Here is a 224,122-nt window from a genome sequence, read left to right as displayed (position 1 = left end):
GGTGTGAGGGGAGAGAGGGGTGGTGAGGAGAGAGGGATGGTGAGAGGGGAGAGGGATGGTGAGAGGGGAGAGAGGGGTGGTGAGGAGAGAGGGATGGTGAGAGGGGAGAGAGGGGTGGTGAGGAGCGAGGGATGGTGTGAGGGGAGAGAGGGGTGGTGAGGAGCGAGGGATGGTGAGAGGGGAGAGGGGGTGGTGAGGAGAGAGGGATGGTGAGGAGAGAGGGATGGTGAGAGGGGAGGGGATGGTGTGAGGGGAGAGAGGGGTGGTGAGGAGAGAGGGATGGTGAGAGGGGAGAGGGATGGTGAGAGGGGAGAGAGGGGTGGTGAGAGGGGGAGAGGGGTGGTGAGGAGAGAGGGATGGTGAGAGGGGAGAGGGATGGTGAGAGGGGAGAGAGGGGTGGTGAGGAGCGAGGGATGGTGAGGGGGGAGGGGATGGTGTGAGGGGAGAGGGATGGTGAGAGGGGAGAGAGGGGTGGTGAGGAGAGAGGGATGGTGTGAGGGGAGAGAGGGATGGTGAGAGGGGAGAGAGGGATGGTGAGAGGGGAGAGAGGGGTGGTGAGGAGAGAGGGGTGGTGAGGAGCGAGGGGTGGTGAGGAGAGAGGCATGGTGTGAGGGGAGGGGATGGTGAGAGGGGAGAGAGGGATGGTGAGAGGGGAGAGAGGGATGGTGAGGAGCGAGGGATGGTGAGGGGGGAGAGAGGGGTGGTGAGGAGCGAGGGATGGTGAGAGGGGAGAGAGGGATGGTGAGGAGCGAGGGATGGTGAGAGGGGAGAGAGGGGTGGTGAGGAGCGAGGGATGGTGAGAGGGGAGGGGATGGTGTGAGGGGAGGGGATGGTGAGGGGGGGAGAGAGGGGATGGTGAGGAGCGAGGGATGGTGAGGGGGGGAGAGAGGGGTGGTGAGGAGCGAGGGATGGTGAGGGGGGAGAGAGGGGTGGTGAGGAGAGAGGGATGGTGTGAGGGGAGGGGATGGTGAGGGGATGGTGAGGGGAGAGGGATGGTGAGAGGAGAGGTGTGATGAGGGGGCAGTGTGTGTGTGAAGCCAGGAGATAGAATGGGGTGTAAATGATTGGAGTACAGATCACAGGTTCAGTTGGAGATAAAAGGGGATAAAGACAAAGTTTAGATAACAAAGGCAGCAAATTGATTTGTCAGCCGCTCCTAACCCCTGCTATCATCTTCTCTCCTACTCCTTCCGACCCTGTGAGTTCTGCACCAAGAGCTCACCGTCTTCCTACTGGTTTTAAAGGGTAAAAAAGGACTTACTCAGCACCAATGGATACGATGAATCGCCAATCACTGAGGCCTAAACCTACCCATTGTCCCCAGCACCCAATCACTGATCACACCCAATGTCCCCAGCACCCAATCACTGATCACACCCACTGTCCCCTGCGCCCAATCACTGATCACACCCACTGTCCGCTGCACCCAATCACTGATCACACCCATTGTGCCCTGCGCCCAATCACTGATCACACCCACTGTCCTCTGCACCCAATCACTGATCACACCCACTGTCCCCTGCGCCCAATCACTGATCACACCAACTGTCCGCTGCACCCAATCACTGATCACACCCACTGTCCCTGCGCCCAATCACTGATCACACCCACTGTCCTCTGCACCCAATCACTGATCACACCCACTGTCCCTGCGCCCAATCACTGATCACACCCACTGTCCCCAGCGCCCAATCACTGATCACACCCACTGTCCCCAGCGCCCAATCACTGGTCACACCCACTGTCCCCAGCACCCAATCACTGATCACACCCATTGTCTGCTGCACCCAATCACTGATCACACCCACTGTCCCCAGCACCCAATCACTGATCACACCCACTGTCCCCAGCGCCCAATCACTGATCACACCCATCGTCTGCTGCACCCAATCACTCACCACACCCACTGTCCCCAGCACCCAATCACTGATCACACCCACTGTCCCTGCGCCCAATCACTGATCAGACCCATTGTCCGCAGCACCCAATCACTGATCACACCCACTGTCCCCAGCACCCAATCAGTGATCACACCCACTGTCCCTGCACCCAATCACTGATCACACCCACTGTCCCCAGCACCCAATCACTGATCACACCCACTGTCCCCAGCACCCAATCACTGATCACACCCACTGTCCCTGCGCCCAATCACTGATCACACCCACTGTCCCTGCACCCAATCACTGATCACACCCACTGTCCCTGCGCCCAATCACTGATCACACCCACTGTCCCCAGCGCCCAATCACTGATCACACCCACTGTCCCCAGCGCCCAATCACTGGTCACACCCACTGTCCCCAGCACCCAATCACTGATCACACCCATTGTCTGCTGCACCCAATCACTGATCACACCCACTGTCCCCAGCACCCAATCACTGATCACACCCACTGTCCCCAGCGCCCAATCACTGATCACACCCATTGTCTGCTGCACCCAATCACTGATCACACCCACTGTCCCCAGCACCCAATCACTGATCACACCCACTGTCCCTGCGCCCAATCACTGATCAGACCCATTGTCCGCAGCACCCAATCACTGATCACACCCACTGTCCCCAGCACCCAATCAGTGATCACACCCACTGTCCCTGCACCCAATCACTGATCACACCCACTGTCCCCAGCACCCAATCACTGATCACACCCACTGTCCCCAGCACCCAATCACTGATCACACCCACTGTCCCTGCGCCCAATCACTGATCACACCCACTGTCCCTGCACCCAATCACTGATCACACCCACTGTCCCTGCGCCCAATCACTGATCACACCCACTGTCCCCAGCACCCAATCACTGATCACACCCACTGTCCCCAGCACCCAATCACTGATCACACCCACTGTCCCCTGCACCCAATCACTGATCACACCCACTGTCCCCAGCACCCAGTCACTGATCACGCCCACTGTCCCCAGCACCCAATCACTAATCACACCCACTGTCCCTGCACCCAATCACTGATCACAGCCACTGTCCCCAGCACCCAATCACTGATCAGATCCACTGTCCCTGCGCCCAATCACTGATCACACCCACTGTCCCTGCGCCCAATCACTGATCACACCCACCATCCCTGCACCCAATCACTGATCACACCCACTGTCCCCAGCACCCAATCACTGATCACACCCACTGCCCCCAGCACCCAATCACTGATCACACCCACTGTCCCCAGCACCCAATCACTGTTCACACCCACTGTCCCCAGCACCCAATCACTGATCACACCCACTGTCCCCAGCACCCAATCACTGATCACACCCACTGTCCCCTGCACCCAATCACTGATCACACCCACTGTCCCTGCACCCAATCACTGATCACACCCACTGTCCCCTGCACCCAATCACTGATCACTCCCACTGTCCCTGCGCCCAATCACTGATCACACCCACTGTCCCCTGCACCCAATCACTGATCACACCCACTGTCCCTGCGCCCAATCACTGATCACACCCATTGTCCGCAGCACCCAATCACTGATCACACCCACTGTCCCTGCGCCCAATCACTGATCACACCCACTGTCCGCTGCACCCAATCACTGATCACATCCACTGTCCCCAGCACCCAATCACTGATCACACCCACTGTCCCCTGCACCCAATCACTGATCACACCCACTGTCCCCTGCACCCAATCACTGATCACACCCACTGTCCCCAGCACCCAATCACTGATCACACCCACTGTCCCTGCACCCAATCACTGATCACACCCACTGTCCCCTGCACCCAATCACTGATCACACCCACTGTCCCTGCACCCAATCACTGATCACACCCACTGTCCACAGCACCCAATCACTGATCACACCCACTGTCCCTGCGCCCAATCACTGATCACACCCACCGTCCCTGCGCCCAATCACTGATCACACCCACTGTCCCCAGCACCCAATCACTGATCACACCCACTGTCCCTGCACCCAATCACTGATCACACTCACTGCCCCCAGCACCCAATCACTGATCATACCCACTGTCCCTGAGCCCAATCACTGATCACACCCACTGTCCCTGCGCCCAATCACTGATCACACCCATTGTCCACTGCACCCAATCACTGATCAGACTCACTGTCCCCCAGCACCCAATCACTGATCACACCCACTGTCCCTGCGCCCAATCACTGATCACACCCACTGCCCCCAACACCCAATCACTGATCACACCCACTGTCCCTGCACCCAATCACTGATCACACCCACTGTCCCCAGCACCCAATCACTGATCACACCCATTGTCCCTGCGTCCAATCACTGATCACACCCACTGTCCCTGCGCCCAATCACTGATCACATCCACTGTCCCCAGCACCCAATCACTGGTCACACCCACTGTCCCTCCACCCAATCACTGATCACACCCACTGTCCCCTGCACCCAATCACTGATCACACCCATTGTCTGCTGCACCCAATCACTGATCACACCCACTGTCCCTGCACCCAATCACTGATCACACCCACTGTTCCCAGCACCCAATCACTGATCACACCCACTGTCCCCAGCACCCAATCACTGATCACACCCACTGTCCCTGCGCCCAATCACTGATCACACCCACTGTCCCCGCACCCAATCACTGATCACACCCACTGTCCCAGCACCCAATCACTGATCACACCCACTGTCCCCAGCATCCAATCACTGATCACACCCACTGTCCCCAGCACCGAATCACTGATCACACCCACTGTCCCCTGCACCGAATCACTGATCACACCCATTGTCTGCTGCACCCAATCACTGATCAGACCCACTGTCCCCTGCACCCAATCACTGATCACACCCACTGTCCCCAGCACCCAATCACTGATCACACCCACTGTCCCTGCAACCAATCACTGATCACACCCACTGTCCCTGCGCCCAATCACTGATCACACCCACTGTCCCCTGCACCCAATCACTGATCACACTCACTGTCCCCTGCACCCAATCACTGATCACAGCCACTGTCCCCTGCACCCAATCACTGATCAGACCCACTGTCCCCAGCACCCAATCACTGATCACACCCACTGTCCCCTGCACCCAATCACTGATCACACCCATTGTCTGCTGCACCCAATCACTGATCACACCCACTGTCCCTGCGCCCAATCACTGATCACACCCATTGTCCGCAGCACCCAATCACTGATCACAGCCACTGTCCCCAGCACCCAATCACTGATCACACCCACTGTCCCCAGCACCCAATCACTGATCACACCCACTGTCCCTGCACGCAATCACTGATCAGGCCCACTGTCCCCAGCACCCAATCACTGATCACACCCACTGTCCCCTGCACCCAATCACTGATCACTCCCACTGTCCCTGCGCCCAATCACTGATCACACCCACTGTCCCCTGCACCCAATCACTGATCACACCCACTGTCCCTGCGCCCAATCACTGATCACACCCATTGTCCGCAGCACCCAATCACTGATCACACCCACTGTCCCTGCGCCCAATCACTGATCACACCCACTGTCCGCTGCACCCAATCACTGATCACATCCACTGTCCCCAGCACCCAATCACTGATCACACCCACTGTCCCCTGCACCCAATCACTGATCACACCCACTGTCCCCTGCACCCAATCACTGATCACACCCACTGTCCCCAGCACCCAATCACTGATCACACCCACTGTCCCTGCACCCAATCACTGATCACACCCACTGTCCCCTGCACCCAATCACTGATCACACCCACTGTCCCTGCACCCAATCACTGATCACACCCACTGTCCACAGCACCCAATCACTGATCACACCCACTGTCCCTGCGCCCAATCACTGATCACACCCACCGTCCCTGCGCCCAATCACTGATCACACCCACTGTCCCCAGCACCCAATCACTGATCACACCCACTGTCCCTGCACCCAATCACTGATCACACTCACTGCCCCCAGCACCCAATCACTGATCATACCCACTGTCCCTGAGCCCAATCACTGATCACACCCACTGTCCCTGCGCCCAATCACTGATCACACCCATTGTCCACTGCACCCAATCACTGATCAGACTCACTGTCCCCCAGCACCCAATCACTGATCACACCCACTGTCCCTGCGCCCAATCACTGATCACACCCACTGCCCCCAACACCCAATCACTGATCACACCCACTGTCCCTGCACCCAATCACTGATCACACCCACTGTCCCCAGCACCCAATCACTGATCACACCCATTGTCCCTGCGTCCAATCACTGATCACACCCACTGTCCCTGCGCCCAATCACTGATCACATCCACTGTCCCCAGCACCCAATCACTGGTCACACCCACTGTCCCTCCACCCAATCACTGATCACACCCACTGTCCCCTGCACCCAATCACTGATCACACCCATTGTCTGCTGCACCCAATCACTGATCACACCCACTGTCCCTGCACCCAATCACTGATCACACCCACTGTTCCCAGCACCCAATCACTGATCACACCCACTGTCCCCAGCACCCAATCACTGATCACACCCACTGTCCCTGCGCCCAATCACTGATCACACCCACTGTCCCCGCACCCAATCACTGATCACACCCACTGTCCCAGCACCCAATCACTGATCACACCCACTGTCCCCAGCATCCAATCACTGATCACACCCACTGTCCCCAGCACCGAATCACTGATCACACCCACTGTCCCCTGCACCGAATCACTGATCACACCCATTGTCTGCTGCACCCAATCACTGATCAGACCCACTGTCCCCTGCACCCAATCACTGATCACACCCACTGTCCCCAGCACCCAATCACTGATCACACCCACTGTCCCTGCAACCAATCACTGATCACACCCACTGTCCCTGCGCCCAATCACTGATCACACCCACTGTCCCCTGCACCCAATCACTGATCACACTCACTGTCCCCTGCACCCAATCACTGATCACAGCCACTGTCCCCTGCACCCAATCACTGATCAGACCCACTGTCCCCAGCACCCAATCACTGATCACACCCACTGTCCCCTGCACCCAATCACTGATCACACCCATTGTCTGCTGCACCCAATCACTGATCACACCCACTGTCCCTGCGCCCAATCACTGATCACACCCATTGTCCGCAGCACCCAATCACTGATCACAGCCACTGTCCCCAGCACCCAATCACTGATCACACCCACTGTCCCCAGCACCCAATCACTGATCACACCCACTGTCCCTGCACGCAATCACTGATCAGGCCCACTGTCCCCAGCACCCAATCACTGATCACACCCACCACAGCTGGTGCAGTCGGGAGAGCAGGAGGCCAGTAACTGCTGGGGCAGTCGGGAGAGCAGGAGGCCAGTAACTGGTGAGTTTAAAAGCTCACCTTTCGCGGGCTTTTTCTTTCACAGCTGGTGCAGTCGGGAGAGCAGGAGGCCAGTAACTGCTGGGGCAGTCGGGAGAGCAGGAGGCCAGTAACTGGTGAGTTTAAAAGCTCACCTTTCGCGGGCTTTTTCTTTCACAGCTGGTGCAGTCGGGAGAGCAGGAGGCCAGTAACTGCTGGGGCAGTCGGGAGAGCAGGAGGCCAGTAACTGGTGAGTTTAAAAGCTCACCTTTCGCGGGCTTTTTCTTTCACAGCTGGTGCAGTCGGGAGAGCAGGAGGCCAGTAACTCTTATATAGGTGGAGCTGTTGCTAAACCCGAAACACTACAGTGTAGTGTCTCCCACCCTTCCACCTCCTCTAACCTTTTAGGGGTTAGGGGAAGTTGAAAAGGTAGGTTCAATTTATTTTATTTCAGGAGCCTAACCTAGGTGGAAAAGGTTCCAGGACAGGAGGCGGCAGTGAAAATACAACACCAGAAAACAGGTAGGTGACTGGTTGGTGAGTACTTTCACAAACTTATTCTAAGTAGAATTCAATAATTAAGCTAAATCGTAGTAAATAAAAGGGTATTGTAAGGGTTAAGTCATGGAAGGGCAGCTCGGACCCGTGTCATGCTCCTCCTGTGCCATGTGGGAAATCAGGGACACTGTCCCTGACAACTATGTGTGCAGGAAGTGTGTCCAGCTGCAGCTCCTAGCGGACCGCATGGCGGCGCTGGAGCTGCGAATGGACTCACTCTGGAGCATACGCGATGCTGAGGATGTTGTGGATAGCACATTCAGTGAGTTGGTCACACCGCAGGTAAAGGCTAGCTCAGACAGTAAATGGGTGACCAAAAGGCAGGGTAAAGGCAGGAAGGTAGTGCAGGAGTCACCTGCGGTCATCTCCCTCCAAAACAGGTTTACCGTTTTGGGTACTGTTGGGGGAGATGACTTATCAGGGGAAGGCACCAGCAGCCAGGTTCAGGGCACCATGACTGGCTCTGCTGCACAGAAGGGCAGGAAAAAGAGGGATAGGGCTATAGTGATAGGGGATTCAATTGTAAGGGGGATAGATAGGAGTTTCTGTGGCCGAGACCGAGACTCCAAGATGGTATGTTGCCTCCCTGGTGCAAGGGTCAAGGATGTCTCGGAGCGGGTGCAGAGCATTCTGAAGGGGGAGGGGGATCAGCCAGTTGTCGTGGTACATGTAGGTACCAACGATGTAGGTAAAAAGAGGGAGGAGGTCCTACAAGCTGAATTTAGGGAGTTAGGAGCTAAATTGAAAAGTAGGACCTCAAAGGTAGTAATCTCTGGATTGCTACCAGTGCCACGAGCTAATAAGTTTAGAGAGAGTAAGATAGATAAGCTAAATACGTGGCTTGAGCAGTGGTGCAAGGGAGAGGGATTTAAATTCTTGAGGCATTGGAACCAGTTCTTGGGGAGGAGTGACCTGTACCAAGGGGACGGTCTACACCTGAACTGTGAGGGAGCCGATGTCCTCGGGGTAATATTTTCTAGGGCGGTTCGGGAGGATTTAAACTAATTTGGCAGGGGGATGGGAACCTAGGTAGTGGAAAAGAGGGAAGTCATATGAAGTCAGAAATAGATGGTAGAAAGGTGAGAAGCAATAAGCAAAGGAGAGAAACACAAAGGGCCAAACTAATTCATAATGAGAGTGTGAAAAAAGCAAGCCTGAATGCTTTGTATCTTAATGCTAGAAGCATTAGGAACAAGGTGGATGAATTAGTTGTGGAAATAGAGGTAAACAAGTATGATTTGATTGGGATTACAGAAACGTGGCTGCAGGGTGGGCAAGGCTGGGAACTTAACATCCAGGGATATACAATATTTAGGAAGGATCGGCAAAAAGGTATGGGAGGTGGGGTAGCATTGCTGGTAAAGGAGGGGATTAATGCAATGGAAAGGAAGGATATTAACTCGGATGAAACGGAATCTGTATGGGTAGAAATGAGAAATAGCAAGGGGAGGAAAACGTTAGTGGGTGTGATATATAGGCCTCCAAATAGTAATATGGAGGTGAGGGAAGGCATAAAAAGGGAAATTAGAGAAGCGTGCGATAAGAGCACAGCTGTCATCATGGGTGACTTTAATTTACATATTGATTGGACTACCCAAATTAGTAAAAATTCTGAGGAGGAGGAATTCCTGGAATGTTTTCGGGACGGTTATCTGGACCAATATGTCGAGGAGCCGACTCGAGATCAGGCCATTTTAGACTGGGTATTGTGCAATGAGAAGGGACTTATCAGCAATCTTCTTGTACGAGGCCCCTTGGGTCAGAGCGATCATAATATGATCGAGCTCTCAGTCGAGATGGAGAGTGAGGAAATTGAATCAGAGACTAAGGTCCAGAACTTAAATAAAGGGAATTACGAGGGTATGAGACGGGAATTGGGTAAGATTGATTGGGTGGTGTTTCTGGGGGGATTGACAGTGGATAGACAATGGCAAGCATTCAAAGATAGAATGGAAGAATTCCAGAACATGTTTATACCGGTTTGGCGTAAAAATAAACCTAAAAAGGTGACTCAACCGTGGATAACGAGGGAAATTAGGGACAGCATAAAATCAAAAAAAAGGGCATATCAACTGGCAAAAAAAAGCACCAGACCGGAAGATTGGGGGCAGTACAGGATACAGCAAAAGAGGACAAAGGGATTAATCAGGAAGGGGAAAATAGAATACGAAAGTAAACTTGCAGCAAACATAAAGACAGACTGCAAAAGCTTTTATCGGTATATCAGGAGGAAAAGACTGGTAAAATCCCAAGTCGGTCCCTTGCAGTCCGATTCGGGAGAATATATAATGGAGAATAAGGAAATGGCAGACCAATTAAACTCATACTTTGGTTCTGTATTCACAAAGGAGGACACAAATAACCTCCCAGGAACATCGGCAAACATAGGGACTAATGAGAGGGAGGAGCTGACAGAAATTAGTATCTCTAGGGATATGGTGTTGGGTAAGTTGAGGGGACTGAAGGCCGACAAATCCCCGGGGCCTGATAAACTACATCCTAGGGTACTTAAGGAGGTGGCCCTGGAGATAGCAGATGCTCTAAGGATCATCTTCCGGAACTCCATTGACTCGGGAACAGTACCCGTGGATTGGAGGGTAGCTAATGTTACCCCAATATTTAAAAAGGGGGGTAGAGAGAAAGCAGGGAATTATAGACCAGTAAGCCTTACATCGGTTGTGGGCAAAATGCTAGAGTCCATTATTAAGGATAAAATAGCGGAGCACTTGACAAATGGGGAAAGGATCGGACAGAGTCAACATGGATTTACAAAGGGTAAATCGTGTTTGACTAATCTGCTGGAATTTTTTGAGGAAGTAACTGGTAAAATAGATGGGGGAGAGCCAGTGGATGTGGTGTACCTTGACTTCCAGAAAGCCTTCGATAAGGTTCCACACAAAAGATTATCATGCAAAATTAAGGCTCTTGGGATTGGGGGCAAAGTATTAACGTGGATAGAGAACTGGCTGGCGGATAGAAAACAGAGAGTTGGAATAAACGGCTCGTTTTCGGAGTGGCAGGCAGTGACCAGCGGGGTGCCGCAAGGATCTGTCCTGGGACCCCAGCTGTTCACAATATATATAAATGATCTGGATCAGGGAATTGGATGCAATATTTCCAAATTCGCTGACGACACTAAACTAGGAGGAGGGGTGGGCTCTGATGAGGATGTCAGGAGGCTACAGTGCGATTTGGACAGGTTGGGGGAATGGGCGGATACGTGGCAGATGCACTATAATGTGGATAAATGCGAGGTTATCCACTTTGGGGGTAAAAACAGGAGGGTAGATTATTATCTAAATGGCAATAGATTGGGAGATGGGGAAGTGCAGAGGGACCTGGGTGTTCTTGTGCACCAGTCACTGAAGGAGAGCATGCAGGTGCAACAGGCGATTAAGAAGGCAAATGGTATGTTGGCCTTCATATCAAGGGGGTTCGAGTATAGGAATAGGGATACCTTACTACAGCTGTACAAGGTGCTGGTGAGACCGCATCTGGAGTATTGTGTACAGTTTTGGTCGCCCCATCTGCGGAAGGATGTTCTTGCCATGGAAAGAGTGCAACGGCGATTCACCAGGCTGATACCTGGAATGGCGGGAATGACCTACGAAGAGAGATTAAATAGTTTGGGCTTGTACTCACTGGAGTTTAGAAGATTGAGAGGGGATCTCATCGAAACATATAAAATTATGGCAGGCCTGGACAGGCTGAATTCAGAGAGAATGTTTCCAATGGCCGGGGAGCACAGAACCAGGGGCCACAGTCTAAAAATAGCGGGCAAATCATTTAAAACAGAGATGAGGAAGAATTTCTTCACTCAAAGAGTGGTGAGCCTGTGGAATTCCCTGCCACAGAGGGCTGTGAAGGCTAATTCAATAAATATTTTCAAGAGAGAATTGGATATATTTCTGAAGGCTAAGGGGATTAAGGGTTACGGAGAAAAGGCGGGGACGGGGTACTGAACTGGTAAGATCAGCTATGATCTCAGACGAAGATCAGCCATGATCTCATTGAATGGCGGAGCAGGCTCGAAGGGCCGAATGGCCTACTCCTGTTCCTATCTCTATGTTTCTATGTTTCTATGTCCCCTGCACCCAATCACTGATCACACCCATTGTCTGCTGCACCAAATCACTGATCACACCCACTGTCCCTGCACGCAATCACTGATCAGGCCCACTGTCCACAGCACCCAATCACTGATCACACCCACTGTCCCCTGCACCCAATCACTGATCACACCCATTGTCTGCTGCACCAAATCACTGATCACACCCACTGTCCCTGCACCCAATCACTGATCACACCCACTGTCCCCAGCACCCAATCACTGATCACACCCACTGTCCCCTGCACCCAATCACTGATCACACCCATTGTCTGCTGCACCCAATCACTGATCACACCCACTGTCCCTGCACCCAATCACTGATCACACCCACTGTTCCCAGCACCCAATCACTGATCACACCCACTGTCCCCAGCACCCAATCACTGATCACACCCACTGTCCCTGCGCCCAATCACTGATCACACCCACTGTCCCAGCACCCAATCACTGATCACACCCACTGTCCCCAGCATCCAATCACTGATCACACCCACTGTCCCCAGCACCGAATCACTGATCACACCCACTGTCCCCTGCACCGAATCACTGATCACACCCATTGTCTGCTGCACCCAATCACTGATCAGACCCACTGTCCCCTGCACCCAATCACTGATCACACCCACTGTCCCCAGCACCCAATCACTGATCACACCCACTGTCCCTGCGCCCAATCACTGATCACACCCACTGTCCCCTGCACCCAATCACTGATCACACTCACTGTCCCCTGCACCCAATCACTGATCACACCCACTGTCCCCTGCACCCAATCACTGATCAGACCCACTGTCCCCAGCACCCAATCACTGATCACACCCACTGTCCCCTGCACCCAATCACTGATCACACCCATTGTCTGCTGCACCCAATCACTGATCACACCCACTGTCCCTGCGCCCAATCACTGATCACACCCATTGTCCGCAGCACCCAATCACTGATCACAGCCACTGTCCCCAGCACCCAATCACTGATCACACCCACTGTCTCCAGCACCCAATCACTGATCACACCCACTGTCCCTGCACGCAATCACTGATCAGGCCCACTGTCCCCAGCACCCAATCACTGATCACACCCACTGTCCCCTGCACCCAATCACTGATCACACCCATTGTCTGCTGCACCCAATCACTGATCACACCCACTGTCCCTGCACCCAATCACTGATCACACCCACTGTTCCCAGCACCCAATCACTGATCACACCCACTGTCCCCAGCACCCAATCACTGATCACACCCACTGTCCCTGCGCCCAATCACTGATCACACCCACTGTCCCCGCACCCAATCACTGATCACACCCACTGTCCCAGCACCCAATCACTGATCACACCCACTGTCCCCAGCATCCAATCACTGATCACACCCACTGTCCCCAGCACCGAATCACTGATCACACCCACTGTCCCCTGCACCGAATCACTGATCACACCCATTGTCTGCTGCACCCAATCACTGATCAGACCCACTGTCCCCTGCACCCAATCACTGATCACACCCACTGTCCCCAGCACCCAATCACTGATCACACCCACTGTCCCTGCGACCAATCACTGATCACACCCACTGTCCCCTGCACCCAATCACTGATCACACTCACTGTCCCCTGCACCCAATCACTGATCACACCCACTGTCCCCTGCACCCAATCACTGATCAGACCCACTGTCCCCAGCACCCAATCACTGATCACACCCACTGTCCCCTGCACCCAATCACTGATTACACCCATTGTCTGCTGCACCCAATCACTGATCACACCCACTGTCCCTGCGCCCAATCACTGATCACACCCATTGTCCGCAGCACCCAATCACTGATCACAGCCACTGTCCCCAGCACCCAATCACTGATCACACCCACTGTCTCCAGCACCCAATCACTGATCACACCCACTGTCCCTGCACGCAATCACTGATCAGGCCCACTGTCCCCAGCACCCAATCACTGATCACACCCACTGTCCCCTGCACCCAATCACTGATCACACCCATTGTCTGCTGCAACAAATCACTGATCACACCCACTGTCCCCTGCACCCAATCACTGATCTCACCCATTGTCTGTTGCACCCAATCACTGATCACACCCACTGTCCCTGCGCCCAATCACCATCCAGTGTAAACGATGCCGGAAGATCACTGTGGGGCCAGATGCGAGCAGAGACCTGATAGGCCAGCATCTGTCCAATTTTCTGCCTCTATTGAAAGGCCTTAAGTCTTCCTCCATCCATCCTCCTCAAACCTCCTAACCCATCATCTTGAACCCCTCAAATCCATCCTCTTGCACCCTCCAACACTCTTAAAGCCCTCTAACTCCCCCTGAAACCCCTCTACTTCACCTTCTTAATCCCCCTCTAGCTTCCCCTGAGACCATTCTACCCCACCTTCCACCTTCCCGAACTTACCCCCTTAAACCTCTTCTAACCCACCCTCTCACAACAATAACTTGCATTAATATCGCATTTTTAACAGAAATAATGTCCAAGGTGCTTCACAGACACCGAGCCAAAGGAGGAGACATTTTGACAGGTGTGATGTAGACTCAACGGAGCATTTTAGAGAAGGAGCAAGAGGCAGAAGGTTTAGGGAGGGAATTCCAGAGATTAGGACCGGGACAGCCGAACGCAAGGCCGCCAATGGTGGAGCGAAAGGAGTGGTGGATGCACAAGTGGCTAGAATTGGAGAAACACGGAGGTCTTGGAGGGATGTAGGGCTGGAGGAGGTTACAGAGATAGGGAGGTGTGAGGCCCTGGAGGGATTTGAGCACAAGGATGAGAATTTTAAATAGGAGTGGTTGTGGGACCGGGAGCCGATGTCGGTTAGTTAACACAGGGGTAATAGGTGAACAGGACTTGGTGCGAGTTAGGGTACGGGCAGCAGGGATGAGCTGAAGGTTACGGAGGGTGGGTGGTGGAAGGCTGGCCAGGAGAGCATTGGAATAGTAAAGTCTGGAGGTAACAAAGGCCTGGATGAGGGATTTAGCACCAGATGAGCTGAGGCGGGGGTGGAGTCGGGCGATGTAGGCGGTCTTGGAGCGGATATGTGGTCAGAAGCTCATCTCGGGGGTGAACGGTCTGATTCAGCCTCAGGCAGTTGACAGGGAGAGGGATGGAGTCGGTGGCTAGGGAACAGAGTTTGTGGCAGGGACCGAAAACAATGGATTCAGTCTTCCCAATATTCAGTTTGAGGACATTTCTGCTCATCCAGTGCTGGATGTTGGACAAGCTGTGTGACAAATCAGAGGCAATGGAGTGATTGAGACAGGTGGTGGCGAGGTAGAGCTGGGTGCCGTCAGCATACAGGTGGAGCCTGACGTGTTTTCGGATGATGTCGCCGAGGGGCATAATGTAGATGAAAAATAGGAGGGGGACAAGGATAGATCTTGGGGGAACTCCAGAGGTAACGGTACGGGAGCAGGAAGAGAAGCTAATGCAGGTGATTCTCTTGCTATGACTGGTTAGATAAGAATGGAACTAGGGGAGGGCAGTCCCACCCAGCTGGACAATGTAGGAGCGGTGTTGGAGGAGAATCGTGCGGTCAACCATGTCGAAGGCTGCAGGCAGGTCGAGGGTGATGAGGAGGGATAGTTTACCATGGTCACAGTCACAGAGGATGGTCATTTCTAACTCTGATAAGGGCGTTTCAGTGCTGTGCCAGGAGTGGAAACCTGATTGGAGGGTTTCAAACATGGAGTTCTGGGAAAGAAGGGCACGGATTTGGGAGGCGACAACACGTTGAAGGACTTTGGAGAAGAAAGGGAAGTTGGGGATGGGTGGCAGTTTGCGAGGACAGAGGGGTGTCGATGGTTGGTTTTATGAGGGGGGTGATGACGTCAGATTTGAAGAGGAGGGGAACAGTACCTGAGGAGAGAGAACCATTAACAAGATCAGCTAACATTGGGGCCAGGAAGAGATGTTGGGTGGTCAGCAGTATTGTGGGAATAGGGTCGAGGGAGCAGGAGGTGGGTCACATGGACAAGATGAGCTCGGAGAGGGCATGTGGGGAGAATGGAGAGAAACGAGAGAAAGATGCGAGTTCAGGGCTAGGGCAGGGGGAAACCTACAACAACAACAACTTGCATTTATATAGCGCCTTTTACATAGTAAAGTGTCCCAGGAGCATTATCAAACAAAATTTGACACTGAGTCACATCAGGAGATAGGGCAGAGCATGGTCAAAGAGGTAGGTGTTAAGGAGCATCTTAAAGGAGGAAAGTGAGACAGAGAGGTTGAGGGAGGGAATTCCAGAGCTTAGGGCTTTGGCAGCTGAAGGCACGACCGCCAATGGTGGAGCGATTAAAATCGTCGATGATCAAGAGGCCAGAATTGGAGGAGCGCAGATATCTCAGAGGGTTGCAGGGCTGGAAGAGATTACAGAGATAGGGAGGGGCGAGGCCTTGGAGGGATTTGAAAACAAGGATGAGTATTTTAAAATCGAGGCATTGCTTAACCGGGAGCCAATGTAGGTCAGCGGGCACAAGGGGAAGTTTGACCCGGTGGGCTAGGGGAAGGGAGGGAAGCAGCAGAGGCAGCTGATCGGATGGTCTCAATCTTAGTGACAAAGAAGTCCATGAGCTCCTTGCACTTGTTGTTCGAGGTGAGGGTGAAGGAGGCAGAGGAGAAGGGGTTCAAGGAGTTTGTAGTGGAGAAGAGAAGCCGAGGAATATCTTTGCAGTCCAGGATGACCTTGGAATAGTGAGCAGTGTTAGCAGAGGAGGGCAGGACCAGATAGTGCTCGATTTGTCCAGTCAGATCTTAATTTGGCAGGGGGATGGGCACCAGGATGTAGCAGTAGAAAGGAGAAACAAAGTGCACAAAGGATGGGGAGAGACAGATAGCACTAGAGTAAGAAATAGTAAGGTATTAGGTGGGGTAAGATTGAGAGAGAATACAAGAAGGTCTAAGACAGGTTCACAGTGCACGTGTGTAAACGCACGAAGTGTGGTAAATAAGGTTGGCGAGCTCGAGGCACAAATAGCCACGTGGGAATATGATGTCGTGGCGATAACGGAGGCCTGGCTCAAAAAGGGGCAGGTTTGGGTTTTAAATATTCCTGGGTATAAGGTGTTCAGGAAAGATAGGGGAGGACAGAAGGGAGGAGGGGTGGCAGTATTGGTTAAAGAGAATGTTACAATGCTGGAGAGGGAGGGTGTCCTGGAGGGGTCAAGGACAGAATCTATTTGGTTAAAAATAACAGAGGTGCCATTACACTACTAGATGTATTTTATAGGCCAGCAACTAGTGGGAAAGATATAGAGGAGCAAATTTGCAGGGAAATTACAGAGAGGTGCAAGAACTATAGAGTAGTGATAATGGGGGACTTCAACTATCCTAACATAGACTGGGATAGTAATAGTGTGAAGGGCAGAGATGGGGAAGAATTTCTGAAGTGTGCTCAGGAGAACTTTCTTGATCAGTATGTTTCTGGCCCGACGAGGAAAGAGGCTTTGCTGGATCTGGTTCTGGGGAATGAGGTGGGTCAAGTAGAGCAAGTGTGAGTACGGGAGCATTTAGAGAACAGTGATCATAGTATCATAAGGTTTAGATTAACTATGGAAAAGGACAGGGAGCAATCTAGAGTAAAAATACTTAACTGGAGGAAGGCAAATTTCAGTGGGTTGAGAACGGATCTGGCCCGGGTAAATTGGAATCAAAGATTGGCAGGTAAAACTGTAATCGAACAATGGGCTGCCTTTAAAGAGGAAATAATAGTTTGGGTACAGTCGAGGTACATTCCCATGAGGGGGAAAGTTAGGGCAACTAAAGCCAGAGCTCCCTGGATGACGAAAGAGATAGAGGGCTGGATTTTGATACTGGAGGCATGTAGGATGCATGTGTCGCATTTCTGTAGGCTAACAGGAAATTGTCCACCTTATGCTGCAGTGGAATGTCGTCATCGCACATGGCCCTTACTGCTTTCTTAAAGGTTTGTACGAACCTCTCAGCCAATGCATTTGTGGCTGGATGATACGGGGCGGATGTGTAATGCCTTACCCCATTCCTTTTCATGAATCTTCGAAACTCTTCGGACACAAACTGTGGTCCGTTATCAGAGCAAATCTGCTCTGGCAAGCCATTCCTGGCAAATATGGTCCGTAGGACTGCAATCGTTTTCTCCGTGGTGGTGGACGACATTTTGATCACCTCAGGCCATTTCGAGTGCGCATCCACGGCTATTAGAAACATTGGGCTAGAAATTCACTTTGGCCCCGCCATATGGCTAGCGCCCAAAAGTTAGCGCTGCGCGCGGAAGCAGTTGCGCCCGTCAGAAATTCAGTTTTTGCGCCCCAAGTCGGAACCGGGCGCTATTCCAGGGTGTGCCCGCCCCCGCTTGGGGCGCTGAAACTGAATTTCAGCGCTGTAGGTGCCGCAGCGCCACCCGCTGCGGAGCGGCAGGCTGCGGTACTGCAGGCCTCCTCCTTCTCTTAAGGGGGAGGTGCCTGCAACTCGGAGATCGCCGCTCGCTAGTGCCGGCAAATGAGCCCGGCACCACGGAGAAGTGCCTGCGGGGGGGGGGGGTGGAGGAGGCCGGGGAAGGAGGTGCGGGCAGGCGGCCGCCGAAAAAGCGGCCGGCCGCACCTCCGCCTTAACTAGCGCCACTAAGGCTGCAGCACGGCCCGGTCTTCACATCGTTGTTTGCGGCCGCTGCGGAAGAGGCGGCCGCAACTAAATATGGGGGTTGGGCCGGTAGCGGGGCGGAACCAGGGCACTGCGCACACCGGTGACGTCATCGGTGCCGGCGCAGCGCTACCGGCTACCGCCGCCATTACCGCAGCGCTGAATATCAGCGCAAACTCCTCTACTGGCGCAGAAGCCCTCTTTGGGCGGTAACTGGGCGCAAAGCCCACTGAATTTCTGGCCCATTGAGTCCATGAATGGACCAGCAAAATCAATATGCACCCGTTGCCATGGAGATGAGGGCCACTCCCATGGGTGTAGAGGGGCATATGGTGGTGCATTTTGTCAGGTCCTCGATTTGCTGATCGATCCCCAGCCACCACACATAAGCCCTAGCAAGGCTTTTCATTTTTACCCCTCCCAGGTGGCCTTCGTGAAGCTCATTGAGCACTCTCTCCCTTAACTTGGGTGGAATTACCACTCGGGATCCACACATCAAGGTCCCCTGGCATACTGACAGCTGTTCTCTTCTGGATGAGAATGCTGGCAACAGTGAGTCGCCATGTGTTGGCCATCCCTTCACCGTCAAGTCATGTACCCGAGACAGTGTCGGGTCATTTCGGGTCTCCTTCTCTATATCAGCGTTAGTTACTGGCAAGTGTTCAGTTATAGTCGAATGAAATATTTCGACAGGGTCCACTGCTGGTGCTTCCTCCGCAGTAGGCAGTGGCAGGCGTGATAGCCCATCAGCGTTTCCATGCTGTTTCGTGCCCTTATACTCGATTTCATATTGGTTCGCCCCTAGAAAAAGCGACCATCTTTGTAGCCGTTGATTAAAGATGGAGACAAGTGGTTGGTGGTCCGTCAGCAAGGTGAACTTCTACCCGTGCAGATAGTGGTTGAACTTTTACACTCCCCACACTAGGCTGAGGGCCTCCCTGTCAATCTGGGCGTAGTTACGCTCGGCTGAGGTTAGTGACCGAGACGCAAAGGCTACCGGCCTCTCCGAGCCGTCCGGGAACTTGTGCGACAGCACCGCTCCAATGCCATAGGGTGATGCATCACACGCCAACTGAATTGGTAGTGCTGGGTTGAAATGAGCCAACACCTCTTTTGATGTGATCAATTCTTTGCACTTCTGGAAAGCTCGTCTACATTCGTCATTCCACTTCCATGGTACCCCCGTTTGCAGTAGGGTGTTCAGTGGGTGTAGTACTGTAGACAAATTCGGCAAGAACGTATGGTAGTAGTTCACCAGCCCGAGGAACGACTTCAGTTGTGACACATTTTCTGGTGCTGGAGCCTTGACTACTGCCTCAATCTTTTCAGGGGACTTATGTAACCCCTCTTCATCAATAACGTGGCCACAATACGAGATCTGCTTCTGGAAAAACTCGCATTTGTGGCGATTTGCTCGGAGCCCATATTCCTTCAATCTAGTGAGCACCTGCTCCAGGTTGGCAAGGTGAGCACTGTCATTTTCGCCCGTGACCAGGATGTCGTCCAAATAACACTGGGTCCCTGGAATCCCTTGCAGGACTTGATCCATTGCCCTTTGCCAAATAGCCGGAGCTGGTGCTACCCCGAACACCAGCCGGTTGTATTGGTAGAGACCTTTATGAGTGTTGATCGTGAGGTACTGTTTCGAGGCTTCTTCTACCTCCATTTGCAGGTACGCCTGGGCCAGATCAATCTTAGTGAAGCGTTTCCCTCCAGATAGCGAGGCGAAAATATCTTCAATCCGCGGAAGCGGATATTTTACCATGTGAAAGACTGGGTTCACTGTCACCTTAAAGTCGCCACAGATGCGAACTTTCTTTGGTTCCCTAGGCGTATTACCCAACGACCTCTTCATTACAGGAACGATGGGTGTGGCCCACTCGCTCCAGTCCACTTTGGACAGTACTCCTGAAGGTTCCAAACCTTCCAGCTCTGCTTCGACAGCTGGGCCTTAAAAAACTTTGGGCTTGCATTTTCCTCTATTTTGATCATCGCTGTTATGCCTTTTAGTGTTCCAAGTCCCTCCTGGAACACTTCTTGTGTGTCAGTTAGCATTTTTGACAGTCGTCCAGGTGTGGCGTCGTCATCCTTTTTTGGCATCTACAGTCAGTGCTTGTATGGAATGCCAATCTAGCTGTATCTTCCGGATCCATTCACGCCCTAATAGTGGTGGTCCTCCATCTGGCAATACATATAGGTCCATTTTTGGTGTTTCCTTACCGTTATATACAACGTTCACCCTTATTTTTCCTTTGGGGTAGACTTTTTGCCCCGTGTACGTCTTCAAGACAATCTCTGTATCTCTCAAGGGTATATGTGAGAATAGCCGCTTGTAGTCCCTTCGGTTTATGACTGTTAGGGCTGATCCTGTGTCCAATTCCATTTTCACTTGGACTCCAGCTATCTTGAGCGTGATCCAGATAGTTTGATGATCCTCCGTTTGGATCACATTATGTAGTTTCAGACAACCCAGCTCCTTGCTTCCGGAGTCTGTATCACTTTTCTGTTCGTCTGAACTACTCTCCGTTACCTTATGTACCTTCTTGGACTTCTCCTGTGGAGATTTCTTGCTGCTGCTTTTCTTTCCCGACCTGCAGACTCTTGCTATGTGTCCTACTTTCCCACACTGTCTGCACACTTTGTCCTTAAACCAGCAATCATTATGGTCGTGTGTTGTTCTGCCACAGCGATAACACTTCACTGTTCCGTATGACATTTCATTTGTGCCATATTCTTGCGGTCTCCGTTGTATCTCTGCAGCGCCCCGTGCGGCTGCTTCGTGTGATACTGCCACGCTGAGAGCCTTTTCCAGCGTAAGGTCCTTTTCAGAAAAAAGCCGTTTCTGGGTTCCTTCACTTTGAAGCCCACACACAAACTTGTCCCTTAAGGTATCTGCCAGTCCCGCTCCAAACTGGCAGTGTTTCGATAGCTTACGCAGTTCCGTTAAATACTCAGCATTACTTTCATCTTTATGCTGGTTCCTTTTGTGAAAATTAAATCTTTCTATCAGCAGCGGTGTGGGGTTTAAGTGGTTCTGTAGGGTTGACACTATGTTTCCAAAATCCTTCTCCACTGGCTTCTCTGGGGTTACTAGGTTTCGCAGTAAGCCATACGTTTTTGCCCCCAATGAATTCAACAATACCAGCGCTTTCCTCTCATCTGGCACTTCATTCGCCTTGCAGTACACTTCTATGCGTTCGACATATGTCGTCCAATCTTCGACTTCATTGTCGAATGCTGTGATACTGCCACTCTTCGGCATCCCTGGGTGTGGTTAGACTGGCTCAAAATGGCGTTTTCCCGCGCTTCCCTTCTTCTCCGCTGCAGCTTAAAATGGCGTTTTCCCGCGTTCTCCCTTCTTCTCCGCTGCGGCTCAAAATGGCGTTTTCCCGCGCTCTCCCTTCTTCTCCGCTGCGGCTCAAAATGGCGTTTTCCCGCGCTCTCCCTTCTTCTCCGCTGCGGCTGCTCAGCCCTTGAACACCGGCTGCGCTCTGCGCGTTTCCCTTTCTTCCCCGCTGACGCTGCTCGTCCCTTGAACACCGGCTGCGCTCTGCGCGTTTTCTTTCGCGCCTCTCTCTCTTCTCCCGTCGACGCCGTTCGGTCCTGAACACTGGCTGCGCCCTGTGCGCTCTACCCTCTCTCTTCTCCCGTCGACGCCGTTCGGTCCTGAACACCGGCTGCGCCCTGTGCGCTCTACCCTCTCTCTGCTTCCGTCGACGCCGCTCGGTCCTGAACACCGGCTGTGCGCTCTACCCTCTCTTTTCTCCCGTCGACGCTGCTCGGCCTTTTCTGTGCCGTCGGTCGGCTCTAGCCGCCGCTGTCCGGGAAGGGTCTGCGCCGTACCTGTTGCCAGCCCGTTTCGCTGGACCACCGTGACTGGAGAACCAAGCCCAGCTCTCAACAGCCTCCCCTGCGATGCTCAATCTCTGCTGGATGACTGGGCGGTTGCTCGTGGTCGACGCCCGTGCTTCTGGCCTCAACTTTCTTCCACTGTTCTCCAGGAGCGAATCCCTGGGAGGTAATGCAGAGTTGCAGGTAGGTTCGAATCTGCCTCGTCGCCACTGTTAGATCCGTGTATTTTTGATGTAGTGTGTCCTTCAATAACTAGACACGAGACTGCAGGAACAATCAACAGGTATTTACTGGATGAGGGTTACTATAAAACTAAACGTACAGATCCCTACTCAGGGTTTATATACAGGTGTGGTCACTGCCGGTACTACAGTATACAGGAGCTGTAAAAAGTAGTTCTCCCCTTAAAGGTACATACACTACAGTCGGCCATAATGACACCTCCTTCACTGGTCCGGTTCCTTCTCCTTGGCCTTCTGCTGCTTGCTGAGACAGGTGCAGAACCAGCAATGCTGAGAATGAGGTTCTGCAGCATGAATGAACCTCCCCTTTAAGAACTGGAAGGAGCCTGTGGCAATGATGACTAGCGATTAGACTGCACCTGAAATTGCTTAGCGCTTTGAGTCTAGCGCCACTGGGCTAGGTCATTAGCACTTGATTTAGCGCTCCCATCCTTTCTTTGAGCGATGACATTGAATTTTGCATGCAGCGAGATTCATTAGCGCCTGCCGCTAAATCTCAAACTTTTCCGAAGTTAGCGCCTGACATGAATCAGTCATTCATGAAAGAAAGACTCATGAAATAATACTGAGCGGCCTGCGGGTGGCGCTGTCCAGGGAGAGTATAAATACTCGCACGGGCCCAGCTTGCGCAGGACATTCTTAACAGGAACTAGTGAAGGACACAACTAGACCTCCATGTTGTAAAACAGTTGATTTTAGCTTTGTTTAATGCTTAGACCAAGTGCCCAGTAGTTTTCTTACGTCAGCGCCCATTCGCCCCCATAGAGTACAAAAGCAAGGAAGTTATGATGAACCTTTATAAAACACTGGTTCGGCCTCAACTGGAGTACTGTGTCCAATTCTGGGCACCGCACTTCAGGAAGGATGTGAAGGCCTTAGAGAGGGTGCAGAAAAGATTTACAAGAATGGTTCCAGGGGTGAGGGACTTCCGGAAAGGCGCCGAACACCTCGAGTCTCTTTGCCGGGAGCAAGCGGAAGCCAAGCGCAGGCAGCGCAAGGAGCGCACGTCAACCTAAGCACCCCACCCACCCGCCCTTCAACCACCGTCTGCCCCCCCCGTGACAGAGACTGTAGGTCCCGCATTGGGCTCATCAGTCACCTGCGAGTTCATTTTTAAAGTGGAAGCAAGTCATCCTCGGTTCCGAGGGACAGCCTAAAAAGGAGGAGGGACTTCAGTTGCGCGGATAGACTAGAGAATCACAGAATCACAGAATCACAGAAACCCCACAGTGCAGATAGAGGCCATTTCGGCCCATCGAGCCTGCACCGACACATATCCCACCCGATCCCCGTAACCCCTACACCAACACATATCCCACCCTATCCTGTAACCCCACGTATTTAATCCCCCTAACACTAAGGGTCAATTTATCATAGCCAATCAACCTAACCCGCACATCTTTGGACTGTGGGAGGAAACCGGAGCACCCGGAGGAAACCCACGCAAACACAGGGAGAATGTGCAAACTCCACACAGACAGTCGCCCGAGGCCGGATTCGAACCCGGGTCCCTGAAGCTGGGGTTGTTCTCCTTAAAGCAGAGAAGGTTGAGAGGAAATTTGATAGAGATGTTCAAAATCATGAGGGGTCTGGACAGAGTAGATAGAGAGAAGCTGTTCCCATTGGCGGAAGGGTCGAGAACCAGAGGACACAGATTTAAGGTGATTGGCAGAAGAACCAAAGGCGACATGAGGAAAAACATTTTTACGCAGCGAGTGGTCAGGATCTGGAATTCACTGCCTGAAAGGGTGGTGGAGGCAGATTCAATCGTGGCTTTCAAAAGGGAGTTGGATAAGTAGCTGAAGGAAAGAAATTTGCAGGGCTACAGGGAAGGCGCGGGAGTGGGACTAGCTGAAGTGCTCTTGCAGAGAGCCGGCACGGGGTCGACGGGCCGAACGGCCTCCTTCTGTGCTGTAACCATTCTATGATTCTAAGATCTGGCGATGAATGGTGGAACCAGTTGTGCGACAGATATGTTTAAGTTTGCGCCCCTTGGACTTGACGGAGTAAAGGTACCAGGAAGAATAACCAGGGTGTCAAAGGTGAAGGCGAGGGAGTGGTTGAGCAGATCTTTGGCTGCAGAAGCATTGTGGTCAATGGAGGGCCAAAGGCTGGGCATTTGGGATTTAGAAAGTGTCGCTGTAAGTGATTTGGGGGAGAGGTTTTTCCAGGGACAGTTGCAGGAGGAAGGGGGGTTGGAAGGCGGGGTGGAGAAGGATACAAGGAGACGGTTGGAGACGGCTGTAGCTGCGATCAAGACCATGGGAGTGGAGAAGCCTCGGGAGATGGAAAGTCGAGGGTGGGCCATGAGTATGGGTCCGAGAGTTTATATGGAGAAAGAGGTTTAGGGAGGTCAGTGAATTCAGAGGAGAGAGGGGAAGGATCTAACCTACCCGCTTAAACCTCCTCTACATCATCGGAATGACAGTTTGGTTCGAGGTAGTGAACAGATGTCATGTTGGGGCTGTTTTTCCAATTCTGCCTGTCACACACGACATGGGGGAATCTTCCCCCAGGGCTTGTCAGAAACAAAGAGGGAAAAAGGAGCTGGACTGAAGCCCATAGTCGGCATCACTCCAGGTGACACCCCTTCATGGGGATTTATTAAGGGTTACCAGAGGTTACCTATTGACTCTTACCCCTTACGGAGTTGCGTCTGGAGTATCGCAGGCACTTACCCCTGCCAGCTGACTGCTTGCCAACATGAGCTGGGCCTGAGGGAGGTGACTCTGTTGCTGTTGAGGCGTCTGTGTGGGTGCCTGAGGGGAATCGCTGGCCTCTTCTGTCTTAAACTGTAAAGGAATGTCAACATTATTATCTCGAATCACATTCAGGAGCATTGGGTGTAGGTACAGGATGTAGGTACAGGATGTAGGTACAGGGTGTGGGGTGTAAGGTGTCGATGTACAGCCTCCGATGTGTGTGTCGGAGGTAGGGTGTAGGTGAAGAGCTGTAGAATACAGCTGGTATTGGACGAGCAATCCAGTTCATGAGTTCAAGCCCAATGTAGTAAATTGTGAAATAGAATTCAATATAGCACCGGAAAAATATCATGAAAGCTGTTGGATTGTAAAAACCCAACTAATGTCCTTCAGCAAAAGGGATATGACACCTTACACTGTCTGGCCTACACACGACTCCAGCCCTACTGGTTGAGTCTTAGCTCTTAATTCCAGCCTGTAACTCACTCCTGGGTATCTGTTTTTCAATATATAAACCCCCCGGCCCCCTCGATTAGATTCCAGCCTGTAACTCACTCCCGGGTATCCGTTATTCTATATATAAACCCCCCGAACCCCTCGATTAGATATCAGCCTGTAACTCACTCCCGGGTATCTGTTATTCTATATATAAACCCCCGAACCCCTTGATTAGATTCCAGCCTGTAACTCACTCCCGGGTATCTGTTATTCTATATATAAACCCCCGAACCCCTCGATTAGATTCCAGCCTGTAACTCACTCCCGGGTATCTGTTATTCTATATATAAACCCCTGAACCCCTCGATTAGAATCCAGTCAGTAACTCACTCCCGGGTATCTGTTATTCTATATATAAACCCCCGAGCCTCTCGATTAGATTCCAGCCTGTAACTCACTCCCGGGTATCCGTTATTCTATATATAAACCCCACTGTACCCCTCGATTAGATATCAGCCTGTAACTCACTCCCGGGTATCTGTTATTCTATATATAAACCCCTGAACCCCTCGATTAGATTCTAGCCTGTAACTCACTCCCGGGTATCTGTTATTCTATATATAAACCCCCCCGAACCCCTCGATTAGATATCAGCCTGTAACTCACTCCCGGGTATCTGTTATTCTATATATAAACCCCCGAGCCTCTCGATTAGATTCCAGCCTGTAACTCACTCCCGGGTATCTGTTATTCTATATATAAACCCCCCCGAACCCCTCGATTAGATATCAGCCTGTAACTCACTCCCGGGTATCTGTTATTCTATATATAAACCCCGCTGAACCCCTCGATTAGATTCCAGCCTGCAACTCACTCCTGGGTATCTGTTATTCTATATATAAACCCCCGAACCCCTCGATTAGATTCCAGCCTGTCACTCTTTTATCTATATGGAAATTATTCGCTTTTTTTAGCTACACACACTTGTGTACTCACAATCACCGTCCCATCCTCAGTCACACACTTGTGTACTCACAATCACCGTCCCATCCTCAGTCACACACTTGTGTACTCACAATCACCGTCCTATCCTCAGTCACACACTGGCGAGCTCACAATCACCGTCCCATCCTCAGTCACACACTTGTGTACTCACAATCACCGTCCCATCCTCAGTCACACACTTGTGTACTCACAATCACCGTCCTATCCTCAGTCACACACTTGTGTACTCACAATCACCGTCCTATCCTCAGTCACACACTGGCGAGCTCACAATCACCGTCCCATCCTCAGTCACACACTTGTGTACTCACAATCACCGTCCCATCCTCAGTCACACACTTGTGTACTCACAATCACCGTCCTATCCTCAGTCACACACTTGTGTACTCACAATCACCGTCCCATCCTCAGTCACACACTTGTGTACTCACAATCACCGTCCTATCCTCAGTCACACACTTGTGTACTCACAATCACCGTCCTATCCTCAGTCACACACTTGTGTACTCACAATCACCGTCCTATCCTCAGTCACACACTTGTGTACTCACAATCACCGTCCTATCCTCAGTCACACACTTGTGTACTCACAATCACCGTCCTATCCTCAGTCACACACTTGTGTACTCACAATCACCGTCCTATCCTCAGTCACACACTGGCGAGCTCACAATCACCGTCCTATCCTCAGTCACACACTGGCGAGCTCACAATCACCGTCCCATCCTCAGTCACACACTGGCGAGCTCACAATCACCGTCCCATCCTCAGTCACACACTGGCGAGCTCACAATCACCGTCCTATCCTCAGTCACACACTGGCGAGCTCACAATCACCGTCCCATCCTCAGTCACACACTGGCGAGCTCACAGTCACCGTCCTATCCTCAGTCACACACTGGCGAGCTCACAATCACCGTCCTATCCTCAGTCACACACTGGCGAGCTCACAATCACCGTCCTATCCTCAGTCACACACTGGCGAGCTCACAGTCACCGTCCCATCCTCAGTCACACACTGGCGAGCTCACAGTCAGATACTGTGTCAGAAACCATAAATGTATTTTGATGCTTTGGCAACATAAGATGTACCTTATCATGCCAATAAAGCGATTTGTATTGTATTGTATTGTGTCCTTGCATCAAGTCTGTGTGTGATGAGCTGTTCAAGCTGCTCTCCGTGTCTGCAAGTTGCGGTGGTTGTGTGGCACTTTGATTAAGATCATTCACTGCTCAGGTACTGGGTGTGTGATGTGAACTCAGTGCCACTCCTCCCCCCCTGCCTATTTGCATATCTTCCGCTACATCTATTCTATGCAAATCAATCCTCAGTGGAAAGCAGGAATATCCGACTCTGCTTGTCCAAACTCCTAAGCTGCCGGCTGTGTGACTCAGGGAACATTACCTGATTCCCCACTCCCAACTCTACCTTTTCCAAGAAGTTCAGGGCAGCTGTTGAACAGTCAGGATTCCCTCCAGACCCTCTGTCCTTTAACCCTATGTGTGCTGAGTACTGCTTGTAGCAGACACAGCACCACCAGCCCCAGCACCAGCCTCGGTCCCAGAATCACCACCACGAGCCCCTGCACACACAGCACCACTAGCCCCAGCACCAGGCCCCAGTCCCAGCATCACCACCACGAGGCCCAGCAGACACAGCACCACTAGCCCCACCAGCATCCCCAGCACCAGCATCACAGCCCCAGCAGCAGCAGCTCCAGCAGCATAAGCCCTAGCCCCAGCACCACCAACCCCAGCACTAAAAACTCCACCACTTGCCCCCAGCACCAGCACCACCAGCAGCCCCAGCACCATGAATCCCAGCACCACCAGCACCACCACCAGCCCCAGCACCATGAATCCCAGCACCACCACCAGCCCCAGCATCATGAATCCCAGCACCACCACCAGCCCCAGCACCATGAATCCCAGCAGCACCAGCACCACCACCAGTCCCAGCAGCATGAACCCCACCACCACCAACCCCACGAGCAGCACCACCACCAGCCCCAGCACCAGTGCTACCACCAGCCCCACTACCAGCTCCAACCTCACCATCAGCCCCAGCACCAGCTCCAGCCCCAGGAGCAGCACTACCACCAGCACCAGGTCCAGCACCACCACCAGCCCCATCTGCAAGGTCAGAGGTCAACCACCACAGCTGTGCTCTGTACACTGCAAAGACTCAGCAGGACAGGAAGTCGGTGTGGAGAGACAGACGGGGTGGTTTGGGTCTGCACCAGCACTGAGGAGGGGTCCACACTTCAAACGTGAACTCCTCTACTCTCAGCACGGAGTCTGCTGGAGGGGCTGAGTGATACCAGCATGTCTTGCTTTCCTTTCACCTTTCTGCAGCATTTTGCTTTTTGTTTAAAATCACACAGACGAAGGAGATCTCCCCACAGTGTGCAGGACGCCAGACTCTCGCATCAGGTGGAGATTCGCATCCCGCTCCTGGTACACACCCGCCCGATATTCAGACTCCCACTTTAACAGGAGGACCATGAGATTCTGCACAAGACAAATCTCTACCCCATCATGTCAAATACACCCAGCAGTATTCCAGGTGTGGTCTCACCAAGGCCCTGTACAATTGTAGCAAGATTTCCTTACTCTTGTATTCCAACCCCCTTGCAATAAAGGCCAACATACCATTTGCCTTCCGAATTGCTTGCTGCACGTACATGCGAACTCTCTGTGTTTCCTGTATGAGGACACCCAAATCTGTCTAAACACCAACACTTCCTCACCATTTAAAAAATATTCTGTTTTTCTATTCTTCCCACCAAATTGAATAACCTGACATTTCCCCACATTATACTCCATCTGCCACCTTATTGTCCACTCACTTAGTCTATGTATATCCCTTTTCACGTTCTTTGTGTCTTCCTCACAGCTTACTTACCCACCTAGCTTTGTATCGTCAGCAAACTTGGATACATTACACTCGGTTCCTTCATCTAAGTCATTAATATAGATTGTAAATAGCTGAGGCCCAAGTACTGATCCTTGCGGCACCCCACTAGTTACAGCCTGTCAACCTGCAAATGATGCGTTTATCCCTACTCTCTGTTTTCTGTCCGTTAACCAATCCTCTATCCATCCATGCGAATAAATTACCCCCAACCCCATGAGCCCTTATAGAAACATAGAAGATAGGAGCAGGAGTAGGCCATTCGGCCCCTCGAGCCTGCTCCGCCATTCACCGAGATCATGGCTGATCATCCAAACCCTAGCACCCGGTCCCTACACCGACAGCCATCCCACCCAAGCCCTATCCCCGTAACCCCATGTATTTAATCCCCCCTAACACTAAGGGCCAATTTTTATCATGGCCAATCAACCTAACCCGCACATCTTTGGACTGTGGGAGGAAACCGGAGCACCCGGAGAAAACCCACGCAAACACGGGGAGAATGTGCAAACTCCACACAGACAGTCACCCGAGGCCGGATTTGAACCCGGGTCCCTGGCGCTGTGAGGCAACAGTGCTAACCACTATGCCACTGTGCTGCCCTTCTGTAGCAACCTTTTATGAGAGAGAGAGAGGGGTAAATAGGGAATTCCCTCCCTAAACCTCTCCGCCTCTCCTCCTTTAAGAGGCTCCTTAAAACCAACCCCTTTGTCTAAGCTTTTGATCATCTGTCCTAATATCTCCTTATGTGGCTCGGTGTCAATTTTGTTTGATGACGCTTCTGTGAAGCGACTTGGGATGTTTTACTACATTAAAGGCACTATATAAAATACAAGTTGTTGTTGTTGTTGTCGTTATTTCCAGAATCTTTGAACGGAGTCACTGATGAAACACTATAGGGGCGGTGAGCCCACTGAGCCCCCCTCTTTGCTGCCTCTCCTCAGTCAAACCCCTTCCAGCTTTAAGTAAAACTTTCCGGGATATCCAAATACAGCTTTCAATGCACAAGATCAGAAATCGTAGAATCCTACAGCACATGCGGAGGCGATTCGGCCCATCATGCCTGTGCCAGCTCTCTGAAAAAGCTCTCCAATTTAGTCCCACACCCCATCTCTTCCCCCACAACCCTGCAAATGATTGGCCTTCAAATACATGTCTGCTTCCACCACCCTTTCACGTAGTGTGTTCCAGATCTTAACAACCCTCTTTAAAAAAAAATTCTCCTCAAGTTCTTTCACCACTTATTTTAAATCTCTGACCCATGGTTAAAAACACACTTGCTGGAGAAAATAATTTCTCCCGGCTTGCTCTATCAAAACCCCTCATGATTTTGGATACCTTGATTAAATCTCCCCTTAACCTGTCCCAGCTCTGTGCTCCTGTCCTTTACCTGCTCCGTACTCCTGTCCTTTACCTGCTCTGTGCTCCTGTCCTTTACCTGCTCCGTACTCCTGTCCTTTACCTGCTCTGTGCTCCTGTCCTTTACCTGCTCCGTACTCCTGTCCTTTACCTGCTCTGTGCTCCTGTCCTTTACCTGCTCCGTGCTCCTGTCCTTTACCTGCTCCGTACTCCTGTCCTTTACCTGCTCCGTGCTCCTGTCCTTTACCTGCTCCGTGCTCCTGTCCTTTACCTGCTCCGTGCTCCTGTCCTTTACCTGCTCCGTACTCCTGTCCTTTACCTGCTCCGTACTCCTGTCCTTTACCTGCTCCGTACTCCTGTCCTTTACCTGCTCCGTGCTCCTGTCCTTTACCTGCTCTGTACTCCTGTCCTTTACCTGCTCCGTGCTCCTGTCCTTTACCTGCTCTGTACTCCTGTCCTTTACCTGCTCTGTACTCCTGTCCTTTACCTGCTCCGTACTCCTGTCCTTTACCTGCTCTGTGCTCCTGTCCTTTACCTGCTCCGTACTCCTGTCCTTTACCTGCTCTGTGCTCCTGTCCTTTACCTGCTCCGTGCTCCTGTCCTTTACCTGCTCCGTACTCCTGTCCTTTACCTGCTCCGTGCTCCTGTCCTTTACCTGCTCCGTGCTCCTGTCCTTTACCTGCTCCGTGCTCCTGTCCTTTACCTGCTCCGTACTCCTGTCCTTTACCTGCTCCGTACTCCTGTCCTTTACCTGCTCCGTACTCCTGTCCTTTACCTGCTCCGTGCTCCTGTCCTTTACCTGCTCTGTACTCCTGTCCTTTACCTGCTCCGTGCTCCTGTCCTTTACCTGCTCTGTACTCCTGTCCTTTACCTGCTCTGTACTCCTGTCCTTTACCTGCTCCGTACTCCTGTCCTTTACCTGCTCTGTACTCCTGTCCTTTACCTGCTCTGTACTCCTGTCCTTTACCTGCTCCGTACTCTTGTCCTTTACCTGCTCTGTACTCCTGTCCTTTACCTGCTCCGTACTCCTGTCCTTTACCTGCTCCGTGCTCCTGTCCTTTACCTGCTCCGTGCTCCTGTCCTTTACCTGCTCCGTACTCCTGTCCTTTACCTGCTCCGTGCTCCTGTCCTTTACCTGCTCCGTACTCCTGTCCTTTACCTGCTCCGTGCTCCTGTCCTTTACCTGCTCTGTACTCCTGTCCTTTACCTGCTCCGTGCTCCTGTCCTTTACCTGCTCCGTACTCCTGTCCTTTACCTGCTCCGTTCTCCTGTCCTTTACCTGCTCCGTACTCCTGTCCTTTACCTGCTCTGTACTCCTGTCCTTTACCTGCTCCGTACTCCTGTCCTTTACCTGCTCTGTACTCCTGTCCTTTACCTGCTCCGTACTCCTGTCCTTTACCTGCTCTGTACTCCTGTCCTTTACCTGCTCCGTACTCCTGTCCTTTACCTGCTCTGTACTCCTGTCCTTTACCTGCTCTGTGCTCCTGTCCTTTACCTGCTCCGTACTCCTGTCCTTTACCTGCTCTGTGCTCCTGTCCTTTACCTGCTCCGTACTCCTGTCCTTTAACTGCTCCGTACTCCTGTCCTTTACCTGCTCTGTACTCCTGTCCTTTACCTGCTCCGTACTCCTGTCCTTTACCTGCTCTGTACTCCTGTCCTTTACCTGCTCTGTGCTCCTGTCCTTTACCTGCTCCGTACTCCTGTCCTTTACCTGCTCTGTGCTCCTGTCCTTTACCTGCTCCGTACTCCTGTCCTTTACCTGCTCCGTACTCCTGTCCTTTACCTGCTCCGTGCTCCTGTCCTTTACCTGCTCTGTACTCCTGTCCTTTACCTGCTCTGTACTCCTGTCCTTTACCTGCTCCGTACTCCTGTCCTTTACCTGCTCTGTGCTCCTGTCCTTTACCTGCTCTGTACTCCTGTCCTTTACCTGCTCCGTACTCCTGTCCTTTACCTGCTCCGTACTCCTGTCCTTTACCTGCTCTGTACTCCTGTACTTTACCTGCTCTGTGCTCCTGTCCTTTACCTGCTCCGTACTCCTGTCCTTTACCTGCTCTGTACTCCTGTCCTTTACCTGCTCCGTACTCCTGTCCTTTACCTGCTCCGTACTCCTGTCCTTTACCTGCTCCGTACTCCTGTCCTTTACCTGCTCCGTACTCCTGTCCTTTACCTGCTCTGTACTCCTGTCCTTTACCTGCTCTGTACTCCTGTCCTTTACCTGCTCTGTACTCCTGTCCTTTACCTGCTCCGTACTCCTGTCCTTTACCTGCTCCGTACTCCTGTCCTTTACCTGCTCCGTACTCCTGTCCTTTACCTGCTCTGTACTCCTGTCCTTTACCTGCTCTGTACTCCTGTCCTTTACCTGCTCCGTACTCCTGTCCTTTACCTGCTCCGTACTCCTGTCCTTTACCTGCTCTGTGCTCCTGTCCTTTACCTGCTCTGTGCTCCTGTCCTTTACCTGCTCTGTGCTCCTGTCCTTTACCTGCTCCGTACTCCTGTCCTTTACCTGCTCTGTACTCCTGTCCTTTACCTGCTCTGTACTCCTGTCCTTTACCTGCTCCGTACTCCTGTCCTTTACCTGCACTGTACTCCTGTCCTTTACCTGCTCCGTACTCCTGTCCTTTACCTGCTCCGTACTCCTGTCCTTTAACTGCTCTGTGCTCCTGTCCTTTACCTGCTCTGTGCTCCTGTCCTTTACCTGCTCCGTACTCCTGTCCTTTACCTGCTCTGTACTCCTGTCCATTACCTGCTCCGTACTCCTGTCCTTTACCTGCTCTGTGCTCCTGTCCTTTCCCTGCTCCGTACTCCTGTCCTTTACCTGCTCTGTACTCCTGTCCTTTACCTGCTCTGTACTCCTGTCCTTTACCTGCTCTGTGCTCCTGTCCTTTACCTGCTCTGTGCTCCTGTCCTTTACCTGCTCCGTACTCCTGTCCTTTACCTGCTCCGTACTCCTGTCCTTTACCTGCTCCGTACTCCTGTCCTTTACCTGCTCCGTACTCCTGTCCTTTACCTGCTCCGTACTCCTGTCCTTTACCTGCTCCGTACTCCTGTCCTTTACCTGCTCTGTACTCCTGTCCTTTACCTGCTCCGTACTCCTGTCCTTTACCTGCTCCGTACTCCTCTCCTTTACCTGCTCCGTACTCCTGTCCTTTACCTGCTCTGTGCTCCTGTCCTTTACCTGCTCCGTACTCCTGTCCTTTACCTGCTCCGTACTCCTGTCCTTTACCTGCTCTGTGCTCCTGTCCTTTACCTGCTCCGTACTCCTGTCCTTTACCTGCTCTGTACTCCTGTCCTTTACCTGCTCCGTACTCCTGTCCTTTACCTGCTCCGTACTCCTGTCCTTTACCTGCTCTGTACTCCTGTCCTTTACCTGCTCCGTGCTCCTGTCCTTTACCTGCTCCGTGCTCCTGTCCTTTACCTTCTCTGTGCTCCTGTCCTTTACCTGCTCCGTACTCCTGTCCTTTACCTGCTCTGTACTCCTGTCCTTTACCTGCTCCGTACTCCTGTCCTTTACCTGCTCCGTACTCCTGTCCTTTACCTGCTCTGTGCTCCTGTCCTTTACCTGCTCCGTACTCCTGTCCTTTACCTGCTCTGTGCTCCTGTCCTTTACCTGCTCTGTACTCCTGTCCTTTACCTGCTCCGTACTCCTGTCCTTTACCTGCTCTGTGCTCCTGTCCTTTACCTGCTCTGTACTCCTGTCCTTTACCTGCTCCGTACTCCTGTCCTTTACCTGCTCCGTACTCCTGTCCTTTACCTGCTCTGTACTCCTGTCCTTTACCTGCTCCGTACTCCTGTCCTTTACCTGCTCCGTACTCCTGTCCTTTACCTGCTCCGTGCTCCTGTCCTTTACCTGCTCTGTGCTCCTGTCCTTTACCTGCTCTGTGCTCCTGTCCTTTACCTGCTCTGTACTCCTGTCCTTTACCTGCTCCGTACTCCTGTCCTTTACCTGCTCTGTACTCCTGTCCTTTACCTGCTCCGTACTCCTGTCCTTTACCTGCTCTGTACTCCTGTCCTTTACCTGCTCCGTACTCCTGTCCTTTACCTGCTCCGTACTCCTGTCCTTTACCTGCTCCGTACTCCTGTCCTTTACCTGCTCTGTACTCTTGTCCTTTACCTGCTCTGTACTCCTGTCCTTTACCTGCTCCGTACTCCTGTCCTTTACCTGCTCTGTGCTCCTGTCCTTTACCTGCTCCGTACTCCTGTCCTTTACCTGCTCCGTACTCCTGTCCTTTACCTGCTCCGTACTCCTGTCCTTTACCTGCTCTGTGCTCCTGTCCTTTACCTGCTCTGTGCTCCTGTCCTTTACCTGCTCCGTACTCCTGTCCTTTACCTGCTCTGTACTCCTGTCCTTTACCTGCTCCGTGCTCCTGTCCTTTACCTGCTCTGTACTCCTGTCCTTTACCTGCTCCGTGCTCCTGTCCTTTACCTGCTCCGTGCTCCTGTCCTTTACCTGCTCCGTGCTCCTGTCCTTTACCTGCTCCGTACTCCTGTCCTTTACCTGCTCCGTGCTCCTGTCCTTTACCTGCTCCGTGCTCCTGTCCTTTACCTGCTCCGTACTCCTGTCCTTTACCTGCTCCGTACTCCTGTCCTTTACCTGCTCCGTACTCCTGTCCTTTACCTGCTCCGTACTCCTGTCCTTTACCTGCTCCGTACTCCTGTCCTTTACCTGCTCCGTACTCCTGTCCTTTACCTGCTCTGTGCTCCTGTCCTTTACCTGCTCTGTACTCCTGTCCTTTACCTGCTCCGTGCTCCTGTCCTTTACCTGCTCCGTGCTCCTGTCCTTTACCTGCTCTGTGCTCCTGTCCTTTACCTGCTCTGTGCTACTCTCCTTTACCTGCTCTGTACTCCTGTCCTTTACCTGCTCTGTACTCCTGTCCTTTACCTGCTCTGTACTCCTGTCCTTTACCTGCTCCGTACTCCTGTCCTTTACCTGCTCTGTACTCCTGTCCTTTACCTGCTCCGTGCTCCTGTCCTTTACTTGCTCTGTACTCCTGTCCTTTACCTGCTCCGTACTCCTGTCCTTTACCTGCTCTGTGCTCCTGTCCTTTACCTGCTCTGTACTCCTGTCCTTTACCTGCTCTGTACTCCTGTCCTTTACCTGCTCTGTACTCCTGTCCTTTACCTGCTCTGTACTCCTGTCCTTTACCTGCTCCGTACTCCTGTCTTTTACCTGCTCCGTACTCCTGTCCTTTACCTGCTCTGTGCTCCTGTCCTTTACCTGCTCCGTACTCCTGTCCTTTACCTGCTCTGTGCTCCTGTCCTTTACCTGCTCCGTACTCCTGTCCTTTACCTGCTCTGTACTCCTGTCCTTTACCTGCTCTGTACTCCTGTCCTTTACCTGCTCTGTGCTCCTGTCCTTTACCTGCTCCGTGCTCCTGTCCTTTACCTGCTCCGTACTCCTGTCCTTTACCTGCTCCGTGCTCCTGTCCTTTACCTGCTCCGTACTCCTGTCCTTTACCTGCTCCGTACTCCTGTCCTTTATCTGCTCTGTGCTCCTGTCCTTTACCTGCTCCGTACTCCTGTCCTTTACCTGCTCCGTGCTCCTGTCCTTTACCTGCTCTGTGCTCCTGTCCTTTACCTGCTCTGTGCTACTCTCCTTTACCTGCTCTGTACTCCTGTCCTTTACCTGCTCTGTACTCCTGTCCTTTACCTGCTCTGTACTCCTGTCCTTTACCTGCTCCGTACTCCTGTCCTTTACCTGCTCTGTACTCCTGTCCTTTACCTGCTCCGTGCTCCTGTCCTTTACTTGCTCTGTACTCCTGTCCTTTGCCTGCTCCGGACTCCTGTCCTTTACCTGCTCTGTGCTCCTGTCCTTTACCTGCTCTGTACTCCTGTCCTTTACCTGCTCTGTACTCCTGTCCTTTACCTGCTCTGTACTCCTGTCCTTTACCTGCTCTGTACTCCTGTCCTTTACCTGCTCCGTACTCCTGTCCTTTACCTGCTCCGTACTCCTGTCCTTTACCTGCTCTGTACCTGCTCTGTGCGCCTGTCCTTTACCTGCTCTGTACTCCTGTCCTTTACCTGCTCCGTACTCCTGTCCTTTACCTGCTCCGTACTCCTGTCCTTTACCTGCTCTGTACTCCTGTCCTTTACCTGCTCTGTGCTCCTGTCCTTTACCTGCTCCGTACTCCTGTCCTTTACCTGCTCTGTACTCCTGTCCTTTACCTGCTCCGTACTCCTGTCCTTTACCTGCTCCGTACTCCTGTCCTTTACCTGCTCCGTACTCCTGTCCTTTACCTGCTCCGTACTCCTGTCCTTTACCTGCTCTGTACTCCTGTCCTTTACCTGCTCTGTACTCCTGTCCTTTACCTGCTCTGTGCTCCTGTCCTTTACCTGCTCCGTACTCCTGTCCTTTACCTGCTCCGTACTCCTGTCCTTTACCTGCTCCGTACTCCTGTCCTTTACCTGCTCTGTACTCCTGTCCTTTACCTGCTCCGTACTCCTGTCCTTTACCTGCTCTGTACTCCTGTCCTTTACCTGCTCCGTGTTCCTGTCCTTTACCTGCTCCGTGCTCCTGTCCTTTACCTGCTCTGTGCTCCTGTCCTTTACCTGCTCTGTACTCCTGTCCTTTACCTGCTCCGTGCTCCTGTCCATTACCTGCTCTGTGCTCCTGTCCTTTACCTGCTCTGTACTCCTGTCCTTTACCTGCTCCGTGCTCCTGTCCTTTACCTGCTCTGTGCTCCTGTCCTTTACCTGCTCTGTACTCCTGTCCTTTACCTGCTCCGTACTCCTGTCCTTTACCTGCTCTGTGCTCCTGTCCTTTACCTGCTCTGTACTCCTGTCCTTTACCTGCTCTGTACTCCTGTCCTTTACCTGCTCTGTGCTCCTGTCCTTTACCTGCTCTGTACTCCTGTCCTTTACCTGCTCTGTACTCCTGTCCTTTACCTGCTCCGTACTCCTGTCCTTTACCTGCTCTGTACTCCTGTCCTTTACCTGCTCTGTGCTCCTGTCCTTTACCTGCTCCGTACTCCTGTCCTTTACCTGCTCTGTACTCCTGTCCTTTACCTGCTCTGTACTCCTGTCCTTTACCTGCTCTGTACTCCTATCCTTTACCTGCTCTGCACTCCTGTCCTTTACCTGCTCTGTACTCCTGTCCTTTACCTGCTCCGTACTCCTGTCCTTTACCTGCTCTGTACTCCTGTGCTTTACCTGCTCTGTACTCCTGTCCTTTACCTGCTCTGTACTCCTGTCCTTTACCTGCTCTGTACTCCTGTCCTTTACCTGCTCTGTACTCCTGTCCTTTACCTGCTCCGTACTCCTGTCCTTTACCTGCTCCGTACTCCTGTCCTTTACCTGCTCTGTACTCCTGTCCTTTACCTGCTCCGTACTCCTGTCCTTTACCTGCTCCGTACTCCTGTCCTTTACCTGCTATGTACTCCTGTCCTTTACCTGCTCTGTGCTCCTGTCCTTTACCTGCTCTGTGCTCCTGTCCTTTACCTGCTCTGTACTCCTGTCCTTTACCTGCTCTGTGCTCCTGTCCTTTACCTGCTCCGTACTCCTGTCCTTTACCTGCTCCGTACTCCTGTCCTTTACCTGCTCCGTACTCCTGTCCTTTACCTGCTCCGTACTCCTGTACTTTACCTGCTCTGTGCTCCTGTCCTTTACCTGCTCCGTACTCCTGTCCTTTACCTGCTCCGTACTCCTGTCCTTTACCTGCTCCGTACTCCTGTCCTTTACCTGCTCCGTGCTCCTGTCCTTTACCTGCTCCGTGCTCCTGTCCTTTACCTGCTCCGTGCTCCTGTCCTTTACCTGCTCCGTGCTCCTGTCCTTTACCTGCTCCGTGCTCCTGTCCTTTACCTGCTCCGTGCTCCTGTCCTTTACCTGCTCCGTACTCCTGTCCTTTACCTGCTCTGTGCTCCTGTCCTTTACCTGCTCTGTACTCCTGTCCTTTACCTGCTCTGTACTCCTGTCCTTTACCTGCTCCGTACTCCTGTCCTTTACCTGCTCTGTACTCCTGTCCTTTACCTGCTCCGTACTCCTGTCCTTTACCTGCTCCGTACTCCTGTCCTTTACCTGCTCCGTACTCCTGTCCTTTACCTGCTCTGTACTCCTGTCCTTTACCTGCTCCGTACTCCTGTCCTTTACCTGCTCCGTACTCCTGTCCTTTACCTGCTCCGTACTCCTGTCCTTTACCTGCTCCGTACTCCTGTCCTTTACCTGCTCTGTCCTCCTGTCCTTTACCTGCTCTGTGCTCCTGTCCTTTACCTGCTCCGTGCTCCTGTCCTTTACCTGCTCTGTACTCCTGTCCTTTACCTGCTCCGTACTCCTGTCCTTTACCTGCTCTGTGCTCCTGTCCCTTAACTGCTCCGTACTCCTGTCCTTTACCTGCTCTGTACTCCTGTCCTTTACCTGCTCCGTACTCCTGTCCTTTACCTGCTCCGTACTCCTGTCCTTTACCTGCTCTGTACTCCTGTCCTTTACCTGCTCTGTACTCCTGTCCTTTACCTGCTCCGTACTCCTGTCCTTCACCTGCTCTCTGCCCCTGTCCTTTACCTGCTCTGTGCTCCTGTCCTTTACCTGCTCCGTACTCCTGTCCTTTACCTGCTCTGTACTCCTGTCCTTTACCTGCTCCGTGCTCCTGTCCTTTACCTGCTCTGTACTCCTGTCCTTTACCTGCTCCGTACTCCTGTCCTTTACCTGCTCTGTACTCCTGTCCTTTACCTGCTCCGTACTCCTGTCCTTTACCTGCTCTGTGCTCCTGTCCTTTACCTGCTCCGTGCTCCTGTCCTTTACCTGCTCTGTACTCCTGTCCTTTACCTGCTCCGTACTCCTGTCCTTTACCTGCTCTGTACTCCTGTCCTTTACCTGCTCCGTACTCCTGTCCTTTACCTGCTCTGTACTCCTGTCCTTTACCTGCTCTGTACTCCTGTCCTTTACCTGCTCCGTACTCCTGTCCTTTACCTGCTCCGTACTCCTGTCCTTTACCTGCTCCGTACTCCTGTCCTTTACCTGCTCCGTACTCCTGTCCTTTACCTGCTCCGTACTCCTGTCCTTTACCTGCTCTGTACTCCTGTCCTTTACCTGCTCTGTGCTCCTGTCCTTTACCTGCTCCATACTCCTGTCCTTTACCTGCTCCGTACTCCTGTCCTTTACCTGCTCCGTGCTCCTGTCCTTTACCTGCTCCGTGCTCCTGTCCTTTACCTGCTCCGTGCTCCTGTCCTTTACCTGCTCCGTGCTCCTGTCCTTTACCTGCTCCGTACTCCTGTCCTTTACCTGCTCCGTGTTCCTGTCCTTTACCTGCTCTGTACTCCTGTCCTTTACCTGCTCTGTACTTCTGTCCTTTACCTGCACTGTACTCCTGTCCTTTACCTGCTCCGTACTCCTGTCCTTTACCTGCTCTGTACTCCTGTCCTTTACCTGCTCTGTACTCCTGTCCTTTACCTGCTCCGTACTCCTGTCCTTTACCTGCTCTGTACTCCTGTCCTTTACCTGCTCCGTACTCCTGTCCTTTACCTGCTCTGTACTCCTGTCCTTTACCTGCTCTGTACTCCTGTCCTTTACCTGCTCCGTACTCCTGTCCTTTACCTGCTCTGTACTCCTGTCCTTTACCTGCTCTGTACTCCTGTCCTTTACCTGCTCTGTGCTCCTGTCCTTTACCTGCTCCGTACTCCTGTCCTTTACCTGCTCCGTACTCCTGTCCTTTACCTGCTCCGTGCTCCTGTCCTTTACCTGCTCCGTGCTCCTGTCCTTTACCTGCTCCGTACTCCTGTCCTTTACCTGCTCCGTACTCCTGTCCTTTACCTGCTTTGTGCTCCTGTCCTTTACCTGCTCTGTGCTCCTGTCCTTTACCTGCTCTGTACTCCTGTCCTTTACCTGCTCTGTGCTCCTGTCCTTTACCTGCTCTGTACTCCTGTCCTTTACCTGCTCCGTACTCCTGTCCTTTACCTGCTCCGTGCTCCTGTCCTTTACCTGCTCCGTGCTCCTGTCCTTTACCTGCTCCGTACTCCTGTCCTTTACCTGCTCCGTACTCCTGTCCTTTACCTGCCCCGTACTCCTGTCCTTTACCTGCTCCGTGTTCCTGTCCTTTACCTGCTCTGTCCTCCTGTCCTTTACCTGCTCTGTACTCCTGTCCTTTACCTGCTCCGTGTTCCTGTCCTTTACCTGCTCCGTACTCCTGTCCTTTACCTGCTCCGTACTCCTGTCCTTTACCTGCTCCGTACTCCTGTCCTTTACCTGCTCTGTACTCCTGTCCTTTACCTGCTCTGTACTCCTGTCCTTTACCTGCTCTGTACTCCTGTCCTTTACCTGCTCCGTACTCCTGTCCTTTACCTGCTCCGTACTCCTGTCCTTTACCTGCTCTGTACTCCTGTCCTTTACCTGCTCTGTACTCCTGTCCTTTACCTGCTCCGTACTCCTGTCCTTTACCTGCTCTGTACTCCTGTCCTTTACCTGCTCCGTACTCCTGTCCTTTACCTGCTCTGTACTCCTGTCCTTTACCTGCTCCGTACTCCTGTCCTTTACCTGCTCTGTACTCCTGTCCTTTACCTGCTCCATACTCCTGTCCTTTACCTGCTCTGTACTCCTGTCCTTTACCTGCTCCGTACTCCTGTCCTTTACCTGCTCCGTGTTCCTGTCCTTTACCTGCTCTGTGCTCCTGTCCTTTACCTGCTCTGTACTCCTGTCCTTTACCTGCTCCGTGTTCCTGTCCTTTACCTGCTCCGTACTCCTGTCCTTTACCTGCTCTGTACTCCTGTCCTTTACCTGCTCCGTACTCCTGTCCTTTACCTGCTCCGTGTTCCTGTCCTTTACCTGCTCTGTGCTCCTGTCCTTTACCTGCTCTGTACTCCTGTCCTTTACCTGCTCCGTACTCCTGTCCTTTACCTGCTCCGTGCTCCTGTCCTTTACCTGCACTGTACTCCTGTCCTTTACCTGCTCCGTACTCCTGTCCTTTACCTGCTCCGTACTCCTGTCCTTTACCTGCTCCGTACTCCTGTCCTTTACCTGCTCTGTACTCCTGTCCTTTACCTGCTCTGTACTCCTGTCCTTTACCTGCTCCGTACTCCTGTCCTTTACCTGCTCTGTACTCCTGTCCTTTACCTGCTCCGTACTCCTGTCCTTTACCTGCTCTGTGCTCCTGTCCTTTACCTGCTCTGTGCTCCTGTCCTTTACCTGCTCTGTGTTCCTGTCCTTTACCTGCTCCGTACTCCTGTCCTTTACCTGCTCCGTACTCCTGTCCTTTACCTGCTCTGTGCTCCTGTCCTTTACCTGCTCTGTGCTCCTGTCCTTTACCTGCTCCGTACTCCTGTCCTTTACCTGCTCTGTGTTCCTGTCCTTTACCTGCTCTGTACTCCTGTCCTTTACCTGCTCTGTGCTCCTGTCCTTTACCTGCTCCGTACTCCTGTCCTTTACCTGCTCCATGCTCCTGTCCTTTACCTGCTCTGTACTCCTGTCCTTTACCTGCTCTGTGCTCCTGTCCTTTACCTGCTCTGTACTCCTGTCCTTTACCTGCTCTGTACACCTGTCCTTTACCTCCTCTGTACTCCTGTCCTTTACCTGCTCCGTACTCCTGTCCTTTACCTGCTCCGTACTCCTGTCCTTTACCTGCTCCGTACTCCTGTCCTTTACCTGCTCTGTACTCCTGTCCTTTACCTGCTCCGTGCTCCTGTCCTTTACCTGCTCCGTGTTCCTGTCCTTTACCTGCTCCGTACTCCTGTCCTTTACCTGCTCCGTACTCCTGTCCTTTACCTGCTCCGTACTCCTGTCCTTTACCTGCTCCGTACTCCTGTCCTTTACCTGCTCCGTACTCCTGTCCTTTACCTGCTCCGTACTCCTGTCCTTTACCTGCTCCGTACTCCTGTCCTTTACCTGCTCTGTACTCCTGTCCTTTACCTGCTCCGTACTCCTGTCCTTTACCTGCTCCGTACTCCTGTCCTTTACCTGCTCCGTTCTCCTGTCCTTTACCTGCTCTGTGCTCCTGTCCTTTACCTGCTCCGTACTCCTGTCCTTTACCTGCTCTGTACTCCTGTCCTTTACCTGCTCCGTACTCCTGTCCTTTACCTGCTCCGTACTCCTGTCCTTTACCTGCTCTGTACTCCTGTCCTTTACCTGCTCCGTACTCCTGTCCTTTACCTGCTCCGTACTCCTGTCCTTTACCTGCTCCGTGCTCCTGTCCTTTACCTGCTCTGTACTCCTGTCCTTTACCTGCTCCGTACTCCTGTCCTTTACCTGCTCCGTACTCCTGTCCTTTACCTGCTCCGTACTCCTGTCCTTTACCTGCTCTGTACTCCTGTCCTTTACCTGCTCTGTACTCCTGTCCTTTACCTGCTCCGTACTCCTGTCCTTTACCTGCTCTGTACTCCTGTCCTTTACCTGCTCCGTACTCCTGTCCTTTACCTGCTCTGTGCTCCTGTCCTTTACCTGCTCTGTGCTCCTGTCCTTTACCTGCTCTGTGTTCCTGTCCTTTACCTGCTCCGTACTCCTGTCCTTTACCTGCTCCGTACTCCTGTCCTTTACCTGCTCTGTGCTCCTGTCCTTTACCTGCTCTGTGCTCCTGTCCTTTACCTGCTCCGTACTCCTGTCCTTTACCTGCTCTGTGTTCCTGTCCTTTACCTGCTCTGTACTCCTGTCCTTTACCTGCTCTGTGCTCCTGTCCTTTACCTGCTCCGTACTCCTGTCCTTTACCTGCTCCATGCTCCTGTCCTTTACCTGCTCTGTACTCCTGTCCTTTACCTGCTCTGTGCTCCTGTCCTTTACCTGCTCTGTACTCCTGTCCTTTACCTGCTCTGTACACCTGTCCTTTACCTCCTCTGTACTCCTGTCCTTTACCTGCTCCGTACTCCTGTCCTTTACCTGCTCCGTACTCCTGTCCTTTACCTGCTCCGTACTCCTGTCCTTTACCTGCTCTGTACTCCTGTCCTTTACCTGCTCCGTGCTCCTGTCCTTTACCTGCTCCGTGTTCCTGTCCTTTACCTGCTCCGTACTCCTGTCCTTTACCTGCTCCGTACTCCTGTCCTTTACCTGCTCCGTACTCCTGTCCTTTACCTGCTCCGTACTCCTGTCCTTTACCTGCTCCGTACTCCTGTCCTTTACCTGCTCCGTACTCCTGTCCTTTACCTGCTCCGTACTCCTGTCCTTTACCTGCTCCGTACTCCTGTCCTTTACCTGCTCTGTACTCCTGTCCTTTACCTGCTCCGTACTCCTGTCCTTTACCTGCTCCGTACTCCTGTCCTTTACCTGCTCCGTTCTCCTGTCCTTTACCTGCTCTGTGCTCCTGTCCTTTACCTGCTCCGTACTCCTGTCCTTTACCTGCTCTGTACTCCTGTCCTTTACCTGCTCCGTACTCCTGTCCTTTACCTGCTCCGTACTCCTGTCCTTTACCTGCTCTGTACTCCTGTCCTTTACCTGCTCCGTGCTCCTGTCCTTTACCTGCTCCGTGTTCCTGTCCTTTACCTGCTCCGTACTCCTGTCCTTTACCTGCTCCGTACTCCGGTCCTTTACCTGCTCCGTACTCCTGTCCTTTACCTGCTCCGTACTCCTGTCCTTTACCTGCTCCGTACTCCTGTCCTTTACCTGCTCCGTACTCCTGTCCTTTACCTGCTCCGTACTCCTGTCCTTTACCTGCTCCGTACTCCTGTCCTTTACCTGCTCTGTACTCCTGTCCTTTACCTGCTCCGTACTCCTGTCCTTTACCTGCTCCGTACTCCTGTCCTTTACCTGCTCCGTTCTCCTGTCCTTTACCTGCTCTGTGCTCCTGTCCTTTACCTGCTCCGTACTCCTGTCCTTTACCTGCTCCGTACTCCTGTCCTTTACCTGCTCCGTACTCCTGTCCTTTACCTGCTCCGTACTCCTGTCCTTTACCTGCTCCGTACTCCTGTCCTTTACCTGCTCCGTGCTCCTGTCCTTTACCTGCTCCGTACTCCTGTCCTTTACCTGCTCTGTACTCCTGTCCTTTACCTGCTCCGTACTCCTGTCCTTTACCTGCTCCGTACTCCTGTCCTTTACCTGCTCCGTACTCCTGTCCTTTACCTGCTCCGTGCTCCTGTCCTTTACCTGCTCCGTACTCCTGTCCTTTACCTGCTCCGTACTCCTGTCCTTTACCTGCTCTGTACTCCTGTCCTTTACCTGCTCTGTACTCCTGTCCTTTACCTGCTCCGTACTCCTGTCCTTTACCTGCTGTGTACTCCTGTCCTTTACCTGCTCTGTGCTCCTGTCCTTTACCTGCTCCGTACTCCTGTCCTTTACCTGCTCTGTACTCCTGTCCTTTACCTGCTCTGTACTCCTGTCCTTTACCTGCTCTGTGTTCCTGTCCTTTACCTGCTCCGTACACCTGTCCTTTACCTGCTCCGTACTCCTGTCCTTTACCTGCTCTGTACTCCTGTCCTTTACCTGCTCCGTGCTCCTGTCCTTTACCTGCTCCGTTCACCTGTCCTTTACCTGCTCCGTACACCTGTCCTTTACCTGCTCCGTACTCCTGTCCTTTACCTGCTCTGTACTCCTGTCCTTTACCTGCTCTGTACTCCTGTCCTTTACCTGCTCCGTACTCCTGTCCTTTACCTGCTCCGTACTCCTGTCCTTTACCTGCTCCGTACTCCTGTCCTTTACCTGCTCTGTACTCCTGTCCTTTACCTGCTCTGTGTTCCTGTCCTTTACCTGCTCCGTACTCCTGTCCTTTACCTGCTCCGTACTCCTGTCCTTTACCTGCTCTGTACTCCTGTCCTTTACCTGCTCTGTACTCCTGTCCTTTACCTGCTCTGTGTTCCTGTCCTTTACCTGCTCCGTACACCTGTCCTTTACCTGCTCCGTACTCCTGTCCTTTACCTGCTCTGTACTCCTGTCCTTTACCTGCTCCGTGCTCCTGTCCTTTACCTGCTCCGTTCACCTGTCCTTTACCTGCTCCGTACACCTGTCCTTTACCTGCTCCGTACTCCTGTCCTTTACCTGCTCTGTACTCCTGTCCTTTACCTGCTCCGTACTCCTGTCCTTTACCTGCTCCGTACTCCTGTCCTTTACCTGCTCCGTACTCCTGTCCTTTACCTGCTCTGTACTCCTGTCCTTTACCTGCTCTGTACTCCTGTCCTTTACCTGCTCCGTACTCCTGTCCTTTACCTGCTCCGTACTCCTGTCCTTTACCTGCTCCGTACTCCTGTCCTTTACCTGCTCTGTACTCCTGTCCTTTACCTGCTCCGTACTCCTGTCCTTTACCTGCTCTGTACTCCTGTCCTTTACCTGCTCTGTACTCCTGTCCTTTACCTGCTCCGTACTCCTGTCCTTTACCTGCTCCGTACTCCTGTCCTTTACCTGCTCTGTACTCCTGTCCTTTACCTGCTCTGTGCTCCTGTCCTTTACCTGCTCCGTACTCCTGTCCTTTACCTGCTCCGTACTCCTGTCCTTTACCTGCTCTGTACTCCTGTCCTTTACCTGCTCTGTACTCCTGTCCTTTACCTGCTCTGTACTCCTGTCCTTTACCTCCTCTGTGCTCCTGTCCTTTACCTGCTCCGTACTCCTGTCCTTTACCTGCTCTGTGCTCCTGTCCTTTACCTGCTCCGTACTCCTGTCCTTTACCTGCTCCGTACTCCTGTCCTTTACCTGCTCCGTACTCCTGTCCTTTACCTGCTCTGTGTTCCTGTCCTTTACCTGCTCTGTGCTCCTGTCCTTTACCTGCTCTGTACTCCTGTCCTTTACCTGCTCCGTACTCCTGTCCTTTACCTGCTCCGTGTTCCTGTCCTTTACCTGCTCCGTACTCCTGTCCTTTACCTGCTCCGTACTCCTGTCCTTTACCTGCTCTGTGTTCCTGTCCTTTACCTGCTCTGTGTTCCTGTCCTTTACCTGCTCCGTACTCCTGTCCTTTACCTGCTCTGTACTCCTGTCCTTTACCTGCTCTGTACTCCTGTCCTTTACCTGCTCTGTACTCCTGTCCTTTACCTGCTCTGTACTCCTGTCCTTTACCTGCTCTGTACTCCTGTCCTTTACCTGCTCTGTACTCCTGTCCTTTACCTGCTCCGTGTTCCTGTCCTTTACCTGCTCTGTGCTTCTGCACCTCCCCTTTTACCTCTTGTGCTCAGAACAATAACTGGGCTTGTCCTGATGTCATGTGCCAGTTCTGATCCGTGTGCTCTGAAACATGCAGCTGTCTTTTTTTTCTGTCTCAGATGCCGCCGGACCCATTGAGCTTGTTCAGGTTTATGTTTTTCTGGCAGAATAGCTGCAATCTGGGCGTGGATTGTTACTGGTTGGTGTTGTGGGGGGGCGGGGAGTGGGTGAAAGGGTTAAAGTGTGGAGCAGTGAAGGTGAGGAGGTGCCTGCTGCTTCCTGTTTGGTAGCAAGAGCGAGAGAGAGGGGCTTCCCCTCCCGCAGCTAGCAGGGGAAAGGTCTGACTCACAAAGCCCACAGAGGTGAAAGTGTTTGAAAAACATGTTAGTCACAGAGCCATGTGGGAGAGGCAGAACCTGTGTGTAAGACAGAGATAAAACCTCCTACAGCAACCAGCATCTAACCCCGCGCCACAAACACACACGAACATTCCTTTAACGCAGCAATATCTCCACCCAGGCTTCTCAGTTTGAGAATCCCAGTTGCCCTCTGGGCACACAGATTCTCTGAACTGTCACTCAGATAATCAACTGATGTGGTGAGGTAGGAAATGGGAATGTCACTGATCTGAGGCACGTTGATGTGACAGTGTAGAGGGAGCTTTTCCCTGTAACTAACCCGTACTGTATCTGCCCTGGGAGTGATTGATGGGACAGTGTAGAGGGAGCTTTACTCTGTATCTAACGCGTGCTGTATCTACCCTGGGAGTGTTTGATGGGACAGTGCAGAGGGAGCTTTACTCTGTATCTAATCCCGTGCTGTACCTGCCCTGGGAGTGTTTGATGGGACAGTGTAGAGGGAGCTTTACTCTGTATCTAACACGTGCTGTACCTGCCCTGGGAGTGTTTGATGGGACAGTGCAGAGGGAGCTTTACTCTGTATCTAACCCGTGCTGTACCCGACCTGGGAGTGTTTGACAGGACAGTGTAGAGGGAGCTTTACTCTGTATCCAAGCCGTGCTGTACCTGCCCTAGGAGTGTTTGATGGGACAGCGTAGAGGGAGCTTTACTCTATCTAATCCGTGCTGTACCTGCCCTGGGAGTGTTTGATGGGACAGCGTAGAGGGAGCTTTACTCTGTATCTAACCCGTGCTCTACCCGAACTGGGAGTGTTTGACAGGACAGTGTAGAGGGAGCTTTACTCTGTATCCAAGCCGTGCTGTACCTGCCCTGGGAGTCTTTGATGGGACAGGGTAGAGAGGGAGCTTTACTCTGTATCTAATCCCGTGCTGTACCTGCCCTGGGAGTGTTTGATGGGACAGTGTAGAGGGAGCTTTACTCTGTATCTAACCCATGCTGTATCAGCCCTGGGAGTGTTTGATGGGACAGTGTAGAGGGAGCTTTACTCTATCTAATCCGTGCTGTACCTGCCCTGGGAGTGTTTGATGGGACAGTGTAGAGGGAGCTTTACTCTGTATCTAACCCATGCTGTACCTGCCCTGGGAGTGTTTGATGGGACAGTGTAGAGGGAGCTTTACTCTGTAGCTAACCCGTGCTGTACCTGCCCTGGGAGTGTTTGATGGGACAAAGTAGAGGGAGCTTTTCTCTGTATCTAATCCGTGCTGTACCTGCCCTGGGAGTGTTTGATGGGACAGTGCAGAAACATAGAAACATAGAAGATAGGAGCAGGAGTAGGCCATTCGGCCCTTCAAGCCTGCTCCGCCACTCAATGAGATCATGGCCGATCATCCAAATTCAGTACCCTTTTCCTGCTTTCTCCCATATCCCTTGATCCCTTTAGCCTTAAGAACTATATCTAACTCCTTCTTGAATATATTTAATGATTTGGCCTCAACTGCCTTCTGTGGCAGAGAATTCCACACTCACCACTCTCTCCGGGTGAAGAAATTCCTCCTCATCTCAGTCCTAAATGGCTTACCCCTTATCCTTAGACTGTGACCCCTGGTTCTGGACTCCCCCACCATCGGGAACATCCTTCCTGCATCTCGTCTGTCTAGTCCTGTTAGAATTTTATAAGTTTCAATGAGATCCCCTCTCATTCTTCTAAACTCCAGCGAATATAAGCCTAATCGACCCAATCTCTCTTCATACGTCATCCCTGCCATCCCAGGTATCAGTCTGGTGAATCTTCGCTGCACTCCCTCCATGACAAGAACATCCTTCCTCAGATAAGGCGACCAAAACTGCACACAATACTCAAGGTGTGGTCTCACCAAGGCCCTGTACAACTGCAGCAAGACATCCCTGCTCCTGTACTCGAATCCTCTCGCTATGAAGCCCAACATACCATTTGCCTTCTTAACCGCCTGCTGCACCTGCATGCTTACCTTCAGCGACTGGTGCACAAGGACACCCAGGTCTCGTTGCACTTCCCCTTTTCCCAATCTATTGCCGTTCAGATAAAAATCTGCCTTCCTGTTTTTGCCACCAAAGTGGATAACTTCACATTTATCCACATTGTACTGCATCTGCAATGCATCTGCCCAATCACCTAACCTGTCCAAATCATACTGGAGTTTCTCTGCATCCTCCTCACAGCACACTTGCTCACCCAGCTTTGTGTTGTCTGCAAACTTGGCGATATTACATCTAGTTCCTTCGTCTAAATCATTAATATATATTGCGAATAGCTGGGGTCCTAGCACCGATCCCTGCGGTACCCCACTAGTCACTACCTGCCACTCGGAAAAAGACCCGTTCTTTCCAACTCTTTACTTCCTGTCAGCCAACCAGTTCTCTATCCAAGTCAGTACCTTACCCACAATCCCATGTGCCTTAACTTTGCATGCTAATCTCTTATGCAGGACCTTGTCGAAAGCCTTCTGAAAGTCCAAATACACCTCATCCACTGGTTCTCCCTTATCAATTCTACCAGTTACATCCTCAAAAAATTCCAGTAGATTTGTCAAGCATGAGGGAGCTTTACCCTGTAGCTAACCCGTGCTGTACCTGCCCTGGGAGTGTTTCATGGGACAGTGTCGAGGGAGCTTTACTCTCTATCAAACCCGTTCTGTACCTGCCCTGGGAGTGTTTGATGGGACAGTGTAGTGGGAGCTTTACTCTCTATCAAACACGTGCTGTACCTGCCCTGGGAGTGTTTGATGGGACAGTGTAGAGGGAGCTTTACTCTCTATCAAACCCGTTCTGTACCTGCCCTGGGAGTGTTTCATGGGACAGTGTCGAGGGAGCTTTACTCTCTATCAAACACGTGCTGTACCTGCCCTGGGAGTGTTTGATGGGACAGTGTAGAGGGAGCTTTACTCTGTATCTAACCCATGCTGTACCTGCCCTGGGAGAGTTTGATGGGACAGTGTAGAGGGAGCTTTACTCTGTATCTTGAAGGGTTAATTACAGTCCTAGCCCTTTTGGGCTACCCCAGATCAGGCGTATTCCCCAGACGTTCACCGTCAACTTAAGTTAGAGATAGCCGAATTCCATAAGACGCTTAAATGGGTCTAAAGGTTCAGGCTATCGCTCCCTAAAGGAAAGGAATGACTTTTAATGACCTCCGGATAGTACTTTTAATAAGTTGAACTAGACTGTTATCTTCCGGATATTATGAGGGTCCGGAATATCCATCAGATTTCTGCAACTCCTTACAAAAGTGTGTACAGAATTTGTGGGTTCGCGAGTATATACAGATTCACTCTTTGAGACAATTCTAAAAATATACAGTTTTATTTAAGAGCCGGCATTCAGTTAACATCTGTTGATCAGTCGCAACATTAACAATTCAAAATACAATTAGATTACATTTCTTATTTCTCAGAGATCCTTATTCTCAAATCTTTACTTTGTTATATTTCTTATTTCTTATTTCTAAATCCAGAACATTTCTTATTTCTTATTTCTAAATCCAGAACCTCCACCAAAAATCAATCACTTTGATATACCCGAGACTCATAGTTAAAAACTTAGAGATGCCTCTGGAAAGTTGAGAAACGCCCTGCCCGTTCAGCGTGTTCTGACTTTCTGTTAAAAAGGTCTTATTTTTATACCCTTTTGGCATTGGTTTCTTCTTTGATGTTCCCTGCTGATGTCAGCTAATTGTCTTTATTGATACCTCTGTTTGAATGCTTTCTATGATACTATCAATTCAACTATTGCATGCATAATTATTTCTCTACTTTTAGGTGTTCCAAAAACCATCATAAAAACAATGACAGCTATGGATTTTGTTTGATGTCATTCTTACCGAAGATTCTTCATTCATTTTTTAATATTGGCTTAACTGCTTTTTAGCAGACATTTTGACTCCGTTCTGCTTGAAGTTTAATACAAACACAATGCAATTGCTTGGTGTCATCTATTGAAGTTATATCTTCAAAGTCTTGTTGGTATGGTTTTTACTATATGGAAATCAAAACCACTTTAACTGTGTGTTTACTTGTTTTCTAGCTATCTCAATTGGTTGCATATTTTATCGTGTTTCCTGTCATCCAAGTTTAACATAAAACTATTTGACCAGCAGGTTTCTTTTCTTGATGTCATGTTTCAAAGGCACATGCCTCTTTTAATGTTTGTATTTCTGTTTCAATGTGTTAGTTTGTAACACCTAAATTCGGTCTTCCCATTGTGGTCGTTGCAAACCGTAGACCTTTCGGAACCACCAATGGTTTGCTTCAATCTTTCATTGTTTTAGTACATTTAACTAATTCTCATTTCAAAGCTTGTTTACAACTTTGTTATCAACTGATCTTTCCTCAGAAGCCTGTATTTCTGTTTACAGCCTTTCTGCTGAGACTTGTGTCTTTTAAACCCAGTATGTCTTTTATTAATAATATTACAAATCTGTTCATAGTACAGGAAACTATCGATTTACTGGCACCTAAATAACGGGAAATCTCTGTTAACCGGCAAAATTCAGGAGTAGGTTCAGGTAAGTTTTAATTCATATTAGTGGCCGTTCCTGGATCTTGTGGCCGGGTTCCTGTACCTGTTGCTAAGCGACAGGGACGCTTGGATCTTGTGGTCGGGTTCCTGCACCGGTTGCTAAGCAACAGGGAGGCTTGGATCTTGTGGCCGGAGTTCCTGCACCTGTTGCTAAGCAACAGGGAAGCCTGGATTTGTTGCTGTGTACGGAGCTCTCGTACCGTTTAACTATACCTCTCTGTAATCCGGACTTTTTGATAAACCGGCACCACGCCGGTCCCGTTGGTGCCGGATAAAAAAGAGTTTCCTGTATCGTGTATTTCTCTGAATCATGGCTATTCCTTCACAATCTAACCCCGTGCTGTACCTGCCCTGGGAGTGTTTGATGGGACAGTGTAGAGGGAGGTTTACTCTGTATCTAACCCGTGCTGTACCTGCCCTGGGAGTGTTTGATGGGGCAGTGTAGAGGGAGGTTTACTCTGTATCTAACCCGTGCTGTACCTGCCCTGGGAGTGTTTGATGGGACAGTGTAGAGAGAGCTTTACTCTGTATCTAACCCGTGCTGTACCTGCCCTGGGAGTGTTTGATGGGACAGTGTAGAGGGAGCTTTACTCTGTATCTAACCCGTGCTGTACCTGCCCTGGGAGTGTTTGATGGGACAGTGTAGAGGGAGCTTTACTCAGTATCTAACCCCATGCTGTACCTGCCCTGGGAGTGTTTGATGGGACAGTGTAGAGGGAGCTTTACTCTGTATCTAACCCGTGCTGTACCTGCCCTGGGAGTGTTTGATGGGAGAGTGTAGAGGGAGCTTTACTCTGTATCTAACCCGTGCTGTACCTGCCCTGGGAGTTTTAAATGGGACAGTGTAGAGGGAGCTTTACTCTGTATCTAACCCGTGCTGTACCTGCCCTGGGAGTGTTTGATGGGACAGTGTAGAGGGAGCTTTACTCTGTATCTAACCCGTGCTGTACCTGCCCTGGGAGTGTTTGATGGGACAGTGTAGAGGGAGCTTTACTCTGTATCTAACCCGTGCTGTACCTGCCCTGGGAATGTTTGATGGGACAGTGTAGAGGGGGCTTTACTCTGTATCTAACTCGTGCTGTACCTGCCCTGGGAGTGTTTGATGGGACAGTGTAGAGGGAGCTTTACTCTGTATCTAACCCGTGCTGTACCTGCCCTGGGAGTGTTTGATGGGACAGTGTAGAGGGAGCTTTACTCTGTATCTAACCCGTGCTGTACCTGCCCTGGGAGTTTTAAATGGGACAGTGTAGAGGGAGCTTCACTCTGTATCTAACCCGTGCTGTACCTGCCCTGGGACTGTTTGATGGGACAGTGTAGAGGGAGCTTTACTCTGTATCTAACCCGTGCTGTACCTGCCCTGGGTGTGTTTGATGGGAGAGTGTAGAGGGAGCTTTACTCTGTATTTAACCCGCGCTGTACCTGCCCTGGGAGTGTTAGATGCGACAGTGTAGAGGGAGTTTTACTCTGTATCTAACCCGAGCTGTACCTGCCCTGGGAGTGGTTGATGGGACAGTGTAGAGGGAGCTTTACTCTGTATCTAACCCGTGCTGTACCTGCCCTGGGAGTGTTTGATGGGACAGTGTAGAGGGAGCTTTACTCTGTATCTAACTCGTGCTGTACCTGCCCTGGGAGTGTTTGATGGGACAGTGTAGAGGGAGCTTTACTCTGTATCTAACCCGTGCTGTACCTGCCCTGGGAGTGTTTGATGGGACAGTGTAGAGGGAGCTTTACTCTGTATCTAAATCCGTGCTGTACCTGCCCTGGGAGTGTTTGATGGGACAGTGTAGAGGGAGTTTTACTCTGTATCTAACCCCGTGCTGTACCTGCCCTGGGAATGTTTGATGGGACAGTGTAGAGGGAGCTTTACTCTGTATCTAAATCCGTGCTGTACCTGCCCTGGGAGTGTTTGATGGGACAGTGTAGAGAGAGCTTTACTCTGTATCTAACCCGTGCTGTACCTGCGCTGGGAGTGTTTGATGGGACAGTGTAGAGGGAGCTTTACTCTGTATCTAACCCGTGCTGTACCTGCCCTGGGAGTGTTTGATGGGACAGTGCAGAGGGAGCTTTACTCTGTATCTAACCCATGCTGTACCTGCCCTGGGAGTGTTTGATCGGACAGTGCAGAGGGAGGCTTACTCTGTATCTAACCCGTGCTGTACCTGCCCTGGGAGTGTGGAGCATTAACACTGGATGTGAAGGGTTTGTGTTGAGCACTAACGCTGAGTGTGAAGGGTTTGTGTTGAGCACTAACGCTGAGTGTGAAGGGTTTGTGTTGAGCACTAACGCTGAGTGTGAAGGGTTTGTGTTGAGCACTAACGCTGAGTGTGAAGGGTTTGTGTTGAGCACTAACGCTGAGTGTGAAGGGTTTGTGTTGAGCACTAACGCTGAGTGTGAAGGGTTTGTGTTGAGCACTAACGCTGAGTGTGAAGGGTTTGTGTTGAGCACTAACGCTGAGTGTGAAGGGTTTGTGTTGAGCACTAACGCTGAGTGTGAAGGGTTTGTGTTGAGCACTAACGCTGAGTGTGAAGGGTTTGTGTTGAGCACTAACGCTGAGTGTGAAGGGTTTGTGTTGAGCACTGACGCTGAGTGTGAAGGGTTTGTGTTGAGCACTGACGCTGAGTGTGAAGGGTTTGTGTTGAGCACTAACGCTGAGTGTGAAGGGTTTGTGTTGAGCACTAACGCTGAGTGTGAAGGGTTTGTGTTGAGCACTAACGCTGAGTGTGAGGGGTTTGTGTTGAGCACTAACGCTGAGTGTGAAGGGTTTGTGTTGAGCACTAACGCTGAGTGTGAAGGGTTTGTGTTGAGCACTAACGCTGAGTGTGAAGGGTTTGTGTTGAGCACTAACGCTGAGTGTGAAGGGTTTGTGTTGAGCACTAACGCTGAGTGTGAAGGGTTTGTGTTGAGCACTAACGCTGAGTGTGAAGGGTTTGTGTTGAGCACTAACGCTGAGTGTGAAGGGTTTGTGTTGAGCACTAACGCTGAGTGTGAAGGGTTTGTGTTGAGCACTGACGCTGAGTGTGAAGGGTTTGTGTTGAGCACTAACGCTGGATGTGAAGGGTTTGTGTTGAGCACTAACGCTGAGTGTGAAGGGTTTGTGTTGAGCACTAACGCTGAGTGTGAAGGGTTTGTGTTGAGCACTAACGCTGAGTGTGAGGGGTTTGTGTTGAGCACTAACGCTGAGTGTGAAGGGTTTGTGTTGAGCACTAACGCTGAGTGTGAAGGGTTTGTGTTGAGCACTAACGCTGAGTGTGAAGGGTTTGTGTTGAGCACTAACGCTGAGTGTGAAGGGTTTGTGTTGAGCACTAACGCTGAGTGTGAAGGGTTTGTGTTGAGCACTGACGCTGAGTGTGAAGGGTTTGTGTTGAGCACTAACGCTGGATGTGAAGGGTTTGTGTTGAGCACTAACGCTGAGTGTGAAGGGTTTGTGTTGAGCACTAACGCTGAGTGTGAAGGGTTTGTGTTGAGCACTAACGCTGAGTGTGAGGGGTTTGTGTTGAGCACTAACGCTGAGTGTGAAGGGTTTGTGTTGAGCACTAACGCTGAGTGTGAGGGGTTTGTGTTGAGCACTAACGCTGAGTGTGAAGGGTTTGTGTTGAGCACTAACGCTGAGTGTGAAGGGTTTGTGTTGAGCACTAACGCTGAGTGTGAAGGGTTTGTGTTGAGCACTAACGCTGAGTGTGAAGGGTTTGTGTTGAGCACTAACGCTGAGTGTGAAGGGTTTGTGTTGAGCACTAACGCTGAGTGTGAAGGGTTTGTGTTGAGCACTAACGCTGAGTGTGAAGGGTTTGTGTTGAGCACTGACGCTGAGTGTGAAGGGTTTGTGTTGAGCACTGACGCTGAGTGTGAAGGGTTTGTGTTGAGCACTAACGCTGAGTGTGAAGGGTTTGTGTTGAGCACTAACGCTGAGTGTGAAGGGTTTGTGTTGAGCACTAACGCTGAGTGTGAAGGGTTTGTGTTGAGCACTAACGCTGAGTGTGAAGGGTTTGTGTTGAGCACTAACGCTGAGTGTGAAGGGTTTGTGTTGAGCACTGACGCTGAGTGTGAAGGGTTTGTGTTGAGCACTAACGCTGAGTGTGAAGGGTTTGTGTTGAGCACTAACAGAGTGTGAAGGGTTTGTGTTGAGCACTAACAGAGTGTGAAGGGTTTGTGTTGAGCACTAACAGAGTGTGAAGGGTTTGTGTTGAGCACTAACGCTGAGTGTGAAGGGTTTGTGTTGAGCACTAACGCTGAGTGTGAAGGGTTTGTGTTGAGCACTAACGCTGAGTGTGAAGGGTTTGTGTTGAGCACTAACGCTGAGTGTGAAGGGTTTGTGTTGAGCACTAACGCTGAGTGTGAAGGGTTTGTGTTGAGCACTGACGCTGAGTGTGAAGGGTTTGTGTTGAGCACTAACGCTGAGTGTGAAGGGTTTGTGTTGAGCACTGACGCTGAGTGTGAAGGGTTTGTGTTGAGCACTAATGCTGAGTGTGAAGGGTTTGTGTTGAGCACTAACGCTGAGTGTGAAGGGTTTGTGTTGAGCACTAACGCTGAGTGTGAAGGGTTTGTGTTGAGCACTAACACTGAGTGTGAACAGTATTGTGCTTTGTCTGGAAGCTGCTGAACGCAGGCTTAGAATGAGACTGACATGAGCTAAGAGGAATGATGATATGACGAGTTCAGACCTGCTGACTGTTCCAGACCGATTAGACCCCGCGGCCAATTCCAGGAGGCTCAGTCCTTTTGTCATACTGTGGAGGTGGCTGATGCTGTTGTGGAGGGAGATACACAGGATGAAGTAATTACTTCAGTCACAGTTACCTTGGTGCTGAGGTTGGAAGTAGCAGGTGATGAGGAAAAGGACGGCACTTTACTTGACTGCGTCTGAAACACAAACAGATGGGTCTAGTTACTCTACTGTTTGATCTCCCGAATTTGTCCGCCCAACCTAGACACGCAACCAGTGATAGCCAGCCTGGGATAAATCCATACAGTTAACCAGCCTGGGATAAATCCATACAGTTAACCAGCTTGGGATAAATGCATACAGTTAACCAGCCTGGGATAAATCCTCACAGATAACCAGCCTGGGATAAATCCATACAGTTAACCAGCCTGGGATAAATCCTCACACATAACCAGCCTGGGATAAATCCATACAGTTAACCAGCCTGGGATAAATCCTCACAGATAACCAGCCTGGGATAAATCCTCACAGATAACCAGCCTGGGATAAATCCTGACAGATAACCAGCCTGTGAGAAATCCTCACAGATAACCAGCCTGGGATAAGTCTTCACAGATAATCAGCCTGGGATAAATCCTCAGAGCTAACCAGCCTGGGATAAATCCTCACAGATAACCAGCCTGGGATAAATCCTGACAGATAACCAGCCTGTGAGAAATCTTCACAGATAACCAGCCTGGGATAAATCCTCACAGATAACCAGCCTGGGATAAATCTTCACAGATAATCAGCCTGGGACAAATCCTCACAGATAACCAGCCTGGGCCAAATCCTCACAGATAACCAGCCTGGGATAAATCTTCACAGATAATCAGCCTGGGTAAATCCTCACAGATAACCAGCCTGGGATAAATCCTCACAGATAACCAGCCTGGGATAAATCCTGACAGATAACCAGCCTGTGAGAAATCTTCACAGATAACCAGCCTGGGATAAATCTTCACAGATAACCAGCCTGGGATAAATCTTCACAGATAACTAGCCTGGGATAAATCCTCACAGATAACCAGCCTGGGATAAATCTTCACAGATAACCAGCCTGGGCCAAATCCTCACACATAACCAGCCTGGTATAAGTCCTCACAGATAACCAGCCTGGGCCAAATCCTCACAGATAACCAGCCTCGGCCAAATCCTCACAGATAACCAGCCTGAGATAAATCCTCACAGATAACCAGCCTGGACCAAATCTTCACAGATAACCAGCCTGGGATAAATCCTCACAGATAACCAGCCTAAGCCAAATCCTCACAGACTTAAAAAGGGTGGTAGACAGAAAACGGCAAATTATAGACCGGTAAGCCTGACATCGGTAGTGGGGAAAATGCTAGAGTCTATTATAAAAGATGTAATAGCAGAACATTTGGAAAACAGTGACAGGATTGGACAAAGTCAATATGGATTTTAAAAAGATAAATCATGCTTGACTAATATACTGGAATTTTCTGAGGATGTAACTGGTAGAATAGATATGGGAGAACCAGTAGATGTGGTGTATTTGGACATTCAGAAGGCTTTCGATAAGGTCCAGCATAAGAGATTATTGTGTAAAGTTAAAGCATATGGGATTGGGGGTAAGGTACTATCTTGGCTAGAGAACTGGTTGGCAGACAGGAAGCAAAGAGTTGGAATAAACGGGTCTTTTTCCAAATGGCAGGCAGTGATTAGTGGGGTACCGCAGGGATCGGTGCTAGGACCCCAGCTATTCACAATATATATAAATGACCTAGACGAGGGAACTAGATGTAATATCTCCATGTTTGCAGACGACACAAAGCTGGGTGGATGTGTGTGCTGTAAGGAGAATGCAGAGAAACTCCAGTACGATTTGGACAGGTTGGGTGACTGGGCAGGTGCATGGCAAATGCAGTATAACGTGGATAAATGCGAAGTTATCCACTTCGGTGGCAAAAACAGGAAGACAGATTATTATCTGAATGGCAATAGATTGGAAAAAGGGGAAGTGCGACGAGACCTGGGTGTCCTTGTGCACCAGTCGCTGAAGGTAAGCATGCAGGTGCAGCAGGCGGTTAAGAAGGCAAATGGTATGTTGGCCTTCATAGCGAGAGGATTTGAGTACAGGAACAAGGATGTCTTGCTGCAGTTGTACAGGGCCTTAGTGAGACCACACCTTGAGTATTGTGTGCAGTTTTTGTCACCTTATCTGAGGAAGGATGTTCTTGCCATGGAGAGAGTGCAGCGAAGATTCACCAGACTGATACCTGGGATGGCAGGAATGACGTATGAGGAGAGATTGGGTCGATTCGGCTTATATTCGCCAGAGTTTAGAAGAATGAGAGGGGATCTCATTGAAACTTATAAAATTCTAAAAGGACTAGACAGACTAGATGCAGGAAGGATGTTTCCGATGGCGGGGGAGTCCAGAACCAGGGGTCACAGTCTAAGGATAACAGGTAAGCCATTTAGGACTGAGATGAGGAGGAATTTTTTCACCCAGAGGGTGGGGAACCTGTGGAATTCTCTGCCACAGAAGGCAGTTGAGGCCAATTCATTAAATATATTCAAGAAGGAGTTAGATATATTTCTCACGGCTAAAGGGATCAAGGGATATGGGGAGAAAGCAGGAAAAGGGTACTGAATTGGGATGGGGCAAATCCTCACAGATAAACAGCCTGGGATAAATCGTCACAGATAATCAGCCTGGAATAAATCCTCACAGAGAACCAGCTTGGGATAAATCCTCACAGATAACCAGCCTGGGATAAACCCTCACAAATAACCAGCCTGGGATAAATCCTCACAGATAACCAGCCTGGGATAAATCCTCACAGATAACCAGCCTGGGATAAATCCTCACAGATAACCAGCCTGGGATAAATCCTCACAGATAACCAGCCTGGGATAAATCCTCACAGACAACCAGCCTGGGATAAATCCTCACAGATAACCAGCCTGGGATAAATCCTCACAGATAACCAGCCTGGGATAAATCCTCACAGATAACCAGCCTGGGATAAATCCTCACAGATAACCAGCCTGGGATAAATCTTCACAGATAGCAAGCCTGGGATAAATCCTCACAGATAACCAGCCTGGGATAAATCCTCACAGATAACCAGCCTGGGATAAATCTTCACAGATAACCAGCCTGGGATAAATCCTCACAGATAACCAGCCTGGGATAAATCCTCACAGATAACCAGCCTGGGATAAATCTTCACAGATAGCAAGCCTGGGATAAATCCTCACAGATAACCAGCCTGGGCAAAATCCTCACAGATAGCAAGCCTGGGATAAATCCTCACAGAAAACCAGCCTGGGATAAATCCTCACAGATAACCAGCCTGGGATAAATCCTCACAGAAAACCAGACTGGGATAAATCCTCACAGATAACCAGCCTGGGATAAATCCTCACAGATAACCAGCCTGGGATAAATACTCACAGATAGCCAGCCTGGGATAAATCCTCACAGAAAACCAGACTGGGATAAATCCTCACAGATAACCAGCCTGGGATAAATCCTCACAGATAACCAGCCTGGGATAAATACTCACAGATAGCCAGCCTGGGATAAATCCTCACAGAAAACCAGACTGGGATAAATCCTCACAGATAACCAGCCTGGGATAAATCCTCACAGTTAACCAGCCTGGGATAAATCTTCACAGATAACCAGCCTGGGATAAATCCTCACAGATAACCAGCCTGGGATAAATCCTCACAGATAACCAGCCTGGGATAAATCCTCACAGATAACCAGCCTGGGATAAATCCTCACAGTTAACCAGCCTGGGATAAATCTTCACAGATAACAAGCCTGGGATAAATCCTCACAGATAACCAGCCTGGTATAAATCCTCACAGATAACCAGCCTGGGGTAAATATTCACAGATAACAAGCCTGGGATAAATCCTCACAGATAACCAGCCTGGGGTAAATCCTCACAGATAACCAGCCTGGGGTAAATCCTCACAGATAACCAGCCTGGGATAAATCCTCACAAAGAACCAGCCTGGGATAAATCCTCACAGATAGCCAGCTGGGATAAATCTTCACAGATAACCAGCCTGGGATAAATCCTCACAGTTAACCAGCCTGGGATAAATCTTCACAGATAACCAGCCTGGGATAAATCTTCACAGATAACCAGCCTGGGATAAATCTTCACAGATAACCAGCCTGGGATAAATCCGCTCAGATAACCAGCCTGGGATAAATCCTCACAGATAACCAGCCTGGGATAAATCCTCACAAAGAACCAGCCTGGGATAAATCCTCACAGATAGCCAGCTGGGATAAATCTTCACAGATAACCAGCCTGGGATAAATCCTCACAGTTAACCAGCCTGGGATAAATCTTCACAGATAACCAGCCTGGGATAAATCTTCACAGATAACCAGCCTGGGATAAATCTTCACAGATAACCAGCCTGGGATAAATCCGCTCAGATAACCAGCCTGGGATAAATCCTCACAGATAACCAGCCTGGGATAAATCTTCACAGATAACCAGCCTGGGATAAATCTTCACAGATAACCAGCCTGGGATAAATCTTCACAGAAAACCAGCCTGGGATAAATCCTCACAAAGAACCAGCCTGGGATAAATCTTCACAGAGAACCAGCCTTGTAACGAGCAATAGCATGTCATTCTATAGTGGACACTAGGTGGAGCCGCAGAGCCGTATATAGCTGTATATTAAGACTACACTTCCCAGCTGTATATATATATTAAGACTACATTACCCATGAGGCACTAGGCTACCCACAAGGCAGCAGTCAAGATGGAAGCCTCTACAAGATGCTGTACAAGTCCACATGTGCTCAATAAAAGTAGCTAGCAAAAGCTAGCTGTGTTCATGATAAGAATGTCTATTTATTAATGAACATAACATGGTACCAGGGTGGTGAAGATCTGCTGAAAATTGTGAAAAGCGACATGGAGAATTTGAAGCCACCAGAGCGTTTGAATCTCACAGAAAAAATCGACTACAACTGGCAGACCTTTAAACAGCCATTCGAACTCTACATTGCAGCCATCGGATTCGGTACGAAGCCAGACGCAAGGAAGATAGCGTTGCTGCTTACGGTTGCAGTCCCACAGGCGATAGAGGTATTTAATACATTTGTATTTAATCCAGTGGAGAACAGAGAAAAATTAGAAGATGTGCTAAAAAAATTTGATGCACATTGCTCTCCCAAAAAGAATGAGACCTATGAAAGATACATCTTCCGTTCTCGGACACAGCAACAAAATGAGGCTTTTGATAGCTTTATAACTGATCTGAAACTGAAAGCACAGACAAGTAATTTCTCTGAGCTCAAAGCATCCATGATTCGTGACCAGATTGTGTTTGGTGTTCATGATAAAAAAAGTCAGGGAACGTCTGTTGAGAGAAACCGAACTAAATTTAGAAAATGCGGTGAAAATATGCCAAGCCAGCGAGCTAGCTCGAAATCACGCGAAGACTTTCAGTGAAATCAATAATGATGCGAATGTAATGCATGATAATGATGCTGTCGGTGCTGTGTCCTACAAGGGGAAGAAACGTGGGCAGAACAGAAATGAAAAGCAATCGGAGGATGACATTTTTAATTGTAAACGCTGTGGTTACAAACACCAGTTAAGACAATGCCCAGCGTTTGGAAAAATGTGCACAAAGTGTAATGGAAAGAATCACTTTGCCAAACAATGCTTTTCAAAAGTAAAAACAACGAAAGGGCAACAAGTTAATGTAATTGAGGACACTGATTTAAGTGAGACGTTTTTTGTACGAATGGTGTCATGTGACAATATCAAAAAGGATACACAAAATGTGCAGCCCTCAGAAATGGACAATGCTGAACATAAAGTTAATGCAGTAAAAGAGGACAAATGGATGATCCCGCTGCAGGTAAATGGAGCATTAGTTACCTTGAAACTAGACACTGGGGCAAAAGCAAACTTAATCAGTATGAGTGACATTAACAATATGAAAGAAAAGCCGAAAATACAGAAAAAGTCAGTACTACTGAAGAGCTATAATGGACAGAAAATAGATAGCTTAGGTGTATGCAGACTTAAAGTGACAGTCAAAGACAAAGTGCATCATCTCATGTTTTCTGTTGTGGCTGAAAGACTTGATTCGATACTAGGTGACAAAGCTTGTGAAGACTTAGAACTGGTCAAGAGATTCTACCGTATAAACTGTGCCATAAGCAGACCAGATGACTCAGGTGATGAAGCAGAGAGCCCATCAAGGATGAAAAGGCCAAAAGGGTATCCATGTCTTCAAAAAGCCTAGTTTCTCCAAGAAGAAAGAAAAAGACTTTAAGGTCAGAGAAGCCAAAGGAAGAAAAGCACAAAGAGGAAAAACACAAGGAGAAAAAGTCCAAAGATATAACCGCAGCAGATGTTGTTAAGCAGTGGAAAGAGAAAAAGAAAAAGAAGAAGCCTGCACCAGAGCAGGAAGCAGTTCCGGTGGATACTCCTTCTTTCCTCAGGCCAATCTTTGGTGTTCCATTAGCCGAGGCTGCTGAGAGGACTATGCTGTATGATGGGATCCAGCTACCAGCAGTTCTTTGAGAGTGCATTGACTACATTGAGAGTTATGGCATGAAGAGTGAAGAACACACTGAAACCCTCTCCAAGCAAAGATCGCAAGGAGACCTCGATCTATACAAGAGCAGATTGATGATAATGCCGCAACTGCATCTTGTCATTCACCGCCAGAACAATCTCATGAAGACACTTCAGACTTACCCGTGTTGAGAAGATCCACACGTGAAGTAAACGAGCCTGATAGACTTAATCTTTGAGTACAATGTAAAGCTTTGAAAATGTGTTGACTGTTTTGAAAATGTTTATGTTTATAGAGCACTAACAAAAGGGTTACTGATATTATCTTTATTGTTTTCTTGAAAGCTGATTGATATTGATTTTGTTAAACCTCAAAGAAAGGGGGATGTAGTGATCAATAACATGTCATTCCATAGTGGACACTAGGTGGAGCCGTAGAGCTGTGTAGAGCAGTATATAAGACTACACTTCCCAGCTGTATATATATATTAGGACTACATTACCCATGAGGCACTAGGCTACCCACAAGGCAGCAGTCAAGATGGAAGCCTCCACAAGATGCTGTACAAGTCCACATGTGCTCAATAAAAGTAGCTAGCAAAAGCTAGCTGTGTTCATAATAAGAATGTCTATTTATTAATGAACATAACAAGCCTGGGCAACATATTCACTGAAAACCAGCCTGGGCCAAATCTTGATGGATATGCAGCCTGGGATAAATCTTCACAGATAACCAGCCTGGGATAAATCCTCATAGAGAACCAGCCTGTGATAAATCTTCACAGATAACCAGCCTGGGATAAATCTTCACAGATAACCTGCCTGGGATAAATCCTCACAGATAACCAGTCTGGGCCAAATCTTCACAGATAACCAGCCTGGGATAAATCCTCACAGATAACCAGCCTGGGCCAAATCTTCACAGAGAACCAGCCTGGGATAAATCCTCACAGATAACCTGCCTCAGATAAATCCTCACAGATAACCAGCCTGGGATAAATCCTCACAGATAACCAGCCTGGGCAAAATCCTCACAGATAACCAGCCTGGGATAAATCCTCACAGATTACCAGCCTGGGATAAATCTTCACAGATAACCAGCCTGGGATAAATCTTCACAGATAACCAGCCTGGGATAAATCCTCACAGATAACCAGCCTGGGATAAATCCTCACAGATAACCAGCCTGGGATAAATCCTCACAGATAACCAGCCTGGGATAAATCCTCACAGATAACCAGCCTGGGATAAATCTTCACAGATAACCAGCCTGGGATAAATCCTCACACATAACCAGACTGGGATAAATCTTCACAGATAACCAGCCTGGGATAAATCCTCACAGATAACCAGCCTGGGATAAATCTTCACAGATAATCAGCCTGGGATAAATCCGCACAGATAACCAGCCTGGGATAAACCTTCACAAATAACCAGCCTGGGATAAATCCTCACAGATAACCAGCCTGGGATAAATCTTCACAGATAACCAGCCTGGGATAAATCCGCACAGATAACCAGCCTGGGATAAACCTTCACAAATAACCAGCCTGGGATAAATCCTCACAGATAACCAGCCTGGGATAAATCCTCAGATAACCAGCCTGGGATAAACCTTCACAAATAACCAGCCTGGGATAAATCTTCAGAGATAACCAGCCTGGGATAAAACTTCACACATAACCAGCCTGGGATGAATCCTCACAGATAACCAGCCTGGGATAAAACTTCACACATAACCAGCCTGGGATGAATCCTCACAGATAACCAGCCTGGGATAAATCCTCACAGATAACCAGCCTGGTATAAATCTTCACATAGAACCAGCCTGGGATAAATTTTCACAGATAACCAGCCTGGGATAAATCTTCACATAGAACCAGCCTGGGATAAATTTTCACAGATAACCAGCCAGGGACAAATCCTCACAAAGAACCAGCCTGGGATAAATCCTCACAGATAACCAGCCTGGGATAAATCTTCACAGATAACCAGCCTGGGATAAATCCTCACAGATAACCAGCCTGGGATAAATCCTCACAGATAACCTGCCTGTGATAAATCCTCACAGATAACCAGCCTGGGATAAATCCTCACAGATAACCAGCCTGGGATAAATCTTCACTGATAACCAGCCTGGGATAAATCCTCACAGATAACCAGCCTGGGATAAATCTTCACTGATAACCAGCCTGGGATAAATCTTCACAGATAACCAGCCTGGGATAAATCCTCACAGATAACCAGCCTGGGATAAATCCTCACAGATAACCAGCCTGGGATAAATCCTCACAGATAACCTGCCTGTGATAAATCCTCACAGATAACCAGCCTGGGATAAATCCTCACAGATAACCAGCCTGGGATAAATCCTCACAGATAACCAGCCTGGGATAAATCTTCACTGATAACCAGCCTGGGATAAATCTTCACAGATAACCAGCCTGGAATAAATCTTATTGCAAAATACTGCGGATGCTGGAAATCTGAAATAACAACAGAAAATGCTGGAAATACTCAGCAGGCCAGGCAGCATCCGTGGAGAGAGAAACAGAGTTAATGTTTCCGGTCTGGGACCCTTCATCAGAACTGGAAAAAGCTGGAGATGTAACAGATATTAAGCAGGTGCCGAGACAGCGGGGGGGTTGGGGGTTAGGAGGGGAGAGGAAGAAATAGAAAGAACATCCTGTACTTTTGTAAGAGGCCTGGGATAAATCCTCACAGATAACCAGCCTGGGATAAATCTTCACAGATAACCAGCCTGGGATAAATCTTCACAGATAACCAGCCTGGGCCAAATCTTCACAGATAACCAGCCTGTGATAAATCTTCACAGTATTTGACAATTAGGAAGGACAGACAGGAAGGAAAGGGAGGTGGGGTTGCTATGTTAATCAAGGATGGAATCACTGCAATACTCAGAAATGATATTGGGTGAAAGGATCAGGATAGTGAAACAGTTTGGGTGGAGATAAGGAATAATTAGGGGGAAAAGTCACTAGTGGGCGTAGTCTATAGGCCTCCTAACAGTTGCAACTCTGTTGGTCAGAGTATAAATCAGGAAATAGTTGGGGCTTGTAATAAGGGAACAGCTATAATCATGGGGAATTTTAACTTTCATATTGACTGGACTAATCAAATTTGGCATGGCAGCATTGAGGAAGAGTTCATAGAGTGTATTAGGGACGGGTTCCTTGAGCAGTATGTAACTGAACCAACCAGGGGGCAGGCAATCTTAGATCTGGTCCTGTGTAATGAGACAGGATTAATAAAAAATGTCCTAGTAAAGGATCCCCTTGGAATGAGTGACCATAATATGGTTGAATTCCAAATTCAGTTTGAGGGTGAGAGAGTTGGATCTCAAACCAGCGTACAAAGCTAAAATAAAGGAGACTATGAAGGTATCAGAGTAGAATTGGCTAAAGTGGACTGGGAAAACAGATTAAAGTGTAAGACGATACAAGAGCAGTGGTCTACATTCAATGAGATATTTCACATCTTTCAAGATAAATATATTCCACTGAGGAAAAAGGGGAGTAAAAGAAAAGACAGCCATCCGTGGCTTAGTAAAGTAATAAAGGATAGTATTCGACTGAAAACAAGGGCATATAAAGTAGCCAAATCTAGTGGGAGGATAGAAGATTGGGAAGCATTTAAAAGCCAGCAAACAATAACTAAAAGATTAATTAAGAAAGGGAAGATAGATTATGAAAGTAAACCAACAAAAAATATAAAAACAGATAACAAGAGTTTCGACAGCTGTATAAAAAGAAAAAGGGTGGCGAAAGTGAACGTTGGTCCCTTAGAAGATGGGACCGGGAAACTAGTGGTGGGGAACATGGAGATGGCAAAGACGCTGAACAAATATTTTGTATCAGTCTTTACAGTAGAGGACACTAAAAATATCCCAACACTGGACAAACAGGGGGCAATGGCGGGGGAGGAGCTAAACACGATTAAAATCACTAAGGAGATGGTACTCAGTAAAATAATGGGACTTAAGGCGGATAAATCCCCCGGACCTGATGGCCTACATCCTAGGGTCTTGAGAGAAGTGGCGGTAGGGATTGTGGATGCATTGGTGATCATTTTCCAGAACTCCCTGGACTCAGGAAAGGCCGCGGCAGATTGGAAAACTGCTAATGTAACACCCTTATTTAAGAAGGGAAGTAGACCAAAAGCTGGAAACTATAGACCAGTTAGCCTAACATCTGTGGTTGGCAAAATGTTGGAGTCCATTATTAAGGAAACAGTAACAGAGCATTTGGATAAACATAATTTAATAGGACAGAGTCAGCATGGTTTTATGAAGGGGAAGTCATGTTTGACAAATTTGCTCGAATTCTTTGAGGATGTAACATACAGGGTGGATAAAGGGGAACCAGTGGATGTAGTGTGTTTGGACTTCCAAAAGGCATTTGACAAGGTTCCACACAAAAGATTACTGATCAAGATAAAAAATCACGGGATTGGGGGTAATATACTGGCATGGGTGGAAGATTGGCCATCTAACAGAAAACAAAGAGTTGTGGTAAATGGTTCGTTCTTGGGCTGGCAATCAGTAACTAGTGGTGTTCCGCAGTGGTCAGTGCTGGGACCCCAACTCTTTACAATCTATATTAACGATTTGGAGGAAGGGACCGAGTGCAACATATCCAAGTTTGCCGACGGTACAAAGATGGGAGGGAAAGCAGTGAGTGAGGAGGACATAAAAAACCTTCAAAAGGACATAGACAGGCTAAGTGAGTGGGCAGAGATTTGGCAGATGCAATATAATGTTGGAAAGTGTGAGGTTATGCACTTTGGCAGAAAAAATCAAAGAGCAAGTTATTATCTAAATGGAGAAACTGCAAAGTGCTACAGTACAAAGGGATCTGGGGGTCCTGGTGCATGAAACACAAAAAGTTAGTATGCAGGTGCAGCAGGTGATCAGGAAGGCCAATGGAATCTTGGCTTTTATTGCGAGGGGGATGGAGTATAAAAACAGGGAAGTCTTGCTGCAGTTATACAGGGTATTGGTGAGGCCACACCTGGAATACTGCGTGCAGTTTTGGTTTCCATATTTAAGAAAAGATATACTTGCTCTCGAGGCGGTTCAGAGAAGGTTCACTCGGTTGATTCCAGAGATGATGGGGTTGACGTATGAGGAAATGTTGTGTAGGTTGGGACTCTACTCATTGGAGTTCATATCTTATCGAAACATATAAGATTGTGAGGGGGCTTGATCGGGTGGATGCGGTGAGGATGTTTCCACGGATGGGTGAGACTAGAACTAGGGGGCATAATCTTAGAATAAGGGGCTGCCCTTTCAAAACTGAGATGAGGAGAAACTTCTTCACTCAGAGGGTAGTAAATCTATGGAGTTTGCTACCCCAGAGAGCTGTGGAAGCTGCAACATCAAATAAATTTAAAATGGAGATCGACATTTTCCTAGCAGATAAGGGAATTAGGGGTTACGGGGATAGGGCAGGGAAGTGGACGTGAGTCTAGATTCAGATCAGCCATGATCCTATTGAATGGCGGAGCAGGCCTGAGGGGCCGTATGGCCTACTCCTGCTCCTACTTCTTATGTTCTTGTGTTCTTATAACCAGCCTGTGATAAATCTTCACAGATAACCTGCCTGGGATAAATCCTCACATAACCAGCCTGGGCCAAATCCTCACAGATAATCAGCCTGGGATAAATCCTCAGAGATAACCAGCCTGGGCCAAATCTTCACAGAGAACCAGCCTGGGATAAATCCTCACAGACAACCAGCTTTGGAAAAATCCTTACAGAGAACCATCCTGGGATAAATCTTCACAGATAACCAGCCTGGGATAAATCCTCAGAGATAACCAGCCTGGGATAAATCTTCACAGATAACCAGCCTGGGATAAATCTTCACAGATAACCAGCCTGGGATAAATCCTCCTGACAACCAGCCTGGGATAAATCCTCACAGATAACCAGCCTGGGATAAATCCTCACAGATAACCAGCCTGGGATAAATCCTCACAGATAACCAGCCTGGGATAAATCCTCACAGATAACCAGCCTGGGATAAATCCTCACAGATAACCAGCCTGGGATAAATCCTCACAGATAACCAGCCTGGGATAAATCCTCACAGATAACCAGCCTGGGATAAATCTTCACAGATAACCAGCCTGGGATAACTCTTCACAGATAAACAGCCTGGGATAAATCTTCACAGATAACCAGTCTGGGATAAATCCTCACAGATAACCAGCCTGGGATAAATCTTCACAGATAACCAGCCTGGGATAAATCATCACAGATAACCAGCCTGGGCCAAATCCTCACAGATAACCAGCCTGGGATAAATCTTCATAGATAATCAGCCTGGGATAAATCCTCACAGATAGCAAGCCTGGGATAAATCTTCACAGATAATCAGCCTGGGATAAATCTTCACAGATAATCAGCCTGGGATAAATCCTCACAGATAATCAGCCTGGGATAAATCCTCACAGATAGCCAGCCTGGGATAAATCCTCACAGATAACCAGTCTGGGATAAATCCTCACAGGTAACCAGCCTGGGGTAAATCCTCATAGATAACCAGTCTGGGATAAATCTTCACAGATAACCAGCCTGGGATAAATCCTCACAGATAACCAGCCTGTGATAAATCTTCACAGATAACCAGCCTGGGATAAATCCTCACAGATAACCAGCCTGGGATAAATCCTCACAGATAACCAGCCTGGGATAAATCCTCACAGATAACCAGCCTGGGATAAATCTTCACAGATAACCAGCCTGGGATAACTCTTCACAGATAAACAGCCTGGGATAAATCTTCACAGATAACCAGTCTGGGATAAATCCTCACAGATAACCAGCCTGGGATAAATCTTCACAGATAACCAGCCTGGGATAAATCATCACAGATAACCAGCCTGGGCCAAATCCTCACAGATAACCAGCCTGGGATAAATCTTCATAGATAATCAGCCTGGGATAAATCCTCACAGATAGCAAGCCTGGGATAAATCTTCACAGATAATCAGCCTGGGATAAATCTTCACAGATAATCAGCCTGGGATAAATCCTCACAGATAATCAGCCTGGGATAAATCCTCACAGATAGCCAGCCTGGGATAAATCCTCACAGATAACCAGTCTGGGATAAATCCTCACAGGTAACCAGCCTGGGGTAAATCCTCATAGATAACCAGTCTGGGATAAATCTTCACAGATAACCAGCCTGGGATAAATCCTCACAGATAACCAGCCTGTGATAAATCTTCACAGATAACCAGCCTGGGATAAATCTTCACAGATAACCAGCCTGGGATAAATCCTCACAGATAACCAGCCTGTGATAAATCTTCACAGATAACCAGCCTGGGAGGGGGGGAAAAAGAGTGGGAGAGCAATAGTGGTAGGGGATTCTATAGTAAGGGGAACAGATAGGCGGTTCTGTGGCCGCAAACGTGACTCCAGGATGGTTTGTTGCCTCCCTGGTGCCAGGGTCAAGGATGTCACTGAGCGGCTGCAGGGCATTCTGGAGGGGGAGGGTGAACAGCCAGTGGTCGTGGTCCACATTGGTACCAATGACATAGGTAAAAAGAGGGATGAGGTCCTGCATCAAGAATTTAGGGAGCTAGGTAACAGATTAAAGGGCAGGACCTCAAAGGGTGTAATCTCTGGATTACTCCCAGTGCCACGTGCTAGTAAGTATAGGAATGGGAGGAGAGAGCAGATGAATGCGTGGCTAAAGAGTTGGTGTAGGGGGGAGGGTTTTACTTTCCTGGATCACTGGGCCTGCTTCTGGGAAAGGTGGGACTTGTACAAGTCGGACGGGTTGCACCTGAACCAGAGCGGGACAAATATCCTTGCGGGGAGGTTTGCTAGCACTGTCGGGGGGGGTTTAAACTAACTTGGCAGGGGGATGGGATACAGGGGGGAGCTGAAGTAGGGGGGGATGTGCTGCCAATTATGGAGGAAAAAACAAGTCAGCTTGGTAGGCAGGGCAAATATATAAGGGCAAGGCTGGATGGCATCTATTTTAATGCAAGGAGCCTTGCAAATAAGGTGGATGAACTGAAGGTGTTGATAAACACATGGGAGTATGATATTGTTGCTATCACTGAGACATGGTTGAGGGAGGGGCAAGACTGGCAGCTCAATATTCCGGGGTACAGAATCTTCAGGCGAGACAGAGGGGGAGGTATAAGAGGAGGGGGTGTCGCAATATTAATTAAGGAGTCAATTACTGCAGTAAGGAGGGATGATATATTAGCTGGGTCCTCTAATGAGGCCATATGGGTGGAGCTTAAAAACAAAAAGGGGGCAAGCACTTTGCTGGGAGTGTACTATAGGCCTCCAAACAGTCAGGGGGAGATAGAGGAACAGATATGTAGGCAAATCTCAGAGAAATGTGCAAATAATAGGGTAATAATAATGGGGGATTTCAACTTCCCCAATATTAACTGGGATAGTCAAAGTGTGAAAGGCTCAGAGGGTGTAGAATTCTTAAAGTGCATCCAGGAGAGCTTTTTGAGCCAGCATGTAGAAAGTCCTACAAGAGAGGGGGCGGTACTGGACCTAATTCTAGGGAATGTGGCCGGCCAAGTGGAAAAAGTGCTAGTAGGTGAGCACTTTGGTGATAGTGACCATAATATGGTAAGATTTAAGGTGGTCATGGAAAAGGACAGGGATGGGCCGGAAATAAAGGTTCTAAATTGGGGGAAGGCCGATTTTAATAGGATAAGGCAGGATCTGGCCAAAATGGACTGGGATCAGCTACTTGTAGGAAAATCCGCATCGGAGCAATGGGAGGCTTTCAGAAGGGAGATTGAGATCATACAAGGGCAACATGTTCCCATAAAGGTCAAGAGTGGTTCCAAAAACCACAGGGAACCGTGGATGTCAGGGGATATACGGGAATGGATTAGGAAAAAAAGGAGGGCTTTTGGTAGATACAAAAGGCTAAAGACGGAGGAAGCCCTAGAGGAGTACAAAAAGTGCAGGGGGATACTTAAAAAAGAAATTAGGAGATCAAGGAGGGGCCATGAAATAACACTGGCGAGCAAAATAAAGGAAAATCCGAAGATGTTTTATAAGTATATTAAGGGTAAAAGGATAACTAGGGAAAAAATAGGGCCCATTAGGGACAAAAGTGGCAATCTGTGTGTGGAGCCGGAAGATGTAGGAGGGGTTCTAAATGAATTTTTTGCATCTGTTTTCACTATGGAGAAGGACGATGTAGACATAGAAATAGGGCGGGGGGACTGTGATATGCTCGAACATATTAACATCGAGAGGGAGGAGGTATTGGCGGTTTTAGCTGGCCTAAAAATGGATAAATCCCCAGGCCCCGATGAAATGTACCCCAGGCTGCTGTGTGAGGCAAAGGAGGAGATTGCGGGGGCTCTAACACATATATTCAGGACCTCTCTGGCCACAGGGGATGTGCCAGAGGACTGGAGAACCGCTAATGTAGTACCATTATTCAAGAAGGGTAGTAGGGAAAAACCGGGGAACTACAGGCCAGTGAGCCTAACATCAGTGGTAGGAAAATTACAGGAAAAAATCCTGAGGGACAAAATTTGTCTCCACTTGGAGAGGCAAGGATTAATCAGGGATAGTCAACATGGCTTTGTCAAGGGAAGATCATGTCTGACTAATTTGATTGAATTTTTTGAGGGGGTGACTAGGTGTGTGGATGAGGGTAACGCAGTGGATGTGGTATACATGGATTTCAGTAAGGCCTTCGATAAAGTCCCGCACAGGAGACTGGTCAAGAAGGTAAGAGCCCATGGAATCCAGGGTGCCTTGGCACATTGGATACAAAACTGGCTTAGTGGCAGAAGGCAGAGGGTGATGGTCGAAGGTTGTTTTTGTGACTGGAAACCTGTGGCCAGTGGGGTACCACAGGGATCGGTGCTGGGTCCCTTGCTGTTTGTGGTCTACATTAATGACTTGGATATGAATGTAAAGGGTATGATCAGTAAATTCGCGGATGATACTAAAATTGGTAGGGTGGTAAATAGCGAGGAGGGTAGCCTCAGTCTGCAGAACGATATAGATGGGTTGGTCAGATGGGCGGAACAGTGGCAAATGGAATTTAACCCGGAAAAGTGCGAGGTGATGCACTTTGGGGGGTCTAACAAGGCAAGGGAATACACAATGAATGGTAAGACCCTAGGCAAGACGGAGGGTCAGAGGGATCTGGGTGTGCAGGTACACAGATCCCTGAAGGCGGCGGAACAGGTGGATAAGGTGGTAAAAAAGGCATATGGGATACTTGCCTTCATTAGCCGAGGCATAGAATATAAGAGCAAGGAGGTTATGATGGAGCTGTATAAAACACTGGTTAGGCCACAGCTGGAATACTGTGTGCAGTTCTGGTCGCCACACTACAGGAAAGATGTGATCGCGTTAGAGAGGGTGCAGAGGAGGTTCACCAGGATGTTACCAGGGCTGGAGCGCTTCAGCTATGAAGAGAGACTGGGCAGATTGGGTTTGTTTTCCTTGGAGCAGAGGAGGCTGAGGGGGGACATGATTGAGGTGTACAAAATTGTGAGGGGCATAGATAGGATGGATGCTGAGGAGCTTTTCCCCTTAGTAGAGGGGTCAATAACTAGGGGGCATAGATTCAAGGTAAAGGGAGGGAGGTTTAGAGGGGATTTGAGAAAGAACTTTTTCACCCAGAGGGTGGTTGGAGTCTGGAACTCACTGCCTGAAAGGGTTGTGGAGGCAGAAACCCTCACAACATTTAAGAAGCATTTGGATGAGCATTTGAAATGCCATAGCATACAAGGCTACGGGCCAAATGCTGGAATATGGGATTAGATTAGACAGGGCTTGATGGCCGGCATGGACACGATGGGCCGAAGGGCCTCTATCTGTGCTGTATTACTCTATGACTCTATGACTCTAAATCCTCACAGATAACCAGCCTGGGCCAAATCCTCACAGATAACCAGCCTGGGGCAAATCCTTACAGATCACCAGCCTGGGATAAAACTTCACAGTTAACCAGCCTGGGATAAATCCTCACAGATAACCAGCCTGGGATAAATCCTCACAGATAACCAGCCTGGGGCAAATCCTTACAGATCACCAGCCTGGGATAAAACTTCACAGTTAACCAGCCTGGGATAAATCCTCACAGATAACCAGCCTGGGATAAATCTTCACAGATAACCAGCCTGGGATAACTCTTCACAGATAAACAGCCTGGGATAAATCCTCACAGATAACCAGCCTGGGATAAATCCTCACAGATAACCAGCCTGGGATAAATCCTCACAGGTAACCAGCCTGGGGTAAATCCTCATAGATAACCAGCCTGGGATAAATCCTCACAGATAACCAGCCTGGGATAAATCCTCACAGATAACCAGCCTGGGATAAATCTTCACAGATAACCAGCCTGGGATAAATCCTCACAGATAACCAGCCTGGGATAAATCTTCACAGATAACCAGCCTGGGATAAATCCTCACAGATAACCAGCCTGGGATAAATCTTCACAGAAAACCAGCCTGGGATAAATCCTCACAGATAACCAGCCTGGGATAAATCCTCACAGATAACCAGCCTGGGATAAATCCTCACAGATAACCAGCCTGGGATAAATCCTCACAGATAACCAGCCTGGGATAAATCCTCACAGATAGCAAGCCTGGGATAAATCCTCACAGATAACAAGCCTGGGATAAATCCTCACAGATAACCAGCCTGGGGCAAATCCTTACAGATCACCAGCCTGGGATAAAACTTCACAGTTAACCAGCCTGGGATAAATCCTCACAGATAACCAGCCTGGGATAAATCTTCACAGATAACCAGCCTGGGATAAATCTTCACAGATAAACAGCCTGGGATAAATCCTCACAGATAACCAGCCTGGGATAAATCCTCACACATAACCAGCCTGGGATAAATCCTCACAGGTAACCAGCCTGGGGTAAATCCTCATAGATAACCAGCCTGGGATAAATCCTCACAGATAACCAGCCTGGGATAAATCCTCACAGATAACCAGCCTGGGATAAATCTTCACAGATAACCAGCCTGGGATAAATCCTCACAGATAACCAGCCTGGGATAAATCTTCACAGATAACCAGCCTGGGATAAATCCTCACAGATAACCAGCCTGGGATAAATCTTCACAGAAAACCAGCCTGGGATAAATCCTCACAGATAACCAGCCTGGGATAAATCCTCACAGATAACCAGCCTGGGATAAATCCTCACAGATAACCAGCCTGGGATAAATCCTCACAGATAACCAGCCTGGGATAAATCCTCACAGATAGCAAGCCTGGGATAAATCCTCACAGATAACAAGCCTGGGATAAATCCTCACAGATAACCAGCCTGGGGCAAATCCTTACAGATCACCAGCCTGGGATAAAACTTCACAGTTAACCAGCCTGGGATAAATCCTCACAGATAACCAGCCTAGGATGAATCCTCACAGATAACCAGCCTGGGATAAAACTTCACAGAGAACCAGCCTGGGATAAATTTTCACAGATAACCAGCCTGGGATAAATCTTCACATAGAACCAGCCTGGGATAAATCCTCACAAAGAACCAGCCTGGGATAAATCTTCACATAGAACCAGCCTGGGATAAATTTTCACAGATAACCAGCCTGGGATAAATCTTCACATAGAACCAGCCTGGGATAAATCCTCACAAAGAACCAGCCTGGGATAAATCCTCACAAATAACCAGCATGGGATAAATTTTCACAGATAACCAGCCTGGGATAAATCTTCACATAGAACCAGCCTGGGATAAATCTTCACAGATTACCAGCCTGGGATAAATCCTCACAAATAACCAGCATGGGATAAATCTTCACAGATAACCTGCCTGTGATAAATCTTCACAGATAACCAGCCTGGGATAAATCTTCACACATAACCAGCCTAGGATGAATCCTCACAGATAACCAGACTGGGATAAATCCTCACAGATAACCAGCCTGGGATAAATACTCACAGATAACCAGCCTGGGATAAATCCTCACAGATAACCAGCCTGGGATAAATCCTCACAGATAACCAGCCTGGGATAAATCTTCACAGAAAACCAGCCTGGGATAAATCCTCACAGATAACCAGCCTGGGATAAATCCTCACAGATAACCAGCCTGGGATAAATCCTCACAGGTAACCAGCCTGGGGTAAATCCTCATAGATAACCAGCCTGGGATAAATCTTCACACATAACCAGCCTAGGATGAATCCTCACAGATAACCAGACTGGGATAAATCCTCACAGATAACCAGCCTGGGATAAATACTCACAGATAACCAGCCTGGGATAAATCCTCACAGATAACCAGCCTGGGATAAATCCTCACAGATAACCAGCCTGGGATAACTCTTCACAGATAAACAGCCTGGGATAAATCCTCACAGATAACCAGCCTGGGATAAATCCTCACAGATAACCAGCCTGGGATAAATCCTCACAGGTAACCAGCCTGGGGTAAATCCTCATAGATAACCAGCCTGGGATAAATCCTCACAGATAACCAGCCTGGGATAAATCCTCACAGATAACCAGCCTGGGATAAATCTTCACAGATAACCAGCCTGGGATAAATCCTCACAGATAACCAGCCTGGGATAAATCTTCACAGATAACCAGCCTGGGATAAATCCTCACAGATAACCAGCCTGGGATAAATCTTCACAGAAAACCAGCCTGGGATAAATCCTCACAGATAACCAGCCTGGGATAAATCCTCACAGATAACCAGCCTGGGATAAATCCTCACAGATAACCAGCCTGGGATAAATCCTCACAGATAACCAGCCTGGGATAAATCCTCACAGATAGCAAGCCTGGGATAAATCCTCACAGATAACAAGCCTGGGATAAATCCTCACAGATAACCAGCCTGGGGCAAATCCTTACAGATCACCAGCCTGGGATAAAACTTCACAGTTAACCAGCCTGGGATAAATCCTCACAGATAACCAGCCTGGGATAAATCTTCACAGATAACCAGCCTAGGATGAATCCTCACAGATAACCAGCCTGGGATAAAACTTCACAGAGAACCAGCCTGGGATAAATTTTCACAGATAACCAGCCTGGGATAAATCTTCACATAGAACCAGCCTGGGATAAATCCTCACAAAGAACCAGCCTGGGATAAATCTTCACATAGAACCAGCCTGGGATAAATTTTCACAGATAACCAGCCTGGGATAAATCTTCACATAGAACCAGCCTGGGATAAATCCTCACAAAGAACCAGCCTGGGATAAATCCTCACAAATAACCAGCATGGGATAAATTTTCACAGATAACCAGCCTGGGATAAATCTTCACATAGAACCAGCCTGGGATAAATCTTCACAGATAACCAGCCTGGGATAAATCCTCACAAATAACCAGCATGGGATAAATCTTCACAGATAACCTGCCTGTGATAAATCTTCACAGAGAACCAGCCTGGGATAAATCTTCACACATAACCAGCCTAGGATGAATCCTCACAGATAACCAGACTGGGATAAATCTTCACAGATAACCAGCCTGGGATAAATCCTCACAAATAACCAGCATGGGATAAATCTTCACAGATAACCTGCCTGTGATAAATCTTCACAGATAACCAGCCTGGGATAAATCTTCACACATAACCAGCCTAGGATGAATCCTCACAGATAACCAGACTGGGATAAATCCTCACAGATAACCAGCCTGGGATAAATACTCACAGATAACCAGCCTGGGATAAATCCTCACAGATAACCAGCCTGGGATAAATCCTCACAGATAACCAGCCTGGGATAAATCTTCACAGAAAACCAGCCTGGGATAAATCCTCACAGATAACCAGCCTGGGATAAATCCTCACAGATAACCAGCCTGGGATAAATCTTCACAGAAAACCAGCCTGGGATAAATCCTCACAGATAACCAGCCTGGGATAAATCTTCACAGATAACCAGCCTGTGATAAATCTTCACAGATAACCAGCCTGGGATAAATCCTCACAGATAACCAGCCTGGGCCAAATCCTCACAGATAACCAGCATGGGATAAATCTTCACAGATAACCAGCCTGGGCCAAATCTTGATGGATATGCAGCCTGGGATAAATCCTCACAGATAACCAGCCTGGGATAAATCTTCACAGATAACCAGCCTGGGATAACTCTTCACAGATAAACAGCCTGGGATAAATCCTCACAGATAACCAGCCTGGGATAAATCCTCACAGATAACCAGCCTGGGATAAATCCTCACAGGTAACCAGCCTGGGGTAAATCCTCATAGATAACCAGCCTGGGATAAATCCTCACAGATAACCAGCCTGGGATAAATCCTCACAGATAACCAGCCTGGGATAAATCTTCACAGATAACCAGCCTGGGATAAATCCTCACAGATAACCAGCCTGGGATAAATCTTCACAGATAACCAGCCTGGGATAAATCCTCACAGATAACCAGCCTGGGATAAATCTTCACAGAAAACCAGCCTGGGATAAATCCTCACAGATAACCAGCCTGGGATAAATCCTCACAGATAACCAGCCTGGGATAAATCCTCACAGATAACCAGCCTGGGATAAATCCTCACAGATAACCAGCCTGGGATAAATCCTCACAGATAGCAAGCCTGGGATAAATCCTCACAGATAACAAGCCTGGGATAAATCCTCACAGATAACCAGCCTGGGGCAAATCCTTACAGATCACCAGCCTGGGATAAAACTTCACAGTTAACCAGCCTGGGATAAATCCTCACAGATAACCAGCCTGGGATAAATCTTCACAGATAACCAGCCTGGGATAAATCTTCACAGATAAACAGCCTGGGATAAATCCTCACAGATAACCAGCCTGGGATAAATCCTCACAGATAACCAGCCTGGGATAAATCCTCACAGGTAACCAGCCTGGGGTAAATCCTCATAGATAACCAGCCTGGGATAAATCCTCACAGATAACCAGCCTGGGATAAATCCTCACAGATAACCAGCCTGGGATAAATCTTCACAGATAACCAGCCTGGGATAAATCCTCACAGATAACCAGCCTGGGATAAATCTTCACAGATAACCAGCCTGGGATAAATCCTCACAGATAACCAGCCTGGGATAAATCTTCACAGAAAACCAGCCTGGGATAAATCCTCACAGATAACCAGCCTGGGATAAATCCTCACAGATAACCAGCCTGGGATAAATCCTCACAGATAACCAGCCTGGGATAAATCCTCACAGATAACCAGCCTGGGATAAATCCTCACAGATAGCAAGCCTGGGATAAATCCTCACAGATAACAAGCCTGGGATAAATCCTCACAGATAACCAGCCTGGGGCAAATCCTTACAGATCACCAGCCTGGGATAAAACTTCACAGATAACAAGCCTGGGATAAATCCTCACAGATAACCAGCCTGGGGCAAATCCTTACAGATCACCAGCCTGGGATAAAACTTCACAGTTAACCAGCCTGGGATAAATCCTCACAGATAACCAGCCTAGGATGAATCCTCACAGATAACCAGCCTGGGATAAAACTTCACAGAGAACCAGCCTGGGATAAATTTTCACAGATAACCAGCCTGGGATAAATCTTCACATAGAACCAGCCTGGGATAAATCCTCACAAAGAACCAGCCTGGGATAAATCTTCACATAGAACCAGCCTGGGATAAATTTTCACAGATAACCAGCCTGGGATAAATCTTCACATAGAACCAGCCTGGGATAAATCCTCACAAAGAACCAGCCTGGGATAAATCCTCACAAATAACCAGCATGGGATAAATTTTCACAGATAACCAGCCTGGGATAAATCTTCACATAGAACCAGCCTGGGATAAATCTTCACAGATAACCAGCCTGGGATAAATCCTCACAAATAACCAGCATGGGATAAATCTTCACAGATAACCTGCCTGTGATAAATCTTCACAGATAACCAGCCTGGGATAAATCTTCACACATAACCAGCCTAGGATGAATCCTCACAGATAACCAGACTGGGATAAATCCTCACAGATAACCAGCCTGGGATAAATACTCACAGATAACCAGCCTGGGATAAATCCTCACAGATAACCAGCCTGGGATAAATCCTCACAGATAACCAGCCTGGGATAAATCTTCACAGAAAACCAGCCTGGGATAAATCCTCACAGATAACCAGCCTGGGATAAATCCTCACAGATAACCAGCCTGGGATAAATCCTCACAGGTAACCAGCCTGGGGTAAATCCTCATAGATAACCAGCCTGGGATAAATCTTCACACATAACCAGCCTAGGATGAATCCTCACAGATAACCAGACTGGGATAAATCCTCACAGATAACCAGCCTGGGATAAATACTCACAGATAACCAGCCTGGGATAAATCCTCACAGATAACCAGCCTGGGATAAATCCTCACAGATAACCAGCCTGGGATAACTCTTCACAGATAAACAGCCTGGGATAAATCCTCACAGATAACCAGCCTGGGATAAATCCTCACAGATAACCAGCCTGGGATAAATCCTCACAGGTAACCAGCCTGGGGTAAATCCTCATAGATAACCAGCCTGGGATAAATCTTCACAGATAACCAGCCTGGGATAAATCCTCACAGATAACCAGCCTGGGATAAATCCTCACAGATAACCTGCCTGTGATAAATCCTCACAGATAACCAGCCTGGGATAAATCCTCACAGATAACCAGCCTGGGATAAATCTTCACTGATAACCAGCCTGGGATAAATCCTCACAGATAACCAGCCTGGGATAAATCTTCACTGATAACCAGCCTGGGATAAATCTTCACAGATAACCAGCCTGGGATAAATCCTCACAGATAACCAGCCTGGGATAAATCCTCACAGATAACCAGCCTGGGATAAATCCTCACAGATAACCTGCCTGTGATAAATCCTCACAGATAACCAGCCTGGGATAAATCCTCACAGATAACCAGCCTGGGATAAATCCTCACAGATAACCAGCCTGGGATAAATCTTCACTGATAACCAGCCTGGGATAAATCTTCACAGATAACCAGCCTGGAATAAATCTTATTGCAAAATACTGCGGATGCTGGAAATCTGAAATAACAACAGAAAATGCTGGAAATACTCAGCAGGCCAGGCAGCATCCGTGGAGAGAGAAACAGAGTTAATGTTTCCGGTCTGGGACCCTTCATCAGAACTGGAAAAAGCTGGAGATGTAACAGATATTAAGCAGGTGCCGAGACAGCGGGGGGGTTGGGGGTTAGGAGGGGAGAGGAAGAAATAGAAAGAACATCCTGTACTTTTGTAAGAGGCCTGGGATAAATCCTCACAGATAACCAGCCTGGGATAAATCTTCACAGATAACCAGCCTGGGATAAATCTTCACAGATAACCAGCCTGGGCCAAATCTTCACAGATAACCAGCCTGTGATAAATCTTCACAGTATTTGACAATTAGGAAGGACAGACAGGAAGGAAAGGGAGGTGGGGTTGCTATGTTAATCAAGGATGGAATCACTGCAATACTCAGAAATGATATTGGGTGAAAGGATCAGGATAGTGAAACAGTTTGGGTGGAGATAAGGAATAATTAGGGGGAAAAGTCACTAGTGGGCGTAGTCTATAGGCCTCCTAACAGTTGCAACTCTGTTGGTCAGAGTATAAATCAGGAAATAGTTGGGGCTTGTAATAAGGGAACAGCTATAATCATGGGGAATTTTAACTTTCATATTGACTGGACTAATCAAATTTGGCATGGCAGCATTGAGGAAGAGTTCATAGAGTGTATTAGGGACGGGTTCCTTGAGCAGTATGTAACTGAACCAACCAGGGGGCAGGCAATCTTAGATCTGGTCCTGTGTAATGAGACAGGATTAATAAAAAATGTCCTAGTAAAGGATCCCCTTGGAATGAGTGACCATAATATGGTTGAATTCCAAATTCAGTTTGAGGGTGAGAGAGTTGGATCTCAAACCAGCGTACAAAGCTAAAATAAAGGAGACTATGAAGGTATCAGAGTAGAATTGGCTAAAGTGGACTGGGAAAACAGATTAAAGTGTAAGACGATACAAGAGCAGTGGTCTACATTCAATGAGATATTTCACATCTTTCAAGATAAATATATTCCACTGAGGAAAAAGGGGAGTAAAAGAAAAGACAGCCATCCGTGGCTTAGTAAAGTAATAAAGGATAGTATTCGACTGAAAACAAGGGCATATAAAGTAGCCAAATCTAGTGGGAGGATAGAAGATTGGGAAGCATTTAAAAGCCAGCAAACAATAACTAAAAGATTAATTAAGAAAGGGAAGATAGATTATGAAAGTAAACCAACAAAAAATATAAAAACAGATAACAAGAGTTTCGACAGCTGTATAAAAAGAAAAAGGGTGGCGAAAGTGAACGTTGGTCCCTTAGAAGATGGGACCGGGAAACTAGTGGTGGGGAACATGGAGATGGCAAAGACGCTGAACAAATATTTTGTATCAGTCTTTACAGTAGAGGACACTAAAAATATCCCAACACTGGACAAACAGGGGGCAATGGCGGGGGAGGAGCTAAACACGATTAAAATCACTAAGGAGATGGTACTCAGTAAAATAATGGGACTTAAGGCGGATAAATCCCCCGGACCTGATGGCCTACATCCTAGGGTCTTGAGAGAAGTGGCGGTAGGGATTGTGGATGCATTGGTGATCATTTTCCAGAACTCCCTGGACTCAGGAAAGGCCGCGGCAGATTGGAAAACTGCTAATGTAACACCCTTATTTAAGAAGGGAAGTAGACCAAAAGCTGGAAACTATAGACCAGTTAGCCTAACATCTGTGGTTGGCAAAATGTTGGAGTCCATTATTAAGGAAACAGTAACAGAGCATTTGGATAAACATAATTTAATAGGACAGAGTCAGCATGGTTTTATGAAGGGGAAGTCATGTTTGACAAATTTGCTCGAATTCTTTGAGGATGTAACATACAGGGCGGATAAAGGGGAACCAGTGGATGTAGTGTGTTTGGACTTCCAAAAGGCATTTGACAAGGTTCCACACAAAAGATTACTGATCAAGATAAAAAATCACGGGATTGGGGGTAATATACTGGCATGGGTGGAAGATTGGCCATCTAACAGAAAACAAAGAGTTGTGATAAATGGTTCGTTCTTGGGCTGGCAATCAGTAACTAGTGGTGTTCCGCAGTGGTCAGTGCTGGGACCCCAACTCTTTACAATCTATATTAACGATTTGGAGGAAGGGACCGAGTGCAACATATCCAAGTTTGCCGACGGTACAAAGATGGGAGGGAAAGCAGTGAGTGAGGAGGACATAAAAAACCTTCAAAAGGACATAGACAGGCTAAGTGAGTGGGCAGAGATTTGGCAGATGCAATATAATGTTGGAAAGTGTGAGGTTATGCACTTTGGCAGAAAAAATCAAAGAGCAAGTTATTATCTAAATGGAGAAACTGCAAAGTGCTACAGTACAAAGGGATCTGGGGGTCCTGGTGCATGAAACACAAAAAGTTAGTATGCAGGTGCAGCAGGTGATCAGGAAGGCCAATGGAATCTTGGCTTTTATTGCGAGGGGGATGGAGTATAAAAACAGGGAAGTCTTGCTGCAGTTATACAGGGTATTGGTGAGGCCACACCTGGAATACTGCGTGCAGTTTTGGTTTCCATATTTAAGAAAAGATATACTTGCTCTCGAGGCGGTTCAGAGAAGGTTCACTCGGTTGATTCCAGAGATGATGGGGTTGACGTATGAGGAAATGTTGTGTAGGTTGGGACTCTACTCATTGGAGTTCATATCTTATCGAAACATATAAGATTGTGAGGGGGCTTGATCGGGTGGATGCGGTGAGGATGTTTCCACGGATGGGTGAGACTAGAACTAGGGGGCATAATCTTAGAATAAGGGGCTGCCCTTTCAAAACTGAGATGAGGAGAAACTTCTTCACTCAGAGGGTAGTAAATCTATGGAGTTTGCTACCCCAGAGAGCTGTGGAAGCTGCAACATCAAATAAATTTAAAATGGAGATCGACATTTTCCTAGCAGATAAGGGAATTAGGGGTTACGGGGATAGGGCAGGGAAGTGGACGTGAGTCTAGATTCAGATCAGCCATGATCCTATTGAATGGCGGAGCAGGCCTGAGGGGCCATATGGCCTACTCCTGCTCCTACTTCTTATGTTCTTGTGTTCTTATAACCAGCCTGTGATAAATCTTCACAGATAACCTGCCTGGGATAAATCCTCACATAACCAGCCTGGGCCAAATCCTCACAGATAATCAGCCTGGGATAAATCCTCAGAGATAACCAGCCTGGGATAAATCTTCACAGATAACCAGCCTGGGATAAATCTTCACAGATAACCAGCCTGGGATAAATCCTCACAGATAACCAGCCTGGGATAAATCCTCACAGATAACCAGCCTGGGCCAAATCCTCACAGATAACCAGCCTGGGATAAATCCTCACAGATAATCAGCCTGGGCCAAATCCTCACAGATAACCAGCCTGGGATAAATCCTCACAGATAACCAGCCTGGGATAAATCCTCACAGATAACCAGCCTGGGATAAATCTTCACAGATAATCAGCCTGGGATAAATCCTCAGAGATAACCAGCCTGTGATAAATCTTCACAGATAACCTGCCTGGGATAAATCCTCACATAACCAGCCTGGGCCAAATCTTCACAGAGAACCATCCTGGGATAAATCTTCACAGATAACCAGCCTGGGATAAGTCCTCCTGACAACCAGCCTGGGATAAATCCTCACAGATAACCAGCCTGGGATAAATCCTCACAGATAACCAGCCTGGGATAAATCCTCACAGATAACCAGCCTGGGATAAATCTTCACAGATAACCAGCCTGGGATAAATCCTCACAGATAACCAGCCTGGGCCAAATCCTCACAGATAACCAGCCTGGGATAAATCTTCACAGATAATCAGCCTGGGATAAATCCTCACAGATAACCAGCCTGGGATAAATCTTCACAGATAATCAGCCTGGGCCAAATCCTCACAGATAACCAGCCTGGGATAAATCTTCACAGATAACCAGCCTGGGATAAATCCTCACAGATAACCAGCCTGGGATAAAACTTCACAAATAACCAGCCTGGGATAAATCTTCACAGATAACCAGCCTGGGATAAATACGCTCAGATAACCAGCCTGGGATAAATCCTCACAGATAACCAGCCTGGGATCAATCCTTACAGATAACCAGCTTCGGATAAATCTTCACAGATAACCAGCCTGGGATAAATCCTCACAGATAACCAGCCTGGGATAAATCTTCACTGATAACCAGCCTGGGATAAATCCTCACAGATAACCAGCCTGGGATAAATCTTCACAGATAACCAGCCTGGGATAAATCCTCACAGATAACCAGCCTGGGATAAATCCTCACAGATAACCAGCCTGGGATAAATCTTGATAGATAACCAGCCTGGGATAAATCTTGATAGACAACCAGCCTGGGCCAAATCCTCACAGATAACCAGCCTGGGATAAATCCTCACAGATAACCAGCCTGGGATAAATCTTCACAGATAACCAGCCTGGGATAAATCCTCACAGATAACCAGCCTGGGATAAATCCTCACAGATAACCAGCCTGGGATAAATCCTCACAGATAACCAGCCTGGGATAAATATTCACAGATAACCAGCCTGGGCCAAATCCTCACAGATAACCAGCCTGGGATAAATCTTCACAGATAACCAGCCTGGGATAAATCCTCACAGATAACCAGCCTGGGATAAATCTTCACAGATAACCAGCCTGGGATAAATGCACACAGATAACCAGCCTGGGATAAATCTTCACAGATAACCAGCCTGGGCCAAATCCTCACAGATAACCAGCCTGGGATAAATCTTCACAGATAACCAGCCTGGGATAAATGCACACAGATAACCAGCCTGGGATAAATCTTCACAGATAACCAGCCTGGGATAAATCCTCACAGATAACCAGCCTGGGATAAATCCTCACAGATAACCAGCCTGGGATAAATCTTCACAGATAACCAGCCTGGGATAAATCTTCACAGATAACCAGCCTGGGATAAATGCACACAGATAACCAGCCTGGGATAAATCTTCACAGATAACCAGCCTGGGATAAATCCTCACAGATAACCAGCCTGGGATAAATCCTCACAGATAACCAGCCTGGGATAAATCTTCACAGATAACCAGCCTGGGATAAATCTTCACAGATAACCAGCCTGGGATAAATGCACACAGATAACCAGCCTGGGATAAATCTTCACAGATAACCAGCCTGGGATAAATCCTCACAGATAACCAGCCTGGGATAAATCCTCACAGATAACCAGCCTGGGATAAATCTTCACAGATAACCAGCCTGGGATAAATCTTCACAGATAACCAGCCTGGGATAAATGCACACAGATAACCAGCCTGGGATAAATCTTCACAGATAACCAGCCTGGGATAAATCCTCACAGATAACCAGCCTGGGATAAATCCTCACAGATAACCAGCCTGGGATAAATCTTCACAGATAACCAGCCTGGGATAAATCTTCACAGATAACCAGCCTGGGATAAATGCACACAGATAACCAGCCTGGGATAAATCTTCACAGATAACCAGCCTGGGATAAATCCTCACAGATAACCAGCCTGGGATAAATCCTCACAGATAACCAGCCTGGGATAAATCTTCACAGATAACCAGCCTGGGATAAATCTTCACAGATAACCAGACTGGGATAAATCTTGATAGATAACCAGCCTGGGATAAATCTTGATAGACAACCAGCCTGGGCCAAATCCTCACAGATAACCAGCCTGGGATAAATCCTCACAGATAACCAGCCTGGGATAAATCCTCACAGATAACCAGCCTGGGATAAATCTTCACAGATAACCAGCCTGGGATAAATCTTCACAGATAACCAGCCTGGGATAAATGCACACAGATAACCAGCCTGGGATAAATCTTCACAGATAACCAGCCTGGGATAAATCCTCACAGATAACCAGCCTGGGATAAATCTTCACAGATAACCAGCCTGGGATAAATCTTCACAGATAACCAGACTGGGATAAATCTTGATAGATAACCAGCCTGGGATAAATCTTGATAGACAACCAGCCTGGGCCAAATCTTCACAGATAACCAGCCCGGGATAAATCCTCACAGATAACCAGCCTGGGATAAATCCTCACAGATAACCAGCCTGGGATAAATCTTCACAGATAACCAGCCTGGGATAAATCTTCACAGATAACCAGACTGGGATAAATCTTGATAGATAACCAGCCTGGGATAAATCTTGATAGACAACCAGCCTGGGCCAAATCCTCACAGATAACCAGCCTGGGATAAATCCTCACAGATAACCAGCCTGGGATAAATCCTCACAGATAACCAGCCTGGGATAAATCCTCACAGATAACCAGCCTGGGATAAATCTTCACAGATAACCAGCCTGGGATAAATCTTCACAGATAACCAGCCTGGGATAAATCTTCACAGATAACCAGCCTGGGATAAATCCTCACAGATAACCAGCCTGGGATAAATCTTCACAGATAACCAGCCTGGGATAAATCCTCACAGATAACCAGCCTGGGGTAAATCTTCACAGATAACCAGACTGGGATAAATCTTGATAGATAACCAGCCTGGGATAAATCTTGATAGACAACCAGCCTGGGATAAATCCTCACAGATAAACAGCTCAAACCAATTTTTGACATATAACCAGCCTGGGCCAAACCCCAGTCTAATCACCCAGCCAACCGCTTCCTTAATCCCCCACCCCCTCCCCTCCCCCCCACCCCACCACCTCCCTATCCACCCCTCCCTGCTCCCCCACCTCCTCCCTCCCCACATCCTCCCTGCTACCCCCACCCCCTCCCTCTCCCCCACCCACCACCTCCCCTCCCCCCCACCCACCACCTCCCTATCCACCCCTCCCTGCTCCCCCACCTCCTCTCTACCCACATCCTCCCTGCTACCCCCACCCTCTCCCTTCTCCCCCACCCACCACCTCCCCTCTCCCCCACCCACCACCTCCCTATCCACCCCTCCCTGCTCCCCCACCTCCTCTCTACCCACATCCTCCCTGCTACCCCCACCCTCTCCCTTCTCCCCCACCCACCACCTCCCCTCCCCCCCACCCACCACCTCCCTATCCACCCCTCCCTGCTCCCCCACCTCCTCTCTACCCACATCCTCCCTGCTACCCCCACCCCCTCCCTTCTCCCCCACCCACCACCTCCCCTCTCCCCCACCCACCACCTCCCTATCCACCCCTCCCTGCTCCCCCACCTCCTCCCTCCCCACATCCTCCCTGCTACCCCCACCTCCTCCCTCTCCCCCACCCAGCACCTCCGTATCCACCCCTCCCTGCTCCCCCACCCACACCCAGCCCCCAATATCCCCTCCCTGCTCTCTCCCACTCTCCTCTACAACCCCTTCCTGCATTTTCCTGCTCCCCCCACCCTCCCTGCCACTCCTATCTGTCCCCGACATCCTCCGTGCTTCCCACCCTCTGCCTGCTCCCCCCACCCTCTCCCCTTGTTCCAGAGCCCAACTTGTTCACTAACTCTGGTCTTTAACAGCACCTACCTGGTGATTGGCGTCTGGCCCATTTCTCTCGGTGTCTGAAAGGGAGACAGAGACAGATGATTATTATTAATCACTCACTCAGTACAAGTGTTGGGCAGCATTAATGAGCAGAGACAGAGGCAGTGAAGTGATGCTGGAATCATGGGAGTTCGTCAGTGAAAAGATGAGTCTTTAGTTTAACTTGCTGCATTCGCCTGTGTCAAATGGAGGGAGTGATCACTGCACTGTCGGAGGGTCAGTACTGAGGGAGCGCTGCACTGTTGGAGGGGCAGTACTGAGGGGGCGCTGCACTGTTGGAGGGTCAGTACTGAGTGAGCGCTGCACTGTCGGAGGGGCAGTACTGAGGGAGCGCTGCACTGTTGGAGGGGCAGTACTGAGGGGGCGCTGCACTGTTGGAGGGTCAGTACTGAGGGAGCGCTGCACTGTCGGAGGGTCAGCACTGAGAGAGCGCTGCACTGTCGGAGGGGCAGTACTGAGGGAGCGCTGCACTGTTGGAGGGTCAGTACTGAGGGAGCGCTGCACTGTCGGAGGGGCAGTACTGAGGGGGCGCTGCACTGTCGGAGGGGCAGTACTGAGTGAGCGCTGCACTGTCGGAGGGGCAGTACTGAGGGAGCGCTGCACTGTCGGAGGGGCAGTACTGAGTGAGCGCTGCACTGTCGGAGGGGCAGTACTGAGTGAGCGCTGCACTGTCGGAGGGTCAGTACTGAGGGAGCGCTGCACTGTCGGAGGGGCAGTACTGAGGGGGCGCTGCACTGTCGGAGGGGCAGTACTGAGTGAGCGCTGCACTGTCGGAGGGGCAGTACTGAGGGGGCGCTGCACTGTCGGAGGGTCAGTACTGAGGGAGCGCTGCACTGTCGGAGGGTCAGTACTGAGGGAGCGCTGCACTGTTGGAGGGGCAGTACTGAGGGGGCGCTGCACTGTTGGAGGGTCAGTACTGAGTGAGCGCTGCACTGTCGGAGGGTCAGCACTGAGAGAGCGCTGCACTGTCGGAGGAGCAGTACTGAGGGAGCGCTGCACTGTCGAAGGGTCAGCACTGAGAGAGCGCTGCACTGTCGGAGGGGCAGTACTGAGGGAGCGCTGCACTGTTGGAGGGTCAGTACTGAGTGAGCACTGCACTGTCGGAGGGTCAGCACTGAGAGAGCGCTGCACTGTCGGAGGAGCAGTACTGAGGGAGCGCTGCACTGTCGGAGGGTCAGCACTGAGAGAGCGCTGCACTGTCGGAGGGGCAGTACTGAGGGAGCGCTGCACTGTTGGAGGGTCAGTACTGAGGGAGCGCTGCACTGTCGGAGGGGCAGTACTGAGGGGGCGCTGCACTGTTGGAGGGTCAGTACTGAGGGAGCGCTGCACTGTCGGAGGGGCAGTACTGAGGGGGCGCTGCACTGTTGGAGGGTCAGTACTGAGGGAGCGCTGCACTGTCGGAGGGGCAGTACTGAGGGAGCGCTGCACTGTTGGAGGGGCAGTACTGAGGGGGCGCTGCACTGTTGGAGGGTCAGTACTGAGTGAGCGCTGCTTTGTCGGAGGGTCAGCACTGAGAGAGCGCTGCACTGTCGGAGGAGCAGTACTGAGGGAGCGCTGCACTGTCGGAGGGTCAGCACTGAGAGAGCGCTGCACTGTCGGAGGGGCAGTACTGAGGGAGCGCTGCACTGTTGGAGGGTCAGTACTGAGGGAGCGCTGCACTGTCGGAGGGGCAGTACTGAGGGGGCGCTGCACTGTCGGAGGGGCAGTACTGAGTGAGCGCTGCACTGTCGGAGGGGCAGTACTGAGTGAGCGCTGCACTGTCGGAGGGTCAGTAATGAGAGAGCGCTGCACTGTCGGAGGGGCAGTACTGAGTGAGCGCTGCACTGTCGGAGGGTCAGCACTGAGAGAGCGCTGCACTGTCGGAGGGGCAGTACTGAGGGAGCGCTGCACTGTTGGAGGGTCAGTACTGAAAGAGCGCTGCACTGTTGGAGGGTCAGTACTGAGTGAGCGCTGCAATGTTGGAGGGGCAGTACTGAGGGAGCGCCGCACTGTCGGACGGGCAGTACTGAGGGAGTGCTGCACTGTCGGAGGGGCAGTACTGAGGGGGCGCTGCACTGTCGGAGGGGCAGTACTGAGGGAGCGCCGCAGTGTCGGAGGGGCAGTACTGAGTGAGCGCTGCACTGTCGGAGGGGCAGTACTGAGTGAGCGCTGCACTGTCGGAGGGTCAGTAATGAGAGAGCGCTGCACTGTCGGAGGGGCAGTACTGAGTGAGCGCTGCACTGTCGGAGGGTCAGCACTGAGGGAGCGCTGCACTGTTGGAGGGTCAGTACTGAAAGAGCGCTGCACTGTTGGAGGGTCAGTACTGAGTGAGCGCTGCAATGTTGGAGGGGCAGTACTGAGGGAGCGCCGCACTGTCGGACGGGCAGTACTGAGGGAGTGCTGCACTGTCGGAGGGGCAGTACTGAGGGAGCGCTGCACTGTCGGAGGGGCAGTACTGAGGGAGCGCCGCAGTGTCGGAGGGGCAGTACTGAGGGAGCGCTGCACTGTCGGAGGGGCAGTACTGAGGGGGCGCTGCACTGTTGGAGGGTCAGTACTGAGGGAGCGCTGCACTGTCGGAGGGGCAGTACTGAGGGAGCGCTGCACTGTTGGAGGGGCAGTACTGAGGGGGCGCTGCACTGTTGGAGGGTCAGTACTGAGTGAGCGCTTTGTCGGAGGGTCAGCACTGAGAGAGCGCTGCACTGTCGGAGGGGCAGTACTGAGGGAGCGCTGCACTGTTGGAGGGTCAGTACTGAGGGAGCGCTGCACTGTCGGAGGGGCAGTACTGAGGGGGCGCTGCACTGTCGGAGGGGCAGTACTGAGTGAGCGCTGCACTGTCGGAGGGGCAGTACTGAGTGAGCGCTGCACCGTCGGAGGGTCAGTAATGAGAGAGCGCTGCACTGTCGGAGGGGCAGTACTGAGTGAGCGCTGCACTGTCGGAGGGTCAGCACTGAGAGAGCGCTGCACTGTCGGAGGGGCAGTACTGAGGGAGCGCTGCACTGTTGGAGGGTCAGTACTGAAAGAGCGCTGCACTGTTGGAGGGTCAGTACTGAGTGAGCGCTGCAATGTTGGAGGGGCAGTACTGAGGGAGCGCCGCACTGTCGGACGGGCAGTACTGAGGGAGTGCTGCACTGTCGGAGGGGCAGTACTGAGGGAGCGCTGCACTGTCGGAGGGGCAGTACTGAGGGAGCGCCGCAGTGTCGGAGGGGCAGTACTGAGTGAGCGCTGCACTGTCGGAGGGGCAGTACTGAGTGAGCGCTGCACTGTCGGAGGGTCAGCACTGAGAGAGCGCTGCACTGTTGGAGGGGCAGTACTGAGTGAGCGCTGCACTGTCGGAGGGTCAGCACTGAGAGAGCGCTGCACTGTCGGAGGGGCAGTACTGAGGGAGCGCTGCACTGTTGGAGGGTCAGTACTGAGTGAGCGCTGCATTGTCGGAGGGGCAGTACTGAGTGAGCGCTGCACTGTCGGAGGGTCAGTAATGAGAGAGCGCTGCACTGTCGGAGGGGCAGTACTGAGTGAGCGCTGCACTGTCGGAGGGTCAGCACTGAGGGAGCGCTGCACTGTTGGAGGGGCAGTACTGAGTGAGCGCTGCACTGTCGGAGGGGCAGTACTGAGGGGGCGCTGCACTGTTGGAGGGTCAGTACTGAAAGAGCGCTGCACTGTTGGAGGGTCAGTACTGAGGGAGTGCTGCACTGTCGGACGGGCAGTACTGAGGGAGCGCCGCAGTGTCGGAGGGGCAGTACTGAGGGAGCGCTGCACTGTCGGAGGGGCAGTACTGAGGGAGTGCTGCACTGTCGGAGGGGCAGTACTGAGGGAGCACCGCACTGTCGGACGGGCAGTACTGAGGGAGTGCTGCACTGTCGGAGGGGCAGTACTGAGGGAGCGCCGCACTGTCGGAGGGGCAGTACTGAGGGAGCGCTGCACTGTCAGAGGGGCAGTACTGAGGGAGCGCCGCAGTGTCGGAGGGGCAGTACTGAGGGAGTGCTGCACTGTCGGACGGGCAGTACTGAGGGAGCGCCGCAGTGTCGGAGGGGCAGTACTGAGGGAGCGCTGCACTGTCGGAGGGGCAGTACTGAGGGAGCGCTGCAGTGTCAGGACTGGAACTTGAGGGATTGGGGAATTGTCCACTACCCATCCCAATTCTCTCCGTGAAACCTTATCCTGGAATGGGTAAATTGTCTGGAGTTGGATAACCCCTGACTCAATGGACCTGAGTGTGGAGTTTGGATAGCTTGCTGGGTCTCTTTTCTCTTGAAAAGAGAAGGCTGAGGGGTAACCTAATAGAGGTCTTTAAAATTATGAAAGGTTTTGATAGAGTGGATAGAGAGAGAATGTTTCCACTTGTGGGGAAGAGCAAAGCTAGAGGCCATCAATATAAGATAGTCACCAAGAAATCAAGGAGGGAATTCAGAAGAAACTTCAATGTCCAGTGCGTGGTGAGAATGTGGTTGAGGCAAATAGTATCGATGCATTTAAAGGGAAGCTAGATAAGCATATGAGGGAGAAGGGAATGGAGGGTTATACTGATAGAGTTAGATGAGGAAAGATGAGAGGAGGCTCGAGTGGAGCATAAACAACATCATGGACTGGTTAGGCCGAAAGCCCTGTTTCTGTGCTGTGTATTCTATGTAGATTGGGCTGACTACACGTCCCCAATTTCCAGGGACAGTCCCCGGATGAGGTACTGTGTGCCCTGGCAAACAATGTCCCCAGAAGAGTCCCCGGTTCATGAAGCTCGCCCCCGCATACCCTAAACTTTGAATTTCTCGTGCTGGTATATGACGTACAACACACATACATTCTACCATTTGCCCTTACTTGATTACACCGTCCCTGCCCGGGTGCCCCGTCAATCATGCTCACCCATGAGCACCGACCTGAGGCGGGCTCGGCAGTGTACTCTTTTTATACGGGGTGGATAAACAAATCAACTGTAACTTAATAAAACTTTAAATAAAACTTAACAAATTAAATTAAAATTTGGTTCCCGGTGGTGATAATGCACTCCAGTCCTCGCGGTGCCCACCGGTCGCGGAAGGGCTCAAGCGTGCCGGCGGACACCGCGTGCTCCATCTCCAGGACCACCCGGGCACGAACATGGCCGCGGAAGAGAGGCAGGCAATCGGGCCGAACGACCCCCTCGACCACCCGCTGCCTGGACCAATCGATGGATTTTTTGGCCAGGCCCAGGAGCAGTCCTATGAGGAGGTCCTCCGATCTGCCCGCTCCCCTCCGCACCGGGTGACCAAAGATCAGGAGCGTGGGACTGAAGTGCAGCCAAAAATCGAGGAGCAGCCCCTTCAAGTAGTGAAAGAGGGGCTGCAACCTCTCACACTCCCTGTAAACATGAAACACGGACTCCTCCAGGCCGCAGAAAAGGCAGGCGGCCTGGGAGTCCGTGAACCTATTTAAAACCATATTGCACGGGACTGCTCCGTGCAACACCCTCCAGGCCAAGTCCCCAATAGAACAAGGGAGGACTCCCGTGTAGAGAGCCCTCCATTGGGGACCTCCGCCTCCGCCGGACGGCAAGATGGCGTGTCCGGACGGCAGACGAAGATGGCAAAGTGGAGAGTGTGCAGGAGCAGCCCGTACAGGAAACGCCTCCGTGCAGAATGAAAAGGCACGGAGGGCATTTCCCCGAGACGGCTCAAATTGTGAGGCGCCGGTTCCCGAGAGGGGTGGGCTCGGCAGCGTAAGGGGAGGGTGTATCGGGTAGCGTCCATGACATGAATTAGTCATTCATGAAAGAAAGGCTTATAAAATAATACTGAGCGGCCTACGGGTGGCGCTGTCCAGGGAGAGTATTAATACTCGGGCACGGGCCTAGCTTGCCCAGGACATTAACAGGAACTAGTGAAGGACACAACTAGACCTCCGTTGTAAAACAGTTGATTAAAGCTTTGTTTACCGCTTAGACCAAGTGCCTAGTAGTTTTCTTACGTCAGTCCACGTGAATCGAGCGCCGAGCACGCGCTGCCAGCAAGTTCGGCTGTGCTCCCGACCCAGCCTTGCTCGACAACCAAACCCCCACATTGTTCTCCCCTCTTCCTTCGCTACGGGATGCACCAGTTTGAATGGCAAGCGGTCGTGAACCGATTGGTCGGCGGGCTTCTAATTTCATCATCTCCTCCCTCCCCCCACAATTCGAAATGGTCGCAATTCGGAAGTTGATTGGTCGGTCAGTGATGGTTACGCCCAATGATGTTGTTAATATATGGTGTGATTATTTTTGGGAAAAAAACGGTCGGCAACACTCGAGTGCAGTGGAGACAAAAGGACAGGTGTCAGCAAGAGCCTGCAGCAGTGGGCACGGAAATCTGACATTCCTGAACAGTGTTCTTGTATTATTTAGAAACAGAGTCTGAATGCGTTTCAATAAGGCGACATGACACCCGCGGTAATTATATACACATTTGTTTTGCATTGGCAATGTATGTGTGTAGCTGGTAAAATATAGGCTGCTAAAAACGTTTGCCTCGCTACGATACGCAACCTACGTTTTCCGTCCTGGCTACTTTGCTGTGCTCCCGTCCTGTGCGTCCCCAGATTCGGTTTCGGAAATATGGTCACCCTAATGGATTCTATGTAACCTCTGACTCACTGGGTCTGGGCCTGGGGTTTGGATCACCCGAGTCACTGGGCCTGGGGTTTGGATCACCCCTGCCTCACTGGGCCTGGGTGTGGGGTTTGGATAGCCCCTGAGTCACTGGGCCTGGGGTTTGGATCATCCCTGACTCACTGGGCCTGGGGTTTGTATCACCCCTGAGTCACTGGGCCTGGGGTTTGGATCACCCCTGCCTCACTGGGCCTGGGTGTGGGGTTTGGATAGCCCCTGACTCACTGGGTCTGGGCCTGGGGTTTGGATCACCCCTGACTCACTGGGCCTGGGGTTTGGATCACCCCTGCCTCACTGGGCCTGGGTGTGGGGTTTGGATAGCCCCTGACTCACTGGGTCTGGGCCCTGTCTCGGGGTGATACCTCTGGTTCAATTGCCGTCTCCACAGGAGACTCTTGTCCAGACACAAATTGGTGAGGTAATCCTCCGATTAGTTTTCACGCTCTGACATGTGGCTGGGAGTCAGCCGGCCTCCCTTCTGTCGCCCTGTGGCCATTCTTCGTAGGTGGTCCTGGGCCTGCGGTAATCGGATCCTCCGACTTCAGCAACATTGGGCGGAACCTCCTCGCTGCCCGAACAGGCAGGTCAGCCACTGTCAGAGACCAGGGCCAGGCAAGTACACTTTCTGGCAGGCATCAAGAGCAGGAACTCCAGCTGATTTTACCCTCTCTAATCCCCGATCAATGAGGCCAATTGTAGCCCCACCATTGTCCAAGCTAAGATCAGGCTAAAACAACACAGGTCGGCGATGGAACTTGGGCTTTTCCTGCTCTGTGTGGGGCTCAGTCCCACAGTGACGGTGTATCGGAACAGAACGAGAGCTGATATAGAGGCCCTGCAGCCACTCCCAGACCTGGCTGGTCACACAGTGTACAATCCCTCCACCACACAACAAGGGGCTGACATCAGTGTGATCACAGCCAGTGCTGCTGAACAGGTCAAGACGGCCCTAACTCAAGGCAAAACAACCTCCGAGTGCCATTTCGGCCCACATATTGATATACAAAGGGAAGCTCCCAGATCCAGTCAAACTCCCGATCCAGTCCAGGCTGCCGATCCAGTCCCGGCTCCCGACCCAGTCCAGGCTCCCGACCCAGTCCAGGCTCCCGACCCAGTCCAGGCTCCCGATCCAGTCCAGGCACCCGTTCCAGTCCAGGCTCCCGATCCAGTCCAGGCTCCCGATCCAGTCCAATCTCCTGATCCAGTCCAGACACCCGATCCAGTCCAGGCTCCCGACCCAGTCCAGGCTCCCGATCCAGTCCAGGCACCCGTTCCAGTCCAGGCTCCCGATCCAGTCCAGGCTCCCGATCCAGTCCAATCTCCTGATCCAGTCCAGACTCCCGATCCAGTCCAGACTCCCGATCCAGTCCAGACTCCCGATTCAGTCCAGGCTCCAGATCCAGTCCAAGCTCCCGATCCAGCCCAGGCTCCCGATCCAGTCCAGGCTCCCGATCCAGTCCAGGCTCCCGATCCAGTCCAATCTCCCGATCCAGTCCAGACTCCCGATCCAGTCCAGACTCCCGATCCAGTCCAGACTCCCGATCCAGTCCAGACTCCCAATTCAGTCCAGGCTCCAGATCCAGTCCAAGCTCTCGATCCAGTCCAGGCTCCCGATCCAGTCCAGGCTCCCGATACAGTCCAGGCTCCCGATCCAGTCCAGGCTCCCGATCCCGTCCAGGCTCCCGATCCCGTCCAGGCTCCCGATCCAGTCCAGGCTCCCGATACAGTCCAGGCTCCCAATCCTGTCCAGGCTCCCGATCCCGTCCAGGCTCCCGATCCAGTCCAGGCTCCCGATCCAGTCCAGACTCCCGATCCAGTCCAGACTCCCAATTCAGTCCAGGCTCCAGATCCAGTCCAAGCTCTCGATCCAGTCCAGGCTCCCGATCCAGTCCAGGCTCCCGATACAGTCCAGGCTCCCGATCCAGTCCAGGCTCCCAATCCCGTCCAGGCTCCCGATCCCGTCCAGGCTCCCGATCCAGTCTAGACTCCCAGATCCAATCCACGATCCCAATCGAGTCCACACTCCCGATCCAATAGCAACAACTTGTATTTATATAGCGTCTTTAACATAGTAAAATGTCCCAAGGTGCTTCACAGGAGCATTATAAAACAACATTTCACACTGAGCCACATAAGGAGATATTGGTCAAAGAGGGAGCTTTTAAGGAGCGCCTTAAAGGAGGAAAGAGAGGTAGAGAGGTGGAGAGGTTTAGGGAGGGAAATCCAGAGCTTAGGGCCTGGGCAACGGAAGGCACGGCCACCAATGGTTGAGCGATTATAATCAGGGATGCTCAAGAGGCCAGGATTAAAGGAGGGTCGTGGGCTGAAGGAGATACAGAGGGCTCGAGGCCACAGAGGGATTTGAAAACAAGAATGAGAAATTTAAGATTGAGGCGTTGCTTAACCTGGAGTCAATGTAGGTCAGCGAGCACACGTTAGGGCACGGGCAGCAGAGTTTTGGATGACCTCAAGTTTACGGAGGGTAGAATGTGGGAGGCCAGCCAGGAGTGTGTTGGAATAGTCAAGTCTAGAGGTAAAAAAGGCATGAATGAGGGTTTCAGCAGCGGATGAGCTGAGGCAAGGGCGGAGACGGGCGATGTTCTGGAAGTGGAAATAGACAGGCTTAGTGATGGAGCAGATATGTGGTCGGAAGTTCATTTCAGGGTCAAATATGACACCAAGGTTGCGAACAGACTGGTTCAGCCTCAGACAGATGCCAGGGAGAGGGATAGAGTCAGTGGGTGGCGAGGGACTGAAGACAATGGCTTCGGTCTTTCCAATATTTAGTTGGAGGAAATTCCTGCTCATCCAGAACTGGATGTCGGACAAGCAGTGTGACAATTTAGAGACAGTGGAGGGGTTGAGAGAAGTGGTGGTGAGGTAGAGCTGGGTGTCGTCAGCGTACATGTGAAAACTGACGCTGTGTTTTCGGATGATGTCGCCAAGGGGCAGCATATAAATGAGAAATCAGAGGGGGCCAAGGATAGATCCTTGGGGGACACCAGACGTAACAGTGTGGGAGCAGGAAGAGATGCCATTGCAGGTGATTCTCTGGCTGCGATTAGATAAATAAGAATGGAACTAGGAGAGTGCAGTCCCACCCAGCTGGACGATGGTGGAGAGTCACTGGAGGAGGGTGTTTGTGCTCCACCGTGTCAAAGGCTGCAGACAGGTCAAGAAGGACGAGGGGAGATAGTTTAACTTAGTCACAGTCACATAGGATGTCATTTGTGGACTCTAATAAGAGCCGTTTCGGTACTGTGGCAGGGGCGGCAACCTAATTGGAGAGATTCAAACATGGAGTACTGGGAAAGATGGGCAGGAATTTGGGAGGTGACAACACGTTCAAGGACTTTGGAGAGGAAAGTGATGTTGGAGATGGGGTGGTAGTTTGCAAGGACGGAGGGGGCAAGGGTTGGTATTTTGAGGAGAGAGGTGATGACGGCAGATTTAAAGGGGACGGGGACAATACCTGAGGAGAGAGAACTGTTTACAATATCAGCTAACATGGGGGCCAGGAAGGGAAGTTGGGTGGTCAGCAGTTTAGTGGGAATAGGGTCAAGGGAGTAGGAAGTGAGTCTCGTGGACAAGATGAGCTCAGGGAAGGCATGAGGGGAGATCGGAGAGAAACTGGAGAAAGATGAGAGTTCAGGGCTAAGGCAAGGGGGGTACCTTAGAGGAAGTTGGCCCAGTGGGCTAGGAGAAGGAAGGGAACTGGCAGAGGCAGCTGAATGGATGGTCTCAATCTTAGAGACAAAGAAGTCCATGAACTCCTCAAACTTGTTGGAAGTGAGGGTGGAGGAGACGGGGAGAGGGGTTTAAGACTGTTTGCAGTAGAGAAAATAAGCCGGGGGTGATCTTTGCATTCCAGAATGATCCTGGAATAGTGAGCAGTGTTGGCAGACGAGAGCAGGACCCGATAGTGCTTTATGTGGTCCGGCCAGATCTAGCGGTGAATGGCTAAACCAGGTGTCCGCCATATCTGTTCAAGGCTGGATTTGAGGGAGCAGAGATGAGGGCCGTACCGGGGAAACGGCCAGGGTGTGGGAGAGTAATGGTTTTAAAGGGGGCTAGGGCATCAAAGGTGGAGGTGAGGGTGTGGTTGAGCAGATCGGTAGCTGCAGAAATGTCATGGTGAATGGAGGGCCAAAGGCTGGACAGTTGGGATTTTTAAAGTGCAGTTGTAAGTGAATTGGAAGAGAGTTTTTCCAGGGGCGGACACAGAAGGAAGTAGGGTTGTGAGGGGGAAGGGGGATGTGGGTGGAGAGCGAGACAAGGACGTGGTCAGAGATGGCCTTATCTATTACTGACACGATGGGAGTAGCGAGGCCACGTGAGATGGCAAGATCGAGGGGCTGGCCGTGAATACGGGTTGGGGCGTTTACACCGAGGGGGAGATTAAGGGAGGACAGGAGGTTGGTGAACTCAGAGGCGAGAGAGCATGATGAATTGAGATGGGGGTTGAAATCACCAAGGATGAGAAATCGTTCAGTGCAGAGGCTGAGGAAGGAAAGCAGTGAAGATATCTCGGTAATAACATTTTTACAGGACTTGGGTGGGCGGTAGAGAATGAGGATTTTAAAGGAGAGGCGAGAGGGGTGGACTGAGGTGAGATGCTCAAAGGAGGAGAAAGCGCCAGAGGAGTAGGAGGACAGACCAGGGTGTGATTTGGTGATAGAGCCACACCGTCACCACGGCGGTCTGAGCGGAGCAAGTGATGGAAGGTATAGCCAGGTGGGGAGGCTTCATTTAGGGGGAAGGTGTCATCACCCCTCAGCCAGGTTTCCGTCAAAGCCATGAAGTCGTGCAATCATCCAAAATAAGCTCATGTATTGCAAGAGCCTTGTTAACAAGTGAGCGGACATTCTGGAAGGAGATGCAGAGAGGGGCGGTGATGGCTGATCCACTGGCAGAGTCCACTGGGAGGGGTGAGTTGGACGGGGAGGAGATTGGCAAGATTAGCCCCCAGCGGGGGCACTAGGCGGGAAGGCCGGCGAGGGAGTAGGATGGGGCTGTTGCTGCTCGTGAGGAGGCAGTGACGAGTGCCTTGATGGGCCCTTCGGAGGATGCCAAGAGAGGCTTACCTAAGAGGGAGTCAAGCCTGGGACAACGGCAGAGAGCAGGAAGATTGAAGAGTACTGAAGGGTTGGGGTAGGGATTTGGGAGGGCAGAGTACCCGAGAGTGGAGAAATGAAAGGAGGCATGTCGACAGGAGAGGGGGGTCTAGGAGGGGTAGAGAGAAAAGAATTAAAAAAATTAAGAAAAAAGTGGAAATAGAAGTGATAGGCTCGGGTCCGGAGCGGCAGCCACAGAAAACTCCAGTTACATAGGCCTGGTTACATAGAAACATAGAAGATAGGAGCAGGAGTAGGCCATTCGGCCCCTCGAGCCTGCTCCGCCATTTAATGAGATCATGGCTGATCATCCAAATTCAGTACCCTGTCCATGCTTTCTCCCCATATCCCTTGATCCCTTTAGCCTTAAGAAATATATCTAACTCCTTCTTGAATATATTTAATGAATTGGCCTCAACTGCCTTTTGTGGTCGAGAGTTCCACAGGTTCACCACTCTCTGGGTGAAGAAATTCCTCCTCATCTCAGTCCTAAATGGCTTACCCCTTATCTTTAGACTGTGACCCCTGGTTCTGGACTCCCCCGCCATCGGGAACATCCTTCCTGCATCTAGTCTGTCTAGTCCTGCTAGAATTTTATAAGTTTCAATGAGATCCCCTCTCATTCTTCTAAACACCTGTGAATATAAGCCCAATCGACCCAATCTCTCCTCATACGTCATTCCTGCCATCCCAGGTATCAGTCTGGTGAATCTTCGCTGCACTCCCTCCATGGCAAGAACATTCTTCCTCAGATAAGGCGACCAAAACTGCACACAATACTCAAGGTGTGGTCTCACCAAGGCCCTGTACAACTGCAGCAAGACATCCTTGCTCCTGTACTCGAATCCTCTCGCTATGAAGGTCAACATACCATTTGAATTCTTAACCGCCTGCTGTACCTGCATGCTTACCTTCAGCGACTGGTGCACAAGGACACCCAGGTCTCGTCGCACTTCCCCTTCTCCCAATCTATTGCCGTTCAGATAATAATCTGCCTTCCTGTTTTTGCCACCAAAGTGGATAACCTCGCATTTATCCACATTATACTGCATCTGCCATGCATCTGCCCAATCACCCAATCTGTCCAAATCATACTGGAGTTTCTCGGCATCCTCCTCACAGCACACATGCCCACCCAGCTTTGTGTCGTCTGCAAACTTGGAGATATTACATCTAGTTCCCTCGTCTAGATCATTAATATATATTGTGAATAGCTGGGGTCCTAGGACCGATCCTTGTGGTACCCCACTAGTCACTGCCTGCCACCCGGAAAAAGACCCGTTTATTCCAACACTTTGCTTCCTGTCTGCCAACCAGTTCTCCATCCAAGTCAGTACCTTACCCCCAATCCCCAGTACCTGACCCCCTTACCCCCAATACCCCCAGTTACGTAGCAATTATTAGGATACCTATATCCTGGTAGTAACAGGGAATAGATAGGAGACAATAGGAGGGAGTCCAGAGTTAAAGTCAGAGGTCCCGCGGTAGGATAAAGTTGACATCGGTAGGGTGGAGTCGGCATGGAGCATTGATGAATTGTTGTCCAAGTTCGGAGACAGGTGTAGCGAGCGAGTGGAATCCAGAAGCTATTTGAAGGGTTGAGAATTGAAGGCTGGAGGTATTTCCGTGGGAATGAAGATCCAGGAGACGTGCAGAATGATCATGGCGAAGTTGGAGGTCACCGTAAGATCCAGAAATGTACTTGGGCCCAGGCGAGTAAAACACTGGCCAGAAACCAGACTGTAGCTGAAGCTGAATAACCAGTAGGACCAGTAGGCCGGTCACAGGCTCAGCAGGGAACAGCAGCGGTGGGGGAAGGGCTAAAGCTGATCAATGCTACTTTAAAATTGAAGCAACAGCACACAGCAGCTGAGTTTTACGGCATAGTCCAGTGCAGAAGCGTAGTCTTGATGTCCAGAGAAGTCCAGGAATTTGGAAGCCAAATTTGAGAAGCGATCCAGGAGCTCAATGAGAAAGGCATGGCTGGAGAACAGCAGTTTAAACTAGCCGTTAACTTGCAGTTAACTTTAAAATGCGCCCACTAATAGAGCTAGGGGAACTTAAACAGCGGAAGAGAGGAGATTGGGAGAGAGAGGGCAAAAGATGGCAGCGGATTGCCAAGGATACAGGCGCACAGTGAGGATCTCCCTCGGGAGCTGCCAGACTAGGAGCCATCTTGGGACAATGTCCAGTCCAGTCCAGACTCCCGATCCAGTCCAAGATCCCGGTCCAATCGAAGCTCCCGATCCGGTACACGCTCCCGATTCGATACATGCTCCCGATCCAGTCCCAGCTCCTGATCCAGTCCAATTTTTCTTTGGACACTAAGGGAATCAAGGGATACTGGGATAGGGTGAAAACATGGATTTCAGGTGGAAGATCAGCCATGATCTTATGGCGGAGCAGGCTCAAAGGGCCGAATGGCCTACTCCTGCTCCTATTTCCTATCTTCTTATTTCTTATTTTGCAGAGACGCAGGTTACACAGAGACACGTTACAGAGACACGTTACATAGACTCATAGAAATTGGGTATAGCCCCACTTGAGGCGTTAGAATTGGCGCTGCGCAAAGTTTATAGCCAGACGCAACTTATCGCCGCCTGGCGCGATATTGGGTTGCATCGCCCCCAAAGGTGATTGAGGCGCGAATTCAGGCGTTGCACGGGACTCCTAAGGCGCTAAACTTCCGGCGCAACCCAATATCGGCGCGGACGGGCGCAGCGCAGGTGCTCTCAATTACTGATAACCACGAGACTTCCAGGCGCCGGCCGGCTCTTAAAGGGGTGGGTCAGTCAGCTTCAGCATCCACACTCTGCGCCTTGCAGGCCTCAGAATCGGCGCAGGCCCTTCTCTGGTGCTAAAAACTTGGACCAGATGGAGAAGGTCAGGCAGAGAGCAGAGCGCTTGACCAATGAGGCTCTGGAGCAATTGGTGGCCGCAGTGGAGCGCCGTCGAGATGTTCTGTACCCAGACAATGGCAGGAGGCCGAATCATAAGGACTACCGACGAGCTTGGAGGGATGTATGCCAGAGGGTCAACTCCAGCAACATGGTGACCAGGAGCCCTGTCCAAGAGCCCTGTCCAATGCAGAAATAAATTCAATGACCTCACTCGGGTCGTCAGGGTGAGTGTTGTTTCTGCATACTTCTGCATCCCTTCATTTGCACCTGTCTTTATGGCTACAGGGTGGCCTGTGCCCCATTCGCCATCTGCCAGCAAGCACCCATGGCCCTTTCTGGGCACACACAACCCACATTTGACTCAGGGCATCATGTAAGGGCTCTTGCACCATGGGGGGCATGAGATGATCACTCAGGGCATTATGTAAGGGCTCTTGCACCATGGGGGGCATGAGATGATCACTCAGGGCATCATGTAAGGGCTCTTGCACCATGGGGGGCATGAGATGGTCACTCAGGGCATCATGTAACATAACTTCCCCTCCTTTCCCCTGCAGTCCAAGCTGGTGAAGATTCGCAAAGACCAGCTTCGAACCGGTGGAGGACCTCCACAAGTGGTCACTCTCACGGATCTCGAGGAGAGAGTCCACCAGATTCTTGGAGGACGTCTGAGTGGTCCTGTAACCACTGCAGCTGCCGACCCCATTGTCGACAGCGATGGTAAGGTTCTCACCTTTTACAACTGTCTCCTTCCACTTGGTCCCCCCGCCAGCATGCTTTCTCACTGTGGAGCCATGTCATAGCCTTGCCGCAATCTGGCATCCCTTGCTGCCAAGCTGTCCTTTTGCTAAAGCCACTCTTCCACCTCCCTGCTTTCAGATGCTGCATCACCAGCTCGGGATCCGGGCCCTGAAGCTGCCAGTGCCAGTGCCTCCGGAGGCGAGGATCAGGAGGAAGCCAGACCATCCGTTCCAGCCTCAGGGGAGCCTACACATCTGCAGACTGGGGATACTAGTTCCCTGGAGGGGAGGGGGGGGGTGCTCTGATGAGGAGCCAGTTGCCGGAACAAGCGGCCTGCAGCAACGCGAGGGGGGTAGGCAAGTTCGGGCACTGGCTCCCCGGAGGGCAAGGCAGGGAACGATGACTGCTGCACAGAGTGCAGAGGAGGTGCGTAGCCTTGCTGAAATGAGCACCCAGGCCCGGCTCAGGCACACTGAGCTTATGGCTGCAGTGGGGAGGATGCCTCAGTCGATCGACACACTGGCAAAGAGTGTGCTGGACTTTGGGGCAGCAATGGAGAGGACTGTCCAGGGCTTCGGGGCAGCAATGGAGAGGACTGTCCAGGGCTTCGAGGCCGCTATGGAAAGGACTGTTCAGAGCTTCGGACAATCCTTGGAAAGGTCTGTCCAGGGCTTGTCCGACGCAGTGGAACGGACTACTCCAGCCTTGTCCGAAGCAATGGAAAGAACTGTCCAGGGCTTCTCCAAAGCACTGGCACCTGCCACACAGGTCCTCACTGCTGCCACGCAGTCACTTGCCGGCCTCGTCCACACCCAAATTGAGGCAACGCGAACTCTCACTGCTGCCACCCTCTCTGCATCAGCCAGGATCACCCCAGGCCCTTCCAGTACCACAGGAGGCCATGAATCAGTGGAGCAGTCGATTGTGGTGAATGATCCGAACCGGTCCCCTCAGAGAGCCAGTGTGTCGTCCGACCATGGTGCAGGTGTCCTCTCTCGGCAGGTGACCATTGCTCATGCCACCGCTGGAACGTCTGCAGTGCAGCTGCCACCACCTGCAGGGCACACTGCTTCCAGCCATGCCCAGTTCAAGCAGCCAGCTTCCGCGCCCTCCAAGCCCAGAGGTCGTCCAGGCCGTCCCTCAGGGGCTTCTGCGCTTCCAGACAGTCAGCAGGCGTCCCCCAGCCTTGACCCCACCACTGGGGTTCAATTACGTAGGAGCAGCAGGGAGGGAAGGGGCCGACCGCGAAAGAGAAGTCGGTCTCCATCAAGGGGCCAGCAGTAGAGGGAGTTGCTGAGACGTATCTTTCTCCAAATTCAAGGACGCCCTCACCTGTTGTGATTGTTTGTGATGGTTTGTTAAGTTTTGCGGCTTTGCCAGAGAGTTATCTGTTATTTTGTTAGTTATGGTTTCTGTTGACATGACGTTGTTATGCTGGAAGGAAGCACTTTTTTGACAATAAAGAATTTTTATAATTTACAATGGTACTCGTAACTATTTACAATCATGGTGGCCTTCATAGGCTTTGTACAAGCCGAAGTGCGCGGTACGAATGACACCCATCATGCCGTCAGAGGGGCCTAGAACTGAGTCCTTATGAGCCTCTGACGGACGGCCCTTCCAGTTTCAGGAGCCCTCCCATCTTCCTCCTCCTCCTCCTCCTCCTGCTCGTCCGCATGCTCCTCCTCCTCCTCCTCATCCGCCTGCTCTTCCTCCTCCTCCTCCTCCTCCTCGTCCGCCTGCTCTGCTGGACCTTGAGGGTCGGCTGGCATTGGCTGGGTTTGTCGAATGGCCAAGTTGTGGAGCATGCAGCAGACGACGACGATGCGACCCACTTGCTCTGGCGAGTACTGCAGGGCTCCCCCTGAATGGTCTAGACAGCGGAAACGCTGTTTGAGCACACCAATAGTGTGCTCCACAATGTTCCTGGTCGCCTGATGGCTGCTGTTGTAAAGCTCTTCTGCCGGGGTAGCGGGCAAACGGAGTGGGGTCATGAGCCATGGCAGAGAGGATAGCCCTTGTCGTCAAGAAGCCAGCCTCGTGGGTGAGCCGGGCCCTCAAAAAGGTCAGAAACTGAGGTCTGCCGCAGGATGAACGCATCGTGGCTGCTCCCAGGGAATTGTGCATTGACTGCCATGATCAGCTGCCGGTGGTCACAGGCCAGCTGGACATTGAGGGAGTGGAACCCCTTGCGGTTGCGTAACTCCTCAGGATTCTGGAATGGCGCCCGCAAAGCCACGTGTGTGCAATCAATGGCCCCCTGCACTATGGGGAAGTCCGCAATAGCAGCGAAGCCCTGCGTGCGCTCCCCCTGCTTCTCCAGGGTCACAGGGAAGGTGATGAATTCACGCCTCCTTCTATAGAGGGCAGCTGTCACTTGCCGGATGCAACAATGCACTGCAAATTGTGAAATATTCGCGATGTCCCCAGTGGCTGACTGAAAGGATCCGCTGGCGTAAAAGTTGAGGGCAACAGTCACTTTGACGGCCACCGACAGAGAGGTCCTGCACCGTAGACGCGGCTGCAGATCTTCAGCAAGCAGGTGGCACAGCTCAGTCACAACCTCCTTACCGAATCTGAGCCTTCGCAGACACTGCTCCTCCGACATGGTAAGGTATGACACCTGCTGCCTGAAAACCCTCGCAGCGTATCGTCGGATTGGGCGACCTCCATTGCCCCTCCTCCTTCTGGCCAATCCCGGCCCTCTCTCCCGCCGTCTCTGTGCCCCTTCCAAATGTCCGGCCATGAGGACGTTCCCCTCCAAAGCAGCTCCCATTGCTATGCCAGACGGGCAAGACGCAGTAATGTCTAGCGCTCCAACTGCTCCGGACAGGGCTGCAGGTCCCAAGTCTCCGAAGGCTAACTCAGAAAATTACTGTGCAACAGAAGGTCAGCAACTCTCTCCAGCAACGATCAGAATGAACAGGCCAAGTGGCTGCAGCTTTTATACTAGAGCTGTCCCCTTTAAATAGCGCCCCCCGACTCCGAGAAGGGCCTGGGAACGTTCCATCCAACTGTCACTAATAGCGCCAGGCAGAAAGGTTGCGGGCGACACCGAATATCCGGTCAGGGGCGCCAAAAAGGCGTTGCACACTGAAATGACATCATGATCTGCCTGCGCACGCGGGCGCGCACAAAGAGTTAGCGCAGGCGCTAAAAGGATACTCAATATGGGAGGTGGCGCTATCTTCATTGCGCCCGCCCAAACATTGGGTAACGCCCCAATTCTCGGGCTCTTTAGGCGCTAATCGCTGGCGCTACCAACCGAATTTCTAGGCCATAGAGTCATAGATTTATACAGCACAGAAAGAGGCCCTTCGGCCCATCGTGTCCGCGCCGGCCATCAAGCCCTGTCTATTCTAATCCCATTTTCCAGCACTTGGTCCGTAGCCTTGTATGCTATGGCGTTTCAAGTGCTCATCTAAATGCTTCTTGAATGTTGTGAGGGTTCCTGCCTCTACCACCCTTTCAGGCAGTGAGTTCCAGATTCCAATCACCCTGTGGGTGAAAAAGTGTTTCCTCAAATCCCCTCTAAACCTCCTGCCCCTTACCTTGAAACTATGCCCCCTGGTTATTGACCCCTCCACTAAGGGGAAAAGTTCCTTTCTATCTACGCCCCTCATAATTTTGTACACCTCAATCAGGTCCCCCCTCAGCCTTCTCTGCTCTAAGGAAAACAACCCCAGCCTGTCCAGTCTCTCTTCATAGCTGAAGCGCTCCAGCCCAGGTAACATCCTGGTGAATCTCCTCTGCACCCTCTCCAATGAAATCACATCCTTCCTATAGTGTGGTGACCAGAACTGCACACAGTATTCCAGCTGTGGCCTAACTAGCGTTTTGTACAGCTCCATCATAACCTCCCTGCTCTTATATTCTATGCCTCGGCTAATGAAGGCAAGTATCCCATATGCCTTTTTAACCACCTTATCTACCTGTCCTGCTGCCTTCAGGGATCTATGTACATGCACACCAAGGTCTCTCTGATCCTCTGTCCTTCCTAGGGTCCGACCATTCATTGTGTATTCCCTTGCCTTGTTAGTCCTCCCAAAATGCATCACCTCACACTTTTCAGGGTTAAATTCCATTTGCCACTGTTCCGCCCATCTGACCAACCCGTCTATATCATCCTGTAGCCTGAGGCTTCCCTCCTCGCTATTTACCACGCCACCAATTTTCGTGTCATCTGCGAACTTACTGATTATCCCTCCTACATTCATATCTAAATCATTAATGTACACTACAAACAGCAAAGGACCCAGCACCGATCCCTGCGGGACACCACTGGACACAGGCTTCCAGTCACAAAAACAACCTTCGACCATCACCCTCTGCCTCCTGCCATTAAGCCAATTTTGGATCCAATGTGCCAAGTTGCCCTGGATCCCATGGGCTCTTACCTTCTTGACCAGTCTCCCATGCAGGACTTTGTCAAAAGCCTTACTGAAGTCCATGTAGACCACATCAACTGCACTACCCTCATCCACACACCTAGTCACCCCTCGAAAAATTCAATCAAATTGGTCAGACATGATCTCCCCCTGACAAAGCCATGCTGACTATCACTGATTAATCCTTGCCTCTCCAAGTGGAGACTAATTCTGTCCCTCAGAATTTTTTCCAATAATTTCCCTACCACTGATATTAGGCTCACTGGCCTGTAATTCCCTGGTTTATCCCTACTACCCTTCTTGAATAATGGTACTACATTAGCTGTCCTCCAGTCCTCTGGCACCTCCCCTGCGGCCAGAGAGGTCACAGAGACACGTCACAGAGACACGTCAGAGACACGTCACAGAGACACGTCACAGAGAGGGACATTACAGAGACACGTTACAGAGACACGTTACAGTGACACGTTACAGAGCGACACGTCACAGAGAGGGACGTCACAGAGACACGTCACAGAGACACGACACAGACATTACAGAGACACGTCACAGAGAGGGACGTTACAGAGAGGGACATTACAGAGACACGTCACAGAGAGGGACGTTAAAGAGAGGGACGTTACAGAGACATGTTACAGAGACATGTCACAGGCACCTCACAGAGACACCTCACAGAGAGGGACATTACAGAGACACGTTACAGAGACATGTTACAGAGACATGTTACAGAGACATGTTAGAGACACGTTAGAGACACGTTACAGAGACATGTTACAGAGACACGTTACAGAGACATGTTACAGAGACACGTTACAGAGACATGTTACAGAGACACGTTACAGAGACACATTACAGAGACATGTTAGAGACATGTTACAGAGACACGTTACAGAGAGGGACATTACAGACACGTTACAGAGACATGTTACAGAGACACGTTAGAGACACGTTACAGAGACATGTTAGAGACATGTTACAGAGACACGTTACAGAGACATGTTAGAGACACGTTACAGAGACACGTTACAGAGACATGTTAGAGACATGTTACAGAGACACGTTACAGAGACATGTTAGAGACACGTTACAGAGACACGTTACAGAGACATGTTAGAGACATGTTACAGAGACATGTTAGAGACATGTTACAGAGACACGTTACAGAGAGGGACATTACAGAGACACGTTACAGAGACACGTTACAGAGACATGTTAGAGACACGTTACAGAGACACGTTACAGAGAGGGATATTACAGAGACACGTTACAGAGACATGTTACAGAGACATGTTAGAGACACGTTACAGAGACACGTTACAGAGACATGTTATAGACATGTTACAGAGGCACGTTACAGAGACATGTTAGAGACACGTTACACAGACACGTTACAGAGACATGTTAGAGACATGTTACAGAGACACGTTACAGAGACATGTTAGAGACATGTTACAGAGACATGTTACAGAGAGGGACATTACAGAGACACGTTACAGAGACATGTTACAGAGACACGTTACAGGGACATGTTAGAGACACATTACAGAGACACATTACAGAGACATGTTACAGAGACACGTTACAGAGACACGTTAGAGACATGTTACAGAGACACGTTACAGAGAGGGACATTACAGAGACACGTTACAGAGACATGTTACAGAGACACGTTACAGAGACACGTTACAGAGACATGTTACAGAGACACGTTACAGAGACACGTTACAGAGACATGTTAGAGACACGTTACAGAGACACGTTACAGAGAGGGACATTACAGAGACATGTTACAGAGACATGTTACAGAGACACGTTACAGAGACATGTTACAGAGACACGTTACAGAGAGGGACATTACAGAGACACGTTACAGAGACATGTTACAGAGACACGTTACAGAGACATGTTACAGAGACACGTTACAGAGAGGGACATTACGGAGACACGTTACAGAGACATGTTACAGAGACACGTTACAGAGACATGTTAGAGACACGTTACAGAGACACATTACAGAGACATGTTAGAGACATGTTACAGAGACACATTACAGAGAGGGACATTACAGAGACACGTTACAGAGACACATTACAGAGACACGTTACAGAGACACGTTACAGAGACATGTTAGAGACACGTTACAGAGACACGTTACAGAGACACGTTACAGAGAGGGACATTACAGAGACACGTTACAGAGACACGTTACAGAAACATGTTAGAGACACGTTACAGAGACACGTTACAGACATGTTAGAGACATGTTACAGAGACACGTTACAGAGACATGTTACAGACACGTTACAGAGACATGTTACAGAGGCATGTTAGAGACATGTTACAGAGACATGTTAGAGACATGTTACAGAGACACGTTAGAGACATGTTACAGAGACACGTTACAGAGACACGTTAGAGACATGTTACAGAGACACGTTACAGAGACACGTTACAGAGACACGTTACAGAGACATGTTACAGAGACATGTTAGAGACACGTTACAGAGACACGTTACAGAGACATGTTAGAGACATGTTACAGAGACACGTTACAGAGACATGTTACAGAGACATGTTACAGAGACACGTTACAGAGACATGTTAGAGACACGTTACAGAGACACGTTACAGAGACACGTTACAGAGAGGGACATTACAGAGACACGTTACAGAGACATGTTACAGAGACACGACACAGAGACACGTTACAGGGACATGTTAGAGACACATTACAGAGACACGTTACAGAGACATGTTAGAGACATGTTACAGAGACACATTACAGAGACACATTAGAGACATGTTACAGAGACACGTTACAGAGAGGGACATTACAGAGACACGTTACAGAGACATGTTACAGAGACACGTTACAGAGACACGTTACAGAGACATGTTACAGAGACACGTTACAGAGACACGTTACAGAGACATGTTAGAGACACGTTACAGAGACACGTTACAGAGAGGGACATTACAGAGACATGTTACAGAGACATGTTACAGAGACACGTTACAGAGACATGTTACAGAGACACGTTACAGAGAGGGACATTACAGAGACACGTTACAGAGACATGTTACAGAGACACGTTACAGAGAGGGACATTACAGAGACACGTTACAGAGACATGTTACAGAGACACGTTACAGAGACATGTTAGAGACACGTTACAGAGACACGTTACAGAGACATGTTAGAGACATGTTAGAGACATGTTACAGAGACACATTACAGAGAGGGACATTACAGAGACACGTTACAGACACATTACAGAGACACATTACAGAGACACGTTACAGAGACACGTTACAGAGACATGTTAGAGACACGTTACAGAGACACGTTACAGAGACACGTTACAGAGAGGGACATTACAGAGACACGTTACAGAGACACGTTACAGAGACATGTTAGAGACACGTTACAGAGACACGTTACAGAGACATGTTAGAGACATGTTACAGAGACACGTTACAGAGACATGTTACAGAGACACGTTACAGAGACATGTTACAGAGGCATGTTAGAGACACGTTACAGAGACACGTTACAGAGACATGTTAGAGACATGTTACAGAGACACGTTACAGAGACACGTTAGAGACATGTTACAGAGACACGTTACAGAGAGGGACATTACAGAGACACGTTACAGAGACATGTTACAGAGACACGTTACAGAGACATGTTACAGAGACAAGTTACAGAGACATGTTAGAGACACGTTACAGAGACACGTTACAGAGACATGTTAGAGACATGTTACAGAGACACGTTACAGAGACATGTTACAGAGACACGACACAGAGACACGTCACAGAGAGGGACATTACAGAGACACGTTACAGAGACATGTTAGAGACACGTTACAGAGACACGTTACAGAGAGGGACATTACAGAGACACGTTACAGAGACATGTTACAGAGACACGACACAGACATTACAGAGACACGTCACAGAGAGGGACGTTACAGAGAGGGACGTTACAGAGACACGTCACAGAGAGGGACGTTACAGAGAGGGACATTACAGAGACACGTTACAGAGACATGTTAGACATTACAGAGACACGTCACAGAGAGGGACCTTACAGAGACACGTTACAGAGACATGTCACAGACATTACAGAGACACGTCACAGAGAGGGACCTTACAGAGACACGTTACAGAGACACATTACAGAGCGACACATTACAGAGACACGTGACAGAGACACGTGACAGAGCAACACGTTAGATGGACACATTACAGAGACATGTTACAGAGACACGTCACAGAGAGACTTAGAGACACGTCACAGAGACACGTCACAGAAACATGTTACAGAGAGACATGTCACAGAGACACGTCACAGCGACACGTCACAGAGACACGTTACAAAGCCAAAATTATGTGGAGTTGTGAGCGCCTGAGAGAGAAGCGGACATAAAGAAATGTCAAGTACCTACTGAATAAAAAGCAGCTATTTCTATAAAAATGGGAAAAATATTTGGCAAACACTATTGAATTCCATATTCTTTTTCCTTTTCACCATGGCCATCCAATCGCTCTGCATCTCCATCCTTCACCAGGACGGCCTGAGGGCCATCCTCTTCTTCCTTGAGTGGAGGCCCAACCAGCCCGCATCCACCACCAGCACCCTCCTCCGCCTGGCCGAACTTGTTCTCACATTGAACAACTTCTGCTTTGACTCCACTCGTTTCATCCAAATAAAAGGTGTTGCTATGAGAACGCATATGGGTCCTAGTTATGCCTGCCTACTTGTGGATAGGTCCCCTCCCTCGCACCCCACCCCAACCCCCGCTCAAGTTCCTGACCTTCTCCCACCCGCCCCGCGAGTTCAGGGGTGGGGGTGGGGGTTGGAAGAACGTGATCCATGTCTAACAGAGAAGGGGAGAACGTGATCTGTCTTCCCATCCTGACCTTCTCACCCCCCACACTCCGAGTTCCTGATCTGCTCTCCCCCCTTGGAGCTCCTCCACTCCCCCCTCTGCCGCACTTCGATCCTCTCTCCCCCCCCGATCCTCTCTCTCTCCTGTTTGATCCTCTCCGCTTCGATCCTCCCTCCCCCCTTCGATCCTCTCCCCCCCTTCGATCCCCTCTCCCCCTCTGAAGCCCTCTCCCCCTCCGATCCCCTCTCCCCTTCCGATCCTCTCCCCCCCTCAAATCCTCTCTCACCCTCCGATCCCCTCTCCCCACTTGGATCCTCTCTTCCCCCCTTCGATCCTCTCTCCCACCCCCTTGATCCCCTCTCCTCTCCCCCCCTTCGATCCTCTCTCCCCCCTTCGAGCCTCTCTTCCCCCCTCGATCCTCTCCCCCCCTTCGATCCTCTCCCCCCCCTTCGATCCTCTCCCCCCCCTTCGATCCTCTCTCCCCCTTTCGATCCTCTCTTCCCCCTTCGATCCTCTCTCTCCCCCTTCGATCCTCTCTCCCCCTTCGATCCTCTCTCTTCCCCCTTCGATCCTCTCTCTCCCCCTTCGATCCTCTCTCCCCCCTTCGATCCTCTCTCTCCCCCTTCGATCCTCTCTCTCCCCTTCGATCCTCTCTCCCCCTTCGATCCTCTCCCCCCCTTCGATCCTCTCCCCCCCTTCGATCCTCTCTCCCCCCCTTCGATCCTCTCTCTCCCCTCTTCGATCCTCTCTCTCCCCCTTCGATCCTCTCCCCCCTTCGATCCTCTCTCCCCTTCGATCCTCTATCCCCCCTTCGATCCTCTATCCCCCCTTCGATCCTCTCTCTCCCCCCTTCGATCCTCTCTCCCCCTTCGATCCTCTCTCCCCCCTTCGATCCTCTCTCTCCCCCTTCGATCCTCTCTCCCCCTTCGATCCTCTCTCCCCCTTCGATCCTCTCTCCCCCCTTCGATCCTCTCTCTCCCCCCTTCGATCCTCTCTCTCCCCCTTCGATCCTCTCTCTCCCCCCTTCGATCCTCTCTCTCCCCCTTCGATCCTCTCTCCCCCCCTTCGATCCTCTCTCCCCCTTCGATCCTCTCTCCCCCTTCGATCCTCTCTCTCCCCTTCGATCCTCTCCCCCCCCCTTCGATCCTCTCTCCCCCCTTCGAGCCTCTCTTCCCCCCTCGATCCTCTCCCCCCCCTTCGATCCTCTCCCCCCACTTCGATCCTCTCCCCCCCCTTCGATCCTCTCCCCCCCCTTCGATCCTCTCTTCCCCCTTCGATCCTCTCTCTCCCCCTTCGATCCTCTCTCCCCCTTCGATCCTCTCTCCCCTTCGATCCTCTCTCTCCCCCTTCGATCCTCTCCCCCCTTCGATCCTCTCTCTCCCCCTTCGATCCTCTCTCTCCCCCTTCGATCCTCTCTCCCCCTTCGATCCTCTCCCCCCCCTTCGATCCTCTCTCCCCCCCTTCGATCCTCTCTCTCCCCCCTTCGATCCTCTCTCTCCCCCTTCGATCCTCTCCCCCCTTCGATCCTCTCTCCCCCCTTCGATCCTCTCTCTCCCCCCTTCGATCCTCTCTCCCCCTTCGATCCTCTCTCCCCCCTTCGATCCTCTCTCTCCCCCTTCGATCCTCTCTCCCCCTTCGATCCTCTCTCCCCCCTTCGATCCTCTCTCTCCCCCCTTCGATCCTCTCTCTCCCCCTTCGATCCTCTCTCCCCCCCTTCGATCCTCTCTCCCCCCCTTCGATCCTCTCTCCCCCTTCGATCCTCTCTCCCCCTTCGATCCTCTCTCCCCCCTTCGATCCTCTCTCCCCCCTTCGATCCTCTCTCCCCCCCTTCGATCCTCTCTCCCCCCTTCGATCCTCTCTCCCCCTTCGATCCTCTCTCCCCCCTTCGATCCTCTCTCCCCCCTTCGATCCTCTCTCTCCCCCTTCGATCCTCTCTCCCCCCTTCGATCCTCTCTCCCCCTTCGATCCTCTCTCCCCCCTTCGATCCTCTCTCCCCCTTCGATCCTCTCCCCCCCTTCGATCCTCTCTCCCCCCTTCGATCCTCTCTCTCCCCCTTCGATCCTCTCTCTCCCCTTCGATCCTCTCTCCCCCCCTTCGATCCTCTCTCCCCCCTTCGATCCTCTCTCCCCCCTTCGATCCTCTCTCCCCCCTTCGATCCTCTCTCTCCCCCTTCGATCCTCTCTCCCCCTTCGATCCTCTCTCTCCCTTTGATCCTCTCTCCCCTTTCGATCCTCTCTCTCCCCTTCAATCCTCTCCCCCCTTCGATCCTCTCTCTCCCTTCGATCCTCTCTCCCCCTTCGATCCTCTCTCTCCCTTTGATCCTCTCTCCCCTTTCGATCCTCTCTCTCCCCTTCGATCCTCTCCCCCCCCTTCGATCCTCTCTCCCCCCCTTCGATCCTGTCTCCCCCCCTTCGATCCTCTCTCTCCCCCTTCGATCCTCTCTCCCCCTTCGATCCTCTCTCCCCCCTTCGATCCTGTCTCCACCCCTTCGATCCTCTCTCTCCCCCTTCGATCCTCTCTCCCTTCGATCCTCTCTCTCCCCCTTCGATCCTCTCTCCCCCTTCGATCCTCTCTCTCCCTTTGATCCTCTCTCCCCTTTCGATCCTCTCTACCCCCCTTCGATCCTCTCTCCCCCTTCGATCCTCTCTCTCCCCTCGATCCTCTCTCTCCCCCTCGATCCTCTCTCCCACCCTTCGATCCCCTCTCCCGCCCTTCGATCTCTCTCTCCCCCTCTGATCCTCTCTCCCCCTCTGATCCTCTCTCTCCCCCTCTGATCCTCTCTCCCCCTCTGATCCTCTCTCCTCCCCTCTGATCCTCTCTCCCCCTCTGATCCTCTCTCCCTCCCGTCAATCCCCTCCCCCTCTTCAATCCCCTCTCCCCCCCCTTCACTCCCCTCTCCCTCCCTTTTCGATCCCCTCCCCCTCCCCCCTTCGCTCCCCTCCACCCCTCTCGATCCACTCACCCCTCGCACCCCCCCCTCCCCCACCAGCCAACGGATACCCTTCTCCGCACGGAACCGAGGAAAGCGCGACTGTGCAGGCTGCAGCCGCTACACCGTTGGGCACTCCGCAGGCGCGACCAGATCATGTGCGCAGAGAGAGCCAAAAATGCGGTGCAAATAATGCCACCGAAAGGAATGTGTGCTCATCTGATCATCGCCTAAGGCTATCACTGTCCATTAACACCAGAAAATAGCACTATTCATGTGCGGAAGGCCAGACCAAAATTTCTCCTCTCCAACATTCAATTAATTTTCAGGACAGGTTACTCTGAAGCTTCACCACTGCCACTCATCCCTACCTGCAGAAGATGCACATGTTTGGCCTGTACAGAATTAGCAGTAAAGTGGAGGAAAAGTGAGTTGCTATTTGTTTAGTGGATTATAGAAAGTCCCAGATGACCATTTAATGCTCTTGTATTATATTCCTGTGTTTAACTCACTTACCTATGTTATCCAAGTTTATAGATGGAGGATCACAGGCATGGATTCAGAATTTACTCTCCTGTATTGTGTGATCGCAGCCAACTACTGCTCCCCCCCCCACCCCCAAGCTCCGAACACCCGCCTTCGCCCCTCTCGATTGCCGGGGTCCAACCCCTAGGGTCCCCGGCTACTGCCTCCTGCCGCTGCTTTTCCTGCCCGGGTGTGCCTGTCGATCTAACCGGCGGCTGGGCGGCAAACGGAAGAAGAAAATGATAATGAGCCCCTTGGCAGGACCTCCGCATCCCCCGGGGATGTCCGGGTTCCTCGGCCGTTTCTGGTCTCCCCCGGATCCTCTCCGTAAATGTCGGGGCCACAGTCAATAATAAATCCAATCGGGAAATCGGGAGAAACTTCTTTACCCAGAGAGTGGTGAGAATGTGGAACTCGCTACCACAAGGAGTGGTTGAGACAAATAGTATAGATGCATTAAAGGAGAAGCTAGATAAGCACATGAGGGAGAAAGGAATAGAAGGGGTGGGAGGAGGCTCGTGTGGAGCATAAACACCGGCATGAACCAGTTGGGTCAAATGGCCTGTTTCTGTGCTGTACATTCGATGTTATTCTATGTACCAGGATGGTAGAAGGTGAACTAGACTGACCCTGGTCTTTTTCCGTCCAGCAATCCCTACGGTCCAATGTTCCCACCCTCAATGCCACCACTTTGAATGACTGCTTCGGGCAGACTCAAACATCCCCACATGCCGTACTGCACTTCGCTGCACCATCTGCCTCAGTCACCTGCTCCTGACTCACTCGGAACACTTCCTGCGTCCAACTCCTGACTGATCAGTACCCACCACACAAGAGGTGGACGGGACGGCGCGGCACGAATGTGGGAGGCGCATTACTGATGGATGAGAGTGTACAGGGCATGGGTACTTAGACACGGAGAATGGAAGGACATTGGGGCAGGGGATGGGTGAGTGAGAGAGACAATGACACAGATAGCTGGGATCACTGGGAGAGCGGAGGGGAGGTGTATGAGGGGGAGACTGAGCAGTGAGCTGTGATGCTCCAGCCCTGACAATAATGAGGTAGTTCTCTGCTCACAGACAACGGTACAGTACCTGTCAGTTCCAGCTGGGAATCCAATCCGGGATTCTCACATTCTGTCCCTTTGTTCATTCTTATTTCTGTAAAAAAATAATAGAATCAAATAAAATACTTAGAACCGATAACAATAAACCAGAGATACAGAGAGACAGAGAGAGAAAGACAGATAGATGACCTGTCAAAATTAAGATTAGTCCTGGGAGAAGGAGACAGACCATACCTTGGTGCCAAATATGTAACAACATGTCACAACCTGAGGACTGTTTAAAATTAATACTGAATGTACCCAACGATGTACAACGACTGTTTAAATTAATATTATTTAAAGTAATATTGTATGTACCCAATGAAGGTCAAAATTGTTTGACACCTACAGAATGTTGGAAAACTGTACTTTGTGTTATGTAAGCTTTGGCAATATGGTTACCTGTAAACTTTCATGCCAATAAAGCATTTGAATTGAAAATTGAGAGAGAGAGCGAGAGACAGAGAGAGAGGGAGAGACAGAGAGAGAAAGACAGATAGAGACAGAGACAGAGAGAGGGAGAAGAGGGAGAGACAGAGAGAGGGAGAGAGAGAGAGATAAAGAGACACAGAGAGAGAGGGAGAGACAGAGAGAGAGACAGAGAGAGAGAGAGAGAGAGACAGAGAGAGAGAGAGAGAGAGAGAGACAGAGAGAGAGAGAGAGAGAGACAGAGAGAGAGGGAGAGACAGAGAGAGAGAGAGAGAGATAGAGAGACACAGAGAGAGAGGGAGAGACAGAGAGAGAGACAGAGAGACAGAGAGAGAGACAGAGAGAGAGAGACAGAAAGACAGAGAGAGAGGGAGAGACAGAGAGAGAGAGAGAGAGAGAGAGAGAGAGAGAGAGACACAGAGAGAGAGGGAGAGACAGAGAGAGAGACAGAGAGAGACAGAGAGAGAGAGAGATTATTTCTGTGTACCAAGAACAAGGGGATCCAAGCACAAATCCAGGCCCATTAAAGCTCCCTGTGTAACCTAACGCCCTGCGCCTCCTGTACCTGTCCCTCTCCAGTGAGTCAGGCGCTGGACAGATCCAGGCCTCACTAATTAGATGTCTATTTCTCACTCATTTTCTTTTAAACTTTCACCTACGTAATTTAACAAAGCTATTTTTAATGAAGTAGTTGTTTGTTTGTAAACCTGCGTCACTGCTGTGAAATGTCACCGCTCTCAGTCTCTCCCTCGTGTTAACCCCATTCAATCACACAGGCTTGCTCCAGAAGACAGCAACAACATTATTTCAAAACTTTATAAAAGGGACGTTGGTTCCTCCAATAGCTCAGCACATTCAAGGCAGTGAGCAGCTGAGCTGCACAGAGCAGGAAAGGCCCAGGATCCATCCCCGGCCTGTGCTCATGGTCCCTGCTAACTCCCGCTCCTGATCACTATTCAATTCAATTCAATTCAAATCACTTTATTGGCATGACAAGTTACATCTTATGTTGCCAAAGCATCGAAAAACATTCATGTTTGTACACAAAAATACAGATCTATCCATACAGTGTATAAACAGATATATCCCTGAGTGTATAAATATACATTCATATAATTTATATATACTCCTTTCTTATATTTAGTGGTTGTCCCTCTGTTTATGGCAAGCTGTAACATAGTGTGCCGCTAGTGTTACACAATATCCAGTGACCCCTGCATGTGTGGCGATCGGGTGAGGATTGGGCTCCTCTGTGCTGCCCCCCCATGGGTCAACACCCTGTCAACACTCACTGTCTGCGCTCACAGTTGAAGAATGGCTACTGAGGTGAGGTAGTCGAGGCGAGGGGCAGTGCCCCTGGAACATGCCCCGCAGCGGGAGACACCGCTGTTCTGGGGAGGGGCAAGAGAGAACGAGATGGAAAGGGAGAGTGACGAGTTTATTGAGAGCAGATATTAGAAGTGAAGAGAATGCCACAAGACTCAAGTACAGCAGCGCGAGTGGTTTATATGGAGGTGACCTGGGCTCACCAGTGTTGGAGATCTTTGATGAGTGGAGGATGCTCGGGGTTTGGCGCGGTTTGATTTCTGCCCCCCGCCGCCACCCCCGCCTCTTCTCAGCCATCAAATTCAAGGTGGCCGCCATCGATTGTGTTCCACATCAGCTGATAAGTAGCAGGCGGGGCACAAGCTGAGGGAAGGAGGGAGAGAACGATCCCAGGCCCGAGGGAGGGAAGGAGCGAACGATCCCAGGCCTGAGGGAGGGAGGGAGAGAACGATCCCAGGCCCGAGGGAGGGAGAGAACGATCCCAGGCCCGAGGGAGGGAGGGAGAGAACGATCCCAGGCCCGAGGGAGGGAGGGAGCGAACGATCCCAGGCCCGAGGGAGGGAGCGAACGATCCCAGGCCCAAGGGAGGGAGGGAGAGAACGATCCCAGGCCCAAGGGAGGGAGGGAGAGAACAATCCCAGGACTGAGGGAAGGAGAGAGAGAGAACGATCCCAGGCCCGAGGGAGGGAGAGAATGATCCCAGGCCCGAAGAAGGGAGAGAGAGAGAAAACGATCCCAGGCCTGAGGGAGGGAGAGAACGATCCCAGGCCCGAGGGAGGGAGAGAGAGAGAAAACGATCCCAGGCCCGAGGGAGAGACAAAACAATCCCAGGCCTGAGGGAGGGAGGGAACGATCCCAGGCCCGAGGGAGGGAGCGAACGATCCCAGGCCCAAGGGAGGGAGGGAGAGAACGATCCCAGGCCCGAGGGAGGGAGAGAGAGAGAAAATGATCCCAGGCCCGAGGGAGAGACAAAACAATCCCAGGCCTGAGGGAGGGAGAGAGAGAGAGAAAATGATCCCAGGCCTGAGGGAGGGAGAGAACGATCCCAGGCCCGAGGGAGGGAGAGAGAGAGAAAATGATCCCAGGCCCGAGGGAGAGACAAAACAATCCCAGGCCTGAGGGAGGGAGAGAGAAAACGATCCCAGGCCTAAGGGAGGGAGAGAACGATCCCAGGCCCGAGGGAGGGAGAGAGAGAGAAAACGATCCCAGGCCCGAGGGAGAGACAAAACAATCTCAGGCCTGAGGGAGGGAGAGAACGATCCCAGGCCCGAGGGAGGGAGAGAGAGAGAAAATGATCCCAGGCCCGAGGGAGAGACAAAACAATCCCAGGCCTGAGGGAGGGAGAGAACGATCCCAGGCCTGAGGGAGGGAGAGAACGATCCCAGGCCCGAGGGAGGGAGAGAGAGAGAAAATGATCCCAGGCCCGAGGGAGAGACAAAACAATCCCAGGCCTGAGGGAGGGAGAGAACGATCCCAGGCCTGAGGGAGGGAGATAACGATCCCAGGCCCGAGGGAGGGAGAGAGAGAAAAAACGATCCCAGGCCTGAGGGAGGGAGAGAACGATCCCAGGCCCAAGGGAGGGAGAGAGAGAAAACGATCCCAGGCCTGAGGGAGGGAGAGAGAGAAAACGATCCCAGGCCTGAGGGAGGGAGAGAACGATCCCAGGCCCGAGGAAGAGACAGGGCTGTTACCGTGATAGTTTACAGTACCGCCCAGGATGTGTAGGACACGGTTCCGACTGAATATCCGAACGTTCGATCGACAGTGGAAACTCACAGCCTGTCAGCCAGGTCGAGTGTTAAAGTCAGGCAAATCATTTGAATCTTCTCTGGACATTTGCATATCAACAGGCTGAGTCATAAAGGAGCAGTTACAGGCCTTAACCCCGCTCTCAGACTCTGAAGAACTCGATCCAATGCAGTGTGAAAAGTGACGGAGTGGGCGTGTGGAGATCATAGTTATTGACAACTCCATAGATACGGACTATTTAGAATTTCAGAGTCCGTTAGGTACAGCAACAAGGCGTGATTATCAAACAAAATTTGACAGCAAACCACATAAGGAGGTAATTATTAGGAAAGGTGGCTGTTGTGTATGTACCTTTAAGAAAGAACTGCTTTTATACTGTAGTACCGGCAGTGACCACACCTGTATATAAAGCCGTAGCAGGCTTCTGTACTTTCAGTTCCAGCATACCCTCTGTTCAGTAAACACCTGTTATTATCGTTCTCCTGCAGTCCGTGTGTTATTGAGACGCGGACACTACAGTGGCCAAAAACTTGGTCAAAGAGGTAGGTTTGAAGGGGGATAAAGAGGTTTTTTTTATTCATTCACAGGATATGGACATCACTGGCAAGGCTGGCATTTATTGCCCATCCCGAATTGCCCTTGAGAAGTTCTTGAACCGCTGCAGTCCGTGTGGTGTGTCGTAAGCAGGGCAGCACGGTGGCATAGTGGTTAGCACTGTTGCCTCACAGCGCCAGGGACCCGGGTTCAAATCCGTCCTCGGGGGACTGTCTGTGTGGAGTTTGCACATTCTCCCCGTGTTTGCGTGGGTTTCCTCCGGGTGCTCTGGTTTCCTCCCACAGTCCAAAGATGTGCGGGTTAGGTTGATTGGCCATGATAAAAAAAAAAATTGGCCCTTAGTGTTAGGGGGGATTAAATACGTGGGGTTACGGGGTTACGGGGATAGGGCTTGGGTGGGATGGTTGTCGGTGTAGGAACCGGGTGCTAGGGTTTGGATGATCAGCCATGATCTCGTTGAATGGCGGAGCAGGCTCGAAGGGCCGAATGGCCTACTCCTGCTCCTATGTTTCTATGTTGCAACTGAGTGTCTTGCTAGGTCATTTAAGGGCAGTTGAGAGTCAACCATATTGCTGTGGGTGAGTCACATATCGGCCAGACCAGGTAAGGACGGCAGATTTCCTTCCCTAAAGGACATTAGTGAACCAGATGGGTTTTTACGACAATCCAGTGGTTACATGGTCACCGTTACTGATACTAGCTTTTTTTTATTATTCCAGATTTATTTCATTAACTGTATTTAAATTCCCCAGCTGCCATGGTGGCCTCTGGATTACTAGTCCGGTAACATAACCTCTATGCTACTGCGCCCTAGGTAGAGAGTGTAATGAAATCTGTTTGTCTTGCCTGTATTCGTTTTGCACTCATGTATATTACCCTCCCCCACACGGTGTATAGTTTCACTTCCTCTTTCCTGACTAACCTGGAAGGTTCCAGGTCTTGGCTCTTGGCTCCGCCCCTGACTTCTCTTACTTAAAGATCCCAGGATCTGTATGACTCATTCCTGTGAGCCAGTCGGTGTGTTGAGATGTTAGCTCTGATCTTAGTGATTAAAAGCCAACTTGTTAAAGTCTATAACTTCTAGTTTTGTGGTTATTGAAGGCACATCAGAGAGGCGGAGAGGTTTAGGGAGGGAAATCCAGAGCTTAAGGCCAAGACAGCAATGGTGGTGTGAAGAAAATCGGGGATGTGCAAGAGGCCAGAATTGGAGGAGCGCAGAGATCTCGGAGGGGTGTAGGGCTGGAGGAGGTTACAGAGATAGGGAGGCCATGGAGGGATTTGAAAATAAGGATGAGAATTTTAAAACTGAGGCGTTGCCGGACCGGGAGAATGAAGGTCAGCGAACACAGGGGTGATGGGTGAATGGGACTTGGTGCGAGTTAGGATGCGGGCAGCCGAGTTTTGGATGATTTGAGGTTGACGGAGAATGGAAGATGAGAGGTCAGCTAGGAGTGCGTTGGAATAGTCAAGTTTGGATGTAACAAAGGCATGGATGAGGGTTTCAGCAGCAGATAAGCTGAGGCAAGGGAGGAGACGGGCGATGCCACAGAGGTGGAAGTAGGCAGTCTTAGTGATGGAGAGGATATGTGGTCGGAAGCTCAGCTCAAGGTCAAATAGGACACCAAGGTTGCTAACAGTCTGGTTCAGCCTCAGACTGTTAGCTGAGGGAGGGGGGTGGAGTTGGTGGCTAGGGAACAGCGCTTGTGACAGGGACTGAAGACATCGATGGCCCAGAAATTCGGGTCTCCACGGTGAGTACGCACGGGGTACACACCCGTAAGCCCAATGGAAGTGCCAGTTTCGTGCATGCACTGCGCATGTGCAGGAAACCGGCACTTCCGTTCCCCTGAAAGAAGGGGTTCAGAGGTCGAACACGAGCGCCGGAGAGGCAGCGCGTGCGCATCGAACTTACGTTTATTTTGCAGGTTTTCCCGGGAAGGTAAGTCTCCAGAAGTTACACTTTTAAAAAGCAGTCGCAAGGCCTGCTTTTTACAAGGTAAGTGGTGAATTAATTAAAATTAAAACATTTTTTCCACAGCTTTATTATTTTTAAATACTTTAAAGAAAGGTAAGTTTATTTTTAGCCCCGTTAGAAAATAATATTATTTTTTTCAAAAATTTAAATTATTGTTTAAAAGTTATTTCATGTCATTTATAGTTTATTTTAAAAATGTGATTTAAAAAAAAATGTATTTGAAGATTTAGTGATGTTTTGGGGCCATAGTATTTATAGGTTTGACAGCCCTGCCTGTCAAACTTATGAATGAAGCATTCCCTGCTACCATTGGCTCTCCATGGCCCACGTGATCCCAGGGGACGCATCGAACTAACTGCGCCCCTGGGATACGCGAGCACTGCGCGCCGGCAGTTGGAGGAGGCCCAGGATCGGAATCCCACGCGGGCCCACAGCTCAACGGCCGGCGCGCTAGGTAAGTGCAGGTCAGGGGCTTGCACCCGCGGGAAGCCCCCGACCCGAATTTCTGGGCTAATAGCTTCAGTCTTCCCAATATTTAGTGGGAGGAAATTGCTGCTCATCCAATATTGGATATCGGGCAAGCAGCATGACAAATCAGAGACAGTGGAAGGATCGAGAGAGGAGGCGGTGAGATGGAGCTGGGTGTCAGTAGCACACATGTGGAAACTGAAGCTGTGTTTTCGGATGATGTCGCCGAGCGGCAGTACGTAGATGAGAAATAGGACGGGGCCAAGGATAGATCCTTGGGGGACTCCAGAGGTAATGGTGTGGGAGCGGGAAGAGAAACCATTGCAGGTGATTCTCTGGCTACGACTGGATAGGTCAGGTTGGAACCAAGCCAGAGCAGTCCCACCCAACTGGATGACGATGAAGTGGCATTGGAAGAGGACAGTGTGGTCAACCGTATCAAAGGTTGCAGACAGGTCGAGAAGGATGAGAAGGAATAGTTTATCATGGTCACAGTCACATCGGATGTCATTTGTGACTTTGATAAGGGTTGTTTCAGTACTGTGGCAGGGGCGGAAACCTGATCGGAAGGATTCAAACATGGAATGGCGGGAAAGATGAGCATGAATTTGGGAGGCAAGAAAACATTCAAGGACTTTGAAGAGGAAAGGGAGATTGGAGATGGGGTGGTAGTTTGCAAGGACAGAGGGGTCAAGGGTGGGTTTGTTGAGGAGCGGGGTTATGACAGCAGATTTGAAGGGAAGGGGGACAATACCTGAGGAGAGAGAACCATTAACTATATCAGCTAACATGGGGGCCAGGAAGGGATGTTGGGCGGTCAGCAGTTCGGTGGGAATAGGGTCGAGGGAGCAGGAGGTGGGTCTCATTGACGAGATGAGCTCGGAGAGGGCATGAGGAGAGAATGGAGAGAAACTAGAGAAAGATGCGAGTTCAGGGCTAGGGCAGTGGGAACCTAGGGGGAAGTTTGGCCCAGTGGACTAGGGGAAGGGATGGAATCGGCACAGAAAGCAATCTTAGTGACAGAGAAGTTCATGAGCTCCTCACACTTGCTGTTGGAGGTGAGGGTGGCGGGGCATGAGGAGAGGGGTTTAAGGAGATGATTGTGGTGAAAAAAGGAGGTTGGGGGTTATCTTTGCATTGCAGGATGATTCTGGAGTAGTGAGCAGAGTTGGCAGAGGAGAACAGGACCCAATGGTGCTTAAAGGAGGCGCAGCAAGGATTTGTTATGGGCAAATCGTGTTTGACTAACTTGATTGAGTTTTTTTTGATGGGGTAACAGAAAGGGTAGATGAGGGCAGTGCAGTTGATGAGGGCAGTGCAGTTGATGTTATGTATATGGACTTTCAAAATGCGTTTGATAAAGTACTACCTATTAGGCTTGAAAGCAAATTTGAGGCCCATGGGATAAAAGGGGCACTAGCAGCATTGATTTAAAATTGGCGAAGGGATAGATAGCAGAGAGTTGTGGTGACTGGCTGTTTTTCGGACTGGAGGGAGGTATACCATGGCGCTCCCCAAGGTTCAGTACTAGGACCACTGCTGTTTTTGATATATATTAAGTCTTGGACCTGGGGGTACAGGGCACAATTTTGAAATTTGCAGATGAAACAAAACTTGGAAGTGCAGTAAACAGTGAGGAAGATAGTGATAGACTTCAAGAGGACACAGACAGGCTGGTGGAACAGGTGGACACATGGCAGATGAAATTCAACACAGAAAAGTGTGAGGTGATACATTTTGGTCAGGAAAAAGAGAGACAATACAGGCTAAATGGGACAACTTTAAAGGGGGTTCAGAAAGAGAGAGACCTGGGGGTGTTTGTACACAAATCATTGAAGGTGGCAGGGCAGGTTAGCAAAGCAGTTAATAAAACATATGAGGGGAAAAATTCGGTTGGTTAGCGCCTCCGGGGGGCGCTAGGAACTTAGCGCCCGAACGCGGCAATCTTAGCGCCGCTCGCGAAATTGTCCAATCATTTTGCGGCAGCGGCGCTAAAGACTACCGCCATGATCTCCTGCGCCCGCAGATCATTACATCAGTCAAGTATGCAACGCCCCGGTAGCGCCCCGGACCGGATACTGAGTTGCGCCCCCTGCCTTAGCGCCTGCCGCTAGCAACGACAAATAGAGAGGAACGTTTTCAAGTCGGGAAGGGGCTGAGGTTCCTAAGCGCCGAGCTCTTTCCCCGGGCCTATCCATTAGTGCTTCCAACACAATTGCTTTTGAGGTCTCGCCAGGCCGAAATTCAAGGCTGCAATGAGCGGGGCGTGGCTGGCCAGCAAGATGGCCCCTCCCCTTTAAGAACTGGACGGCGCCAGTGTGTCTGGCTTCCATGGTAACGGATATCGCCTGAGCTTCGGTAGCGCTCTGAGGTAGCGCCTCGCTCCCCGACATTAGCGCCTTAAGAGAGCTGTGCAGCGCCTGATTTAGCACTCAAATCACCTCCAGGGGGCGATAGAGGTGAATTTTGCAGTCGGAGGCAATAATTAGCACCGGGCGCTAAACTTTGCGCCCGGCCGATATTAGCGCTCAAAATGGGCGATGCCAAACTTTTCCCCCATGGGATCCTGGGTTTTATAAATAGAGGCATAGAGTACAAAAGTCAGGAAGTTATGCGAAACCTGTATAAACCACTAGTTCGGCCTCAGCTGGAGTGTTGTGTCCAATTCTGGGCACCACACTTCGGGAAGGACGTGAAGGCTTTGGCGAGGGTGCAGAATAGATTTACGAGAATGGTTCCAGGGGTCAGGGATTACTTTTACATGGATAGACTGGAGAAGCTGGGGTTGTTTCCCTTGCAGCAGCGAAGGCTAAGAGGAAATTTGATAGAGCTGTTTAAAATCATGAAGGGTTTAGATAGCGTAAATAAAGAGAAAATGTTTCCAATGGCTGGAGGGTCAAAATCCAGAGGGCACAGATTTAAATTGATTGACAAAAGAGCCGGAGGCGGCCTGAAGAAAAACTTTTTTATGCAGCGAGTGATTAGGATCTGGAACGCACTGCCTGATAGGGTGGTGGATACAGATTCAATAGTAGCCTTCAAAAGGGCATTGGATAAATACTTGAAGGAGAAAAAAATTGCAGGGATATGGGGAAAGAGTGGGGGAGTGGGACTAACAGGATTGCTCTTCCAAAAGAGCCGGCACAGACTCGATGGGCTGAATGGCCTCCTTCTGTGCTGTACTATTTTATGATTCTCTGCGGTCCAGCCAGATCTGGCAATGAATGGCGCAACCAGTTGTGTGCAATGCACTCAAATCTGTGCCCCATGGACTTGTGGGGGTGGGGGGAGGGGGAGATGGGGGCCGTATCAGAGAGAACGACCAGGGTGGGACAGGGTAAAGGGTTTACCGAAGGCGAGTGGAGGTGAGGGAATGGTGGAGTAGACTGGTAGCTGCAGAAGTTTTGTGGCGAATACCTAATACCTGGGATGGCAGGAATGATGTATGAAGAGAGATTGAGTCGATTAGGCTTATATTCGCTAGAGTTTAGAAGAATGAGAGGGGATCGCATTGAAACTTGTAAAATTCTAACAGGACCAGACAGACTAGATGCAGGAAGGATGTTCCCGATGGCGGGGGAGTCCAGAACTAGGGGTCACAGTCTAAGGATAAGGGGTGAGCCATTTAGGACAGAGATGAGGAGGAATTTCTTCACCCAGAGATTGGTGAACCTGTGGAATTCTCTACCACACAGGGCAGTTGAGGCCAATTCATTAAATATATTCAAGAAGGAGTTAGATATATAAGAGTTGGATATATTTCTTAAGGCTAAAGGGATCAAGGGATATGGGGAGAAAGCATGGACAGGGTACTGAATTTGGATGATCAGCCATGATCTCATTAAATGGCGGAACAGGCTCGAGGGGCCGAATGGCCTACTCCTGCTCCTATCTTCTATGTTTCTATGAATGGAAGACCAAAGGCTAGACAGCTGGGAGTTTGAAAGTGCCGTTGTAAGTGACTTGGGGAGAGTTTTTTCCAGCAGTGGACAAAGGATGCAAGGAAATGGTTGGAGGTTGCCGTGTCTGTGTCAGAGACGATGGGAATAGAGAGGTCACGCGAGATGGCATAGGGCAGGAGGGCAGTGAACTCCGAGGCGAGAGGGCGAGTTGAGATGGAGATTGAAATCACAGTGGATGAGTCGTCGCTCAGTGCTGAGGCTGAGGGAGGATATCTCAGTGAGAAATTCGAGGTTTGTTGGGGGGGTGGGGGCTGGTGGTGGAAAGTGTAGCCGGGCGGGGAGGCTTCAGTCAAGGGCAAGGTGTAACCACTTATAAGCCCAGTTTCTGTCCGAGCCCGGATGTCAATGTAGTCTTTCACAATAAGGTTGTGGATGGTACGTGTTAGGTCCGTGTGTTAATGGAGACACGGAATGCAGGAGTTGATTTAACAAGTGTTTACTGAACAAAGTCTGGAGGTGAACTAAACTACACAAGACGCTACACAGGCTTATACACCTGAGTGGTCACTACTGGTACTACAGTATACAGGGGCTTCAAAAACATAGTTCCTCTTAAAGGTATATACACTACAATTCCTCCCCTTTTAGATAAATAGTACATAACATTTTAAGTAATCATTAAATAACATTTTTACAAGAACAATAACCTACACATTTGCTGAAGTTAATCAATGACAAATTCAGTCTCTCTGGAGGCTTCCTGACTCGGTCCGGATAACGCCTCGGTGGTGTAGTAGGTTTCGGTGGTGTAGTAGGTTCTTTTGGCAAGGTCGATTCGGCTTCAATGCCAGTGTCGGGTTCATCTTGTTCCAGTATCACCGGATCGGAGGTAGACACTATGGTTATCTCTGCTTCATCACTAGGCGTATAGAGCTGTGGTGTAGGTTGTCCTTTTTCGGATGACTCTATGATCTGGTCAGCATGGCGCCTTATCATGCTTTCTCCAATGTCCACGGTATACATCAGCGGTCCTAGTCGTGTGCAAATAGTTCCAGGCTGCCATTTCTCGGTACGGTAGTCCCAGGCCAAAACTGGTTGACCTATCTGGAAGGTTCTAGTTGGCCTTTCATTCATGCTTTGAAATTGCCGGTTCTCTACGTCCCTTCTGACGTTTGGCTTGACCAAATCCAGCCGGCATCTTAGTCTTCTATTAAAAAACATCATGGCGGGGGTTTGGTTTATAACCACATGTGTTGCATTCCTGTACGCAAACAAGAAGTTATCTACCTTATGTTGTAGATTTATGTCTTCATTACCCATGGCCTTTATGGCCTTCTTGAAGGTCTGGACAAACCTTTCAGCTAATCCATTGGTGGCGGGATGGTATGGGGCGGACGTGTAGTGCTTAACCCCATTGTTTTTTTAAGAACTTCCTGAATTCTTCGGATACAAATTGCGGTCCATTATCAGAACAGATCTGTTCAGGCAGCCCATTCCTGGCGAATATGGTCCTTAATACTGTGATGGTTTTTTCCGTGGTGGTGGAGGACATCTTTATTACCTCCGGCCACTTGGAGTGTGCATCCACTGCGATTAAGAACATTGAGTCCATAAATGGACCAGCAAAGTCGATATGTACCCTTTGCCATGGAGATGAGGGCCACTCCCATGGATGTAGAGGGGCTTGTGGTGGGGCGTTTTGGACCTTCTGGCATCCTAGACAGCTCTTGGTCATTTCTTCGATGTCTCCATCGATACCTGGCCACCACACAAACGCTCTGGCTAAGTTCTTCATTTTCACTCCACCCAGATGCCCCTCGTGAAGCTCCTTTAGCACTTTATCCTTGAGTTTGGGTGGAATCACCACTCTGGATCCACACATCAAGGTTCCTCGGCACACTGACAGCTGTTCTCTTCTTTGCGAGAATGCTGGCAACAGTGGTTCGCCATGTGCTGGCCATTCCTTCACCGTTAAATCGTAGACTCGTGAGAGAGTCGGGTCATTTCTCGTTTCCTTTTCAATGGTAGAATTTGTCACCGGTAGACATTCCACTATGGTCGAGTGGAACATCTCCACTGGGTCCACTGTAGGCGCCTCTTCTACCATTGGCAACGGTAGGCGCGATAACCCGTCAGCATTCCCATGCTGTTTTGTTCCTTTGTATTCTATGTCATATTGGTGTGCCCCTAGGAAAAGGGACCACCTCTGTAGCCTTTGCGCTGTCATAATGGGAACGTCCTTTTTAGGGTTGAATATGGAGACGAGGGGTTGATGGTCAGTCAACAAGGTAAATTTTTGTCCGTGTAGGTAATGGTTGAATTTCTTCACCCCCCCCACACCAGGCTGAGTGCCTCCCTGTCGATCTGGGCATAGTTACGCTCAGCTGAGTTCAATGAGCGTGACGCAAAAGCTATCGGCTGCTCCGAGCCATCAGGGAACCTATGCGATAATACCGCTCCCACGCCGTAAGGGGATGCATCGCACGCCAGTCTGATTGGCAGTGATGGGTTGTAATGAGCCAACACTTCCCTGGACGTGATCAAGCCTTTGCATTTATGGAAGGCACGTTTACAGTCTTCGCTCCATTTCCAAACTACTCCCGTTTGTAGCAGTGCGTTAAGAGGGTGCAGAACCGTTGACAAGTTCGGTAAAAATTTATGATAGTAATTTATTAATCCCAGGAACAACCTTAATTGTGAGACATTTTCAGGTGCTGGGCCTTTACGACCGCTTCAATTTTTTCAGGTGACTTATGCAACCCTTCTTCGTTAATGACATGGCCACAATATGATATTTGTTTCTGGAAAAATTCGCACTTGGGGCGATTTGCTCGTAGGCCCCGTTCTCTCAGCCTCGTGAGCACCTGCTCCAAGTTGGCAAGGTGCTCGTTGTCATTTTCTCCTGTTACAAGGATGTCGTCTAGGTAGCATTGAGTCCCCGGAATCCCTTGCAGGACTTGCTCCATGGCTCTTTGCCAGATAGCTGGAGCTGATGCTACTCCGAAAACCAGTCGATTGTACTGGTACAGGCCTTTGTGTGTGTTTATCAGGAGATACTTTTTAGAGGCCTCTTCAACCTCCATCTGTAGATATGCCTGTGCCAAGTCAATTTTGGTGAAACGTTTCCCTCCGGATAGTGAGGCGAAAATATCTTCTATCCTCGGAAGAGGATACTGTACCGTGTGAAGAACCGGGTTTACAGTCACCTTGAAGTCCCCACAGATGCGAATTTTTCTCTGTTCTTCAGATTTATCATTATTCAACGTTTTCTTCATGACCGGGACGATGGGTGTTGCCCACTCGCTCCAATCTACCTTGGATAATACGCCTGCGTTTTCCAAATTCTCCAGCTCTGCCTCGACGGCTGGACAAATTGTGTATGGCACCGGCCTTGCCTTAAAAAACTTGGGAATTGCCGCATCTTCCACTTTTATTGAGGCGGTGGCGCCTTTCAGGGTTCCTAGTTCCTGTTGAAACACTTCTTTGCCGTTAGCCAAGATTTCTTTTAATCGTCCAGGTATGACGTCATCATCATTTTTTTTCTTACTGGTCACCGTCAGTGCCTGAATGGAGTGCCAGTCTAAACGTATCTTTCTGATCCATTCACGTCCCAACAACGGTGGACCACCATCTTGCAGAACGTATAAATACAACTTCTGTATTTCCTTGCCGTTGTATACAACAGGCACCCTTATTTACCCTCTGAGGTATACTTTCTGCCCCGTATATGTCTTCAAGATAATAGATGTGTCTTTCAAAGGTATATGTGGAAATAGCCGCTCGTAATCCCGTCGACTCATGACGGTCAGAGCTGATCCTGTATCTAGCTCCATTTTGACTGGGGACCCCGCTATCGTGAGGGTAACCCAAATGGTCTGGTAATCTTCTTTGGCAATTACATTATGTAATTTGAGACAGCTTAGTCTCTTGTTTCCGGAGTCGCTATCGCTCTTCTGGTCTTCGGAGCTACTGTTCATCATCATTTGTACCTTTCTGTACTTTTCCTTATTGACCTTTTTACTGTCAGCGGATTTTTTTCCAGATCTGTATACACGTGCAATGTGTCCCATCTTTCCGCATTGCCTGCATGCTTTGTCCTTGAACCAGCAGTCCTTCTGGTCATGGGTGGATCTGCCGCAGCGATAACATCTCTCGAAACCCCGTGTCATTTCATGGTTGCCGAAGTCCTGTGGCTTTTGCTGTATCTCTGCAGCTCCTCTTGCTGCTGCTTCGTATGATACAGCCACACTGAAAGCCTTGTCCAGTGTCAAATCTTTCTCAGAAAGTAGTCTTTTCTGTGTTCCTTCGCTTAGGAGACCGCAGACGAATTTGTCTCGTAGAGAATCTGCCAGTCCTGCCCCGAATTGGCAGTGCTTTGACAGCTTTCGTAATTCGGTGAGGTAATCAGCGTTACTTTCATTCTTGTGCTGATTCCTCCTGAAGAATTTGAATCGTTCCGCTATCAGCAGCAGTGTTGGGTTTAAGTGCTCCTGTAAGGTATCAAAAATCTCCTTAAAATTCTTGTCCATCAGTTTGGCTGGAGTGATCAAGTTTCGTAACAGCCCGTATGTCCTTGCGCCCATCAGATTTAGAAGTACCGATGCCTTTTTATCATCCGCTACTTCATTCGCCTTGCAATATACCTCCACTCTTTCCACATATGTGGTCCAATCTTCTATATCACTATCGAAAGCAGTAATATTGCCAGTCTTCGGCATCTTGAAAATCTAAAAGGGCGCTTCCCGCGCTTTTCCTCCATCCCCGATGGATCAAAATGGCGCCTCCCGCGCTTTTCTTTCTTCCCCGCCGAGTTAAGATGGCGCCTCCCGCGCTTTCCCGCCGCTGCCGCTGCTGCCAACGCTGTTCTCCGCGGTTCCCGTTGTGACCTGCAGCTTTTCGCGGTATTTCTATTTTTTTTTATATATATCTCTTAAATAGTTTCTCCGTTACTTGGAGAACCGTTCCCGTCATGGGGCGGACCCTCTGGGACTTTCCCCTCCCTCTGCTCGGTCCGAACGCCGACCTGCTTTGCAGCACCGGCCGCCCCCTGAGTGCTCCACCCTCTGTCTCTCTTTGCTTCTGCTTCCCGACTCGCTGCCCGGCCCCGTTGCAGAGCCACCCGATCGAGCTCTAGCCCGCCGCAGCCCAGGAAGGATCAGTGCACTACCTGCCACCAGCCCGTTTAGCTGGTGAAACCACAGTTTTTTGTTTTTTTTTCTTGCTTCTGGCTTCGACCTTCGTCTGAGGAATCTATCCCCTTGAGGTGCTGCCGAATTGCAGGTAAGTTCGTTTCTAACTCGTCGCCACTGTTAGATCCGTGTGTTAATGGCGACACGGAATGCAGGAGTTGATTTAACAAGTGTTTGCTGAACAAAGTCTGGAGGTGAACTAAACTACACAAGTTGCTACACAGGCTTATATACCCAAGTGGTCACTACTGGTACTACAGTATACAGGGGCTTCAAAAACATAGTTCCTCTTAAAGGTACATACACTACAGTACGGGCTTTGTTGGTGTGTGTGACCTTCTGCGGGGAGATACAGAGAGGAGTGGCGATTAATGATCACAGGAACAGAACTGGTTATTGAGGGAGTGTCCCAGAATTCAACAGAAATAGATTTTGTGTCATTGTATTAAATGGAGTGGCAGGGAGCAGCTAGGAGTGGGTGTCCTGGGGCCAATATTTATCCCTCAGCCAACATCACTAAAACAGATTATCTGGTCATTATCACATTGCCGATTGTGGGATCTTGCTGTGTGCAAATTGGCTGCTGCGTTTCCTATATTACAAGAGAGAATACAATTCAAAAAACAACTTCATTGGCTCTAAAGTGCTTTGGGACGTCCTGAGGTGGTGAAAGGCGCTATAGAAATGCAAGTCTTTCATTCTTTATGTGCAGCGTCAGTCGAACTCATTCTGACTTGGTAAGGCCGCAAATAACCAAAAGAGGGAGTAAGAAAGAACGAGATACCCACTTATCACGTCCGCAAGGTGTCCTAAAGTGCTTCCCGGCCCTTAAGTTACTTTGGAACGACAGTCAGTCATTGTTGATATATCGGCAAACAAACTCAGAAGCCGAGTTCGACAAAGAGCATCCAAATAAATAACCTGTTTATCTGGTTCTGGAGGTGGTTAATGGAACACTTTAGGGCAGAAATCTTCGAATTGTGCCGTAGGATGTTTTACATCCGCCTGGGTTAATGTCTCAATTGAAAAACGGCACTTCACACAATGCATGACCCCCTCTGTACTTCACTGAACAGATTGAGCATCGATCATGTGCTCAAACCTGAGGTGGGGCCCAAACCCAAAACTAGAGGGCTGAGAGGCATCAACTGGACACAGTGCTCAAGGTGGGTCTGACCAGAACTGGACATAGTGCTCAAGGTGGGTCTGACCAGAACTGGACACAGTGCTCAAGGTGGGTCTGACCAGAACTGGACACAGTGCTCAAGGTGGGTCTGACCAGAACTGGACACAGTGCTCAAGGTGGGTCTAACCAGAACTGGACACAGAGCTCAAGGTGGGTCTAACCAGAACTGGACACAGTGCTGAAGGTGGGTCTGACCAGAACTGGACACAGTGCTCAAGGTGGGACTGACCAGAACTGGACACAGTGCTCAAGGTGGGTCTGACCAGAACTGGACACAGTGCTCAAGGTGGGTCTGACCAGAACTGGACACAGTGCTCAAGGTGGGTCTAACCAGAACTGGACACAGTGCTCAAGGTGGGTCTAACCAGAACTGGACACAGAGCTCAAGGTGGGTCTGACCAGAACTGGACACAGAGCTCAAGGTGGGTCTAACCAGAACTGGACACAGTGCTGAAGGTGGGTCTGACCAGAACTGGACACAGTGCTCAAGGTGGGACTGACCAGAACTGGACACAGTGCTCAAGGTGGGTCTAACCAGAACTGGACACAGTGCTCAAGGTGGGTCTAACCAGAACTGGACACAGAGCTCAAGGTGGGTCTGACCAGAACTGGAGACAGAGCTCAAGGTGGGTCTAACCAGAACTGGACACAGTGCTCAAGGTGGGTCTGACCAGAACTGGACACAGAGCTCAAGGTGGGTCTAACCAGAACTGGACACAGTGCTCAAGGTGGGTCTGACCAGAACTGGAAACAGTGCTCAAGGTGGGTCTGACCAGAACTGGACACAGTGCTCAAGGTGGGTCTGACCAGAACTGGACATAGTGCTCAAGGTGGGTCTAACCAGAACTGGACACAGTGCTCAAGGTGGGTCTAACCAGAACTGGACACAGTGCTCAAGGTGGGTCTGACCAGAACTGGACACAGTGCTCAAGGTGGGACTGACCAGAACTGGACACAGTGCTCAAGGTGGGTCTAACCAGAACTGGACACAGTGCTCAAGGTGGGTCTAACCAGAACTGGACACAGAGCTCAAGGTGGGTCTGACCAGAACTGGAGACAGAGCTCAAGGTGGGTCTAACCAGAACTGGACACAGTGCTCAAGGTGGGTCTGACCAGAACTGGACACCGAGCTCAAGGTGGGTCTAACCAGAACTGGACACAGTGCTCAAGGTGGGTCTGACCAGAACTGGAAACAGTGCTCAAGGTGGGTCTGACCAGAACTGGACACAGTGCTCAAGGTGGGTCTGACCAGAACTGGACACAGTGCTCAAGGTGGGTCTGACCAGAACAGGACACAGTGCTCAAGGTGGGACTGACCAGAACTGGACACAGTGCTCAAGGTGGGTCTGACCAGAACAGGACACAGTGCTCAAGGTGGGTCTAACCAGAACTGGACACAGTGCTCAAGGTGGGTCTGACCAGAACAGGACACACTGCTCAAGGTGGGACTGACCAGAACTGGACACAGAGCTCAAGGTGGGTCTAACCAGAACTGGACACAGTGCTCAAGGTGGGTCTGACCAGAACTGGACACAGTGCTCAAGGTGGGTCTGACCAGAACTGGACACAGTGCTCAAGGTGGGTCTGACCAGAACTGGACACAGAGCTCAAGGTGGGTCTAACCAGAACTGGACACAGTGCTCAAGGTGGGTCTGACCAGAACTGGACACAGTGCTCAAGGTGGGTCTGACCAGAACTGGACACAATGCTCAAGGTGGGTCTAACCAGAACTGGACACAGTGCTCAAGGTGGGTCTGACCAGAACTGGACACAGTGCTCAAGGTGGGACTGACCAGAACTGGACACAGTGCTCAAGGTGGGTCTGACCAGAACTGGACACAGTGCTCAAGGTGGGTCTGACCAGAACTGGACACAGTGCTCAAGGTGGGACTGACCAGAACTGGGCACAGAGCTCAAGGTGGGTCTAACCAGAACTGGACGCAGTGCTCAAGGTGGGTCTGACCAGAACTGGACACAGAGCTCAAGGTGGGTCTAACCAGAACTGGACACAGTGCTCAAGGTGGGTCTGACCAGAACTGGACACAGTGCTCAAGGTGGGTCTGACCAGAACTGGACACAGTGCTCAAGGTGAGTCTGACCAGAACTGGACACAGAGCTCAAGGTGGGTCTAACCAGAACTGGACACAGTGCTCAAGGTGGGTCTGACCAGAACTGGACACAGAGCTCAAGGTGGGTCTGACCAGAACTGGACACAGTGCTCAAGGTGGGTCTGACCAGAACTGGACACAGAGCTCAAGGTGGGTCTGACCAGAACTGGACACAGTGCTCAAGGTGGGACTGACCAGAACTGGACACAGTGCTCAAGGTGGGTCTGACCAGAACTGGACACAGTGCTCAAGGTGGGTCTAACCAGAACTGGACACAATGCTCAAGGTGGGTCTGACCAGAACTGGACACAGTGCTCAAGGTGGGTCTGACCAGAACTGGACACAGTGCTCAAGGTGGGTCTGACCAGAACTGGACACAATGCTCAAGGTGGGTCTGACTAGAACTGGACACAGTGCTCAAGGTGGGACTGACCAGAACTGGACACAGTGCTCAAGGTGGGTCTGACCAGAACTGGACACAGTGCTCAAGGTGGGTCTGACCAGAACTGGACACAGTGCTCAAGGTGGGACTGACCAGAACTGGACACAGTGCTCAAGGTGGTTCTGACCAGAACTGGACACAGAGCTCAAGGTGGGTCTAACCAGAACTGGACACAGTGCTCAAGGTGGGTCTGACCAGAACTGGACACAGTGCTCAAGGTGGGTCTGACCAGAACTGGACACAGTGCTCAAGGTGGGTCTAACCAGAACTGGACACAATGCTCAAGGTGGGTCTAACCAGAACTGGACACAGTGCTCAAGGTGGGTCTGACCAGAACTGGACACAGTGCTCAAGGTGTGTCAGACCAGAACTGGACACAGTGCTCAAGGTGGGTCTGACCAGAACTGGACACAGAGCTCAAGGTGGGTCTAACCAGAACTGGACACAGTGCTCAAGGTGGGTCTGACCAGAACTGGACACAGAGCTCAAGGTAGGTCTGACCAGAACTGGACACAGTGCTCAAGGTGGGTCTGACCAGAACTGGACACAGTGCTCAAGGTGGGACTGACCAGAACTGGGCACAGTGCTCAAGGTGGGTCTGACCAGAACTGGCCACAGTGCTCAAGGTGGGACTGACCAGAACTGGACATAGTGCTCAAGGTGGGTCTGACCAGAACTGGACACAGTGCTCAAGGTGGGTCTGACCAGAACTGGACACAGTGCTCAAGGTGGGTCGAACCAGAACTGGCCACAATGCTCAAGGTGGGCCTGACCAGAACTGGACACAGTGCTCAAGGTGGGTCTGACCAGAACTGGACACAGTGCTCAAGGTGGGTCTGACCAGAACTGGACACAGTGCTCAAGGTGTGTCAGACCAGAACTGGACACAGTGCTCAAGGTGGGTCTGACCAGAACTGGACACAGAGCTCAAGGTGGGTCTGACCAGAACTGGACACAGAGCTCAAGGTGGGTCTGACCAGAACTGGACACAATGCTCAAGGTGGGTCTGACCAGAACTGGACACAATGCTCAAGGAGGGTCTGACCAGAACTGGACACAATGCTCAAGGTGGGTCTGACCAGAACTGGACACAGTGCTCAAGGTGGGTCTAACCAGAACTGGACACAGTGCTCAAGATGGGTCTGACCAGAACTGGACACAGTGCTCAAGGTGGGTCTGACCAGAACTGGACACAGTGCTCAAGGTGGGTCTGACCAGAACTGGACACGGTGCTAAAGGTGGATCTGACCAGAACTGGACACAGTGCTCAAGGTGGGACTGACCAGAACTGGACACAGCGCTCAAGGTGGGTCTGACCAGAACTGGACACAGTGCCCAATGTGGGTCTGACCAGAACTGGACACAGTGCTCAAGGTGGGACTGACCAGAACTGGACACAGTGCTCAAGGTGGGTCTGACAAGAACTGGACACAGAGCTCAAGGTGGGTCTGACCAGAACTGGACACAGTGCTCAAGGTGGGTCTGACCAGAACTGGACACAGTGCTCAAGGTGGGTCTGACCAGAACTGGACACAGTGCTCAAGGTGTGTCAGACCAGAACTGGACACAGTGCTCAAGGTGGGTCTGACCAGAACTGGACACAGTGCTCAAGGTGGGACTGACCAGAACTGGACACAGTGCTCAAGGTGGGACTGACCAGAACTGGACACAGTGCTCAAGGTGGGTCTGACCAGAACTGGACACAGTGCTCAAGGTGGGTCTGACCAGAACTGGAGACAGTGCTCAAGGTGGGTCTGACCAGAACTGGACACAGTGCTCAAGGAGGGTCTGACCAGAACTGGACACAGAGCTCCAGGTGGGTCTGACCAGAACTGGACACAGTGCTCAAGGTGGGTCTGACCAGAACTGGACACAGAGCTCAAGGTGGGTCTGACCAGAACTGGACACAGTGCTCAAGGAGGGTCTGACCAGGACTGGGCATAGTGCTCAAGGTGGGTCTGACCAGAACTGGACACAGTGCTCAAGGTGGGTCTGACCAGAACGGGACACAGTGCTCAAGGTGGGTCTGACCAGAACTGGACACAGTGCTCAAGGTGGGTCTGACCAGAACTGGGCACAGTGCTCAAGGTGGGTCTGACCAGAACTGGACACAGTGCTCCAGGTGGGTCTGACCAGAACTGGACACAGTGCTCAAGGTGGGTCTGACCAGAACTGGACACAGTGCTCCAGGTGGGTCTGACCAGAACTGGACACAGTGCTCAAGGTGGGTCTGACCAGAACTGGACACAGAGCTCAAGGTGGGTCTGACCAGAACTGGACACAGTGCTCAAGGTGGGTCTAACCAGAACTGGACACAGTGCCCAAGGTGGGTCTGACCAGAACTGGACACAGTGCTCAAGGTGGGACTGACCAGAACTGGACACAGTGCTCAAGGTGGGTCTGACCAGAACTGGACACAGTGCTCAAGGTGGGACTGACCAGAGCTGGACACAGTGCTCAAGGTGGGTCTGACCAGAACTGGACACAGTGCTCAAGGTGGGTCTGACCAGAACTGGACACAGTGCCCAAGGTGGGTCTGACCAGAACTGGACACAGTGCTCAAGGTGGGTCTGACCAGAACTGGACACAGTGCTCAAGGTGGGTCTGACCAGAACTGGACACAGTGCTCAAGGTGGGTCTAACCAGAACTGGACACAGTGCTCAAGGTGGGTCTGACCAGAACTGGACACGGTGCTCAAGGTGGGACTGACCAGAACTGGACACAGTGCTCAAGGTGGGACTGGCCAGAACTGGACACAGTGCTCAAGGTGGGACTGGCCAGAACTGGACACAGTGCTCAAGGTGGGTCTGACCAGAACTGGACACAATGCTCAAGGTGGGTCTGACCAGAACTGGACACAGTGCTCAAGGTGGGTCTGACCAGAACTGGACACAGTGCTCAAGGTGGGTCTGACCAGAACTGGACACAGTGCTCAAGGTGGGTCTGACCAGAACTGGACACGGTGCTCAAGGTGGGACTGACCAGAACTGGACACAGTGCTCAAGGTGGGTCTGACCAGAACTGGACACAGTGCTCAAGGTGGGTCTGACCAGAACTGGACACAGTGCTCAAGGTGGGTCTGACCAGAACTGGACACAGTGCTCAAGGTGGGTCTGACCAGAACTGGACACAGTGCTCAGGGTGGGTCTGACCAGAACTGGACACAGTGCTCAAGGTGGGTCTGACTAGAACTGGACACAGTGCTCAAGGTGGGTCTAACCAGAACTGGACACAGTGCTCAAGGTGGGTCTGACCAGAACTGGACACAGTGCTCAAGGTGGGTCTGACCAGAACTGGACACAGTGCTCAAGGTGGGTCTGACCAGAACTGGACACAGTGCTCAAGGTGGGTCTGACCAGAACTGGACACAGTGCTCAAGGTGGGTCTGACTAGAACTGGACACAGTGCTCAAGGTGGGTCTAACCAGAACTGGACACAGTGCTCAAGGTGGGTCTGACCAGAACTGGACACAGTGCTCAAGGTGGGTCTGACCAGAACTGGACACAGTGCTCAAGGTGGGTCTGAACAGAACTGGACACAGAGCTCAAGGTGGATCTGACCAGAACTGGACACAGTGCTCAAGGTGGGACTGACCAGAACTGGACACAGAGCTCAAGGTGGGTCTGACCAGAACTGGACACAGTGCTCAAGGTGGGTCTGACTAGAACTGGACACAGTGCTCAAGGTGGGTCTGACCAGAACTGGACACAGTGCTCAAGGTGGGACTGACCAGAACTGGACACAGAGCTCAAGGTGGGTCTGACCAGAACTGGACACAGTGCTCAAGGTGGGACTGACCAGAACTGGACACAGTGCTCAAGGTGGGACTGACCAGAACTGGACACAGTGCTCAAGGTGGGTCTGACCAGAACTGGACACAGTGCTCAAGGTGGGACTGACCAGAACTGGACACAGTGCTCAAGGTGGGTCTGACTAGAACTGGACACAGAGCTCAAGGTGGGTCTAACCAGAACTGGACACAGTGCTCAAGGTGGGACTGACCAGAACTGGACACAGTGCTCAAGGTGGGTCTGACCAGAACTGGACACAGTGCTCAAGGTGGGTCTGACTAGAACTGGACACAGAGCTCAAGGTGGGTCTAACCAGAACTGGACACAGTGCTCAAGGTGGGACTGACCAGAACTGGACACAGTGCTCAAGGTGGGTCTGACCAGAACTGGACACAGTGCTCAAGGTGGGTCTGACCAGAACTGGACACAGAGCTCAAGGTGGGTCTGACCAGAACTGGACACAGTGCTCAAGGTGGGACTGACCAGAACTGGACACAGTGCTCAAGGTGGGTCTGACCAGAACTGGACACAGTGCTCAAGGTGGGTCTGACCAGAACTGGACAGAGTGCTCAAGGTGGGTCTGACCAGAACTGGACACAGTGCTCAAGGTGGGTCTGACCAGAACTGGACACAGATCTCAAGGTGGGTCTGACCAGAACTGGACACAGTGCTCAAGGTGGGTCTGACCAGAACTGGACACAGTGCTGAAGGTGGGTCTGATCAGAACTGGACACAGTGCTCAAGGTGGGTCTGACCAGAAGTGGACACAGTGCTCAAGGTGGGACTGACCAGAACTGGACACAGTGCTCAAGGTGGGTCTGACCAGAAGTGGACACAGTGCTCAGAGTTTTGAGCCGTTGTAATCTCATTTATATTAAAGCCATTAATTTAGCAGGAGCTAACTGTGCTCGGTCTGGTTTCTCACCTGCTGCTGAAACCCTCATCCATGCTTTTGTCACCTCCAGACTTGACTATTCCAATGCTCTCCTGGCCGGCTGCCCATCTTCCACCCTCAATAAACTTAAACTCATCCAAAGCTCTGCTGTCCATATCCTAACTCGCACCAAGTCCCGTTCACCCATCGCCCCTGTGCTTGCTGACCTACATTGGCTCACGGTCCGGCAACGCTGCAATTTTAAAATTCTCATCCTTGTTTTCATATCCCTCCATAGCCTCGCCCTTCCTTATCTCGGTAACCTCCTCCATCCCTACAACCCTCCGAGATATCTGCGCTCCTCCAATTCTGACCACAGTGGTAGTTGGTAGCACCCTCGCTCGCCTCTGAGTCAGGAGGTTGTGGGTGTAAGTCCCACTTCAGAGACTTGAGCACAAAAATCTAAGCTGACACTCCAGTGCAGTACTGAGGGAGTGTTTGTGATGAGACGGTAAACCGATGCCCTATCTGCCCTCTCAAGTGAACGTGAAAATCCTATGGCACTATTTCGAAGAAGTGCAGGGGAGTTATTCCTAGTGTCCTAGCCAATATTTAGCCGTCAATCAACATCACTAAAACAGATTGTCTGGTCATTATCACATTGTTATTTGTGGGAGCTTGCTGTGCGCAAATTGGCTGCCGCGTTTCCTACATTACAACAGTGACTGCACTTCAAAAAGTACGACTGGAAAGCGCTTTGGAACGTCTGGTGGTCGTGAAAGAGGCGATATAAATGGAAGTCAGTCTTTCATTCCTTCTCTTGCACACCCCAATTTTAATCGCTCTACCATTGGTGGCCGTGCCTTCAGCTGCCTGGGCCCTGGGCTCTGGAATCCCCTCCCTGAACCTCTCCGCTTCTCCGCCTCTCTCTCCTCTTTAAGACGCTCTATAAAACCTACCTCTTTGACCAATTTTTTGGTCACCTGTCCTTATATACAGGAAACTTTGTGATATCCGGCACTGACGGGACCGGCGTGTTGCCGATCTATCAAAAGTGCCGGACATACAAAGTTAATGTTGAAGCATACGGAGGTTTTCATCTCCGTATCTGACAACAAACACTGTTGCTTAGCAACAGCTTCTAAAGAGTCGTCTGCAGCTGCAAGCGTCTCTAGCTGAAGCTGTTGCTATAGCTACAGACCTTGCAGTGGCTGACTGGGAAAAAAAAAGAATGAGATCTAAAAAAACTTACAGAAAACGACTCCTGATTTTTGCCGTCAGATCGAGTATTCTGGACATACAACCTCCGGATAAACCAAAGTTTCCTGTATGTGGCTTAAATTTTGTTTGATAACACTCCAGTGAAGCGGCATTTGACATTTTACTATGTTAAAGGTGCTATATGAATGCAAGTTGTTGTTGTATTCCCTTGTGAACACTTGGAGCAAGTAATCATTCCGAATGTTTACTATCTTGTGCCCAATCCTCTTTTTTAGTCCCATTTTGCATTAGCCGTGACTTATCTCGGAGTCAGAAGGTTGTGAGTTCGAGTCCCACTCCAGAGGCTTGAGCCCATAATCCAGGCCGACACTCCCAGTGCCGTGCTGAGGGAGCGCTGCACTGTGGGAGGTGCCGTCTTTCGGATGAGACGTTAAACCGAGGCCCTGTCTGCCCTCTCAGGTGGATGTAAAAGATCCTATGGCCACTATTGGAAGAAGAGCAGGGGGGAGTTATCCCCGGTGTCCTGGGGCCAATATTTATCCCTCAACCAGCATCATTAAAAAAACAGATTATCTGGTCATTATCTCAGTGCTGTTTGCGGGCCCTTGCTGTGCGCAAATTGTCTGCCACGTTTCCCACAGTACAACAGTGACCAGGCTTCAAAATGTGCTTCATTGGCTGTGAAGTGCTTTGGGACGTCCTGAGGTCATGAAAGGCGCTATAGAAATGCAGGTCTTGCTCACTTTTTGCATCTTTTATGATTCTCGCCTCTTACTGTTATGTCACTGAAAGAATTCCTCACTGTTCTGTTTTACGGAGGTGACTTTTCCTCTTTGTTTCACGTCTGATATGTTTAATGATCCGTGTAGGGTCGTGTGTGGCAGGCTTGATGGCCAAGCTGGTCGATTCCTGCCATGATTTTCGTATCTTCGTATAAATTTCCTTCTCTCCTTTTGATAACCCACTGTAATCCGCTTCCATTTACCCACAGACCCAGTCTCGGTTTCATTGGTGCAGATCACCTTCCCCGCGCTAGTTCCTCACGATAACGCAGTGCCTGAGCTCAGTACAGTCGCTGCTCTAATCAGGTCAAATGGTGATGTTAATCGTGCAGCTAATACAACGGGAAGGGTTAAACGAGTTGCTGTCCTAGCTCCATGTTACACCTGGCCCAGCTCCGTGTTACACCTGTCCCTAGCTCCGTGTTACACCTGTCCCAGCTCCGTGTTACACCTGTCCCAGCTCCGTGTTACACCTGGCCCAGCTCCGTGTTACACCTGTCCCCAGCTCTGTGTTACACCTGTCCCAGCACCGTGTTACACCTGTCCCAGCTCCGTGTTACACCTGTCCCAGCTCCGTGTTACACCTGTCCCAGCACCGTGTTACACCTGGCCCAGCTCCGTGTTACACCTGTCCCAGCTCCGTGTTACACCTGTCCCAGCTCCGTGTTACACCTGGCCCAGCACCGTGTTACACCTGTCCCAGCTCCGTGTTACACCTGTCCCAGCTCCGTGTTACACCTGTCCCAGCTCCGGGTTACACCTGTCCCAGCTCCGGGTTACACCTGTCCCAGCTCAGTGTTACACCTGTCCCAGCTCCGTGTTACACCTGGCCCAGCTCCGTGTTACACCTGGCCCAGCTCCGTGTTACACCTGTCCCAGCTCCGTGTTACACCTGGCCCAGCTCCGTGTTACACCTGGCCCAGCTCCGTGTTACACCTGTCTGATCAATTGCTGAAACGCTACCAGCTCGCTGGTAACTCACTGAAATAAGTTAGCTCACACGCACTGGCAACTGTGAGGGATCACAGAATCCAAGCAGCCCCTTCATATAAAGTGCAGAATAAGTGTGCCCAACCCAATGGTCAATCGCCCTCCATCGGAGGGACTTGCTCAAACACGAACGCACCAAATTAGCAACTTCTCAAAACTATGGAATCGGCAGCATCATCACAACGACAAGATCACCAATGGCCACAGGAAAAAGCAGCAATCTTCAACCTCTCCCACTCACAATCTCACTCTCCGCTACAGTTACTGCTACTGATACTCTTACACTCGCTGTTACTGATACTCTTACACTCTCTGTTACTGATACTCTTACACTCTCTGTTACTGATACTCTTACACTCGCTGTTACTGATACTCTTACACTCTCTGTTACTGATACTCTTACACTCTCTGTTACTGATACTCTTACACTCTCTGTTACTGATACTCTTACACTCGCTGTTACTGATACTCTTACACTCTGTTACTGATACTCTTACACTCGCTGTTACTGATACTCTTACACTCGCTGTTACTGATACTCTTACACTCTCTGTTACTGATACTCTTACACTCTCTGTTACTGATACTCTTACACTCGCTGTTACTGATACTCTTACACTCTGTTACTGATACTCTTACACTCTCTGTTACTGATACTCTTGCACTCTCTGTTACTGATACTCTTACACTCGCTGTTACTGATACTCTTACACTCTCTGTTACTGATACTCTTACACTCTCTGTTACTGATACTCTTACACTCTCTGTTACTGATACTCTTACACTCTCTGTTACTGATACTCTTACACTCGCTGTTACTGATACTCTTACACTCTCTGTTACTGATACTCTTACACTCTCTGTTATTGATACTCTTACACTCTCTGTTACTGATACTCTTACACTCTCTGTTACTGATACTCTTACACTCGCTGTTACTGATACTCTTACACTCGCTGTTACTGATACTCTTACACTCTCTGTTACTGATACTCTTACACTCTCTGTTACTGATACTCTTACACTCTCTGTTACTGATACTCTTACACTCTCTGTTACTGATACTCTTACACTCTCTGTTACTGATACTCTTACACTCTCTGTTGCTGATACTCTTACACTCTCTGTTACTGATACTCTTACACTCGCTGTTACTGATACTCTTACACTCTCTGTTACTGATACTCTTACACTCGCCGTTACTGATACTCTTACACTCTGTTACTGATACTCTAACACTCTGTTACTGATACTCTTACACTCTCTGTTACTGATACTCTTACACTCTGTTACTGATACTCTTACACATTTATAATATTGTTATACAATGTTACTGATACTCTTACACTCTCTGTTACTGATACTCTTACACTCTCTGTTACTGATACTCTTACACTCTCTGTTACTGATACTCTTACACTGTGTTACTGATACTCTTACACTCTCTGTTACTGATACTCTTGCACTCTCTGTTACTGATACTCTTACACTCTGTTACTGATACTCTTGCACTCTCTGTTACTGATAGATTTACACTCTCTGTTACTGATATTCCTGCACAGTTACTTATATTCTTACACATTTATAATGATATTGTTATACAATGTTATTGATATTCTTACACTCTGTTATGACATACAGACACACTGAAACACACACAGAAATACTCAAATTTAAAAATATTGAATTACAGACGCACACTCTAAATACAGGCAAGCTTAAGCACATGTACATACACATAGCAATACGCTGATATATTGAAACATATACATGCTCTGAAACACACACACTGAAATACACACACTGAAACACACACACACACACACAGGTCCACACACACACACACACACAGACCCACACTCCATATTCCATATTCAATTAGAGGGTGAGAAGGTTGGATCTCAAACCAGCATACTGAGCTTGAATAAAGGAGGCTATGAAGGTATGAGAGCGGAATTGATTAGAGTGGACTGGGAAAATAGATTAAAGGGTAAGACGGTACATGATCAGTGGTGTACATTTAAGGAGTTATTTTACAACTTTCAAAAAATATATATTCCACTGAGGAAAAAAGGGTGTAAAAGAAATGACAGCCATCCGTGGCTAAGTAAAGTAATTAAGAATAGTATCCGACTAAAAACAAGGGCATATAAATTAGCCAAATCTAGTGGGAGGATAGAAGATTGGGAAGTCTTCAAAAGACAACAAAAAATAACTAAAAGATTGATTAAGAAAGGGAAGATAGATTATGAAAGTAAATTAGCAAAAAATATAAAAACAGATAGCAAGAGTTTCTATAGTTATATAAAAAGAAAAAGGGTGGCTAAAGTAAATGTTGGTCCCTTAGAGGATGAGACCGGGAAATTAATGGTGGGAAACATGGAGATGGCAAAAACGCTGAACAAATATTTTGCATCAGTCTTTACAGTAGGGGACACTAAGAATATCCCAACACTGGACAAACAGGGGGCTCTAGGGGGGGAGGAGCTAAATACGATTAAAATCACTAAGGAATTGGTACTCGGTAAAATAATGGGACTCAAGGCAGATAAATCCCCTGGACCTGATGGCTTACATCCTAGGGTCTTGAGGGAAGTGGCGGTAGGGATTGTGGATGCATTGGTAATAATTTTCCAAAACTCCCTGGACTCAGCAAAGGTCCCGGCAGTTTGGAAAACTGCTAATGTAACACCCTTATTTAAAAAGGGTAGTAGGCAGAAGGCTGGAAACTATAGACCAGTTAGCCTAACATCTGTGGTTGGTAAAATTTTGGAGTCCATTATTAAGGAGACAGTAACGGGACATTTGGATAAACATAATTTAATAGGACAAAGTCAGCATGGTTTTATGAAGGGGAAGTCATGTTTGACAAATTTGCTTGAGTTCTTTGAGGACGTAACATACAGGGTGGATAAAGGGGAACCAGTGGACGTAGTGTATTTAGACTTCCAAAAGGCATTTGACAAGGTGCCACACAAAAGATTATTGCTCAAGATAAAAAATCACGGGTGGAGGATTGGTTATCTAACAGAAAGCAGAGAGTTGGGATAAATGGTTCGTTCTCAGACTGGCAATCAGTAGCTAGTGGTGTTCCACAGGGGTCAGTGCTGGGTCCCCAACTCTTTACAATCTATATTAACGATTTGGAGGAGGGGACCGAGTGTAACATATCAAAGTTTGCAGATGATACAAAGATGGGAGGGAAAGTAGTGAGTGAGGAGGACATAAAAAACCTGCAAAGGGACATAGACAGGCTAAGTAAGTGGGCAGAGATTTGGCAGATGGAATACAATACTGGAAAGTGTGAGGTTATGCACTTTGGCAGGAAAAATCATAGAGCAAGCTATTATCTTAATGGTAAGAAACTGGAAAGTACTGCAGTACAAAGGGATCTGGGGGTCCTGGTGCACAAAACTCAAAAAGTTAGTATGCAGGTGCAGCAGGTGATCAAGAAGGCCAATGGAATGCTGGCTTTTATTGTTAGGGGGATAGAATATAAAAACAGGGAAGTATTGCTGCAGTTATACAAGGTATTGGTGAGACCGCACCTGGAATACTGTATACAGTTTTGGTGTCCATACTTAAGAAAAGACATACAGTACTTGCTCTCGAGTCAGTGCAAAGAAGGTTCACTCGTTTAATCCCAGGGATGAGGGGGTGGACATATGAGGAGAGGTTGAGTAGATTGGGGCTCTACTCATTGGAGTTCAGAAGAATGAGAGGCGATCTTAATGAAACATATAAGATTGTGAAGGGGTTGGATCGGGTGGATGCAGGGAGGATGTTCCCAATGATGGGTGAAACTAGAACTAGGGGGCATAGTCTTAGAATAAGGGGCTGCTGTTTTAAAACTGAGATGAGGAGAAACTTCTTCACTCAGAGGGTAGTAGGTCTGTGGAATTTGCTGCCCCAGAAAGCTGTGGAAGCTACATCATTAAATAAATTTAAAACAGAAATACAGTTTCCTAGAAGTAAAGGGAATTAAGGGTTACGGGGAGCGGGTAGGAAATTGGACATGAGTCTAGGTTCGGATCGGTCATGGGCCTGTGGGTAGTGGAGTGGGCCCAGGGGCCATGTAGCCTGGTTCTGCTCCTACTTCTTGTGTTCTAATTCTGTGTTAGATTTCAGGAGATGGTTCTATTCACAGGGATTAGTGGAGACCTCGGGAACAGGCTGCCAGCTAGGAGTCCTTCAAGAGTAAATTGGGCCTGTTCCTGGCTGGGGTGGAGATCATCTTTTACAGAAGGTAAGTACTGCAGGAAATACAGGGACAGAGTGATCTCCTGGACGAGTTTCGATCGCTTAGATGGGTCGGAGAGGAATTTCCCAGATTTTTTCTCCCAAATTGGCCATTGGGTTTTTTATCTGTTTTTTTGCCTCTCCCGGGAGATCACATGGGTTCGGGTGGGATGGAGAGTGATAGTAGATTTGAGGTTAGGATCAGATCAGCCATGATCTTATTGAATGGCGGAGCAGGCTCGAGGGGCCGATTGGCCTGCTCCTGCTCCTATTTCTTATGTTCTTATGTTCACACACACACACATACAGATCCACACACACACACTGAAATACACACAACAACGACTTGTATTTATATAGCGCCCTCAAGATATTAAAACATCCCAAGGCGCTTCACAGGAGCGTTACAAAGCAAAGCTTGACACTGAGCCACATAAGGAGAAATGAGGGCAGATGACCAAAAGCTTGGTCAAAGAGGTAGGTTTTAAGGAGCGTCTTAAAGGAAGAAAGAGAGGTAGAGAGGCGGAGAGGTTTAGGGAGGGAATTCCAGAGCTTCGGGCCCAGGCAGCTGAAGGCAAGGCCGCCAATGGTTGAGCGATTATAATCAGGGATGCTCAAGAGGGCAGAATTAGATTAGCACAGATATCTCGGAGGGTGGTAGGGCTGGAGAAGATTTCAGAGATAGGGAGGGGCGAGGCCATGGAGGGATTTGAAAACAAGGTTGAGAATTCTGAAATCGAGGCGCTGCTTAACAGGGAGCCAATGTAGGTCAGCGGGCAAAGGGGTGATGGGTGAACGGGACTTGGTGCGAGTTAGGACACGGGCAGCCGAGTTTATGATGACCTCGAGTTTACGTAGAGTGGAATGTGGGAGGCCAGCCAGGAGTGCGTTGGAATAGTCAAGTCTAGAGGTAACAAAGGCATGAATGAGGGTTTCAGCAGTAGATGAGCTGAGTCGGGCGATGTTGCGGAGGTGGAAATAGGCGGTGTTAGTTATGCCGCGGACATGTGGTCGGAAGCTCATTTCAGGGTCAAATATGACACCAAGGTTGCGAACAGTGTGGTTCAGCCTCACAGATGCCAGGGAGAGGGATGGAGTCGGTGGCGAGGGAACGGAGTTCGTGGTGGGGACTGAAAACAATGGCTTCGGTCTTCCCAATATTTAGTTGGAGGAAATTTCTTCTCATCCAGTATTGGCTGTCGGACAAGCTGTTTGACAATTTAGAGACCGTGGAGGGGTCGAGAGAGGTGGTGCTGAGGTAGAGCTGGGAGTCGTCAGCGTACATGTGGAAACTGACGCTGTGTTTTCAGATGATGTCGCCAAGGGGCAACATGTAGATGAGAAATAGGAGGAGGCCAAGGATAGCTCCTTGGGGGACACCAGAAGTAACGATGCGGGAGCGGGAAGAGAAGCCATTGCAGGTGATTCTCTGGCAACGATTAGATAGATAAGAATGGGACCAGGCGAGTGCAGTCCCAACCAGCTGGACGACGGTGGAGAGGCGTTGGAGGAGGATGGAGTGGTCAACCGTGTCAAAGGCTGCAGACAAGTCGAGAAAGACAAGGAGGGAGAGTTTACCTTTGTCACAGTCACACAGAATGTCATTTGTGACTTTGATGAGCGCCGTTTCGGTACTGTGGCAGGGGCGGAAACCTGATTGGAGGGATTCAAAGATGGGATTGTGGGAAAGATGGGCAGGGATTTGGGAGGCGACAACACGTTCAAGGACTTTGGAGAGGAAAGGGAGGTTGGAGATGGAGCACTAGTTTGCAAGGATGGAGGGGTTAAGGGTTGTTTTTTTGAGAGGGGTGATGACGGCAGATTAGAAGGACAGGGGGACAGTACCCGAGGAGAGAGAACCGTTAACAATATCAGCCAACACGGGAGCCAGAAAAGGAAGTCGGGTGGTCAGCAGTTTAGTAAAACACACTCACAATCTGAAACACACACACTGTGAAGCAGACACACACAAACACAATCTGAAACACACTCACTCGGAAATCACACATAGATGCACAGTGAAACACTCAATCTGAAACACACACACACACTGAAACACACACTCTCTGAAACACACACTCTCTGAAACACACACTCTCTGAAACACACACACACTGAAACACACACTCTGAAACACACACACACACTGAAACACACACTCTGAAACACACACTCTGAAACACACACACACTGAAACACACACTCTGAAACACACACACACTGAAACACACACACACTGAAACACACACACACTGAAACACACACACACACTCTGAAACACACACAGATGCACAATGACACACACACACTGAAACACAAGACACACACAATCTGAAACACACACAGATACTCTGAAACATACTCACTCGGACGCACAGACGCACACTGAAACATACACACAATCTGAAACATACACTCTGAAAAACACATACACACATACTCAAACACACTCACTCAGAAACACACACACACTCTGAAACACAGATATACTCTGAAACACAGATATACTCTGAAACACACTCACTCGGAAACACACACAGCGCACAATGAAACACACACACACACCAAAGTGCAAGGGGTGCAGTCGTTTGACTTCCCTCTGATTTAGAACTTCTGTATCTCAATCAAAATTAACTCTCTCAGCGCTGGTTGTCTTTTGGAGTTTCTGAGCTCAGGTCTTGCTAAGGGAAGATCCACACTTCAAACGCTGAAAGTGCTCCTCCAGACCCACAAAGTGGAGATAACCACGGCCCTGTGACACAAATCAGGGGCCTGCTGTTCTTCAGCTAGCTGGCCCTATGCAGGTGTCTGCTAATCGAGGTTACTCCAGGCACAGTCCATACTGTATACCGTACTGCGTCACACTGCCCTCAGTACAACAACACAACTTGCATTTATATAGCACCTTTGCCATCCCAAGGTGCTTCACAGGAGCGATTATCAAACAAAATTTGACACCGAGCCACATAAGGGACTATTAGGACAGGCGACCAGAAGCTTGGTCAAAGAGGTAGGTTTTATGAAGCGTCTTAAAGGAGGAGAGAGGTTTTTTTAGAATTCAGGTTTAAGGAAGGAATTCCAGAGCTCGGGGCCCAGGCAGCTGAAGGCACGGCCGCCAATGGTGGAGCGAAGAAAATCGAAGATGCGCAAGAGGCTGGAATTGGAGGAGCGCAGAGATCTGGGAGGGTTGTAAGGCTGGAGGAGGTTACAGAGATAGGGAGGAAGGAAAGGAGAAAGTATTAAATGTACCACATTACTCAGTACCTGGGCTCCAGAGACTGGGATCCACCCTCACCCACACACCATCCTGTCTGCACTCCGTGTTCACTGGCACCAACTCAAGCCACCACCACCAGCAGAGTTCCAGATTGCAACACAGATTTAGTGGGAATCACCTGGTGCTGGGCTGTTAACGGGAGAGGGGGCAGGACGCGGAGAGGTCTGAAGAGCAGCGAGACACCCGGACTCATAGCCCAGCTGGCTCAGAGTGGCATCAGGAGAGGTACTTGAGTCAACTCCTGGGGGTGGAGGAAGAATGTGTGTCACTCACCCCCTGACCCCACCCTCCTCTCCACTCCGCGCCTGTAAGCAAATTCGCTTCATTTGCATGCGGCAGGGCACGGGGCAAGGAGGCAGTGACAGGCACCAGAAAAACAACCACATCAAACAGCAGAGGCCTCTGCTGGAAGTTTGAAATCACTCTCTCGACCCAGATCGGCAAACTCTGCCCGGCAATACCTTCTGCTCACTCTCATTCACATTCAAATATTAACCCGTTCACCACCAACAGCTCGCTCTGGCCTGGCCCAGAGCTGTCAACACTTACTCCCTGATTTACACACTCCCGATTTACACACTCCTAATTTATCCCCACCCTGATTTACACACTCAATGTCTGGGTCTCTCAGTCGCAGTCTGGCTCAATGTCTGGGGCTCTCAGTCGCAGCCTGGCTCAATGTCTGGGGCTCTCAGTCGCAGCCTGGCTCAATGTCTGGGGCTCTCAGTCGCAGCCTGGCTCAATGTCTGGGTCTCTCAGTCACAGCCTGGCTCAATGTCTGGGGCTCTCAGTCGCAGCCTGGCTCAATGTCTGGGTCTCTCAGTCACAGTCTGGCTCAATGTCTGGGTCTCTCAGTCACAGCCTGGCTCAATGTCTGGGGCTCTCAGTCGCAGCCTGGCTCAATGTCTGGGTCTCTCAGTCACAGCCTGGCTCAATGTCTGGGGCTCTCAGTCGCAGCCTGGCTCAATGTCTGGGGCTCTCAGTCGCAGTCTGGCTCAATGTCTGGGTCCCTCAGTCGCAGTCTGGCTCAATGTCTGGGTCTCTCAGTCGCAGTCTGGCTCAATGTCTGGGTCTCTCAGTCGCAGCCTGGCTCAATGTCTGGATCCCTCAGTCGCAGCCTGGCTCAATGTCTGGGTCTCTCAGTCGCAGTCTGGCTCAATGTCTGGGGCTCTCAGTCACAGCCTGGCTCAATGTCTGGGGCTCTCAGTCGCAGCCTGGCTCAATGTCTGGGGCTCTCAGTCGCAGTCTGGCTCAATGTCTGGGGCTCTCAGTCGCAGCCTGGCTCAATGTCTGGGGCTCTCAGTCGCAGCCTGGCTCAATGTCTGGGGCTCTCAGTCACAGCCTGGCTCAATGTCTGGGTCTCTCAGTCGCAGCCTGGCTCAATGTCTGGGGCTCTCAGTCGCAGCCTGGCTCAATGTCTGGGTCTCTCAGTCACAGCCTGGCTCAATGTCTGGGGCTCTCAGTTGCAGCCTGGCTCAATGTCTGGGGCTCTCAGTCGCAGCCTGGCTCAATGTCTGGGTCTCTCAGTCACAGCCTGGCTCAATGTCTGGGGCTCTCAGTCGCAGCCTGGCTCAATGTCTGGGTCTCTCAGTCACAGCCTGGCTCAATGTCTGGGGCTCTCAGTTGCAGCCTGGCTCAATGTCTGGGGCTCTCAGTTGCAGTCTGGCTCAATATCTGGGCCTTCAGATGCTGGCTGGCGCAATGTCTGGGGCAGCAACCTGGCTCAATGTCTGGGCCTTCAGACGCAGCCTGGCTCAATGTCTGGGGCAGCAGGCTGGCTCAATGTCTGGGGCAGCAGGCTGGCTCAATGTCTGGGGCAGCAGGCTGGCTCAATGTCTGGGGCAGCAGGCTGGCTCAATGTCTGGGGCAGCAGGCTGGCTCAATGTCTGGGGCAGCAGGCTGGCTCAATGTCTGGGGCAGCAGGCTGGATCAATGCCTGGGGCAGCAGGCTGACTCAATGTCTGGGGCAGCAGGCTGGCTCAATGTCTGGGGCAGCAGGCTGGCTCAATGTCTGGGGCAGCAGGCTGGCTCAATGTCTGGGGCAGCAGGCTGGATCAATGTCTGGGGCAGCAGGCTGGCTCAATGTCTGGGGCAGCAGGCTGGCTCAATGTCTGGGACCCGTGTGTGTCTCAAAGGTTCTGGTTTTGATCAAACAGAAAGAGGAAGGAAAGTCTGTTCTTATTTTAGATCCTATGAAAGCCGGAGGGGATGTCCCCAGCCACACGGAGATTCACAGCGTGACCCACTCACACAACCTCCAGCACACTAGGGAGTCCAGTGTGACAGGCTCAGCACCTCACTCACTCACTGCCCTCACAGCTTCAACTACAACCCTCAGGACAACATCTACTGGGTCAGCACATCAACCCATCTATCACCAGAAGTACAAAGGGCCATCTCAGTGTCTAATGGGGCACCGTAACCCAGTACAGATCACCCCCCGTATCCAGTACAGATCATCCCCGTAACACAGTGCGGATCACACCCCATATCCCAGTACAGATCACACCCTGTATCCCAGTACAGATCACACCCCATATCCCAGTACAGATCACACCCCATATCCCAGTACAGATCACACCCTGTATCCCAGTACAGGTCACACCCTGTATCGCAGTACAGATCAATCCTGTATCCCAGTACAGATCACACCCTGTATCGCAGTACAGATCACACCCTGTATCGCAGTACAGATCATTCCTGTATCCCAGTACAGGTCACACCCTGTATCGCAGTACAGATCACACCCCATATCCCAGTACAGATCACACCCCATATCCCAGGACAGGTCACACCCCGTATCCAATACAGTTCATCCCCATAGCCCAGTACAGATCATCCCTGTATCCCAGTACAGATCACTCCCTGTATCCTGTACAGATCACGCCCCCCCGTATCCTAGTACAGATTATACCCCGTATTCAGTACAAATCATCCCCGTAACCCAGTGCAGATCACACCCCATATCCCAGTACAGATCATCCCTGTATCCCAGTACAGATCACACCCCGTATCCCATTACAGATCATCCCTGTATCCCAGTACAGATCACACCCCGTATTCCATTACAGATCATCCCTGTATCCCAGTACAGATCACACCCCGTATCCCAGTACAGATCATCCCCGGTATCCCAGTACAGATCACAATATCCCCGGTATCCCAGTACAGCTCACCCCACCCCCCATATCCCAGTACAGATCACAACACCCCCGGTATCCCACTACAGATCAAAACACCCCCGGTATCCCAGTACAGCTCACCCCACCCGCCATATCCCAGTACAGAGCAGCCTCCCGTACCCTAGTACAGATCACCCCGGTATCCCAGTACAGCTCACCCCACCCCGCATATCCCAGTACAGATCACAACACCCCCGGTATCCCAGTACAGATCACAACACCCCCGGTATCCCAGTACAGCTCACCCCACCCTCCATATCCCAGTACAGAGCAGCCTCCCGTACCCTAGTACAGATCACCCCGGTATCCCAGTACAGCTCACCTCACCCCCCATATCCCAGTACAGATCACAACACCCCCGGTATCCCAGTACAGATCACAACACCCCCGGTATCCCAGTACAGCTCACCCCACCCTCCATATCCCAGTAGAGATCAGCCTCCCGTACCCTAGTACAGATCACCCCGGTATCCCAGTACAGATCATACCATATAAAAGTAGAGATCACCGCCCCTCCGTATCCCAGTACGGATCACCACCCACCCTCCCACACTGTATCCCAGTACAGATCACCCCGGTATCCCAGCACAAAACATCCCGTATCCCAGTAGAGATCAAAAACCTCCCCATATCTCAGTAGAGATCATCCCGTAACGCAGTACAGATTATACCCCCGTACCTCTCGCTCCATTATACACAGGAATCCCCCCTCACTGGGAGACCCTGATCGAGGGGGTCTCGCGCCATTATACACAGGGACCGCCCTCACTGGGAGACCCTGATCGAGGGGGTCTCGCTCCATTATACACAGGGACCCCCCTCACTGGGAGACCCCGATCGAGGGGGTCTCGCTCCATTATACACAGGGACCCCCCCTCACTGGGAGACCCCGATCGAGGGGGTCTCGCTCCATTATACACAGGGACCCCCCCTCACTGGGAGACCCCGATCGAGGGGGTCTCGCTCCATTATACACAGGGACCCCCCCTCACTGGGAGACCCCGATCGAGGGGGTCTCGCTCCATTATACACAGGGACCCCCCCTCACTGGGAGACCCCGATCGAGGGGGTCTCGCTCCATTATACACAGGGACCCCCCCTCACTGGGAGACCCCGATCGAGGGGGTCTCGCTCCATTATACACAGGGACCCCCCCTCACTGGGAGACCCCGATCGAGGGGGTCTCGCTCCATTATACACAGGGACCCCCCCTCACTGGGAGACCCCGATCGAGGGGGTCTCGCTCCATTATACACAGGGACCCCCCCTCACTGGGAGACCCCGATCGAGGGGGTCTCGCTCCATTATACACAGGGACCCCCCTCACTGGGAGACCCCGATCGAGGGGGTCTCGCTCCATTATACACAGGGACCCCCCTCACTGGGAGACCCCGATCGAGGGGGTCTCGCTCCATTATACACAGGGACCCCCCTCACTGGGAGACCCCGATCGAGGGGGTCTCGCTCCATTATACACAGGGACCCCCCTCACTGGGAGACCCCGATCGAGGGGGTCTCGCTCCATTATACACAGGGACCCCCCTCACTGGGAGACCCCGATCGAGGGGGTCTCGCTCCATTATACACAGGGACCCCCCTCACTGGGAGACCCCGATCGAGGGGGGTCTCGCTCCATTTTACACAGGGGCCCCCCTCACTGGGAGACCCCGATCGAGGGGGTCTCGCTCCATTATACACAGGGACCCCCCTCACTGGGAGACCCCGATCGAGGGGGTCTCGCTCCATTATACACAGGGACCCCCCTCACTGGGAGACCCCGATCGAGGGGGTCTCGCTCCATTATACACAGGGACCCCCCTCACTGGGAGACCCCGATCGAGGGGGTCTCGCTCCATTATACACAGGGACCCCCCCTCACTGGGAGACCCCGATCGAGGGGGTCTCGCTCCATTATACACAGGGACCCCCCTCACTGGGAGACCCCGATCGAGGGGGTCTCGCTCCATTATACACAGGGACCGCCCTCACTGGGAGACCCCGATCGAGGGGGTCTCGCTCCATTATACACAGGGACCGCCCTCACTGGGAGACCCCGATCGAGGGGGTCTCGCTCCATTTTACACAGGGACCGCCCTCACTGGGAGACCCCGATCGAGGGGGTCTCGCTCCATTTTACACAGGGACCGCCCTCACTGGGAGACCCCGATCGAGGGGGTCTCGCTCCATTATACACAGGGACCGCCCTCACTGGGAGACCCCGATCGAGGGGGTCTCGCTCCATTATACACAGGGACCCCCCTCACTGGGAGAGCGAGATGATGTGAAGATGGGGTGTTGAGAGACTGAGTCCCGTTCGGACACCCAGGCTGCAAGGACTGAGTGATGAAGCGGGGTCGGATCTGCTGCCCCAGGCAAATCTATTTCTACAATTGAAAAAAACACACAGCGTGCACGTTATACATCTTCCAGCAGGGGGCAGCCGTATATCACACAGAGTGTGGTCCATCTCCCTGAGTGAGCTACCACCAGAGGGCTCACTCCCGCACTACAAACTGTCTCCAACATGGATTAGGTGAATCACAGGACATGTCGAGTGGACTCTGTGTGTGGAGTGTGTGTGGAGTGAGTGTGGAGTGTGTGTGGAGTGTGTGCGGACACTGTGTGTGCGGAGTGTGTGTGTGGAGTGTGTGTGGAGTGTGTGCGGAGTGTGTGCGGACAGTGTGTGTGCGGAGTGTGTGTGTGGAGAGTGTGCAGAGTGTGTGTGGACAGTGTGTGTGGGCAGTGGGTGTGTGGAGTGTGTGTCGACATTGTGTGTGGGCAGTGTGCGGAGTGTGTGTGCGGAGTGTGTGTGGACAGTGTGCGGAGTGCAAGAGGACTGTGCGCAGTGTGCGTGGTGTGTGGATTTACACAGGGGTGTGATTCAGTGTGTGGATTTACACAGGGCTGTGATTCAGTGTGTGGATTTACACAGGAGTGTGATTCAGTGTGGATTTACACAGGGCTGTGATTCAGTGTATGGATTTACACAGGGGTGTGATTCAGTGTGTGGATTTACACAGGGGTGTGATTCAGTGGAGATTTACACAGGGGTGTGATTCAGTGTGGATTTACACAGGGCTGTGATTCAGTGTGTGGATTTACACAGGGGTGTGATTCAGTGTGTGGATTTACACAGGGGTGTGATTCAGTGTGTGGATTTACACAGGGGTGTGATTCACTGTGTGGATTTACACAGGGGTGTGATTCAGTGTGTGGATTTACACAGGGGTGTGATTCAGTGTGTGGATTTACACAGGGGTGTGATTCAGTGTGTGGATTTACACAGGGGTGTGATTCACTGTGTGGATTTACACAGGGGTGTGATTCAGTGTGTGGATTTACACAGGGGTGTGATTCAGTGTGTGGATTTACACAGGGGTGTGATTCAGTGTGGATTTACACAGGGTGTGGTTCAGTGTGTGGATTTACACAGGGGTGTGATTCAGTGTGTGGATTTACACAGGCGTGTGATTCAGTGTGTGGATTTACACAGGCGTGTGATTCAGTGTGTGGATTTACACAGGGTGTGATTCAGTGTGTGGATTTACACAGGGGTGTGATTCAGTGTGGATTTACACAGGGGTGTGATTCAGTGTGTGGATTTACACAGGGGTGTGATTCAGTGTGTGGATTTACACAGGGGTGTGATTCAGTGTGTGGATTTACACAGGGTGTGGTTCAGTGTGTGGATTTACACAGGGGTGTGATTCAGTGTGTGGATTTACACAGGGGTGTGATTCAGTGTGGATTTACACAGGGGTGTGATTCAGTGTGTGGATTTACACAGGGTGTGATTCAGTGTGTGGATTTACACAGGGGTGTGGTTCAGTGTGGATTTACACAGGGGTGTGATTCAGTGTGTGGATTTACACAGGGTGTGATTCAGTGTGTGGATTTACACAGGGGTGTGATTCAGTGTGTGGATTTACACAGGGGTGTGGTTCAGTGTGGATTTACACAGGGGTGTGATTCACTGTGTGGATTTACACAGGGGTGTGATTCAGTGTGTGGATTTACACAGGGTGTGGTTCAGTGTGTTGAATTACACAGGGGTGTGATTCAGTGTGGATTTACACAGGGGTGTGATTCAGTGTGTGGATTTACACAGGGGTGTGATTCAGTGTGGATTTACACAGGGTGTGGTTCAGTGTGTGGATTTACACAGGGGTGTGGTTCAGTGTGGATTTACACAGGGGTGTGATTCAGTGTGGATTTACACAGGGGTGTGATTCAGTGTGTGGATTTACACAGGGGTGTGATTCAGTGTGGATTTACACAGGGGTGTGATTCAGTGTGGATTTACACAGGGGTGTGATTCAGTGTGGATTTACACAGGGGTGTGATTCAGTGTGTGGATTTACACAGGGGTGTGATTCAGTGTGTGGATTTACACAGGGGTGTGATTCAGTGTGGATTTACACAGGGGTGTGATTCAGTGTGTGGATTTACACAGGGGTGTGATTCAGTTTGTGGATTTACACAGGGGTGTGATTCAGTGTGTGGATTTACACAGGGGTGTGATTCAGTGTGGATTTACACAGGGGTGTGATTCAGTGTGTGGATTTACACAGGGTGTGGTTCAGTGTGTGGATTTACACAGGGTGTGGTTCAGTGTGTGGATTTACACAGGGGTGTGATTCAGTGTGTGGATTTACACAGGGTGTGATTCAGTGTGGATTTACACAGGGGTGTGATTCAGTCTGTGGATTTACACAGGGGTGTGATTCAGTGTGTGGATTTACACAGGGGTGTGATTCAGTGTGGATTTACACAGGGTGTGGTTCAGTGTGTGGATTTACACAGGGGCGTGATTCAGTGTGTGGATTTACACAGGGGTGTGATTCAGTGTGGATTTACACAGGGTGTGGTTCAGTGTGTGGATTTACACAGGGGTGTGATTCAGTGTGTGGATTTACACAGAGGTGTGATTCACTGTGTGGATTTACACAGGGGTGTGATTCAGTGTGTGGATTTACACAGGGGTGTGATTCAGTGTGTGGATTTACACAGGGGTGTGATTCAGTGTGGATTTACACAGGGGTGTGATTCAGTGTGTGGATTTACACAGGGTGTGGTTCAGTGTGTGGATTTACACAGGGTGTGGTTCAGTGTGTGGATTTACACAGGGGTGTGATTCAGTGTGTGGATTTACACAGGGTGTGGTTCAGTGTGTGGATTTACACAGGGGTGTGATTCAGTGTGTGGATTTACACAGGGTGTGGTTCAGTGTGTGGATTTACACAGGGGTGTGATTCAGTGTGTGGATTTACACAGGGGTGTGATTCAGTCTGTGGATTTACACAGGGGTGTGATTCAGTGTGTGGATTTACACAGGGGTGTGATTCAGTGTGTGGATTTACACAGGGTGTGGTTCAGTGTGTGGATTTACACAGGGGTGTGATTCAGTGTGTGGATTTACACAGGGGTGTGATTCAGTGTGTGGATTTACACAGGGGTGTGATTCAGTCTGTGGATTTACACAGGGGTGTGATTCAGTGTGTGGATTTACACAGAGGTGTGATTCAGTGTGGATTTACACAGGGGTGTGATTCAGTGTGTGGATTTACACAGGGGTTTGATTCAGTGTGTGGATTTACACAGGGGTGTGATTCAGTGTGGATTTACACAGGGGTGTGATTCAGTGTGTGGATTTACACAGGGTGTGGTTCAGTGTGTGGATTTACACAGGGGTGTGATTCAGTGTGTGGATTTACACAGGGGTGTGGTTCAGTGTGTGGATTTACACAGGGGCGTGATTCAGTGTGTGGATTTACACAGAGGTGTGATTCACTGTGTGGATTTACACAGGGGTGTGATTCAGTGTGTGGGTTTACACAGGGGTGTGAGTCGGTGTGTGGATTTACACAGGGGTGTGATTCAGTGTGTGGATTTACACAGGGGTGTGATTCAGTGGGGATTTACACAGGGGTGTGATTCAGTGTGTGGATTTACACAGGGGTGTGATTCAGTGTGTGGATTTACACAGGGGTGTGATTCAGTGTGTGGATTTACACAGGGTGTGATTCAATGTGTGGATTTACACAGGGGTGTGATTCAGTGTGGATTTACACAGTGGTGTGATTCAGTGTGGATTTACACAGGGGTGTGATTCAGTGTGTGGATTTACACAGGAGTGTGATTCAGTGTGGATTTACACAGTGGTGTGATTCAGTGTGGATTTACACAGGGGTGTGATTCAGTGTGGATTTACACAGGGGTGTGATTCAGTGTGTGGATTTACACAGGGGTGTGATTCAGTGTGTGGATTTACACAGGAGTGTGATTCAGTGTGTGGATTTACACAGTGGTGTGATTCAGTGTGGATTTACACAGGGGTGTGATTCAGTGTGTGGATTTACACAGGGGTGTGATTCAGTGTGGATTTACACAGTGGTGTGATTCAGTGTGTGGATTTACACAGGGGTGTGATTCAGTGTGGATTTACACAGGGGTGTGATTCAGTGTGGATTTACACAGTGGTGTGATTCAGTGTGGATTTACACAGGGGTGTGATTCAGTGTGGATTTACACAGGGGTGTGATTCAGTGTGTGGATTTACACAGGGGTGTGATTCAGTGTGTGGATTTACACAGGGGTGTGATTCAGTGTGTGGATTTACACAGGGGTGTGATTCAGTGTGTGGATTTACACAGGGGTGTGATTCAGTGTGTGGATTTACACAGGGGTGTGATTCAGTGTGTGGATTTACACAGGGGTGTGATTCAGTGTGTGGATTTACACAGAGGTGTGATTCAGTGTGGATTTACACAGGGGTATGATTCAGTGTGGATTTACACAGGGGTGTGATTCAGTGTGTGGGTTTACACAGGGTGTGATTCAGTGTGGATTTACACAGGGGTGTGATTCAGTGTGTGGATTTACACAGGGGTGTGATTCAGTGTGTGGATTTAAACAGGGGTGTGATTCAGTGTGTGGATTTACACAGGGGTGTGATTCCGTGTGTGGATTTACACAGGGGTGTGATTCAGTGTGTGGATTTACACAGGAGTGTGATTCAGTGTGTGGATTTACACAGGGGTGTGATTCAGTGTGTGGATTTACACAGGGGTGTGATTCAGTGTGTGGATTTACACAGGGGTGTGATTCAGTGTGTGGATTTACACAGGAGTGTGAGTCGGTGTGTGGATTTACACAGGGGTGTGATTCAGTGTGTGGATTTACACAGGAGTGTGATTCAGTGTGTGGATTTACACAGGAGTGTGATTCAGTGTGTGGATTTACACAGGGGTGTGATTCAGTTTGTGGATTTACACAGGGGTGTGATTCAGTGTGTGGATTTACACAGGGGTGTGCTTCAGTGTGGATTTACACAGGGGTGTGATTCAGTGTGGATTTACACAGGGGTGTGATTCAGTGTGTGGATTTACACAGGGGTGTGATTCAGTTTGTGGACTTACACAGGGGTGTGATTCAGTGTGTGGATTTACACAGGGGTGTGATTCAGTGTGGATTTACACAGGGGTGTGATTCAGTGTGTGGATTTACACAGGGGTGTGATTCAGTGTGGATTTACACAGAGGTGTGATTCAGTGTGTGGATTTACACAGGGGTGTGATTCAGTGCGTGGATTTACACAGGGTGTGATTCAGTGTGGATTTACACGGGTATGATTCAGTGTGGATTTACACAGGGGTGTGATTCAGTGTGGATTTACACAGGGGTGTGATTCAGTGTGTGGATTTACACAGGGGTGTGATTCAGTGTGTGGATTTACACAGGAGTGTGATTTAGTGTGTGGATTTACACAGGGGTGTGATTCAGTGTGTGGATTTACACAGGGGTGTGATTCAGTGTGGATTTACACAGGGCTGTGATTCAGCGTGGATTTACACAGGGGTGTGATTCAGTGTGGATTTACACAGGGCTGTGATTCAGCGTGGATTTACACAGGAGTGTGATTTAGTGTGTGGATTTACACAGGGGTGTGATTTAGTGTGTGGATTTACACAGGGGTGTGATTCAGTGTGTGGATTTACACAGGGGTGTGATTCAGTGTGTGGATTTACACAGGGGTGTGATTCAGTGTGTGGATTTACACAGGGGTGTGATTCAGTGTGTGGATTTAAACAGGGGTGTGATTCAGTGTGTGGATTTACACAGGGGTGTGATTCAGTGTGTGGATTTACACAGGCGTGTGATTCAGTGTGTGGATTTACACAGGGGTGTGATTCACTGTGTGGATTTACACAGGGGTGTGATTCAGTGTGTGGATTTACACAGGGGTGTGATTCAGTGTGTGGATTTACACAGGGTGTGATTCAGTGTGTGGATTTACACAGTGGTGTGATTCAGTGTGTGGATTTACACAGGGGTGTGATTCAGTGTGGATTTACACAGGGGTGTGATTCAGTGTGTGGATTTACACAGGGCTGTGATTCAGTGTGTGGATTTACACAGGGGTGTGATTCAGTGTGTGGATTTACACAGGGGTGTGCTTCAGTGTGTGGATTTACACAGGAGTGTGAGTCGGTGTGTGGATTTACACAGGGGTGTGATTCAGTGTGTGGATTTACACAGGAGTGTGATTCAGTGTGTGGATTTACACAGGGGTGTGATTCAGTGTGTGGATTTACACAGGGGTGTGATTCAGTGTGTGGATTTACACAGGGGTGTGATTCAGTTTGTGGATTTACACAGTGGTGTGATTCAGTGTGTGGATTTACACAGGGGTGTGATTCAGTGTGTGGATTTACACAGGGGTGTGATTCAGTGTTGATTTACACAGGGGTGTGATTCAGTGTGTGGATTTACACAGGGGTGTGATTCAGTGTGTGGATTTACACAGGGGTGTGATTCAGTGTGTGGATTTACACAGGGGTGTGATTCAGTGTGTGGATTTACACAGGGGTGTGATTCAGTGTGTGGATTTACACAGGGGTGTGATTCAGTGTGGATTTACACAGGGGTGTGATTCAGTGTGGATTTACACAGGGGTGTGATTCAGTGTGTGGATTTACACAGGGGTGTGATTCAGTGTGTGGATTTACACAGGGGTGTGATTCAGTGTGGATTTGCACAGGGGTGTGATTCAGTGTGTGGATTTACACAGGGGTGTGATTCAGTGTGGATTTACACAGGGGTGTGATTCAGTGTGTGGATTTACACAGGGATGTGATTCAGTGTGGATTTACACAGGGGTGTGATTCAGTGTGTGGATTTACACAGGGGTGTGATTCCGTGTGTGGATTTACACAGGAGTGTGATTCAGTGTGTGGATTTACACAGGGATGTGATTCAGAGTGTGGATTTACACAGGGGTGTGATTCAGTGTGTGGATTTACACAGGGGTGTGATTCAGTGTGTGGATTTACACAGGAGTGTGATTCAGTGTGTGGATTTACACAGGGGTGTGATTCAGTGTGTGGATTTACACAGGGGTGTGATTCAGTGTGTGGATTTACACAGGGATGTGATTCAGTGTGGATTTACACAGGGGTGTGATTCAATGTGTGGATTTACACAGGGGTGTGATTCCGTGTGTGGATTTACACAGGAGTGTGATTCAGTGTGTGGATTTACACAGGGATGTGATTCAGAGTGTGGATTTACACAGGGGTGTGATTCAGTGTGTGGATTGACACAGGGTGATATTGTGTGTGTGTTTACACAGGGGTGTGTTTCAGTGTGTGGATTTACACAGGGGTGTGATTCAGTGTGGATTTACACAGGGGTGTGATTCAGAGTGTGGATTTACACAGGGGTGTGATTCAGTGTGTGGATTGACACAGGGGTGTGATTCAGTGTGTGGATTTACACAGTGTGTGATTCAATGTGTGCATTTACACAGGGTTGTGATTCAATGTGTGCATTTACACAGGGGTGTGATTCAATGTGTGCATTTACACAGGGGTGTGATTCAGTGTGTGGATTTACACAGGGGTGTGATTCAGTGTGGATTTACACAGGGGTGTGATTCAGTGTGGATTTACACAGGGGTATGATTCAGTGTGTGGATTTACACAGGGGTGTGATTCAGTGTGTGGATTTACACAGGAGTGTGATTCAGTGTGGATTTACACAGGGGTGTGATTCAGTGTGTGGATTTACACAGGGGTGTCATTCAGTGTGTGGATTTACACAGGGGTGTGATTCACTGTGTGGATTTACACAGGGATGTGATTCAGAGTGTGGATTTACACAGGGGTGTGATTCAGTGTGTGGATTTACACAGGGGTGTGATTCAGTGTGTGGATTTACACAGGGATGTGATTCAGTGTGTGGATTTACACAGGGGTGTGATTCAGTGTGTGGATTTACACAGGGGTGTGATTCAGTGTGTGGATTTACACAGGGGTGTGATTCAGTGTGGATTTACACAGGGGTGTGATTCAGTGTGTGGATTTACACAGGGGTGTGATTCAGTGTGTGGATTTACACGGGTGTGATTCAGTGTGTGGATTTACACAGGGGTGTGATTCAGTGTGTGGATTTACACAGGGGTGTGATTCAGTGTGGATTTACACAGGGGTGTGATTCAGTGTGTGGATTGACACAGGGGTGTGATTCAGTGTGTGGATTTACACAGGGTGTGATTCAGTGTGTGGATTTACACAGGGGTGTGATTCAGTGTGGATTTACACAGGGGTGTGATTCAGTGTGTGGGTTTACACAGGGGTGTGATTCAGTGTGTGGATTTACACAGGGGTGTGATTCAGTGTGTGGATTTACACAGGAGTGTGATTCAGTGTGGATTTACACAGGGCTGTGATTCAGTGTATGGATTTACACAGGGGTGTGATTCAGTGTGTGGATTTACACAGGGGTGTGATTCAGTGGAGATTTACACAGGGGTGTGATTCAGTGTGGATTTACACAGGGCTGTGATTCAGTGTGTGGATTTACACAGGGGTGTGATTCAGTGTGTGGATTTACACAGGGGTGTGATTCAGTGTGTGGATTTACACAGGGGTGTGATTCACTGTGTGGATTTACACAGGTGTGTGGATTTACACAGGGGTGTGATTCAGTGTGTGGATTTACACAGGGGTGTGATTCAGTGTGTGGATTTACACAGGGGTGTGATTCAGTGTGTGGATTTACACAGGGGTGTGATTCACTGTGTGGATTTACACAGGGGTGTGATTCAGTGTGTGGATTTACACAGGGGTGTGATTCAGTGTGTGGATTTACACAGGGGTGTGATTCAGTGTGGATTTACACAGGGTGTGGTTCAGTGTGTGGATTTACACAGGGGTGTGATTCAGTGTGTGGATTTACACAGGCGTGTGATTCAGTGTGTGGATTTACACAGGCGTGTGATTCAGTGTGTGGATTTACACAGGGTGTGATTCAGTGTGTGGATTTACACAGGGGTGTGATTCAGTGTGGATTTACACAGGGGTGTGATTCAGTGTGTGGATTTACACAGGGGTGTGATTCAGTGTGTGGATTTACACAGGGGTGTGATTCAGTGTGTGGATTTACACAGGGTGTGGTTCAGTGTGTGGATTTACACAGGGGTGTGATTCAGTGTGTGGATTTACACAGGGGTGTGATTCAGTGTGGATTTACACAGGGGTGTGATTCAGTGTGTGGATTTACACAGGGGTGTGATTCAGTGTGTGGATTTACACAGGGGTGTGGTTCAGTGTGGATTTACACAGGGGTGTGATTCACTGTGTGGATTTACACAGGGGTGTGATTCAGTGTGTGGATTTACACAGGGTGTGGTTCAGTGTGTTGAATTACACAGGGGTGTGATTCAGTGTGGATTTACACAGGGGTGTGATTCAGTGTGTGGATTTACACAGGGGTGTGATTCAGTGTGGATTTACACAGGGTGTGGTTCAGTGTGTGGATTTACACAGGGGTGTGGTTCAGTGTGGATTTACACAGGGGTGTGATTCAGTGTGGATTTACACAGGGGTGTGATTCAGTGTGTGGATTTACACAGGGGTGTGATTCAGTGTGGATTTACACAGGGGTGTGATTCAGTGTGGATTTACACAGGGGTGTGATTCAGTGTGGATTTACACAGGGGTGTGATTCAGTGTGTGGATTTACACAGGGGTGTGATTCAGTGTGTGGATTTACACAGGGGTGTGATTCAGTGTGGATTTACACAGGGGTGTGATTCAGTGTGTGGATTTACACAGGGGTGTGATTCAGTTTGTGGATTTACACAGGGGTGTGATTCAGTGTGTGGATTTACACAGGGGTGTGATTCAGTGTGGATTTACACAGGGGTGTGATTCAGTGTGTGGATTTACACAGGGTGTGGTTCAGTGTGTGGATTTACACAGGGTGTGGTTCAGTGTGTGGATTTACACAGGGGTGTGATTCAGTGTGTGGATTTACACAGGGTGTGATTCAGTGTGGATTTACACAGGGGTGTGATTCAGTCTGTGGATTTACACAGGGGTGTGATTCAGTGTGTGGATTTACACAGGGGTGTGATTCAGTGTGGATTTACACAGGGTGTGGTTCAGTGTGTGGATTTACACAGGGGCGTGATTCAGTGTGTGGATTTACACAGGGGTGTGATTCAGTGTGGATTTACACAGGGTGTGGTTCAGTGTGTGGATTTACACAGGGGTGTGATTCAGTGTGTGGATTTACACAGAGGTGTGATTCACTGTGTGGATTTACACAGGGGTGTGATTCAGTGTGTGGATTTACACAGGGGTGTGATTCAGTGTGTGGATTTACACAGGGGTGTGATTCAGTGTGGATTTACACAGGGGTGTGATTCAGTGTGTGGATTTACACAGGGTGTGGTTCAGTGTGTGGATTTACACAGGGTGTGGTTCAGTGTGTGGATTTACACAGGGGTGTGATTCAGTGTGTGGATTTACACAGGGTGTGGTTCAGTGTGTGGATTTACACAGGGGTGTGATTCAGTGTGTGGATTTACACAGGGTGTGGTTCAGTGTGTGGATTTACACAGGGGTGTGATTCAGTGTGTGGATTTACACAGGGGTGTGATTCAGTCTGTGGATTTACACAGGGGTGTGATTCAGTGTGTGGATTTACACAGGGGTGTGATTCAGTGTGTGGATTTACACAGGGGTGTGATTCAGTCTGTGGATTTACACAGGGGTGTGATTCAGTGTGTGGATTTACACAGAGGTGTGATTCAGTGTGTGGATTTACACAGGGGTGTGATTCAGTGTGTGGATTTACACAGGGGTGTGATTCAGTGTGGATTTACACAGGGGTGTGATTCAGTGTGTGGATTTACACAGGGTGTGGTTCAGTGTGTGGATTTACACAGGGGCGTGATTCAGTGTGTGGATTTACACAGGGGTGTGATTCAGTGTGGATTTACACAGGGGTGTGATTCAGTGTGTGGATTTACACAGGGTGTGGTTCAGTGTGTGGATTTACACAGGGGTGTGATTCAGTGTGTGGATTTACACAGGGGTGTGGTTCAGTGTGTGGATTTACACAGGGGTGTGATTCACTGTGTGGATTTACACAGGGGTGTGATTCAGTGTGTGGGTTTACACAGGGGTGTGAGTCGGTGTGTGGATTTACACAGGGGTGTGATTCAGTGTGTGGATTTACACAGGGGTGTGATTCAGTGGGGATTTACACAGGGGTGTGATTCAGTGTGTGGATTTACACAGGGGCGTGATTCAGTGTGTGGATTTACACAGAGGTGTGATTCACTGTGTGGATTTACACAGGGGTGTGATTCAGTGTGTGGGTTTACACAGGGGTGTGAGTCGGTGTGTGGATTTACACAGGGGTGTGATTCAGTGTGTGGATTTACACAGGGGTGTGATTCAGTGGGGATTTACACAGGGGTGTGATTCAGTGTGTGGATTTACACAGGGGTGTGATTCAGTGTGTGGATTTACACAGGGGTGTGATTCAGTGTGTGGATTTACACAGGGTGTGATTCAATGTGTGGATTTACACAGGGGTGTGATTCAGTGTGGATTTACACAGTGGTGTGATTCAGTGTGGATTTACACAGGGGTGTGATTCAGTGTGTGGATTTACACAGGAGTGTGATTCAGTGTGGATTTACACAGTGGTGTGATTCAGTGTGGATTTACACAGTGGTGTGATTCAGTGTGGATTTACACAGGGGTGTGATTCAGTGTGGATTTACACAGGGGTGTGATTCAGTGTGTGGATTTACACAGGGGTGTGATTCAGTGTGTGGATTTACACAGGAGTGTGATTCAGTGTGTGGATTTACACAGTGGTGTGATTCAGTGTGGATTTACACAGGGGTGTGATTCAGTGTGTGGATTTACACAGGGGTGTGATTCAGTGTGGATTTACACAGTGGTGTGATTCAGTGTGTGGATTTACACAGGGGTGTGATTCAGTGTGGATTTACACAGGGGTGTGATTCAGTGTGGATTTACACAGTGGTGTGATTCAGTGTGGATTTACACAGGGGTGTGATTCAGTGTGGATTTACACAGGGGTGTGATTCAGTGTGTGGATTTACACAGGGGTGTGATTCAGTGTGTGGATTTACACAGGGGTGTTATTCAGTGTGTGGATTTACACAGGGGTGTGATTCAGTGTGTGGATTTACACAGGGGTGTGATTCAGTGTGTGGATTTACACAGGGGTGTGATTCAGTGTGTGGATTTACACAGGGGTGTGATTCAGTGTGTGGATTTACACAGGGGTGTGATTCAGTGTGGATTTACACAGGGGTATGATTCAGTGTGGATTTACACAGGGGTGTGATTCAGTGTGTGGGTTTACACAGGGTGTGATTCAGTGTGGATTTACACAGGGGTGTGATTCAGTGTGTGGATTTACACAGGGGTGTGATTCAGTGTGTGGATTTACACAGGGGTGTGATTCAGTGTGTGGATTTACACAGGGGTGTGATTCCGTGTGTGGATTTACACAGGGGTGTGATTCAGTGTGTGGATTTACACAGGAGTGTGATTCAGTGTGTGGATTTACACAGGGGTGTGATTCAGTGTGTGGATTTACACAGGGGTGTGATTCAGTGTGTGGATTTACACAGGGGTGTGATTCAGTGTGTGGATTTACACAGGAGTGTGAGTCGGTGTGTGGATTTACACAGGGGTGTGATTCAGTGTGTGGATTTACACAGGAGTGTGATTCAGTGTGTGGATTTACACAGGAGTGTGATTCAGTGTGTGGATTTACACAGGGGTGTGATTCAGTTTGTGGATTTACACAGGGGTGTGATTCAGTGTGTGGATTTACACAGGGGTGTGCTTCAGTGTGGATTTACACAGGGGTGTGATTCAGTGTGGATTTACACAGGGGTGTGATTCAGTGTGTGGATTTACACAGGGGTGTGATTCAGTTTGTGGACTTACACAGGGGTGTGATTCAGTGTGTGGATTTACACAGGGGTGTGATTCAGTGTGGATTTACACAGGGGTGTGATTCAGTGTGTGGATTTACACAGGGGTGTGATTCAGTGTGGATTTACACAGAGGTGTGATTCAGTGTGTGGATTTACACAGGGGTGTGATTCAGTGCGTGGATTTACACAGGGTGTGATTCAGTGTGGATTTACACGGGTATGATTCAGTGTGGATTTACACAGGGGTGTGATTCAGTGTGGATTTACACAGGGGTGTGATTCAGTGTGTGGATTTACACAGGGGTGTGATTCAGTGTGTGGATTTACACAGGAGTGTGATTTAGTGTGTGGATTTACACAGGGGTGTGATTCAGTGTGTGGATTTACACAGGGGTGTGATTCAGTGTGGATTTACACAGGGCTGTGATTCAGCGTGGATTTACACAGGGGTGTGATTCAGTGTGGATTTACACAGGGCTGTGATTCAGCGTGGATTTACACAGGAGTGTGATTTAGTGTGTGGATTTACACAGGGGTGTGATTTAGTGTGTGGATTTACACAGGGGTGTGATTCAGTGTGTGGATTTACACAGGGGTGTGATTCAGTGTGTGGATTTACACAGGGGTGTGATTCAGTGTGTGGATTTACACAGGGGTGTGATTCAGTGTGTGGATTTAAACAGGGGTGTGATTCAGTGTGTGGATTTACACAGGGGTGTGATTCAGTGTGTGGATTTACACAGGCGTGTGATTCAGTGTGTGGATTTACACAGGGGTGTGATTCACTGTGTGGATTTACACAGGGGTGTGATTCAGTGTGTGGATTTACACAGGGGTGTGATTCAGTGTGTGGATTTACACAGGGTGTGATTCAGTGTGTGGATTTACACAGTGGTGTGATTCAGTGTGTGGATTTACACAGGGGTGTGATTCAGTGTGGATTTACACAGGGGTGTGATTCAGTGTGTGGATTTACACAGGGCTGTGATTCAGTGTGTGGATTTACACAGGGGTGTGATTCAGTGTGTGGATTTACACAGGGGTGTGCTTCAGTGTGTGGATTTACACAGGAGTGTGAGTCGGTGTGTGGATTTACACAGGGGTGTGATTCAGTGTGTGGATTTACACAGGAGTGTGATTCAGTGTGTGGATTTACACAGGGGTGTGATTCAGTGTGTGGATTTACACAGGGGTGTGATTCAGTGTGTGGATTTACACAGGGGTGTGATTCAGTTTGTGGATTTACACAGTGGTGTGATTCAGTGTGTGGATTTACACAGGGGTGTGATTCAGTGTGTGGATTTACACAGGGGTGTGATTCAGTGTTGATTTACACAGGGGTGTGATTCAGTGTGTGGATTTACACAGGGGTGTGATTCAGTGTGTGGATTTACACAGGGGTGTGATTCAGTGTGTGGATTTACACAGGGGTGTGATTCAGTGTGTGGATTTACACAGGGGTGTGATTCAGTGTGTGGATTTACACAGGGGTGTGATTCAGTGTGGATTTACACAGGGGTGTGATTCAGTGTGGATTTACACAGGGGTGTGATTCAGTGTGTGGATTTACACAGGGGTGTGATTCAGTGTGTGGATTTACACAGGGGTGTGATTCAGTGTGGATTTGCACAGGGGTGTGATTCAGTGTGTGGATTTACACAGGGGTGTGATTCAGTGTGGATTTACACAGGGGTGTGATTCAGTGTGTGGATTTACACAGGGATGTGATTCAGTGTGGATTTACACAGGGGTGTGATTCAGTGTGTGGATTTACACAGGGGTGTGATTCCGTGTGTGGATTTACACAGGAGTGTGATTCAGTGTGTGGATTTACACAGGGATGTGATTCAGAGTGTGGATTTACACAGGGGTGTGATTCAGTGTGTGGATTTACACAGGGGTGTGATTCAGTGTGTGGATTTACACAGGAGTGTGATTCAGTGTGTGGATTTACACAGGGGTGTGATTCAGTGTGTGGATTTACACAGGGGTGTGATTCAGTGTGTGGATTTACACAGGGATGTGATTCAGTGTGGATTTACACAGGGGTGTGATTCAATGTGTGGATTTACACAGGGGTGTGATTCCGTGTGTGGATTTACACAGGAGTGTGATTCAGTGTGTGGATTTACACAGGGATGTGATTCAGAGTGTGGATTTACACAGGGGTGTGATTCAGTGTGTGGATTGACACAGGGTGATATTGTGTGTGTGTTTACACAGGGGTGTGTTTCAGTGTGTGGATTTACACAGGGGTGTGATTCAGTGTGGATTTACACAGGGGTGTGATTCAGAGTGTGGATTTACACAGGGGTGTGATTCAGTGTGTGGATTGACACAGGGGTGTGATTCAGTGTGTGGATTTACACAGTGTGTGATTCAATGTGTGCATTTACACAGGGTTGTGATTCAATGTGTGCATTTACACAGGGGTGTGATTCAATGTGTGCATTTACACAGGGGTGTGATTCAGTGTGTGGATTTACACAGGGGTGTGATTCAGTGTGGATTTACACAGGGGTGTGATTCAGTGTGGATTTACACAGGGGTATGATTCAGTGTGTGGATTTACACAGGGGTGTGATTCAGTGTGTGGATTTACACAGGAGTGTGATTCAGTGTGGATTTACACAGGGGTGTGATTCAGTGTGTGGATTTACACAGGGGTGTCATTCAGTGTGTGGATTTACACAGGGGTGTGATTCACTGTGTGGATTTACACAGGGATGTGATTCAGAGTGTGGATTTACACAGGGGTGTGATTCAGTGTGTGGATTTACACAGGGGTGTGATTCAGTGTGTGGATTTACACAGGGATGTGATTCAGTGTGTGGATTTACACAGGGGTGTGATTCAGTGTGTGGATTTACACAGGGGTGTGATTCAGTGTGTGGATTTACACAGGGGTGTGATTCAGTGTGGATTTACACAGGGGTGTGATTCAGTGTGTGGAATTACACAGGGGTGTGATTCAGTGTGTGGATTTACACGGGTGTGATTCAGTGTGTGGATTTACACAGGGGTGTGATTCAGTGTGTGGATTTACACAGGGGTGTGATTCAGTGTGGATTTACACAGGGGTGTGATTCAGTGTGTGGATTGACACAGGGGTGTGATTCAGTGTGTGGATTTACACAGGGTGTGATTCAGTGTGTGGATTTACACAGGGGTGTGATTCAGTGTGTGGATTTACACAGGGGTGTGATTCAGTGTGTGGGTTTACACAGGGGTGTGATTCAGTGTGTGGATTTACACAGGGGTGTGATTCAGTGTGGATTTACACAGGGGTGTGATTCAGTGTGTGGATTGACACAGGGGTGTGATTCAGTGTGTGGATTTACACAGGGTGTGATTCAGTGTGTGGATTTACACAGGGGTGTGATTCAGTGTGGATTTACACAGGGGTGTGATTCAGTGTGTGGATTTACACAGGGGTGTGATTCAGTGTGTGGATTTACACAGGGTGTGATTCAGTGTGTGGATTTACACAGGGGTGTGATTCAGTGTGGATTTACACAGGGGTGTGATTCAGTGTGTGGATTTACACAGGGGTGTGATTCAGTGTGGATTTACACAGTGGTGTGATTCAGTGTGGATTTACACAGGGTGTGATTCAGTTTGTGGATTTACACGGGTGTGATTCAGTGTGGATTTACACAGGGGTGTGATTCAGTGTGTGGATTTACACAGGGGTGTGATTCAGTGTGTTGATTTACACAGGGGTGTGATTCAGTGTGTGGATTTACACAGGGGTGTGATTCAGTGTGTGGATTTACACAGGGGTGTGATTCAGTGTGTGGATTTACACAGGGGTGTGATTCAGTGTGTGGATTTACACAGGGGTGTGATTCAGTGTGTGGATTTACACAGTGTGTGATTCAGTGTCTGGATTTACACAGTGTGTGATTCAGTGTGTGGATTTACACAGGGGTGTGATTCAGTGTGTGGATTTACACAGTGTGTGATTCAGTGTGTGGATTTACACAGGGGTGTGATTCAGTGTGTGGATTTACACAGGGGTGTGATTCAGTGTGTGGATTTACACAGTGTGTGATTCAGTGTGGATTTACACAGGGGTGTGATTCAGTGTGGATTTACACAGGGGTGTGATTCAGTGTGTGGATTTACACAGGGGTGTGATTCAGTGTGTGGATTTACACAGGGGTGTGATTCAGTGTGTGGATTTACACAGTGTGTGATTCAGTGTCTGGATTTACACAGGGGTGTGATTCAGTGTGTGGATTTACACAGGGGTATGATTCAGTGTGTGGATTTACACAGGGGTGTGATTCAGTGTGTGGATTTACACAGGGGTGTGATTCAGTGTGGATTTACACAGGGGTGTGATTCAGTGTGTGGATTTACACAGGGGTGTGATTCAGTGTGTGGATTTACACAGGGGTGTGATTCAATGTGTGGATTTACACAGGGGTGTGATTCAGTGTGGACTTACACAGGGGTCTGTCTGATTCAGTGTGAATTTACACAGGGCTGTGATTCAATGTGTGGATTTACACAGGGGTGTGATTCCGTGTGTGGATTTACACAGGAGTGTGATTCAGTGTGTGGATTTACACAGGGGTGTGATTCAGTGTGTGGATTTACACAGGGGTGTGATTCAGTGTGTGGATTTACACAGGGGTGTGATTCCGTGTGTGGATTTACACAGGGTGTGATTCAGTGTGAATTTACACAGGGGTGTGATTCAGTGTGTGGATTTACACAGGGGTGTGATTCAGTGTGTGGATTTACACAGGGGTGTGATTCAGTGTGAATTTACACAGGGCTGTGATTTAGTCTGTGGATTTACACAGGGGTGTGATTCAGTGTGGATTTGCAAAGGGGTGTGATTCAGTGTGTGGATTTACACAGGGGTGTGATTCAGTGTGTGGACTTACACAGGGGTGTGATTCAGTGTGTGGATTTACACAGGGGTGTGATTCAGTGTGTGGATTTACACAGGGGTGTGATTCAGTGTGTGGATTTACACAGGGGTGTGATTCAGTGTGAATTTACACAGGGCTGTGATTTAGTCTGTGGATTTACACAGGGGTGTGATTCAGTGTGTGGATTTACACAGGGGTGTGATTCAGTGTGGATTTGCACAGGGGTGTGATTCAGTGTGTGGATTTACACAGGGGTGTGATTCAGTGTGTGGATTTACACAGGGGTGTGATTCAGTGTGCGGATTTACACAGGGGTGTGATTCAGTGTGGATTTACACAGGGGTGTGATTCAGTGTGTGGATTGACACAGGGTGATATTGTGTGTGTGTTTACACAGGGGTATGATTCAGTGTGTGGATTTACACAGGGGTTTGATTCAGTGTGGATTTACACAGGGGTGTGATTCAGTGTGTGGATTTACACAGGGGTGTGATTCAGTGTGGATTTACACAGGGGTGTGATTCAGTGTGTGGATTTACACAGGGTGTGATTCAGTGTGTGTGTTTACACAGGGGTATGATTCAGTGTGTGGATTTACACAGGGGTTTGATTCAGTGTGGATTTACACAGGGGTGTGATTCAGTGTGTGGATTTACACAGGGGTGTGATTCAGTGTGGATTTACACAGGGGTGTGATTCAGTGTGTGGATTTACACAGGGGTGTGATTCAGTGTGGATTTACACAGGGGTGTGATTCAGTGTGTGGATTTACACAGGGGTGTGATTCAGTGTGGATTTACACAGGGGTGTGATTCAGTGTGTGGATTTACACAGGGGTGTGATTCAGTGTGTGGATTTACACAGGGGTGTGATTCAGTGTGTGGATTTACACAGGGGTGTGATTCAGTGTGGATTTACACAGGGGTGTGATTCAGTGTGTGGATTTACACAGGGGTGTGATTCAGTGTGTGGATTTACACAGGGGTGTGATTCAGTGTGGATTTACACAGGGGTGTGATTCAGTGTGTGGATTTACACAGGGGTGTGATTCAGTGTGTGGATTTAAACAGGGGTGTGATTCAGTGTGTGGATTTACACAGGGGTGTGATTCAGTGTGTGGATTTACACAGGCGTGTGATTCAGTGTGTGGATTTACACAGGGGTGTGATTCACTGTGTGGATTTACACAGGGGTGTGATTCAGTGTGTGGATTTACACAGGGGTGTGATTCAGTGTGTGGATTTACACAGGGTGTGATTCAGTGTGTGGATTTACACAGTGGTGTGATTCAGTGTGTGGATTTACACAGGGGTGTGATTCAGTGTGGATTTACACAGGGGTGTGATTCAGTGTGTGGATTTACACAGGGCTGTGATTCAGTGTGTGGATTTACACAGGGGTGTGATTCAGTGTGTGGATTTACACAGGGGTGTGCTTCAGTGTGTGGATTTACACAGGAGTGTGAGTCGGTGTGTGGATTTACACAGGGGTGTGATTCAGTGTGTGGATTTACACAGGAGTGTGATTCAGTGTGTGGATTTACACAGGGGTGTGATTCAGTGTGTGGATTTACACAGGGGTGTGATTCAGTGTGTGGATTTACACAGGGGTGTGATTCAGTTTGTGGATTTACACAGTGGTGTGATTCAGTGTGTGGATTTACACAGGGGTGTGATTCAGTGTGTGGATTTACACAGGGGTGTGATTCAGTGTTGATTTACACAGGGGTGTGATTCAGTGTGTGGATTTACACAGGGGTGTGATTCAGTGTGTGGATTTACACAGGGGTGTGATTCAGTGTGTGGATTTACACAGGGGTGTGATTCAGTGTGTGGATTTACACAGGGGTGTGATTCAGTGTGGATTTACACAGGGGTGTGATTCAGTGTGGATTTACACAGGGGTGTGATTCAGTGTGTGGATTTACACAGGGGTGTGATTCAGTGTGTGGATTTACACAGGGGTGTGATTCAGTGTGGATTTGCACAGGGGTGTGATTCAGTGTGTGGATTTACACAGGGGTGTGATTCAGTGTGGATTTACACAGGGGTGTGATTCAGTGTGTGGATTTACACAGGGATGTGATTCAGTGTGGATTTACACAGGGGTGTGATTCAGTGTGTGGATTTACACAGGGGTGTGATTCCGTGTGTGGATTTACACAGGAGTGTGATTCAGTGTGTGGATTTACACAGGGATGTGATTCAGAGTGTGGATTTACACAGGGGTGTGATTCAGTGTGTGGATTTACACAGGGGTGTGATTCAGTGTGTGGATTTACACAGGAGTGTGATTCAGTGTGTGGATTTACACAGGGGTGTGATTCAGTGTGTGGATTTACACAGGGGTGTGATTCAGTGTGTGGATTTACACAGGGATGTGATTCAGTGTGGATTTACACAGGGGTGTGATTCAGTGTGTGGATTTACACAGGGGTGTGATTCCGTGTGTGGATTTACACAGGAGTGTGATTCAGTGTGTGGATTTACACAGGGATGTGATTCAGAGTGTGGATTTACACAGGGGTGTGATTCAGTGTGTGGATTGACACAGGGTGATATTGTGTGTGTGTTTACACAGGGGTGTGTTTCAGTGTGTGGATTTACACAGGGGTGTGATTCAGTGTGGATTTACACAGGGGTGTGATTCAGAGTGTGGATTTACACAGGGGTGTGATTCAGTGTGTGGATTGACACAGGGGTGTGATTCAGTGTGTGGATTTACACAGTGTGTGATTCAATGTGTGCATTTACACAGGGTTGTGATTCAATGTGTGCATTTACACAGGGTTGTGATTCAATGTGTGCATTTACACAGGGTTGTGATTCAATGTGTGCATTTACACAGGGGTGTGATTCAATGTGTGCATTTACACAGGGGTGTGATTCAGTGTGTGGATTTACACAGGGGTGTGATTCAGTGTGTGGATTTACACAGGGGTGTGATTCAGTGTGGATTTACACAGGGGTATGATTCAGTGTGTGGATTTACACAGGGGTGTGATTCAGTGTGTGGATTTACACAGGAGTGTGATTCAGTGTGGATTTACACAGGGGTGTGATTCAGTGTGTGGATTTACACAGGGGTGTCATTCAGTGTGTAGATTTACACAGGGGTGTGATTCAGTGTGTGGATTTACACAGGGATGTGATTCAGTGTGTGGATTTACACAGGGGTGTGATTCAGTGTGTGGATTTACACAGGGGTGTGATTCAGTGTGTGGATTTACACAGGGGTGTGATTCAGTGTGGATTTACACAGGGGTGTGATTCAGTGTGTGGATTTACACAGGGGTGTGATTCAGTGTGTGGATTTACACGGGTGTGATTCAGTGTGTGGATTTACACAGGGGTGTGATTCAGTGTGTGGATTTACACAGGGGTGTGATTCAGTGTGTGGGTTTACACAGGGGTGTGATTCAGTGTGTGGGTTTACACAGGGGTGTGATTCAGTGTGTGGGTTTACACAGGGGTGTGATTCAGTGTGTGGGTTTACACAGGGGTGTGATTCAGTGTGGATTTACACAGGGGTATGATTCAGTGTGTGGATTTACACAGGGGTGTGATTCAGTGTGGATTTACACAGGGGTGTGATTCAGCGTGGATTTACACAGGGGTGTGATTCAGTGTGTGGGTTTACACAGGGGTGTGATTCAGTGTGGATTTACACAGGGGTGTGATTCAGTGTGGATTTACACAGGGGTGTGATTCAGTGTGGATTTACACAGGGGTGTGATTCAGTGTGTGGGTTTACACAGGGGTGTGATTCAGTGTGTGGATTTACACAGGGGTGTGATTCAGTGTGGATTTACACAGGGGTGTGATTCAGTGTGTGGATTGACACAGGGGTGTGATTCAGTGTGTGGATTTACACAGGGGGTGATTCAGTGTGTGGATTTACACAGGGGTGTGATTCAGTGTGGATTTACACAGGGGTGTGATTCAGTGTGTGGATTTACACAGGGGTGTGATTCAGTGTGTGGATTTACACAGGGTGTGATTCAGTGTGTGGATTTACACAGGGGTGTGATTCAGTGTGGATTTACACAGGGGTGTGATTCAGTGTGTGGATTTACACAGGGGTGTGATTCAGTGTGGATTTACACAGTGGTGTGATTCAGTGTGGATTTACACAGGGTGTGATTCAGTTTGTGGATTTACACGGGTGTGATTCAGTGTGGATTTACACAGGGGTGTGATTCAGTGTGGATTTACACAGGGGTGTGATTCAGTGTGTGGATTTACACAGGGGTGTGATTCAGTGTGTGGATTTACACAGGGGTGTGATTCAGTGTGGATTTACACAGGGGTGTGATTCAGTGTGTGGATTTACACAGGGGTGTGATTCAGTGTGTGGATTTAAACAGGGGTGTGATTCAGTGTGTGGATTTACACAGGGGTGTGATTCAGTGTGTGGATTTACACAGGCGTGTGATTCAGTGTGTGGATTTACACAGGGGTGTGATTCACTGTGTGGATTTACACAGGGGTGTGATTCAGTGTGTGGATTTACACAGGGTGTGATTCAGTGTGTGGATTTACACAGTGGTGTGATTCAGTGTGTGGATTTACACAGGGGTGTGATTCAGTGTGGATTTACACAGGGGTGTGATTCAGTGTGTGGATTTACACAGGGGTGTGATTCAGTGTGTGGATTTACACAGGGGTGTGATTCAGTGTGTGGATTTACACAGGGTGTGATTCAGTGTGTGGATTTACACAGTGGTGTGATTCAGTGTGTGGATTTACACAGGGGTGTGATTCAGTGTGGATTTACACAGGGGTGTGATTCAGTGTGTGGATTTACACAGGAGTGTGATTCAGTGTGTGGATTTACACAGGGGTGTGATTCAGTGTGTGGATTTACACAGGGGTGTGCTTCAGTGTGTGGATTTACACAGGAGTGTGAGTCGGTGTGTGGATTTACACAGGGGTGTGATTCAGTGTGTGGATTTACACAGGGGTGTGATTCAGTGTGGATTTACACAGGGGTGTGATTCAGTGTGTGGATTTACACAGGGGTGTGATTCAGTGTGTGGATTTAAACAGGGGTGTGATTCAGTGTGTGGATTTACACAGGGGTGTGATTCAGTGTGTGGATTTACACAGGCGTGTGATTCAGTGTGTGGATTTACACAGGGGTGTGATTCACTGTGTGGATTTACACAGGGGTGTGATTCAGTGTGTGGATTTACACAGGGGTGTGATTCAGTGTGTGGATTTACACAGGGTGTGATTCAGTGTGTGGATTTACACAGTGGTGTGATTCAGTGTGTGGATTTACACAGGGGTGTGATTCAGTGTGGATTTACACAGGGGTGTGATTCAGTGTGTGGATTTACACGGGTGTGATTCAGTGTGTGGATTTACACAGGGGTGTGATTCAGTGTGTGGATTTACACAGGGGTGTGATTCAGTGTGTGGGTTTACACAGGGGTGTGATTCAGTGTGTGGGTTTACACAGGGGTATGATTCAGTGTGTGGATTTACACAGGGGTGTGATTCAGTGTGGATTTACACAGGGGTGTGATTCAGCGTGGATTTACACAGGGGTGTGATTCAGTGTGTGGGTTTACACAGGGGTGTGATTCAGTGTGGATTTACACAGGGGTGTGATTCAGTGTGGATTTACACAGGGGTGTGATTCAGTGTGGATTTACACAGGGGTGTGATTCAGTGTGTGGGTTTACACAGGGGTGTGATTCAGTGTGTGGATTTACACAGGGGTGTGATTCAGTGTGGATTTACACAGGGGTGTGATTCAGTGTGTGGATTGACACAGGGGTGTGATTCAGTGTGTGGATTTACACAGGGTGTGATTCAGTGTGTGGATTTACACAGGGGTGTGATTCAGTGTGGATTTACACAGGGGTGTGATTCAGTGTGTGGATTTACACAGGGGTGTGATTCAGTGTGTGGATTTACACAGGGTGTGATTCAGTGTGTGGATTTACACAGGGGTGTGATTCAGTGTGGATTTACACAGGGGTGTGATTCAGTGTGTGGATTTACACAGGGGTGTGATTCAGTGTGGATTTACACAGTGGTGTGATTCAGTGTGGATTTACACAGGGTGTGATTCAGTTTGTGGATTTACACGGGTGTGATTCAGTGTGGATTTACACAGGGGTGTGATTCAGTGTGGATTTACACAGGGGTGTGATTCAGTGTGTGGATTTACACAGGGGTGTGATTCAGTGTGTGGATTTACACAGGGGTGTGATTCAGTGTGGATTTACACAGGGGTGTGATTCAGTGTGTTGATTTACACAGGGGTGTGATTCAGTGTGTGGATTTAAACAGGGGTGTGATTCAGTGTGTGGATTTACACAGGGGTGTGATTCAGTGTGTGGATTTACACAGGCGTGTGATTCAGTGTGTGGATTTACACAGGGGTGTGATTCACTGTGTGGATTTACACAGGGGTGTGATTCAGTGTGTGGATTTACACAGGGGTGTGATTCAGTGTGTGGATTTACACAGGGTGTGATTCAGTGTGTGGATTTACACAGTGGTGTGATTCAGTGTGTGGATTTACACAGGGGTGTGATTCAGTGTGGATTTACACAGGGGTGTGATTCAGTGTGTGGATTTACACAGGGCTGTGATTCAGTGTGTGGATTTACACAGGGGTGTGATTCAGTGTGTGGATTTACACAGGGGTGTGCTTCAGTGTGTGGATTTACACAGGAGTGTGAGTCGGTGTGTGGATTTACACAGGGGTGTGATTCAGTGTGTGGATTTACACAGGAGTGTGATTCAGTGTGTGGATTTACACAGGGGTGTGATTCAGTGTGTGGATTTACACAGGGGTGTGATTCAGTGTGTGGATTTACACAGGGGTGTGATTCAGTGTGTGGATTTACACAGGGGTGTGATTCAGTGTGGATTTACACAGGGGTGTGATTCAGTGTGTGGATTTACACAGGGGTGTGATTCAGTGTGTGGATTTAAACAGGGGTGTGATTCAGTGTGTGGATTTACACAGGGGTGTGATTCAGTGTGTGGATTTACACAGGCGTGTGATTCAGTGTGTGGATTTACACAGGGGTGTGATTCACTGTGTGGATTTACACAGGGGTGTGATTCAGTGTGTGGATTTACACAGGGGTGTGATTCAGTGTGTGGATTTACACAGGGTGTGATTCAGTGTGTGGATTTACACAGTGGTGTGATTCAGTGTGTGGATTTACACAGGGGTGTGATTCAGTGTGGATTTACACAGGGGTGTGATTCAGTGTGTGGATTTACACAGGGCTGTGATTCAGTGTGTGGATTTACACAGGGGTGTGATTCAGTGTGTGGATTTACACAGGGGTGTGCTTCAGTGTGTGGATTTACACAGGAGTGTGAGTCGGTGTGTGGATTTACACAGGGGTGTGATTCAGTGTGTGGATTTACACAGGAGTGTGATTCAGTGTGTGGATTTACACAGGGGTGTGATTCAGTGTGTGGATTTACACAGGGGTGTGATTCAGTGTGTGGATTTACACAGGGGTGTGATTCAGTTTGTGGATTTACACAGTGGTGTGATTCAGTGTGTGGATTTACACAGGGGTGTGATTCAGTGTGTGGATTTACACAGGGGTGTGATTCAGTGTTGATTTACACAGGGGTGTGATTCAGTGTGTGGATTTACACAGGGGTGTGATTCAGTGTGTGGATTTACACAGGGGTGTGATTCAGTGTGTGGATTTACACAGGGGTGTGATTCAGTGTGTGGATTTACACAGGGGTGTGATTCAGTGTGGATTTACACAGGGGTGTGATTCAGTGTGGATTTACACAGGGGTGTGATTCAGTGTGTGGATTTACACAGGGGTGTGATTCAGTGTGTGGATTTACACAGGGGTGTGATTCAGTGTGGATTTGCACAGGGGTGTGATTCAGTGTGTGGATTTACACAGGGGTGTGATTCAGTGTGGATTTACACAGGGGTGTGATTCAGTGTGTGGATTTACACAGGGATGTGATTCAGTGTGGATTTACACAGGGGTGTGATTCAGTGTGTGGATTTACACAGGGGTGTGATTCCGTGTGTGGATTTACACAGGAGTGTGATTCAGTGTGTGGATTTACACAGGGATGTGATTCAGAGTGTGGATTTACACAGGGGTGTGATTCAGTGTGTGGATTTACACAGGGGTGTGATTCAGTGTGTGGATTTACACAGGAGTGTGATTCAGTGTGTGGATTTACACAGGGGTGTGATTCAGTGTGTGGATTTACACAGGGGTGTGATTCAGTGTGTGGATTTACACAGGGATGTGATTCAGTGTGGATTTACACAGGGGTGTGATTCAGTGTGTGGATTTACACAGGGGTGTGATTCCGTGTGTGGATTTACACAGGAGTGTGATTCAGTGTGTGGATTTACACAGGGATGTGATTCAGAGTGTGGATTTACACAGGGGTGTGATTCAGTGTGTGGATTGACACAGGGTGATATTGTGTGTGTGTTTACACAGGGGTGTGTTTCAGTGTGTGGATTTACACAGGGGTGTGATTCAGTGTGGATTTACACAGGGGTGTGATTCAGAGTGTGGATTTACACAGGGGTGTGATTCAGTGTGTGGATTGACACAGGGGTGTGATTCAGTGTGTGGATTTACACAGTGTGTGATTCAATGTGTGCATTTACACAGGGTTGTGATTCAATGTGTGCATTTACACAGGGGTGTGATTCAATGTGTGCATTTACACAGGGGTGTGATTCAGTGTGTGGATTTACACAGGGGTGTGATTCAGTGTGGATTTACACAGGGGTGTGATTCAGTGTGGATTTACACAGGGGTATGATTCAGTGTGTGGATTTACACAGGGGTGTGATTCAGTGTGTGGATTTACACAGGAGTGTGATTCAGTGTGGATTTACACAGGGGTGTGATTCAGTGTGTGGATTTACACAGGGGTGTCATTCAGTGTGTGGATTTACACAGGGGTGTGATTCACTGTGTGGATTTACACAGGGATGTGATTCAGAGTGTGGATTTACACAGGGGTGTGATTCAGTGTGTGGATTTACACAGGGGTGTGATTCAGTGTGTGGATTTACACAGGGATGTGATTCAGTGTGTGGATTTACACAGGGGTGTGATTCAGTGTGTGGATTTACACAGGGGTGTGATTCAGTGTGTGGATTTACACAGGGGTGTGATTCAGTGTGGATTTACACAGGGGTGTGATTCAGTGTGTGGATTTACACAGGGGTGTGATTCAGTGTGTGGATTTACACGGGTGTGATTCAGTGTGTGGATTTACACAGGGGTGTGATTCAGTGTGTGGATTTACACAGGGGTGTGATTCAGTGTGTGGGTTTACACAGGGGTGTGATTCAGTGTGTGGGTTTACACAGGGGTATGATTCAGTGTGTGGATTTACACAGGGGTGTGATTCAGTGTGGATTTACACAGGGGTGTGATTCAGCGTGGATTTACACAGGGGTGTGATTCAGTGTGTGGGTTTACACAGGGGTGTGATTCAGTGTGGATTTACACAGGGGTGTGATTCAGTGTGGATTTACACAGGGGTGTGATTCAGTGTGGATTTACACAGGGGTGTGATTCAGTGTGTGGATTTACACAGGGGTGTGATTCAGTGTGTGGATTTACACAGGGGTGTGATTCAGTGTGGATTTACACAGGGGTGTGATTCAGTGTGTGGATTTACACAGGGGTGTGATTCAGTGTGTGGATTTAAACAGGGGTGTGATTCAGTGTGTGGATTTACACAGGGGTGTGATTCAGTGTGTGGATTTACACAGGCGTGTGATTCAGTGTGTGGATTTACACAGGGGTGTGATTCACTGTGTGGATTTACACAGGGGTGTGATTCAGTGTGTGGATTTACACAGGGGTGTGATTCAGTGTGTGGATTTACACAGGGTGTGATTCAGTGTGTGGATTTACACAGTGGTGTGATTCAGTGTGTGGATTTACACAGGGGTGTGATTCAGTGTGGATTTACACAGGGGTGTGATTCAGTGTGTGGATTTACACAGGGCTGTGATTCAGTGTGTGGATTTACACAGGGGTGTGATTCAGTGTGTGGATTTACACAGGGGTGTGCTTCAGTGTGTGGATTTACACAGGAGTGTGAGTCGGTGTGTGGATTTACACAGGGGTGTGATTCAGTGTGTGGATTTACACAGGAGTGTGATTCAGTGTGTGGATTTACACAGGGGTGTGATTCAGTGTGTGGATTTACACAGGGGTGTGATTCAGTGTGTGGATTTACACAGGGGTGTGATTCAGTTTGTGGATTTACACAGTGGTGTGATTCAGTGTGTGGATTTACACAGGGGTGTGATTCAGTGTGTGGATTTACACAGGGGTGTGATTCAGTGTTGATTTACACAGGGGTGTGATTCAGTGTGTGGATTTACACAGGGGTGTGATTCAGTGTGTGGATTTACACAGGGGTGTGATTCAGTGTGTGGATTTACACAGGGGTGTGATTCAGTGTGTGGATTTACACAGGGGTGTGATTCAGTGTGGATTTACACAGGGGTGTGATTCAGTGTGGATTTACACAGGGGTGTGATTCAGTGTGTGGATTTACACAGGGGTGTGATTCAGTGTGTGGATTTACACAGGGGTGTGATTCAGTGTGGATTTGCACAGGGGTGTGATTCAGTGTGTGGATTTACACAGGGGTGTGATTCAGTGTGGATTTACACAGGGGTGTGATTCAGTGTGTGGATTTACACAGGGATGTGATTCAGTGTGGATTTACACAGGGGTGTGATTCAGTGTGTGGATTTACACAGGGGTGTGATTCCGTGTGTGGATTTACACAGGAGTGTGATTCAGTGTGTGGATTTACACAGGGATGTGATTCAGAGTGTGGATTTACACAGGCGTGTGATTCAGTGTGTGGATTTACACAGGGGTGTGATTCAGTGTGTGGATTTACACAGGGGTGTGATTCAGTGTGTGGATTTACACAGGGGTGTGATTCAGTGTGTGGATTTACACAGGGATGTGATTCAGTGTGGATTTACACAGGGGTGTGATTCAGTGTGTGGATTTACACAGGGGTGTGATTCAGTGTGTGTGTTTACACAGGGGTGTGATTCAGTGTGTGGATTTACACAGGGGTGTGATTCAGTGTGGATTTACACAGGGGTGTGATTCAGTGTGTGGATTTACACAGGGGTGTGATTCAGTGTGTGTGTTTACACAGGGATGTGATTCAGTGTGGATTTACACAGGGGTGTGATTCAGTGTGTGGACTTACACAGGGGTGTGATTCAGTGTGTGGATTTACACAGGGTGTGATTCAGTGTGGATTTACACAGGGGTGTGATTCAGTGTGTGGATTTACACAGGGGTGTGATTCAGTGTGTGGATTTACACAGGGGTGTGATTCAGTGTGTGGATTTACACAGGGGTGTGATTCAGTGTGGATTTACACAGGGGTGTGATTCAGTGTGTGGATTTACACAGGGGTGTGATTCAGTGTGGATTTACACAGGGGTGTGATTCAGTGTGGATTTACACAGGGGTGTGATTCAGTGTGTGGATTTATACAGGGGTGTGATTCAGTGTGTGGATTTGCACAGTGGTGTGATTCAGTGTGGATTTACACAGGGGTGTGTTTCAGTGTGGATTTACACAGGCCTGTGATTCAGTGTGTGGACTTACACAGGGGTGTGATTCAGTGTGGATTTACACAGGGGTGTGATTCAGTGTGGATTTACACAGGGCTGTGATTCAGTGTGTGGACTTACACAGGGGTGTGATTCAGTGTGGATTTACACAGGGGTGAGATTCAGTGTGTGGATTTACACAGGGTGTGATTCAGTGTGTGGATTTACACAGGGGTGTGATTCAGTGTGGATTTACACAGGGGTGAGATTCAGTGTGTGGATTTACACAGGGTGTGATTCAGTGTGTGGATTTACACAGGGGTGTGATTCAGTGTGTGGATTTACACAGGGGTGTGATTCAGTGTGTAGATTTACACAGGGGTGTGATTCAGTGTGGATTTACACAGGGGTGTGATTCAGTGTGTGGATTTACACAGGGGTGTGATTCAGTGTGTGGATTTACACAGGGGTGTGATTCAGTGTGTGGATTTAAACAGGGGTGTGATTCAGTGTGTGGATTTACACAGTGGTGTGATTCAGAGTGTAGATTTACACAGGGGTGTGATTCAGTGTGGATTTAAACAGGGGTGTGATTCAGTGTGTGGATTTACACAGTGGTGTGATTCAGTGTGTAGATTTACACAGGGGTGTGATTCAGTGTGGATTTAAACAGGGGTGTGATTCAGTGTGTGGATTTACACAGTGGTGTGATTCAGTGTGGATTTACACAGGGGTGTGATTCAGTGTGTGGATTTACACAGTGGTGTGATTCAGTGTGGATTTACACAGTGGTGTGATTCAGTGTGGATTTACACAGGGGTGTGATACAGTGTGCGGATTTACACGGGGTGTGATTCAGTGTGTGGATTTACACAGGGGTGTGATTCAGTGTGTCGATTTACACAGGGTGTGATTCAGTGTGGATTTACACAGGGGTGTGATTCAGTGTGGATTTACACAGGGGTGTGATTCAGTGTGTGGATTTACACAGGGGTGTGATGCAGTGTGCGGATTTACACGGGGTGTGATTCAGTTTGTGGATTTACACAGGGGTGTGATTCAGTGTGTCGATTTACACAGGGTGTGATTCAGTGTGGATTTACACAGGGGTGTGATTCAGTGTGGATTTACACAGGGGTGTGATGCAGTGTGTGGATTTACACAGGGGTGTGATTCAGTGCGGATTTACACAGGGGTGTGATTCAGTGTGTGGATTTACACAGGGGTGTAATTCAGTGTGGATTTACACAGGGGTGTGATTCAGTGTGTGGATTTACACAGGGGTGTGATTCAGTGTGGATTTACACAGGGGTGTGATTCAGTGTGTGGATTTACACAGGGGTGTGATTCAGTGTGTGGATTTACACAGGGGTGTGATTCAGTGTGGATTTACACAGGGGTGTGATTCAGTGTGGATTTACACAGGGGTGTGATTCAGTGTGGACTTACACAGGGGTATGATTCAGTGTGTGGATTTACACGGGTGTGATTCAGTGTGTGGATTTACACAGGGGTGTGATTCAGTGTGTGGATTTACACAGGGGTGTGATTCAGTGTGGATTTACACAGGGGTATGATTCAGTGTGTGGATTTACACGGGTGTGATTCAGTGTGTGGATTTACACAGGGGTGTGATTCAGTGTGTGGATTTACACAGTGGTGTGATTCAGCGTGTGGATTTACACAGGGGTGTGATTCAGTGTGGATTTACACAGGGGTGTGATGCAGTGTGTGGATTTACACAGGGGTGTGGTTCAGTGTGGATTTACACAGGGGTGTGATTCAGTGTGTGGATTTATACAGGGGTGTGATTCAGTGTGTGGATTTACACAGTGTGTGATTCAGCGTGTGGATTTACACAGTGGTGTGATTCAGTGTGGATTTACACAGGGGTGTGATTCAGTGTGGACTTACACAGGGGTATGATTCAGTGTGTGGATTTACACGGGTGTGATTCAGTGTGTGGATTTACACAGGGGTGTGATTCAGTGTGTGGATTTACACAGGGGTGTGATTCAGTGTGTGGATTTACACAGGGGTGTGATTCAGCGTGTGGATTTACACAGGGGTGTGATTCAGCGTGTGCATTTACACAGGGGTGTCATTCAGTGTGGATTTACACAGGGGTGTGATTCAGTGTGTGGATTTACACAGGGGTGTGATTCAGTGTGTGGATTTACACAGGGGTGTGATTCAGTGTGTGGATTTACACAGGGGTGTGATTCAGTGTGTGGATTTACACAGGAGTGTGAGTCGGTGTGTGGATTTACACAGGGCTGTGATTCAGTGTGTGGATTTACACAGGAGTGTGATTCAGTGTGTGGATTTACACAGGAGTGTGATTCAGTGTGTGGATTTACACAGTGGTGTGAGTCGGTGTGTGGATTTACACAGGGGTATGATTCAGTGTGTGGATTTACACAGGAGTGTGATTCAGTGTGTGGATTTACACAGGGGTGTGAGTCGGTGTGTGGATTTACACAGGGGTGTGATTCAGTGTGTGGATTTACACGGGTGTGATTCAGTGTGTGGATTTACACAGGGGTGTGAGTCGGTGTGTGGATTTACACAGGGGTGTGATTCAGTGAGTGGATTTACAAGGGGTGTGATTCAGTGAGTGGATTTACAAGGGGTGTGATTCAGTGAGTGGATTTACAAGGGGTGTGATTCAGTGTGTGGATTTACACAGGAGTGTGATTCAGTGTGTGGGTTTACACGGGTGTGATTCAGTGTGTGGCTTTACACAGGGGTGTGATTCAGTGTGTGGATTTACACAGGAGTGTGATTCAGTGTGTGGGTTTACACGGGTGTGATTCAGTGTGTGGATTTACACAGGGTGTGATTCAGTGTGTGGATTTACACAGGGGTGTGATTCAGTGTGTGGATTTACACCGGGGTGTGATTCAGTGTGTGGATTTACACAGGAGTGTGATTCAGTGTGTGGGTTTACACGGGTGTGATTCAGTGTGTGGCTTTACACAGGGGTGTGATTCAGTGTGTGGATTTACACAGGAGTGTGATTCAGTGTGTGGGTTTAAACGGGTGTGATTCAGTGTGTGGATTTACACAGGGTGTGATTCAGTGTGTGGATTTACACAGGGGTGTGATTCAGTGTGTGGATTTACACAGTGTGTGATTCAGTGTGTGGATTTACACAGTGGTGTGATTCAGTGTGGATTTACACAGGGGTGTGATTCAGTGTGTGGATTTACACAGGGGTGTGATTCAGTGTGTGGATTTACACAGTGTGTGATTCAGTGTGGATTTACACCGGGGTGTGATTCAGTGTGGATTTACACAGGGGTGTGATTCAGTGTGGCTTTACACCGGGGTGTGATTCAGTGTGGATTTACACAGGGGTGTGATTCAGTGTGTGGATTTACACAGGGGTGTGATTCAGTGTGTGGATTTACACAGTGTGTGATTCAGTGTGTGGATTTACACAGTGGTGTGATTCAGTGTGGATTTACACAGGGGTGTGATTCAGTGTGTGGATTTACACAGGGGTATGATTCCGTGTGTGGATTTACACAGGGGTGTGATTCAGTGTGTGGATTTACACAGGGGTGTGATTCAGTGTGTGGATTTACACAGGGGTGTGATTCAGTGTGTGGATTTACACAGGGGTGTGATTCAGTGTGTGGATTTACACAGGGGTGTGATTCAGTGTGTGGATTTACACAGGGGTGTGATTCAGTGTGTGGATTTACACAGGGGTGTGATTCAGTGTGGATTTACACAGGGGTGTGATTCCGTGTGTGGATTTACACAGGGGTGTGATTCAGTGTGTGGATTTACACAGGGGTGTGATTCAGTGTGTGGATTTACACAGGGGTGTGATTCAGTGTGTGGCTTTACACAGGGGTGTGATTCAGTGTGTGGATTTACACAGGGGTGTGATTCAGTGTGTGGATTTACACAGGGGTGTGATTCAGTGTGTGGATTTACACAGGGGTGTGATTCAGTGTGTGGATTTACACCGGGGTGTGATTCAGTGTGGATTTACACAGGGGTGTGATTCAGTGTGTGGATTTACACAGGGGTGTGATTCAGTGTGTGGATTTACACAGGGGTGTGATTCAGTGTGTGGATTTACACAGGGTGTGGTTCAGTGTGTGGATTTACACAGGGGTGTGATTCAGTGTGTGGCTTTACACAGGGTGTGATTCAGTGTGTGGATTTACACAGGGGTGTGATTCAGTGTGTGGATTTACACAGGGTGTGATTCAGTGTGTTGATTTACACAGGGGTGTGATTCAGTGTGTGGATATACACAGGGGTTTGATTCAGTGTGTGGATATACACAGGGGTTTGATTCAGTGTGTGGCTTTACACAGGGGTGTGATTCAGTGTGGATTTACACAGGGGTGTGATTCAGTGTGTGGCTTTACACAGGGGTGTGATTCAGTGTGTGGATTTACACAGGGGTGTGATTCAGTCTGTGGATTTACACAGGGGTGTGATTCAGTGTGGATTTACACCGGGGTGTGATTCAGTGTGTGGATTTACACAGGGGTGTGATTCAGTGTGGATTTACACAGGGGTGTGATTCAGTGTGTGGATATACACAGGGGTTTGATTCAGTGTGTGGATATACACAGGGGTTTGATTCAGTGTGTGGATTTACACAGGGGTGTGATTCAGTGTGTGGATTTACACAGGGGTGTGATTCAGTGTGTGGATTTACACAGGGGTGTGATTCAGTGTGTGGATTTACACAGGGGTTTGATTCAGTGTGTGGATTTACACAGGGGTGTGATTCAGTGTGTGGATTTACACAGGGGTGTGATTCAGTGTGGATTTACAAGGGGTGTGATTCAGTGTGTTGATTTACACAGGGGTGTGATTCAGTGTGGATTTACAAGGGGTGTGATTCAGTGTGTGGATTTACACAGTGTGTGATTCAGTGTGTGGATTTACACAGGGGTGTGATTCAGTGTGTGGATTTACACAGGAGTGTGATTCAGTGTGGATTTACACAGGGGTGTGATTCAGTGTGTGGATTTACACAGGGGTGTCATTCAGTGTGTGGATTTACACAGGGGTGTGATTCAGTGTGTGGATTTACACAGGGATGTGATTCAGTGTGTGGATTTACACAGGGGTGTGAGTCAGTGTGTGGATTTACACAGGGGTGTGATTCAGTGTGGATTTACACAGGGGTGTGATTCAGTGTGTGGATTTACACAGGGGTGTGATTCAGTGTGTGGATTTACACGGGTGTGATTCAGTGTGTGGATTTACACAGGGGTGTGATTCAGTGTGTGGATTTACACAGGGGTGTGATTCAGTGTGTGGGTTTACACAGGGGTGTGATTCAGTGTGTGGGTTTACACAGGGGTGTGATTCAGTGTGTGGGTTTACACAGGGGTGTGATTCAGTGTGTGGGTTTACACAGGGGTGTGATTCAGTGTGGATTTACACAGGGGTATGATTCAGTGTGTGGATTTACACAGGGGTGTGATTCAGTGTGGATTTACACAGGGGTGTGATTCAGCGTGGATTTACACAGGGGTGTGATTCAGTGTGTGGGTTTACACAGGGGTGTGATTCAGTGTGGATTTACACAGGGGTGTGATTCAGTGTGGATTTACACAGGGGTGTGATTCAGTGTGGATTTACACAGGGGTGTGATTCAGTGTGTGGGTTTACACAGGGGTGTGATTCAGTGTGTGGATTTACACAGGGGTGTGATTCAGTGTGGATTTACACAGGGGTGTGATTCAGTGTGTGGATTGACACAGGGGTGTGATTCAGTGTGTGGATTTACACAGGGGGTGATTCAGTGTGTGGATTTACACAGGGGTGTGATTCAGTGTGGATTTACACAGGGGTGTGATTCAGTGTGTGGATTTACACAGGGGTGTGATTCAGTGTGTGGATTTACACAGGGTGTGATTCAGTGTGTGGATTTACACAGGGGTGTGATTCAGTGTGGATTTACACAGGGGTGTGATTCAGTGTGTGGATTTACACAGGGGTGTGATTCAGTGTGGATTTACACAGTGGTGTGATTCAGTGTGGATTTACACAGGGTGTGATTCAGTTTGTGGATTTACACGGGTGTGATTCAGTGTGGATTTACACAGGGGTGTGATTCAGTGTGGATTTACACAGGGGTGTGATTCAGTGTGTGGATTTACACAGGGGTGTGATTCAGTGTGTGGATTTACACAGGGGTGTGATTCAGTGTGGATTTACACAGGGGTGTGATTCAGTGTGTGGATTTACACAGGGGTGTGATTCAGTGTGTGGATTTAAACAGGGGTGTGATTCAGTGTGTGGATTTACACAGGGGTGTGATTCAGTGTGTGGATTTACACAGGCGTGTGATTCAGTGTGTGGATTTACACAGGGGTGTGATTCACTGTGTGGATTTACACAGGGGTGTGATTCAGTGTGTGGATTTACACAGGGTGTGATTCAGTGTGTGGATTTACACAGTGGTGTGATTCAGTGTGTGGATTTACACAGGGGTGTGATTCAGTGTGGATTTACACAGGGGTGTGATTCAGTGTGTGGATTTACACAGGGGTGTGATTCAGTGTGTGGATTTACACAGGGGTGTGATTCAGTGTGTGGATTTACACAGGGTGTGATTCAGTGTGTGGATTTACACAGTGGTGTGATTCAGTGTGTGGATTTACACAGGGGTGTGATTCAGTGTGGATTTACACAGGGGTGTGATTCAGTGTGTGGATTTACACAGGAGTGTGATTCAGTGTGTGGATTTACACAGGGGTGTGATTCAGTGTGTGGATTTACACAGGGGTGTGCTTCAGTGTGTGGATTTACACAGGAGTGTGAGTCGGTGTGTGGATTTACACAGGGGTGTGATTCAGTGTGTGGATTTACACAGGGGTGTGATTCAGTGTGGATTTACACAGGGGTGTGATTCAGTGTGTGGATTTACACAGGGGTGTGATTCAGTGTGTGGATTTAAACAGGGGTGTGATTCAGTGTGTGGATTTACACAGGGGTGTGATTCAGTGTGTGGATTTACACAGGCGTGTGATTCAGTGTGTGGATTTACACAGGGGTGTGATTCACTGTGTGGATTTACACAGGGGTGTGATTCAGTGTGTGGATTTACACAGGGGTGTGATTCAGTGTGTGGATTTACACAGGGTGTGATTCAGTGTGTGGATTTACACAGTGGTGTGATTCAGTGTGTGGATTTACACAGGGGTGTGATTCAGTGTGGATTTACACAGGGGTGTGATTCAGTGTGTGGATTTACACGGGTGTGATTCAGTGTGTGGATTTACACAGGGGTGTGATTCAGTGTGTGGATTTACACAGGGGTGTGATTCAGTGTGTGGGTTTACACAGGGGTGTGATTCAGTGTGTGGGTTTACACAGGGGTATGATTCAGTGTGTGGATTTACACAGGGGTGTGATTCAGTGTGGATTTACACAGGGGTGTGATTCAGCGTGGATTTACACAGGGGTGTGATTCAGTGTGTGGGTTTACACAGGGGTGTGATTCAGTGTGGATTTACACAGGGGTGTGATTCAGTGTGGATTTACACAGGGGTGTGATTCAGTGTGGATTTACACAGGGGTGTGATTCAGTGTGTGGGTTTACACAGGGGTGTGATTCAGTGTGTGGATTTACACAGGGGTGTGATTCAGTGTGGATTTACACAGGGGTGTGATTCAGTGTGTGGATTGACACAGGGGTGTGATTCAGTGTGTGGATTTACACAGGGTGTGATTCAGTGTGTGGATTTACACAGGGGTGTGATTCAGTGTGGATTTACACAGGGGTGTGATTCAGTGTGTGGATTTACACAGGGGTGTGATTCAGTGTGTGGATTTACACAGGGTGTGATTCAGTGTGTGGATTTACACAGGGGTGTGATTCAGTGTGGATTTACACAGGGGTGTGATTCAGTGTGTGGATTTACACAGGGGTGTGATTCAGTGTGGATTTACACAGTGGTGTGATTCAGTGTGGATTTACACAGGGTGTGATTCAGTTTGTGGATTTACACGGGTGTGATTCAGTGTGGATTTACACAGGGGTGTGATTCAGTGTGGATTTACACAGGGGTGTGATTCAGTGTGTGGATTTACACAGGGGTGTGATTCAGTGTGTGGATTTACACAGGGGTGTGATTCAGTGTGGATTTACACAGGGGTGTGATTCAGTGTGTTGATTTACACAGGGGTGTGATTCAGTGTGTGGATTTAAACAGGGGTGTGATTCAGTGTGTGGATTTACACAGGGGTGTGATTCAGTGTGTGGATTTACACAGGCGTGTGATTCAGTGTGTGGATTTACACAGGGGTGTGATTCACTGTGTGGATTTACACAGGGGTGTGATTCAGTGTGTGGATTTACACAGGGGTGTGATTCAGTGTGTGGATTTACACAGGGTGTGATTCAGTGTGTGGATTTACACAGTGGTGTGATTCAGTGTGTGGATTTACACAGGGGTGTGATTCAGTGTGGATTTACACAGGGGTGTGATTCAGTGTGTGGATTTACACAGGGCTGTGATTCAGTGTGTGGATTTACACAGGGGTGTGATTCAGTGTGTGGATTTACACAGGGGTGTGCTTCAGTGTGTGGATTTACACAGGAGTGTGAGTCGGTGTGTGGATTTACACAGGGGTGTGATTCAGTGTGTGGATTTACACAGGAGTGTGATTCAGTGTGTGGATTTACACAGGGGTGTGATTCAGTGTGTGGATTTACACAGGGGTGTGATTCAGTGTGTGGATTTACACAGGGGTGTGATTCAGTGTGTGGATTTACACAGGGTGTGATTCAGTGTGTGGATTTACACAGTGGTGTGATTCAGTGTGTGGATTTACACAGGGGTGTGATTCAGTGTGGATTTACACAGGGGTGTGATTCAGTGTGTGGATTTACACAGGGCTGTGATTCAGTGTGTGGATTTACACAGGGGTGTGATTCAGTGTGTGGATTTACACAGGGGTGTGCTTCAGTGTGTGGATTTACACAGGAGTGTGAGTCGGTGTGTGGATTTACACAGGGGTGTGATTCAGTGTGTGGATTTACACAGGAGTGTGATTCAGTGTGTGGATTTACACAGGGGTGTGATTCAGTGTGTGGATTTACACAGGGGTGTGATTCAGTGTGTGGATTTACACAGGGGTGTGATTCAGTGTGTGGATTTACACAGGGGTGTGATTCAGTGTGGATTTACACAGGGGTGTGATTCAGTGTGTGGATTTACACAGGGGTGTGATTCAGTGTGTGGATTTAAACAGGGGTGTGATTCAGTGTGTGGATTTACACAGGGGTGTGATTCAGTGTGTGGATTTACACAGGCGTGTGATTCAGTGTGTGGATTTACACAGGGGTGTGATTCACTGTGTGGATTTACACAGGGGTGTGATTCAGTGTGTGGATTTACACAGGGGTGTGATTCAGTGTGTGGATTTACACAGGGTGTGATTCAGTGTGTGGATTTACACAGTGGTGTGATTCAGTGTGTGGATTTACACAGGGGTGTGATTCAGTGTGGATTTACACAGGGGTGTGATTCAGTGTGTGGATTTACACAGGGCTGTGATTCAGTGTGTGGATTTACACAGGGGTGTGATTCAGTGTGTGGATTTACACAGGGGTGTGCTTCAGTGTGTGGATTTACACAGGAGTGTGAGTCGGTGTGTGGATTTACACAGGGGTGTGATTCAGTGTGTGGATTTACACAGGAGTGTGATTCAGTGTGTGGATTTACACAGGGGTGTGATTCAGTGTGTGGATTTACACAGGGGTGTGATTCAGTGTGTGGATTTACACAGGGGTGTGATTCAGTTTGTGGATTTACACAGTGGTGTGATTCAGTGTGTGGATTTACACAGGGGTGTGATTCAGTGTGTGGATTTACACAGGGGTGTGATTCAGTGTTGATTTACACAGGGGTGTGATTCAGTGTGTGGATTTACACAGGGGTGTGATTCAGTGTGTGGATTTACACAGGGGTGTGATTCAGTGTGTGGATTTACACAGGGGTGTGATTCAGTGTGTGGATTTACACAGGGGTGTGATTCAGTGTGGATTTACACAGGGGTGTGATTCAGTGTGGATTTACACAGGGGTGTGATTCAGTGTGTGGATTTACACAGGGGTGTGATTCAGTGTGTGGATTTACACAGGGGTGTGATTCAGTGTGGATTTGCACAGGGGTGTGATTCAGTGTGTGGATTTACACAGGGGTGTGATTCAGTGTGGATTTACACAGGGGTGTGATTCAGTGTGTGGATTTACACAGGGATGTGATTCAGTGTGGATTTACACAGGGGTGTGATTCAGTGTGTGGATTTACACAGGGGTGTGATTCCGTGTGTGGATTTACACAGGAGTGTGATTCAGTGTGTGGATTTACACAGGGATGTGATTCAGAGTGTGGATTTACACAGGGGTGTGATTCAGTGTGTGGATTTACACAGGGGTGTGATTCAGTGTGTGGATTTACACAGGAGTGTGATTCAGTGTGTGGATTTACACAGGGGTGTGATTCAGTGTGTGGATTTACACAGGGGTGTGATTCAGTGTGTGGATTTACACAGGGATGTGATTCAGTGTGGATTTACACAGGGGTGTGATTCAGTGTGTGGATTTACACAGGGGTGTGATTCCGTGTGTGGATTTACACAGGAGTGTGATTCAGTGTGTGGATTTACACAGGGATGTGATTCAGAGTGTGGATTTACACAGGGGTGTGATTCAGTGTGTGGATTGACACAGGGTGATATTGTGTGTGTGTTTACACAGGGGTGTGTTTCAGTGTGTGGATTTACACAGGGGTGTGATTCAGTGTGGATTTACACAGGGGTGTGATTCAGAGTGTGGATTTACACAGGGGTGTGATTCAGTGTGTGGATTGACACAGGGGTGTGATTCAGTGTGTGGATTTACACAGTGTGTGATTCAATGTGTGCATTTACACAGGGTTGTGATTCAATGTGTGCATTTACACAGGGGTGTGATTCAATGTGTGCATTTACACAGGGGTGTGATTCAGTGTGTGGATTTACACAGGGGTGTGATTCAGTGTGGATTTACACAGGGGTGTGATTCAGTGTGGATTTACACAGGGGTATGATTCAGTGTGTGGATTTACACAGGGGTGTGATTCAGTGTGTGGATTTACACAGGAGTGTGATTCAGTGTGGATTTACACAGGGGTGTGATTCAGTGTGTGGATTTACACAGGGGTGTCATTCAGTGTGTGGATTTACACAGGGGTGTGATTCACTGTGTGGATTTACACAGGGATGTGATTCAGAGTGTGGATTTACACAGGGGTGTGATTCAGTGTGTGGATTTACACAGGGGTGTGATTCAGTGTGTGGATTTACACAGGGATGTGATTCAGTGTGTGGATTTACACAGGGGTGTGATTCAGTGTGTGGATTTACACAGGGGTGTGATTCAGTGTGTGGATTTACACAGGGGTGTGATTCAGTGTGGATTTACACAGGGGTGTGATTCAGTGTGTGGATTTACACAGGGGTGTGATTCAGTGTGTGGATTTACACGGGTGTGATTCAGTGTGTGGATTTACACAGGGGTGTGATTCAGTGTGTGGATTTACACAGGGGTGTGATTCAGTGTGTGGGTTTACACAGGGGTGTGATTCAGTGTGTGGGTTTACACAGGGGTATGATTCAGTGTGTGGATTTACACAGGGGTGTGATTCAGTGTGGATTTACACAGGGGTGTGATTCAGCGTGGATTTACACAGGGGTGTGATTCAGTGTGTGGGTTTACACAGGGGTGTGATTCAGTGTGGATTTACACAGGGGTGTGATTCAGTGTGGATTTACACAGGGGTGTGATTCAGTGTGGATTTACACAGGGGTGTGATTCAGTGTGTGGATTTACACAGGGGTGTGATTCAGTGTGTGGATTTACACAGGGGTGTGATTCAGTGTGGATTTACACAGGGGTGTGATTCAGTGTGTGGATTTACACAGGGGTGTGATTCAGTGTGTGGATTTAAACAGGGGTGTGATTCAGTGTGTGGATTTACACAGGGGTGTGATTCAGTGTGTGGATTTACACAGGCGTGTGATTCAGTGTGTGGATTTACACAGGGGTGTGATTCACTGTGTGGATTTACACAGGGGTGTGATTCAGTGTGTGGATTTACACAGGGGTGTGATTCAGTGTGTGGATTTACACAGGGTGTGATTCAGTGTGTGGATTTACACAGTGGTGTGATTCAGTGTGTGGATTTACACAGGGGTGTGATTCAGTGTGGATTTACACAGGGGTGTGATTCAGTGTGTGGATTTACACAGGGCTGTGATTCAGTGTGTGGATTTACACAGGGGTGTGATTCAGTGTGTGGATTTACACAGGGGTGTGCTTCAGTGTGTGGATTTACACAGGAGTGTGAGTCGGTGTGTGGATTTACACAGGGGTGTGATTCAGTGTGTGGATTTACACAGGAGTGTGATTCAGTGTGTGGATTTACACAGGGGTGTGATTCAGTGTGTGGATTTACACAGGGGTGTGATTCAGTGTGTGGATTTACACAGGGGTGTGATTCAGTTTGTGGATTTACACAGTGGTGTGATTCAGTGTGTGGATTTACACAGGGGTGTGATTCAGTGTGTGGATTTACACAGGGGTGTGATTCAGTGTTGATTTACACAGGGGTGTGATTCAGTGTGTGGATTTACACAGGGGTGTGATTCAGTGTGTGGATTTACACAGGGGTGTGATTCAGTGTGTGGATTTACACAGGGGTGTGATTCAGTGTGTGGATTTACACAGGGGTGTGATTCAGTGTGGATTTACACAGGGGTGTGATTCAGTGTGGATTTACACAGGGGTGTGATTCAGTGTGTGGATTTACACAGGGGTGTGATTCAGTGTGTGGATTTACACAGGGGTGTGATTCAGTGTGGATTTGCACAGGGGTGTGATTCAGTGTGTGGATTTACACAGGGGTGTGATTCAGTGTGGATTTACACAGGGGTGTGATTCAGTGTGTGGATTTACACAGGGATGTGATTCAGTGTGGATTTACACAGGGGTGTGATTCAGTGTGTGGATTTACACAGGGGTGTGATTCCGTGTGTGGATTTACACAGGAGTGTGATTCAGTGTGTGGATTTACACAGGGATGTGATTCAGAGTGTGGATTTACACAGGCGTGTGATTCAGTGTGTGGATTTACACAGGGGTGTGATTCAGTGTGTGGATTTACACAGGGGTGTGATTCAGTGTGTGGATTTACACAGGGGTGTGATTCAGTGTGTGGATTTACACAGGGATGTGATTCAGTGTGGATTTACACAGGGGTGTGATTCAGTGTGTGGATTTACACAGGGGTGTGATTCAGTGTGTGTGTTTACACAGGGGTGTGATTCAGTGTGTGGATTTACACAGGGGTGTGATTCAGTGTGTGTGTTTACACAGGGGTGTGATTCAGTGTGTGGATTTACACAGGGGTTTGATTCAGTGTGGATTTACACAGGGGTGTGATTCAGTGTGTGGATTTACACAGGGGTGTGATTCAGTGTGGATTTACACAGGGGTGTGATTCAGTGTGTGGATTTACACAGGGGTGTGATTCAGTGTGGATTTACACAGGGGTGTGATTCAGTGTGTGGATTTACACAGGGGTGTGATTCAGTGTGGATTTACACAGGGGTGTGATTCAGTGTGTGGATTTACACAGGGGTGTGATTCAGTGTGTGGATTTACACAGGGGTGTGATTCAGTGTGTGGATTTACACAGGGGTGTGATTCAGTGTGGATTTACACAGGGGTGTGATTCAGTGTGTGGATTTACACAGGGGTGTGATTCAGTGTGGATTTACACAGGGGTGTGATTCAGTGTGGATTTACACAGGGGTGTGATTCAGTGTGTGGATTTATACAGGGGTGTGATTCAGTGTGTGGATTTGCACAGTGGTGTGATTCAGTGTGGATTTACACAGGGGTGTGTTTCAGTGTGGATTTACACAGGCCTGTGATTCAGTGTGTGGACTTACACAGGGGTGTGATTCAGTGTGGATTTACACAGGGGTGTGATTCAGTGTGGATTTACACAGGGCTGTGATTCAGTGTGTGGACTTACACAGGGGTGTGATTCAGTGTGGATTTACACAGGGGTGAGATTCAGTGTGTGGATTTACACAGGGTGTGATTCAGTGTGTGGATTTACACAGGGGTGTGATTCAGTGTGGATTTACACAGGGGTGAGATTCAGTGTGTGGATTTACACAGGGTGTGATTCAGTGTGTGGATTTACACAGGGGTGTGATTCAGTGTGTGGATTTACACAGGGGTGTGATTCAGTGTGTAGATTTACACAGGGGTGTGATTCAGTGTGGATTTACACAGGGGTGTGATTCAGTGTGTGGATTTACACAGGGGTGTGATTCAGTGTGTGGATTTACACAGGGGTGTGATTCAGTGTGTGGATTTAAACAGGGGTGTGATTCAGTGTGTGGATTTACACAGTGGTGTGATTCAGAGTGTAGATTTACACAGGGGTGTGATTCAGTGTGGATTTAAACAGGGGTGTGATTCAGTGTGTGGATTTACACAGTGGTGTGATTCAGTGTGTAGATTTACACAGGGGTGTGATTCAGTGTGGATTTAAACAGGGGTGTGATTCAGTGTGTGGATTTACACAGTGGTGTGATTCAGTGTGGATTTACACAGGGGTGTGATTCAGTGTGTGGATTTACACAGTGGTGTGATTCAGTGTGGATTTACACAGTGGTGTGATTCAGTGTGGATTTACACAGGGGTGTGATACAGTGTGCGGATTTACACGGGGTGTGATTCAGTGTGTGGATTTACACAGGGGTGTGATTCAGTGTGTCGATTTACACAGGGTGTGATTCAGTGTGGATTTACACAGGGGTGTGATTCAGTGTGGATTTACACAGGGGTGTGATTCAGTGTGTGGATTTACACAGGGGTGTGATGCAGTGTGCGGATTTACACGGGGTGTGATTCAGTTTGTGGATTTACACAGGGGTGTGATTCAGTGTGTCGATTTACACAGGGTGTGATTCAGTGTGGATTTACACAGGGGTGTGATTCAGTGTGGATTTACACAGGGGTGTGATGCAGTGTGTGGATTTACACAGGGGTGTGATTCAGTGCGGATTTACACAGGGGTGTGATTCAGTGTGTGGATTTACACAGGGGTGTAATTCAGTGTGGATTTACACAGGGGTGTGATTCAGTGTGTGGATTTACACAGGGGTGTGATTCAGTGTGGATTTACACAGGGGTGTGATTCAGTGTGTGGATTTACACAGGGGTGTGATTCAGTGTGTGGATTTACACAGGGGTGTGATTCAGTGTGGATTTACACAGGGGTGTGATTCAGTGTGGATTTACACAGGGGTGTGATTCAGTGTGGACTTACACAGGGGTATGATTCAGTGTGTGGATTTACACGGGTGTGATTCAGTGTGTGGATTTACACAGGGGTGTGATTCAGTGTGTGGATTTACACAGGGGTGTGATTCAGTGTGGATTTACACAGGGGTATGATTCAGTGTGTGGATTTACACGGGTGTGATTCAGTGTGTGGATTTACACAGGGGTGTGATTCAGTGTGTGGATTTACACAGTGGTGTGATTCAGCGTGTGGATTTACACAGGGGTGTGATTCAGTGTGGATTTACACAGGGGTGTGATGCAGTGTGTGGATTTACACAGGGGTGTGGTTCAGTGTGGATTTACACAGGGGTGTGATTCAGTGTGTGGATTGATACAGGGGTGTGATTCAGTGTGTGGATTTACACAGTGTGTGATTCAGCGTGTGGATTTACACAGTGGTGTGATTCAGTGTGGATTTACACAGGGGTGTGATTCAGTGTGGACTTACACAGGGGTATGATTCAGTGTGTGGATTTACACGGGTGTGATTCAGTGTGTGGATTTACACAGGGGTGTGATTCAGTGTGTGGATTTACACAGGGGTGTGATTCAGTGTGTGGATTTACACAGGGGTGTGATTCAGCGTGTGGATTTACACAGGGGTGTGATTCAGCGTGTGCATTTACACAGGGGTGTCATTCAGTGTGGATTTACACAGGGGTGTGATTCAGTGTGTGGATTTACACAGGGGTGTGATTCAGTGTGTGGATTTACACAGGGGTGTGATTCAGTGTGTGGATTTACACAGGGGTGTGATTCAGTGTGTGGATTTACACAGGAGTGTGAGTCGGTGTGTGGATTTACACAGGGCTGTGATTCAGTGTGTGGATTTACACAGGAGTGTGATTCAGTGTGTGGATTTACACAGGAGTGTGATTCAGTGTGTGGATTTACACAGTGGTGTGAGTCGGTGTGTGGATTTACACAGGGGTATGATTCAGTGTGTGGATTTACACAGGAGTGTGATTCAGTGTGTGGATTTACACAGGGGTGTGAGTCGGTGTGTGGATTTACACAGGGGTGTGATTCAGTGTGTGGATTTACACGGGTGTGATTCAGTGTGTGGATTTACACAGGGGTGTGAGTCGGTGTGTGGATTTACACAGGGGTGTGATTCAGTGAGTGGATTTACAAGGGGTGTGATTCAGTGAGTGGATTTACAAGGGGTGTGATTCAGTGAGTGGATTTACAAGGGGTGTGATTCAGTGTGTGGATTTACACAGGAGTGTGATTCAGTGTGTGGGTTTACACGGGTGTGATTCAGTGTGTGGCTTTACACAGGGGTGTGATTCAGTGTGTGGATTTACACAGGAGTGTGATTCAGTGTGTGGGTTTACACGGGTGTGATTCAGTGTGTGGATTTACACAGGGTGTGATTCAGTGTGTGGATTTACACAGGGGTGTGATTCAGTGTGTGGATTTACACCGGGGTGTGATTCAGTGTGTGGATTTACACAGGAGTGTGATTCAGTGTGTGGGTTTACACGGGTGTGATTCAGTGTGTGGCTTTACACAGGGGTGTGATTCAGTGTGTGGATTTACACAGGAGTGTGATTCAGTGTGTGGATTTACACAGGGGTGTGATTCAGTATGTGGGTTTACACGGGTGTGATTCAGTGTGTGGATTTACACAGGGTGTGATTCAGTGTGTGGATTTACACAGGGGTGTGATTCAGTGTGTGGATTTACACAGTGTGTGATTCAGTGTGTGGATTTACACAGTGGTGTGATTCAGTGTGGATTTACACAGGGGTGTGATTCAGTGTGTGGATTTACACAGGGGTGTGATTCAGTGTGTGGCTTTACACCGGGGTGTGATTCAGTGTGTGGATTTACACAGGGGTGTGATTCAGTGTGTGGGTTTACACAGTGTGTGATTCAGTGTGTGGATTTACACAGTGGTGTGATTCAGTGTGGATTTACACAGGGGTGTGATTCAGTGTGTGGATTTACACAGGGGTATGATTCAGTGTGTGGATTTACACAGGGGTGTGATTCAGTGTGTGGATTTACACAGTGTGTGATTCAGTGTGTGGATTTACACAGTGGTGTGATTCAGTGTGGATTTACACAGGGGTGTGATTCAGTGTGTGGATTTACACAGGGGTATGATTCCGTGTGTGGATTTACACAGGGGTGTGATTCAGTGTGTGGATTTACACAGGGGTGTGATTCAGTGTGTGGATTTACACAGGGGTATGATTCCGTGTGTGGATTTACACAGGGGTGTGATTCAGTGTGTGGATTTACACAGGGGTGTGATTCAGTGTGTGGATTTACACAGGGGTGTGATTCAGTGTGTGGATTTACACAGGGGTGTGATTCAGTGTGTGGATTTACACAGGGGTGTGATTCAGTGTGTGGATTTACACAGGGGTGTGATTCAGTGTGTGGATTTACACAGGGGTGTGATTCAGTGTGGATTTACACAGGGGTGTGATTCCGTGTGTGGATTTACACAGGGGTGTGATTCAGTGTGTGGATTTACACAGGGGTGTGATTCAGTGTGTGGATTTACACAGGGGTGTGATTCAGTGTGTGGCTTTACACAGGGGTGTGATTCAGTGTGTGGATTTACACAGGGGTGTGATTCAGTGTGTGGATTTACACAGGGGTGTGATTCAGTGTGTGGATTTACACAGGGGTGTGATTCAGTGTGTGGATTTACACCGGGGTGTGATTCAGTGTGGATTTACACAGGGGTGTGATTCAGTGTGTGGATTTACACAGGGGTGTGATTCAGTGTGTGGATTTACACAGGGGTGTGATTCAGTGTGTGGATTTACACAGGGTGTGGTTCAGTGTGTGGATTTACACAGGGGTGTGATTCAGTGTGTGGCTTTACACAGGGTGTGATTCAGTGTGTGGATTTACACAGGGGTGTGATTCAGTGTGTGGATTTACACAGGGTGTGATTCAGTGTGTTGATTTACACAGGGGTGTGATTCAGTGTGTGGATATACACAGGGGTTTGATTCAGTGTGTGGATATACACAGGGGTTTGATTCAGTGTGTGGCTTTACACAGGGGTGTGATTCAGTGTGGATTTACACAGGGGTGTGATTCAGTGTGTGGCTTTACACAGGGGTGTGATTCAGTGTGTGGATTTACACAGGGGTGTGATTCAGTCTGTGGATTTACACAGGGGTGTGATTCAGTGTGGATTTACACCGGGGTGTGATTCAGTGTGTGGATTTACACAGGGGTGTGATTCAGTGTGGATTTACACAGGGGTGTGATTCAGTGTGTGGATATACACAGGGGTTTGATTCAGTGTGTGGATATACACAGGGGTTTGATTCAGTGTGTGGATTTACACAGGGGTGTGATTCAGTGTGTGGATTTACACAGGGGTGTGATTCAGTGTGTGGATTTACACAGGGGTGTGATTCAGTGTGTGGATTTACACAGGGGTTTGATTCAGTGTGTGGATTTACACAGGGGTGTGATTCAGTGTGTGGATTTACACAGGGGTGTGATTCAGTGTGGATTTACAAGGGGTGTGATTCAGTGTGTTGATTTACACAGGGGTGTGATTCAGTGTGGATTTACAAGGGGTGTGATTCAGTGTGTTGATTTACACCGGGGTGTGATTCAGTGTGTGGATTTACACAGGGGTGTGATTCAGTGTGTGGATTTACACAGGGGTGTGATTCAGTGTGGATTTACACAGGGGTGTGATTCCGTGTGTGGATTTACACAGGGGTGTGATTCAGTGTGTGGATTTACACAGGGGTGTGATTCAGTGTGTGGATTTACACAGGGGTGTGATTCAGTGTGTGGATTTACACAGGGGTGTGATTCAGCGTGTGGATTTACACAGGGGTGTGATTCAGCGTGTGCATTTACACAGGGGTGTGATTCAGTGTGTGGATTTACACAGGGGTGTGATTCAGTGTGTGGATTTACACAGGGGTGTGATTCAGTGTGTGGATTTACACAGGGGTGTGATTCAGTGTGTGGATTTACACAGGGGTGTGATTCAGTGTGTGGATTTACACAGGGGTGTGATTCAGTGTGTGGACTTACACAGGGGTGTGATTCAGTGTGTGGATTTACACAGGGGTGTGATTCAGTGTGTGGATTTACACAGGGGTGTGATTCAGCGTGTGGATTTACACAGGGGTGTGATTCAGTGTGTGGATTTACACAGGGGTGTCATACAGTGTGGATTTACACAGGGGTGTGATTCATTGTGGATTTACACAGGGCTGTGATTCAGCGTGTGGATTTACACAGGGGTGTGATTCAGCGTGTGGATTTACACAGGGGTGTGATTCAGTGTGTGGATTTACACAGGGGTGTGATTCAGTGTGCGGATTTACACGGGGTGTGATTCAGTGTGTGGATTTACACAGGGATGTGATTCAGTGTGGATTTACACAGGGGTGTGATTCAGTGTGTAGATTTACACAGGGGTGTGATTCAGTGTGTGGGTTTACACAGGGTGTGATTCAGTGTGGATTTACACAGGGGTGTGATGCAGTGTGTAGATTTACACAGGGGTGTGATTCAGTGTGTGGATTTACACAGGGTGTGATTCAGTGTGGATTTACACAGGGGTGTGATTCAGTGTGTGGATTTACACAGGGGTGTAATTCAGTGTGGATTTACACAGGGGTGTGATTCAGTGTGTGGATTTACACAGGGGTGCGATTCAGTGTGGATTTACACAGGGGTGTGATTCAGTGTGTGGATTTATACAGGGGTGTGATTCAGTGTGTGGATTTACACAGTGGTGTGATTCAGTGTGGATTTACACAGGGGTGTGATTCAGTGTGGACTTACACAGGGGTATGATTCAGTGTGTGGATTTACACAGGGGTGTGATTCAGTGTGTGGATTTACACAGGGGTGTGATTCAGTGTGTGGATTTACACAGGGGTGTGATTCAGTGTGTGGATTTACACAGGGGTGTGAGTCAGCGTGTGGATTTACACGGGTGTGATTCAGCGTGTGCATTTACACAGGGGTGTCATTCAGTGTGGATTTACACAGGGGTGTGATTCAAGTGTGGATTTGCACAGGGGTGTGATTCAGTGTGTGGATTTACACAGGGGTGTGATTCAGTGTGTGGATTTACACAGGGGTGTGATTCAGTGTGTGGATTTACACAGTAGTGTGATTCAGTGTGTGGATTTACACAGGGGTGTGATTCAGTGTGTGGATTTACACAGGGGTGTGATTCAGTGTGTGGATTTACACAGTAGTGTGATTCAGTGTGGATTTACACAGGGGTGTGATTCAGTGTGGATTTACACAGGGGTGTCATTCAGTGTGGATTTACACAGGGGTGTGATTCAGTGTGGATTTACACAGGGGTGTGATTCAGTGTGGATTTACACGGGGTGTAATTCATTGTGGATTTACACAGGGGTGTGATTCAGTGTGCGGATTTACACGGGGTGTGATTCAGTGTGTGGATTTACACAGGGGTGTGATTCAGTGTGTGGATTTACACAGGGTGTGATTCAGTGTGTGGATTTACACAGGGGTGTGATTCAGTGTGTGGATTTACACAGGGGTGTGATTCAGTGTGTGGATTTACACAGGGGTGTGATTCAGTGTGTGGATTTACACAGGGGTGTGATTCAGTGTGTGGATTTACACAGGGTGTGATTCAGTGTGTGGATTTACACAGGGGTGTGATTCAGTGTGCGGATTTACACGGGGTGTGATTCAGTGTGTGGATTTACACAGGGGTGTGATTCAGTGTGTGGATTTACACAGGGTGTGATTCAGTGTGTGGATTTACACAGGGGTGTGATTCAGTGTGTGGATTTACACAGGGGTGTGATTCAGTGTGTGGATTTACACAGGGGTGTGATTCAGAGTGTGTGTTTACACAGGGGTGTGTTTCAGTGTGTGGATTTACACAGGGGTGTGATTCAGTGTGGATTTACACAGGGGTGTGATTCAGTGTGTGGATTTACACAGGGTGTGATTCAGTGTGTGGATTTACACAGGGGTGTGATTCAGTGTGTGGATTTACACAGGGGTGTGATTCAGTGTGGATTTACACAGTGGTGTGATGCAGTGTGTGGATTTACACAGGGGTGTGATTCAGTGTGGATTTACAGAGGCGTGTGATTCAGTGTGTGGATTTACACAGGGGTGTGATTCAGTGTGGATTTACACAGGGGTGTGATTCAGTGTGTGGATTTATACAGGGGTGTGATTCAGTGTGGATTTACACAGGGGTGTGATTCAGTGTGGATTTACACAGGGGTGTGATTCAGTGTGGATTTACACAGGGGTGTGATTCTGTGTGTGGATTTACACAGGGGTGTGATTCAGTGTGGATTTACACAGGGGTGTGATTCAGTGTGTGGATTTATACAGGGGTGTGATTCAGTGTGTGGATTTGCACAGTGGTGTGATTCAGTGTGGATTTACACAGGGGTGTGTTTCAGTGTGGATTTACACAGGGCTGTGATTCAGTGTGTGGACTTACACAGGGGTGTGATTCAGTGTGTGGATTTACACAGGGGTGTGATTCAGTGTGGATTTACACAGGGGTGAGATTCAGTGTGTGGATTTACACAGGGTGTGATTCAGTGTGTGGATTTACACAGGGGTGTGATTCAGTGTGGATTTACACAGGGGTGTGATTCAGTGTGTGGATTTACACAGGGGTGTGATTCAGTGTGGATTTACACAGGGGTGTGATTCAGTGTGGATTTACACAGGGGTGTGATTCAGTGTGTGGATTTACACAGGGGTGTGATTCAGTGTGGATTTACACAGGGGTGTGATTCAGTGTGTATTTACACAGGGGTGTGATTCAGTGTGTGGATTTACACAGGGGTGTCATTCAGTGTGTGGATTTACACAGGGGTGTGATTCAGTGTGGATTTACACAGGGGTGTGATTCAGTGTGTGGATTTACACAGTGATGTGATTCAGTGTGGATTTACACAGGGGTGTGATTCAGTGTGGATTTACACAGTGATGTGATTCAGTGTGGATTTACACAGGGGTGTGATTCAGTGTGTGGATTTACACAGTGATGTGATTCAGTGTGGATTTACACAGGGGTGTGATTCAGTGTGGATTTACACAGTGGTGTGATTCAGTGTGGATTTACACAGTGGTGTGATTCAGTGTGGATTTACACAGGGGTGTGATTCAGCATGTGGATTTACACAGGGGTGTGATACAGTGTGTGGATTTACACAGGGGTGTGATTCAGCATGTGGATTTACACAGGGGTGTGATTCAGTGTGTGGATTTACACGGGGTGTGATTCAGTGTGTGGATTTACACAGGGGTGTGATTCAGTGTGTCGATTTACACAGGGTGTGATTCAGTGTGGATTTACACAGGGGTGTGATTCAGTGTGGATTTACACAGGGGTGTGATGCAGTGTGCGGATTTACACGGGGTGTGATTCAGTGTGTGGATTTACACAGGGGTGTGATTCAGTGTGTCGATTTACACAGGGTGTGATTCAGTGTGGATTTACACAGGGGTGTGATTCAGTGTGGATTTACACAGGGGTGTGATGCAGTGTGTGGATTTACACAGGGGTGTGATTCAGTTCGGATTTACACAGGGGTGTGATTCAGTGTGTGGATTTACACAGGGGTGTAATTCAGTGTGGATTTACACAGGGGTGTGATTCAGTGTGGATTTACACAGGGGTGTGATTCAGTGTGTGGATTTACACAGGGGTGTGATTCAGTGTGTGGATTTACACAGGGGTGTGATTCAGTGTGTGGATTTACACAGGGGTGTGATTCAGTGTGGATTTACACAGGGGTGTGATTCAGTGTGGATTTACACAGGGGTGTGATTCAGTGTGGACTTACACAGGGGTATGATTCAGTGTGTGGATTTACACGGGTGTGATTCAGTGTGTGGATTTACACAGGGGTGTGATTCAGTGTGTGGATTTACACAGGGGTGTGATTCAGTGTGGATTTACACAGGGGTGTGATTCAGTGTGGACTTACACAGGGGTATGATTCAGTGTGTGGATTTACACGGGTGTGATTCAGTGTGTGGATTTACACAGGGGTGTGATTCAGTGTGTGGATTTACACAGTGGTGTGATTCAGCGTGTGGATTTACACAGGGGTGTGATTCAGTGTGGATTTACACAGGGGTGTGATGCAGTGTGTGGATTTACACAGGGGTGTGGTTCAGTGTGGATTTACACAGGGGTGTGATTCAGTGTGTGGATTTATACAGGGGTGTGATTCAGTGTGTGGATTTACACAGTGTGTGATTCAGCGTGTGGATTTACACAGTGGTGTGATTCAGTGTGGATTTACACAGGGGTGTGATTCAGTGTGGACTTACACAGGGGTATGATTCAGTGTGTGGATTTACACGGGTGTGATTCAGTGTGTGGATTTACACAGGGGTGTGATTCAGTGTGTGGATTTACACAGGGGTGTGATTCAGTGTGTGGATTTACACAGGGGTGTGATTCAGCGTGTGGATTTACACAGGGGTGTGATTCAGCGTGTGCATTTACACAGGGGTGTCATTCAGTGTGGATTTACACAGGGGTGTGTTTCAGTGTGTGGATTTACACAGGGGTGTGATTCAGTGTGTGGATTTACACAGGGGTGTGATTCAGTGTGTGGATTTACACAGGGGTGTGATTCAGTGTGTGGATTTACACAGGAGTGTGAGTCGGTGTGTGGATTTACACAGGGCTGTGATTCAGTGTGTGGATTTACACAGGAGTGTGATTCAGTGTGTGGATTTACACAGGAGTGTGATTCAGTGTGTGGATTTACACAGTGGTGTGAGTCGGTGTGTGGATTTACACAGGGGTATGATTCAGTGTGTGGATTTACACAGGAGTGTGATTCAGTGTGTGGATTTACACAGGGGTGTGAGTCGGTGTGTGGATTTACACAGGGGTGTGATTCAGTGTGTGGATTTACACGGGTGTGATTCAGTGTGGATTTACACAGGCGTGTGAGTGTGTGGATTTACACAGGGGTGTGATTCAGTGTGTGGATTTACACAGGCGCGTGAGTGTGTAGATTTACACAGGCGTGTGAGTGTGTAGATTTACACAGGGGTGTGATTCAGTGTGGATTTACACAGGGCTGTGATTCAGTGTGTGGATTTACACGGGTGTGATTCAGTGTGCATTTACACAGGGGTGAGATTCAGTGTGTGGATTTACACAGGATGTGATTCAGTGCGGATTTACACGGGGTGTGTTTCAGTGTGTGGATTTACACAGGGTTGTGATTCCGTGTGTGGATTTACACGGGGTGTGTTTCAGTGTGTGGATTTACACAGGGGTGTGATTCAGTGTGTGGATTTACACAGGGGTGTGATTCACTGTGGATTTACACAGGGGTGTGATTCAGTGTGTGGATTTACACAGGGGTGTGATTCAGTGTGTGGATTTACACAGGGGTGTGATGCAGTGTGTGGATTTACACAGGGGTGTGATTCAGTGCGGATTTACACAGGGGTGTGATTCAGTGTGTGGGTTTACACAGGGGTGTAATTCAGTGTGGATTTACACAGGGGTGTGATTCAGTGTGTGGATTTACACAGGGGTGTGATGCAGTGTGTGGATTTACACAGGGGTGTGATTCAGTGCGGATTTACACAGGGGTGTGATTCAGTGTGTGGGTTTACACAGGGGTGTAATTCAGTGTGGATTTACACAGGGGTGTGATTCAGTGTGTGGATTTACACAGGAGTGTGAGTCGGTGTGTGGATTTACACAGGGGTGTGATTCAGTGTGTGGATTTACACAGGAGTGTGATTCAGTGTGCATTTACACAGGGGTGAGATTCAGTGTGTGGATTTACACAGGGTGTGATTCAGTGCGGATTTACACAGGGGTGTGATTCAGTGTGGATTTACACAGGGGTGTGTTTCAGTGTGTGGATTTACACAGGGGTGTGATTCCGTGTGTGGATTTACACAGGGGTGTGATTCACTGTGGATTTACACAGGGGTGTGATTCAGTGTGTGGATTTACACAGGGGTGTGATTCAGTGTGGATTTACACAGGGGTATGATTCAGTGCGTGGATTTACACAGGGGTGTGATTCAGTGTGTGGATTTACACAGGGGTGTGATTCAGTGTGGATTTACACAGGGGTATGATTCAGTGCGTGGATTTACACAGGGGTGTGATTCAGTGTGGATTTACACAGGGGTGTGATTCAGTGTGTGGATTTACACAGGGGTGTGATTCAGTGTGTGGATTTACACAGGAGTGTGATTCAGTGTGTGGATTTACACAGGAGTGTGATTCAGTGTGTGGATTTACACAGGAGTGTGATTCAGTGTGTGGATTTACACAGTGGTGTGATTCAGTGTGTGGATTTACACAGGAGTGTGATTCAGTGTGTGGATTTACACAGGAGTGTGATTCAGTGTGTGGATTTACACAGTGGTGTGATTCAGTGTGTGGATTTACACAGGAGTGTGATTCAGTGTGTGGATTTACACAGGGGTGTGATTCAGTGTGTGGATTTACACAGGGGTGTGATTCAGTGTGTGGATTTACACAGGAGTGTGATTCAGTGTGTGGATTTACACAGGGGTGTGATTCAGTGTGTGGATTTACACAGTGGTGTGAGTCGGTGTGTGGATTTACACAGGGGTGTGATTCAGTGTGGATTTGCACAGGGGTGTGATTCAGTGTGTGGATTTACACAGGGGTGTGATTCAGTGTGGATTTACACAGGGGTGTGATTCAGTGTGTGGACTTACACAGGGGTGTGATTCAGTGTGTGGATTTACACAGGGGTGTGATTCAGTGTGTGGATTTACACAGGGGTGTGATTCAGTGTGGATTTACACAGGGGTGTGATTCAGTGTGGATTTACACAGGGGTGTGATTCAGTGTGTGGATTTACACAGGGGTGTGATTCAGTGTGTGGATTTACACAGGGGTTTGATTCAGTGTGTGGATTTACACAGGGGTGTGATTCAGTGTGTGGATTTACACAGGGGTGTGATTCAGTGTGTGGATTTACACAGGGGTGTGATTCAGTGTGGATTTACAAGGGGTGTGATTCAGTGTGTTGATTTACACCGGGGTGTGATTCAGTGTGTGGATTTACACAGGGGTGTGATTCAGTGTGTTGATTTACACAGGGGTGTGATTCAGTGTGTGGATTTACACAGGGGTGTGATTCAGTGTGTGGCTTTACACCGGGGTGTGATTCAGTGTGGATTTACAAGGGGTGTGATTCAGTGTGTTGATTTACACCGGGGTGTGATTCAGTGTGTGGATTTACACAGGGGTGTGATTCAGTGTGTGGATTTACACAGGGGTGTGATTCAGTGTGTGGATTTACACAGGGGTGTGATTCAGTGTGGATTTACACAGGGGTGTGATTCAGTGTGTGGATTTACACAGGGGTTTGATTCAGTGTGTGGATTTACACAGGGGTGTGATTCAGTGTGTGGATTTACACAGGGGTGTGATTCAGTGTGTGGATTTACACAGGGGTGTGATTCAGTGTGTGGATTTACACAGGGGTTTGATTCAGTGTGTGGATTTACACAGGGGTGTGATTCAGTGTGTGGATTTACACAGGGGTGTGATTCAGTGTGGATTTACAAGGGGTGTGATTCAGTGTGTTGATTTACACAGGGGTGTGATTCAGTGTGGATTTACAAGGGGTGTGATTCAGTGTGTTGATTTACACCGGGGTGTGATTCAGTGTGTGGATTTACACAGGGGTGTGATTCAGTGTGTGGATTTACACAGGGGTGTGATTCAGTGTGGATTTACACAGGGGTGTGATTCCGTGTGTGGATTTACACAGGGGTGTGATTCAGTGTGTGGATTTACACAGGGGTGTGATTCAGTGTGTGGATTTACACAGGGGTGTGATTCAGTGTGTGGATTTACACAGGGGTGTGATTCAGTGTGTGGATTTACACAGGGGTGTGATTCAGCGTGTGCATTTACACAGGGGTATGATTCAGTGCGTGGATTTACACAGGGGTGTGATTCAGTGTGTGGATTTACACAGGGGTGTGATTCAGTGTGTGGATTTACACAGGGGTGTGATTCAGTGTGTGGATTTACACAGGGGTGTGATTCAGTGTGTGGATTTACACAGGGGTGTGATTCAGTGTGTGGATTTACACAGGGGTGTGATTCAGTGTGTGGACTTACACAGGGGTGTGATTCAGTGTGTGGATTTACACAGGGGTGTGATTCAGTGTGTGGATTTACACAGGGGTGTGATTCAGCGTGTGGATTTACACAGGGGTGTGATTCAGTTTGTGGATTTACACAGGGGTGTGATTCAGTGTGTGGATTTACACAGGGGTGTCATACAGTGTGGATTTACACAGGGGTGTGATTCATTGTGGATTTACACAGGGCTGTGATTCAGCGTGTGGATTTACACAGGGGTGTGATTCAGCGTGTGGATTTACACAGGGGTGTGATTCAGTGTGTGGATTTACACAGGGGTGTGATTCAGTGTGCGGATTTACACGGGGTGTGATTCAGTGTGTGGATTTACACAGGGATGTGATTCAGTGTGGATTTACACAGGGGTGTGATGCAGTGTGTAGATTTACACAGGGGTGTGATTCAGTGTGTGGGTTTACACAGGGTGTGATTCAGTGTGGATTTACACAGGGGTGTGATGCAGTGTGTAGATTTACACAGGGGTGTGATTCAGTGTGTGGATTTACACAGGGTGTGATTCAGTGTGGATTTACACAGGGGTGTGATTCAGTGTGTGGATTTACACAGGGGTGTAATTCAGTGTGGATTTACACAGGGGTGTGATTCAGTGTGTGGATTTACACAGGGGTGTGATTCAGTGTGGATTTACACAGGGGTGTGATTCAGTGTGTGGATTTATACAGGGGTGTGATTCAGTGTGTGGATTTACACAGTGGTGTGATTCAGTGTGGATTTACACAGGGGTGTGATTCAGTGTGGACTTACACAGGGGTATGATTCAGTGTGTGGATTTACACAGGGGTGTGATTCAGTGTGTGGATTTACACAGGGGTGTGATTCAGTGTGTGGATTTACACAGGGGTGTGATTCAGTGTGTGGATTTACACAGGGGTGTGAGTCAGCGTGTGGATTTACACGGGTGTGATTCAGCGTGTGCATTTACACAGGGGTGTCATTCAGTGTGGATTTACACAGGGGTGTGATTCAAGTGTGGATTTGCACAGGGGTGTGATTCAGTGTGTGGATTTACACAGGGGTGTGATTCAGTGTGTGGATTTACACAGGGGTGTGATTCAGTGTGTGGATTTACACAGTAGTGTGATTCAGTGTGTGGATTTACACAGGGGTGTGATTCAGTGTGTGGATTTACACAGGGGTGTGATTCAGTGTGTGGATTTACACAGTAGTGTGATTCAGTGTGGATTTACACAGGGGTGTGATTCAGTGTGGATTTACACAGGGGTGTCATTCAGTGTGGATTTACACAGGGGTGTGATTCAGTGTGGATTTACACAGGGGTGTGATTCAGTGTGGATTTACACGGGGTGTAATTCATTGTGGATTTACACAGGGGTGTGATTCAGTGTGCGGATTTACACGGGGTGTGATTCAGTGTGTGGATTTACACAGGGGTGTGATTCAGTGTGTGGATTTACACAGGGTGTGATTCAGTGTGTGGATTTACACAGGGGTGTGATTCAGTGTGTGGATTTACACAGGGGTGTGATTCAGTGTGGATTTACACAGTGGTGTGATTCAGTGTGTGGATTTACACAGGGGGGTGATTCAGTGTGGATTTACAGAGGCGTGTGATTCAGTGTGTGGATTTACACAGGGGTGTGATTCAGTGTGGATTTACACAGGGGTGTGATTCAGTGTGTGGATTTATACAGGGGTGTGATTCAGTGTGGATTTACACAGGGGTGTGATTCAGTGTGGATTTACACAGGGGTGTGATTCAGTGTGGATTTACACAGGGGTGTGATTCTGTGTGTGGATTTACACAGGGGTGTGATTCAGTGTGGATTTACACAGGGGTGTGATTCAGTGTGTGGATTTATACAGGGGTGTGATTCAGTGTGTGGATTTGCACAGTGGTGTGATTCAGTGTGGATTTACACAGGGGTGTGTTTCAGTGTGGATTTACACAGGGCTGTGATTCAGTGTGTGGACTTACACAGGGGTGTGATTCAGTGTGTGGATTTACACAGGGGTGTGATTCAGTGTGGATTTACACAGGGGTGAGATTCAGTGTGTGGATTTACACAGGGTGTGATTCAGTGTGTGGATTTACACAGGGGTGTGATTCAGTGTGGATTTACACAGGGGTGTGATTCAGTGTGTGGATTTACACAGGGGTGTGATTCAGTGTGGATTTACACAGGGGTGTGATTCAGTGTGGATTTACACAGGGGTGTGATTCAGTGTGGATTTACACAGGGGTGTGATTCAGTGTGTGGATTTACACAGGGGTGTGATTCAGTGTGGATTAACACAGGGGTGTGATTCAGTGTGTAGATTTACACAGGGGTGTGATTCAGTGTGGATTTACACAGGGGTGTGATTCAGTGTGTGGATTTACACAGGGGTGTCATTCAGTGTGTGGATTTACACAGGGGTGTGATTCAGTGTGGATTTACACAGGGGTGTGATTCAGTGTGTGGATTTACACAGTGATGTGATTCAGTGTGGATTTACACAGGGGTGTGATTCAGTGTGGATTTACACAGTGATGTGATTCAGTGTGGATTTACACAGGGGTGTGATTCAGTGTGTGGATTTACACAGTGATGTGATTCAGTGTGGATTTACACAGGGGTGTGATTCAGTGTGTGGATTTACACAGGGGTGTGATTCAGTGTGTGGATTTACACAGGGGTGTGATTCAGTGTGGATTTACACAGTGGTGTGATTCAGTGTGGATTTACACAGTGGTGTGATTCAGTGTGGATTTACACAGGGGTGTGATTCAGCATGTGGATTTACACAGGGGTGTGATACAGTGTGTGGATTTACACAGGGGTGTGATTCAGCATGTGGATTTACACAGGGGTGTGATTCAGTGTGTGGATTTACACGGGGTGTGATTCAGTGTGTGGATTTACACAGGGGTGTGATTCAGTGTGTCGATTTACACAGGGTGTGATTCAGTGTGGATTTACACAGGGGTGTGATTCAGTGTGGATTTACACAGGGGTGTGATGCAGTGTGCGGATTTACACGGGGTGTGATTCAGTGTGTGGATTTACACAGGGGTGTGATTCAGTGTGTCGATTTACACAGGGTGTGATTCAGTGTGGATTTACACAGGGGTGTGATTCAGTGTGGATTTACACAGGGGTGTGATGCAGTGTGTGGATTTACACAGGGGTGTGATTCAGTTCGGATTTACACAGGGGTGTGATTCAGTGTGTGGATTTACACAGGGGTGTAATTCAGTGTGGATTTACACAGGGGTGTGATTCAGTGTGGATTTACACAGGGGTGTGATTCAGTGTGTGGATTTACACAGGGGTGTGATTCAGTGTGTGGATTTACACAGGGGTGTGATTCAGTGTGTGGATTTACACAGGGGTGTGATTCAGTGTGGATTTACACAGGGGTGTGATTCAGTGTGGATTTACACAGGGGTGTGATTCAGTGTGGACTTACACAGGGGTATGATTCAGTGTGTGGATTTACACGGGTGTGATTCAGTGTGTGGATTTACACAGGGGTGTGATTCAGTGTGTGGATTTACACAGGGGTGTGATTCAGTGTGGATTTACACAGGGGTGTGATTCAGTGTGGACTTACACAGGGGTATGATTCAGTGTGTGGATTTACACGGGTGTGATTCAGTGTGTGGATTTACACAGGGGTGTGATTCAGTGTGTGGATTTACACAGTGGTGTGATTCAGCGTGTGGATTTACACAGGGGTGTGATTCAGTGTGGATTTACACAGGGGTGTGATGCAGTGTGTGGATTTACACAGGGGTGTGGTTCAGTGTGGATTTACACAGGGGTGTGATTCAGTGTGTGGATTTATACAGGGGTGTGATTCAGTGTGTGGATTTACACAGTGTGTGATTCAGCGTGTGGATTTACACAGTGGTGTGATTCAGTGTGGATTTACACAGGGGTGTGATTCAGTGTGGACTTACACAGGGGTATGATTCAGTGTGTGGATTTACACGGGTGTGATTCAGTGTGTGGATTTACACAGGGGTGTGATTCAGTGTGTGGATTTACACAGGGGTGTGATTCAGTGTGTGGATTTACACAGGGGTGTGATTCAGCGTGTGGATTTACACAGGGGTGTGATTCAGCGTGTGCATTTACACAGGGGTGTCATTCAGTGTGGATTTACACAGGGGTGTGTTTCAGTGTGTGGATTTACACAGGGGTGTGATTCAGTGTGTGGATTTACACAGGGGTGTGATTCAGTGTGTGGATTTACACAGGGGTGTGATTCAGTGTGTGGATTTACACAGGAGTGTGAGTCGGTGTGTGGATTTACACAGGGCTGTGATTCAGTGTGTGGATTTACACAGGAGTGTGATTCAGTGTGTGGATTTACACAGGAGTGTGATTCAGTGTGTGGATTTACACAGTGGTGTGAGTCGGTGTGTGGATTTACACAGGGGTATGATTCAGTGTGTGGATTTACACAGGAGTGTGATTCAGTGTGTGGATTTACACAGGGGTGTGAGTCGGTGTGTGGATTTACACAGGGGTGTGATTCAGTGTGTGGATTTACACGGGTGTGATTCAGTGTGGATTTACACAGGCGTGTGAGTGTGTGGATTTACACAGGGGTGTGATTCAGTGTGTGGATTTACACAGGCGTGTGAGTGTGTAGATTTACACAGGCGTGTGAGTGTGTAGATTTACACAGGGGTGTGATTCAGTGTGGATTTACACAGGGCTGTGATTCAGTGTGTGGATTTACACGGGTGTGATTCAGTGTGCATTTACACAGGGGTGAGATTCAGTGTGTGGATTTACACAGGATGTGATTCAGTGCGGATTTACACGGGGTGTGTTTCAGTGTGTGGATTTACACAGGGTTGTGATTCCGTGTGTGGATTTACACGGGGTGTGTTTCAGTGTGTGGATTTACACAGGGGTGTGATTCAGTGTGTGGATTTACACAGGGGTGTGATTCACTGTGGATTTACACAGGGGTGTGATTCAGTGTGTGGATTTACACAGGGGTGTGATTCAGTGTGTGGATTTACACAGGGGTGTGATGCAGTGTGTGGATTTACACAGGGGTGTGATTCAGTGCGGATTTACACAGGGGTGTGATTCAGTGTGTGGGTTTACACAGGGGTGTAATTCAGTGTGGATTTACACAGGGGTGTGATTCAGTGTGTGGATTTACACAGGAGTGTGAGTCGGTGTGTGGATTTACACAGGGGTGTGATTCAGTGTGTGGATTTACACAGGGTGTGATTCAGTGCGGATTTACACAGGGGTGTGATTCAGTGTGGATTTACACAGGGGTGTGTTTCAGTGTGTGGATTTACACAGGGGTGTGATTCCGTGTGTGGATTTACACAGGGGTGTGATTCACTGTGGATTTACACAGGGGTGTGATTCAGTGTGTGGATTTACACAGGGGTGTGATTCAGTGTGGATTTACACAGGGGTATGATTCAGTGCGTGGATTTACACAGGGGTGTGATTCAGTGTGTGGATTTACACAGGGGTGTGATTCAGTGTGGATTTACACAGGGGTATGATTCAGTGCGTGGATTTACACAGGGGTGTGATTCAGTGTGGATTTACACAGGGGTGTGATTCAGTGTGTGGATTTACACAGGGGTGTGATTCAGTGTGTGGATTTACACAGGAGTGTGATTCAGTGTGTGGATTTACACAGGAGTGTGATTCAGTGTGTGGATTTACACAGGAGTGTGATTCAGTGTGTGGATTTACACAGTGGTGTGAGTCGGTGTGTGGATTTACACAGGGGTATGATTCAGTGTGTGGATTTACGCAGGAGTGTGATTCAGTGTGTGGATTTACACAGGGGTGTGATTCAGTGTGTGGATTTACACGGGTGTGATTCAGTGTGGATTTACACAGGCGTGTGAGTGTGTGGATTTACACAGGGGTGTGATTCAGTGTGTGGATTTACACAGGGGTGTGATTCAGTGTGTGGATTTACACGGGTGTGATTCAGTGTGGATTTACACAGGCGTGTGAGTGTGTGGATTTACACAGGGGTGTGATTCAGTGTGTGGATTTACACGGGTGTGATTCAGTGTGGATTTACACAGGCGTGTGAGTGTGTAGATTTACACAGGGGTGTGATTCAGTGTGGATTTACACAGGGCTGTGATTCAGTGTGTGGATTTACACAGGGGTGTGATTCAGTGTGCATTTACACAGGGGTGAGATTCACTGTGTGGATCTACACAGGGTGTGATTCAGTGCGGATTTACACAGGGGTGTGATGCAGTTTGTGGATTTACACAGGGGTGTGATTCAGTGTGGACTTACACAGGGGTGTGATTCAGTGTGGATTTACACAGGGGTATGATTCAGTGTGTGGATTTACACGGGTATGATTCAGTGTGTGGGTTTACACGGGTGTGATTCAGTGTGTGGATTTACACAGGGGTGTGATTCAGTGTGTGGATTTACACAGGGGTGTGATTCAGTGTGCGGATTTACACAGGGGTGTGATTCAGCGTGTGGATTTACACAGGGGTGTGATTCAGTGTGGATTTACACAGGGGTGTGATTCAGCGTGTGGATTTACACAGGGGTGTGATTCAGTGTGTGGATTTACACAGGGGTGTGATTCAGTGTGCGGATTTACACAGGGGTGTGATTCAGCTTGTGGATTTACACAGGGGTGTGATTCAGTGTGGATTTACACAGGGGTGTGATGTAGTGTGTGGATTTACACAGGGGTGTGGTTCAGTGTGGATTTACACAGGGGTGTGATTCAGTGTGTGGATTTATACAGGGGTGTGATTCAGTGTGTGGATTTACACAGTGTGTGATTCAGTGTGTGGATTTACACAGTGGTGTGATTCAGTGTGGATTTACACAGGGGTGTGTTTCAGTGTGGACTTACACAGGGGTATGATTCAGTGTGTGGATTTACACGGGTGTGATTCAGTGTGTGGATTTACACAGGGGTGTGATTCAGTGTGTGGATTTACACAGGGGTGTGATTCAGTGTGTGGATTTACACAGGGGTGTGATTCAGCGTGTGGATTTACACAGGGGTGTGATTCAGCGTGTGCATTTACACAGGGGTGTCATTCAGTGTGGATTTTCACAGGGGTGTGATTCAGTGTGTGGATTTACACAGGGGTGTGATTCAGTGTGTGGATTTACACAGGGGTGTGATTCAGTGTGTGGATTTACACAGGGGTGTGATTCAGTGTGTGGATTTACACAGGAGTGTGAGTCGGTGTGTGGATTTACACAGGGGTGTGATTCAGTGTGTGGATTTACACAGGAGTGTGATTCAGTGTGTGGATTTACACAGGAGTGTGATTCAGTGTGTGGATTTACACAGTGGTGTGAGTCGGTGTGTGGATTTACACAGGGGTATGATTCAGTGTGTGGATTTACACAGGAGTGTGATTCAGTGTGGATTTTCACAGGGGTGTGATTCAGTGTGTGGATTTACACAGGGGTGTGATTCAGTGTGTGGATTTACACAGGGGTGTGATTCAGTGTGTGGATTTACACAGGGGTGTGATTCAGTGTGTGGATTTACACAGGAGTGTGAGTCGGTGTGTGGATTTACACAGGGGTGTGATTCAGTGTGTGGATTTACACAGGAGTGTGATTCAGTGTGTGGATTTACACAGGAGTGTGATTCAGTGTGTGGATTTACACAGGAGTGTGATTCAGTGTGTGGATTTACACAGGGGTGTGATTCAGTGTGTGGATTTACACAGGGGTGTGAGTCGGTGTGTGGATTTACACAGGGGTGTGATTCAGTGTGTGGATTTACACGGGTGTGATTCAGTGTGGATTTACACAGGCGTGTGAGTGTGTGGATTTACACAGGGGTGTGATTCAGTGTGTGGATTTACACAGGCGTGTGAGTGTGTAGATTTACACAGGCGTGTGAGTGTGTAGATTTACACAGGGGTGTGATTCAGTGTAGATTTACACAGGCGTGTGATTTTGTACGAGGAGCAGCTTGTGCAGCTCAATCCATACGACGCTGTGTCCCTGTGTGTTGAACCCCCCTGTAGTGAAACCATTCTCTCCGGATACCACCCGCATCCTGCGAGTCTGACCTCTCCCGAGAGCCTGCGCCCCCAGCTGTCCCTGCAGCTGTGTGTCTGCAGCTGGGCCACCAGCTGTGCCTCGACCTGGATGTCCAGCTGCGCTTCCAGCTGTGCCTGCAGCTGCGCCTCGACCTGCATGTCCAGCTGTGGCTCCAGCGTGCACCAGCACTGACAGCGCATGACCTGGGAGTACGAGGCGGCCCTGGGCACCAGGCCCTGCTCCGTCACAAAATCCCGTCACCTTATCCCACCGAATTTATAAGAAACAGCGGCTCGTGCGTTCTGGGCCAGGATTCTGTCAACCCGACTCCGAGACAAATAACATAAGTGCAGTAATTAAAGGAGACTGATTGTGTTCAGGTATACGGCTCCCCAGAGTGTGTGGTTATTGGAAGTGACAAGGCTCCTCCATTCCTCGCCTCATATTTCTACCAAAATCAATACCTTTGACTGAGTACAAGACAATAATCGCTTGTATACAGTCCAGGAGTCGATCAAACGCATTATTAGTGCAGTCTCCCGGGGCCCTGGCAGAGCGGGAGGATGGGAGGAGGTGTAATGGTAACAAATGAAGAGACTTGGATTAACCCTCGACGGCCCGGTCCCTGTCTGACACTCCCGCAGAGTCGAGCACAGGCACACGACTGATCCCCCAGACCCCATGCACTGCAGACAGACCTGCCCATCCATCTCCCGCCTCAGCTGAGGCTGAAGCTGCCCCTCCTTTCCCCACCTCAGCGCAAGCTGCACCTGCTCCACCACAGACACACAAGGGGCTGCTTGGACCCTGCCCACCCTCAGTTCCTCCTCACTGCTCGACACCAAAGAGCCTCCGCACTTAGCAGCAGGCGGCCATTTTGTTTCCACTGTTGCCGATGAACATCCCATAGTTTTCTCAGTCTCCACTCACGCCTGTGGACCATTGCGGCCCTAATTCATTCACACCTATCCAAGCAACTGCCCCTTTTCGTTTCTTAATGTTCTTGGTCCCAGTGGCAGAAGAGAAAAATTTAAAATTTGAGGCATCAAAAACTCCAAAACCAGGTACAGCACGG

General features: G+C 49.3%; 1 protein-coding gene across 1 annotated transcript; it reads right to left on the bottom strand.

Annotated features, from left to right (window-relative positions):
- Positions 1–25,343: 25,343 nt before the first annotated feature.
- LOC147109882 (POU domain, class 2, transcription factor 2-like) lies at positions 25,344–152,791 on the bottom strand. The gene is made up of 5 exons (XM_086002417.1): positions 152,541–152,791; positions 118,039–118,104; positions 88,834–88,868; positions 56,793–56,855; positions 25,344–25,493 (listed from the first exon to the last, which is right to left on the bottom strand). The coding sequence occupies exons 2-5, from the start codon at positions 118,094–118,096 to the stop codon at positions 25,344–25,346; spliced, it is 306 nt and encodes a 101-aa protein (XP_085858543.1). The 5' UTR covers positions 118,097–118,104; positions 152,541–152,791.
- Between the last annotated feature and the right edge of the window lie 71,331 nt (positions 152,792–224,122).

Source organism: Somniosus microcephalus, chromosome 12 (assembly GCF_052327205.1).
Source record: "Somniosus microcephalus isolate GS21.2 chromosome 12, FLI_Smic_1.0, whole genome shotgun sequence".
NCBI lineage: Eukaryota > Metazoa > Chordata > Chondrichthyes > Squaliformes > Somniosidae > Somniosus > Somniosus microcephalus.
The sequence above is the reverse complement of the archived record's forward strand: the minus strand, read 5'-3'. Positions and strand labels throughout refer to the sequence as shown.

Excerpts from the sequence above, each read along its gene's own strand:
- LOC147109882 (XM_086002417.1), bottom strand. The coding sequence starts at position 118,096 with ATGAACAAAGGGACAGAATGTGAGAATCCCGGATTGGATTCCCAGCTG. Across the intron at positions 56,856-88,833 it reads GGCCAGACGCCAATCACCAG|ACGCAGTCAAGTAAAGTGCC; the intron begins GTAGGTGCTGTT and ends TTTGTGTTTCAG. Across the intron at positions 25,494-56,792 it reads CTTCCAACCTCAGCACCAAG|TTTAAGACAGAAGAGGCCAG; the intron begins GTAACTGTGACT and ends ATTCCTTTACAG.